This window comes from Haliotis rufescens, unplaced genomic scaffold, assembly GCF_023055435.1.
Source record: "Haliotis rufescens isolate VD_foot unplaced genomic scaffold, xgHalRufe1.0.p SCAF_122, whole genome shotgun sequence".
Taxonomy (NCBI): Eukaryota; Metazoa; Mollusca; class Gastropoda; order Lepetellida; family Haliotidae; genus Haliotis; species Haliotis rufescens.
In genome coordinates, this window is record NW_025963805.1 from 190,005 (window position 1) to 478,362 (window position 288,358).

Genomic DNA, 288,358 nt, shown 5'->3' on the forward strand with positions numbered 1-288,358 from the left:
CGTAGTGCTGAAATGATCGTAACTCCTATACTTAAACATAGACTTACGTCAGTCGTAGGGAGAAAACGATCATAACTGCCATACTTAAACATGGACTTACAACAGTCGTAGTGCTAAAGCGATCGTAACTCCCATACTTAAACATGGACTTACAACAGTCGTAGTGCTAAAGCGATCGTAACTCCCATACTTAAACATGGACTTACAACAGTCGTAGTGCTAAAGCGATCGTAACTCCCATACTTAAACATGGACTTACAACAGTCGTAGTGCTAAAGCGATCGTAACTCCCATACTTAAACATGGACATACAACAGTCGTAGTGCTAAAGCGATCGTAACTCCCATACTTAAACATGGACATACAACAGTCGTAGTGCTAAAGCGATCGTAACTCCCATACTTAAACATGGACTTACAACAGTCGTAGTGCTAAAGCGATCGTAACTCCCATACTTAAACAGAGACTAACTACGATGGCTTAATGGAACAGGGCTCAGAGGGCCCAGACTGAAGAGTGCATTGAAGAGCAAGCTCGCAAATATTATACGCACTGTCAAATGTTTATCTTTACACATCTTACGAGTATCAGAAAGTCAATTATGGGTCAACCTGGTTGTAGTGGCCAGAGGTAACATTGACCGAGTTACTGCATTGTTCTAGAGACACACGCAAGCCAGTAAGAGCAACTGTCGATCAAACATACTACAGGTTGTCAAAACACAATCACTGAACCACATCAGTCGGACTAACGAATGTGTAATATTCATATTACTGACGCTCATGCCGACACCAGTCATCATCCCCCATCTTCAAGCTCCTGGATCTTCCTCTCCACACAGCAGTGATGTGATGTACTACAGAATATCAGTGCTGAGCCGCACCCTGGCTGACTCAGTGTAGAATAATACCCTGAGGCTTCAAGTGGATGCTCACACTATCAATCATTTCCAAATTCATTCAGCCACTCATTTCTTTCATGAAAACCAGACAAAATGGCTATATCTTACATAAGTTATGAACCTGTCAACCCAAATGAAATGGAATAATTAGCTTTTTAATTCAAAAGTCAACAGGGAAGGAAACTTTGACCCATTTGAATTATTTTTCTTTAGTTTCATTTAATTTTATTTCACCTCACCAAAAAAAAGTGTACGATACCATAATAAAAAATATATTTTCTTACTTACCATCTACCATCCCAATATTATTATTTTTTAAAGTCTGTGAACCAAATAATAAGGATAAAAAGAAAAGTCTGTACAATATGTCCAAAGGAGAAAGATGAACAGTTTGTGTAAATCTTCAAGCACACATCGCAATGAGACAACATAGCAATTTTTAGCATGATTCTCTATGATAAACTACTGTCGCAATAAATAGGATTGACTATAATCAACAGTGTTGTAGTCAAAGAATGGTGTAAAAGTCTCCTCGAAAGCTTAACAATACAAGCAAAACAAAACAACAGATGAATCCTGGCATGATTCATGAATCATAGAAGAGTCTTGACAGCTGATATCGGATGAGAAATGCAACAGCGCTGCAAACTACCTGGAAAACAAAATGGCAATGTGAAAGTGAGGAGGTGAACATTCATCCAACAAATATGACAAAATAAATGTCCACAAGACCCCACCAATTTGTTCTTGTACAATAGATCTGCTGAACTGATTTGTTCTTGTATAACAGATCTGCTGAACTGATTTGTTCTTGTACAATAGATCTGCTGAGCTGATTTGTTCTTGTACAATAGATCTGCTGAACTGATTTGTTCTTGTACAATAAATCTGCTGGACTGATTTGTTCTTGTACAATAGATCTGCTGAACTGACTTGTTCTTGTACAATAGATCTGCTGAACTGATTTGTTCTTGTACAATAGATCTGCTGGACTGATTTGTTCTTGTACAAAAGATCAGCTGGACTGATTTGTTCTTGTACAATAGATCTGCTGAACTGAATTGTTCTTGTATAATAGATCTGCTGGACTGATTTGTTCTTGTACAATAGATCTGCTGAACTGATTTGTTCTTGTACAATAGATCTGCTGGACTGATTTGTTCTTGTACAATAGATCTGCTGAACTGATTTGTTCTTGTACAATAGATCTGCTGAACTGATTTGTTCTTGTACAATAGATCTGCTGAACTGATTTGTTCTTGTACAAAAGATCAGCTGGACTGATTTGTTCTTGTACAATAGATCTGCTGAACTGATTTGTTCTTGTATAATAGATCTGCTGGACTGATTTGTTCTTGTATAATAGATCTGCTGAACTGATTTGTTCTTGTACAATAGATCTGCTGGACTGATTTGTTCTTGTACAATAGATCTGCTGAACTGATTTGTTCTTGTACAATAGATCTGCTGAACTGATTTGTTCTTGTACAATAGATCTGCTGAACTGATTTGTTCTTGTACAATAGATCTGCTGGACTGATTTGTTCTTGTACAGTAGATCTGCTGGACTGATTTGTTCTTGTACAATAGATCTGCTGAAATGATTTGTTCTTGTACAATAGATCTGCTGGACTGATTTGTTCTGTACAATAGATCTGCTGAACTGATTTGTTCTTGTACAATAGATCTGCTGAACTGATTTGTTCTTGTACAATAGATCTGCTGGACTGATTTGTTCTTGTACAATAGATCTGCTGAACTGATTTGTTCTTGTACAATAGATCTGCTGAACTGAATTGTTCTTGTATAATAGATCTGCTGAACCGATTTGTTCTTGTACAATAGATCTGCTGAACTGATTTTTACTTGTACAATAGATCTGCTGAACTGAATTGTTCTTGTATAATAGATCTGCTGAACCGATTTGTTCTTGTACAATAGATCTGCTGAACTGATTTGTACTTGTACAATAGATCTGCTGAATTGATTTGTTCTTGTATAATAGATCTGCTGGACTGATTTGTTCTTGTACATGTTGTACAATAGATCTGCTGGACTGATTTGTTCTTGTATAATAGATCTGCTGAACTGATTTGTACTTGTACAATAGATCTGCTGAACCGATTTGTTCTTGTACAACAGATCTGCTGAACTGATTTGTTCTTGTATAATAGATCTGCTGGGCTGATTTGTTTTTGTCAAGTAAAGATAGGGAATTGCATCAGACATCATTTTTGTCCCTGATGCTTTAAATTTGGAAATGTCCTCCACATGTCTACCATACAACTTTTTGAAACTTTTTGAAATCCACTCCAATGAAAAGCACAGTTTACTGAGAAAATTGAAAAAAACAAACAGGGCTGTGGCGTGCAAGCCTGGGAAAATGTCCCAGCAGCATAGTGTTGGAATATTGCTAAAAGCTGCAAAACACCATACTCACTCACTGATCACAAAACAATAATGCTTGTTGTTTGTTGCTGTGCCACTTGACATTTGTTAGTCTGTGTTACAGACTTTGCAGACTAAATCCCGTGGGCGGGACACGTTTATAATCATGTCACATCATCATTAAGGGGGCACGGGTGGCCCAGTCGGCTAAGGCGCCGCGATTCGCTGTGCAGAGTTGCGTCCCCTGGACACGCCAGAAACCTATGATTGTGGGTTCGAATCCCGGTTCACACCGATTATGTTTCTAGGTTTGTCAGCACCATACCCGTGCTCGTGGGGTTCACCGAAGTGGTAAACGTGTGAGACCTGCATCAATTCGGGCTTTCCTCCCACATTAAGCTGACACACCGTGATATAACTGGAATAATGTTAAAAGCGGCGTTAAACCCAACTCGCTCACTCACTCACTCTCTCATCATCACTAAATTTTCTGTATCTAACTGATCAGTCATGGTTTGAGCATCTTCCCGAGGCAAGGGAGTTAACTGACCATAAAAGTCCAGTTTCCACCTTTCCCGAACTAAGCTGGAATTGTTTGGCTGGACTAACAAGTCTACGCACAGTCCCATAAAAATCGCGTAACAAACTAGATATCAAGTTCATAAACAGCATGGAGCTTAAAGTGCAGGATTTGCAAAGTATGGTTACCATTAACTGGGCATCGACAGATATTTTCCAAATCTTTTCATGTTTTCAATCAAGGTGCTCAAGTGAACTGATGCACTTCGCGAGGTAAGACCTGTTATATTACAGTATAGATCTTGATTATCGTTCAGATCATCTTGCCTGGGCGCTGTCATGTTGTTTGAAGCAAATGCAAGTGATATGAGAGATGGAATCTGTTTGGTCAACAGGAGGAACAAATATTTGACATAACTTGTGATAGCCACTGGTGGCGCTACAATGGAACCCAGAAATTCTAGCCTAGTTCGACAAGGGTGGAAACTGGACTTTTATAGTCAGTTTACGCCCTTGCCTCAGGAGGATGTGGTGAGAGATGTCTTAGAGCAGGCTCAAGGGTGGAAACTGGACTTTTATAGTCAGTTAACGCCCTTGCCTCAGGAGGATGTGGTGAGAGATGTCTTAGAGCAGGCTCAAGGGTGGAAACTGGACTTTTATAGTCAGTTAACATCCTTGCCTCAGGAAGATGTGGTGAGAGATGTCTTAGAGCAGGCTCAAGGGTGGAAACTGGACTTTAATAGTCAGTTAACGCCCTTGCCTCAGGAGGATGTGGTGAGAGATGTCTTAGGGCAGGCTCAAGGTTGGAAACTGGACTTTTATAGTCAGTTAACGCCCTTGCCTCAGGAGGATGTGGTGAGAGATGTCATAGAGCAGGCTCAAGGGTGGAGACTGGACCTTTAAAGGTCAGTTAATGCCCTTGCCTCAGGAAGATGTGGTGAGAGATGTCTTAGGGCAGGCTCAAGGGTGGAAACTAGACTTTTATAGTCAGTTAACGCCCTTGCCTCAGGAAGATGTGGTGAGAGATGTCTTAGAGCAGGCTCAAGGGTGGAAACTGGACTTTTATAGTCAGTTAACGCCCTTGCCTCAGGAGGATGTTGTGAGAGATGTCTTAGAGCAGGCTCAAGGGTGGAAACTGGACTTTTATAGTCAGTTAACGCCCTTGCCTCAGGAGGATGTGGTGAGAGATGTCTTAGAGCAGGCTCAAGGGTGGAAACTGGACTTTTATAGTCAGTTAACGCCCTTGCCTCAGGAGGATGTGGTGAGAGATGTCTTAGAGCAGGCTCAAGGGTGGAAACTGGACTTTTATAGTCAGTTAACGCCCTTGCCTCAGGAAGATGTGGTGAGAGATGTCTTAGAGCAGGCTCAAGGGTGGAAACTGGACTTTTATAGTCAGTTAACGCCCTTGCCTCAGGAAGATGTGGTGAGAGATGTCTTAGAGCAGGCTCAAGGGTGGAAACTGGACTTTTATAGTCAGTTAACGCCCTTGCCTCAGGAGGATGTGGTGAGAGATGTCTTAGAGCAGGCTCAAGGGTGGAAACTGGACTTTTATAGTCAGTTAACGCCCTTGCCTCAGGAAGATGTGGTGAGAGATGTCTTAGAGCAGGCTCAAGGGTTGAAACTGGACTTGTATAGTCAGTTAACGCCCTTGCCTCAGGAAGATGTGGTGAGAGATGTCTTAGAGCAAGCTCAAGGGTGGAAACTGGACTTTAATAGTCAGTTAACGCCCTTGCCTCAGGAAGATGTGGTGAGAGATGGCTTAGACCAGGCTCAAGTTGCACTCACCTGAAAACACAGAATTATAACAACCAGCGTTTTTTCATGCAGGGGCCCCACAAACTTGAGAATGAGGTTATTGAGAGTCAGGTTGTTGCACTCAATCAACTCCCCGTCCTCCCCCTGTCTGTCCTTCACCTCCACCAGGAACAGTGACCTCATGACCTTTAGACACAGGTCACCAACAGGGTGAAGGTCACGCTTCTTGAAAGTTGTGTAACTCATACCAACTTTGTCAGACTTGGGGTCATATCTGAAGGGCAAATGGATGCAGACATGATGGCATATAACTTAAATTTGTTTCTACCTATCTGTTGGTCCTCACTGATTGATTAGTAAACAGTATGGCTCAGTGTGGATCACAAGTTTTTATTTCTACTTTGGTTGAAAACATATTTTGAAATGATTTAGCTATGGTGTTGTGATACGTTTACACTTAGAATAAACAAAAATCTATAGATTTTATAAACATATACATGGTAAGTATTCTAAATAGAAGTGCACCACGCCCACACGCTTCCCTACTCCCCCTCTGTCCCCTATGAATCTGAGTATGTGTTTCAATGGGTGTGCTAATGTCACATAATACCGACTTAGGTAAGCTATGTTGGTAAAGCACTTGTTAATAAAGGAAAGAGATCTGTCTCAGTCATGTAATACCTACTTAGGTAGGCGATGTCAAGAGTAGGGCACCACCTTAAGACTGCAAGAGATCTGTCTCAGTCATGTAATACCTACTTAGGTAAGCGATGTCTTAGGTAGGCAATGTCGCGAGTAGGGCACCAGCTGACAACTGTAAGAAATCGGTCTCAAGTCATGTAATACTTACTTAGGTAATCGATGTCGAGGACAGGGCACCAGTTTAAACAACTGTGGCACGGAGTATATGAAGTTGAAGATTTGGGGGGCAAAGAAGAGCAGCATGGTCTTGCTGAAGTGTCCGAGGATGGCGACAACTGCAAATGTCATCCCCGCGAAGTAGCAGAACGTGTCCCCAACAAACACTCTCGACGGGTACCTTGGGAAGAGTAAGTTAATAGCAGTCATGGGGCGTGGAGGTGTACTGATGGAAATTCTAGTGAAATGCTTTTCTGGCGTCATTTATAAAATACAGAACTTCAGATAAGCAGCGTATTTGCGTAAAATACCCCATCAAAATATTCAAAACCCAATTACTTTCAATCAACTTGCGTACAGACACGCATGCATTAAATGAAAAACTCAAATGTATAAAAGCAGCACGAGTAAATACCCAATGAAGCTTATTCAGCATGCGTACAAAGGAGCTCATTTACGAAACATAATTACGAGCTAATTTACTTTCCGAGTCAAGCCTATATATTTAGAACAGTTACATACATTAAACATTATTTCATTTTTTAAAATCTTATATTGTTTACTAATTTTGGGAAAAACCCAATAGAGTGATGAATAGATGAGTGAAAAATTATTGGTTACCCAATTAAAAATGTAATAACCAAATTAAAATCCACATCATAGAGTAAAAACTCAATTGCTCAAAACGTTATCTGGAGCTATGTAAATAAGAATCATAGGGCTATGAAAATAGCATACATCAACATAACACCAATCTACCTAATCAAGCCTATCCTAACTGACTCTGTGATTAGCCTAAAACAGGTAAAATGATGATAAAAAGATATATTCGTGTGTTGTCATGCATGTATGAAACGGCCTAAAACCTGAGGTAATTACCTAACACCCGTCCTGAGGCGATGACCTCACACCAGCCAGTGCATTCGCATAGACTACAAAAATCATTTTTCTGGCATTTCTGACAGAAATGTTGGCTGGTTGGTTGGTTTGTTGTTTAACGCCGCACTCAGCAATATTCCAGCTATATGACCGCGGTCGGTAAATAACCAGACAGACAATCCAGTGATTGACATCATGAGCATCGATCCACGCAATTGGGATCGATGACATGCATCAACCAAGTCAGCGAGCCTGACCACCCGATCCCGTTAGTCGCCTTTTACGACAAGCATAGTCGCCTTTTACGGCAAGCATGGGTTGCTGAAGACCTATTCCACCCCGGATCTTCACGGGTCCTTTAGAAATGTATTCCCCCTTATCTATGATACCCCCAGGCACCTCAGTTGGAATCAAACACTATTTTTAACAACAATAAAATCAACCGAACATCTAACTTGCAATGAAGTAAACGTTAATGTTGCAGATACAACAGGAAGCTCATCAATATCACAAAAAAATCTAAGAATGTGAAGGACAGACAGAATTATCGCAATATTTTCTTCCACTTTTTGTGTCTGTTTCATTTATTTGTTGTTAAAGGCAGCACAGAAATATTCCATCAAAATAACATTAGGCTGTAAATAACCATGTGTGCACCAATCCAGTGATTGATATTATGAGCAATGATCACGATCCATCCAGTTGCCTCTTCAACCAGCATGGGTTGCTTGGGAGCTATTCTAGTATCAAGATATAACATTTATACTAAGTTTTCCTATAATAATATGATCCACATGAAGTGCTTTTATGAGTTATCATGGTGTAATATTTATACATCATTTCATATAATTATAGTTTAGCAAGTAATACTTATCATCAGGTAAAATGCATATATAAAATATCAGTAGTTTCACTTATAGCTTTTTAGATGGATGCTAGCCTAAGGTAATGGGAGCGCATCTCCTAGACATACTATTCAATAAGACAAGAGTTATGTCTACATAGTTTAATAGATTTGAAGCTTTTAGATAAATGCTAGCCTAAGGTATCAAGATCCCATCTCCCAAACAAAAGATATGTCTACATAGTCTTATAGATTGCCGTGAACAATTTTATTTAAGTAAATCTGTCATCACCTATATTAGAATAACATTCAGCAATTACTTCAATTTAGACTCATTAAAGATTAGCCCCCCTACAAGCTCGTCTATAGTGACACCATAATCTCTTTCCAAGCACCCAGTAAATATGTCAACAAGATTAGTAACAGTCCAACAGGATTAACAGGATTAAGTATTCACCTCTGTCTAGCCATTCATTTAGCATAGGGCACAACCAATCGTGTATCAACCAATCATATTCCTTTTTATTGTTCTAATTTTTGTTAAATACATACAGAAGCAAAATGTTAGGCAGAAGGGGTTTGACGCTCATACCAAGCAGATCTCTCTCCCACTGCCCAGAGGGTTGTACCGACTCTCTGCGGCACCCTCAGCTATATTCTAAGATTTGTAAATTGTTCATTGTTAATTGTTCTTGTAAATTAAATTGTAACCAGTCTCTTGTGACTCTGGCTCTTTGCTGACTAATTCCCCCAAGAAAACCAGCACGCAATTTGGAAGGTTTTGTTCATCCGAACAGAACCATAATAATTCCATAATAACTAGCCTGGAATGCAAACAGGGTGGACCAGCATAGGTTGCTGGGGATCTATTCTAACCCGGAATCCCCACAGCCTGGAATCCCCACGGGGTGGACCAGCATAGGTTGCTGGGGATCTATTCTAACCCGAAATCCCCACAGCCTGGAATCCCCACAGGGTGGACCAGCATAGGTTGCTGGGGATCTATTCTAACCTGAAATCCCCACAGCCTGGAATCCCCACAGGGTGGACCAGCACAGGTTGCTGGGGATCTATTCTAACCCGAAATCCCCACAGCCTGGAATCCCCGCAGGGTGGACCAGCACAGGTTGCTGGGGATCTATTCTAACCCGGAATCCCCACAGCCTGGAATCCCCACAGGGTGGACCAGCACAGGTTGCTGAGGATCTATTCTAACCCGAAATCCCCACAGCCTGGAATCCCCACAGGGTGGACCAGCATAGGTTGCTCAGGATCTATTCTAACCCGAAATCCCCACAGCCTGGAATCCCCACAGGGTGGACCAGCACAGGTTGCTGGGGATCTATTCTAACCCAAAATCCCCACAGCCTGGAATGCCAACAGGGTGGACCAGCATAGGTTGCTGGGGATCTATTCTAACCCGAAATCCCCACAGCCTGGAATCCCCACAGGGTGGACCAGCACAGGTTGCTGGGGATCTATTCTAACCCGAAATCCCCACAGCCTGGAATCCCCACAGGGTGGACCAGCACAGGTTGCTTGGGATCTATTATAACCCGGAATCCCCACAGCCTGGAATCCCCACAGGGTGGACCAGCTTAGGTTGCTCAGGATCTATTCTAACCCGAAATCCCCACAGCCTGGAATCCCCACAGGGTGGACCAGCTTAGGTTGCTCAGGATCTATTCTAACCCGAAATCCCCACAGCCTGGAATCCCCACAGGGTGGACCAGCACAGGTTGCTGGGGATCTATTCTAACCTGGAATCCCCACAGCCTGGAATCCCCACAGGGTGGACCAGCTTAGGTTGCTCAGGATCTATTCTAACCCGAAATCCCCACAGCCTGGAATCCCCACGGGGTGGACCAGCACAGGTTGCTGGGGATCTATTCTAACCTGGAATCCCCAAGGGGTGGACCAGCATCAAGGGGTCAAGAGTTCTACCCACTCGTGTCAAACTAGGCATCATTGACCACTCCAATCAGTGAACTGCTGTTGGTTCTATGATTTTATTGCCTTTGAACTTCCTTGATGCCAGTGAACAGAATAAACATATAAACTGTGTGTTGTTTTTTTAAAAACACTGTTTTTTGTTTTTACAGAAGTTCTTTTCTCACTGCTAATAAGCAGGGCTATTTGCTGTTTGATTGGATTAAGCATAGGTTGGAATAAGGTTTGTTTGTTTGTTTGTTGTTTAACGCCGCACTCAGCAATATTCCAGCTATATGACGGCGGTCTGTAAATAATCGAGTCTGGACCAGTCAATCGTGATTGACATCATGAGCATCAATCCACGCATTTGTGATCGATGAAATGCATCAACCAAGTCAGCGAGCCTGACCACCCGATCCCCAGTCGCCTTTTACGACAAGCATAGTCGCCTTTTACGGCAAGTATGGGTTGCTGAAGACCTATTCCACCCCGGATCTTCACGGGTCTGGAAGAAGGTAAGGATATCAATCCACTGGGGATGAGGACGGGGAAGTCAGATTTTTGGCTTGGGGTCAGCAGTCGTATTAATTTGGAGACACATTAATGTCAAGATTTACAGTAACCCATTGCTCTATTAATTACAGGCCGCCTTCATATGGATGGAGTTCTGGACCAACAACAAACAGATACTAAGTCTTGTCAAGGCAACTGTGACACTTGGCACGGAGCTCACTGAGTGTACAAGGATAAATCCTCTACAATAATTACACCGATAACATGTTCTAATGTTTGCAAACTCACCAGTTGTAATAAAGTAGCGCTGAACACACTCCGAAGAAAGGCATTATGAAATACATGGAGAAGACATGATTGGACCGATAGTCTCCTGCAATGACAAATTGAGGTGAGTTGAAATGGGGTTTAACGTCGCGTCCAAGATTATTGTACTTATATAACGACGTGCATGCACGTGTATGTGGCTGCTTGTACTAGTCCGGACTGATGCCGATTTATAGTGCTAGCACACTGAGATACCATGCCGCAGTTTAACATGAATACCCCACTCAGACACAGTACACTGACTCCGAGCCAACCAGTCCTTGTTTTAGCCCCTTAATGCCGAGCGCCAGACAGGGTAACAACAAGTACCATCTTTTAACGTCTTTTGGTATGACGCGGCCAGGGATCGAACCCCGGACCTTCCGCTCTCCGAAGAAAGGCTTTATGAAATACATGGAGAAGACATGATTGGACCGATATTCTCCTGCAATGATAAATTGGAGAATATAACCATTTATATCCCATTTCAACATCGTCTGAATGGTCAAGCAAACCTATTGTAGCTCACCTGATGCAAGACATAATGAAATATTATGATAATAGTCATATAGAGAACAAAAAATACAATTTAAACGGTAAATCAACATGTCTTGTGATTTTTTATCTCAAATTTCAAATTTGTACTGACAAAGTTTCTAATCACCCATTCGTTTACCAGAATTCGCTGAAGGGGTACGGTGTAATATTTTTCTTCCCATAATATCCCAATTTATTTTTCTCCAAAATACTGAATCCGCTAGAGGGTTCGCATTATACTTGGGTGCGCACTATACTCAAGAAAATATGGTATCCCTTGTTTGTTATGGAACCCTGTCACTATTTCAAGGTGTTATACACTACGTTCCTCCATCCCTGTGAATACACAGTGCTGCTCTGCGGTGAACTTGCTAGTTTTAACCAATGAACCAGTCATAGGTCTGGTTCCAGGAAAACCGAAGCAAGCATATGGTCAGACCATTGAGATTTCAGCTTCTATTAGGGCTTCAAAGAGTACTCGAGTACTCGGGCACGAGTCCAGTTTGAATGACTCGATTACTCGACCAAGGGAGATAACTCTAATTTGGTGGACTTTCAATAAGTTAATAGAAACGTGTCTTTATGTAACTTTCTTTTTCAGGAGTAATCAATTAAATCAAATGAAAGTGTCAATAGCTTTTCTTTTTCGTTATTTTTCGAAACAATACACTTATTTACAACCATTTCATAAGGAAATTTCCTGGTTTAAAAAAGCACTTTATTGCTTGTTTAAAAGGGATGTTTTACGAAACTATTAAACTGTCGACCCATTCATTCTAAATTAGCGTCGTAACGTCAATCATTATTAATTCAGCCATTGACCAATCGCAACATACATCACGTGACGATCACGTGTGTAATATTATTTTCATTTTTCACCCTGAACGTGGCGTGTGATACACTGAAACGTTTCTTTTCCCAAGTTGACAATTCTTATTTCAGTGAAGCTTCAGCGAATCAGCATACAAATTTCAAAAGTATTTTATTTGATACGCGATCATATTTTTTTTCTTAGTGATCTACGATGTCTCTTTCATTCTGTATTCACTCTTTCATTTTGTATTCGATAGGATAATTGCCAATTTTATTGAACAGATGTATAATTGCGGGTACTCGAGCACGAGCCGAGTCTTACCCCTCGGGTACTCGAGTCCATAGTTTTGGACCCGTTGTAGCCCTAGCTTCTATCATGCTAGACTAACATCTAGTCTCTGAAATGAACATATCGTACAGAAAAAAACAGTTGTTCAGTTATCTTAATAAAAATATAATAAAAGGAGCCCAGTGACTCTCTTCATTTTCAGATACTGCAGTGATCTAGACTTGCCAAACATTATAGACTTGCATGGGCTGTATTTGATATATATTTGTATCAGGGTCTGTAAGACAGACTATGATACTGCAGTGATCTAGACTTGCCAAACATTATAGACTTGCATGGGCTGTATTTGATATATTTGTATCAGAGTCTGTAAGACAGACTATGATACTGCAGTGATCTAGACTTGCTAAACATTATAGACTTGCATCTGCTGTATTTGATATATTTGTATCAGGGTCTGTAAGACAGACTAAGATACTGCAGTGATCTAGACTTGCCAAACATTATAGACTTGCATGGGCTGTATTTAATATATATTTGTATCAGGGTCTGTAAGACAGACTATGATACTGCAGTGATCTAGGCTTGCTAAACATTATAGACTTGCATCTGCTGTATTTGATATATTTGTATCAGGGTCTGTAAGACAGACTAAGATACTGCAGTGATCTAGACTTGCCAAACATTATAGACTTGCATGGGCTGTATTTGATATATATTTGTATCAGGGTCTGTAAGACAGACTATGATACTGCAGTGATCTAGACTTGCTAAACATTATAGACTTGCATCTGCTGTATTTGATATATTTGTATCAGGGTCTGTAAGACAGACTAAGATACTGCAGTGATCTAGACTTGCCAAACATTATAGACTTGCATGGGCTGTATTTGATATATATTTGTATCAGGGTCTGTAAGACAGACTATGATACTGCAGTGATCTAGACTTGCCAAACATTATAGACTTGCATCGGCTGTATTTGATATATTTGTATCAGGGTCTGTAAGACAGACTAAGATACTGCAGTGATCTAGACTTGCTAAACATTATAGACTTGCATGGGCTCATTTTTTATATATATTTGTATCAGGGTCTGTTTCCCCTTGACAGTGTATGCAGCCTGTACCATGGCCATGTAGACGGGACATCTACTCTACATGTTGATTCACTGCAGTGTTCCTGCTTGCCTTCGAAAGTGCCGCCTCTAATTTTTGTCAGTCCAAACTTTCAACCAATAAAAGTTTGGTTGAAAACATCTTCCCGAGACAAGGGCGTTAACTGACTTTAAAAGTCCAGTTTCCACCCTTGCCGAACTAGGCTGGAATTACTGGGCTCAATCGTTGCGCCACCAGTTGCTATTACGTTATGTCCCTTCTAAGCCTCTCCTATTGACCAATCAGACCAATCCACCTCACGTATCACTTGCGTTGCTTCACACAAAATGGTGGTGCCCAACCAGGACGATCTGATCGATAATCAAGATCTATATTGTGATAAAACGGTTCTTACATCGCGAAATGCATCAAATCATGTGAGCAGCGGATTTCGATTTCAGTGCGCGATTTTGATTGGACTATGCATAGACTCGTTAGTCCAGCCAAAATGTTACTCCATAATACCAGCCTAGTTCGGCAAGGGTGGAAACTGGACTTTGTAGTCAGTTAACTCCCTTGCCACAGGAAGATGGGTTGAAAATGACCTGGTTTTAATTGTTTCAACATCATGTAAAATGCAATGGCGTCATCTCTGAAGTAACCTAGTTAGATCTATATGTCATTCTCACAAAGTTAAGTCACAGGTTTTTTGTTTTTTTGTGGCTTAGTCTAAAATATATATTTAAACCTTAAAGAAAAGCTAATGTTATTTCCTTGCACGAAAACTCGACAAGGGGAAACCCTGATGGTAACAGACAAGCTGACTACATACTTATATGAATATCGCCAATGTTTATTTATAAGGTACTTTATTTGCCGGTCCACAGGGACTGGCAGTCACATGAATTACCGGTCCAAGCCTTATTTTACCGGTAAAAATCTGGTAATTACCTGTAAAAGGGAACACTGACGTGTCAGGCAGGGTAGGGTTCACACAAGACTCAAGCGCAGAGTAGGGCCTATTTGACAGCCATCACAGCGGTAGATACTAACATTTTTGGTCCACTAGTCCTTATGATGATAATATAAACGAAACCCCTAAAAATTGCAATTTTTTACTTGTCCTTATGATACCTTAAAGGGGAAGTGTACATGCAAAAATCACTTTCTTTCTTTTTCTAAACAAAACGCAATTTTAGAATTAAGTAGTATCTGTGTTTGAAAATATACACTCATTTTTTTCACAGTGAAAGTAGGAAGCTCACAATAGTGTGAAAATGATATGCCGTTATGAGGCCTTCGTTTTTCGAGCTAAACAGGCCTGAGTTATCCCCCTTAGATTATGACGTAATTGGTGCCAATTCAACTGGGTCCCTGTCTATTCTCAACGCAAAAGATATCAAGGACCAGTTTGCGGTAAAACAACATGGTCTACGACACACTCCGGCGCAGTAGTGACTCAGCATAACACTATGCTGGCTGGCATCTGAGACGCTAGAATCACACACCTAGACCTACACCACGTGAAGCGGCTCTAACAAAGCATGATGACGTCATAATGTTTATCAATTGGCACCAATGACGTCATATTGCAAGGGGCATAAGCCATGGTGTTTTTGTTGTGGAAATAGAACACTTGGTAAATGTGAAAAATATAAATCGTTTTAATGCGAAAAATATGTTAATTAATTGTGATATTTTTTTATTTTTGTCTATGACACGTCTAGGTTAACACTTTTAATGTGGAAAAAGTACAAGAAAAATAGGTTCATTTCCGTGTGAACTTGCCCTTTAACTATTGGGCAGTTTGGCAAGGACTATAGGACTAGTGCTAATTTCTAACCCTGCATCAGTTATACATGGCTGCCTTTCATTAGCTTGATCAAAAACAACAGGACTGTGTTAGTCTATATAGGCACATGAAAGGGACGACAGTGTGATAGAGTATACAAGTCCTACAGTATCAACAATGGTTATGAAGGTTGGTTTGTTGTTTTACGCCGCACTCAGCAATATTCCAGCTATATGACGGCGGTCTGTAAATAATCGAGTCTGGACCAGACAATCCAGTGATTGACATCATGAGCATCGATCCACGCAATTGGGATCGATGACATGCATCAACCAAGTCAGCAAGCCTGACCACCCGATCCCGTTAGTCGCCTTTTACGACAAGCATAGTCACCTTTTACGGCAAGCATAGTCACCTTTTACGGCAAGCATGGGTTGCTGTTATGAAGGGGAAATACATGATCTACACATACACTGTTTGGGTAACAACCTATTCATAGAGAGATATGTAACAAAAAGAGTGAAGATCTATGGTTTACCTGAGAGTTCTATAAAGTTATGGATGAGTACAGAGACTGCTATGACCCAGGACTGTCCAACCTCCAAGCCGTTGACCCCAGACAAAATGTTGATCGCATTGGTACAGAACACAGCCAGCATCCCCATGTATACATAGTACAGCAACCCTGTGGAATATAAACAAAGTACAGTAAACCTGTGCAATATATACATAGTACAGTAAACCTGTGGAATATACACATAGTACAGTAAACCTGTGGAATATAAACAAAGTACAGCATCCCTGTTGAATATAAACAAAGTACAGTAAACCTGTGCAATATATACATAGTACAGTAAACCTGTGGAATATACACATAGTACAGTAAACCTGTGGAATATAAACAAAGTACAGCATCCCTGTGGAATATATACATAGTACAGCAATCCCTTGGAATATATACATAGTACAGCATCCCTGTGCAAAATATACATAGGACAGTAAACCTGTGGAATATACACATAGTACAGTAAACCTGTGGAATATAAACAAAGTACAGTAAACCTGTGCAATATATACATAGTACAGTAAACCGGTGGAATATACACATAGTACAGTAAACCTGTGGAATATAAACAAAGTACAGCATCCCTGTGGAATATATACATAGTACAGTAAACCTGTGGAATATATACATAGTACAGCATCCCTGTGGAATATATACATAGTACAGTAAACCTGTGGAATATATACATAGTACAGCATCCCTGTGGAATATAAACAAAGTACAGCATCCCTGTGGAATATATACATAGTACAGTAAACCTGTGGAATATACACATAGTACAGTAAACCTGTGGAATATAAACAAAGTACAGCATCCCTGTGGAATATATACATAGTACAGCAATCCCTTGGAATATATACATAGTACAGCATCCCTGTGGAATATATACATAGGACAGTAAAACTGTGGAATATATACATAGGACAGCATCCCTGTGGAATATATACATAGTACAGCATCCCTGTGGAATATATACATAGTACAGTACAACTGTGGAATATATACATAGTACAGCATCCCTGTGGAATATATACATAGTACAGTAAACCTGTGGAATATATACATAGTACAGTAAAACTGTGGAATATATACATAGTACAGTAAACCTGTGGAATATATACATAGTACTGCACCCCTGTGGAATATATAGATAATACAGTAAACCTGTGGAATATATAGATAGTACAGCACCCCTGTTGAATATATAGATAGTACAGTAAACCTGTGGAATATATAGATAATACAGTAAACCTGTGGAATATATACATAGTACAGCACCCCTGTGGAATATATACATAGTACAGTAAACCTGTGCAATATATACATAGTACAGTAAACCTGTGGAATATACACATAGTACAGTAAACCTGTGGAATATAAACAAAGTACAGCATCCCTGTTGAATATAAACAAAGTACAGTAAACCTGTGCAATATATACATAGTACAGTAAACCTGTGGAATATACACATAGTACAGTAAACCTGTGGAATATAAACAAAGTACAGCATCCCTGTGGAATATATACATAGTACAGCAATCCCTTGGAATATATACATAGTACAGCATCCCTGTGCAAAATATACATAGGACAGTAAACCTGTGGAATATACACATAGTACAGTAAACCTGTGGAATATAAACAAAGTACAGTAAACCTGTGCAATATATACATAGTACAGTAAACCGGTGGAATATACACATAGTACAGTAAACCTGTGGAATATAAACAAAGTACAGCATCCCTGTGGAATATATACATAGTACAGTAAACCTGTGGAATATATACATAGTACAGCATCCCTGTGGAATATATACATAGTACAGTAAACCTGTGGAATATATACATAGTACAGCATCCCTGTGGAATATAAACAAAGTACAGCATCCCTGTGGAATATATACATAGTACAGTAAACCTGTGGAATATACACATAGTACAGTAAACCTGTGGAATATAAACAAAGTACAGCATCCCTGTGGAATATATACATAGTACAGCAATCCCTTGGAATATATACATAGTACAGCATCCCTGTGGAATATATACATAGGACAGTAAAACTGTGGAATATATACATAGGACAGCATCCCTGTGGAATATATACATAGTACAGCATCCCTGTGGAATATATACATAGTACAGTACAACTGTGGAATATATACATAGTACAGCATCCCTGTGGAATATATACATAGTACAGTAAACCTGTGGAATATATACATAGTACAGTAAAACTGTGGAATATATACATAGTACAGTAAACCTGTGGAATATATACATAGTACTGCACCCCTGTGGAATATATAGATAATACAGTAAACCTGTGGAATATATAGATAGTACAGCACCCCTGTTGAATATATAGATAGTACAGTAAACCTGTGGAATATATAGATAATACAGTAAACCTGTGGAATATATACATAGTACAGCACCCCTGTGGAATATATACATAGTACAGTAAACCTGTGGAATATATACATAGTACAGTAAACCTGTGGAAAATATACATAGTACAGTAAACCTGTGGAATATATACATAGTACAGCATCCCTGTGGAATATATACATAGTACAGTAAACCTGTGGAATATATACATAGTACAGTAAACCTGTGGAATATATACATAGTACAGCATCCCTGTGGAATATATACATAGTACAGTAAACCTGTGGAAAATATACATAGTACAGTAAACCTGTTGAATATATACATAGTACAGTAAACCTGTGGAATATATACATAGTACAGTAAATGTGTGGAATATATACATAGTACAGTAAACCTGTGGAATTTATACATAGTACAGCATCCCTGTGGAATATATACATAGTACACCATCCCTGTGGAATATATACATAGTACAGTAAATGTGTGGAATTTATACATAGTACAGTAAACCTGTGGAATTTATACATAGTACAGCATCCCTGTGGAATATAGACATAGTACACCGTCCCTGTGGAATATACACAAGTACCATCTTTTAAAATCTTTTGGTATGACGCGGCTGGGGATTGAACCCCAGACCTTCCGCTCTTCGGGCGAACGCTCTACCACTAGACCTTGGAGGCGGTCCACTTCACACAGGGCAATATGCCAAGCTGATATCTTTGACAGTGATGGTGAATCAGAGCAAAGTGAGTGAGCGAGTGAGTTTGGTCTTACGCCGCTTTTAGCAATATTCCAGCAATATCACGGCGGGGGACACCACGAATGGGCTTCACACATTGTACCCATGTCAGGAGTCAAACCCAGGTCTTCGGGGTGACGAGCGAACACTTTAACCACTATGCTACCCGCCCGCCCCAGATCTGAGCAAAGCAGCCACTATGTCTTACCTAGGTTGACATCATACCCGACCAGCATCCGCAGGGGTTTGGGTACAATGATGGTGGTAGAGTTGAAGTTGACGAAGTACACCATCAGTAGCGGGAGGGATGCCATCGTCGGCAGCATCAGCTTGTGTCGCCACTTAAGGTCAAGGACATCGTCAGCAAATCCCAGAAATATCATACAGCAGATTGACAGGAGGGCTGCTATAAACTCCACATACTGAAACAGGGATGAGAATTGCTTAAATTTCAGTATTCTCATTCATTTAAAGATGTTAAAAATCAACTTATAATCTTAGATCAAAACTGTAAATCTTGATCATTCTTTCTTCCTGTAGATAATAACAAAAAAATCTCTTTTAACAATTTAGCATTGCCATGGCAACACACCTTTCCATCATAATCAACCCTGGTCAACGGATCATTGTGCACTCGAGATTCAGGTCCTTATGTAGTAGGGCTGGGAGGGTAACCTGGGTACCCGGGTCAGGTGGGTACTGAGTAGGACCCGGGTACCCACAGGACTACGCGGACCCGTGGTTAGTCACGTGAGCTATTGTTTCATGACAAAAATTATCTAGAACTCTATGGTTACACTACAAGTCACAAATGTTAACATTTCTTTCTGACAATGCACCCATTCCTTCTGATTTTTCATATGGTTGAATAAAGATATAACTTATTCAACTTCAGTGGATGAATGACCAGATTGTTTAATATGTGTATCTAAATACGTTTTGCCAGGGTTATGCTAAAAATGTTCCGAATCGGACATTTTGAGACATCTCCTGAGACCTACAGTGGGTACCCGGGTAGGGTCGGGTAATAGAGGGGTGGGTACCCGGGTAGTAAATTTCGACTCGTCCCAGCCCTATTATGTAGTCTACAACCCGTGAGGTGCTAGAAGGTTAACGGATACGTTACAATCTCACAGTGAGTTTGACTTGTCCCAGCCCTATTATGTAGTCTACAATCCGTGAGGTGCTAGAAGGTTAACGGATACGTTACCATCTCACAGTGAGTTTGACTCGTCCCAGCCCTATTATGTAGTCTACAACCCGTAAGGTGCTAGAAGGTTAACGGATACGTTACCATCTCACAGTGAGTTTGACTCGTCCCAGCCCTATTATGTAGTCTACAACCCGTGAGGTGCTAGAAGGTTAACGGATATGTTACCATCTCACAGTGAGTTTGACTCGTCCCAGCCCTATTATGTAGTCTACAACCTGTGAGGTGCTAGAAGGTTTACAGGTACGTTACCATCTCACAGTGAGTTTGACTCGTCCCAGCCCTATTATGTAGTCTACAACCCGTGAGGTGCTAGAAGGTTAACGGATATGTTACCATCTCACAGTGAGTTTGACTCGTCCCAGCCCTTTTATGTAGTCTACAACCCGTGAGGTGCTAGAAGGTTAACGGATACGTTACCATCTCACAGTGAGTTTGACTCGTCCCAGCCCTATTATGTAGTCTACAACCCGTGAGGTGCTAGAAGGTTAACGGATATGTTACCATCTCACAGTGAGTTTGACTCGTCCCAGCCCTATTATGTAGTCTACAACCCGTGAGGTGCTAGAAGGTTAACGGATATGTTACCATCTCACAGTGAGTTTGACTCGTCCCAGCCCTATTATGTAGTCTACAACCCGTGAGGTGCTAGAAGGTTTACAGGTACGTTACCATCTCACAGTGAGTTTGACTCGTCCCAGCCCTATTATGTAGTCTACAACCCGTGAGGTGCTAGAAGGTTAACAGATACGTTACCATCTCACAGTGAGTTTGACTCGTCCCAGCCCTATTATGTAGTCTACAACCCGTGAGGTGCTAGAAGGTTAACGGATACGTTACCATCTCACAGTGAGTTTGACTCGTCCCAGCCCTATTATGTAGTCTACAACCTGTGAGGTGCTAGAAGGTTTACAGGTACGTTACCATCTCACAGTGAGTTTGACTCGTCCCAGCCCTATTATGTAGTCTACAACCCGTGAGGTGCTAGAAGGTTAACGGATACGTTACCATCTCACAGTGAGTTTGACTCGTCCCAGCCCTATTATGTAGTCTACAATCCGTGAGGTGCTAGAAGGTTAACGGATACGTTACCATCTCACAGTGAGTTTGACTCGTCCCAGCCCTATTATGTAGTCTACAACCCGTGAGGTGCTAGAAGGTTAACGGATATGTTACCATCTCACAGTGAGTTTGACTCGTCCCAGCCCTATTATGTAGTCTACAACCCGTGAGGTGCTAGAAGGTTAACGGATATGTTACCATCTCACAGTGAGTTTGACTCGTCCCAGCCCTATTATGTAGTCTACAACCTGTGAGGTGCTAGAAGGTTTACAGGTACGTTACCATCTCACAGTGAGTTTGACTCGTCCCAGCCCTATTATGTAGTCTACAACCCGTGAGGTGCTAGAAGGTTAACGGATATGTTACCATCTCACAGTGAGTTTGACTCGTCCCAGCCCTATTATGTAGTCTACAACCCGTGAGGTGCTAGAAGGTTAACGGATACGTTACCATCTCACAGTGAGTTTGACTCGTCCCAGCCCTATTATGTAGTCTACAACCCGTGAGGTGCTAGAAGGTTAACGGATACGTTACCATCTCACAGTGAGTTTGACTCGTCCCAGCCCTATTATGTAGTCTACAACCCGTGAGGTGCTAGAAGGTTAACGGATATGTTACCATCTCACAGTGAGTTTGACTCGTCCCAGCCCTATTATGTAGTCTACAACCCGTGAGGTGCTAGAAGGTTAACGGATATGTTACCATCTCACAGTGAGTTTGACTCGTCCCAGCCCTATTATGTAGTCTACAACCCGTGAGGTGCTAGAAGGTTTACAGGTACGTTACCATCTCACAGTGAGTTTGACTCGTCCCAGCCCTATTATGTAGTCTACAACCCGTGAGGTGCTAGAAGGTTAACGGATACGTTACCATCTCACAGTGAGTTTGACTCGTCCCAGCCCTATTATGTAGTCTACAACCCGTGAGGTGCTAGAAGGTTAACGGATATGTTACCATCTCACAGTGAGTTTGACTCGTCCCAGCCCTTTTATGTAGTCTACAACCCGTGAGGTGCTAGAAGGTTAACGGATACGTTACCATCTCACAGTGAGTTTGACTCGTCCCAGCCCTATTATGTAGTCTACAACCCGTGAGGTGCTAGAAGGTTAACGGATATGTTACCATCTCACAGTGAGTTTGACTCGTCCCAGCCCTATTATGTAGTCTACAACCCGTGAGGTGCTAGAAGGTTAACGGATATGTTACCATCTCACAGTGAGTTTGACTCGTCCCAGCCCTATTATGTAGTCTACAACCCGTGAGGTGCTAGAAGGTTTACAGGTACGTTACCATCTCACAGTGAGTTTGACTCGTCCCAGCCCTATTATGTAGTCTACAACCCGTGAGGTGCTAGAAGGTTAACAGATACGTTACCATCTCACAGTGAGTTTGACTCGTCCCAGCCCTATTATGTAGTCTACAACCCGTGAGGTGCTAGAAGGTTAACGGATACGTTACCATCTCACAGTGAGTTTGACTCGTCCCAGCCCTATTATGTAGTCTACAACCTGTGAGGTGCTAGAAGGTTTACAGGTACGTTACCATCTCACAGTGAGTTTGACTCGTCCCAGCCCTATTATGTAGTCTACAACCCGTGAGGTGCTAGAAGGTTAACGGATACGTTACCATCTCACAGTGAGTTTGACTCGTCCCAGCCCTATTATGTAGTCTACAATCCGTGAGGTGCTAGAAGGTTAACGGATACGTTACCATCTCACAGTGAGTTTGACTCGTCCCAGCCCTATTATGTAGTCTACAACCCGTGAGGTGCTAGAAGGTTAACGGATATGTTACCATCTCACAGTGAGTTTGACTCGTCCCAGCCCTATTATGTAGTCTACAACCCGTGAGGTGCTAGAAGGTTAACGGATATGTTACCATCTCACAGTGAGTTTGACTCGTCCCAGCCCTATTATGTAGTCTACAACCTGTGAGGTGCTAGAAGGTTTACAGGTACGTTACCATCTCACAGTGAGTTTGACTCGTCCCAGCCCTATTATGTAGTCTACAACCCGTGAGGTGCTAGAAGGTTAACGGATATGTTACCATCTCACAGTGAGTTTGACTCGTCCCAGCCCTATTATGTAGTCTACAACCCGTGAGGTGCTAGAAGGTTAACGGATACGTTACCATCTCACAGTGAGTTTGACTCGTCCCAGCCCTATTATGTAGTCTACAACCCGTGAGGTGCTAGAAGGTTAACGGATACGTTACCATCTCACAGTGAGTTTGACTCGTCCCAGCCCTATTATGTAGTCTACAACCCGTGAGGTGCTAGAAGGTTAACGGATATGTTACCATCTCACAGTGAGTTTGACTCGTCCCAGCCCTATTATGTAGTCTACAACCCGTGAGGTGCTAGAAGGTTAACGGATATGTTACCATCTCACAGTGAGTTTGACTCGTCCCAGCCCTATTATGTAGTCTACAACCCGTGAGGTGCTAGAAGGTTTACAGGTACGTTACCATCTCACAGTGAGTTTGACTCGTCCCAGCCCTATTATGTAGTCTACAACCCGTGAGGTGCTAGAAGGTTAACGGATACGTTACCATCTCACAGTGAGTTTGACTCGTCCCAGCCCTATTATGTAGTCTACAACCCGTGAGGTGCTAGAAGGTTAACGGATACGTTACCATCTCACAGTGAGTTTGACTCGTCCCAGCCCTATTATGTAGTCTACAACCCGTGAGGTGCTAGAAGGTTAACGGATACGTTACCATCTCACAGTGAGTTTGACTCGTCCCAGCCCTATTATGTAGTCTACAACCCGTGAGGTGCTAGAAGGTTAACGGATACGTTACCATCTCACAGTGAGTTTGACTCGTCCCAGCCCTATTATGTAGTCTACAACCTGTGAGGTGCTAGAAGGTTAACGGATACGTTACCATCTCACAGTGAGTTTGACTCGTCCCAGCCCTATTATGTAGTCTACAACCCGTGAGGTGCTAGAAGGTTAACGGATATGTTACCATCTCACAGTGAGTTTGACTCGTCCCAGCCCTATTATGTAGTCTACAACCCGTGAGGTGCTAGAAGGTTAACGGATATGTTACCATCTCACAGTGAGTTTGACTCGTCCCAGCCCTATTATGTAGTCTACAACCCGTGAGGTGCTAGAAGGTTTACAGGTACGTTACCATCTCACAGTGAGTTTGACTCGTCCCAGCCCTATTATGTAGTCTACAACCCGTGAGGTGCTAGAAGGTTAACGGATACGTTACCATCTCACAGTGAGTTTGACTCGTCCCAGCCCTATTATGTAGTCTACAACCCGTGAGGTGCTAGAAGGTTAACGGATACGTTACCATCTCACAGTGAGTTTGACTCGTCCCAGCCCTATTATGTAGTCTACAACCCGTGAGGTGCTAGAAGGTTAACGGATATGTTACCATCTCACAGTGAGTTTGACTCGTCCCAGCCCTATTATGTAGTCTACAACCCGTGAGGTGCTAGAAGGTTTACAGGTACGTTACCATCTCACAGTGAGTTTGACTCGTCCCAGCCCTATTATGTAGTCTACAACCCGTGAGGTGCTAGAAGGTTAACGGATACGTTACCATCTCACAGTGAGTTTGACTCGTCCCAGCCCTATTATGTAGTCTACAACCCGTGAGGTGCTAGAAGGTTAACGGATACGTTACCATCTCACAGTGAGTTTGACTCGTCCCAGCCCTATTATGTAGTCTACAACCTGTGAGGTGCTAGAAGGTTTACAGGTACGTTACCATCTCACAGTGAGTTTGACTCGTCCCAGCCCTATTATGTAGTCTACAACCCGTGAGGTGCTAGAAGGTTAACGGATACGTTACCATCTCACAGTGAGTTTGACTCGTCCCAGCCCTATTATGTAGTCTACAACCCGTGAGGTGCTAGAAGGTTAACGGATACGTTACCATCTCACAGTGAGTTTGACTCGTCCCAGCCCTATTATGTAGTCTACAACCCGTGAGGTGCTAGAAAGTTAACGGATATGTTACCATCTCACAGTGAGTTTGACTCGTCCCAGCCCTATTATGTAGTCTACAACCCGTGAGGTGCTAGAAGGTTAACAGATACGTTACCATCTCACAGTGAGTTTGACTCGTCCCAGCCCTATTATGTAGTCTACAACCCGTGAGGTGCTAGAAGGTTAACGGATATGTTACCATCTCACAGTGAGTTTGACTCATCCCAGCCCTATTATGTAGTCTACAACCCATGAGGTGCTAGAAGGTTAACAGATACGTTACCATCTCACAGTGAGTTTGACTCGTCCCAGCCCTATTATGTAGTCTACAACCCGTGAGGTGCTAGAAGGTTAACAGATACGTTACCATCTCACAGTGAGTTTGACTCGTCCCAGCCCTATTATGTAGTCTACAACCCGTGAGGTGCTAGAAGGTTAACAGATACGTTACCATCTCACAGTGAGTTTGACTCGTCCCAGCCCTATTATGTAGTCTACAACCTGTGAGGTGCTAGAAGGTTAACAGATACGTTACCATCTCACAGTGAGTTTGACTCGTCCCAGCCCTATTATGTAGTCTACAACCCGTGAGGTGCTAGAAGGTTAACAGATACGTTACCATCTCACAGTGAGTTTGACTCGTCCCAGCCCTATTATGTAGTCTACAACCCGTGAGGTGCTAGAAGGTTAACAGATACGTTACCATCTCACAGTGAGTTTGACTCGTCCCAGCCCTATTATGTAGTCTACAACCCGTGAGGTGCTAGAAGGTTAACGGATACGTTACCATCTCACAGTGAGTTTGACTCGTCCCAGCCCTATTATGTAGTCTACAACCCATGAGGTGCTAGAAGGTTAACGGATATGTTACCATCTCACAGTGAGTTTGACTCGTCCCAGCCATATTATGTAGTCTACAACCCGTGAGGTGCTAGAAGGTTTACAGGTACGTTACCATCTCACAGTGAGTTTGACACACAAAGCTATATATGTCAATGACTTGGACCAAGACCCGTAATAAGTCCATGGGAAATAAATAAACAAAAACGGCGGATGAACCATAACAAGAAATCAATCCAATACCGTTCGTGACATCTTCCTGAGGCAAGGGAGTTAACTGACTATAAAAGTCCAGTTTCCACCCTTGCCGAAATAGGCTGCAATTATGGAGTTACATTTTGGCTGGACTAACGAGTTTATGCATAGTCCAATCAAAATCACATAACGAATCAGACATCCGGTTTGTCAGTTTGTAAACAACATGGATTTCAACGTGCAGATTGCGGTCGACTGCAGGATTTGCATAGCATGTGTATCCCCAACTGGGCGTCAACAGACATTTTGCAAATTCTTTTATGCTTTTAACCAAGCTGCTCTCTTGATTTGATGCATTTCATGATGAAAGACCCTATTTATTACGAAATAGATCTTGATCAGCGAGCAGATCATCTTGACTGGGCGCCGCCATTTTGTTTGAAGCAAGCGATATATGAGAGATGGAATCTGATTGGTCAATAGGAGGAACATAGAAGGGACATAACTCGTAATAGCCACTGGTGGCTCTACAATCGTGCCTGGAAATTACAGCCTAGTTCGGCAAGGATGGAAACTGGACTTTTATAGACAGTTAACGCCCTTGCCTCGGGAAAATGCGTTTGTGACTGGATGAATATAACCGATCTGGCTAATGAACATCGCGATAAGAGAAGTGCTTTGTGACGTCATTGTAGCTCCTGACAACTTTTCCCTATGATACAGAAAGTATGATGCATTGTTCAGAGTGTCAATTACGATTTTTGATGGCTGTGCCTTTTCTTATTAAATCGATACTGTAAGTAGAACTAATCCTTACTATTTACTTATTAATCATGCAGTTCTATCGGTCAAAAGTCTGATAACTTAAACAAACCATCAGTCAAATTGAATTTTTATCGGCCTATGACGAAAGAACAGCGGCCATCTGAAACACTGCCTCATCCTACCACTACCGGGTATCCATTCACTGCTGGGTGAACAGAGGCATATTTCGAACAAATTTATTTTCCTAAGGAGACACCATATGTGCTTCCTGTGTTTCAGTGAGGGGCAGAACCGAAGCCCTAGAAACTCTCAGGAGTCAAGCTGCGGAACATGGTCACCCATCCACCTACTCTCGACAACATCCCTCATCTTCACCTGACTTGTGATGTGCACTGTTCACCCATGACCATGTACCACCAGGTTCATGACACAATGAGTGAGTGAGTGAGTTGAGTTTAACGCCGCTTTTAACAGTATTCTAGTTATATCACGGCGTGTCGGCTTAATGTGGGAGGAAAGCCTGAAATGATGCAGGTCTCAGACGTTTACCACTTCGGTGAAACACACGAACGCGGGTATGGTGCTGACAAACCTAGAAACATATTCGGGGTGAACAGGGATTCGAACCCACGATCGTAGATTTCTGGCATGCCCAAGGGATGCAACTCTGCACAGCGAATCGCGGCACCTTAGACGACTGGGCCACCCGTGCCCCCTTATGACACAGTAATTCACCTACACCTACACCCACATCCACTTTGTCCCCAGGCAGGCCTCAAAGTTTAAATTTTTACCAAGTAGCCATATGGCTACAGGCATTTTTTTCCAGGTAGCCAGTGGTAAAATCAAGAAGTCAAGCCAATATTGTAGGTAGCCAAAAGCATTTGAAATTATCTTTTATCAAATAACTATTATAAAATGTAAAAGTCATAGCATTAGTCTTGGAATGGTATATTAGTGGAAAATGTACTTAATTTTTCTTTATTTGTGACTCAAACAATGATGCAATTTATGTTACTAGATTATTTAGGTATATCCTGGCTTATCCAATGAGCATTGTCAGCTGAAATAAGACACTAATTACATTAATATTTATGTATTTCTGTTCATTGTCGACTTTAGCAGGACTTATACGCAAGTACAATTATTAGGAGACATGTGTGTGAAGCAATAGAATTAAGTCGCCTCTATTTTTCAAAGAAGTCATTTGGCTACAAATTGAAATGTAGGTTGAATTGGCGACCGTTTTAGTCGCAACTTTGAGGCTTGCCAGTAGGCCCACACAGACATGCCCTGTTCTCCGTAATGTATATTTTGGATGACAAGCATTACCTCATGATAGGGGAACTTGGCTGTGTCTGTGTCTGACAAGTGTTTGTAGAAGGGAACAGGGATGAAGAGAAACATGACAATCAGGAAGACAGCTCCACATATCACACCCAGTGCCTCTGGTCTGAAAAAGAAGTATACTTTCTTATACCGTAATAAGCGCCCACGGCGATATTTGCTAATATATTGGCTAGTGAACAATCCCAATTAGCACCCCTTCCGATTGATCAATGTACACAAGACTTATTGATGCACCCTTAATTATGGGCAATTAAATTCTGGAAAATACATTGGTCCTATATAAACATTTCAGGCTGTCAGCATAAACCACGAAATTTATCTTTAATAAGGGCCCCCTATTTCTAATTTTGAGAGAGCCCTGGGCGCTTTTCATGTCGAATACGATATGTTACGTATAACTGATTACAAGCACAATGTGAACAAAATATAATAGCCATGTGAATATCATTGTGCTACAATGACATTTTGGGCATGTAAATATGAGTTTCCACCACATTTCTTGCTGGGGACTTATCTTGCAAACCCTTAATCATCCCTACAAATTTTGAGTTATTTGCAGCTTTACTTAACATGCGTCCCGTGAAGATCCGGGGCAGAATAGCTCTTCAGCAACCCATGCTTGCCGTAAAAGGCCACTATGCTTGTCATAAGAGGCGACTAACAGGATCGGGTGGTCAGGCTCGCTGACTTGGTTGTTGCATGTCATGGATCCCATCGATGCTCATGATAACTATCACTGGATTGTCTGATCCAGATTCGTTTATTTACAGACCGCCATCATATCGCTGAGTGCGGTGTAAAACAACAAACAAACAAACTACTTAGCATGCTTAAAGGGACACTACGTCGATGGATCTGTGTTTTCAAATCATGCATGAAATAGTTTCTGAGTACGACGTCACATGCCCGATTCAATTCTCAAACCAAAACAATAGAGGTCCACACAGCATAGCCGACAACGCAAGTGCTGTGCAGAGTCAAATGGCATCAATCCTGTTTGTGTGTTTTTCTTACAAATGAGGGAACTGCTATAGAATATGTTTGCCTCTATTTTTATTCAAGGATCCGGGGGCTAAGAATAGAGTTGTGGGTAACCTATCCTAACCCTACCACAACTAACCTTTAGGATTGTAAATATGTATTGTATGTACATAATACATAAATATATATTATGTATTATTTATATGTAATTAACTTGAGATATATCTAGTTTTTATGATGCTATTGGGTGTCTAACAGATACTGTAACCACACTCCTTGAGTCCAGCCTAGTACGTCTATGACATCATTACATCATACACAGTCCATATCTTGTTTTTCATCTGTTTCATTTTGGACGAGTCTACACATTTAGACAAACATGACTTTAAAAAGTGAAAAACTATTCCCATTTGCATATTTATCCTCCAAATAGTGTAATCAAAGCCCTATCGAGAGCTAGCAATACTGTCACTCTGCTGTGTAAAGCTATATAATATATTGTCATGCACTGTCGCAGTTGTAGTACTATTTCGATAATTATGCAAAACTATGTCGAGCACACCTTAAGGTTTGCATTAAACCCACCCGTTGTTATTTCAGAATATGTGCTTTTGTTTACAAACAAGAGAAATGTCTAGTGATGTGAAAAGCCTACACCCACTGTGTAGTCACTGGAGCAGAAATTTCTCACGTGGAATAAGGCGAGCGGAGACGAGTAAGCTCAGGGATTATCAGCTATGGTTAACAAACAATGCTTTAGAACAGCCGACATCTTGTCCCTTTTATCTTCCTGTCATCATCATCATCATCATAACCATCATGGTGGGCTGTTCTTGAATAGGTGTCTTGGTAAAAACAAGCTGAACAAATGCTAAAAGGTGTTCAACAATTCAATCAAATTCTAAATATTTGTTCATAATAGTCATTATGCTAGCGCACAACATCTGTTAGATATACACATTTCCGGTTTTAGCATTTTCAGAATATAAAACGTCCTTGAAGCTAGTGCTATTTTCCCTATTTTCAATTCATTTTTCTAACATATCTTAATTCTTATACTAAATGTTAATCATGAAACTAAACTTGCCGACGAGGGCATACATAAAAATCAATTACAACGTTTACGCAGACATGTCCGAGAATTGATTGTATGAAAGCATTTACATTGAACGCCAGGTGATGCAACAGAAACCATGGTATCGTCAGCTGTGGGGCTACTCACACTTTCGCCTTGGAACTTTTGCTCATGTCCACACCGAAGAGATTCGCTTTGACAAACATGCTTCCAAATTTGGGAATTATGTTCAAACACAGCAGAAAGCCACACGCAGACATAGCCGCGTTGATGGCAAGTGTCATCCCTGTGTCGCTGAGAGCTAGATGCATGGTTGTAGTATATTGTTTCTGCCACGAACCAAATGCAGTCTGCTACGACGCCATGACAGATCACGCGAGACTCGAGACCTACGCGAGATTTCGATACGGACTTGTTTCGTGCTCTGCCACGGCGCGTGTATGCCCAATACTCGTTATTGTTCATATGTTGAACGGGTGTCAAAATATCTCTGGCAGGAGTTTTTATCAGCCAGAACCAATCAATCGCTCGAGTCCGATTTCAAAAGCCAGGACGAACATGGACACGCGCGTTGACCAAAGAATGCCCACTTCCGACACTTGCAGTTTCAGCGCATATGGAGATCATATGACTGACGATATGACCAGAGTTGCCCATGTTGTATTGAACCTCGCGTGACTTTATCATAAAGCTAATTAGTTTGATTGATCCAACCATGAACTCGGTATTTATGTTCTAATATGCGTTGAACTTTAGATTGTTGACACAGATCGAATTACTATAGATCTATAAATTGTAAAACAAAAAATTAAAACCGCGTCATTCAGCTGGGATAGTCAGAAGGGCCACACATAATAAATGGACAAAATGGCAACACAAGGCTAAGCTGTCTGTCTCACATCTGTGAGTGAGTGAGTTTGGTTTTACGCCGCTTTTAGCAATAGTCCAGCAATATCACGGCGGGGGACACCAGAAATGGGCTTCACACATTGTACCCATGTCGGGAATCGAACCCGGGTCTTCGGCGTGACGAGCGAACGCGTTAACCACTGGGCTACCCGACCGCCCGCCTCACATCTGTGAGAGCGGACGTGGAGAGAAGGTGCTTCACAATAACTAGTATTTTGAATTACAATGTTGATAAATATTATGAATTTCTAGATTTCCATACATGTACGTATTATTGAATACTCGTACCCGTATACTATTTACGATTTGAAACCATCAGAATACCTACTCAATAAATTTTAAACACGAAAATCTGAAAAATAACAGAACAATGACTGTGAACACATCTTTTGAGATGACTTAACGTCATCAGACTCTCCTGTCTATTTGTCTAACACGTCTGAGATACAATATACACACAAAAACGTATTTTAAAGTGTACATCCGTTTGCTAATATTACATTTTTGATCAACAAAATAGAAATAGTTATTGCGACTATTATTTCGAAATTATTAAAAACAAACAGAATTAACATTATTAATCTAATCTATTTAAATCTATCTTTCATCTGAAAGCTGAATACATTTTCACGGACCTCTTACGAATGGTATATATATATATATATCTAACATAAATAGTATACATCGGCAGATTCACTTCTGTGCCTCGTGTCGCATGCATCTATCCAACAACACATCCACGCATTCATCAATTAATAACTGTTGTGTACATAAGATATATATGTTGTTTGTTTGTTGTTAACGCCGCACTCAGCAATATTCCAGCTATATGACGGCGGTCTGTAAATAATCGGGTCTGGACCAGACAATCCAGTGATTGACATCATGAGCATCGATCACGCAATTGGGATCGCTGACATGCATCAACCAAATCAGCAAGCCTGATCACCCGATCCCGTTAGTCGCCTCTTACGACAAGCATAGTCGTCTTTTACGGCAAACATGGGTTGCTGAAGACCTATTCCATCCCGGATCTTCATGGGACGCATGTTAAGTAAAGCTGCAAATAACTCAAAATTTGTAGGGATGATTAAGGGTTTGCAAGATAAGTCCCCAGCAAAATTGTGGTGGAAACTCATATATACGTCTAGGACCCCCGTCGTTTACATTAGGGTTTTGTGGACCTGCCTTCCTTGGTTTACTGATGAATCCGAGGACCTTAAAATATTCTAATATCCCCCCCCCCCCCCCCCGAAAGCCTGTAAAAAGGATTTTCCAAAAGTTTTAACTCCATTAGTGTATATTGTTAGAGGGATGTCCTATATAACCTTTGTGGTGTATAGTGTTTAGTTATCCTTTTCAAAGTAGGAATTTTTATGTTTTGAAGCATTCTGAGAAAAAATATCCCGTCTCTAACAAACTCAAAGAGAATTCAAGTCGGATGTAAACATGGTCGTAATGACAGCCATGTTGAATTTGTTATCTACATCAACAATCAGTCACCAAACATACCCTGTTATTTATACACCTTTACGTAAAAATAATCACCGTGCACAGATGTTGCGTGTGTGTGAACTCTGCAAAAACCTCTTGTGAAGACTTTCACTCCGGCAACAAACATATGAATGACGTCAACAGTATTCATACATACACATATCTGTACACCAAAACACACAATCATTTTTTTCATGTGGCATTGCTACCCCATAACCGTCATACACCTGAAGCTGTTTCGCCCCCTTTCGCCCTACCACTCTCAACGCCCCGTGGGTTTCCGGGTTAGAATAGGTCCCCAGTTACCTATATGGTGGTTGTACAGTCGACATAGTGGATCGGGTGGTCAGACTCGAATACTTGGTTCATTGCGTGTCATCGTACTCCGACGGCGTGATCACAATATCGATCACTGGATTGTCTGGCATGGATCGATGCTCATGTCAATCACTGGATTGTCTGGTCCAGACTCGATTATGTACAGGCCACCGTCATATAGATGGAATATTGCTGAGTGCGGTGTTAAATAACAAACAAACAAACACTTCATCAATTGTGTTGGTCTCAAATGTTACAGCTCAAATGTTAAAGCCACTTCATATAATGAGCTGTTCTATTTTGTTTCATCTCCAGTTGCGATGCACCACTTCATATAATGAGTTGGTCTCTAATGTTTCAGCTCTGATTGTGATGTGACACTGCTAAATGTGGCGTTAAACGACAAACAATCAGTCAGAAATCAATAAAGTCTCAACGGAAGGCCAACATCACCTAACAATCTATCTGTAAACGTCTTTTAGCCTTTACGTATCTATAATAGATAAAAGTGACAAAACCCTTTCCATATTCATAAGAATTCTCTTCTAAAAGCAGATGTACGATTCCGACTATATCATGATCACGTGTGACTTAAGACCATTGTAGGTTTAAGGGCACAACACACGTGTTCATGAATCACTATCAAATAGTAATTATACCAGGTGTTCGCGAAAAGGTGATAGTATGAGTGAGTTGGGTTTAACGCCGCTTTTAACAATATTCCAGTTATATCGCGGCGTGTCAGCTTAATGTGGGTGGAAAGCCCGAAGTGATGCAGGTCTCAGACGTTTACCACTTCGGTGAAACCCACGAGCACGGGTATGGTGCTGACAAACCTAGAAAAATAATTGGGGCGAACCGGGATTCGAACCCACAATCATAGGTTTCTGGCGTGCCCAAGGGACGCAACTCTGCACAGCGAATCGCGGCGTCTCAGACGACTGGGTCCTGCCCCACCGGTAGCACCCGTAACAAACACACGCAAAGGCAAGTTAATTGTTTCACCTGGAAAAACACGGGAACGGACATCCATATGAAGCAATACTCTCACGTGATGAACGTTTACTGCATGAAGACAGTGACTTTGATCGATTATCCCAGCAATGGTGTCGTAGGTATTTACCGAAGCCTGTGTAATTGCGAGTCATGGGGACTCGGTAATGGATTTAGGGGGTCCCGGGAATATATTCGGGTACCAGCTTAGTGACCATGTACCAACAGCAAAAAAATATACAAATTATGTGTGAGGCCTTTTGCTTCTCTCGGAAAGGGATTTTCTTGTTTGAAACGGAATTTAATGACTGAGTAAAGAAATCTGACATGGAATGTCCGAACATTGATTCAGAAATATCATACAAATCAAACTTATAGCTTCAATTTAATTATTCCAGCATCCATATCCCTGTGTGTCCAATGGATATTATTTGCGTCCATTCATAATTGTTATGCGAACAGGGCGCAATATTTTGGCCCCGGTAAAACCCTTGTCTCTACAAATTTGGATACCAGAATTCTGGTCCGATTGTAAACAACGTTGCCATGTAAACCATACAGAACATGACACTATTTACTATTACTTGATTAACATTTTTTTAACTTTTTTTAATGCATCATCATGACCTCAGAGTTTTTGATTATAATACCAGGATGTTTTTTTTCTGGAATATGCATGTTGTTTTGTTTTATTGAAATTTCTGTTAACAGCTTTGGCAGTTTCGTGGTAATATTGTTTATAAATAGTTTTATTATTTTGAAAATATTACAGAAAAAACAAGTGAGATACACAACTTTTAGCATGTCGCAGTATGTTTGCATATATCATAAAAAAACTGATTATTAATCCTATAGCTCCTTTCCGTAACTCCAGCTTGTTTCCCCTTTTCGCCATATCTTCTAAGTGAGGTCGGTTTTACGCCGCTTTTATTAATATTCCAGCAGTATCACGGCGCCCGACAGCAGAAATGGGCTTCACACATTATACCCATGAGTGTTTGTTTGTTTGTTGTTTAACGCTGTACTCAGCAATATTCAGGTCGACTGACTGACAACATTGTATATGTCGGTTAAGTGAGGGAGTTGGTTTTAACGCCGCTTGAACAGTATTACGCTTATATCACGGCGTGTCAGCTTAGTGGGGGATGAAAACTCAAAGTGATGCAGGTCTCGTACACTTACCACATTGGTCAAACCCACGAGCAGGGCGCTGAGAAACATCGAAACATAATCGGTGCTAACCGGGATTCGAACCAACGATCATAGGTTTCTGGCATGCATGCCTAATGGGTGAGTGAGTATGGTTTTACGCCGCTTTTAGCAATATTCCAGCTATATGACGGCGGTCTGTAAATTATCGAGTCTGGACCAGACAATCCAGTGATTGACATCATGAACATCGATCTACTCAACTGGGTTCGATGACATGCACCGACCAAGTCAGCGAGCCTGACCACCCGATCCCGTTAGTCGCCTCTTACGACAAGCACAGGCGCCTTTTACGACAAGCATGGGTTGCTTAAGATCTATTCTTCCCCGGATCTTCACGGGTCCACCCAACTGGGATACGATGACATGCATCAACCAAGTCAGCGAGCCTGACCACCCGATCCCGTTAGTCGCCTCTTACGACAAGCATAGTCGCCTCTTACGACAAGCACAGTCCCCTTTACGGCAATTCACGGGTTGTACCCATGTGGGGAATCGAACCACGATGGCGTGACGATCAAACACTTAACACCCCACCCCCACCCCATCCCCACCCCTCGGAAGCATTGGATACTATGAACTGAACTGAACTGAAATGTAGTGATGAACCCATCGATTTGGTCTTTTTTACAAATTGGCTCACAATAAATACATTCTAAGGGACAGACTACATGAATTTCGTTGATGGGTATCTTAGATATCTTATCTTGAAAATCAGTATATTTGCTCTTTTCGGCATAAATTAATAACATTTCAAACATGTTAGGGGTCATGTGGTTGCAAGTTCATTCATCGAACCAATATATTTACACACAAGATTATTCAGCAACTTTTCACAAACTGTTGCAGGAATGAGTGATGGTTAAATAGACATAATCAAATTTAATAACAATTCTTTCAATAATTTTCCATTACATATAAAAACAACCTCGGTGTACTCTCCTTTGACCCTCAGCTAATACGTTTTTGCTCGTGTGGTACTTTATACATATTGTTCATAATTATTTCATAATTTTTGTTTCATTATCATCATTATTGATTAAAATGCATTCTATTGTGATGAATACCGCTAAAATTCATTTGCGAAATTTGGAGCAAAATATTACGGAGAGGGGCGTCAAAATCGGTTCTACATGGTGTACCCATGTGGTTAATTGGTGAGACGAGACAACGCTTTAACCTCGCTAGACAAACCCCTTCGCCAATGGCTTTGTCGGTTAAGATTATTTATATAAACAAATGTCAAATCAGGTTAGAAGTGTTGTATATTTCAAGCAGGTGTTCATCAGAATGGTCACGTGATGTCATGGTTACGAGTTTAGCCAATCGGGAAACACTTCATGCGCGTAATCCAGATTATTGATCGAAGCAGACGACACTTACTTTATCAAATGCACCGGTGCATGTTAAATTAATTTCACCAAGCTGTTTAGAATTCATTTAAAATCGAGATTACAATGGGCTTAGACCCCTATTTCTCATGTTTATATTATACACGCGCTACTTTGAACGCTGCGTTTAAAACTTTGGTATGTCATGTGCATTTTGAAGACTTTTTACGAAGAAACATTTTCCAGCTTGATTCCCTGCCCTGCCGCATGTTTTCACTCTGGAGAGGACGTTGAACAAAACGACATGGTAAGTGCAGCCATATGTAATTAAACAATCTATTGGTGAACATATAATTATGTAAACGAATACTCGCTGTGGCTGTATCAATTGGCAGATGATTTGCTGTCATTTTCTTTTACAGGAGAGTGTGTGGGGGGTGGGGGTGGGGGGGGGGCAAATATTTGTACAAGTATCACCTGTCCCCAACTTGATTCAAATAAAACTGTTTTCTATTTTTAAAAAATCCACGGAGGGGGGCCCCCGAACCCCCCGGCTGGCTACGGCACTGATATTCGCTACAAAATATTCGCTACAAAACAGCACCAGGGCACCAGGCCGGTAAGAGCGTTTCTCTGTCACTGTGTGAGTGCGTGTGCGTGTGTGCGTGTGTGCGTGCATCTGTGCGGAGGGGGTGGGGGAGTTGAATGTCGTCAATGAATGAAGCATATTATTTTATGTAAGAATACAGCATGTACATAAAACATATTGATTCTAAATCCTGTTTATGTTCTTACACCTATGTCGTTGGTGTTTTCAACTTAACCAGTTACACAATTATAATTATATTTCAACCGCCTAACGACGGGAAGACCAAGGATGGGTTTCACACATTTGACCCAATTTGGGTACAAGACCCGGGTTTTCGTCACAAGAGCGAACGTTTTAACATGGTTTCTCCATACAATACCAGTGATGTAAACAACAGAAAACAGTTTCGTTGCCGTCGTAACGGCTTCCTCAACACAATTATGCAGTTTTAATATACTATTTCTAAACTCCATCTGTACGAACAAGTGGTATAACATTTATCAGTATTTTTTAGATAATGAATGAATGAATGAATGAATGAATGAATGAATTAGTATGGTTTTTACGCCGCTTTTAGCAATATTCCAGCAATATCACGGCGGGGGACACCAGAAATGGGCTTCACACATTGTATCCATGCCGGGATTCGAACCCGCGCGTCCACACTATACACATACCGAAGTATTTTTTTCAATACATTTTCACAAGGAGAATTTTGTCCAACGCCTCCACACATTGGCCAACAACATTTCCATACATACAGAGTATTTGCTGCGAAATGACCGTTTTAATCATTCATTGCAGCCCTATCTTGTCCAGCTCTGCTATGAAAGGTGTAGTAATATCAATACATGCTGTTTTCTTTGTGAAACCTGCAAACTGTTGGTTTAATATCAATAACACTTAATTGCAATAAAAACGAGTTTAGCTCCGTCGATTCAGCAGTCTTACTCCGACGAGGGTAGTTGTTTGGTCGCAGTAAGCAACCGCAAGCTTAGTACCAGTGTCTAAATAGGGAGGGGTGAGGTTAGGTGTCACTTTTTACTTCGGAATTTTTATTAACAAATCTTCACAAGGTGAGACTTTGCGTTTTTATTAGACATATTATATCCGCTAATATAAGTTTGTTGTTTAACTCGCGGTCGAGTTACATCTTAAAACGGGGAATATTGTAATGTGGGTAAAAATCTCAAAACCGATAAATTTTCTGATTATCAACTTGCCAAAATATAAGTGTCCCTAATATAATTTTTCTCTTGATATTAGAGAATATGATACTTGAGAAGTACTTTCTAGATCAATGCAGTGCATTGATGTGTTTAATTAATTAGAAAATAATTATTGAATTAGCCTAATCCGCTAGGACATTCAACTCTGTTACGGATCGCAAAATGGAAAGTAATTTTAATAGCGCTAGGTCGCTTTGAAATATAAAATCATATTCAACAATTAACATTAAGTGTGAATACAATTCAGTGTTAATACAAATGGAAACTGGCTAAATAAAATGTGTGATTGGACATTTGTCAGTGCTCCCTCAATATTTCAAAAGTTTGCTTAGACAACAAAGATACAAAGACGGTACCCAAAATATAGTATTTTTCATCTTTTGTCCCAACATATATTATCATTAATCCTAATCTGATGTTAAAACTCATTAAAACAACAAAGTATTTTGTCAATTGTCAAAAGAAGTCATCTACATGTATAAAAAGAGATCCTGACGTAACAGAGTTGAGTTTGTTGTAACGGAGTTGTAACTCATACACTTTGTTATTGCTCTGTAGCATAAAATAACAACCTGTTCATCCCTTTTGAGATGAAATGTGAAAATACATGTACTGTCTTGTGTTACTTGTTAGGACTTTGGTACTCATGGTGTATTAGCCAGCTACTGCAGTAATGGCATACAAAAGTGGGTCTACCAAATTACTAATGTTCAACCCTTTGTATAGACGATGAAATAATTCAATAAATAAGCACAAAGCTGCTTATAATGCCATGTTAGATCACTTTAATATAGTTACAAAACTCACAACTGTAATGATCAAATTCCAGATCAATCATAACATCAACACTGTCCGAAAATATATTGTTTATACATGAATAATGAAATTGCTTTCTGCCGCCCTAAGCACCATAGCCAGTCACTCCCATCAATGTGAAAAAACTACAGATCTGTCTTCAATAATTAGTACCTGTCTGAAAGAGCACTATCAATAGAAGCAAATCCACATTTAGGCAGGTCATAACATCTTGTTCATCAGAAACATCAGAGTAGTCTGAATGACTATTTAAAAAAAAATTCTTATAGCTGACTGTGGGAATTTTGTTGTTGTCAGGTACAGGGTTACAAAAAAAGAATTCTTGCAGAAAAACAAAGCTATGTACTGGCAATAACTATCGAAATTGTGCAGATGTACAAAAGATTTCCACTCCCTAACACTGTACACCATTACAGAGTTGAGTGTAACGGAGTTGAGAAATCTTACTACGTATGGAGAACCATGCTTTGCTTTTTATGGAAATTAAAATACTCATTGCTAACATGATATTACAAACTGATTCATCTTGGAAAAGTGAAGTAAATTATAATGAGATATAGATCTATAGACAGTGTTACAGAGTTGAGGCTTAGAAAACATACTGTACTTCACAGAGACATCTTGATGTCATTGGCTTGAACATTGTACATAAATGTGGCATCTATCTATCACCAGCTGATGATCTTCATACTAATGTTGCCAAATGAGGAAGCGTATGAGAGTTATCTCCCATAGCGCATTATTTTTTTAGTATTGGTACGTTATAACGGAGTTGAGTGCCTTTTGAGTGACATCTTTTTTTTCCTAATTTATTTTTTTTCAATTAGGTTTTAGATAACAATGATAATAATGTAATTAATGTTCATTTGAGTGTCTGAAAAACAAAATTTGTTACATTTTTATAATATTAGATATAGTTTAGGTATTATGTTTTGTTCTGGTCCAGCTGAGGCACAGCCATGTTTTAAGTTAATCAAGGAAAATATTTGCTTATAAACAAACAAATATTAACTTGAAAGTACATTTTTTAGCATTTTACATTTGAAGAAAGGTAATCTACCTATGAATAGTCTTGAAAAGGAAATTTAATATCTTAAAATACATTTCTGCAAACAAACTACTGATGGACAGGTCAAGTGGGAAATTGCTAAGGTGTTGAGATTTTCACCGATGTACAGCCCTTTGTACATTTTGGTCAGTACAGACAGTGAGATTAATCAGATTGTACATGTTGTAGGCAATACAGCATACAACCGTAAACATATATGTTATTGTTTCATAAATTAACGTATATCACCACTGACTTACTAACTCTTTGTTTAATGTGCAAAAACAAAATATGAATACGTTCTATATCACCTGTTTCGATTTGGTAACGTGATACTTCGTGTGACGTCACCTATATTCGTGAGTCTGTTCCACGAAACTACTTCTTGCAGCATAATGGCTTACTCCCTGGATGCCAGAGGGACATATATGTCCTGCCTCTACAACTTTGAAGTCGAATAAAATTCAAAATACATCATGCACACTAATACACTTCACAGTTTTGAATAAGGTGTGGAATTCCCTGTTCTGTAATATCATCCACTGGCATTTCAGGCCAAGTAAAAGTACTAAACATGACCACTGAAAATTAGGTACTTCGTAAATGTCGCCATTTTTTACACATTACTAAATCACCTCTCACCGCGTTATTTACAGCATGTTGTGAAATCTACATTTCGGATATTTACTCGGAGAAATGAATCTAAAAAATAGCATATTAGTGATCACGGGTATCTGTCCTTTATGAAATCACCAATGATCATTCCAAAACGTCTCCGACAACCCTAGAATCGTTTAGAATGTTTTGGAAAATACGCAAACACGAACGCCGAAGTGAACTTTCCGCCATATTGGCTAGTGTTTACAAAATCTCGTTCCAGGTACACCGGTTATGAGGCGCCTGTAACATCCCGTATATTTCAAACTTTGCTGCGATACACACATCCTTGAATTCCTCATACATTTTAGAATCGAATGAACAATGGTCTTTGTCACCAATACGAAGTGGCTGGATGAAATCAAGCAAAATATGCTAGGTGTGAAAACGAACGCTGTGCTCGAAAAACTGCACTTGTTTGAAATGTAAACAAAGCAAAATACAGATTTTACACAGTGTAGCATTTTCTCTTATTTTGAGCTATCCATTCGTCTATTCGTTCAATATATTGGCTCAACATTTTCATAATATGCATGGGAAGAACATCGTAGGAAGAATTAGGGAATTTAAAATAGATACATTGACAATTTCTGTTGAAAATATCAAATCATTGCAAAGTTACCGTCCTGTGTGACGCCATGACTGACGCAAAATCACGCACAAAGACAACGGTTTTTATCGGAATTTCTGACTAGTTCGGTTTGTTTCAATGAAAATTATAACAACAAATAACAGTACATAGATTGTCAGAATGTTTCTGATTACTTACATGTCACATTTATGTATATAAGATCCCTGAATCAACGAAAGTCCTCTCGTAAAATCCCGCGTACTGTTGACAGTGAACACGCCATTTTGTAAAAATCGGTCACAGGTAGTGATGTCATACGTCAACATTGTTGTACATATTTGGTAATTTCTTTGAGGTGAAGGTCCTTGAATGAGAGCGCACACGATCACTGTACCATGTTGTTTACAGTTTCAGTTATGGTGTAGATTTTGCATATCTTATTTCACTTTGGACATTTGTCAATGTTCAAAATGATACCATACGTAAATATCGGCCACAACATGTATGAACGAACCTTTGATAATCTCCTAGCTGCTTGTTTGAACATTGTTTACATAACAATTGATAGGCTTTTATTGTCGTATACGATATTTCTTTCCTTTGGACAAGTGTTACAAGATGAAGTGTAAATGTAACTGCAGCATGTACGTATTTTTTGGAATGTGCAATAGTCAATATTATAAGTTCATATTAGCAATGTCCATGAATAGCCGTTTTATTTTATAACTAAAACTGAATATATTACTTTCACAAAATGGATAATATTTTTACGGTAAAATATATGCACACATTTCAGAAAGAATAGTTTTGGTCTTGGAATTGTTTTGTATGTCGTTTGATACACAGAACAGTGATATCTAATGATTCGCCACGTGCGCGTGAGTCACAAACAATAATTCCTCTCGTTTTGCATTATATAATCCAATGGGTTCATTCTTTTTTCAATATTGTGATCACAGGATATTAAACTGCTTACTTAATTTCTCCAGGAATTGTAAAATGTATAAAATAAAATACATGCCAGGTACCACGTTGGTTCAACCTTATACGATTATCCTGATAATTGTATACGAATAGAGCTTTCTTAGCATCTTTTATTGTGTAATTCTGAGACGAGATGAAGAGAAATAATAACATTATAATGAACAAATATATGTCCAATATTGAATATAATTTTGGCTGTTTTCAAATATTCTTTTGGGTTACGTAAATTGATGCCAAACAGGTGCGTGTCTTGTCCAATTAAGATACACAATAAACTATCTAATTGTTTACATATTCAAGACATTATGAACTTGGTGAAAGCAGTAATGTTATGTTGTGTCGAAAAAGCGTCAAATTCCGTTTTACACATCGAGATTTTCCATACCATGAACGAAAATTAGGGGAGATTTATATTAATCAAAATACCAGTGTCGTTTTTCTCCGACGTTATCAAATACATAATACCAGCCATGACGTCAAAAGGAATGGTGTTATTTTGGGGGTATTTCATTTCATTTGATGATAAGGCTAGTGCTCCATTAATAATGGTGCAACATTAATCAAATTACACTTACACAATCAGGAGAATGCTGGAATCTAAGGACTAAGTTATAGGTTAGATCGGGCCATCCATTTCTCTATTACCTCTTTTTTATGAAGTACGATTTCATCGTTTCTTATGGGTTTTTTTAAATAACTAAACGAATACAGTTTCAGTATGGATATTTGTGTTGGAATAGTTTGGTTCCTCGTGAACGAAACACCACAAAAATAAATTGTCCTTACCCACAGCTAATTCTCACCAATTGACCTGAGTTACAATAAACTAGTGCTAAGTATAGCGTAGTTATGTCCCCTTTTCTTTGTACGTGTGTATAACCTCTCTGTCGTCTTTTGACGTCATAGAGAAAAATCAGTTTTCGTCATTTACGGCATCCTATTTTTGACATTGAATGTATGTCGTCATACTCCATTTTATATATAGTTATGTCGTTCAGATATTAGGCAGTATTTTGTTCGCCGACAGTTTCCGTAAAGCTTCGAAATAAAAAAAATCGTCGCACAATACTTTTATCGGTGTACGATAAAAAGGGGAGAAATTTACTGTTTTTCAACGCAGAATATATTCTCGGTCAAAACTTAGAAGTGTATTGTTTTAAAACCGGTTTAATATTTGCAGTTTACTTTACACCATCAAATAGGGAATTTAATATTCTCCACCTCTGCGTAATTTTATAGCGAGAGGTATATCCAGTGGCGCGTGAGCGCAATTCTCGCACAACCTTCACTTTTCCGATCTTTGGAAAATGTGCGTCAGAAAAAAAAACTCGGCATCCAGAGGGTTAAATCCGCCTTGTATGGCTACAAAATTGCACCTAGTATATCTTAAGCATTGTATATTCCTACATGGCCGTGACACGACGTAAAATCACTTCGGTCACTGATATTGGTGTTCCGACGTTTCACCGACCGTATCCTCCAGCCGAGAGACGACTTCCGGTATGGCGTCACTTTGTTGACAGTTTTATCAGTTGTAAAAATCTCAGGCTGGAGAGAGCTTAAAATTTGCCGGTTCCAAACCGAGAAATGTGATTTGATGTACACGTACATTATATTCTTGTATATTTTATTAATCGAAATGTAATACTCTGAAAAGAATAATTATGTCATTTATAATGTAATACATGTTTATTGTGTATTTTTAATTGTGAAATTGTTCTTGATAATTTAAAAAAAACTGTGTGGTTGGAGGTATTGGGAGTGATCCACGATTCGCTACCCAAAGCTCTACCCCAATACCCACCCCCAGAACCGTTACACCCCTGGACCCATTGACTGACATCTACATGCAGAGAAAGATTTTTAAAAAAACGAATTAAGATTCAATATATATGGCAACTGGTGGATTTGTTTGTACTTTTGTTTTGTCAAAGATTAATATTTGCTGTATATTATAATGAAATTTGAAATTGCCGAGAATACTGTCCGATGCATTAAATGGCCTCAAGGGTAAAGGCAGATAGTTTTTATATTTTGATGTATAGAGCTCGAACAGAAGTTATTTACTGATCGTGATATAAAGATCAGTTGTCAAGGCGGTGCCACCGGTGGTGCAGGATACGCTCATATTTTCGCGAACACCTGGTATCATCACTATTCTCGAGTGATTCATAAAGGCATGCTCATGACACAGTCGGAATCGTACACTCGACTCTGCTTTTAGCAGAGATTCGCATTGAATGTGGTTAGTATATTGTCGCTTTTATTTATTTGAAGAAGAATGGGGGCAAGACTTTGTTGCATTGCGGTAGGGTCGGAGGCTTTAGATGGAGACTTTAGTGGTGGAGGTTGAATTGAAAGCTGTTGGCGAGTCGGACGTTGTGCTGATGATGATGCCGGGATGTTGCTGTCGCTGTTGCTAGTACTTGCTACGGCCGATTATACCATGAAATAATGTGAATGAATGAATCATAATGAGTGCGTCTCTTAATGTTTTGGCTCCAGCTCAGATGCGTGAAAACCTGTCATGATCAGTTCGTCTCGTACGTTTTAGCTTCAGTTGTGACATCTCACTTCCTACAATAACGAGGGGCGGTCGGGTAGCCTCGTGGTTAAAGCGTTCGCTCGTCACGCCGAAGACCCGGGTTCGATTCCCGACATGGGTACAATGTGTGAAGCCCATTTCTGGTGTCCCCCGCCGTGATATTGCTGGAATATTGCTAAAAGCGGCGTAAACCCATACTCACTCACTCGTACAATAACGAGTTAGTCTTTTAATGTATTACTACCATTTAAGACGCGCAACTTCCTATTAAAATTAGTTGTACTTAAAGCGTTTGAGCTCCAGTTGAGATCCATCTAGATCTCTTAGACGATGCAGATACAGACAGCATTGTTTATGGTTTTTATGGTTATTGAAATGAATTGGTCTTTTAATGTGTCAGTATCAGTTGAGGCACCCCGTTTTTTATTAAGGTGGGTGTATCTTTCTTAGCTCCAGCTAAAACGCATTACTTCTATAACAATTAGCTAGATTTTTTGCGAAACGATCCTAGCCCTAAAATTATCGTAAGGAAATCGTAGGCTATCGTAGCCTATTTTTTAAACTATCGTAGCCCTAAGATATGGTGGGGCGGTCGGGTAGCCTAGTGGTTAAAGCGTTCGCTCGTCACGCCGAACACCCGGGTTCGATTCCCGTCATGGGTACAATGTGTGAAGCCCATTTCTGGTGTCCCCCGCCGTGATATTGCTGGAATATTGCTAAAAGCGGCGTAAACCCATACTCACTCTCTCACTCACCTAAGATATGGTAGATTGTCATAAATCTAAGATCAACTATACCTGTCGTAAGTCTATGTTATCTTCATCCAAGATGGCGGTATACTTTGCCATAGATATTTTTCAAACAAATAATCTGCTTTACGTACAAAGATTGACATTGTCACATTTAATTTTGTTAAACTGTGTGATTCGCAAAAACACGAAGACCGCATCGAAGATATCACGTTAGAAATGTCCTTAATCGCGACAGCGATCCACATTACAATGGAGTCCATAGCTTACAATATATTTCTATCCGAGTCCATTCTGAAGAAGTGTGAAACAACATTATCTTTTCGATAATTTGGGAAGGTGTCGGCAGGCTCTGTAGTAATGACCGTGACCTTATTGCTAACTCAGGGGCAGCTAATCTTATTGATTTAACAAGGAAATACATGTGATCAAATATGCGTATAGTATATTTGTATAAAGAGTATATTTAATGTTTTTCTAGCAAAAATAATTGTATTTGGTTTCGTTTTTAAAACAACACCTAGGCTCTCTATATAACTGAAAGACAAATATTTGATATGTGATTAAATATTGTCTATTGAATAATTGCATTCTTTAAAACCAGGTGATTAACGACATAGATGTATTCCATTAAATATAGCAATTTATTGATATTTTGAGAGAAAAAGTTAAGCGCATATTTTCGAATCGTATTTTCGAGAATGGCGATTTGAATTTCAAATAAAAAATGGGTTCCCATGCTCATTTGGGTTTAAAATGTCGTAAAGAAGTAACATATTTTGAACATTGTCCCAAACTCACTTTACAATATATTTTCGCAGAAAATGTTCATTGAATGAAATTTACTGAACAATATGAAATAGCCATTTTCATCACAATAATCTTTGAATTTTGCATTCAATGGACCGATTTTAAAATAATAATTGATGTTGGTCTTTTTAAACTTTAAGTGTACACTTATCCGTTTTATATTCACAAAATATAGATGCTTGAGACCATTCAAACAATAACATCATTGTAAAGTATAGGGTCACAGGACAAATACTATTAAGTGACCCTCAGCAATGCTGCCAGACAAGCCAAGCGTCATCGAACTACGTTCTGGAATGTAGATATTTCGCTCCTCAGCCAGATTAAAATCAAATCAGACTGATCAGTTTATTAGCTCTACTTAATTTAAAAGGATAGATAAGGACTACATTGTATGTATGTTTACGTTAATTTGTGGCGTGTTCCATGAGTCAAAATAACTTGACTATTCCTAAAATCTCTCCCTTTGTGAACGAAAGTGTCACTTTCAAATTTTGATAAGAGTTATGGATCTAGATACTAGTAGATAGGTTTAAAAAAAAGTTACGTCATCTGAATACAAATTGGTGGATATTGAATTTGAGTCCTTTGTTTATTGGTGAAATATATCGGATATGTAATAATATCGGATAAAAGAAACTAACATTGTCATTGTAACTCGCTCGTGGGTGCGCTGCTTCCCGAACAATCGTTGTTTTGAGTGTTTCCAGGTATATCATTAGCGATTTCTCTATAACCTTGACTTTTCACATAAACACAAAACCAAGCAGTAATGTGAAACTGACCCAGCATACATAAAGTAACATCAGACCTGAACACCTGCTATTCGATCATAGGTCTCGTCATTGTTATTTAGATTAATGTCCCTTAATTACTTTCGTCCTTGACTTTGTATGCGATATGTTTACACAAAGCTGTAAAGCTGCTAATAACTATGATGTGGTAACACTACACTTATTGATTATAACATTTATTGGGTTTGGAAAAGCACAGCACAGCATAGCGTTCGCTCGTCACGCCAAAGGCCCGGGTTCGACTCCCGACATGGGTACAGTGTGTGAAGCCAATTTCTGATATTGCCGTGATATTGCTGGAATATTGCTAAAGGTGACGTAAAACCATACTCACTCACTCACTTTGCATGGCACACGAATGCCATTTGTGTTCGGGTAGTCATGGTATCATTTATCATAAGAACAAAACGTCTACATGTTGGACATATGTTGCATTGCACGGACCGTCACTCAAAAAGTTGCGTGTTAAACAGTGTGACCTGACAATGTGACACTGGTATTTTGATTAGGGTCAAATGCAGTATTTGGGTCCCAACTTCGGGGCTTTCTGTAAGGAAACCGCTGCCGAAGGCAGCTTTGCTTATATATAATCGCGAAATCCGTAAGGGGACATTTTTTAGCAAAAACGACCCCATAAATAAGCTGGACGTGAGCACCCCTCGATAAACAATTAGACAATTAGATATATGTACATCATGTGATCACTTCCATCACACCCGCATTCAACTTTTCATAGTCACACAAAGTTTCAATCATAATATTAATCAAACACTCTGTGACTCTGTCATAATATAACACCCTTCACTTTATGATACGCAACACAACCACAACGATAACACGTGGCCTTGTTGTCAAACAAAGTCTTTGTTTTGTTTCTCAAGTGACGTCATATATGCCACGTCATTTACAACACTCACTTCGCCATCTTGTAACTGCTACGGTTCTCGATTATACTTTCATAACAATTAGGCCCAGTAGTTAGTAGTAGCTCAGTACAAGATCCAGCAATGCCACCAAAAAGAAAAGCATCGTCAGTTCACAAGTTAGTTAGACATCATTATGAATTCCGTGTCACTTCTCCATGGTGTTGTTATTGTCAGCAGCTGGGACATACCCGTGACATCACTGGACAGCAGCCTGCAGCTAAGAAAACTGCAACGGCAGCGACAGCGACAACGGCAGCGGGGGTAAATGCAGCATTAGCTTCAACAAGTAACAACTCGGAGCTACTCAGTACGGATATGTTGTCTCAAGGAGCAGGTGTAGATGCAACAGTAAATATTAACCCAGACTTACTTGTTTCAAGCTTACCACCGGTTCAATCAACCGGTGTGCACCCTACTTCAAATAATGAGGTATATTACAGATATTAACAACTGATATAAAGATTTATCATCCAAAACTGGCTCCCACAGGCTTGGGTGAGATCTAAACTGTAGATATCGCTGCAATGAAATTGCATCACAGTGCTTTGCAGACCATTGTGATGCCATTGGTTACCATGACGTCACAATCAAATGACATCACTAAAGGCTCTGCTACTGAAGCTGTTAGCAGTATTTTTTACACTTAAGACACTGCTTATTACTGTCTACAAACTGAAAAAGTTGGAAGGATGATTTTGGATGATAAATAAAATCTCACCCTCGTATCTTTTGATATCAAATATATCAACACTCGTTGATAAAAGCGGAAAAACTATCCCGATAAATAAAATGGCTAAAAATATATTTGCCAGAGGATGATTTTGTTTGGGTTTGATATGGTGTGACAGAATATGTACAAGATTCATTTTAACATAAAATTTGTCTGTTATTAAAAAATGTCTAGGTGTTTCAATATTTCTACTGGCCTATATGCACTGCCTAGCCACCGATAAGAGAGTCGGTATTGTGAGGTTCCTACTTTTCCACATTAATCGTATTATGGAAGCACTCGAATGTGGCAAGTAAAGTCAAGTAAGCCTCTTGTTAGAAATCTAATTGTCCAATAATTCATATCATTGGAAAGTACATATCCTGACGGTGATAGACATATGACATTTATGTCGCATTACACATTCATTGAGAATTTTCAGCGGTTAATGTTTACTGGTCACCGACCAGTTATTTGTTTTCATGTTGTTTCTGACATATCCGTGTACAAAGTTGACTGTACAAATAACTTTTAGTTTTGTGAAACTATGAGCAAATGCGCTCATTTCTATCCGTGGAATAAGATTCAGTTGATTTCTGGTATAACGCTAAGATAGGGAATCAACACAGTGGAAATGGAACCTTCCCGTCTACTTACTGTACCAGTTATCGCCATCGTCTTAACAGCACGTGCCACGTGATCACGCGCACCGTTTTAGTTTTACAAATTGCATTTTTTAGTATCTCGGGTATCGCACTGATTTCTTTTTATCAAAATGAATAATAAATGCTATTATAAATTTGTCGACAAACAAAATATTCCCCAAATTCGATCTACTTTATTAGTAGCATCTAACAAACAATGTATTATATGTCGTTTGATTTATATATTCTAAAATTGTATTTCAGCAAGGTGATTATGGTGTTTTTCCGAATTATTTCCTCACAGGAGTCCATTTTATTAAGAGCAACAGTAAAATGAGGTGAGATGACGTGTGCGCGCTATAACGGGGAGCTGGCGTAATTGGTCCTCAGCGATAACTGGTCAGTACCCATATAAAATCCCGATAAAATTTTATGGGTTTTTTTTACATCAAAACAAAATTGACGGAAGTGGACGTGATTAGTTCGTACGCAAAATGTCAAAGAGAATGTTACGATACGAGTGACAGTTTGGAATGTATATCTTGAAGAAATCCCGATTACGTCCATGTAGGTTTCAGTGTCCGTGCTCATTCATTAGTGATAAAAGCAACTTCGGGGTAATTAACATCGGATACACAGCGATACACAACGATACTCAAATTGACATCGTTCAGTATCGGATATCATTATTATTTCTTAATAATTATCAAGATTATAACATACTACCACCCAAGAGTAAGTACATGTAGATTCAATCAAAATCGTTGAAACGTTTTCATTGGTTGAAATCTATTCAACAAACCTATTTTCGATCACTACAAGCATATTGCTTCGTTGTGAAATCACACAGACCGCTTAATTATACTTCGGGTTTTATGATGTGTTGTTATTGGTTTAAATCTGCCTTACAAAAAGCTTGAAACGAGATGTAATTGGACGATTGAAATACTTGCATTTGAAAGCTCAAGAAGCATAGAGTAGGCTATGATTAATACAAGGAAACGATAACTTGCAAAGGTGAAAGAAGGAAATATTATTGTTTTTGCGGTACTAGTAATATCTAGATGAAGTGAAAGAGGAAATTACGAAAATATGAATTACTTTGATTGAAGCAGTGTTCAATGTATATACAGTTCATGTGCTCAAAACACAATGACCACTAGAAAACATACATCCTCGTCTCAGCATGTATTTCGAACTTGGCTGCCTCGCTTTGCTCAAAATATACTTGTATGGTCAGTCCTTAAAATACAACTTTTTCTTTCATATTGTTTTATAAATACGACTTTAGAAGACTGTTTTACACCTAGGTATGTACATGCACATTCAAAGACATTCGTGATAGTTTAATTCCAGTACAGTTTTCCATTTCATCCCATTCTACGAAAGGAATAGTTTGCAATAGATAATGATCGTTGGTGAATGAAAGTAATGAAATTATTTGTCATATATTCTTGATACTGAACTTCGAAAATAACTAAAACAATCTGTAATGGTATTCAGTTATTATGTCTTTCCTTTTTTCTTTTGGCCTAGCTTAACTACAGCTTGGAGGGAACATACACAATTTATAATTGTGAAAAAAGAACCACAAGAACGCATTCATGTTACCCTTAGACAAGAATTTTCTTTACAAACTCTATTTCTTACTAAGGATGCCAAAAAAAGTAATTATTCCTAAGTACGTATGTCACTGATCGAGGTATTTAATAATTAATATAATGCACAGTTAAAAAAATAATTAAAAACTATTTGAATCATCAAAACGGAACCACAGTTAGTCTACACTGAAATTATTTTGTCATAAAGAAATCGATTGTGAATTTACCTATATATTGCGTGTAGATTTAATTATATTTACTATGCTTGTCGTAAAAGGCGACTAGCGTGATCGGGTGGTCAGGCTCGCTGACTTGGTTGATGCATGTCATCGATCCCAATTGCGTGGATCGATGCTCTTGATATTAATCACTGGATTGTCTGGTCCAGACTCGATTATTTACAGACCGCCATCATATAGCTGGAATATTGCTGAGTGCGGCGTTAAACAACAAACAAACAAACATAATTATATTTACTGTTTATGTTATAAATTGAACCATGCTATATTCTAATATATGAGGCTATAAAAAAAGAAGGTTGTTTAATAATCACGTGTATCCATTATACGACCACAGCATTAGATCAACTGTTAAACATGACGTCATCCACGCCACAACACGCGAGGTCAAATCACAGCGGCGGGAAATCCCCGACCGTCTGTTTAGCCTACACAAATTAAATTGAAGATTGTAACGTCATTGAACGAAAAACACAAAGCGTTTACTCACTGCTGATTTTTCAGATAACATATCAAATAATTGGTTCAATTGAATATCTATGGCAGAAGGTTGGAAATACGAGCAGTCGTCCCATGATAATATATTCCATTTTCTGAAGGATCTATAATGTGTATTTGATTATGTATTTACATACATAATTGATTATCAATAATCTTGTACATGACTCACGGAAAATACTATTTCAGCAAACCAATCATTACCACAATCGAACTTTACAGCAAATAGTATGCCAAATGACCAAAATGTATTGCTGTCATCATTTTAGAACCCGTGAAGATCCGGGGTAGAATAGGTTTTCAGCAACCCATTCTTGCCGTAAAAGGTGACTATGCTTGACGTAAGAGGCGATCGCGACTAACGGGATCGAGTGGTCAGGCTCGCTGACTTGGTTGATTCATGTCATCGTATCCCAATTGTGTGGATCGATGCTCATGATATCAATCACTGGATTGTCTGGTCCAGGCTCGATCATTCACAGACTGCCGTCATGTAGCTGGAATATTGCTGAGTGCGGTGTTAAATAACGAACAAACAAACAAACATTTCAACAATTGTGTTGGTCTCAAATGTTACAGCTCTGATTGTGAAAAGCCACTTCATATAATTAGCTGTTCTCTTTTGTTTCACCTCCAGTTGCGATGCACCACTTCATATAATGAGTTGGTCTCTAATGTTTCAGCTCTTCGTGAGTTAGTTTCGATTGTTTCATCTCCAATTGTGACACGCCACTTCATATTAGTCGGTCGCCAATGTTTCAGCTCCAGTTGTGTGCACCACTTCATATAATGAGTTGGTCTCAAATGTTACAGCTCTGATTGTGAAAAGCCACTTCATATAATGAGCTGTTCTCTTTTGTTTCACCTCCAGTTGTGTGCACCACTTCATAACATAAGTTGGTCTCTAATGTTTCAGGTCTTAGTGATGTGACACTTCATGAGTTAGTCTCGATTGTTTTAACTCCAGTTGCGATGCACCACTTCATATAATGAGTTGGTCTCTAATGTTTCAGCTCTTCGTGAGTTAGTTTCGATTGTTTCATCTCCAATTGTGACACGCCACTTCATATTAGTCGGTCGCCAATGTTTCAGCTCCAGTTGTGTGCACCACTTCATATGATGAGTTGGTCTCAAATGTTACAGCTCTGATTGTGAAAAGCCACTTCATATAATGAGCTGTTCTCTTTTGTTTCACCTCCAGTTGTGTGCACCACTTCATAACATGAGTTGGTCTCTAATGTTTCAGGTCTTAGTGATGTGACACTTCATGAGTTAGTCTCGATTGTTTTAACTCCAGTTGTGACACGCCACTTCATATTAGTTGGTCTCAGACGACCAAGGTGCTTGGACATGGGTTACACATTGCAACTGTCCGTGGTCACGTGGGCTCCATTCTGAGAAAGCCATGTTATGTTGGACTTTCCCTGTGAAGAATGTGGTCAGTAGATATAGGGGTGTATTTTGCTGGTCCGAATGTTCCGAGTAGTAGGGAAAGTATAACCTTCCGCATTCATGGTGAAGTGTAAGAATGAGTTGCGGGTGCTGTCCACACCCAACGATACCCCAGTTACCGTAGAAAGGCAGTTGTAGTGTCAGCTGAGGTCGTCTGGAAGTCTGATCTCTAGAGCACATATACTGATAGATATTAAAAAGCTCTAAGCTTCAGGTTAAAAGACCAACCGTTTGACCATTAATTTAACCCAATAGTCAGTGCAAACATTTGGAGTTATGTGGTGTGTAACCGTTCCGGGAGGTAACTTTTTAAGAGGTTCATAACGATTTGCGTATCACTACCAAAAGATCATTGTAAAAACAAAATCAATACTCTATAGTCTTCATTGAAAAATGTACAAACCTCCAATAGCGATGAGTTAGTCTTTTCCTGTTTTGGCTCCAGTTCAGATGTGCAAAATCAGATTTTAATGAGTTGGTCTTTCACTGTTTCAGATCAGTTTGAGAAGCGCCACTTCCTGGTGAAATGAGTTGATCTCTTATGTTACAGCTCCACTTGTGACTCGCCCCTTCATACCACCCGTGAACATCCGGGGTAGAATAGGTCTTCAGCAACCCATACTTGCCCTAAATCACCACTTCATATTAGTTGGTCTCCAATGTTTCAGGTCCAGTTGTGAGCACAACTTTATATCAGTTGTTCTCAATGTTTCAGGTCCAGTTGTGATGCACCACTTCATATAATGAGTTGGTCTCTAATGTTTCAGGTCCAGATGTGACGCACCACTTCATATAATGAGTTGGTCTCTAATGTTTCAGGTCCAGTTGTGAGCACCACTTCATATAATGAGTTGGTCTCTAATGTTTCAGGTCCAGTTGTGACGCACAACTTCATATAATGAGTTGGTCTCTAATGTTTCAGGTCCAGTTGTGAGCACAACTTCATATAATGAGTTGGTCTCTAATGTTTCAGGTCCAGTTGTGATGCACCACTTCATATAATGAGTTGGTCTCTAATGTTTCAGGTCCAGTTGTGAGCACAACTTCATGTAAGGAGTTGCACTCTAAAGGTTCAGGTCCAGTTGTGACGCACCACTCCATATAATGAGTTGGTCTCTAATGTTTCAGGTCCAGTTCTGACGCACCATTTCAGATAATGAGTTGGTCTCTAATGTTTCAGGTCCAGTTGTGAGCACCACTTCAGATAATGGGTTGATCTCTAATGTTTCAGGTCCAGTTCTGACGCGCCACTTCATATAATGAGTTGGTCTCTAATGTTTCAGGTCCAGTTCTGACGCACCACTTCAGATAATGAGTTGGTCTCTAATGTTTCAGGTCCAGTTGTGAGCACCACTTTATATAATGAGTTGGTCTCAATTTTTTCAGCTCCAGTTGTGAAAAACCTTTACATGTGAAAAAATGAGTTGGTTTCTAGTGATGTAGCTCCAGCTGTGACGAACGACTTCATATTATGAGTTGGTCTCTACTTTTTCAGGTCTAGTTGTGACGCATCACTTCCTTCTATTATATGAGCTGGTTTTTATGATTCAAATCCTGTTGAGACGCATCACATAGACGAAGCAGATTATTTTTTCATATTATGGTTTAGACTCGGCGCTATTTCAACTCCAAATAGTTTCTATAGTCACAGTGACTTTTACTGAATGTAAATATGTCCTACTACAATTGTACGTTATACCCAGACGACCAAGGTGCCTGGACATGGGTTACACATTGCAACTGTCCGTGGTCACGTGGGCTCCATTCTGAGAAAGCCATGTAATGCTGGACTTTCCCTGTGAAGAATGTGGTCAGTAGATATAGGGGTGTATTTTGCTGGTCCGAATGTTCCGAGTAGTAGGGAAAGTATAACCTTCCGCATTCATGGTGAAGTGTAAGAATGAGTTGCGGGTGCTGTCCACACCCAATGATACCCCAGTTACCGTAGAAAGGCAGTTGTAGTGTCAGCTGAGGTCGTCTGGAAGTCTGATCTCTAGAGCACATATACTGATAGATATTAAAAAGCTCTAAGCTTCAGGTTAAAAGACCAACCGTTTGACCATTAATTTAACCCAATAGTCAGTGCAAACATTTGGAGTTATGTGGTGTGTAACCGTTCCGGGAGGTAACTTTTTAAGAGGTTCATAACGATTTGCGTATCACTACCAAAGGATCATTGTGAAAACAAAATCAATACTCTATAGTCTTCATTGAAAAATGTACAAACCTCCAATAGCGATGAGTTAGTCTTTTCCTGTTTTGGCTCCAGTTCAGATGTGCAAAATCATATTTTAATGAGTTGGTCTTTCACTGTTTCAGATCAGTTTGAGAAGCGCCACTTCCTGGTGAAATGAGTTGGTCTCTTATGTTACAGCTCCACTTGTGACTCGCCCCTTCATAACACCCGTGAACATCCGGGGTAGAATAGGTCTTCAGCAACCCATACTTGCCCTAAATCACCACTTCATATTAGTTGGTCTCTCATGTTTCAGGTCCAGTTGTGAGCACAACTTTATATCAGTTGTTCTCAATGTTTCAGGTCCAGTTGTGAGGCACCACTTCATATAATGAGTTGGTCTCTAATGTTTCAGGTCCAGTTGTGAGCACAACTTCATATAATGAGTTCGTCTCTAATGTTTCAGGTCCAGTTGTGACGCACAACTTCATATAATGAGTCGGTCTCTAATGTTTCAGGTCCAGTTGTGAGCACAACTTCATATAATGAGTCGGTCTCTAATGTTTCAGGTCCACTTGTGATGCACCACTTCATATAATGAGTTGGTCCCTAATGTTTCAGGTCCAGTTGTGATGCACCACTTCATATAATGAGTTGGTCTCTAATGTTTCAGGTCCAGTTGTGAGCACAACTTCATGTAAGGAGTTGCACTCTAAAGGTTCAGGTCCAGTTGTGACTCACCACTTCATATAATGAGTTAGACGAAGCAGATCATTTTTACAGACAGAATCATTTTTTTCATATTATGGTTTAGACTCGGCGCTATTTCAACTCCAAATAGTTTCTATAGTCACAGTGACTTTTACTGAATGTAAATATGTCCTACTACAATTGTACGTTATACCCAGACGACCAAGGTGCTTGGACATGGGTTACACATTGCAACTGTCCGTGGTCACGTGGGCTCCATTCTGAGAAAGCCATGTTATGCTGGACTTTCCCTGTGAAGAATGTGGTCAGTAGATATAGGGGTGTATTTTGCTGGTCCGAATGTTCCGAGTAGTAGGGAAAGAATAACCTTCCGCATTCATGGTGAAGTGTAAGAATGAGTTACGGGTGCTGTCCACACCCAATGATACCCCAGTTACCGTAGAAAGGCAGTTGTAGTGTCAGCTGAGGTCGTCTGGAAGTCTGATCTCTAGAGCACATATACTGATAGATATCAAAAAGCTCTAAGCTTCAGGTTAAAAGACCAACCGTTTGACCATTTATTTAACCCAATAGTCAGTGCAAACATTTGGAGTTATGTGGTGTGTAACCGTTCTGGGAGGTACCTTTTTAAGAGGTTCATAACGATTTGCGTATCACTACCAAAGGATCATTGTGAAAACAAAATCAATACTCTATAGTCTATATTGAAATGGACAAACCTCCAATAGCGATGAGTTAGTCTTTTCCTGTTTTGGCTCCAGTTCAGATGTGCAAAATCATATTTTAATGAGTTGGTCTTTCACTGTTTAAGATCAGTTTGAGAAGCGCCACTTCCTGGTATAATGAGTTGGTCTCTTATGTTACAGCTCCACTTGTGACTCGCCCCTTCATAACACCCGTGAAGATCCGGGGTAGAATAGGTCTTCAGCAACCCATACTTGCCCTAAATCACCACTTCATATTAGTTGGTCTCCAATGTTTCAGGTCCAGTTGTGAGCACAACTTTATATCAGTTGTTCTCAATGTTTCAGGTCCAGTTGTGATGCTCCTCTTTATATAAAGAGTTGGTCTCTAATGTTTCAGGTCCAGTTGTGACGCACAACTTTATATCAGTTGTTCTCAATGTTTCAGGTCCAGTTGTGACGCACCACTTCATATGATAAGTTGGTCCCTAATGTTTCAGGTCCACTTGTGATGCTCCACTTCATATAATGAGTTGGTCTCTAATGTTTCAGGTCCAGTTGTGAGCACCACTTCATATAATGAGTTGGTCTCTAATGTTTCAGGTCCAGTTCTGATGCGCCACTTCATATAATGAGTTGGTCTCTAATGTTTCAGGTCCAGTTGTGAGCACAACTTTATATAATGAGTTGGTCTCAATTTTTTCAGCTCCAGTTGTGAAAAACCTTTACATGTGAAAAAATGAGTTGGTTTCTAGTGATGTAGCTCCAGCTGTGACGAACGACTTCATATTATGAGTTGGTCTCTACCTTTTCAGGTCTAGTTGTGACGCACCACTTCCTACTATTATATGAGCTGGTTTTTATGATTCAAATCCTGTTGAGACGCATCACATAGACGAAGCAGATTATTTTTCCAGACAGAATCATTTTTTTCATATCATTGTTTAAACTCGGCGCTATTTCAACTACAAATAGTTTCTATAGTCACAGTGACTTTTACTGAATGTAAATATGTCCTTCTACAATTGTACGTTCTACCCAGACGACCAAGGTGCTTGGACATGGGTTACACATTGCAACTGTCCGTGGTCACGTGGGCTCCATTCTGAGAAAGCCATGTTATGCTGGACTTTCCCTGTGAAGAATGTGGTCAGTAGATATAGGGGTGTATTTTGCTGGTCCGAATGTTCCGAGTAGTAGGGAAAGTATAACCTTCCGCATTCATGGTGAAGTGTAAGAATGAGTTGCGGGTGCTGTCCACACCCAATGATACCCCAGTTACCGTAGAAAGGCAGTTGTAGTGTCAGCTGAGGTCGTCTGGAAGTCTGATCTCTAGAGCACACATACTGATAGATATTAAAAAGCTCTAAGCTTCAGGTTAAAAGACCAACCGTTTGACCATTAATTTAGCCCAATAGTCAGTGCAAACATTTGGAGTTATGGACCTCTGTGGTGTGTAACCGTTCCGGGAGGTAACTTTTTAAGAGGTTCATAACGATTTGCGTATCACTACGAAAAGGATCATTGTGAAAACAAAATCAATACTCTATACTCTATATTGAAATGTACAAACCTCCAATAACGATGAGTTAGTCTTTTCCTGTTTTGGCTCCAGTTCAGATGTGCAAAATGCTATTTTTATGAGTTGGTCTTTCACTGTTTCAGATCAGTTTGAGAAGCGCCACTTCCTGGTATAATGAGTTGGTCTCTTATGTTACAGCTCCACTTGTGACTCGCCCCTTCATAACACCCGTGAAGGTTCCGGGGTAGAATAGGTCTTCAGCAACCCATACTTGCCCTAAATTACCACTTCATATTAGTTGGTCTCCAATGTTTCAGGTCCAGTTGTTACCACCACTTTATATCAGTGGTTCTCAATGTTTCGGGTCCAGTTGTGACGCGCCACTTCATATAATGAGTTGGTCTCTAATGTTTCAGGTCCTGTTGTGACTCACCACTTCATATTAGTTTGTCTCTTATGTTTCAGATCTAGCTGCTATGCACCACTTCATAAAATGACTTGATCTGTTATGTTTCAGGTCCAGTTGTGACGCGCCACTTCATATAATGAGTTGGTCTCTAATGTTTCAGGTCCAGTTGTGACGCACCACTTCATATAATGAGTTGGTCTCTAATGTTTCAGGCCCAGTTGTGACGCACCACTTCATATAATGAGTTGGTCTCTAATGTTTCAGGTCCAGTTGTGACGCGCCACTTCATATAATGAGTTGGACTCTAATGTTTCAGGTCCTGTTTAGACACACCACTTCATATTAGTTTGTCTCTTATGCTTCAGTTCCAGTTGTGAGTATCACTTTATATCAGTTGGTTTCTAATGTTTCAGGTCCAGCTGCTATGCACCACTTCATATAAAGAGTTGGTCTGTAATGTTTCAGGTCCAGTTGTGACACAACACTTCATATAATGAGTTGGTCTCTAATGTTTCGGGTCCAGTTGAGAGCACACCATTTCATATAATGAGTTGGTCTCTAATGTTTCAGGTCCAGTTGTGACTCACCACTTCATATTAGTTTGTCTCTTATGTTTTAGTACCAGTTGTGAGCACCACTTTATATCAGTTTGTCTGTAATATTTCAGGTCCATTTGTGACACACCACTTCATAAAATCAGATGGTCTCTAATGTTTCAGGTCCAGTTGAGAGCACACCACTTCATAAAATGAGTTGGTCTCTAATCTTTCAGGTCCTGTTGTGACACACCACTTCATAAAATGAGTTGGTCTCTAATGTTTCAGGCCCAGTTGTGACGCACCACTTTCCGATAATGAGTTGGTCTCTAATGTTTCAGGTCCAGTTCTGACGCACCACTTCATATAATGAGTTGGTCTCTAATGTTTCAGGTCCAGTTGTGACGCACCACTTTCCGATAATGAGTTGGTCTCTAATGTTTCAGGTCCAGTTGTGACGCACCACTTCATATAATGAGTTGGTCACTAATGTTTCAGGCCCAGTTGTGACGTACCACTTCATATAATGAGTTGGTCTCTAATGTTTCAGGTCCAGTTGTGACGCACCACTTCATATAATGAGTTGGTCTCTAATGTTTCAGGTCCAGTTCTGACGCACCACTTCAGATAATGAGTTGATCTCTAATGTTTCAGGTCCAGTTGTGAGTACCACTTCGTATAATGAGTTGGTCTCAAATGTTTCAGCTCCAGTTGTGAAAAACCTTTACATGTGAAAAAAAGAGTTGGTTTCTAGTGATGTAGCTCCAGCTTTGACGAACGACTTCATATTATGAGTTGGTCTCTACCTTTTCAGGTCTAGTTGTGACGCACCACTTCCTACTATTATATGAGCTGGTTTTTATGATTCAAATCCTGTTGAGACGCATCACATAGACGAAGCAGATTATTTTTCCAGACAGAATCATTTTTTTCATATCATTGTTTAAACTCGGCGCTATTTCAACTCCAAATAGTTTCTATAGTCACAGTGACTTTTACTGAATGTAAATATGTCCTTCTACAATTGTACGTTATACCCAGACGACCAAGGTGCTTGGACATGGGTTACACATTGCAACTGTCCGTGGTCACGTGGGCTCCATTCTGAGAAAGCCATGTTATGCTGGACTTTCCCTGTGAAGAATGTGGTCAGTAGATATAGGGGTGTATTTTGCTGGTCCGAATGTTCCGAGTAGTAGGGAAAGTATAACCTTCCGCATTCATGGTGAAGTGTAAGAATGAGTTGCGGGTGCTGTCCACACCCAATGATACCCCAGTTACCGTAGAAAGGCAGTTGTAGTGTCAGCTGAGGTCGTCTGGAAGTCTGATCTCTAGAGCACATATACTGATAGATATTAAAAAGCTCTAAGCTTCAGGTTAAAAGACCAACCGTTTGACCATTAATTTAACCCAATAGTCAGTGCAAACATTTGGAGTTATGTGGTGTGTAACCGTTCCGGGAGGTAACTTTTTAAGAGGTTCATAACGATTTGCGTATCACTACCAAAGGATCATTGTGAAACAAAATCAATACTCTATAGTCTTCATTGAAAAATGTACAAACCTCCAATAGCGATGAGTTAGTCTTTTCCTGTTTTGGCTCCAGTTCAGATGTGCAAAATCATATTTTAATGAGTTGGTCTTTCACTGTTTCAGATCAGTTTGAGAAGCGCCACTTCCTGGTATAATGAGTTGGTCTCTTATGTTACAGCTCCACTTGTGACTCACCCCTTCATAACACCCGTGAACATCCGGGGTAGAATAGGTCTTCAGCAACCCATACTTGCCCTAAATCACCACTTCATATTAGTTGGTCTCCAATGTTTCAGGTCCAGTTGTGAGGCACCACTTCATATAATGAGTTGGTCTCTAATGTTTCAGGTCCAGTTGTGAGCACAACTTCATATAATGAGTTCGTCTCTAATGTTTCAGGTCCAGTTGTGATGCACCACTTCATATAATGAGTTGGTCCCTAATGTTTCAGGTCCAGTTGTGATGCACCACTTCATATAATGAGTTGGTCTCTAATGTTTCAGGTCCAGTTGTGAGCACAACTTCATGTAAAGAGTTGCTCTCTAAAGGTTCAGGTCCACTTGTGAGCACCACTCCATAAAATGAGTTGGTCTGTTATGTTTCATGTCCAGTTGTGACGGGCCACTTCATATAATGAGTTGGTTTCTAATGTTTCAGGTCCAGCTGCTATGCACCACTTCATATAAAGAGTTTGTCCGTAATGTTTCAGGTCCAGTTGTGACACACCACTTCATATAATGAGTTGGTCTCTAATGTTTCAGGTCCAGTTGAGAGCACAACTCCATATAATGAGTTGGTCTCTTATGTTTCAGGTCCAGTTGAGAGCACAACTCCATATAATGAGTTGGTCTCTAATGTTTCAGGTCCAGTTGTGGCTCATCACGTCATATTAGTTTCTCTCTTATGTTTCAGTTCCAGTTGTGAGCACCACTTTATATCAGTTGGTCTCTAATGTTCCAGGTCCAGCTGCTATGCACCACTTCATATAAAGAGTTGGTCTGTAATGTTTCAGGTCCAGTTGTGACGCACCACTTCATATAATGAGTTGGTCTCTAATGTTTCAGGTCCAGTTCTGACGCACCACTTCATATAATGAGTTGATCTCTAATGTTTCAGGTCCATTTGTGACGCACCACTTCATATGATAAGTTGGTCTCTAATGTTTCAGGTCCAGTTGTGAGCACCACTTCATATAATGAGTTGGTCTCTAATGTTTCAGGTCCAGTTCTGACGCACCACTTCAGATAATGAGTTGGTCTCTAATGTTTCAGGTCCAGTTGTGAGCACCACTTTATATAATGAGTTGGTCTCAATTTTTTCAGCTCCAGTTGTGAAAAACCTTTACATGTGAAAAAATGAGTTGGTTTCTAGTGATGTAGCTCCAGCTGTGACGAACGACTTCATATTATGAGTTGGTCTCTACTTTTTCAGGTCTAGTTGTGACGCATCACTTCCTTCTATTATATGAGCTGGTTTTTATGATTCAAATCCTGTTGAGACGCATCACATAGACGAAGCAGATTATTTTTTCATATTATGGTTTAGACTCGGCGCTATTTCAACTCCAAATAGTTTCTATAGTCACAGTGACTTTTACTGAATGTAAATATGTCCTACTACAATTGTACGTTATACCCAGACGACCAAGGTGCCTGGACATGGGTTACACATTGCAACTGTCCGTGGTCACGTGGGCTCCATTCTGAGAAAGCCATGTTATGCTGGACTTTCCCTGTGAAGAATGTGGTCAGCAGATATAGGGGTGTATTTTGCTGGTCCGAATGTTCCGAGTAGTAGGGAAAGTATAACCTTCCGCATTCATGGTGAAGTGTAAGAATGAGTTGCGGGTGCTGTCCACACCCAATGATACCCCAGTTACCGTAGAAAGGCAGTTGTAGTGTCAGCTGAGGTCGTCTGGAAGTCTGATCTCTAGAGCATATATACTGATAGATATTAAAAAGCTCTAAGCTTCAGGTTAAAAGACCAACCGTTTGACCATTAATTTAACCCAATAGTCAGTGCAAACATTTGGAGTTATGTGGTGTGTAACCGTTCCGGGAGGTAACTTTTTAAGAGGTTCATAACGATTTGCGTATCACTACCAAAGGATCATTGTGAAACAAAATCAATACTCTATAGTCTTCATTGAAAAATGTACAAACCTCCAATAGCGATGAGTTAGTCTTTTCCTGTTTTGGCTCCAGTTCAGATGTGCAAAATCATATTTTAATGAGTTGGTCTTTCACTGTTTCAGATCAGTTTGAGAAGCGCCACTTCCTGATATAATGAGTTGGTCTCTTATGTTACAGCTCCACTTGTGACTCACCCCTTCATAACACCCGTGAACATCCGGGGTAGAATAGGTCTTCAGCAACCCATACTTGCCCTAAATCACCACTTCATATTAGTTGGTCTCCAATGTTTCAGGTCCAGTTGTGAGCACCACTTTATATCAGTTGTTCTCAATGTTTCAGGTCCAGTTGTGAGGCACCACTTCATATAATGAGTTGGTCTCTAATGTTTCAGGTCCAGTTGTGAGGCACCACTTCATATAATGAGTTGGTCTCTAATGTTTCAGGTCCAGTTGTGATGCACCACTTCATATAATGAGTTGGTCTCTAATGTTTCAGGTCCAGTTGTGACGCACCACTTAATATAATGAGTTGGTCTCTAATGTTTCAGGTCCAGTTGTGACGCACCACTTCATATAATGAGTTGGTCGCTAATGTTTCAGGTCCATTTGTGATGCACTACTTCATATAATGAGTTGGTCTCTAATGTTTAAGGTCCAGTTGTGAGCACAACTTCATGTAAAGAGTTGCTCTCTAAAGGTTCAGGTCCACTTGTGAGCACCACTCCATAAAATGAGTTGGTCTGTTATGTTTCATGTCCAGTTGTGACGCGCCACTTCATATAATGAGTTGGTTTCTAATGTTTCAGGTCCAGCTGCTATGCACCACTTCATATAAAGAGTTGGTCTGTAATGTTTCAGGTCCAGTTGTGATACACCACTTCATATAATGAGTTGGTCTCTAATGTTTCAGGTCCAGTTGAGAGCACAACTCCATATAATGAGTTGGTCCCTAATGTTTCAGGTCTACTTGTGACTCACCACTTCATATAAGTTTGTCTCTTATGCTTCAGTTCCAGTTGTGAGCATCACTTCATAAAATGAGTTGGTCTCTAATGTTTCAGGCCCAGTTGTGACGCACAACTTCCGATAATGAGTTGGTCACTAATGTTTCAGGCCCAGTTGTGACGTACCACTTCATATAATGAGTTGGTCTCTAATGTTTCAGGTCCAGTTGTGACGCACAACTTCATATAATGAGTTTGTCTCTAATGTTTAAGGTCCAGTTGTGACGCACCACTTCATATAATGAGTTACACAAGGTGCTTGGGTTACACATTGCAACTGTCCGTGGTCACGTGGGCTCCATTCTGAGAAAGCCATGTTATGCTGGACTTTCCCTGTGAAGAATGTGGTCAGTAGATATAGGGGTGTATTTTGCTGGTCCGAATGTTCCGAGTAGTAGGGAAAGTATAACCTTCCGCATTCATGGTGAAGTGTAAGAATGAGTTGCGGGTGCTGTCCACACCCAATAATACCCCAGTTACCGTAGAAAGGCAGTTGTAGTGTCAGCTGAGGTCGTCTGGAAGTCTGATCTCTAGAGCACATATACTGAAAGATATTAAAAAGCTCTAAGCTTCAGGTTAAAAGACCAACCGTTTGACCATTAATTTAGCCCAATAGTCAGTGCAAATAGTTGGAGTTATGGACCTCTGTGAGAGGTTTGTAACGATTTGCGTATTACTACCAAAGGATCATTGTGAAAACATAATCAATACTCTATAGTCCCTATTTTGAAATGTTCCGCCTCCAGTAACGATGTGTTAGTCTTTTAAGGTGTTAGATCCAGTTCAGACGAGCAAAATCCTATTTTAATGAGTTGGTCTTTCACTATTTCAGATCAATTTGAGAAGCCCCAGTTCCTGGTATAATGAGTTCATGTCAAATAATCATTTGGTCTCTTGTGTTTCAGCTGCAGTTGAATGCACCACTTCATTTTAATAGTTGCTCTCTAATGTTTCATCTCCAGTTGGAACACACCATTTCATAACACCCGTGAAGATCCGGGGTAGAATAGGTCTTCAGCAAACTATACTTGCCATAAAAGGCGACTATGCTTGTTGTAAGAGGCGACTAACGGGATCAAGTGGTCAGGTTCGCAGACTTGGTTGAGTCATGTCATCGATCCCAATTGCGTGGATCGATGAGCACGATATGTCAGTGACTGGATTGTCTGGTCCAGGTTCGATTATTTACAGACCGCTAATATTGCAGATAAATAGAAAATAAATAAATAAACAAACAAATGAATATTTACTTTTCGAACCAAGCTTGCTCATGATCACACTTACCACTCGCAATCTGTAAGGGCACAAATGTTAAAATGTTGTGAAGGTGTTTCAAAACCAACCTTCCTACTTATTCGTGACTCATTCCGGGACAAGCCGAATCAGGTTACGGAAAGGGGCGAATCATGACGAACCCTTCATTTATGGGTTAGAGAATTTGCATGGGCGTCATGGACGATGTAAAAGAAACTTTATCTTTGTCTCCCATGTGTATGAAGATATTCGTACATATGAAATACATAAATAATTATGAAATAATTATGAAAAAAAACATTTATAACTGTAAATGATTCATCTTCCCGAGGCAAGCATGTTCACTAGCCTATGTCAAAGACTAAACCAATGTCCAAAAGAAACTTTACACTATGTTTGAAGAGTTACTAAATAACAACAAACGAATGTAGAAAATCAATATATATAATTCATTAGAGTAGTCATTGCCCATCAGGTACAGACAATTTCATTTAATTTAATGATAAACCTCCTGTCTGACTGAGACACAAAGACACATAAGGTAAAAAAAATACAGAATTCACATAATTACAGCTGTGAAAAAGCTTTAAAAATCAGTAAAAGCGTGTCTAATTAATAACGTATGTGGGCATTAATACACGCCATAACACGTCGACGCATTAAGGCGTTAGACGTCGGATGAAGTTAGGCGGGATTCTCTAACATTCGCCAATGACACATTGTTCTAACTCCTGAACGATGGTTGGTGCCACGATTCGTTTTCTTAACTGTCGGTCGAGATGGCCCCATATGTGTTCAATCGGATTCATGTCAGGGGAACATGCCATTCGTCACCACTCGCCCCTTTCCGTAACCTGCATTCGGCTTGTCCCGGAATAACACGAGTTGGTCACGAATGGGGAACATGCTGGACAGGGTAAGACGTGAATGGTGACGTTATTCAGAAAGTTGCATGGTTGTTAGCCTTGCAGTATGCGGCGTAGCATTATCATGCTGTACCTTTCGTGTCACCAAACCTCATTTCTGGCAAATTCACGTTTATTTCACAAATTAAGAATATAAATCGCTCTTATCCACCGAATACGTTTGTTTTGGCACTAGGGATATGTTTAATGTAAATTATTAGACTATACATGTTTTCTTTATTTGGCAACAATCGTAAGTGGGAGACACGTTTTGTCTCAGACTGGTTTACCAGCCCTAGAACCCTTGCGCTGCTCTCCTGCAGCCGCTATCAGGCAACGGGCAGGGTACCAGTCAAGCTCTAACCGACTTATTTCCCCATACAAGATTTCGCTGCGGTGAAACGCTGACCAATTTCCGTGTAGCGAGATCTTCCTGTCGAGAGGGTCGGGAACAGACCTGTAGCATGTCGCTATGCGGGAAACGTTGACTCAGTTTCCGTATGGCGAGATATTAACACTTTTGGACAGAGTGTATAATTGACATATCAGGTTACAGACTAAATAAATGCATTCGGTTCCTGTATAGAAGCTTTGATACCATTACGCCTTCGTTTTAAACCAATTCAGCGCTTTGTATTCAAATAGATGATGGCCTATCGTACCTTATCGTAGTAAATTCATACCTAACAACATAAAATTATATTTACATGGTTTCAAATACGTTCATTTTCTTGGAAATTGACTTATTATTATGGAGTGAGAGAGGGAGTATGGTTTTACGCCGCTTTTAGCAATATTCCAGCAATATCACGGCGGGGGACACCAGAAATGGGCTTCACACATTGTACCCATGTCGGAATCGAACCCGGGTCTTCGGCGTGACGAGCGAACGCTTTAACCACTAAGCTACCCGACCGCCCCTATTATTATGGAAAATGTCCTAAATATATTGTTCACGTTTGGTAATTGTACATGGTAAAACCGTAAAACCATACTCACTCACTCCATGCACGTACCATGGCAGCGTTGTCCGACAATAAAACACTTGTTAACACCTCATGATGTTGTTTTACCACATTACTTCATCAGGCCATAGTGTGTCCAGTGCATAACTTTTAATACAAACTGATGAAGAAACGTTACCAAACTGAAATTTGGACACTTTGGGTCCAAACCCCGAATAGTGTTACAAAATGGTTGAGAATCAATCGCCCAAACACAACCAGAACAATGTCCTGCGTGAAGAACGTGCTACAGTGCCAAGTAGTCTGTCATACAGACCATGAAACAATTATATCCAATACAGCCCATGCAAGTCTATAATATTTGGCAAGTCTAGATTACTGAAGTAATTGAAAATGAAGAAAATCTCTGATCAAATATGTTCATTTCAGAGACAAGATGTTAGTCTAAGTACCCAGGTCAGTGGAACTTGAGTTTGAAATGAATTCTTGGCTGCACTTACAGCATGCCAACCAACACAGATATGGGTATAAAAGGAACGATTTACTGTTGATTCACACCCAAACCGCAGGACAGTAGCATTGTGACCAGGCGCATGGTCTGATTAAGAGAGACATGTTGTAAGAGAGACATGCCTAGGAGTGGCATGGGTACAACGTGTGAGGCACATTTCTAGTGTCCCCCGTCGTGATATTGCTGGAATATTGCTAATATTGCTGGTTTAGCCCCTTAATGCCGAGCGCCAGACATGGTAACAACAAGTACCATTTTTAACGTCTTTTGGTATGACGCGGCCGGGTATTCCAAGCAGATAAAGGTTGAGCTTGTTATTTTGACACAAATCATGAGCTGTTTATATTATTTCAACCACTCCTCCAATAAATCAAATGGTCCAACCCTTATCGTCTCTTCCTGGCGTATCACTGCAATGAAATTACATCACAAGGTTTTGCAGACCATTGTGATGTCATCAGTTACCATGACGTCACAATCATATGACATCACTAAGCTATTCACTGCTAAAAGGGTAACGCTATTGTTGGGCATTATCATTTGCAGAAGCCCGAGGTCTTCCATTAACTGCCCGACGAAGGAGGGCAGTTGGAAAGACCGAGGGCTTCTGCAAATGATAATGCCCTGAAAAATATTGTTACCGTTATTATAGCTAAAATGGATGGAATTCGTTATCAAATAAAAAGAAACAACAATATCGGTTTTGAAACATTTACTGCAATCAACACGAATGTCACTGACCCACTTTTACAAATATGGAAACGTCATAGAACAAACCAGATGACGTCACTATTTAACGTGACGTCACCTATCCCTATCCTATGACGTCACCTAACAACAGGCGTGATAATGGCCCGTCGTCAAGCAATATGAGGGCATTATCAAGTTACAGTGGCCCGCTCATTTCTGATAACATGCGGGCGGTTTAATGATAATTCCATCCATTTTAACTATAATAGTTTTTTACACTCTAGGCCCTGCTTATTAGGGGAGTTTATATCAAACGCGTGACTCCGACCGTGTTTATGAATGCAGTACCGGAGGTGACCACATATGAGGCATAACAAATAGTGGCACATATAATGTGTAATTACTCAACAAGTAATGCATTCGAACGAGTATTTTTTTCTAAATGTGTTTGTGTTGAAACAGCATTCTGAATAACATTCTGTTCTTTATTTGCAACATTTTTGTGAAAAGTCTATGAGACTTATGGGTAATTGAAATATGGCCTTATTGGTAATTGAATAGCAAAACATCCAACATAAAATATGTTCATTTTACGGTCTCTGGTAACAGTTATTTCTTCAATTTCTCGATCTTTTGTTAGTTTTTCAGTTTTAATTATTTAGACATTGAAATGCTTGACATTTGTTAAAAAGTTTACCGCAATAATGAGAGGGAGACAGTGATGCTACCAGCCCCCTTTTTCGACGGGGGATTCCGGGGTCTATTTAGAGGGTATTCGGGACTCAGTGCTCTTACAGTAAACTACGTTTATAACGAACTGACGGATATAACGAACTTACTTTTTTGTCCCGACTATTTGCTGTAGTTATGTTGTATATATGCTTATAACGAACTACGGTTATAACGAACTAAAATTAGTGGTCCCTTTGAGTTCGTTATAACCGAAGTTTACTGTATTTGGTACGCAGATTCAACATTCTCAAAACAATGGTGTATGTAACACATTCCTTTATTATGACATCTATATTTATTCAGTAATGTAACTTCATATCGCAGTCTTGTAATGCCTGGGAAAGTTTCCGGCACAACGACACTTATAAAATAGTGACCAACTCGTGTCACTCCCGGCCACGACTCGTGTTGATATATTCAAATAAAACTCAGTTAAAACTCGATTTCCGTCATTCACAACAAGTAACTATGTGTATTGTATAGGTAACGTTACACATGCTTGTATCAGTGTATGATTAACGCCGGCGAAATATGCTGTGTCGACAAAGTTTCGGACAACACTTAGCACTATCTGTTTTCAAACCAATGTAATACTTGCAATTTATGTTACACCCTCTGAAAGAAAAGTAATAGTTTACATCGGTACGCAGTTTTATATTTAGCAGTAAACCTAGTGCCGCGCGACCATAATTCTCTTGACGGCCATGTTTGTTTGTTGTATAGCGTCACACTCGCCAATATTTTATGTATTCAAGGCCATATTGGCCTACCTACCACTAGTTTTCACACAAAAGCTAAATAGGTAAAGGAAGTACAGCTATAAATGAGCAATTTGTCTTTATTTATTTTTATTTACGTAATAATCATATTTCTACAACAATTGTTCGCTTATCACACATCAGATTACAAATGATTCTAAGGTATCGTTATCCAAATATTACTTAGGACCATTTCTCTTTATACAAAGGACACTTTATGACATGAACCTCTTCTTCGACACTATTTAAGTTGCAAAATGTGCATATTCTGTCTTTTTCCTTAGTGTATGTCGGCGACCAATATCTATGTCCTGTCCTATCCGTGCTTAGTTGTGCTAAATATCTCCTGAAATGAAATGATAATTTATTCAGTATATATCTTACATATATTCCAGCTATATCTTTTAAAAAAAGAACTACATTCTCTCGAAACAAGCGTCGATAAAAACACTTCCCCGTTTCTCTTCTCCGCTACTGTCAGCCATGTTTTGCGAGCTGTGGGGAAAGTAGGCCTGAGGGTTGTAGTTTGGCGAAATGCGGAAGTTAACGGATATGACCGAATGTGTTCGGCTGGCAATGTTGTCGGTTGTGTGGTGATTCTAATATTTGTTTGTTGTTAAAGAAGCACTCAGCAATATTCCAGCCATATAACGGCGGTCTGTAAATAATCGAGTTTGGACCACACAACCCAGTGCTTAATAACCTGAACATCGATCTACGCAGTTGGGATACGATGACATACATTGATTAACCGAGTCAGTGAGCCTAACCAGTCGATCCCGTTAGCCGTCTCTTACGACAAGCATGGGTTGCTGAAGACGGGTTATAGCTAAAACGGCACCTCAGCAAAACGTCACCTGGCGAAAACGGCACCGATTGGCGAAAACTTACATCGTCTCTTACAAACACCAATAATTGTGAAAAGTTCAAACAAGTTTACATTCGAAATTAGCCCCCTGAGTCAGCTACTATCAGAATGCTCGGTGGTACATGGGCCGATATTGTAAACTGTGATGAAGATGAAAACTGTGAAGAACTGTATATATGTGAATGTATGTAGTTATCTGTGAACAACTGGAAAACAGGAAATACCATGTAAATACATCAAATTATATGTAACAAATAACATAAATCAGATATACTATAACATAAATCGTTCTTATCGTTATTAAAAACAGAGGTGCCGTTTTCGTCCGTCACATAGTAGCCGTTTTCGCCAAATGCGGTGCCGTTTTCGCCAGAGAAATCGGTGACGTTTTGCTGAGGTGACGTTTTAGCCTGCACCCCTGAAGACCACTTCCCAAACGGATGTTCACAGGTCCGTGACGGTCATATGCCTGCGAGGTCGACGGGTCAAATACGGTATTGTCACGGTTAACAATAGTACACGATCGGATAGCTCCGGTGAAAAGAGACCTTTGAGGTGACTTGCACCCATTTGAACAATATAAATATATAAAATGCATGTGTAAGCTTCTTTATATAATCTTTGGGGCTTACGGAAAGGTTGTCCGAAAGTTCTGATAGATCTAACTCCATTCGTGACCAACTCGTGTTATTCCGTCACGAATCTTTCGGCCAACCTCGCCCCATTTCGTTACCAAATGGAGTGCCTATTTTCGTCGGAAATAACCGATCGTGTTCAGACAAGAAGGGCGCTGTTTACGGAAAGGGGCGAATGCTGACGAATGTTCCGGAGCACTTGGCGGGTTTTACGGTTATCGGCGAGAGAAGGACGCGACACTTTTGCGTTGTCGGCGGCCAAGGTAGTACATAACACGACTAAGCTAACATCGTTTTCCTTCCGGACAATATGTGGACATGGAGAATCAGTAGAGAAAAAAACTGACAGTGAGATCGTCTACCTGTGATCAGAATAATTCGAGGGGAAAAGAGGACCTTCCGTCGAAGTGAATCAGGCTTCTTTTCCAGCACAAAACCTTCAAAACTACCGAGGTAAATATTTTTAACATACAGGCCTATCCGTTGATATGATTATAATTAATTAGCATGAATTTCCAATGTCGTACTGGCAGTCAGATCATTATCGTGTTCAGGCCTAGCTCTAAGGCAATTTAACAAAGAAATAAAAAAAACACAAAGGACGCTAAGGTCGGTAAGGAAAGAATACAAAGCAAACAATGCAGTTTACCGGACGCAGCTTCTCGCTTCACAGATCTCGCGTGCCTTTTTCGGTCCTTTTTAGGGTTAAACGTGTCAAGGTAGATTACTCACTTTCCCAAGCCATTGGATACCTTTCACGAAAAAGAAAAAATGTAAAAAAATCACACCCCTCTATATAGTGAGTGAGTATGGTTTTACACCGCTTTTAGCAATATTCCAGCAATCTCACGGCGGCCCTCAATATACATAGACTATGTATATAGAGGGGTGTGATTTTTTTGTTCTCTGTACGAATATATTATGTTATACACGCTATCATCGAGTTCCTGTGTTAAAGTCATCTAGGATCAGTATCACTTTCCTATCAGGCTTTACTGCACTTGAAATTTTCTCCTTGAAACTTGAGAAACATTGTAATATTTTACTCAAGTTACATTTGATTGATTAATTAAAAGAGATAGCCAGCTATAACCCATACCCTACCTCACAGCTAATCCTGGACTAAGGATCGTGAAGGGGTGTTTGATTGGCAAGTGGTGCACATGGATCGTGTTTGATTACATGTAAACAACTGGGTGCTGACCACTTGGTAAATAATCACTAATTAATTGTGAATCTCCCCAGGGTGTTCTCACTTTGCCAGCAGCTATTGTTCTAGTTTAAAAATCAGTAGCCCGTGATAATCCCTACAACAAATGGGGATTAACACTATACACTGTTTCACTTTCACTGACTGACTATAACCAGACTACAGCCTATCTAGGTAGATATAACACAAAACATGTATGAAGTAGTATAGCAGAGCTCCAGATAAGCTTTTGGTCTTATGGGTATTTTACCCCTGCATTTTAAAATCATTGGGTATCAGTAATTCTATCCGGGTATTTAAATTTCTGTTACCCACTAGTTTTTACACATGTGGGTATTTAAGTTAAATATTTAAAAACACTTAGTCTCGTCCCTGCAAACTGTTGTCGTGTGGGTTCGAGAGCTTTATAGGACTAAAAAATACCGCGATACTTCCACAAGAAAGTGTGATGGCAAATGATCATGATGTAACTGTCATCGTGGAGTTTGGCAAGAATGTCCGCATATAATTTCAAAATAAGTTTGATTTGCTAATCGAATACGCAGGGTTACTTCACAATATTTTGATGATACGCACTAGTTTTATTTTTGTAGCGAATCTGTAAGGTTCGTTGCGTATTTGATACACTTGAATTTTATTTCACTGCGTATTTCTGCATTTCTGATGCGTATTTTACGCAGATATGCAGCTTATCTGGAGCTCTGTATAGGTTTTTTATTAATTATTAAATAAAAATTACATTTATGTACAGATGTACAAGTCACTGGACCGTACAAGTTAATCTCCCCAGCCTGCTGGCAAAGTGAGAGTAAACCATCTCCCCTGGTAAAGTGTTGGCTATTTAGATTAACTTATTAATTAGTCTTGCTTAGCTTCAAGTTGACGAGAGTGTGATCCTCCAAACTGCCATGAGGAGCTGATTTACTATTTATCCCTCTTTCCATAATATCAATACCTCATTTATTGATATCACTTAATCTAATTACTGATATAAAAAATCAATTATTGATGTCACAAATTCAATTATTAGATTTCCAAAAATGAATTGTTGATATCACAACAAACTTGAATTGATATCATAAAATACTTAAAACTTTTAGATATAACAAATTTGATTCAGCAATGTTCAGTGATATCATAAAATGTATGTTAAGATATCACAAAATAGATTTTTAGATATCACAAATTCATTTAACATGTATATATAAAATTCAAATTTGTGATGTCAATAATTCATTTTGTGATAAATGAATTACTGTCGTAAAATATCAGGAATGAATGGTAAAACGGCACCTCATACACTGCTAATTGAAATCCAAAAAAGTGTACTACTTAGCATACAAATAGTCAGAGCCAATACTTATGTAGTCAGTGTAGAGACTGGACTATGTAGAACGTCTGTGACGCCCGGAACAAAATGTAATAAAATTAATAAGCCCTCAAATTTTACAAACCTGATTAATATTTTATTAACATGGTAACAAGCTGGTAACAGCTCTTTTTTGTAAAATTAACCCAAAGTATATTTTGTTAAAAATGAATGTAGCTACCCCGTCTACTTCATCAATGCAATCAATATTAACAATATCACCAATTAATTTAAATAATCGTAAGATTATTCATGTAAAATATACTGATTGTTATTTACAATTAAGACTTGACGGGCGGTCCGGTAGCCTAGTGGTTAAAGCGTTCGCTCGTCACGCCGATGACCCAGGTTCGATTCCCGACATGGGTACAATGTGTGAAGCCCATTTCTGCTGTCCCCCACTGTGATATTGCTGGAATATTGCTAACAGCGGCGTTAAACCATACTCACTCACTTAGACTTGAGTACCCTACCCACAGTCCCATCTATGATATATTTGTGATCCAAGTCATACTCATTTTGGCAGTTTCTTTTATGATGTTAAAAATAAAAGCAGAAAATATATTCTCAATCTAAACAATTGTGATCAGTGTTGTCATGGAAATAAGACAAAGCGCCATTGTCCTGATTGTTGTCTTCTGTTTCAGGACCTGGATCTTGTCCCAACTGATGCTCTCTTTGAGAACAGGAGACTTCAGCAACAGCTCATCTCACTGTTTGGGAAATTGAAAGCGACTCTGCCAATAATTTGAAGCTGAATTGATATGTCACTGACAGAGTAAATGTTGTTAAATTATGAACAGTAGCATATAAACTGGCAAGTTGTGCACCAAACCTTTTGTCTGATTGCAAATGTATATAGAGCTGCTTGGCCGCAATCAGACTATACGCTTAAACGTGCCATGATTGTTCACACGGGGGTTTGGTGTGGCTAGCTCGTACCCCAAAGTATAGTGCAATTTGTGATATCGCTTGTGATTACAATTATCTCTATAGTGCATACTGCTTACAATTACGCATATTTTTGACTTTATCGCATATCACGCACTTGCTTGGCTAGTCACCGGTCGTTGACCACAGGGGTACACCTCCAATAGTTAGACGTCTGTGTAAGGCATTGTTGTGTCTTACTATAAATCTCAATATTGTGAATAATTATATTGTATTTAGTTGACATCAATTACCTATAGACTGAAAATGAACAGGAATAGGGTTACTGGTGCTTTCAGAAATTCCATCAATCATGGTGAAACTGTCACCATTACGCAGGAACAGGTGAGAACATGGGCTGAATGGTCCTTGTTCTGTTGACATTATACTGTGGAGTTTATTTACTTAGAGGTACCAGAACTAATAACTCCATATATTCATAAGGAGATTTTGGCAATCTTCAGTTATGATAAAAAGGAAACTATTTTCGACAACCGTTTGCCAATCGCCACCACTATGAAAAATAGAAGGTACCGAGGATTTCAAATTCGACCCATAACCATGGTCATATATGGGATGTATTTCGGCTTCTTTGATATAGTTAAGTTGGGATTAGTCGGCATGTTGACACCGTCTAATGTAGGAGACTCTCTAATCATATGTTATGCTTCACCCTATCGAGAAAATTTGATGCCCTTCTCCTATGCTTACTTGCAAGGAGCTGGGTATACTACCGATCAAGTAAATAAATTTTGTGTATTTGGGGGTGAAGGTAATTTAAACATTCAGCTTAGGTTGCGGTGGACACCACTTGCCCACAATGATCATTTCCTTTTCCACAATACCTGGAAGAGGTGTGGATATTGCCTATTAGACCGTTATGCAAGTAAGGGCTACGAAGTGCAGCATTGTGAGTGGTGCATAAACACAGCTACAAATCAAGAATATTAATTAGAAGACTGACCATGTAATTCTAAAATGATATTATTTTTTTATTGTAGATGTGTCAGAAGCACGGTCTGAAAGGACATTTTGTGAAGGGATTACAAAACTTCAGAAAGACAGCCTTAACATTAACAATTACAGACAGTTGACATATGGACAGATGTTAGTTACTGCCTATGCTTCTAAATTGACGGAACAGTTCCCCAATGTAGTGAAACTAATGGAAATCGCACGCATTTTGCCCATATCCAGCCTCATTCTACAAGATGGTGGAGAGCCTCTTTCCTTCCAAATTTTTCTCATTTAATGGTACATTACTGGCCTTATTCAGACCAGTTTATTCGAGGTGGATTTTTTCCAATAAGAGCAAGTCCGCCTGTTGTGGTCCCTAATGTAGTTGATAGTGACAGTGACAGCAAAAGTGACGCTTCCTCAGACTCAGGTCTACATTTTAGAATTGACCCTGACGACTTGGACTGGTTAATCTTGGGAGTAATAAGTATACATGATTAGGACATTGATGATAAGTTGTTAGTTGGTGTTGTAAAATTATTGTGATTTTTGCCTGAAGAAAAATGCTCATATGTCTATATGTATGTATGTATGTATGTATGTATGTATGTATGTATGTATGTATGTATATGAAATTAAAGCGTTGAGAAGATGTTCTATTTTTACCAATCTGCATCTACCGAAAAAAAAACAACTGAAAACTTTACAAAGAATAATAATTTGATTATGTCTTAATAAGCCTTCACATGTTATTATTCTCAGATAGGTACAACCCAAGACAGATCCTATCTGAGACATTACCTTGTAAAATTTCATTGTATTGTTTTTCCTGGTCCTCAGATGCATACACACACAAGTTGTTACATATTGATATTGTACTATTGTATTTACATTTCATATTCTATTATCATTGGTCAATCGCATGGGACATGCTCTACAACAGGAAGTATAACATGTATAACCAGGGTATATTGGTACTTATTTAGTATTTACTTAAAATATAGATGGATATGAGAGAAGAGACTGTAGAGGGTGAGGGCATCACCCACAGGGTAAATGATAATTGATTTTGCTTCTCTTAGTGATAGAGATAACATTTTCATTAGTACAATGAAATTAGCAGAATCTGGTCTTGCAATATAAGTATCAGAGGGGAAATGAATGGATGAAACAAATTGTCAGTCTTGAGATGATGGAATATTTCTGAGTACTACTGCTTGATTGGAATGTCTGATTAACATCATTAAGTTCCTTTAGGCGCCTTCCAGTCTGACAGAGTGTTGGGTTTTTGTCATAAATTGGTTGAATTATGAGTATGTTATTATGAGTTACGGTTGACCAATGAGTTAGGAAATTAGCTGAAGGTTTGGTTAAGAAGGGCTTGATAGAAAAACTTATTGGAACGGACATTGGGGTTCATATGGAGGTGAGCGTTAGGACTCATTTCACATGACGTCAAATACTATTTCGGTGGAAGGAGCAAAAATTATCATGAATAGTATTTAGTGAGTTGTCCGAGAGTGGTGCGGGGAGTCGGGAGCATACAGCTGAACAGAGGTTCTCTGTATGTTGGGATCCCGGGTCAGAAAAGAAGTAGAGTTAAACGTTCATCAGAAAAACTATCAGGCTCTTCAACGCATCATCTAGGTATGTGTTGTACTTAAGTAAGACAGGCAACAAGAAGATAACTGAGGACCTTGTGTGTATATTGACAATAACTACCATCACCAATAAATGGACTTGAGCAAACCATCCGACTTGTGATTTTGAGAGAGAGCTACATAATCCCCACGACCAAAGAGTGGTTAGCTAGAGAAAGTGACCAAGGGTAGAGTGAGTTAGTGAGTATGGTTTTACGCCGCTTTTAGCAATATTCCAGCAATATCACGGCGGGGGACACCAGAAATGGGCTTCACACATTGTACCCATGTCGGGAATCGAACCCAGGTCTTCGGCGTGACGAGCGAACGCTTTAACCACCAGGCTACCCAACCACCCCGACCAAGGGTAGAAGGGTACAGTACCTGAACCTAAGGTTAAACATTAGTAACATTACCTTGTAAAATTTCATTGTTTTTTCTGGTCCTCAGATGCATACACACACAAGTTGTTACATATTGATATTGTAATATTGTATTACTAGAAGTAATGTATATATATATATATATATATATATTTATTTGCCATAATAATTCATATATTTAATGGTATATTCTATTATCAAGTCTTTGGTCAATTGCATGGGACATGCTCTACAAAAGGAAGGGCATGTATAACCATGGTATTTTGGAAAAAAGGGTTTTAATATAAACTTAAAATGTGGTTTATGAAATTTTATAAGGTTCTAGGTTAAAATATGAAATGGACATGAGAGGGGTGATTGTACTGGGTGAGGTCAAAAGATTATTGATTTTACTTCTCTGGGAGATCGAAATAGCATTTAATGAATATTGAGGAAATACCAAGATTTGGTCTGGAAGTATAAGTGCCAGAGAGTAAAGGAAAAGATTGAAGATTTGAATACATGATCAGTCGTGACTCCAATATATATTTTTGTGAGAACTACTGCTTGAATTGGAATGATCTGATTGGGAATTCTTCAGTCTGACAGGGTATTTGGTTTTCATCTTAGGGTTGCTTGAATTATGAGAACCGTATTCGACGTAATAACCGCCCACTCTAATAAGCGCCCATGGCGATATTTGCTAATATATTGGCTAGTGAACAATCCCAATTAGCACCCTTCTGATTGACTTATTTATTCACGTGAAATACGCAATGTGTGTTATATACATTCTTAATTATGGGCAATTAAATTCTGGAAAAAATATATCTGTCGCATATAAACATTTCAGTCCGTCAGCATAAACCACGAAATTTATCTTTCAACTCTATTTGTTTTCCAACAAAATAATATTCTAATAAGAGCCCCCTATTTCTAATTTTGAGAGTGCCCTGGGCGCTTATTACATCGAATACGGTATGTTCAATTGACCAACGAACTGAGGTAGTTAACGGAGATGGTTTAGTCAGGAGAGTTTGATGGTACAACTGATTGGAATGGAAATTGTGGTTATTATGGAGATGAGCGTTAGGACTCATTTCGCATGACTCCAAACATTATTTCAACTAAAAAAAGTATGAGAATCTGTACTTCACTGAGAAAGTGTTGGCCCAAATATAACATTTGTTACATTTGACCACTTTCTAAATGGCATTGTGTATTCATAACAATTGTCATGCAACAAGCCCCAGGTGTTCGTGAGCCTGTGTACAAACAACATTCACGACTGTTCCAATAAATATTTTTATTCACATATTTCCATCTGTACAAGTAAAACAGTTGTCATTAAACATGGGTAGGGAGCCACACACAACAATGAGCAGCTGTGTTATCTCTGATCTGATCTTCACAAGACTGTCCACACACAGATCTCTTGTCTTCACTAATAACCATCAACAACAGCTCTGAACAACATGGACGGAATGGACTTCTGTGGAGGTTCTCCACACATTTGTAACATACATGAACAGGGTTAGAAACTAACAGTTTTTGTCCACTAGTCCTTATAATGATAACATATAGCAAAACCCTTAAAACGGGCCAATTTCTACTAGTCCGTAGGATACCTTAACCATTGGGCAGTTTGGGAAGGACTACAGGACTAGTGCCAATTTCTAACGCTGATGAATATACTACTCAAAAGAAATTAAGGGCCAACTGCTTCTTTCAGATAACTATAGTGAATCTGTCATGCCATTATAGTCTATGCTTTCATAAAAGAACTGGACATTCCTTAACTTCTTTTGAGTAGAATACTATTCCTTCATCTTCATCAATGTATAAATAGTATGCAACATCTGGCGCATGTTTCAAGATCAAATTCCATATCAATCTGGATTTGAAATTAAGGATGGATTCCTTGCAATTATCTTAATATTAAACACTTAGTGGTTTGCTAGCTTAAAATATTTGAGCCAAACCTCAAGCACGAAACTCCTCTTAATTTGTAACGATGACTCCTCAACCTCTAGTACTGATGAACAGCCGTGTGATGAAGGATACATGATCAGGGCTGATATAGAATAACACTTGTCTGTTACAATGGCTATGTAGAAACAATGACGGCGTGTGAGTTGAGGAATGTAGAGTCCCACCGATTGGTGATGACTGAATGCGTGGTCATCTTGTAGGTGTTCGACAGTAGTGGAGTTACTGTCAGCAGTGTCAAACATCGAGTACCACTCACTACAAGCGGTACATCACAACAGCGATTTCTTGCTGCTGGGTGTCTGTTAACATCACAGTCAATGATATTCTGGCCCAAGTAAAACAGTACACTGACGGTAACGCACTGTACATAACAAGTCACAATACTAGGATTTCATACCGTTAACAAATATATACAAGAAAAACCTAATCAGATCCTATTGTCCGGATTGTTAGGTTAATGACGATTCTAAAAAAACAGTAGTTTTGCATGGCATTGGCTCCTTTGTTTTCTTATGTTTCGTAACACATACTACTCAAAAGAAGTCAAGGACAACCCGATTCTTCGATATTACTACAGTAGAACACGGATATAACAAACACAGATAGAGTGAAAAAACGGATACAACGAACTGCAAAAAATCCCCGATTTATGTCCTATATATCATCATATAAAACTTACGTACATGACGCACTCTCTACAGCGAACTATGGATATAGTGAACTGATATCTGATCACCGGCAAGGCCCATTTACCACTAATTAGTGACGTGTAGAGCGAACTGAGAAATCTCACTCAGTGATCTGCGGTTAATCGGCACCACAAATCAACACAATCAGCGGTGACGGATCAACCTTGCATTGTGTTAATCTTACCTGTACATGTAATCTTGTCTGTAAAACAAACATTAAACATATAAATTTTACGAAATTGTGTCCAAGTGTCATATACTATCGTGGCGGGCAATAGTAAGAGGAATTTGATAACAATGTTCGAAAAATGTTATGAACTTAATGTTATCAAAGGAATGTTATAAAATGTTATCAATTGAATGCTATGAAGTGATCACTGCTAATACAAGTCAATGCTGCAGTAACGTGTATTGTGTTATGTTTTATCTAAGATGGCGGACGTTTCCGAGCGAAAACATATATAACGAACAACAGATATAAAGAACTGATTTCTCTGGTCCCTTGTAGTTCGTTATATCCATGTTCTACTGTAATACTCTACTCAAATAAGTTAAGAACAACCCAATTATTTCATACTATTGATATACTACTGAAATATGTTAAGGACAATCCGATTCTTTCATATTACTATAGTTACTGTAATGGTAGACTTCTCAAAAGAAGTTAAGAATGACATATTACTATACATAATGTGTGATGTCAGATGACTTCTTTTGAGGTGGATAATTCAACCATGAATAAAGAATTTTTTATTATGTCTGTGTATTAGTCCAGCAGACTTCATCAACATCAGGGTGGCACTGAAAGCTGTGCCCATCAACGGAGACAAGGTCCTACAGTCAATCCTGTCTTCACTCGTACACATACAAGGCACAACAGTATCGTGTGATTACACAAGAAGTCAGCAAATGTTTCTCATCAAGGGATGACAGCCACGCTACCAGGCCATGTTAAACATCAGGCAGGAACACAGTTCGATCTTATCAGCAACGATGTCTGCATGTTTTAGGCCAGGAAAGGGAAGATAACTCTTTCACTGAAAAAACATGGCAACCTTGACTTTCATCATTCTGATATTAAAACCAGATATCATGGCGGAAAAAGTCAACCAATAAACACTGCACTGAACAAATATACATGTGATGTTTGAAACTACTGGACCCATAATGAGAAACATTTGGTTAACACTTCACGGCCTAATCTTCGCTATGAATGTGTTTCAGCATCCCCTGGTACATCCGTGGCTCACCATGGCAACAAGCCATTTTTAAAAAAAAAATCGAAAGTACCAATTTAACTGAATTTGATGACATTCAGCACGTTACAAAATTGCCTCCCAACCAAAATCTTGGTACATGAGGCATGTAATTCAAAGTTAAACATTGTTTCAGCAGGTCCAAAACCCTCCTCTGTACCCCGTTGTGTTGTGTGTTGGTAGATGCTATAGAATCAGTCTCTCCTGGTCGTCTGTGTGGTCCTCAGGCTTGAAGGAATTATCCAGGCGATTCTCCTCAGCCAGGGTGCGGAAATGCTGAAAATAAAACAAGCTCTCATTATTTCCCCAAAAACATTAATTTACCTTAAAGACAAGCCTTTGCCCCACACAAACCCAACACGATCACATAACTGAGTTTATAAGCAAGGTTTTGGGATGCAGTTAATTTGAAACTAAACAAATACCATTTTTACAGTTTTAACAAAACTGGACACAAGACATATTTCAAAATGGCTGCCATGGCAGATCGCTGTGGGTGTCATCATTGGTGGGGTCATCTTTCTGAGGCAAGGGAGTTAGCTTACTAAAAGTCCAGTTTCAACCCTGCCGAACTAGGCTGCAATTTCGTGGTTTGATCGTAACGTCGTGGCGATTACAGGTTATGTCCCTTCTATTGACAATCAGATTCAACCTCTTGTATCACTTGCACATGGCAGCACCCAGTCAATAATCAAGATCTTTCTTGTAATTACATTGGCAAAGTTACAGCAAATAACATTGGCAAATTCTCAGGCACTGCCCGCATCATCATAAAGTACACCACACATTTCGTTTTCAAAAACTAAAAAAATCGTAACACTTAAAAACAATAAAACACATTTACTTTCATTTACATCTTGTGGCATGGTCATGGTGACAATAGGAGTTTCCAGGTTGTTTATTTGGTTTCATACAGGTTTGGACAAACAAACAAACAGAAAAAGAAGGCCAAACCACCTGCTCGCCTGCCGGCCCAACAGACCGCACTATATTTTCAAAAGTCATTGTCTGAGAACCAATTCTTTTATTTCTTTAAGCCTAATGGTAACCATTTGCCCAACTGACGCATGTGGGTAATAATTAATGCGACATAATTGAAAAAGATGCAGCGTTGCCGCGCTCTAGGATGATTGGTTTGGTTGTTTTTTTTGTTTAACGCCACACTCAGCAATATTCCAGCTATATGAAGGTTGTCTGTAAATAATCGAGTCTGGACCAGACAATCCAGTGATTGATATCATGAGCATCGATCCACGCAATTGGGATCGATGACATGCATCAACCAAGTCAGCAAGCCTGAACACCCGATCCCGTTGGTCGCCTTTTACGACAAGCATAGTCGCCTTTTACGGCAAGCATGGGTTGCTGAAGACCTAGGATGAGCAGTGATGATAGATGCGTTTAGTGCAGGTGTCCCCGGTAGGATGGCATGACGGTGTGGGTCTGTACCTGTGAGTTCTTGAACTCCGAGTACAGGGTGAAGAGAACATGCAGGGCCTGTATCTTCTCGTTCTGGTGGGTGCTGTTACGGTAGATAGGGATGTCCAGCATGGCTGTAAGAGTACATCACAGTCAGTCAAAACTAGGGCTGGGACAACACACAACTATGCCATCCAATACATATCCCGATTCCTTGCTCACGATCCGATACGTACCACGATACGTGTATGTGCTCGTATCTGTAGTGCTTAACCCATATTTTGACCTGGCACAGTGATGATTTACAGTTGGCAGTTTCAAGTATGGCACAATGGATGAAAATATTTACTTTTTTACTTCTGATTTTCACGACTAATTAGTGTTTGGTGTAACAGTCATTAAAGTAAACATTTAAGGTATGAATCGATAATTTTTACTTAGTGTGCAACTGTGATCAATACTTGCATGGGGGAAGTAAAATATCGCGATCCAATGATGCATCATTGTATCGTCCCACCACTAGTCAAAATGTTATGTTTCATGGTTTCCAATCAATTGAAATAATTGAAGATCGATCAGATGGTCCAAACAACCAAGCAATTGAATGCAATTTTAAATAATAGAACAAAAACAAATTTGCCCCCTCTTCCAAGATCTCATCTTTTCAGATATTTTATAAAGGTGTATTCACTAGTTTACACCTTGGTACATGGACAAAAGACAAGGAAAGAGTGAGGCCAAAGTCATTTTTGAAAAATATATGGCTGTGTAAGTATTTGTGTTTGTTTTTGTTAAGTGTGATCTGGATTTACAGAACTGAACATTGAAAAACTGAAGAATAATGTCTTCCAATTAACGTTGAGGATCAGTCTGTTTTGAAAAGCAATTCTCAACACAACAACTTACAGCACACGATCTCCACGTACTGGCCCAGGTCACAGTCGAGTTCCGCCGTCGGGAGACCAACCTGGAAACACACGGCACAACTGTCTTTACAACATGTACAACAATACTACAGGATATGTCTAAGCCTTCTCAGAGGCCCTTACTTAGAGTAGGTTGGTTTGTTGTTTTACGCCGCACTCAGCAATATTGCAGCTATATGACGGCGGTCTGTAAATAATCGAGTCTGGACCAGACAATCCAATGATTGATATCATGAGCATCAATCCACGCAATTGGGATCGATGACCTGCATCAACCAAGTCAGCGAGCCTGACCATCCAATCCCATTAGTCGCCTTTTACGACAAGCATAGTCGCCTTTTATGGCAAGCATGGGTTGCTGAAGACCTATTCTACCCCGGATCTTCACGGGTCCCTTACTTAGAGAAAATGTCACTCAAAATTCCCAAATTTGACTACAGAATTCCCAATTTAGGTTATCACAATAACATCTACTGCAGTACTTTTAACGGCTGACTGACCACAATAACGAGTCTAGGAGTGAGTTTGGTTTAACGCCACTTTTAACAGTATTCCAGTTATAACACGGTGTGTCAGCTTAATGTGGGAGGAAAGCCCGAAGTGATGCAGGTCTCAGACATTTACCACTTTGGTGAAACCCACGAGCACGGGTATGGTGCTGACAAACCTAGAAACATAATCGGTGCGAACTGGAATTCGAACCCACAATCATAAGTTTCTGGCATACCCAAGGGACGCAACTCTGCACAGCGAATCGCGGCGCCTTAGATGACCCATTTCCCAAAAACAAAATCTCAATTCCGGACACAATACTGTATTCCATCCGCACTTGCCTGTCACAGGCACATCTTCTGCCACCCAAGATACATCCCGCAACAAGTATGTTTGTACAGTGAACGCCTGTTCTTATGGCCATTCCAGCCAGTTATCGGTGAGAATGTCAATAAATGGGTCATCACCATGATTTGTTACTCTTAAGATGGATGAGAGATGAGAACATCCTGGAAGCTGAGTTGTGTGCCCTGGACCAAAGTAGCTGACCATGGCAACAAGTCATAAAATCTATCCCAACAACTGACAAATGCATTATGTCTTTGTTTGTTTGTTGTTTAATGCCACACTCAACATTATTCTAGCTGTATGATGCGGTGTGTAAATAATCGAGTCTAGGCCAGACAATTAGGTGATTGACATTATGAGCATCGATCTACGCAGTTGGGATAAGATGACATGCATCAACCTATTCAGCGAGTCTGACCATCCGTTCCTGTTAGTCTCCTTTTACAACAAGCAAAGGATTGCTGAAGATCAATTCTAACCCAGATCTTCACAGTGGGAGACAAGCATGGGTTGCTGAAAACCAATTCTAACCCGGATCTCCACAGGGGGAGACAAGCATGGATTGCTGAAGACCAATTCTAACCCGGATCTCCACAGGGGGAGACAAGCATGGGTTCCTGAAGACCTACTACAACCCTGATCTCCACAGAGGGAGACAAGCATGGGTTCCTGAAGACCTACTATAACCTGGATCTCCACAGGGGGAGACAAGCATGGGTTCCTGAAGACCTACTACAACCCGGATCTCCACAGGGGGAGACAAGCATGGGTTCCTGAAGACCTACTACAACCCGGATCTCCACAGGGGGAGACAACATGGGTTCCTGAAGACCAACTCTAACCCGGATCTCCACAGGGGGAGACAACATGGGTTGCTGAAGACCAATTCTAACCTGGATCTCCACAGGGGGAGACAACATGGGTTGCTGAAGACCAACTCTAACCCGGATCTCCACAGGGGGAGACAAGCATGGGTTGCTGAAGACCAATTCTAACCTGGATCTTCACAGGGGGAGACAAGCATGGGTTGCTGAAGACCAATTCTAACCTGGATCTTCACAGGGGGAGACAAGCATGGGTTGCTGAAGACCAATTCTAACCCGGATCTCCACAGGGGGAGACAAGCATGGGTTGCTGAAGACCAATTCTAACCCGGATTTCCACAGGGGGAGACAAGCATGGATTGCTGAAGACCAATTCTAACCCGGATTTCCACAGGGGGACTGATGTAATGAGATCCCCTGGCAGTGTCACCTGTACTCTGTGAGTCTCACCTCCTTCAGCAGCTCCTCAAACTCAGGCGGCCACTCCTGCATCAGTGTGTCGATGTCGGGCATGTTCCTGAAACATACTGCTACATGTACACACAGTCATGTAATATACTGCTGCATGTAGACACAGTCCTGTAATATACTGCTACATGTAGACACAGTCCTGTAATATACTGCTACATGTAGACACAGTCATGTAATATACTGCTACATGTACACACAGTCCTGTAATATACTGCTACATGTACCCACAGTCCTTTAATATACTGCTACATGTAGACACAGTCCTGTAATATACTGCTACATGTAGACACAGTCATGTAATATACTGCTACATGTACACACAGTCATGAAATATACTGCTGCATGTACACACAGTCCTGTAATATACTGCTACGTGTAGACACAGTCATGTAATATACTGCTGCGTGTAGACACAGTCCTGTAATATACTGCTACATGTACACATAGTCCTGAAACATACTGCTACATGTACACACAGTCCTGAAACATACTGCTACATGTACACACAGTCCTGAAACATACTGCTACATGTACACACAGTCATGTAATATACTGCTACATGTACACACAGTCCTGTAATATACTGCTACATGTACACACAGTCCTGAAACATACTGCTACATGTACACACAGTCCTGTAATATACTGCTACATGTACACACAGTCATGTTATATACTGCTACATGTACACACAGTCCTGTAATATACTGCTACATGTACACACAGTCATGTTATATAGTGCTACATGTACACTCGAGTCCTGTAATATACTACTTCATTCAAATCATGTTTGATTATGTGTGTGGAAGGTTGAATCTCGTACATACTTGGAGTAGTGGACGTTGGGCGGTGGCTTGGACCGATGTAGTTCTCTGATACTCTCCACCCAGTTCTCGATGTGTTTGGGGTTGCGGTCAGCATTCTCCAGACTCTTCACAACCTGCAGGACACAAACATCGTCACAGCTGTTTTCACTAATCGTAACATGTACATACAATCCAAACATGGTCACAGCTGTTCTCACTCCTCGTAACACGTTCATACAACCACAAACATCGTCACAACTGCTCTCACTCATCGTAACATGTTCATACAACCACAAACATCGTCACAGCTGTTCTCAATCATCGTACAAAGGTTCATACAACCACAAACATCGTCACAGCTGTTCTCACTCCTCGTAACACGTTCATACAATCACAAACATCGTCACAGATGTTCTCACTCATCGTAACATGTACATACAATCACAAACATCGTCACAGCTGTTCTCACTCATCGTAACACGAACATACAATCACAAACATCGTCACAGCTGTTCTCACTCATCGTAACATGTACATACAATCACAAACATCGTCACAGCTGTTCTCACTCATCGTAACACGTACATACAATCACAAACATCGTCACAGCTGTTCTCACTCATCGTAACATGTACATACAATCAAAACATCGTCACAGCTGTTCTCACTCATCGTAACACGTACATACAACCACAAACATCATCACAGCTGTTCTCACTCATCGTAACATGTACATACAATCCAAACATCGTCACAGCTGTTCTCACTCATCGTAACATGTACATACAACCACAAACATCGTCACAGCTGTTCTCACTCATCGTAACATGTACATACAACCACACACATCATCACAGCTGTTCTCACTCATCGTAACATGTACATACAACCAAAAACATCGTCACAGCTGTTCTCACTCATCATAACATGTACATACAACCACAAACATCATCACAGCTGTTCTCACTCATCGTAACATGTACATACAACCACACAGATCATCACAGCTGTTTTCACTCATCATAACACGTACATACAACCACAAACATCATCACAGCTGTTCTCACTCATCGTAACATGTACATACAATCCAAACATCGTCACAGCTGTTCTCACTCATCATAACACGTACATACAACCACAAACATCGTCACAGCTGTTCTCACTCATCGTAACATGTACATACAACCAAAAACATCGTCACAGCTGTTCTCACTCATCGTACCATGTACATACAACCAAAAACATCATCACAGCTGTTCTCACTCATCGTAACATGTACATACAACCACAAACATCGTCACAGCTGTTCTCAATCATAATAACACGTTCATACAACCACAAACATCATCACAGCTGTTCTCACTCATCGTAACATGTACATACAACCACAAACATCGTCACAGCTGTTCTCAATCATAATAACACGTTCATACAACCACAAACATCATCACAGCTGTTCTCACTCATCGTAACATGTACATACAACCACAAACATCGTCACAGCTGTTCTCACTCATCGTAACATGTACATACAACCACAAACATCGTCACAGCTGTTCTCACTCATCTTAACAGGTAAATACAACCACAAACATCGTCACAGCTGTTCTCACTCATCTTAACAGGTAAATACAACCACAAACATCGTCACAGCTGTTCTCACTCATCGTAACACGTACATACAATCACAAACATCGTCACAGCTGTTCTCACTCATCGTAACACGTACATACAATCACAAACATCGTCACAGCTGTTCTCACTCATTGTAACATGTACATACAATCAAAACATCGTCACAGCTGTTCTCACTCATCGTAACACGTACATACAACCACAAACATCATCACAGCTGTTCTCACTCATCGTAACATGTACATACAATCCAAACATCGTCACAGCTGTTCTCACTCATCGTAACATGTACATACAACCACAAACATCGTCACAGCTGTTCTCACTCATCGTAACATGTACATACAACCACACACATCATCACAGCTGTTCTCACTCATCGTAACATGTACATACAACCAAAAACATCGTCACAGCTGTTCTCACTCATCATAACATGTACATACAACCACAAACATCGTCACAGCTGTTCTCACTCATCGTAACATGTACATACAACCACACACATCATCACAGCTGTTTTCACTCATCATAACACGTACATACAACCACAAACATCATCACAGCTGTTCTCACTCATCGTAACATGTACATACAATCCAAACATCGTCACAGCTGTTCTCACTCATCATAACACGTACATACAACCACAAACATCGTCACAGCTGTTCTCACTCATCGTAACATGTACATACAACCACAAACATTGTCACAGCTGTTCTCACTCATCGTAACATGTACATACAACCAAAAACATCGTCACAGCTGTTCTCACTCATCGTAACATGTACATACAACCAAAAACATCGTCACAGCTGTTCTCACTCATCGTAACATGTACATACAACCAAAAACATCATCACAGCTGTTCTCACTCATCGTAACATGTACATACAACCACAAACATCGTCACAGCTGTTCTCAATCATAATAACACGTTCATACAACCACAAACATCATCACAGCTGTTCTCACTCATCGTAACATGTACATACAACCACAAACATCGTCACAGCTGTTCTCAATCATAATAACACGTTCATACAACCACAAACATCATCACAGCTGTTCTCACTCATCGTAACATGTACATACAACCACAAACATCGTCACAGCTGTTCTCACTCATCGTAACATGTACATACAACCACAAACATCGTCACAGCTGTTCTCACTCATCTTAACAGGTAAATACAATCACAAACATCGTCACAGCTGTTCTCACTCATCTTAACAGGTAAATACAACCACAAACATCGTCACAGCTGTTCTCACTCATCGTAACACGTACATACAATCCAAACATCGTCACAGCTGTTCTCACTCATCGTAACATGTACATACAATCCAAACATCGTCACAGCTGTTCTCACTCATCGTAACACGTTCATACAACCACAAACATCGTCACAGCTGTTCTCACTCATCGTAACATGTACATACAACCACAAACATCGTCACAGCTGTTCTCACTCATCGTAACATGTACATACAACCACAAACATCGTCACAGCTGTTCTCACTCATCGTAACATGTACATACAATCCAAACATCGTCACAGCTGTTCTCACTCATCGTAACATGTACATACAACCACAAACATCGTCACAGCTGTTCTCACTCATCGTAACATGTACATACAACCACAAACATCGTCACAGCTGTTCTCACTCATCGTAACATGTACATACAACCACAAACATCGTCACAGCTGTTCTCACTCATCGTAACATGTACATACAACCACAAACATCGTCACAGCTGTTCTCACTCATCGTAACATGTACATACAACCACAAACATCGTCACAGCTGTTCTCACTCATCGTAACATGTACATACAACCACACACATCATCACAGCTGTTCTCACTCATCGTAACATGTACATACAACCACAAACATCACTCAGCTGTTCTCACTCATTGTAACATGTACATACAACCACATATATACTCACCAGCTGTTTGGCTGTCGTCTGTTTCGAGATGGCTCTGAGCTGCAGATCCAGCACGGTGGGGTCGGACTGTTTGGCACAGGGCTCATCAAGCACCGTCAGACCCAGTGTGTCAGGCTTGCCATCAGGCCGGGCGATCTGAGCCAACATAACACATGCAGTGCACTACGTATGCTCTCAGTTGGTCTTCTCAAGGCTGACGCTGTGGCTATGTTTTATTTGCTTGTTTGTAGTTTAATGCTGCTCTAAGCAATATTCCAGCTCTATGACAGATGCTTGTACAATATCTGGACCAGCAAACGACATCTCGTACATTATAAAGTGTTCTAGAGGCCATATTGTTAGAGGTATGCCTTGGTGGCTAGTAAATGAGAGTTACCTCCCTTAGCTGTAAACAAGCATAACAGTCTTGATCATTTGAGAAGTTTTGTCCGGTGACAGTTTTAAGAAGGTGGCTGTTACAAGGGCAATATGAGGCCTTTTACAATATCTACTTGCTCAGTGCGGACTGAACACCTATCTGCCACCACTGTTACAAATACAAGAAAGGAAAACATGTCTCTTTGGAGACATTCCACAGTGACTTATTTCTGGAAATTTGTGAGTGCAAAGAGAGCGTATAACAAGTATTTGTCACAGAGTGACGAAATATCCCCCGCCATATACACCATAGTACCAAATATGAAGACAATCCAGCGATTAGTTCTTGAGATATTGTGGCAACACCGTTTTCCAACTCAAAAACAGATTTGCCTGCTGTGACCTTGAAAATGGGGTCAAGGTCACCAAATCTGACAGGTGTATGCGGTGTCTGTATATACACTATAGTTCCAAATATGAAGACAATCTTGCGATTAGTTCTTGAGATATCGCGGCAACACCGTTTTCTAACTCCAAAAGCAGATTTGCCTGCTGTGACCTTGAAAATGGGGTCAAGGTCACCAAAACCGACTGGTGTCTGTGGTGTCTGTATATACACTATAGTTCCAAATATGAAGACAATCGAGAGGTTTAGTTCTTGAGATATCGCGGCAACACCGTTTTCCAACTCTAAAAGCAGATTTGCCTGCTGTGACCTTGAAAATGGGATCAAGGTCACCAAAACCGACTGGTGTCTGCGGAGTCTGTATATACACTATAGTTCCAAATATGAAGACAATCCAGTGTTTAGTTCTTGAGATATCGCGGCAACACCGTTTTCCAACTCTAAAAGCAGATTTGCCTGCTGTGACCTTGAAAATGGGGTCAAGGTCACCAAAACCGACTGGTGTCTGCGGTGTCTGTATATACACTATAGTTCCAAATATGAAGACAATCCAGTGTTTAGTTCTTGAGATATCGCGGCAACACCGTTTTCCAACTCTAAAAGCAGATTTGTCTGCTGTGACCTTGAAAATGGGATCAAGGTCACCAAAACCGACTGGTGTCTGCGGAGTCTGTATATACACCATAGTTCCAAATATGAAGACAATCCAGTGTTTAGTTCTTGAGATATCGCGGCAACACCGTTTTCCAACTCTAAAAGCAGATTTGTCTGCTGTGACCTTGAAAATGGGATCAAGGTCACCAAAACCGACTGGTGTCTGCGGAGTCTGTATATACACCATAGTTCCAAATATGAAGACAATCCAGTGTTTAGTTCTTGAGATATCGCGGCAACAAACAGGTGGGACGTACGGACGGACGTACGGACGGTCGTGAATACTATATCCCCCGCTTCGCGCTTTCGCGCGGCGGGGGATAATAGGGCCTGTTATATATTGCTGCCGAGAAGTTTGGGGATGGGTATCAGGCATGTTTCAAGACAAAATTCTAAACATTTATGAGTGCACTTACATTGTGACTTGTCACTTACTGCTACTGCTATGTATTGGACAAATTATATTGCCCTTTAAGATTGTACCCAAAACTTAACGCTTTAACCACTAGGCTACCCGACCACCCTTCAGTGACATAACAACGCTTTAACCACTAGGCTACCCGACCACCCTTCAGTGACATAACAACGCTTTAACCACTAGGCTACCCGACCACCCTTCAGTGACATAACAACGCTTTAACCACTTGGCTACCCGACCACCCTTCAGTGACATAACAACACTTTAACCACTAGACTACCCGACCACCCTTCAGTGACATAACAACGCTTTAACCACTAGGCTACCCGACCATCCTTCAGTGACATAACAACGCTTTAACCACTAGGCTACCCGACCACCCTTCAGTGACATAACAACGCTTTAACCACTAGGCTACCCGACCACCCTTCAGTGACATAACAACGCTTTAACCACTAGGCTACCCGACCACCCTTCAGTGACATAACAACGCTTTAACCACTAGACTACCCGACCACCCCTCAGTGACATAACAACGCTTTAACCCAAAGGCTACCCGACCACCCTTCAGTGACATAACAACGCTTTAACCACTAGGCTACCCGACCACCCTTCAGTGACATAACAACGCTTTAACCACTAGGCTACCTGACCACCCTTCAGTGACATAACAACGCTTTAACCACTAGGCTACCCGACCACCCTTCAGTGACATAACAACGCTTTAACCACTAGGCTACCCGACCACCCTTCAGTGACATAACAACGCTTTAACCACTAGGCTACCCGACCACCCTTCAGTGACATAACAACGCTTTAACCACTTGGCTACCCGACCACCCTTCAGTGACATAACAACGCTTTAACCACTAGGCTACCCGACCATCCTTCAGTGACATAACAACGCTTTAACCACTAGACTACCCGACCACCCTTCAGTGACATAACAACGCTTTAACCACTAGGCTACCCGACCACCCTTCAGTGACATAACAACGCTTTAACCACTAGGCTACCCGACCACCCTTCAGTGACATAACAACGCTTTAACCACTAGACTACCCGACCACCCCTCAGTGACATAACAACGCTTTAACCCAAAGGCTACCCGACCACCCTTCAGTGACATAACAACGCTTTAACCACTAGGCTACCCGACCACCCTTCAGTGACATAACAACGCTTTAACCACTAGGCTACCTGACCACCCTTCAGTGACATAACAACGCTTTAACCACTAGGCTACCCGACCACCCTTCAGTGACATAACAACGCTTTAACCACTAGGCTACCCGACCACCCTTCAGTGACATAACAACGCTTTAACCACTAGGCTACCCGACCACCCTTCAGTGACATAACAACGCTTTAACCACTAGACTACCCGACCACCCTTCAGTGACATAACAACGCTTTAACCACTAGGCTACCCGACCACCCTTCAGTGACATAACAACGCTTTAACCACTAGGCTACCCGACCACCCTTCAGTGACATAACAACGCTTTAACCACTAGGCTACCCGACCACCCTTCAGTGACATAACAACGCTTTAACCACTAGGCTACCCGACCACCCTTCAGTGACATAACAACGCTTTAACCACTAGGCTACCCGACCATCCTTCAGTGACATAACAACGCTTTAACCACTAGGCTACCCGACCACCCTTCAGTGACATAACAACGCTTTAACCACTAGGCTACCCAACCACCCTTCAGTGACATAACCCTAGAGGGGAGATTATGTGTTCACACTAGAGTACAAGAGGTACAGAAGCTCACCTATATAACCCTAGAAGGATGATAACTTGTTAAACTAACCATTCTGTCTAACCAGACACTAGACAAGCCAAGTTAACACCAGTATTCCATAACTATCTAAAACGCTCATCTTGTCTACGGTGAGTGAGGGAATCAGGAATCCCCATGGCGTTCTCTCTTCTTAGCAAAGATATACCGGTATATATACTCACCAGCTGTTTGGCTGTCGTCTGTTTCGAGATGCTTCTGCCATGTATGGGACAAATTATATTGCCCTTTATGATTGTACCAACAGCCTAAAACTGTGTGCTTCAGTATAATTTGTCGATTATTCATTGATCATACTGATTTCATAAGTAAGTTCTGTGTTTCTATTTGGAAATCACGTAACAATAGCATCTTGATATATATACACACTACATGGGCGGATACAACTTTTTTTAAAAGGGGGGGTGCACAATTAAGATCTATTTATTGTCTTTGGTGGTAATTTATACAGAAATAAAGATTTTTTTCGAAATAAAAAGGGGGGTGCGCACCCCCGCACCCCCCCTCTGTATCCGCCCATGCACTATTTCATAGCAAATAAAGCAAAGAATGGCCATTAAAAAAGTTGTTATCCATAATATTCCTTGTCATGTGTGTATCCAAATTGTATGGCTATAAAGACTCATAGCTGACCTTGATAAATGCATCAATGTCTCCCACAGCAGGGATGAAGTCGGGGATGAAGGGCCTCAGTTTGTGGTCCAACTCGATCGACTGCGGAGTGTAGCTAGCAAACACAACATTCATAGACTCATTTCACTGCCACTCATAGCAGTACATCAATTAATATAAGGGTAATGCTATTTTTCAGGGCATTATCATTTGCAGAAGCTCTTGGTCTTCCATTAACTGGAGGTTCTCGCTACCGCTAAACAAAGATCTGAGGACATCCCATTACGGGTCACATCAGAACGACCTTTCGCGAACATTGACCGACCAATGAAATGACTGACAAGAAATCAACATTAGCCAATCAGTTGGCAGCTTTCTCGAGCTTTACGGCACTAGTTTCAAACTGACGACTACGCTTCGAATCATATTTTGAGGCATTCTCGATTACAAAAGATAAAACTGACCAAAACAACATTCTGGAATGGCTTATAGATGGCCTAGATTGTATGGATATTATCATAAAACCCGTAACTGTCGTTCGGAATACCCTCTGTTAAATATTTCGAGGTTGCATGATTAGAAAACACATTCTAACTGTCACTTTCATGATCTGGTAAGCGATGGTCTGATTGGTTGGATGAAAAGTCGTTCTGACGTGACCCGTAATGGGATGTCCTCAGATCTTTGTTTAGCGGTAGCGAGAACTAAGATCTGATTTTAATGAGATTGTTGACCAATGCTACATTGCTGACCAGGGGTCCGGAAACCGTCATATGCGCCGGACATGTCCGATTGGGAATCTCAAATGTCCGTTTTAAAATATTGCTTACCAGACATTTTAAAAAGTATTGTCCGGACATTCTTAAATTTTGACCGGACATGATCAACAGTTAGGACTGAGCAGTTTCTGTCTGCAGTTGCAACACAATGAAGATTAACTACACTGACAAGCTTTGTTTGTTTTGATTGCTGTAAATACATCGTACCTACATGATAGTCCAATCGGTCAATCACTGTAATAGGCAATAAACTGAGTTGACACTGATTAATCGAGGATTAATTACTGAGAACATCTTGTTAATTTGAGTGAAAGGTGTTTACAACTGTACATTAATACCTTGCATCATCTATGTACCTCATTATCCTCACAATGCTACGATACTTAACCTCAGACAAGAAGCGAAAGCGTGACGACAGCCAGTCGACCGATGCAGATCAGTCAAGCGGATCTGCCAAACCCTCAAAGTCTGGACGATCATTTTGTAAGTCGTGGCTAACGACTTTCACTTGGTTGACATACAATGAGGATTTGCAGATTTTATTTTTTTCAGTAGCTAGTCCTATATGATATCTTGATTGACCGCCATTTTGCTTTCTCGGACGATCGATATCCAATTTTTTTATGGTCAATATTAAGTACAGATGAAATAAGTATTCAAATAACTATTGCTATCAACGATATTTTAGTATTTGTGATTAAATTATCTGTCTTGTTTTTAAAAAAATCTTTAGTTTAAAAAAACACTTTTCCCGTGAGGTCACGTGATAACCAAATATGGGATAATAGTCTCGATCCAAATGTTACAACGCGTACACTTGAGCAGACTCATGAATATAACTCATGAATATTAATTAGACTGTTCACTACGTTAACAGATCGTTACTATAACAGAAACAAACGTATGTTTTCCATGTAAATCTGATATTATCATTAAAATGATATTATTTGTTATTAATTGTCCGGTGAATTAAACAATTTAAATTGAAACAATTCATAATTCATCATATTATGAATACGTAAACTTGTAATGTGTGTGAAAAGTCGTACTAAAATACGCTATTTTAAGGGGGCGTGGCCTAAATGCAAATGTCCGATTGGGATTTTAAATTTTCCGGACCCCTGTTGCTGACAATGGCTGACATCAGTTTAATCCTGTGACCTGCTGTAGCCTCACCGGGTGATGTACTGGAACAGCTCCTTGATCTCAGGGTTCACCACCAGACTCTCGTAGTCGTTGGGGTCATATGCTCTGCAACATAACATAAATAAGGCTAATCGTACTGTGCTATATTTCAGAGTATTTCCACACAACATGCTGAAGCACAGCTTATTATAACCCCAGTCAATGGATCAGTGTGTAACTGATGTTCATTCTCAGCTCCCTGAGGAACATACCAACCAAAGCTGCCTTTGAGGTGGTAGAAGGTCAACAGGCATATTACCATCTCGCCCGGGTACCCATTCATTGCTGGGTAAACAGAATCATTTTTCAAACAAGTGTATCAGTGTTGGTTGGTTGGTTGGTTGGTTGTTTAACGCCGCACTCAGCAATATTCCAGCTAAATGACGGTGGTCTGTAAATAATCGAGTCTGGACCAGAAAATCCAGTGATTAATATCATGAGCCTCGATCCACGCAATTGGGATCGATGACATGCATCAACCAAGTCAGCGAGCCTGACTACCCGTTCCTGTTAGTCGCCTTTTACGACAAGCAGAGTCGCCTTTTACGGCAAGCATGGGTTGCTGAAGACCTATTCTCTACCCCAGCGTCTTCACGGGCCAGTGTATCAGTGTGAAGCCCTAGAAACTCTCAGGAGTCAAGCTGCCGGTCACCCATCCAACTCCTCTCCGCAACCAATGTTGCGTTACTTCACCTTGTTTGTGACATGTGCGCTATACACAGGACCACACATCGACATGTGCCATCCAGTATGACAAACAAGCACTATTATATGTTTCAGCATAACACTGAGGGCTTCAATTGTTCAACTGATTTGTTGCCTGTAAACCTGAAAGGCCAGGTTTGTTTGTTTGTTTGTTTTAACGTGCACTCAGCAATATTCCAGCTATATGACAGCGGTCTGTAAATAATCGAGTCTGGACCAGACAATCCAGTGATTGACATCATAAGCATCGATCCACGCAATTGGGATCGATGACATGCATCAACCACCCGATCCCGTTAGTCGCCTCTTACAACAAGCACAGTCACCTTTTACGGCAAGCATGGGTTGTTGAAGACCTATTCTCTACCCTGGTCTTCACGGGTCTGAAGGGCCAGGTGTCGGTACTAAGGAACCTATTCTCTACCCTGGTCTTCACGGGTCTGAAGGGCCAGGTGTCGGTACTAAGGAACCTATTCTCTACCCTGGTCTTCACGGGTCTGAAGGGCCAGGTGTCGGTACTAAGGAACCTATTCTCTCCCCGGATTTTCACGGGTCTGAAGGGCCAGGTGTCGGTACTAAGGAACCTATTCTCTCCCCGGATCTTCACGGGTCTGAAGGGCCAAGTGTCGGTACTAAGGAACCTATTCTCTCCCCGGATCTTCACGGGTCTGAAGGGCCAGGTGTCGGTACTAAGGAACCTATTCTCTCCCCGGATCTTCACGGGTCTGAAGGGCCAGGTGTCGGTACTAAGGAACCTATTCTCTCCCCGGATCTTCACGGGTCTGAAGGGCCAAGTGTCGGTACTAAGGAACCTATTCTCTCCCCGGATCTTCACGGGTCTGAAGGGCCAGGTGTCGGTACTTAGAAACCTATTCTCTCCCCGGATCTTCACGGGTCTGAAGGGCCAGGTGTCGGTACTAAGGAACCTATTCTCTCCCCGGATCTTCACGGGTCTGAAGGGACAGGTGTCGGTACTAAGGAACCTATTCTCTCCCCGGATCTTCACGGGTCTGAAGGGCCAGGTGTCGGTACTAAGGAACCTATTCTCTCCCGGGATCTTCACGGGTCTGAAGGGACAGGTGTCGGTACTAAGGAACCTATTCTGCTCTGTACCAAAGGAGAGTTGGGGATGTTTTCCTTCTGACCAGATCACCTTGCAATCTGATTCTGACGTGACATGGTGACATGGGGTTTAATGTCATGTCAAAGGTTATTGCACTTATACAGAGATGTGAATGCATGTGGATGCGTGTGTCTGCTTGTACTTGTCCGGACTAATGCCTGTTTTATAGTGCTAGCCCACTGAAATGCCATAGTTTAACATGGATACCCCACTCAGACACAGTATACCGACACCGAGCCGACCAGTCCTTGTTTAAGCCCCTTTAAGCTGAGCACCAGGCAGGGTAACAACAAGTACCATCTTTTAACGTCTTTTGGTATGACATGTCGAGGGACAAACCTCCAACTTTCCTCTCTCTCGTGGCAGACGATTAATCCACTGGATCACGGAGGCAGTCAACCGATGCTGCGAGAATATGAATTAACAGATTTGACGTAACAAGCCCCCCGCTCTAATAAGCGCCCACGGCGATATTTGTTAATATATTGGCTAGTGAACAATCCCAATTAGCACCCCTTCCGATTAATCAATGTACACAAGACTTATTTATTCGTGTATAATATGCACTCGTGTGTTATATGCACCCTTAATTATGGGCAATTAAATTCTGGAAAAATATATCTTGTCCTATACAAACATTTTTGTATTACGTCGAATAAGGTATCGTTTATCATGGATAATTTTCTTCAAAATGTCTCGCATATTGAATGTTGACAGGAACATTCATTCTAAATAAAACCCTGTTTATTCAGATGGTAGTGTTCCCAGAGAAAATGTCTGGATTAACAAATTTCTAGAATATGGTGAGTGAGTGAGTATCGTTTTATACCACTTTTAGCAATATTCCAGCAATATCACGGCGGTGGACACCAGAAATGGGCTTCACTCATTGTACCCATGTCGGGAAACCTGGGTCTTTGGCATGACAAGCAACGCTTTAACCACTAGGCTACCTGACCGCCCCTCTAGAATATGGAATCATGGATAGAGAATCATGTTATCTTTGTAGGCCGTACCAACAGAGACCGCCTCTGTGGTCTAGTGGTAGAGCGTCCGCCGAGAGAGCGGAAGGTCCGGGGTTCAATCCCCGGCCGCATCATACCAAAAGACGTTAAAAGATGGTACTTGTTGTTACCCTGTCTGGCGCTCGGCATTACGGGGCTAAAACAAGGACTGGTCGGCTCGGAGTCAGTATACTGTGTCTGAGTGGGGTATTCATGTTAAACTGCGGCATGGTATCTCAGTGAGCTAGCACTATAAATCGGCATCAGTCCGGACTAGTACAAGCAGCCACACACACACATGTACATGCACGTCGCTATATAAGTGCAATAATCTTGGACGCTACGTTAAACCCCATTTCACCTCACCGTACCAACAGAATATGTCTAGCAGGTGTTGCTTCTGGACTAACAGCAGTGTTTGAAGTTGAATGGGGTCCTGTGTCCTTGGTCCTTGGGATCTGCGGCTGTAGTATTTGAATCCAGGGTCGACACTAACTCTGAACGTTATGGTCATGACAAGGACCCCTAGACTTTCCTGCATAACATCGAACACTGAACTGGGTTTATCTGTACTTGAGAATCTAACATCTACTCGCTTACTATAATTTAGAAAGGAACAAAATGACTATATTTCTCAAACTTTTTCCGAGGCTCACGGATTAATGACCAGCTGTAATCCCCGACTGTCCATGTGATACACAATAACATGCTGCAGAACTCACCCCTCAACTGGAGGATGGCCCTCTTCTTCATCGTCCTCCCCAGATGATCCTTCTTCATCCTCGTCATCATCATCATCGTCCTCCTCAGAGTTGAACTGTTTCTGTTGTCCACCTCCTGGCCCCCCGAACTGTTGAGGAGGAGGAGGTCGACCATTCAGCGGCTTGGGCTGTGTTTGATAAAGTAGACTCAATGTAAGTCTCTCTCAAATAAAGTAGACTCAAAGTAAGTCTCTCTCTAATAAAGGAGACTAAACTTACGTCTCTCTCTTAACAAAGGCAACAAGATGTGTCAAGTAGATTCAATGAAAGTCTCTCTCTCAACAAAGGCAACAGTTGAATCAAGTACACTCAACGTAAGTCTCTCTCTTAACAAAGGCAACAGATGAATCAAGTACACTCAACGTAAGTCTCTCTCTTAACAAAGGCAACAGTTGAATCAGGTAGACTCAATGTAAGTCTCTCTCTCAACAAAGGCAACAGATGAATCAGGTAGACTCAACGTAAGTCTCTCTCTCAACAAAGGCAACAGATGAATCAAGTACACTCAACGTAAGTCTCTCTCTTAACAAAGGCATCAGATGAATCAAGTACACTCAACGTAAGTCTCTCTCTCAACAAAGGCAACAGTTGAATCAAGTACACTCAACGTAAGTCTCTCTCTTAACAAAGGCATCAGATGAATCAAGTACACTCAACGTAAGTCTCTCTCTCAACAAAGGCATCAGATCAATCAAGTACACTCAACGTAAGTCTCTCTCTTAACAAAGGCATCAGATGAATCAAGTACACTCAACGTAAGTCTCTCTCTTAACAAAGGCATCAGATGAATCAGGTAGACTCAACCTAAGTCTTTGTTTTAACAAAGCAACAGATGAATCAAGTAGACTCAACGCAAGTCTCTGTTTCAACAAAAGCATCAGGTGAGTCAAGTAGACGCAATGTAGGTCTCTGTCTTAACAAAAACAAGACAGAAAAGAAATGTCAAACATAAAATTTATCCTGACTAAATACAACGGAAGATGATGACTCACGTGAAACTCACTCTAAATCTCTTGGTCTCAACTGAAGACAACAGAAATAGGCTTACCATGTTATGTCAAACACAACATAAATCTTGCCCATGTTTACAAACAACAACCAAAGGGTCACGTCAAACCCTCCCTACTCTGCTCCCCTCCTGTCCGTGTTTTGACAAGTACTTACTTTGGGAGGTCCACCGGTCAGAAGACCACCTGGATGGTTGCCAGGCTCGTTAAAATCATCCTCATCATCATCATCATCATCATCGTCCTCAGACAAGTTAGAGGTGGGAGGGGAATCTCCTCGGCTGTGTCCCCTGTCTAGAAGTAGAAACATAGTTGTTGCATGTCAATTCCTGCAGTGTTGTGACCAAGCAGAGGGTCATCATGTTACAACACTGTGAGGTCAGATCTACAACTACTGTGTAGCACAAATAACTTACAAAGCAATTATTCATCTTCTATTTGTCAAAGACTACAGAAATATTTGCAATCTGTATTGCATTTCAGAAGAAAACGAAATTGTATTTTCAGCTGTGCACAATTTAATGATAGTGGTTGGTTGCTTGCTTGGTTGTTTAATGCCGCACTCAGCAATATTCCAGCTATATGACGGCGGTCTGTAAATAATCAAGTCAGGACCAGACAATCCAGTGATTGACATCATGAGCACCGATCCACGCAATTGGGATCGATGACTTTAATGATAGTGGTGTTGAGAATGTATTATGATGATATTCATCATCAGGTTTAACATATCTTCATGTGGCATGTTCTCCTGATTACCACACCAGTTGATGAAATAGCTAAAAAGAAAAGTCAAACTTTCTCAAGCAAAATTAAAAATAGTGACTTCCTACTGCTCTTATCATGCTTTTCTCTCTCAGAGCTCCAGATAAAATATCTCCATTTCCCAATTAATTTTGAGTTGCTTGCGTACAAATATGCATTAAAACATTTTTTAAAAACTATAGAGTAGTGGGTTTAACGCCGCTTCTAACAGTATTCCAGTTATATCACGGCGTGTCAGCTTAATGTGGGAGGAAAGCCCAAAGTGACGCAGGTATCAGACGTTTACCACTTTGGCGAAACCCACAAGCACAGGTATGGTGCTAAAAACCTAGAAACATAATCGGGGCGAACCCACAATCATAGGTTTCTGGCGTGCCCAAGGGATGCAACTCTGCACAGCAAATCTAGGCGCCTTAGACGACTAGGCCAACTGACATAATGACACGAAAAGCTGGTTGCACAAGACAAAACCAGGTTGCGATATAGTACTATAAATTTATCAAAATTGAAACACAGATGCATAAACAAGTTCCAAAAAGTAAAATCTCAGATCTCTGATGACTGTGTCGAGTGTCATGAAGTTGCCTCCTTGTTGTTAAACGCCGAACTTAGCAATATTCCAGCTGTATGACGGCGGTCTGTAAATAATCGAGTCCAGACCAGACAATCCAGTGATTGACATCATGAGCATCAATCCACGCCATTGGGATACATGGACACGCATCAACCAAGTCAGCGAGCCTGAGCACCCGATCCCATTAGTTGCCTCTTACGACAAGCATAGTCGCCTTTTATGACAAGCATGGGGTGCTGATGACCTATTCTACCCCGGAATCTTCATGGGTCCTAATATACATCTAAAATATTTAACTGAAAAACATCCTCCACCAAACATAAAAACATTTTTAAAGTACAGTTTGAATTCTTCCAAAAACTTCTAGAAAGGCAAAATTGTGCAAAAAAAGGAATAAAAGAGATGAAAGTCCTATCTCGTGTGACCACAGCCTGTACCTGTCTATAGTGAAACGTCACTAGACTCCCCATCTCCCCACACCCCACACATGTACCCCCTCTCAGACACTTCAAGTACCTGTCTACAGTGAAACGTCACTAGACTCCCCATCTCCCCACACCCCACGCATGTACCCCCTCTCAGACACTTCAAGTACCTGTCTACAGTGAAACGTCACTAGACTTCCCATCTCCCCACATCCCATGCATGTACCCCCTCTCAGACACTTCAAGTACCTGTCTACAGTGAAACGTCACTAGACTCCCCATCTCCCCACACCCAACGCATGTACCCCCTCTCAGACACTTCATGTACCTGTCTACAGTGAAACGTCACTAGACTCCCCATCTCCCCACACCCAACGCATGTACCCCCTCTCAGACACTTCAAGTACCTGTCTACAGTGAAACAACACTAGACTCCCCATCTCCCCACACATGTACCCCCTCTCAGACACTTCATGTACCTGTCTACAGTGAAACGCCACTAGACTCCCCATCTCCCCACACCCCACACATGTACCCCCTCTCAGACACTTCATGTACCTGTCTACAGTGAAACAACACTAGACTCCCCATCTCCCCACGCATGTACCCCCTCTCAGACACTTCATGTACCTGTCTACAGTGAAACAACACTAGACTCCCCACACCCCACACATGTACCCCCTCTCAGACACTTCATGTACCTGTCTACAGTGAAACGTCACTAGACTCCCCATCTCCCCACACCCAACGCATGTACCCCCTCTCAGACACTTCATGTACCTGTCTACAGTGAAACGTCACTAGACTCCCCATCTCCCCACACCCCACGCATGTACCCCCTCTCAGACACTTCATGTACCTGTCTACAGTGAAACGTCACTAGACTCCCCATTTCCCCACACCCCACGCATGTACCCCCTCTCAGACACTTCATGTACCTGTCTACAGTGAAACGTCACTAGACTCCCCATATCCCCACACATGTACCCCCTCTCAGACACTTCATGTACCTGTCTACAGTGAAACGTCACTAGACTCCCCATATCCCCACACCCCACACATGTACCCCCTCTCAGACACTTCAAGTACCTGTCTACAGTGAAACGTCACTAGACTCCCCATATCCCCACACCCCACACATGTACCCCCTCTCAGACACTTCATGTACCTGTCTACAGTGAAACGTCACTAGACTCCCAATCTCCCCACACCCCACACATGTACCCCCTCTCAGACAAAAGAAAGCCCTCAAAACCCAGAAAGGATGTCTTCATGTCCTTTACAACTGGTGGTGGCTTTGGTTTCTGGGTAATCATGGTAATAGGAGTTACCTCCCTTACCTTTCCCCTCTGTCAACGTTCAATCTCATTAAAATCAGATCTTAGTTCTCGCTATCGCTAAACAAAGATCTGAGGACATCCCATTACGGGTCACGGCAGAACGACCTTTCGCGAATTTTGACCGACCAATGAAATGACTGACAAGAAATTGACATTAGCTAATCAGAAGGCAGCTTTCTCGAGCTTTACGACACTAGTTTCAAACTGGCGAATACGATTCGAAACATTTAACGTATTCTCGATTAAAAAAATTAAAACTGATAGGAAGAACATTCTGGAATGGCTTATAGATGGCCTAGATTGTATGGATATAATCATAAAAACCTGTAACTGTCGTTTGGAATACCCCGTGTTAAATATTTCGTGGTTGCATGATTAGAAAACACATTCCGACTGTCACTTTCATGATCTGGTAAGCGCCGCTCTGATTGGTTGGATGAAAGGTCGTTCTGACGTGACCTGTAATGGGATGCCCTTAGATCTTTGTTTAGCGATAGCGGGAAAGTAAGATCTGGTTTTAATGAGATTGGTCAACGCTTGATTGGTCGGTAAAGTGTTGATGAAATACAAGGGCGGATAATTTGCAATTGCAAGAGCCACCAGATTAGTGTAAGTTAACCTAGATGCCAGCCCTGGAGATATTGATGATGGTGACACGAGTAAAACTACATCATTCACTAGATACTGATGGAAATCAATAATGAAAATGCGATAAGAGGACCGAGGGAAAAGCACCAATACTTAAAGTAATCCACAGATTATTCAGCATGTAGTGGACACACAGAATACCTTCATTACTGTCAGTGACATAGTGTGGGGACATGAAGAATTTGAACTGAATACAACAATTCAGTGTTGGGCGCCAGGAACTCTGACATGGCTTCATGTCCTTGTGGTCACCATGTTTGTGTAACTTTAAAATTAGAGAGTGAGTGACTATGGTTTTACGCCGCTTTTAGCAATATTCTAGCAATATCACGGCGGGGGACACCAGAAATGGTCTTCACACATTGTACCCATCTGGGAAATTGAACTTTACCCTCGAGGCTACCCCACCACCCCAAAAACCATATGAGTGAGTGAGTGAATATGGTTTTACGCCGCTTTTAGCAATATTCCAGCAATATCACGGCGGGGGACACCAGAAATGGGCTTCACACATTGTACCCATGTCGGGAATCGAACCCGGGTCTTCGGCGTGACGAGCGAACGCTTTAACCACTAGGCTACCCGACTGCCCCCCAAAAACCATATGAATTTTGCCTTTCAAGGTATGTTTTCTGTAATGTTGTAACATGTTTAGAGGAATCTGCTTCTCCCTGTTATTGTCGTCAAGGGAACTCACTGGTGTTGAACTTTTGACGTTAGCTGCAATCTGAAACATTCCTATCATGTCTGTTGCCTCTTATTCCTTATTTGTTTCCATCAGTACATTGAGACTAAAGTTTATGAAACATGAAGCTAAAGACACTTGCACAAATAGAAGTAGAAGTATTTGGCACAGAGCTGTAGGGACAACTTCTTGCCCTGATTGCTTAGTGTCTAAAATGCCATGTCCAAGTAATATACTACTGGTCAGTTAACACTAAACGCAAAGGCTACACCAGTACTTTAAACATTATGTTAGAAGGGACTAGTTTGTGTTACAGTGTTATGTACTGGGGTGCCTACGTGTGTCTACGTGATAGTGTTGCCTACAGGAGTGTCTATGTGATAGTGTTGCCTGTAGATGTGTCTATGTGATAGTATTGTCTACAGGTCTGTGTGATAGTGTTGCCTACAGATGTGTCTATGTGATAGTGTTGCCTACAGATATGTCTGTGTGATAGTGTTGCCTACAGATGTGTCTATGTGATAGTGTTGCCTACAGGTGTGTTTATGTGATAGTGTTGCCTACAGATGTGTTTATGTGATAGTGTTGCCTACAGGTCTATGTGATAGTCTTGTCTACTGGAGTGTCTATGTGATAGTATTGTCTACAGGTCTGTGTGATAGTGTTGCCCGCAGGTGTGTCTATATGATAGTGTTGCCTACAGGTAAGTCTATGTGATAGTGTTGCCTACAGATGTGTCAGTGTGATAGTGTTGCCTACAGATGTGTCTGTGTGATAGTGTTGCCTACAGGTGAGTCTGTGTGACAGTGTTGCCTACAGGTGTGTCTATGTGAAAGTGTTGCCTACAGGTGAGTCTGTGTGATAGTGTTGCCTACAGATGTGTGTGTGATAGTGTTGCCTACAGGTGTGTCTATGTGATAGTGTTGCCTACAGATGTGTCTATGTGATAGTGTTGCCTACAGATGTGTGTGTGATAGTATTGCCTACAGATGTGTGTGTGATAGTGTTGCCTACAGGTCTATGTGATAGTGTTGCCTACAGATGTGTCTGTGTGATAGTGTTGCCTACAGATGTGTGTGTGATAGTGTTGCCTACAGGTGTGTCTGTGTGACAGTGTTGCCTACAGGTGAGTCTGTGTGACAGTGTTGCCTACAGGTGAGTCTATGTGATAGTGGTGCCTACAGATGTGTCTGTGTGATAGTGTTGCCTACAGATGTGTCTATGTGATAGTGTTGCCTACAGGTGAGTCTATGTGATAGTGTTGCCTACAGGTGTGTCTGTGTGATAGTGTTGCCTACAGATGTGTCTATGTGATAGTGTTGCCTACAGGTGAGTCTATGTGATAGTGTTGCCTACAGGTGTGTCTATGTGATAGTGTTGCCTACAGATGTGTCTATGTGATAGTGTTGCCTACAGGTGAGTCTATGTGATAGTGTTGCCTACAGGTGTGTCTATGTGATAGTGTTGCCTACAGATGTGTCTATGTGATAGTGTTGCCTACAGATGTGTGTGTGATAGTGTTGCCTACAGATGTGTGTGTGATAGTGTTGCCTACAGGTCTATGTGATAGTGTTGCCTACAGATGTGTGTGTGATAGTGTTGCCTACAGGTGAGTCTATGTGATAGTGTTGCCTACAGATGTGTCTGTGTGATAGTGTTGCCTACAGGTGTGTCTATGTGATAGTGTTGCCTACAGGTCTATGTGATAGTGTTGCCTACAGGTGAGTCTGTGTGATAGTGTTGCCTACAGATGTGTTTATGTGATAGTGTTGCCTACAGATGTGTCTATGTGATAGTGTTGCCTATAGATGTGTCTATGTGATAGTGTTGCCTACAGGTCTACGTGATAACAACATCAAGGTGAACAGTTGGACAACTAGAGCAGACAGATCACATGAGCAGTGAACTCAGACAGAGATGTGAGTACCATGCACTGACAGATAGATGCAAAATATACAATGTTACCATGGTTACCTGGCTTCTGTAAATTAGATTTGGGAGCAGAGAGACCCAGAGCTTGTTTAGATCGAGCTGAACAGGGAAACAAAATTACATAAAACTATTATAACTAACTATTCGAAGTATAAGTTATCATTTCATCTACACAGCTTGATAACTATTTCCTATTCCAAACTGATTGGGTTTGATATATATTATATAAACAAGACTAGTGCTGGCTTTGAATAGGCAATCAAAGTGATGTTTCAGTGAATGGTTTTAGTTAAAAAACCCAAGTCAGCAATATTACAGTGATCTACAAAGAATTATAAAGCAGGTCTGGACCAGGCAAACAAATGGTTGATAGCATGAGCACCAACCCAACTGCACTATTTTCCAGGTCACACACAGTGACACTGAATATGATTCTTACTTTAGAAACTGGCCATTTCTCATCTCTATTGATTTTTACACAAACCTTAAGTTTTTGGCATGCATATCGGATGCCCAGTAGGAACTGTCTTGGTTTGGACCAGACATACCAGTGATTGAATGTGTCTTCACTGAGCTGCTCATGTTGGTATGAGTGAGTGAGTCAGTATGGTTTTATGCTGCTTTTAGCAATATTCCAGCAATATCACAGCGGGGGAAACCAGAAATGGGCTTCACACATTGTACCCATGTCGGGAATCGAACCGGGGTCTTCGGCGTGAACGCTTTAACCACTAGGCTACCCGACCGCCCCTCATGTTGGTATGAACAAGGTCATACAGCTAGCATGGGCCCACATGCACAAAACAACTATTGCTGGCTCTATTGTCACACAAGTACTAAAGTCACTCAGTACTTTGAGTGAGTGAGTGAGTTGGGTTTAATGCCGCTTTTAACAGTATTCCAGTTATATCACTGTGTGTCAGCTTAATGTGGGAGGAAAGCCCGAAGTGATGCAGGTCTCAGACGTTTTCCACTTCGGTGAAACCCACAAGCACGGGTATGGTGCTGACAAACCTAGAAACATAATTGGGGCGAACCGGTATTCGAACGCACAATCATAGGTTTCTGGCGTGCCCAAGGGACGCAACTCTGCACAGCGAATCGCGGCGCCTTAGACGACTGGGCCACCTGTGTCCCCCCACAGTACTTTGGGGACACAAGGAAACAGGTGACATAAATTCTCCAAAGACGTCGCTCATCCACGTAGTATACATCCTCTGCCTCATCTGGACCACCCAATCCACCTTGTTTAACTGATGAATCCAGGATAACAAAGGTGTAGGACAAACACAGGACGAGGTTGCTGTTAACATCTTTCTGACTTGGACATGTTGGAATAAGAAAAGATACTGGTTCTTCAAGTCCAAATCCCCCAGAGGTGAGGAGAAATGGGGTTTAACGTTGAATTCAAGATTATTGCACTTATATAGCGACGTGCCTGCACATGTATGAGTGTGTGGCTGCTTGTACTAGTCCGGACTGATGCCGATTTATAGTGCTAGCTCACTGAGATACCATGCTGCAGTTAAACATGAATACCCCTCTCAGACACAGTACACCGACTCCGAGCCGACCAGTCCTTGTTTTAGCCCCTTAATGCCGAGCGCTAGACAGGTTAACAACAAGTACCATCTTTTAACGTCTTTTGGTATGACATGGCCAGGTTCGAACCCCAGACCAGATGCTCTACAACTAGACAACAGAGGCGGTCAAATCCCACAGAGAGATGACAGTGAAATGTACAAACTGAAACATATTATGCTCATAAAAGTTTGAATAATCAGCTCTGGATAAGTAGATTTTGACAGTTTGTGAAACTATTGTATTATTTCTTAATCCCTGGTAAAGGTTATTGTGACCATGGTTGGTGTAAGCTGATAGTGACAATGACATGATGTCCCCAGAGAGCTGTGTTCCCACTGTACCTGCAGGGTTGGGAATCCTTGGGGTCGGGGAGTATGTGCTGGCGATCTCCTCAGCATCCGGAACATCCAGGGACTCGTCATATGGCTGGTTTTGATGAATCTTAGCCTCACGGTCCTGGAATATGATAATATGGATTAAAGGTTGGTTGGTTTGTTGTTTAACGCCGCACTCAGCTATATTCTAGATACCATGTCACAGTTTAACATGAATACCCCTCTCAGACACAGTATACTGACTCCGAGCCGACCAGTCCTTGTTTTAGCCACTTAAGGCCGAGCGCCAGACAGGGTAACAACAAGTGCCATCTTTTAACGTCTTTTTGTATGACGCGGTTTGGGATCGAATCCCGGACCTTCCTCTCTCCGGGCAGACGCTCTACCAGTCGACAACGGAGGCGTCCAATGCATCTAAGATTTCTATAATATCATGCATGTAATGTAAATGTTTCAGGTCAAGTTGCAAGTTGTGTTCTTTATGAAAAAGCAATCCCAGAAAAAGGCTGTTACAATAAGCATGATAAGCATAACTCGACTTGAGACAATTATCTCCATGGTAGTGTAGATCTACATTAACATAAGGACCCGCAGGGCACTTTTGTGCCAGATGAACTTTCAAATCAAACAGGTTCTTGAGGCCGTACAGCGATAACACAAGTTCAAAAATGATATATGCAAGATGTATCTATAATTATAACTTCAAAATTGTCTAATTTATCACTCAGAAATATTTATTTTCCAGGATATTGACTATCATCCAAAATGGGATAAAGATTTTCGTAAAATTGTGTAGTGATGTCAAAGAATGTCCTACCAAAAGTTGATAAAGTCATGAAAATGTCCCCATACCCGTCCTATGCTATTTGTCCCCATACCCATCCTATGCTATTTGTCTCCAACAAACTCACTAAATGTGCAGACACCGCTGACGTATGAAAACAGACAGACATAAGGTTTACACAAGTTGCATTTCACTTTTTGTTTACATTAGTAACATCACAAACTTCATAACGTTTCCTGATGTCAAATAAAGAAATATACTCAAACAGACAAAATTTGTATGGTAACACTTCCTGCAATTCAACTAACTATATTCCCAAGAAAACAAAGCTTCACAAGCTGCATATGTTCACAAATACCATTTCCTCATCCGAAATATCCCCCTGGAACGCCATCTTGTGTTGAAGAATTTCTCACGGAATCATGGGTAAAATACATACAGAGCTATCTCCAATCGATAATATTTGTTTTCAATTTAGATTTACCTGTAATTCCGTCACAACTTTAACAATATAGGCCACAATGTAACAGAAATAAAACAACACTTTGAAATTATACTTAATATTTTAATGCGCAACTAAATACAGTTTCGATTGGCTTCGAATTATACTAGTTTCCCACAAACAGATTATTAGTCGTTAGCGTTCAGTTGTCTTCACCAGTAACGCCATTTGATAAAGTTTTTGCACACATTGGAATATATCGTTAATATTTCTAAGGGGACCTTTCTTTATCTAATTTGTATATATAAATCCCTTTGACATAGTTTTTATTTCTGAATGCGAAAAAAATAATATATTTTTAAAAATAATACACGAACCATCGTAAAATCTGTACGAGATAAGCATGAGCATCGCTGTCAAACGAAAATGTTCGTCTTCTTCCTTTTTCTAATTAGCGCACCCTAGATACATGCTGATTAGTTAACAGTTAAAGAAAGTGAAGTTCTGTGTTATAGTCATTGTCTTTGTTACAAAATGTGAAAAATGCCGAAAATCCGTTAATTTCTGCGGTCCCATGCAGCTTATATGAATATTGGCGTATTGACTGATGGTGATGGTGATGGTGATGGTGATGGTGATTGGAAATATAAGGCGTGAGACTGGCATGCGTTTGTTAGTTGTTAAACGACCCACTCAGCAATATTCCAGCTACACATTTGTTGATATGTCTTCATAAAAAATAATAACGACTAACAAAGGCAAATTGTTTCGCGAACTATTAACATAATTCAAACATGTTGTACGTCATGGACGCCGGTGCTACTCCTTCCCAACTGCAGCCACTACTTTCACAGCATACCACTCCAGGAATCAGTTATAGTTTTAAAAAATAAACTATAAACATTGTATACCTTTGTACATGTATTACGTGTGTACACATAAAAAAACAGTTACACCCAAATATGAAGGCGAAACGTCTTTCAAATGCATGAGATTGTGATATTTAATGCCATCCCACAGTTACTTACAATGATAGAAACAAACAACAAAAAATGGGCTTCTAATCCTATCATGATTAGTCTAGTGTCATGTTTTTTAGCCCTTTTGAACTTCGTAAGAATGTTGAGTCAATCTGACAACTCTATCTGTGAGTTTGTAAAATAACTGAACTATTTTGGCATAAATTACTTATATTGCCTAAGTGAATTATATTTTACACGTTGACTAACGTATAGAGTTACTAAATGCATGTTATACGTGATAGAAGTTTAGAAATGCGTATTGGGCGTGACTGTGGTTAAGAAATACGTATTGGGCGTGGCTGTCGTTAAGAAATACGTATTGGGCGTAACTGTCGTTAAAAAATGCGTATTGGGCGTGACTGTCGTTAAGAAATACGTATTGGGCGTGACTGTCGTTAAGAAATACGTATTGGGCGTGGCTGTGGTTAAGAAATGCGTATTAGTAGGTAATTTTTTTTAATATATAACCAGTCAACACATCTTTACACTTGAGGCCCCGCAGTGAAATATTTTGGGAAGAATATTACATTTATTTATCTGTATATTTTATCAAATGTCATACCGCAGTGAGGACATCGTAAAGACGCGATAACTGATTTATTTATTCACTGATAAAGAACTGATTACTCTACTAACGATGCTGATTATGAATGTAATTAGCTGTGTATAACATTGTGCGTATAAGCAATAATAGACTGACATTTTTTCCCAGAAAAAAAAATAGAACGGAATAAATTGTCCCCGAAATTGCCTTCCATAAAAATTACATTGTTGCAAGGTGTTTTTCTTTTAAAAAAACATTCAGGCTCATAGTTTTGGACAAAAAAACACATATTGTTGTGTAGCTGAAAAAATATTTAATTTCGATATCAAATCAAATCCCCCCAGCCCCATTTATTCTCCAGGGTCTGGAAGAACGCCACAGAAGCATTCCTCAACATCGCAAACTGAAGCTTTCTTTGAAATAAGAAGTCTTGAAACAGTAACTGGTAGAGGGATATTATTATGATGTTGAGCAGTGCGCCAGCTACATGTTGTAGCCTGAGCATGTTTACTCGCATGTTAATATTCATTGAAAGTTTTCTTTGGGCATTCAATAGAATTTAACTCCATTATGTCTTGTCTTTTAGGTATATTTACACAAGTGAAGTAGACATATTTCTTTAATAATTCGATAGGTGACTTCTATAATATATATTTGTTTGTGTGCTGCCCCAATTGTTTAACCGCACGTCGCATTAACTCACAACGACATATGTACATGGCATATCAACAATAAGCGAGTTGTAGCGCCTGTTTTATGTTGTATTAACTGCAGTTGAGTTCATGCGACCAGTAAATAACGATATGTCAAGAAAGACATGCGCACACGTTGACATTGATACATTGGGTAATAACACAGAGCCTTGATTATACCGTTTGAATTTGAACATTTTCATGCGTTTCTTACGCAGGCAGGGTTGTTGTGCTTAAATTTGCGTATTTTACGCACATACGCAGCTTTGTGGATGATGTGGGGATGAACAAACTATATAACGCAGTGTTATGTTTTTGTTTTTTTTACGCCGAACTCAGCAATATTCCAGCTATGTGACAGCGATCTGTAAATAATCGAGACTGGACCAGACAACCCAGTGATTAACATTATGAGCATCAGTTTGGTTACGAGGACATGCATCAGCCAAGCCAGCGAGACTGACTCCCGATCCCGTTAGTCGCCTCTTTTGACAAGCATAGGTTGCGAAATACCAATTCTAACCCAGATCGTGAAGGGTTAAAAATGAAGGTGTCCTCAGGTGTTTTTCTGTCAAGTTGGTGAGTCCGGAAAAATATATATTTTTCAGTATAGATTTATGACAAGGGTCCCCTGACTTCCAATTCTTAATGTTCAACAGTCCTCTGTACATATGTACATCATGAATATGTGGATGTGTATACGAACATCATGAATATGTGGATGTGTATACGAACATCATGAATATGTTGGTATCTATACGAAAATCATAATGATGCCGATGTGTATACGAAAATCATGAATATGCTGATGTGTATACGAAAATCATGAATATGTCGATGTGTATACAAAAATCATAAATATGTCGATGTGTATACACAAATCATAAATATGTCGATGTGTATACGAAAATCATGAATATGTCGATGTGTATACGAAAATCATGAATATGTCGATGTGCATACGAACATCATGAATATGCTGTGTGTACGAAAATAATGAATATGTTGATGTGTATACGAAAATCATGAATATGTCGATGTGTATACAAAAATCATGAATATGTGTACGAAAATAAACACACACACACACACACACAAAAATAAATTTTTTTTAACTTAGTGCTGTTTAGATTACTGTTTGGGCATACGCAGATCCAGGATTGGGTGCATATAATTTGCACATGATTATAGGTCAACACGAAAACAAATAACAGTTACTTCTCTCTATGTTCTCGTGTGTATATTTCTATAAATACACCTTGATAACACTGAAATTGAGACAATTCCCTCAATACATATTTTGGATATGAGAAAGGAATGTGATTATTTGCTGATCCAACCGACACCCAAAACAACAAACTGAAACTGTAATTCGTCGTACAACAAGTAGTATAATGTGCCGACCAGCTGAGTTGTTAGGTTTTGGAGAATATTATTATATGGTGCACTACCGCACTATGATGTATTTTGTGCTAAGCGGATAATTTCCGCATGTCAGATATTGCCCAATGAGCAGATATAATCGGAAAACACTCTTGGAGATATCTAAATCAAATTCCAGCCCCGAAGGATTTGACAAGTACCGCGAGGGCAGTGAGCCGAGAGAGTTTGTCGGGGGTAAGCAGACAACATCGGTTGAATCCGTTTACAACTGCAAGTATCAACGTTTGTCGCCCCAACCACACAAGCGCCAGTGAGTTAGTTTTCAGATGTTATTATAAATCACTGTTGCATTATGCAGTTGTTCTCAAAGGTTGTGACAGATTAATTCTGCTTTGGCAGGAATAACGCGATGACATGTCAAGGTGTCCATTTGTTTTTGTTTTGAAGTCAACAGACAGCGGCTATTCTTTGGCTGGTTACCGTTAAATATTGATGTTTTAGAATCTATACATTTCAGTTATCGTGGCAATGTTATGTTTGCAATGGCAACGACTTGTAATTTACTTATGATCCTTTAGAACAATTGGTAATCTAAGCGAGTAAGGCAATATTTATTCCTCATTAGGTATCCAAATACTTTCAAATTGGGCTTGTTAGCAAGGTGAGGACAGGAAGTAGGCCTTCAATGTAGTTGGCATGTTTGCAAGAAACATTTACAGTACAGAATGTTTTATGTCTATGCAGTTATTCAATTATGTGTGTTATGACACCGATGTTTAAGAACTGTGGAAATATTAACCACGGTTTCCAACTTATTATAATATAATATCAAGTATCATCTGTGTCGGTTACATTTTGTACATTGTTCTGACGAGATGCTTACTTGTGTAGTAATGTTATTGTTTCATGAGGAGAGTGTGTTGACACAACAGAGGGACATATTTTTCTACAAAAACAGTTGCAATGAACCGTGATTGGTATTCTATAACTTTAACAAACTGATGACATCTGATCATGCTGATCATGATGAAATAATATTAAATAAAGTGACGCCCATATCCCTAAGAGAAGAAATAAGCACCACCAATTCCAACACATTTTTCCTGCTTTTGATATTTTTCGCCACCGCGTTACGCATGGAAGTTGGCGAAAATAATCGAAAAAAATCTCGTTATAGTGTCCCTCAAACATTTGCGATTCTAATGATATAAGTTTTATTACAAAATTCATCACATTAAGTTTGCAGTTACCAATTGAAATTACCCTACTGTTTTGCATCATTTTTTTTTAACATTTTCCCTAGTCAAGATTACTAGATAGACACAATATTTTATGGATAATACTCGGAAAAGCGACGTTTCGGTACAGAGCCTCATACCGTTGTCAAGCAAGACTGAATGGGGGACATAGTTGTCAGTCTTGCTTGACAACGGTATAAGGATCTATACCGAAACGTCGCTTTTCCCAGTTTAAAGAATTTATTATCCATAAAAAAATTGTGTCTATCTTGTCATCCGTCATCTCCTAAGTAATGCCTATCAAACAATTTAGTCAAGATTACTGTAAAAAAATTTCAAAAGTACATTAATACAAACATAATGAATGTATATTACTATTTGCAGGGTTAGAAACTAACAGTTTTTGTCCACTAGTCCTTATAATGATAACATATAGCAAAACCTTAAAATGGGCCAATTTCTACTAGTCCTTAGGATACCTTAACTATTGGGCAGTTTGGTAAGGGCTATGGGACTAGTGCCAATTTCTAACGCTGATTTGTGTCTTTCTTCATGCAAGATAATACTTTTTTGATAACAAAAAGGGGGAAAAATGTAAAAACAGGCCAAACTGAATTTCTACACTGAGTTATGGGAATTGGCAAGAGGCCACCCTGACTGATAAGATGGCAGTTATGAATTGAGTTGATTAAACATGGAATATATAAAACAGTGGCAATAGATTACCATATTGGTAATGGTACTTTCATTTTATGAACTTGTCATCTGGGTTCACTTAAGATTTTGAATTTGGACACCGATTAGCTAACTGCTTTGGAATATATAGTTTATGTATGAATTGACTTGACTTGTGATAAAAAGAATCAATGTAAGCATGTGTAAATATATATGCTTGAAAAAGAATTGTCAAGTTGTTTGAAAGAGTAAGCTCAATTGGAAGCATTAATAATTGTTCAAAGACAATGTGAGTCGTGTCAAAAGAAGTTGACGAGGCCTGATGAAGTTTGAAAGCCGGGGGGTGATAATACTTTCAGTATCCCTCAGAAGCTAAGATGATTGTAACTCCAATACCTTAACATTGGGCATACGGTGGTCGTATATATTCAGGTGTATCTTCATACACATGTTTGACAATGATAAAATGCCAAGTAAACATGGTATTTGGTAAAGATACGTTCTCAACTGAGACTTCACCAAAATTATCCGACTGCTAAAATTTCTAACTGGCTAATATTGGTAACAGTATCCAATGGAAACAGCTGTTTATTTCAGTGCTAGTTTATTGATGTGTAAACTTCAGGCTCTTACTTCAGTGCGATTCATATAGAAAGACCAAATCCAGACATTGTTGTAACGAACAGTGAACTAAACAGGCTGCTCAGTCAGGCTTGGACAATAACAATTTTGTTGCTTGGTCCCCTGTTATGAATGTGCAGATCTGTGACCCTTGACCTTAATGTTTCCAAAGCAAGAAGAACAGGTGTTCTCATCTAAAGTAGGCGAGGAAAGCCCTTATGCTGCAGTAGACACTGGTGGCCCAGTTGTCTGTGCAGAGTTGCATCCCTTGGGCATGCCAGAAACCTATAATAAAGGGAAAGATCCAGGTTCGTCCCATCTTCCCGAGGCAAGAGAGTTAACTGACTTTAAAAGTCCAGTTTCTACACTTGCCGAACTAGGCTGTAATTACTTGGCTCGATCGTAGTGCCACCAGTGGCTATTACCAGTTATGTCTCTTCTAAGCCTCTCCTATAGACAAATCAAATTCCACCTCTCGTATCACTTGCGTTTGCTTCACACAAAATGGTGGTGCCCAGCCAGGACGATCTGATCGATAATCAAGATCTGTAAACGGGTCTTACGTCGCGAAATGCATCAAATCACGTGAGCACCTTGATAAAAAAACATGAAAAGATTTGGAAAATATCTGCTGACAACGAGTTGGCGGTGCACATGCTTAGCAAGTCCTGCAATCGACCAAAATCTGCGCGATTCTGATTGGACTATGCATAGACTCGTTAGTCCAGCCAACATGTAACTCCATAATACCAGCCTAGTTCGGCAAAGATGGAAACTGGACCTTTATAGACAGTAAACTCTCTTGCCTCGGGAAGATGGGTTCGTCCAGATTATGTTTCTGTTTGTCAGTACCAAGCCTGAGGTTGTGGGTTCACCAAAGTGGTGGACATCTGACCTGTATCACTTCATGCTTACCTTCGACGCCAAACTAGCATGGCATGATATGACCAAATGGTAACTGTTTAACATGTTTAAAGCAACTTTAAACAAGACCCATTCACTCACTTATACTGCAAGATGGTCACAGCTGTATTTTACATGGTACACAGCAAGGCAAATCAAGTTTTTTGGTTGGTTTGTTGTTTAACACTGAATCCAGCTATATGACGGAGGTCTGTAAAGAATCGAGTCTGGACCAGACAATCCAGTTATTGATATCATGAGCATCGATCCACGTAATTGAGATGCAATAACATGCATCAACCCAGTCAGCAAATCTGACCACCCGATCCCGTTAGTCGCCTCTTACGACAAGCGTTGCCGCCTTTCAAGGCAAGCATGGGTTGCTGAAGACCTGTTCAACCCCGGATCTTCAGGAAAATAAAGTACTGGTGATATAGCCATGATGGCCACGTGCTCCCATCTTGAAGAACAGTGCTGTTTGATTGACGTAGCTACGGGATGAATGGGTCCAGGGTATTTGTCGTGATGGAAGGGAGGTATGGATAATGGAGGAATCGGCATCCGTCAAACCGTTGCTGTTTGTCCATGGATGTTTGCACCACCATCTGCTACAGGCTGGCCTTGAGTGTTCTTACTGTCACATGATCTCCATCACATGCAAGAATGGGTTATCAATATTCCAGAAAAACTTTGTCAGACATTGATCCATGGCAGAACATTAGCTGCATGGAAGCTCCTGCGCTAACGCTTATCATGCTTATTCTCTGACTGACCATATTTTCTTGAGCATGTTGAGTAAAGTGCGCACCCAAGTATGATGCCCCCTCTAGTGGATTCAGTATTTAAAAAAAAAGAATATTTTGAATATTATGTGCAGAAAAATATTACACCCTACCCCTTCAGCGAAGTCCGGTAAATGAAGGGGTGATAAGAAACGTGGTCAGTACAAATTTGAAATTTAAGATAAAAAAAAAATCACCAGTCATGTTGATTTACCATTTAATTTTAAATTGTATTTTTTGTTCTGCTAGGCATTGTTTTAGATGTTTCTATGGAATTTCCCTGTGACAAGTTGATATTCTAAAGAACGTCCCTACTACATGTACTAAAAACAATGGGATGATGTTACTAGATTTTGAAGATTTATAAGCTTCAAGTGACAATGGGATGACGTCACTGTAGGGTAATATTGTCGGGTCAAAATAGGTTGGCAGTGTCTCATGCTTGTCCTATAAACTGACCTGTGCATCACTTTCCCAGCATTGACCCCTACAGGTTTAGGCAAGGCTTTCCTGTCGGCCCTAGGACATGTGAAAAGATATGGAGCGGAACACACAAGTAAACGTCACATTTTTCGGTGGAATGTTAATTTGGTTAACTACCATTTTCAACATACCAATAATATAACAATTGCAGGGATGCAAACTGCAGCAGTAGAAACTAACAGGTTTGATCCAACAGACCTTATGATCAGAGCTGCAGATAAGCTTTTGGTGTTGTGGGTATTTTACGCATGCATCTTAAAATCATTGGGTATCAGTAATTCTATCTGGGTATTCAAATTTCTGTTACCCACTAGTTTTTACACATGTGGGTATTTAAGTTAAATATTTAAAAACACTATTCATCTTGTCCCTGCAAACTGGTGTCGTGTGGGTTCGAGAGCTTTATAGGGCTAAAAAATGCCACGATACTTCCACAAGAAAGTGTGATGGCAAATGATCATGATGTAACTGTCATCGTGGAGTTTGGCAAGGTTGACAGAATGCCCGTTTATAATTTCAAAATAAGTTGCTGATTTGCTAATCGAATACACAGGGTTAATTCACAATATTTTGATGATACGCACAAGTTTTATTTTTGTAGCGTATAGATCTGTAATGTTCGTTGTGTATTTGATACGCTTGGATGTTATTTTACTGCATATTTCTGCATTTCTGATGCGTATGTAGCAGGGTACCTTTATCATATTCTTCCTAGTTATATCATTATTCATACATCATCATCATAATCATCTATATGTTCAATGTTTGTCTTGTCTACAGTTGAATATCAGTCAATAACTCTTTAGACAACTCAACACCCTTATTTTCAGTCTCTGGGAATCTCTCACCAGATTGCCCCCTTCAACCGTCTGTCTATCTTTAGACATTTTTCACACCTGTAGGGTTTCCCTCAGTCTATTTATATCTTGCATTAAGCACTTCCTTTGATGCTTAATGCAATCTGTCTTCTAATTGGCCACCCTGGTCCTCTACAGGTAGCTTCCTTCCATACCTGACTTCCTCCTCACTTATGTGCTGCTGCTGAGGAGGAAGGATATTTTCTTTTCTTCAGGTATGGAATGGCCACATTTCAATCTGTTTTCATCTGCTTCTGTCAGAAATTAATATCTATATTAGGGTGCCGAATTAAACTGAATAATATATATAATATCATTTAAAGTAATATTAAATTAGTAAATGGAATATTGATATTATAAAACTGGTTTGTAAAATAATTAACCGCATGGTCGATTACAGGATTTGCAAAGAATGTGCATCACCAATTCGTTGTCAGCAGATATTTTCCAAATCCGTTCATGTTTTTAATCACGGTGCTCACGTGATTTGATGCAAGACGCGATGTAAGACCCGTATTATCACAATATAGATCTTGATTATCGATCAGATCGTCCTGACTGGGCGCCACCTTTTTGTGTGAAGCAAACGCAAGTGATATGAGAGAGGGAATCTGATTGGTCCATAGGAGAGGCTTAGAAGGGACATAATTGGTAATAGCCACTGGGGGCGCAACGGTCGAGCCCAGTAATTCAAGTCTAGTTCGGCAAGGGTGGAAACTGGACATTTAAAGTCAGTTAACTCTCTTGCCTCGGGAAGATGGGCAAGGACGGCCTATAGGACTTGTGCCAATGTCTCATACCAAGCATGACAGGGAATCATAATAGGTGTTCAATGGCTAACTCTGCACACATGGCAACATATTCATAAGCAGCCAAGAGTTGCTGAAGAGCCAAAAAAATATATCTGGGATGACAGTTAATTAATTAAATTTCTTTATCTTTTCCTGCTTGCAAACCAGGATTTAAAAAAAGAAAGAAACAAGGCACAGAAATAAAAAACCTGTCTGCACATCAGTCTGAAGCTCTGACAGTCGTCAGGTTCATGAGATTAGACAATCAAAAGTTAACCCATGTCACCCAAGTCAGTATGGCCGTGACCTCGTGTGGTTGTGTCAATACTAGAGAGGTTTCTGTAGAATTAAATACTGGTAGTTTCAATTCTACTTGAGATGGTTGTGAAATATACACTCAGCAAACAAGCCTTGTTCAACCAGGCCTCCATTGAAGTAGAGTGGTTGTGTGTGCTGCATGACACAGAGCTACAGATAGGCTGCGTATCTGCGTAAATTACGCATCAGAAATGCAGAAATACGCAGTAAAATAAAATCAAAGCGTATCAAATACGCAACGAACATTACAGATACGCTACAAAAATAAAACTTGTGCGTATCATCAAAATATGGTGGAGCAACCCTGCGTATTCGATTAGCGAAACAGCAACTTATTTTGAAATTATAAAAGGGTATTCCTTCAACCTTGCCAAACTCCACGATGACAGTTACATCATGATCATTTGCCATCACACTCTCTTGTGGAAGTATCGTGGTATTATTGAGTCCTATAAAGCTCTCTAACCCACATGAAACCAGTTTGCAGGGACTAGATGAATAGTGTTGTTTAATATTTAACTTAAATACCCACATGTGTAAAAACTAGTGGGTAACAGAAATTTGAATACCCAGATAGAATTACTGATCAATACCCAATGATTTTAAAATGCATGCGTAAAATACCCACAACACCAAAAGCTTATCTGGAGCTCTGATGACGTTCCCTGGCAAGATGACCTTGTGTCAGGGTGTCACGTCAACCATGTCCTTTGTCTAGCTTATCAGTTTTGAGCCATTGGTTGAGTGAACGGATTATCAATTTGGACCATTTCCAGCACAAGGTGGGCAGTATCTCTGGTTACACGTGGGAATATGGCTGAAATGCATGGGGATGGAACATGGTCACTGTGGGGGTGTTTACCTCAGCCAGACGTTTTATTTTGCTTGTTTGTTTGTTGTTTAACGCTGCACTCAGCAATATTTCAACTGTGATGACAGTGGTCTGTAAATAATTGAATATGTGTCACACAATCCAGTGATTGATATTATGAGCTTTGATCGACGCATTTTGGGATATGATGACATTCATGATGCATGTCATTGTATCCCAATTACGTGGATCGATGCTCATGATGTCAATCGCTGGATTGTCTGGTCCAGACTTGATTATTTACAGATCGCCGTCATATAGCTGGAATATTTCTGAGTGCGACGTTAAACAACAAACATCATGACACTCACTGGCAAAAAAAAATGTATAACAATATGTTGCCGTAGAGGTATCTATATCGTGTGTATTGTGATACATATTTATGATGTATTGAGAGGTAGAGTGTTTGACATTGATTAACACTGATTGTACTGTTTTCGGCACACTAAAGTAAATATTACAGTGTCAGAGACAGCAGGGTCAGGTGCCACCGCCGTGAGAGAATAATCCGACATTTCCGACGTTTTGTTAATCGCTTTCGGGGGGACACATCATTTGTGAAGGACTTTCTGCGTAGATTTTAGGTTGAACGATACAGATTATAATGGAACTTATATACCTGAACACAGAAATAGACTATTTCAATATCTATAGTTTGAAAAGCGTATTGCAGTATGCCAGTAATACTGTGCAGCCCTACTCCTTGTGATAGACTTGAAAATAAGAGTGTTGTTTTTCATTGATGTATGTTGTGTACGTCAACCCACCCACCCACTCACTCACTCACTCACTCACTCACTCACTCACCCACCCACCCACCCACTCACCCACTCACTCACTCACTCACTCACCCTCACTCACCCTCACCCACCCACCCACTCACTCACCCACCCACCCACCCACCCACTCACTCACTAACTCACTCACCCACCCACCCACCCACTCACTCACTCACTCACTCACCCACTCACTCACTCACTCACTCACTCACTCACTCACTCACTCACTCACTCACTCTCTCACGTTTACGACTGTAGACTGTCTGAATGAACAGACAATGATGTCTATGAATAGTGATATGTCCAGACTGGAGAGCAAACATTGTGTCATCAGCAACAATGTGGCATTATATCACCACTCACTTCAGTAGAGTAGTGTGTGACGCCAGCAGTGCATGTAAATGGTTCAGCTTATGTAATACCGTCTGTGGAAATTGGCTGTTTGTCCTGGTGAACACAGCTATGCAGCGTCCTCACCATAGATTGTCAACATGTCAGTCATATCATGGGGAGCATCCAGGACTGGTATCTGTTGCGCATAGCCCAAAACATACTCCACCTCCCTCTTCCCTTGTCCAATCTGGTGTCTGTGGAAGTGAGTTAACATACACACCAGGTGTGCTCGAGACACAATGGTGTGTGTCTGTGGAAGTGAGTTAACATGCACAGCAGGTGTGCTCGAGACACAAGGACAGGTGTCTGTGGAAGTGAGTTAACATGCACAGCAGGTGCTTGCTCCAGGCACAATGGGGTGTGTCTGTGGAAGTGAGTTAACATGCACAGCAGGTGCTTGCTCCAGACACAATGGTGTGTGTCTGTGAAAGTGAGTTAACATGCACATCAGGTGCTTGCTCCAGACACAATGGTGTGTGTGTAGGTGAGTTTACATACACAGCAGGTGCTTGCTCCAGGCACAATGGGGTGTGTCTGTGAAAGTGAGTTAACATGCACATCAGGTGCTTGCTCCAGACACAATGGTGTGTGTGTAGGTGAGTTTACATACACAGCAGGTGCTTGCTCCAGGCACAATGGGGTGTGTCTGTGGAAGTGAGTTAACATGCACAGCAGGTGCTTGCTCCAGACACAATGGTGTGTGTCTGTGAAAGTGAGTTAACATGCACATCAGGTGCTTGCTCCAGACACAATGGCATGTGTGTCTGTGGAAGTGATTTAACATACACCGCAGGTGTTTGCTCCTGACACAATGGCATGTGTGTCTGTGGAAGTGATTTAACATACACCGCAGGTGTTTGCTTGAGACACAATGGCATGTGTGTCTGTGGAAGTGATTTAACATACACCGCAGGTGTTTGCTTGAGACACAATGGCATGTGTGTCTGTGGAAGTGATTTAACATACACCGCAGGTGTTTGCTTGAGACACAATGGCATGTGTGTCTGTGGAAGTGATTTAACATACACCGCAGGTGTTTGCTCCTGACACAATGGCATGTGTGTCTGTGGAAGTGATTTAACATACACCGCAGGTGTTTGCTTGAGACACAATGGCATGTGTGTCTGTGGAAGTGATTTAACATACACCGCAGGTGTTTGCTTGAGACACAATGGCATGTGTGTCTGTGGAAGTGATTTAACATACACCGCAGGTGTTTGCTTGAGACACAATGGCATGTGTGTCTGTGGAAGTGATTTAACATACACCGCAGGTGTTTGCTCCTGACACAATGGCATGTGTGTCTGTGGAAGTGATTTAACATACACCGCAGGTGTTTGCTCCTGACACAATGGCATGTGTGTCTGTGGAAGTGATTTAACATACACCGCAGGTGTTAGCTTGAGACACAATGGCATGTGTGTCTGTGGAAGTGATTTAACATACACCGCAGGTGTTTGCTCCTGACACAATGGCATGTGTGTCTGTGGAAGTGATTTAACATACACCGCAGGTGTTTGCTTGAGACACAATGGCATGTGTGTCTGTGGAAGTGATTTAACATACACCGCAGGTGTTAGCTTGAGACACAATGGCATGTGTGTCTGTGGAAGTGATTTAACATACACCGCAGGTGTTTGCTCCTGACACAATGGCATGTGTGTCTGTGGAAGTGATTTAACATACACCGCAGGTGTTAGCTTGAGACACAATGGCATGTGTGTCTGTGGAAGTGATTTAACATACACCGCAGGTGTTAGCTTGAGACACAATGGCATGTGTGTCTGTGGAAGTGATTTAACATACACCGCAGGTGTTTGCTCCTGACACAATGGCATGTGTGTCTGTGGAAGTGAGTTAACATACACCGCAGGTGTTTGCTTGAGACACAATGGCATGTGTGTCTGTGGAAGTGATTTAACATACACCGCAGGTGTTAGCTTGAGACACAATGGCATGTGTGTCTGTGGAAGTGATTTAACATACACCGCAGGTGTTTGCTCCTGACACAATGGCATGTGTGTCTGTGGAAGTGATTTAACATACACCGCAGGTGTTTGCTCCTGACACAATGGCATGTGTGTCTGTGGAAGTGATTTAACATACACCGCAGGTGTTAGCTTGAGACACAATGGCATGTGTGTCTGTGGAAGTGATTTAACATTCACCGCAGGTGTTTGCTTGAGACACAATGGCATGTGTGTCTGTGGAAGTGATTTAACATACACCGCAGGTGTTTGCTCCTGACACAATGGCATGTGTGTCTGTGGAAGTGAGTTAACATACACCGCAGGTGTTTGCTTGAGACACAATGGCATGTGTGTCTGTGGAAGTGATTTAACATACACCGCAGGTGTTAGCTTGAGACACAATGGCATCAGTGTCTGTGGAAGTGATTTAACATACACCGCAGGTGTTTGCTCCTGACACAATGGCATGTGTGTCTGTGGAAGTGATTTAACATACACCGCAGGTGTTTGCTCCAGATACATAGAGATTACGACACGAATGTCTGTCAGATACCATTGATCTTACGAGTTGTTTTGTAACAACGAGTTGTAAGATCAATATGATATTTTTCTACTTAAATTATTTGAGTAATGTCCGATATTTAGATTTCTAAACACACAGTAAATATTTATATAACACCTTGAATTGTGATTTGGCGAGATTTACAATGTACCTAATTTTCAGAAGTCACTTTCAGTAATTTTGAATTGCCTAAAATGACAGTAAATGATAAACAGAAGGGGGAATCCAAAAATGTGAAGTGTATTAGTCTGCGTGATGTATTTTGAATTTTATTCGATTTCGAAGTGTGGTTTGAAGAGGAGGGACATATGTGTCGCTGTGGCATCGGTGTTTACACTCTGAAAAAATGATTATGTTGACATAACAACAGATAATGTAACTGATAATAATAACAAACAAACTCGCAGACGAGGACGAGTTTGTTTATTCAATATCGGTTTTGAAACATTTACTGCAATCAACACGAATGTCACTTACCCACTTTTACAAGTATGGAAACGTCATAGAACAAACCAGATGACGTCACTATTGAACGCGGCGTCACCTATCCCTATCCTATGACGTCAACTAACAACGGGCGTGATAATGGCCGGTCGTCAAGCAAATATGAGGGCATTATCAAGTTACAGTGGCCCGCTCAATTCTGATAACATGCGGGTGGTTTAATGATAATTCTATCCATTTTAGCTATACCGTATTCGACGTAATAAGTGCCCCGCTCTAATAAGCGCCCACGGCGATATTTGCTAAACAATTGGCTAGTGAACAATCCCAATTATCACCCCTTTCGATTGATCATTGTATCACATTGATCAATGTAATACGTGTGTTATGTGCACCCTTAATTATGGGGCATTAAATTCTGGAAAAAAATATATCTTTTGTATATTAACATTTCAGGCTGTCAACATAAACCACGAAATTTACGATCCTTCAACTCTGTTGCTTTTCACCAAAATAATATTCTAATAAGAGCCCCCTATTTCTTATTTTGAGAGCGCCCTGGGCGCTTATAATGTCGAATACGGTAATACCAGTTATCTCAAATGGGTTTCTCAGCCACAGGTGTGTAAGAAAATGGTGTCTGAGTCTATGGACTCATTGAAGTGAGTTGACATGCACAGCAGGTGCTTGCCTTTGCTAGACATTCACGTAGTTGTCAGTGCTGCATATGTTTATCACCTGCGTCATGACTGGCTTAACATGTCGGTGTATAATTATGATAATTTGCATGGTACAAAATGTGTTCCAGCTAATGACGCCTGATCCCGACAACGTCCCTGCATTCCAATGATGGAGACTAGTGCTTGGTAGTAATTGTCACCATGGTTACATATATGTACAAGAGGGTCGTTGTACATGCTCCTGTATAAGCTGGGGCGGTCGGGTAGCCTAGTGGTTACAGTGTTCGCTCATCACGCCGAAGACCCGGTTTCGATTCCCGACATGGGTACACAGTGTGAAGCCCATTTCTGGTGCCCCCCGCCGTAATATTGCTGGAATATTGCTAAAAGCGGCGTAAACCATACTCACTCACTCACTCACTCCTGTATAAGCTTCAACCAGTGATAATGAATAAGCATGAAAGCAGGGTATGAAACTCCCAAAATTTTCAGCCAGACCACAGGACTGGCTAGCTGAAATACTTGCCAGCCCTGACCAAAACCTGCTAGTCAACTATAATCATATGTTTCTCAGGATAATTTAATTAAAACTTTAAATCGAATTCATTGAACATGAAGTAATGCAAGAAAAGAAATAGCTACCACTTTTTAGGTCAGATTTGTATTTAATATCCTAGAATACATCATGTAAATAATGCTTATCATCGTGAAATATTTAGAATATTTTTACATATAAAATATAACCCAACCGTCGGGCAGGGGGATTTGAAAATCTGGCAGCCCGAGTTGAAATCAACCCGTCTCGGATGGTCGGGCAGGCAGGTATTTCGAACACTGATAAAAGTCAAGGGTTCTTTGTAATGAAGCCAATGTTAAAAGTTAACCATTTAGAGCTCTCTATAAGCAGAAGAAAAAGAAGAAGAATCTAGCTCCTTGTAGCCACTTATAATTGTGACTAGGGTTGTACAGTTTTCTGTTTTCCTCATAAAATGGACACACTAAAAGGAAATGGCTCTTGAGGAAATCAGTGTTAAATTCGTCATTTAAATGGTGGAGTATTCATGTTATGGCTCAATGGCTCAGACATTGGACTTTATATGATCAACACTCACCTGGGAACTTGTAGAATCTAGATTTTGAGAGCAACAATATACAAGCTTATTGCATAGGAGCAGTAATACCTCAACATGGAGTCAAAAGAGTCTATTAACATTGTGGGGGCACGGCTGGCCTAGTCGTCTAAGGCGCCGCGATTCTCTGTGCAGAGCTGCGTCCCTTGGGCACGCCAGAAACCTATGATTGTGGGTTCGAATCCCGGTTCGCCCCGATTATGTTTCTAGGTTTGTCAGCACCATACCCGTGGGTTTCAGTGGTAAACGTCTGAGACCTGCATCACTTCGGGCTTTCCCTCTACATTAAGCTGACATGCCATGATATAACTGGAATACTGTTTAAAGCAGCGTTAAACCAAACTGACTGTTAAAATTGTGTTTGGGCTTGTGTGCTTAGCTACTTATATTGACAAGTAGGGGTCTACTGGAAGTCGTGCCGAGAGACAGTTTAGTCTAGTAGACTATTAACATGATATCGGAGGCTGGTATTGTGATGGCCTTCCTACTCAGCATGCTCACAGGAAACCTGTGGTGATCCGGGGTAGAACAGGTCTTAAGCACCCATGCTTGTCGTAAGAGGTGACTAACAGGATCGCGTGGTCACACTCGCTGACTTAGTTAGTGCATTGCGCAGATCGCTGCTTATGATGATGTCAATGACTGGATTGTCTGGTCCAGATTTGATTATTCACTGACCACTGTCATATAGATGTAATACTGCTGAGTGAGCTGTTTAAACAGCAAGCAAGCAAACAAACAAACTCACAGAACAATTACCAGCAGTCAGATACATCTGACTCCTGGCTCCACTAGATCATATATTGTTCAGAAATAGTTTTGGGGAGAAACTGCTTGTAGTGGCTGTGTCTTACCCTGACATGGTATTGTGATGTCGGAAAAACATTCTGGGAACAACCAATGAACTCTCAGGCTTAAAAAAATAAAAGAATTGGTTCTCAGACAATGGTTTTTGAAAATATAGAGTGGGCGGGCGGTGTCTTTTTTGTCTTTTTGTGTGTGTGTGTGTGTGTGTGTGTGTGTGTGTGTGTGTGTGTGTGTGTGTCTGTGTGTGTGTGTGTGTGTGTGTCTGTCTGTCTGTGTCTGTCTGTGTCTGTCTGTGTGTGTCTGTCTGTGTCTGTCTGTTTGTGTCTGTCTGTCTGTGTCTGTGTCTGTCTGTCTGTGTCTGTGTCTGTGTGTGTCTTTGTGTGTGTGTCTGTGTCTGTGTGTCTGTCTGTCTGTGTGTGTGTGTGTCTGTCTGTCTGCATGTGGTGTGTGTGTTGTGTGTTGTGTATTGTGTGTGTGTACAAACTAGTATCAAACCAGTAAACAGTTGTGTGATCGATATAACTATTGTTGTATTCAACCAACCAAGACTATAATTTTTTTTTAGCCTTACATCATGTACATATTGATATTGTTTAGGTATATATACAAAATTTAATTAATTTTGTAATGACATCACTTGATGAGAGACAGATGCCCCGCAGTCCCAGCTGCAAGTAGGTTATTCTATGTGTTACCTATTGTGGCTTTTCTGAGTAACATGTTGTATAATGTGGCCGTCCTGTCACACAGGGTTAGTCATCAGCTCAGTCAAATAAAACTGTGATGTCCTCAACAGGGAGACCGCCTCCGTGGTCTAGTGGTAGAGCGTCCGCCCGGAAAGCGGAAGGTCTGGGGTTCGATCCCCAGCAGCGTCATACCAAAAGACGTTAAAAGATGGTAGTTGTTGTTACCCTGTCTGGCGCTCGGCATTAAGGGGCTAAAACAAGGACTGGTCGGCTCGGAGTCAGTATACTGTGTCTGAGTGGGATATTCATGTTAAACTGCGGCATGGTATCTCAGTGTGCTAGCACTATAAATCGGCATCAGTCCGGACTAGTACAAACAGCCACACACACATACACGTGCATGCACATCTCTATATAAGTGCAATAATCTTGGACGCGATGTAAAACCCCTTTTCACCTCACCTCACCGGAACAGGGACTGATCTCGTCCCAGTGTTTCTGTTAGCTTTGAAACGGCCAGTCCCAGTGAGACTGCCAACTCCAAAAAATTCCAGTCATACCAAGTTTTTGTCAGTCTCAACTTTGAAAAAATGAAAATCGTATGAAAATTACCTGGTTTTAATTCTTTCAACGTCAATTTCAGTGCAGGGTACTTTCATGGCTGACAAATTCAGTGACTTCATTTTGATACGTGTCATTCACACAAGTTCAGGGGCAGTCGGGTAGCCTAGTGGTTAAAGCGTTCGCTAGTCACGCCAAAGACCCGTGTTCGATTCCTGACATGGGTACAATGTGTGAAGCCCATTTCTGGTGTCCCCCGCCGTGATATTGCTGGAATATTGCTAAAAGCGGCCTAAAACCAAACTCACTCACTCACTCACAAAAAGTTCAATCATAATTTTCCCTTTTTTTCTGAATATTTCACTTTGGTTCAAGACTAAGCCACTACAAATGGATGTTTAACATAATATTATTTCCTTGAACTGAAAACATACAACACAAAACAAGCTGACTCCTTCAAAAAATATACTTTATTGACTATTGCTGATGTTTTGTTGAACAACAAAGATTTACAAGATACCTTATTTGCCGGTCCACAGGGACTGGCAGTCACAAGAGTTACAGGTCCAAGCCTAATATTACCGGTAAAAGAACCTGGTAATTACCGGTAAACGGGAACACTGCATCCAATTTCACGCTTTGTAACCCGTGTGTCACTTTACTCTAATGACAGACTCCCAGACCCCAGAGAATAAATTCTAAAATGAATCCAAGTCTTGGCTGAAAGTAAGCATTCTTCTGGGCTATTTTTGGATTTTGTGTTTTATTTTGTGATTGTGTATTTTCAAATAAGATAACTTTATTTCTGGGACTTGATGTTTGTCTTATCTTGCCCAAATTGCGTGTTTAGAATCACAATGGTCTGGTCAGTAGGGGTGAGAATAATCATCTGGGGCCTTAAGGACACTCTCAGAATTCAGTTTTAGCTGATATGTTTATTATGTGTGATAATTGTCATTTTCACAAGAGTAAACTGAACAAACGCATGAAAAATGACCAAGTAGACACAATTTATGGATAACAACTTCTTGTTGTAAAGGCGACGTTGCTTGACAACGGTATAAGGATCTATACCAAAACGTCGCCTTTACAGTATTAAAGAAGTTGTTATCCATAAATTGTGTCTACTTTGTCATCCGTCGACTTCTAAGTGATGCCTATCAAACAATGCATAGAAAATGAACACACAAGCATGCTGTCTGATGGACATTTTGATTCACAAAATAAGCATGGTGATTCAGAGAGTGAAACTGGTGTGATCGATGTAAGTGATGAGGAAGGAGCTGGCTATTACTAGTGGTTACTCACTCATCTCTGGGGCGGTCGGGTAGCCTAGTGTTTAAAGCGTTCGCTCGTCACGCCGAAGACCCGGGTTCAATTCCCGACATGGGTACAATGTGTGAAGCCCATTTCTGGTGTCCCCCGCCGTGATGTTGCTGGAATATTGCTAAAAGCGGCGTAAAACCATACTCACTCACTCACTCACTCACTCACTCACTCACTCACTCACTCACTCACTCACTCACTCACTCACTCACTCACTCACTCACTCACTCACTCACTCACTCATCTCTGTTTTGACAACAACAGATAGTGTGTTGTGATACAGTAGGGTGTTGCCATGGAGATGAACCACTGTGTGTTGTGTTGCCTTGGAGAAGAACTGGTGTATGTGGTGTTGCCATGGGGATGAACCACTGTTTTGTTACCATAGAGATGAACCACTGTATGTGGTGTTGCTCAGGGGATGAAACACTGTGTGTTGTGTTACCATGGAGATGAACCACTGTACGTTGTGTTGCCTTAAAGAAAAACTAATGTATGTGGTGTTGCCATGGGGATGAACCACTGTTTTGTTACCATAGAGATGAACCACTGTATGTGGTGTTGCTCAGGGGATGAAACACTGTGTGTTGTTGCCATAGAGATGAACCACTGTATGTGGTGTTGCTCAGGGGATGAAACACTGTGTGTTGTTACCATGGAGATGAACCACTGTATGTTGTATGGCAATGGAGACGAACGACCATATGTGGTGTTGCCATGGGGATGAACCAGTGTATTGTGTGTTGCCATAGGGATGAACAACTGTATGTGGTGTTGCCATAGAGATGAACAACTGTATGTGGTGTTGCTATAGAGATAAACATCTATATGTGTTGTTGCCATAGAGATGAACAACCACGTGTGGTGGGAATGTGGTAATATAACCACTGTGTGTGGTGTTGCCATAAAGGATGGGATTAATCACCACATGTGTTGCCATGGAGATGAACCATGGCCAATGTAGTATGACCTTCATTAAGAGAACATAAAAAAAATGATATGAGCACCACGCAATGTTGTCAATGATAGTGTTGAAACTGATATGATTGCAAATTGTTCCTTTGCCTGCCCATTGATTACCTCTACTGGGACAATGGCATGGTGAAACGCTGAAGAGAATGATCTTCTATTAACATGGTTAAAGTTAATTGGGACATTTAGTCATTAGCATTGTACCATACGTATGTTCAGTGTTCCTACTGGCTTTTGAAACTGCGAGTCCTTGTGGACTGGCAACTCTAAAAATTACCTGTCTCTCCTAATTTTTGCCAGTCCCAACTTTCAACAAATAAAGAAACGTATGCAAATTATTTGGTTTTAATTCTTTTAACTTCATGTTCAGTGCAAAGATGTCATCTCTGAAGTAACTTAGTTAGATCTATATGTCATTCACACAAACTTCAGTCACAATTTTCTCTTTGTTTTTTAATATTTCGAGACGAAGTCGCTACAAATGGATATTTAACCTAGAAATAGACAAGGGGGAACCCTTATCATAACAGACAAGCTGACTTTGTTAAAAAAATGTACTTATATGAATATCACTGATGTTTTGTTCAACAACAAAGATTTGTAAGGTACTTTATTTTCCGGTCCATAGGGACTGGCAGTTCAATGAATTACCGGTCCAAGCCTAATTTTACCGGTAAAAAACTGGTAATTATCGGTAAACGGGAACACTGATGTTGCACCACAGCAACAACAGATGAAGCTAGTCCTTTAAGCATGTTAAGATGTACAAACAGGATTTCATATTCTTGTTTATGTAAGTCCATGAGAAAGAGGAACAAATGCAGTGAATGACAGTTAGGAAGTACCGTGGAGTGACTGTTCTATTTGGACAGTTGTATGTTACATTGAAGAAGTTTGGAATATTTTGATATGATGATAACAGTTAATCGGGGACTAAAGGGAATAAGAGACACAAGTAACGGGTTCAAGAATTTTCGAACCATCATTCATAGTTTAAGTTCACCTGATACTGAAAGTTTGGATGATCCCAGCAAAAATCTGTTGAGTTGCTATATATTTCAATATGGCTGCCATGTCGGCCATATTGATACTGTTACCGTATTTTTTTGAGTATAGTGCACACCCATGTATAATGCGCACCCCCCTCTAGCGGATTCAATATTTTGGAAAAAAATAATTCGAATACCAAGCGCAGAATTTTTTTTACACCGTACCCCTTTAGTGAAGTCCGGCAAACAAACGGGTGAGGAGAAACTTGGTCAGTACAAATTTGAAATTTGAGATAAAAAATCACCAGACATGTTGATTTACCGTTTAAATTGTATATTTTTGTTCTGCTAGGCATTGTTTTATATCCAGGGATTAAGATTACCTTGTGTATTTTCTCATAAACTAAGCTAAGGTATTATTTATGCAATTCATACATTTGTGCATGCATTTATGAAATTAGGTATGCAGTATACAGAATAACAATTAACTTATTAAACAATTGTTTACACTTATGTGTCCTAATGTTATGAAATATTCATGCTGTTCTCTTTGTTTGCGATTTCTTGTTTCCCCATTTGATATTATAACCCTGTGATCTAATGTTTAACAATCTGTTGAGCTACAGATAACTCTGTTTCTATTTTTTCACAGACAGGGCTTGATTTAAGGAACTTGATTTAACTGATGCACAAAACAAAGCTAGATTGCTGCACCTTGGTCCTCTAAATGTATCAGAGCTGAAACATTGGTCAGTCTGCTGCCAGTGTCACATAAATTAATGACACACATTACTGTTAAACATAATAGGAACATGTGCACATAATCTATAACATGTTTTAGTACTCACAGTTCGATGATGTCAAGAAAGCATGACAAATGACACATGATACCGGGACTAGTGATTTAGCATAGTAAATAAACATTACAGGTATTGAGTGTGTTCAAAGATCGATTTTGTGAGGGGACAACGTAAGGTTTATTCAGACACAAATTTGAATATTTTTTGGTACATGCACTTGGTGAATGCAGACATTAATATTAGCATTGTGTGATTAGGTTGCATTTTTTAATGATAGGTTGCACTGGCAGTGTTAGAAATTGGCACTAGTCCTGTAGTCCAGGGTGCCGTTGTACAAAGCGATCTTAGCGCTAAGGTGATCGTAACCCATACCTTAACATAGACCTACGACAGTCGTAGCGCTAAGGTTGTTTTGTACAACGGTACCCTGGCCAATAGATAAGACTTGTAGAATTTTTCCATTTTAAGGCTTTTGCTTTATGTTATCCTTATAAGGACTAGTGGCCTAAAAATGTTAGTTCCTACCAATGGACTGGTGCATGTTTTATATACCTAAATCGAGCCCTGACAGAAAATGGCCATATTTTGCAATTCTCTATTATGTCAATATGATTATGCAGTAGGGTGGAGTATCAGATGATGATGCATGAGAAGGTGGGTGTGTCATTTGATGATGTGGTGTCACATGACATATAAGCAGGTGTATGATCGTATTGGGTGGCACAAGCTGAAATATTTTGTTGATCTGATTTGACAGCGTATGGCTTTCAGTGTTATGTCAATACCCCGCAGACTCACAAGATGAATATGTCATGAAAATAAATGAATGTAATAGATTTTGTGTAATTATATTTATCGATCATCTGGCATCATCACATGGCCACTTACATTGATCCAGATGGTTATTCAAGATCCTCGCCACCGGGGGTTTACTGTCAATGCTGAATGATTAGCCAAAAATGAAGGCAAATAGTAAAGAGAAAGTAAATACAAGGCTTTGTGAGTGAGTGAGTTTGGTTTTACGCCGCTTTTAGCAATATTCCAGCAATATCACGGCAGGGGACACCAGAAAGGGGCTTCACACATTGTACCCATGTTGGGAATCGAACCCGGGTCTTCGGCGTGACGAGCGAACGCTTTAACCACTAGACCGCCCCCAAATACCAGTCTTAAGTTAGGGTAGATTCCTTTGAGGCCAGACGTAATAAACAATAAATTGACCCCAAAATGTCTTGAAAACAATATTTATTCAACAGACTGTTGAATAAAAAAGAAATTGCCAGACACAAAAGAATTTTTTCTAAAAGTATAATTCAGACTCATAGTTTTAAATAAAAATATATCTGGTTTGGTAGCCGTGGCTAAAAAAATATCTGATCTTGATACAAAATCCCAGCAACCCCCTCCCCCCGAAACATCAAGTGGTCAGTCTTTTAGGGTTCGATATTAGTTTCCATGATTCTTGAATTGTAGGTAAAAAATAGCCACAGAAACAATAATATGAGGAAGGTGATGGGAAGTGAAGTGAAACGATGGGTTGGTCTGGTTACCTGAAACACAAGTATTATATTGTGCCTGACTTTGGGTGAGGCTGTGAAGCCCATTTCTGGTGTCCCCTGCCCTGATATTGCTGGAATGCCACTCACTCACTCACTCACTCACTCACTCACTCACTCACTCACTCACTCACTCACTCACTCACTCACTCACTCACTCACTCACTCACTCACTCACTCACTCAGGTGAGGCAGTAATAGTGTGTACCGTTTCACATTTTGAGAGTTTAATGCAGGTTTATTGATTATGTGGTATCAGATAAATCACCCACCCACCCACCCACCCACTCACTCACTCTTAGTAAGTGTGTACCGTTTCACATTATGAGAGTTCAATGCAGGCTTATTGATTATGTGGTATCAGATAAAGTAGCAGATAAATCACCCACCCACCCACTCACTCACTCACTCACTCACTCACTCACTCACTCACTCACTCTTAGTAAGTGTGTACCGTTTCACATTATGAGAGTTCAATGCAGGCTTATTGATTATGTGGTATCAGATAAAGTAGCAGATAAATCACCCACCCACCCACTCACTCACTCACTCACTCACTCACTCACTCACTCACTCACTCTTAGTAAGTGTGTACCGTTTCACATTATGAGAGTTCAATGCAGGCTTATTGATTATGTGGTATCAGATAAAGTAGCAGATAAATCACCCACCCACCCACTCACTCACTCACTCACTCACTCACTCACTCACTCACTCACTCTTAGTAAGTGTGTACCGTTTCACATTATGAGAGTTCAATGCAGGCTTATTGATTATGTGGTATCAGATAAAGTAGCAGATAAATCACCCACCCACCCACCCACCCACCCACCCACCCACTCACTCACTCACTCACTCACTCACTCACTCACTCACTCACTCACTCAGGTGAGGCAGTAATAGTGTGTACCGTTTCACATTTTGAGAGTTTAATGCAGGTTTATTGATTATGTGGTATCAGATAAATCACCCACCCACCCACCCACCCACTCACTCACTCTTAGTAAGTGTGTACCGTTTCACATTATGAGAGTTCAATGCAGGCTTATTGATTATGTGGTATCAGATAAAGTAGCAGATAAATCACCCACCCACCCACTCACTCACTCACTCACTCACTCACTCACTCACTCACTCACTCTTAGTAAGTGTGTACCGTTTCACATTATGAGAGTTCAATGCAGGCTTATTGATTATGTGGTATCAGATAAAGTAGCAGATAAATCACCCACCCACCCACTCACTCACTCACTCACTCACTCACTCACTCACTCACTCACTCTTAGTAAGTGTGTACCGTTTCACATTATGAGAGTTCAATGCAGGCTTATTGATTATGTGGTATCAAATAACGTAGCAGATAAATCACCCACCCACCCACCCACCCACTCACTCACTCACTCACTCACTCACTCACTCACTTAGGCAGTAATAGTGTGTACCGTTTCACATTTTGAGAGTTTAATGCAGGGTTTTTGATTGTGTGGTATCAAATAACGTAGCAGATAAATCACCCACTCATTCACTCACCCACTCACTCACTCACTCACTCACTCACTCACTCACTCACTCACTCACTCAGGTGAGGCAGTAATAGTGTGTACCGTTTCACATTTTGAGAGTTCAATACAGGCTTATTGATTATGTGGTATCAAATAACGTAGCAGATAAATCACCCACCCACCCACCCACCCACCCACCCACCCACTCACTCACTCACTCACTCACTCACTCACTCACTCACTCACTCAATTACTCACTCACTCACTCACTCACTCACTCACTCACTCACTCACTCACTCACTCACTCACTCACTCTTAGTAAGTGTGTACCGTTTCACATTTTGAGAGTTCAATGCAGGCTTATTGATTATTTGGTATCAAATAACGTAGCAGATAAATCACCCACCCACCCACCCACCCACCTACTCACTCGCTCGCTCGCTCACTCACTCACTCACTCACTCACTCACTCACTCACTCACTCACTCACTCAATTACTCACTCACTCACTCACTCACTCACTCTTAGTAAGTGTGTACCGTTTCACATTATGAGAGTTCAATACAGGCTTATTGATTATGTGGTATCAAATAACGTAGCAGATAAATCACTCACTCACTCACTCACTCACTCACTCACTCACTCTTAGTAAGTGTGTACCGTTTCACATTTTGAGAGTTCAATGCAGGCTTATTGATTATGTGGTATCAAATAACGTAGCAGATAAATCATGTTGATAACAGATAAGGCCACCAAAATATAATTATTACATTATCATTCAAATTTATCAATAAATCATTTTATTTTATACAACATATGTAGGTTTAATTAATTTGTATGCACCTGTAAACCTGCGACGTACGCATAGAATGAGATATTTGAATGGCTTGTTGTGAAGACTTTTTGTTGATAAAACATTTTCACCCAGAGTGCGGAGGTAATTCATCTTGAAAAGTGAACATATCTAAAATATTATCATGAACTAAAGCTTGTCAAGCTTCACTGTCAACAAGGTGGCATGGATGGCCCAGTCGGCTAAGGCGCAGCGATTCACTGGGCAGAGTTGTGTCCCTTGGGCACACCAGAAACCTATGATTGGGGTTCGAATCCCGGTTCGCCCCGATTATGTTTCTAAGTTTGTCAGTCTATGTAGAATGACTAATACTGGCAGTCATGTCCTCCAGTCTATGTAGAGTGACTAATACTGGCAGTCCTGTTCTCCAGTCTATGTAGAGTGACTAATACTGGCAGTCATGTCATCCTGTCTATGTAGAGTGACTAATACTGGCAGTCATGTCCTCCAGTCGATGTAGAGTGACTAATACTGGCAGTCATGTCCTCCTGTCTATGTAGAGTGACTAATACTGGCAGTCATGTCCTCCAGTCTATGTAGAGTGACTAATACTGGCAGTCATGTCATCCTGTCTATGTAGAGTGACTAATACTGGCAGTCATGTCCTCCAGTCGATGTAGAGTGACTAATACTGGCAGTCATGTCCTCCTGTCTATGTAGAGTGACTAATACTGGCAGTCATGTCCTCCTGTCTATGTAGAGTGACTAATACTGGCAGTCATGTCCTCCTATCTATGTAGAGTGACTAATACTGGCAGTCATGTCCTCCTGTCTATGTAGAGTGACTAATACTGGCAGTCATGTCCTCCAGTCGATGTAGAGTGACTAATACTGGCAGTCATGTCCTCCTGTCCATGTAGATTGACTAATACTGGCAGTCGTGTCCTCCAGTCTATGTAGAGTGACTAATACTGGCAGTCATGTCCTCCTGTCTATGTAGAGTGACTAATACTGGCAGTCATGTCATCCTGTCTATGTAGAGTGACTAATACTGGCAGTCATGTCCTCCAGTCGATGTAGAGTGACTAATACAGGCAGTCATGTCCTCCTGTCCATGTAGATTGACTAATACTGGCAGTCATGTCCTCCAGTCTATGTAGAGTGACTAATACAGGCAGTCATGTCCTCCTGTCCATGTAGAGTGACTAATACTGGCAGTCATGTCCTCCAGTCTATGTAGAGTGACTAATACTGGCAGCCATGTCCTCCAGTCTACCACCAGCTGACCACAGGGGTATGATTACATGCTATGACCAAGTCACTGAGCCTGACCATGCTAGCATGACCACCAGATCCACTAAGTTAACTTGTTAAGATGCTCGGGATCATTTCTAACCCAGGTGATTCTGTAATGGAGAAATCAGGGGAATATGGTTGATATGTTATTTCTATATAAATTTGGGGCGGTCGGGTAGCCTAGTGGTTAAAGTGTTTGCTCGTCACGCCGAAGACCCGGGTTCGATTCCCGTCATGGGTACAATGTGTGAAGCCCATTTCTGGTGTCAACTCGCCGTGATATTCCTGGAATATTGCTAAAAGCAGCGTAAAACGTCACTCACTTACTCACCTATAGTTGTGTCAAATGCACTTTAGGAGACCCGTGAAGATTCCGGGGTAGAATAGGTCTTCAGCAACCCATGCTTGCCGTAAGAGGTGACTATGCTTGTCGTAAAAGGCGACTAACGGGATCGGGTGGTCAGGCTCGCTGACTTGGTAGGAGCATGTCATCGATCCCAATTGCGTGGATCGATGCTCATGATATTAATGACTGGATTGTCTGGTCCAGACTCAATTATTTACTGACCGCAGTCATATAGCTGGAATAGTGCGTCGTAAAACAACAAACCAAAAAAGGCACTTTAGGAATGGTCCGTGAATTCCTGGCTCAGAACCAACGGTAACAATGGTGTGACGTCATCACAATCTTCTGACTGGAAGATATGTGAATGTGTGGGAGTGTAGGCATGTTAGAGTTGCCCTGGTCATGCAACACCGTATCTACAGCATATGTCTTTCGTCCAGAGATACAGCAGTGCCCTCTGTTGGATGTGAGCCAGGTCATGACGAATGATGTATTCCAGAAACCAGCATATAGATATAAAATTAGCCCGAGTTCCACTCGCTGGTGAACACAGTGATGTAGTCATGCCACCATAACATGCCTTGCATTAATGCCTTAGCATCAGGAACTCTGCTGTACTTACACAAACAAGCCAAACTTTGTTTTATATCTCAGATAGTGCAGGGTCTACACAAATGAAAATTGAGAGTGAGTGAGTTTCACGCCGCTTTTAACAATATTCCAGCAGTATCAGGGCAGGGAAGGGCTGTGTATTGACCTGGATTTTGTATTGCAATATGCTGCCATACTTTAACCTGTATTGCGATACGTATTGCAATATATTGCCAATTTACATTTTCATGAGTTAATCAGACTTATACCCTGTATTAATGTCACTAGTTTTCCCTTTCCGCAAATAAATGTATGATAAAGAGATTAAAGAACAAATAACAAAACAAGAAATAGATCTGTCTTCATCCCATCTATTTTTTGTAACATAGATTCAGAAAGATGCTATTTTCCATCTCCATATCAATTAGGAACACATAGATATACTTATTTATATTTGTCTCGATATATTGCTACATTTACAAACGTATCGCAATACGTATTGCTGAAGATTTGCACCACAATATACCGGTGTACCGGTAATACCCACACCCTTAGGGAGGGGGACACCAGAAATGGGCTTCACACATGGTACTGTGTCGGTGAAACCCTTGAGCACAGGTACAGTCATAGGGATGGTGATGACAAACTTAGAAGCACATGAGGGAGAACGGGAATGGGAGTGAGTGAGTATTGTTTTACGTCGCATTGAGCATTATTCCAGCGATATCACTAGAAATGGGCTTCACACATTACATCCATGTGGGGAATCGAACCCGGGTCTTCGGCGTGACGAGCGAACACTTTAACCACTAGGCTACCCCGCTGACCCTTAAAATAGAGAAAAGAGTTATCCAAATACTTGATGTGGAGATAAGGTGGTTTCACAGAACTAATCATCTTGGTTTGATCTGTTTTTTTCAATTTCTGAATAAGACGTGTGTACTGTCTCCATCAACTTCAACCAGTGCACTGGATCAGTTTTCAGCCATGTGAGTACAGTACGGGTCAATATCAGAACTCCGTCATGAAGACCTTGGTTGGAATTGGTCTTCAGCAACCCATGCTTGTCATATGAACAGTTTTCCCGTTTACCGGTAATTACCAGTTTTTAACCGGTAAAATTAAGCTTGGATCGGTAATTCATGTTACTGCCAGTCCCTGTGGACCGGCAAATATGGCATCTTATAAATCTTTGTTGTTGAACAAAACATTGACGATATTCAAATAAGTATATATTTCGAACAAAGTCAAGTTGTCAGTTGACTTTTGGTTCCCCTTGTCTGTTTTTAGTGCTATTAAATAGCATTTCTCTTTGCTTCAAGGTTAAATATATATTTGCAGTGATTTAGTCTTGAAATATTATACAAAAAGAGAGTGGAAAGAATTAAAACCAGTTGATTTTCATGAGTTTTTTCATTTGTTGAAAGTTGGGACTAACAAAAATTAGGGGGGACTGGTAATTTTTAGAGTTGCCAGTCGTGGTGGACTGGCAGTTTCAAAAGCAAGCGGGAACACTGGTGAAGTGAATAACGGGATCAGGTGGTCAGGTTCACTGACTTGGTTGATGCCTGTCAGACAGACAGACAGACAGACAGACAGACAGACAATATCAGAACTGATGAGGACCAGACATATTTTTTCTGGTTGTTTGTTACTTGTTTAAGTGGAAGGTAATGCCTGATAATGTAAATAGAAGTTTAACGATGTTTTGAAGAATGTTTTTGAGGATAGATAGACAAGGTACGGTAAAAATGAATCATGAAAGCCTATGGTATTGTTTTTGAGGATAGATAGACAAGGTACGGTAAAAATGAATCATGAAAGCGTATGGTATTGTTTTTGAGGATAGATAGACAAGGTACGGTAAAAATGAATCATGAAAGCGTATGGTATTGTTTTTGAGGATAGATAGACAAGGTACGGTAAAAATTAATCATGAAAGCGTATGGTATTGTTTTTGAGGATAGATAGACAAGGTACGGTAAAAATTAATCATGAAAGCGTATGGTATTGTTTTTGAGGATAGATAGACAAGGTAAGGTAAAAATGAATCATGAAAGCGTATGGTATTGTTTTTGAGGATAGATAGACAAGGTACGGTAAAAATGAATCATGAAAGCGTATGGTATTGTTTTTGAGGATAGATAGACAAGGTAAGGTAAAAATGAATCATGAAAGCGTATGGTATTGTTTTTGAGGATAGATAGACAAGGTACGGTAAAAATGAATCATGAAAGCGTATGGTATTGTTTTTGAGGATAGATAGACAAGGTACGGTAAAAATGAATCATGAAAGCGTATGGTATTGTTTTTGAGGATAGATAGACAAGGTACGGTAAAAATGAATCATGAAAGCGTATGGTATTGTTTTTGAGGATAGATAGACAAGGTACGGTAAAAATGAATCATGAAAGCGTATGGTATTGTTTTTGAGGATAGATAGACAAGGTACGGTAAAAATGAATCATGAAAGCGTATGGTATTGTTTTTGAGGATAGATAGACAAGGTACGGTAAAAATTAATCATGAAAGCGTATGGTATTGTTTTTGAGGATAGATAGACAAGGTACGTTAAAAATGAATCATGAAAGCGTATGGTATTGTTTTTGAGGATAGATAGACAAGGTACGGTAAAAATGAATCATGAAAGCGTATGGTATTGTTTGCCAGCATATTAGATACTGTTGTATTGTCTGGCTTTCATCCCTGCAATATGCCCATACGGCATCTGTCTAGCACTGGTCAACATAGGGTTTGGATGTGTGGCTACCATCATCAGTGATGCTGTTATACAACAGTATAATAATCTTGTCCTATCAATGATGGAGCAGTAGGTAACCTATCAGTATGAGACTACTAGCCAGAGCAAGGCACCTAGCATCATTTTCAGTAGAACTTAGTGTTATGATATGCATTATAATTATCTATGCTTACCAGACCGAACAAAAGTTTACTGGACTCGGACTTTAGACTCGTGACTGAACAGAGCTCCAGATAAGCTTTTGGTGTTGTGGGTATTTTACGCATGCATTTTAAAATCATTGGGTATCAGTAATTCTATCTGGGTATTCAAATTTCTGTTACCCACTAGTTTTTACACATGTGGGTATTTAAGTTAAATATCTAAAAACACTATTCATCTAGTCCCTGCAAACTCTGATGTCGTGTGGGTTCGAGGGCTTTATGGGACTCAAAAAAACCATGATACTTCCACAAGAAAGTGTGATGGCAAATGATCATGATGTAACTGTCATCGTGGAGTTTGGCAAGGTTGACGGAATGTCCGTTTATAATTTCAAAATAAGTTGCTGATTTGCTAATCGAATACGCAAGGTTACTTCACAATATTTTGATGGTACGCACAAGTTTTTTTTTTGTAGCTCATCTGTAATGTTCGTTGTATATTTGATACGCTTGGATTTTATTTTAGTGCGCATTTCTGCATTTCTGATGCGTATTTTACGCAGATACGCAGCTTATCTGGAGCTCTGGACTGAAGTTGCAGACTGGCTTTGTGGTTAAATTGTTGCTTGTCACGCTGAAGGCCTGGGTTTGATTCCCCACCACCCCATTGCTAGTCATAAGAAGCGACCAAATTGAGAACCCCATGGTGTCCCTGTTTATCATTGGTCCCTTGCAACCTTCGCTTGTCATAGGAGGCAACTAGATAAATCAAGTGATACGGCTCGGTGGCTATTAATCATGTGTTATGTCTTCTCAACACCACCAAATGCATCTATCGTACACTGGATTGTCTGGTCGTGCTCCGTGGGCATGGGTGGCCCAGTCGTCTAAGGCGCCGCGATTCGCTGTGAAGAGTTGCGTCCCTTGGGCATGCCAGAAACCTATGATTGTGGGTTCGAATCCCAGTTCGCCCCGGTTATGTTTCTAAGTTGGTCAGCACCATACCCATGCCAGTGGGTTTCACTGAAGTGGTAAACATCTGAGACCTGCATCACTTCGGGCTTTCCTCCCACATGAAGCTGACACTCCGTGATATAACTGGAATACTGTTAAAAGCGGGTTAAATCCAACTCACTCACTGGCGTGCTCCATGTGTTCATAGACCAGCATCATACAGCTGGAATATGGGTGAGTGCAGCATTAAGCAAGACACTCCCCCACCTGATTCGCCTCCCGCTGAGTCCCTTGCTGTGATAATGATGTGAAGTGTGGGGCTTAACCAAACTTACCCACTCACTCACATCAGTGAAACTGATTTACAGCTGTGGCTCTATGTACTTATATATGCACTTGCTATGAAGGAGTATTGGCTTTCTTTCAGGGGACTTGATATTCACCATGGCCAGATGCCTGTTTACAACATACTTACAGGTGGGATCAGTTCATTCCTCACTGGTACTTGACAAATAAATAAATTAAGAAACGGCTTTCATTTTGGAGAGATCGAATGACGTTTAAACGCCTGTCACACATGCTCCGGTTGAGGCATGACAGAACCAAGGCCAGTGGTTTCAGTTTGCTGTCACAAGGCTGGTTGTTGGACCAAAAGTAGTTCTCAATCAAGGCCATTATTATCTTCTTGTTGTGTTATTGTACTGCCAAAACTGTTTGTTTTGAAAAATGTCATTCCTGCTAATTGTTTTCAATCTGCAATTTTGATTTTGTTTGTTTATTTATGCCCTTTTACGACAAGCAAAGTCGCCTGTAATTATGAAGAACACTTACTAAATTATTATGGCATTCATATTTTCCCTAATTGATTTGTTGATACGCAGATTTAAACGAAATGAACTTCGTGAATCTTCTGAGCAAACCTGACTTTGAAAAAAAAATACCTGTAGTGATTCCTGGTTATAATTAGTCCCCAGGAGCGCATGCTGGTTGCAGTAGCGACTTCATGGATGGGGTGGTCAGGCCCGGTGACTTGGTTGAAGCATGTCATCGATCAGGTCAGGCTCTGTATCTTGGTTGATGGCGTGTCAGTGTACCCTGACAGCGTGGATCATTGCTCACAATATCAATCACTTGATTGTCTGGTCGTCATATAGCTGGAATATTGCTGAGTGCGCCATTAAACAACAAACAAACAAACTTGTCTTTGGGTGCTACTTTCTGAAGTTGAACCACTCTTGTTTGGAATTTTATAAGCACGATATATTCGAGCTCCGTTATTTCAAATTGTAGCCATCAGTGTTCATCTGGTTTTGGACAAGAGGCACAGTCAGTAAAATCAGGGATAGAAAATAGAAATTTATGTTTGACAATTCTTCAAGCCTGGACAGTTACACCTTGTCAGCGGCTGCACAGATGCCGCAGTTCGTTGTGCACAGATGCCGCAGTTCATTGTGCACAGATGCCGCAGTTCGTTGTGCACAGTTGCCGCAGTTCGTTGTGCACAGTTGCATACAAGAAACCTATGATCCTGGGTTCGAATCCTGGGTCACCCTCGAAATGTTGCCACGTTTGTCATTACCATTCCGGTGCTCATGTGAACTTATTTTAACTAACTGTGTCATTATCGTTTAACCATGCCATTGGCTGTCCAATACATGGAGGGGCGGTCGGGTAGCCTTGTGGTTAAAGCGTTCGTTCGTCACGCCGAAGACCCGGGTTCGATTCCTGACATGGGTACAATGTGTGAAGCCCATTTCTGGTGTCCCCCGCTGTAATATTGCTGGAATATTGCTAAAAGCGGCGTAAAACCATACTCGCTCACTCACTCGAATACATGGAATTTTGAAGCATAAGGCCATTAGTAATTCAGCACAGGGCACACTTGTCAACGTGTCCATGGTCAACCAAAAGGCACAAGTGCAGCAAGCGGTGAAACAAGTGAGGTATCTCTGCACAAATGGGTAGCATTTTTATTGAAAACATGTTCACACAAGTTTCTGTTTGCTGAGCTTACCTGACCAGGAGAAGTATTTCTGACAACCAGCTTTGTGTTTGTGGCCGAGCATACTCAACATACGTAACATGCGTGAACTGTAAGATGTTGTATGGTCCTTGTGAACACTGTGTCAGGACAGGAGAAATAGGCTATGTTGGATTTTTATGGCAATTTTGCACAAGGGTTTCTTAATGGGAAGCCTGGCTCAGTGAGATTACAACTTGTGCCTCACAGCACATGCTGAGGGAGCGTTCATTGTTTTGGAAGTCCTGGAATTCCGTCTAAAGCAGAAGAGCAATGAGGTTTATGTGTTGGGTAAACAAGCCAGTGACAGCTCCCTCTGTGGCCCTGCCATGCTGTGTTGGAGGGGAGCAAACAGCAGTGTTAAGTGTGAAAGTTGTGGAAGCTATACACGCCGCCGCCGCACAGTCCCTTGCCCAACAACTACACCTCAACCCCACCTCAACCCCAACTTAACCCCACCCCCAACATCTCAGCCCCACCTCAACCCCAACCTCAACCCCACCTCAACCCCAACCTCAACCCCACCTCAACCCCAACATAACCCCACCTGCAACACCTCAGCCCCACCCCAATCCCAACCTCAACCCCACCTCAACCCGAACTCCACCTCAACCCCAACCCTGCCCCTCATCCCAACACAACTCCCACCTCAACCCCAACCCCAACATAACCCCACCTCAAACACCTCAGCCCCACCTCAACCCCAATCCCAACCTCAACCCCAACCCCGTCCCTCATCCCAACACAGCCCCCACCTCAACCCCCACCCCAACCTAACCACCACCCCTCTATTTTGACATTATATTCTGTATCATTTCGTGCTGATTATAACGTGAGATTACGACATGTTCAACTCAGAAAAGAAAGGGCTCGGTGGGACTGGGAGGAACCCTATTGAGACCACTGGAAGCTCCAAATGACGAAATATCGATTTGGAGACTTGTTCAAATGTCCAACATTGTAGCCTTTTTTTTCTCTTTTTCACCTTGTCCTTTACTTGCAAGAGGACAAGTCACATTCTGCTAAGCCCTTGGGAAACACAACAGGATGCCAATAAGTTTTTGAAGTCAGAAACAAAAATAGTTTTGGGTGTGAATTCAATATTCAGGGATTTGTCTTGGGTTCCAGGAACCGTCAGGGAATATATATCAGTGATATATGTATAAAGGATATTTTTCAGAATTGGATTTTTTTACTGTTCTTATATTTGTACATTCTGCAGTATTGGGAAATTTTAATTCCAATTGGGAATTTTTCCTGTCAGTTGCTACAGACTTAGGCCTCTGATGTCTAGATAAATCCCTGATATATTTCTGCTAACTGGTCTTTTAATGTGTAAATTTGACAAACAATGTACACATTTATCTCTGTTAATTAGATTATTCCGTTGTTGCCTGGTGTATAAATCCAATATCAGGCATCCCAGCCTCACAACAAGGTAATGGTGGAATGTGTGCACAGTGTTGCATGTTGTGTGGGAACAAACGCTGGGGCACTCAGGGACACTGTGTGGTGATGCTCTACCTCCCAGCACAACTGTATGGTTTCCAACATCCTAGCTCACAGCCTGAAGGCCTCACATGCAAACCTTGTGTTTCCTTAGAGCTTTGTGTCCCTTGTTAATGTGTTAGTTTCCCTGATGGGCTTTAGGAGGTTCAAAGTGAAGTCTGCCAGTGGTGCAGAAAGGTGGTCATGAGATGGGTAGACCTGGGGGTAATTTGGTTGGTTTGTTGTTTAACGTCGCACTCAGCAATATTCCAGCTATATGATGGCAGTCTGTAAATAATCGAGTTTGGATCAGACAATCGAGTGATTGATATCATGAGCATCGATCCACGCAATTGAGATCAATGACATGCATCAACCAAGTCAGCGAGCCTGTCCACCCGATCCCGTTAGTCGCCTTTTACGACAAGCATAGGTTGCTGAAGACCTAGTCTAGCCCGGATCCTCACCGGTCGACCTGGGGGTGAAACAATACAGGAAACTGATGCAACACCATAACGTGGCCGTTAATATGTTAGAGCAGAGGTAAATACTTTCGTCCAATGGTTGGTCACTATTTTGGTCAGGTGGAGTACATTTATATACTGGACCCATGAAGATCAGGGGTAGAATAGGTCTTCAGCAACCCATGCTTGCAGTAAAAGGCGACCATGCTTGTCGTAAAAGGCGACTAAAGGGATCGGGTGGTCAGGCTGGCTGACTGGGTTGATGCATGTCACTGATCCCAATTGCGTGGATCGATGTTCATGATGTCAATCACTGGATCCAGACTCGATTCTTTACAGACTGTTGTCATATAGCTGGACTATTGCTGGGTGCAGCGTTAAACAAAAAACCATCCAACCAACATTTATATGCTGATGGAGTACTGTAAAGTATACAGTTTATAGAGGCGGGACACTTGTACATTTCAGCATGACAGGCCTCAAACCACTTGTACATTTCATCATGACAGGCCTCAAACCACTTGTACTCATTTCAGCATGACAGGCCTCAAACCACTTGTACTCATTTCGGCATGACAGGCCTCAAACCACTTGTACTCATTTAACCATGACAGGCCTGAAACCACTTGTACTCATTTCACCATCACAGGCCTGAAACCACTTGTACTCATTTCACCATGACAGGCCTGAAACCACTTGTACTCATTTCACCATGACAGGCCTGAAACCACTTGTACTCATTTCACCATGACAGGCCTGAAACCACTTGTACTCATTTCACCATGACAGGCCTGAAACCACTTGTACTCATTTCACCATGACAGGCCTGAAACCACTTGTACTCATTTCACCATGACAGGCCTGAAACCACTTGTACTCATTTCACCATGACAGGCCTGAAACCACTTGTACTCATTTCACCATGACAGGCCTGAAACCACTTGTACTCATTTCACCATGACAGGTCTCAAACCACTTGTACTCATTTCACCATGACAGGCCTGAAACCACTTGTACTCATTTCACCATCACAGGCCTGAAACCACTTGTACTCATTTCACCATCACAGGCCTCAAACAACAAAAACTTGGCTACACGAATTGTACAGTTTATTTGAAATCGTGGAATCTGTTTCAAATGTAAATGGTGGGGTTTGTGTGATCTGCAGTGTATGGTTCGTGGAACTTGAGTATTTGCCTGTGCTCTGAGAACTTGTGCCAGTACTTTCTTGGAATATAAATATATTCCCGATAATGCACTGACACTCCTCCTCTGACTTGTCTGGATAATCTCACAGAATGTCTTTTGATGTATCTACACATGGTTTGTTTAGCAGGAGCCAATAGGTTGAAATAACTGACATTCATATTTCATGCGATATCGAGCTGTGATTCGAACCGAGTGCGGAATCTTGAATAAGAACCAAGATGGCGGGTGTCTCTATGTATATGGAGGGGTGTGATTTCTTCTATACGAATATATTCTGTTATATCATCGAGTTCCTGTGACTTTATGGTGTGATAAATAAAAGTGACAAACAAGCAAGGTAAAGTTGGATCCCATACAAATGTTAATGCTTTTGTATGTAAACAGCTTAGTTTTATGACAGTGATTGCTCAATCTGATCTTTTGTCAAACTCAATGACTTCCTGGTTGATAAGATTGAGCTAGAAGATTAGGGTGGCAGGTACCCTGAATGGCTGTGTGTTTGGGGCCTGGAGTTGAGTCAGGTAGGGGTGGCAGGTACCCTGAATGGCTGTGTGTTGTGGGCCTGGAGTCAGAGAGGGGTGGCAGGTACTCTGAATGGCTGTGTGTTTGGGGCCTGGAGTCGAGTCAGGTAGGGGTGGCAGGTACCCTGAATGGCTGTGTGTTGTGGGCCTGGAGTCAGATAGGGGTGGCAGGTACCCTGAATGGCTGTGTGTTGTGGGCCTGGAGTTGAGTCAGGTAGGGGTGGCAGGTACCCTGAATGGCTGTGTGTTGTGGGCCTGGAGTCAGATAGGGGTGGCAGGTACTCTGAATGGCTGTGTGTTTGGGGCCTGGAGTCGAGTCAGGTAGGGGTGGCAGGTACCCTGAATGGCTGTGTGTTGTGGGCCTGGAGTCAGATAGGGGTGGCAGGTACCCTGAATGGCTGTGTGTTGTGGGCCTGGAGTTGAGTCAGGCAGGGGTGGCAGGTACCCTGAATGGCTGTGTGTTGTGGGTCTGGAGTTGAGTCAGATAGGGGTGGCAGGTACCCTAAATGGCTGTGTGTTTGGGGCCTGGAGTCGAGTCAGATAGGGGTCTCAGGTACCCTGAATGGCTGTGTGTTTGGGGTCTGGAGTTGAGTCAGGTAGGGGTGGCAGGTACCCTGAATGGCTATGTGTTTGGGGTTTGGAGTTGAGTCAGATAGGGGTGGCAGGTACCCTGAATGGCTGTGTGTTTGGTGTCTGGAGTTGAGTCAGATAGGGGTGGCAGGTACCCTGAATGGCTGTTTGTTGTGGGCCTGGAGTCGAGTCAGGTAGGGGTGGCAGGTACCCTGAATGGCAAAACCTCTTATATTTACATTAACATTTTCTGGGGACATCAGGGAGGCAAATTTCTGTCTTGATGGACAATGACAAAAATAACGAGGAATTAAGCTAATAGGTATTTTTAGATGGCCTAAAACACATGGTGACATAGACTTTTGCTCACTCCGTAGCAGAAGTGATCAAACTCCAAAATTTCCCACTTGCCCAGCTCTTTATTTTCGGGCAGGTCAGGTATACTGATTGAACACCTCTGCTCTGTAGCCTCCGTGGTATCAGGGGTCTCTAGTTCTAACATTAGAGACTTCATACATGGTCGCACAACAGGACAGGGGAAAATTACATCAAATATCTAACGGATTGCATGTCAAGGAGCTGGTTTGTTTGTTCTTATCTCAGCATAGTCTTGGCATGGGAGGCCAATCTCGTGTCGAGTGCGATAATCAGCATAATAGGCACTTGGATAAATGAATTATAAGTTTCATGCCTCAATAGAGCACTTGTCTTGTTGTGTTGTTTGCTTGATCAAGTTGATGTTGAAGGTTGAGGTGTTGGTTGAAGATATTACTTACTAAATTCTCTCAAAACTAGAAGATCTTGAAGTCAGAATTTCAAATTTAATTACAGAGCTACAGATAAGCAGAGTATTTGTGTAAATACACCCCAAAATATTGAAAACCCAATTACTTTCAATTAACTTGCGTACAGAAACGCATGCACTAAATGAAAAACTCAAATGTATAAAAACAGCAGGTGTAAATACCCAATGAAGCTTTTTCAGCATGCATACACATGTCACAAAGGAGCTAATTTCCAAAACACAATTACGAGCTAATTTACTTTCTGCGTCAAGCCTATATATTTAGAACAGTTATATACATCTAAACATTATTTTATTTTTTTAAAATCTCTAAACGTTCATTAATTTTGGGAAAAAACTCAATAGAGTGATGAATGGGTGAGTGAAGCAATATTTGGTACCTAATGAAAATGTAATAACCTAATTAAAATAGAAACACTAGAGTCAGAACTCAATTGCTGAAAAAGTTGTCTGGAACTCTGTAACTATTTGTCAGGTTCCTATTCAACATGCAGGACAGGTGCTATGTCAAGCGGCCATTAAGGGACTGACCAGTTGATAATGTGGCATTCTGAAAATCTGGACATGATCCCTGGACGTTAGTCTGTCTTACAGACCCTGATACAAATATATAGCAAATACAGCCCATGCAAGTCTATAATGTTTGGCAAGTCTAGATCACTGCAGTATCAGGAAATGAAAAGTCACTGGGCTCCTTTTTATCATATTTTTATTAAGATAACTGAACAACTGTTTTTTTATGTACGATGTGTTCATTTCAGAGACTAGATGTTAATCTACCTGCACGTGTTTGATGTCTAAAACATAATGTGGTGTAAGTGGGTCGAAAATATTACAGTGAATATTGAATGGTTTTGAAGTTTGGGTTACCAGGGCAACGTTGTGTGTTAACATGTCCATTGTGCAGCGGGGGTATTGCTCAACACCTACTTGTTTTGGTTGTGTTGTGAGATTCAGCAGTTGTGATGATCGTTGTGCAGGTGTTTCGCAATCCTCCGACACAAGGACCGAGCCCAGCCCACTACTGACTTATATACATATACAGCTCTGGTTGACTTCATAGCAACTTGTGATGGTAGGTTAAAGTTTGTGAGTGATTGAGGATATGTTTGATGGGAGTTTAAGTTTGTGATTGTACCTGGCATGAGACTGACTCTTGTTGACGGATCATAAATCAATCAGTGATCAAAGGACATGCATCCTCACTATGCAATTTGAAAACATGGACAAGCAGAGATTGTTATGTGTGTGACACTGCAGAGGGTATGAAATTGGAAGTCCCGGTCCTGGAGCTTGGGAGAATAGTCACTCTCTTTACGTTCATGGTATTCCAGTTTGTCAGCACCATACCCGTGATTGTGGATTTCACTCATAAAATGGTAAACGTCTGAGACCTTCATCATTTCATGCTTTCCTACCACGCCAAGCTGACACGCCGTGGTATAACTGGAATACTCGTGTACTGTTCAAAGTGGCGTAAAACCCAACTCACTCACTCACTCATGTTATTCCACTGCTAAGTGATATTGAACTGATGTGCGATAGTGAACTGATGTGTGATAATGAACTGAATGGTATCACATTCTGAGTGTCAGGGAACAGGCAATGTGACTGTTAAGTGTTTAATAGTTTGGAGGAGAACAGAGCTAATGTGTTATTCAAACAGTGTGAGGAGTTGTTGGTTGGGAAAATGAGATGGCCTACTCACATGGCATGTGCACATAAGTTGTCACTCGGATAAGACAGAATGAGGAGTTCATAGTATTTCTGACACTGTACCCATAAACTGGTGTCACAACCTTGGAGTTTATGGTTTGAAAAGGAATTGTGAAATTAAATTCCTCAAAAGATTCATTAATCCTACGATGTTTCATTGATGTGAAAGTCCCCTTAGTGGACAATAAGAACACATTTGGATCACTCTTACACTCTCACAGCTTACCAAGCTTGTAAACAAAAAACTTCGAACAAAACTCGCAGAAAAAGGAAGGAAGTTTGAAACTACCTGTGCACAAGCACCCAATCTAGCAAGATAAAGTCCAAAGTTGTGAGTGGGGGATACTGATTGATTTGTTGTCAACTACACACTGAGCCTTCCTGGCGTGATGGGTCAGCAGGTGGAGTCGGGTGTGTCAGACAGGGGACACAGCTAGTACCTCCAGGTGGAGGGTGGAGGGTGGAGGGAGGTAGGCAGGCAGACAGGAAGTTCTAGAGCAGTGAGTGTAGCAGAGACTCGCTTGTGTCGGAGGGAAGCATTCATGCCACGTTGGCTTGCTCTGCCTTTGGGGTAAGTTTGAGAGCAGGTGCCCTGTACCCTAGTATGGGGACTGTGTGAGAGAGCAGGTGCCCTGTACCCTAGTATGGGGACTGAGTGTGAGAGCAGGTGCCCTGTACTCTAGTATGGGGACTGTGTGAGAGAGCAGGTGCCCTGTACCCTAGTATGTGGACTGAGTGTGAGAGAGCAGGTGTTCTGTACCCTAGTATGGGGACTGAGTGTGAGAGCAGGTGCCCTGTACCCTAGTATGGGGACTGAGTGTGAGAGAGCAGGTACCCTGTACCCTAGTATGGGGACTGAGTGTGAGAGAGCAGGTGCCCTGTACCCTAGTATGGGGACTGAGTGTGAGAGAGCAGGTACCCTGTACCCTAGTATGGGGACTGAGTGTGAGAGAGCAGGTACCCTGTACCCTAGTATGGGGACTGAGTGTGAGAGAGCAGGTGCCCTGTACCCTAGTATGTGGACTGAGTGTGAGAGAGCAGGTGTTCTGTACCCTAGTATGGGGACTGAGTGTGAGAGCAGGTGCCCTGTACCCTAGTATGGGGACTGAGTGTGAGAGAGCAGGTACCCTGTACCCTAGTATTGGGACTGTGAGAGCAGGTGCCCTGTACCCTAGTACTGGGACTGTGTGTGAGAGAGCAGGTGCCCTGTACCCTTGTATAGGGACTGAGTGTGAGAGAGCAGGTGCCCTGTACCCTAGTATGGGGACTATGTGAGAGAGCAGGTGCCCTGTACCCTAGTATGGGGACTGTGTGAGAGAGGAGGTACCCTGTACTCTAGTATGGGGACTGAGTGTGAGAGCAGGTGCCCTGTACCCTAGTATGGGGACTGAGTGTGAGAGCAGGTGCCCTGTACCCTAGAATGGGGACTGAGTGAGAGCAGGTGTCCTGTACCCTAGTATGGGGACTGAGTGTAAGAGCAGGTGCCCTGTACCCTAGTATGGGGACTGTGTGAGAGAGCAGGTGCCCTGTACCCTAGTATGGGGACTGTGTGGGAGAGCAGGTGCCCTGTACCCTAGTATGGGGACTGTGTGAAAGAGCAGGTACCCTGTACCCTAGTATGGGGACTGTGTGAGAGAGCAGGTACCCTGTACCCTAGTATGGGGACTGTGTGAAAGAGCAGGTGCCCTGTGCCCTAGTATGGGGGCCGAGTGTGAGAGAGCAGGTGCCCTGTACCCTAGTATGGGGACTGAGTGTGAGAGAGCAGGTGCCCTGTACCCTAGTATGGGGACTGTGAGAGCAGGTGCCCTGTACCCTAGTATGGGGACTGAGTGTGAGAGCAGGTGCCCTGTACCCTTGTATAGGCACTGAGTGTGAGAGAGCAGGTGCCCTGTACCCTAGTACTGGGACTGTGAGAGCAGGTGCCCTGTACCCTAGTACTGGGACTGTGAGAGCAGGTGCCCTGTACCCTAGTACTGGGACTGTGAGAGCAGGTGCCCTGTACCCTGGTATGTAGCCTGGTAGGGGGTGATAAACAGAAGGATATAGGGCCAGTGTAGATAGTGAGTAGGCTGTGATAAACACCTTGATACAGAAGAAGATAGGGGTGTGCCAGTATAGATAGTGAGTAGGCTGTGATAAACACCTTGATACAGAAGGAGATAGGGGTGTGCCAGTATAGATAGTGAGTAGGCTGTGATAAACACCTTGATACAGAAGGATATAGGGGTGTGCCAGTGTAGATAGTGAGTAGGCTGTGCCAGTGTAGATAGTGAGTAGGCTGTGATAAACACCTTGACACAGAAGGAGATAGGGGTGTGCCAGTATAGATAGTGAGTAGGCTGTGATAAACACCTTGATACAGAAGGATATAGGGTTTGGCCAGTTTATATAAGATATCTGTGCAGCATTCGGCATGTTCAGTTAACACATTTTAATGAAATAAACAGCTGTGTGGGTAATTGATGTGGAGTTACGTGGCCGTCCCGCTCTACTGATTAAGAATGTAAATATCCTGTTGTTGAAATGATGAAAATTCTGTTTTGCATCTGAACTTGGTTTGAGTTCACTGACGAATGTTCAGGCTCGCTAACCAGTTGCATGTTGCATGAGACACTCTCACGTGATGACACGATACATGATGCACTGAGAGCCTAACCTGTATGATTTGTGTGGAGTTCTTAAAGGAATGCACATCTTGAATGTCAGTGACCCAGGACTCACGGTGCCGGGCCAGCAAGTTTCTGGAAATCCACACTGTAACTGCAATACAATGAAATGAACGAGTCAGTGACTGGCATGTAACAACTTTTGTGCAGATATTTGATTTTCGTTTCAGCATTGTTCTGGAGAAATTGTAACCATGGTAACATGTCTCTTGCCCAGTGGAGGTGAAACAATACAATGCACGAGTCTTTTTTGTCTGTATCGGTACAACACAATACTCTTGCTCAAATATTTTCTGTTCATTTAACATGTTTAATGACCTCCACGGTGTTTGTCATTCAAATATCTAAAATGTGTTGCGATATTATCGTATCGTGATACGTATTGTTTCTTGATCTTACTGTATCGTTCACCCCTACCGACAAGCTGTAGTGCCACATCAATTTGTCCATCAGTATGACATGAATATACATATATCGTGTTGGGCCTCCCCTGTCGAGGCAAATGTGAAACATGCAATAATAAACATACTATATTCGACGTAATAAGTGCCCAGGGCGTTCTCAAAATTAGGAATGGGGGATCGGATTAGAATATAATTTTGGTGAGAAAAAAAAACAGAGTGGAAAGATTGTAAATTTCTTGGTTTATGCTGACAGCCTGAAATGATACCAAACAAAAGTCTGTGTGTATTATGCACAACAGATATATTTTCCAGAACTTAATTGCCCATAATTAAGGGTGCATATAACACACAAGTACGTATTATACACAAATTGTACATTGATCAATTGGAAGGGGTGCTTATTGGGATTGTTCGGTAGCAAATATATACCCAATATCCCCATGGGCGCTTATTAGAGCAGGGCGTTTATCACGGTATTTGAAAAATATGCCTGTTGACTATGATCACAGTCAGTCTGTTTGGGTTGACTAGGTCAGATAAAGCTTGTGTTGACAAGGATTCATAAGGGGTCGTTTTGGTTTCAGCCGGCGTTCACGTGATTTGACCCCTGCCTCGAGTCAGGAGTCTCTCCACATGGCTGGTGGCGCCCCCTCACCTTCAGGACGTGACAGCCTCATCATTAACAGCACCTCAGAGATCCGAGATGACGAGTGAGTTACCTCCCTTCTAGTTGTTACCATGGTTACAAGAGTGATGATGAGTGAGTGATGGCACAGGAGTTGTTTCAATGGTTACAAGATGCTTTTTGAGTCAGATCACTATAGCTGTTTCCATGGTTACAAAAGTGATGCTTAGTAACTTGTAGCTGTTCTGGTTACTTTGTATGAGAAATTTCAAAACAGTGAGGAAAAATAACAAAATTCAGATTATTAGCTCACCTGATCTATGATTTTGATTCCACAAGTGACAGGGGAGTTAGGGTAGCCATGTGGTTAAAGCATTCGCTTGTCACGCCAAAGACCTGGGTTTGATTCACGACATGGGTACATTGTGTGAAGCCCATTTCTGGTGTCCCCCGCCGTGATATTGCTGGAATATTGCTAAAAGCGGCGTAAAACCATACTCACTCACTCACTCAAATGTAACAGAGAGGACCGCAGACCCTCGCCCAGTTATGGAGTCTCCCACATGTATTCAGTATTAGTCAGAATACAACAAACTCTCACTCAATACATTTCAGACGCAGAAAATCCTCAACAGATATCTCGTGTCGACCCCAAAACACAACCATTGAAGAGGACCCAAGAGAGACAACTCTGGATGAGCCCGAGAGCCCATCCAACAGTGACAAGGTGAACGGCAACGTGGACAACGCCAGTGAAGACAGCGGAGCCGACAACAAGGAACACTCACCACAGGTGTCCTTCGACAATGGCTCACCCATGGACGACAGGACGGCTGACCGGCGCATGTACGCCATGGACGGAGAATCGCTGTCGGAGAAGGAGAGGCTGCCAAACAGACACGCCCGGGAGAAGTCCTTCGAGAGGTCCCTCGACAACATCATGGACAAATGTTCCGAGAAGTCGCTGGACCTCAACTTGAGTGTGGAGTCATGGAATGGGTCGATGAGTGACGCCAGTTGTCGGTCTCCAGACAACAGCCTTGCGACAGGGTCCACCTCGCTCAAGTACTCAAAGAACGAGAAGAAGAAGAAGTCGGCTTGGTACACAGTAAGTTTCGTGGTTGATGTTAGCTTTTCCTTTCCTTCCCGATCAAGGTCAGAATGTGGGGTCACACTACTGAAGCTCCAGTATTGGTCCACGGTATTTGGTTTTTGGTTTGGTTTGGTTTGGTTTGGTTTGGTTTCTAGTTTAACGCCGCACTCAGCAATATTCCAGCTATATGACGGCGGTCTGTTAATAATCGAGTCTGGACCAGACAATCCAGTGATTAATATCATGAGCATCGATCCACGCAATTGGGATCGATGACCTGCATCAACCAAGTCAGCGAGCCTGACTACCCGATCCCGTTAGTCACCTTTTACGGCAAGCATGGGTTGCTGAAGACCTATTCTACCCCGGATCTTCACGGGTCTGGTCCACGATAAGAAGCAGTCGTAAAACAGGGTTCACATGAGTCATGGGACCTGGGAAAAGTCATGAAATTTTAGTTTGAGTTTCCCAGTCCTGCAAAAGTTTTGGGAAAGGCTTAAAAAAATAAAAAAATAGGTTTTCCGGCAATGACTTTTGAATAAATAGTGCGGGTGGGTGGGTGTTTTTTTTTGCTTGTTCAAACTAGTATGTAACCAAAAAGACAGTGTACCATCAACCTTGGAAAGGGCCTTCCTACATAAACAAGCATACAAACTCCTATGGCTGCAATTACCAAAGCATCAGATGCTCAGTTAAGCAGTGCGCATGTAAAGGGAAGGAACTGCGTGCTACATTGGATCACATGGTATGAGGATTTTTTTTAAAATGGAAATAAAAACGAAACGTGCTTCAGACTTTTTGATCATGCGGGCGGTGCCAGTGAACCAAGACTATTATATTTTAAGCCAAATAGAAAATTGCTATAAAGACGTAGAAAAAAATATAATTTTATTATCTTTTTATGGTGATATGTAGCCATGACAGGCAGGTAAAGGCTTTGGCCAAAGTGATGTTCAGTTTGGATTAATTGAATTAAGATTGTGGTTTTGTTGTGATTTCTGTTGTTGTTATCATGGAAAGAACTGGCGTGATACTCTGGAAAAGTCATTGAAATGAGTCTGTGTATTAAGTTAGGTTTGTCAGCACCATACCTGTGCTCGTGGGTTTCACGGAAGTGGTAAACGTCTCAGACCTGCATCACTTCGGGCTTTCCTCCAACATTAAGCTGACACGCCGTGATATAACTGGAATACTGTTAAAAGCGGCGTTAAACCCAACTCACTCACTCACTCACACTGTGTATTAAGTTATGAAGCCTGGTTAAGGAGCCGATGTGAAAAGTTGGGGAGGGGTGGCCGGGGCATTGCCATCAAATGTGCAGCAGTTCACTGTGCAGAGTTGCGTCCCTTGGATGTGTAATCAGAATAGTCATTGTTTGGCAAATGGAGCTGTGCTGTCGGACTTGGTTGTATGCCTGGTACCCAACAATTGCTGAGGAAATAGAGCCTTATCAGTCAATTGCCTATCTAATAGCCACCAATTGCTGGGGAAATAGGGCTGTTTTATGACTGTTACTTGCCTACCTGGTACCCACCAACTGCTGAGGAAATAGGGCTGTTTTATGACTGTTACTTGCCTACCTGGTACCCACCAACTGCTGAGGAAATAGGGCTGTTTTATGACTGTTACTTGCCTACATGGTATCAACCAATTGCTGAGGAAATAGGTCTGTTTTATGACTGTTACTTGCCTACCTGGTACCCACCAATTGCTGGGGAAATAGGGTTGTTTTATGACTGTTACTTGCCTACCTGGTACCCACCAACTGCTGAGGAAATAGGGCTGTTTTATGACTGTTACTTGCCTACATGGTACCCACCAATTGCTGAGGAAATAGGGCTGTTTTATGACTGTTACTTGCCTACATGGTACCCACCAATTGCTGAGGAAATAGGTCTGTTTTATGACTGTTACTTGCCTACATGGTACCCACCAATTGCTGGGGAAATAGGGCTGTTTTATGACTGTTACTTGCCTACCTGGTACCCACCAACTGCTGAGGAAATAGGGCTGTTTTATTACTGTTACTTGCCAACCTGGTACCCACCAATTGCTGAGGAAATAGGGCTGTTTTATGACTGTTACTTGCCTACATGGTACCCACCACCTGCTGAGGAAATAGGTCTGTTTTATGACTGTTACTTGCCTACCTGGTACCCACCACCTGCTGAGGAAATAGGGCTGTTTTATGACTGCTACTTGCCTACCTGGTAACCCATCATTGCACTGGAAATAGAGACAAGTTTATCCGAGTCTATAGCCCACCTGGTACACATTTAGTTCTGGGTAAAGTGAGGCAACTCTTGATGCCAATTCCCGGCTTTGGAAAGAGTGAAGTGTATCAGTATCACTGTTACTTAAATCCAAACTTAGTGATGGTATCAAGCATTTACAGAGACACTTGACTGAAACAAAGTATGGGAAAAGATGGTGAATCTTGCGCTGGGAAGTTGAAGACTGACTTGCCCCTTCATGAATCCTTCGTGAGTCAACAAACCATATCTTATGTGAAAGAAAGATCCTAAATGTCACTCCGAACCGGCCTTTCCAAGAGAAGCAATTGGTTGCTTTTGGATCGAAATAGGAAGTTAATGACTTTGGGATGTGGATTTTAGGACCAAAAGAAAATCAAGTTGAGTCATGGGGAATATTTTATCTGTCTACTCTAGGGTTTATGTGTCTACTCTAGGGTTTATATTTCTACTCTAGGGTTTATGTGTCTACTCTAGGGTTTATATTTCTACTCTAGGGTTTATGTGTCTACTCTAGGGTTTATATTTCTACTCTAGGGTTTATGTGTCTACTCTAGGGTTTATATTTTTACTCTAGGGTTTATGTGTCTACTCTAGGGTTTATATTTTTACTCTAGGGTTTATGTGTCTACTCTAGGGTTTATGTGTCTACTCTAGGGTTTATGTGTCTACTCTAGGATTTGTCTGTCTACTCTAGGGTTTATGTGTATACTCTAGGGTTTATGTGTCTACTCTAGGGTTTATGTGTCTACTCTAGGGTTTATGTGTATACTCTAGGGTTTATGTGTCTACTCTAGGGTTTATGTGTCTACTCTAGGATTTATGTGTCTACTCTAGGGTTTATGTGTCTACTCTAGGGTTTATGTGTCTACTCTAGGGTTTATGTGTATACCCTAGGGTTTATGTGTCTACTCTAGGGTTTATGTGTCTACTCTAGGGTTTATATTTCTACTCTAGGGTTGATGTGTCTACTCTAGGGTTTATGTGTCTACTCTAGGGTTTATGTGTCTACTCTAGGGTTTATGTGTATACTCTAGGGTTTATGTGTCTACTCTAGGGTTTATGTGTCTACTCTAGGGTTTATATTTCTACTCTAGGGTTTATGTGTCTACTCTAGGGTTTATATTTCTACTCTAGGGTTTATGTGTCTACTCTAGGGTTTATATTTTTACTCTAGGGTTTATGTGTCTATTCTAGGGTTTATATTTTTACTCTAGGGTTTATGTGTCTACTCTAGGGTTTATGTGTCTACTCTAGGATTTGTCTGTCTACTCTAGGGTTTATGTGTATACTCTAGGGTTTATGTGTCTACTCTAGGGTTTATGTGTCTACTCTAGGGTTTATGTGTATACTCTAGGGTTTATGTGTCTACTCTAGGGTTTATGTGTCTACTCTAGGATTTATGTGTCTACTCTAGGGTTTATGTGTCTACTCTAGGGTTTATGTGTCTACTCTAGGGTTTATGTGTATACCCTAGGGTTTATGTGTCTACTCTAGGGTTTATGTGTCTACTCTAGGGTTTATATTTCTACTCTAGGGTTGATGTGTCTACTCTAGGGTTTATGTGTCTACTCTAGGGTTTATGTGTCTACTCTAGGGTTTATGTGTATACTCTAGGGTTTATGTGTCTACTCTAGGGTTTATATTTCTACTCTAGGGTTTATGTGTCTACTCTAGGGTTTATATGTCTACTCTAGGGTTTATATGTCTACTCGAGGGTTTATGTGTCTATTGTTTATATGTCTACTCTAGGATTTGTCTGTCTACTCTATGCTTTATGTGTCTACTTTAGGGTTTATGTGAATGATTACATAAATCAATGTTCAGTGGTGTTCATGACCATTGATAGAGTTTAAAAGCTATGTTCTTAATGTCAGTGTGTGTGTTTTAACTGACAAAAGGAACACAAATCATGATATAGAGCAGTCTGTTCAATATGACAACATATGGGACATAAAGAACATGCAAGTCAATATTCTTGTCTTAACACCCAACCAGGGCAGTGTCAAGGATATGCCCAGATATACAGACAGGTAACACATGGTGGCCATGCCACATGGTGTACTTACCTATAGATTTCCCAGCCTGCAGTGTCACCCTGCCATGGTGGCGTCAGTACAGATAGCTAGTTGTGCTTTGACAGATTATGTAGTGATTGCCCAGGTTGACAGATTGCAGGGTGCTGATAGATTTCAGATCTGCTTTGTTGGAGGATGTGGGTAGGTAGTGGTTGAGGACATTCCTTACATACATTGGGCGTAGTACAGGATTGGTCCCTGCTAGCCCCTGCTTGTCTCCCTGTGGGGATTCTGTAGGAGAGTACGTCTCCAGGGCCCATGCTTATCTCCCTGTGGGGATTCTGGAAGAGAGTATGTCCCCAGTGCCCTGCTTGTCTCCCTGTGGGGATTCTGGAAGAGAGTATGTCCCCAGTGCCCTGCTTGTCTCCCTGTTGGGATTCTGGAAGAGAGTATGTCCCCAGTGCCCCGCTTGTCTCCCTGTGGGGATTCTGGAAGAGAGTATGTCCCCAGTGCCCCGCTTGTCTCCCTGTGGGGATTCTGAGAGAGAGTGTTCCCAGTGCCCCGCTTGTCTCCCTGTGGGGATTCTGAGAGAGAGTAGGTCCCCAGTGCCCCGCTTGTCTCCCTGTGGGGATTCTGAGAGAGAGTATGTCCCCAGGGCCCCGCTTGTCTCCCTGTGGGGATTCTGAGAGAGAGTAGGTCCCCAGTGCCCTGCTTGTCTCCCTGTGGGGATTCTGAGAGAGAGTGTTCCCAGTGCCCCGCTTGTCTCCCTGTGGGGATTCTGAGAGAGAGTGTTCCCAGTGCCCCGCTTGTCTCCCTGTGGGGATTCTGAGAGAGAGTAGGTCCCCAGTGCCCTGCTTGTCTCCCTGTGGGGATTCTGAGAGAGAGTAGGTCCCCAGTGCCCCGCTTATCTCCCTGTAGGGATTCTGAGAGAGAGTGTTCCCAGTGCCCCGCTTGTCTCCCTGTGGGGATTCTGAGAGAGAGTAGGTCCCCAGTGTCGCGCTTGTCTCCCTGGTGGGATTCTGAGAGAGAGTGTTCCCAGTGCCCCGCTTGTCTCCCTGTGGGGATTCTGAGAGAGAGTAGGTCCCCAGTACCCCGCTTGTCTCCCTGTGGGGATTCTGAGAGAGAGTGTTCCCAGTGCCCCGCTTGTCTCCCTGGTGGGATTCTGAGAGAGAGTGTTCCCAGTGCCCCGCTTGTCTCCCTGTGGGGATTCTGAGAGAGAGTAGGTCCCCAGTGCCCCGCTTGTCTCCCTGTGGGGATTCTGAGAGAGAGTATGTCCCCAGTGCCCGCTTGTCTCCCTGTGGGGATTCTGAGAGAGTATGTCCCCAGTGCCCCGCTTGTCTCCCTGTGGGGATTCTGAAAGAGAGTATGTCCCCAGTGCCCCGCTTGTCTCCCTGTGGGGATTCTGAGAGAGAGTAGGTCCCCAGTGCCCTGCTTGTCTCCCTGTGGGGATTCTGAGAGAGAGTAGGTGCCCAGTGCCCTGCTTGTCTCCCTGTGGGGATTCTGAGAGAGAGTAGGTCCCCAGTGCCCCGCTTGTCTCCCTGTTGGGATTTTGGAAGAGAGTAGGTCCCCAGTATCGCAGCTTGTCTCCCTGTGGGGATTCTGAGAGAGAGTAGGTCCCCAGTGCCCCGCTTGTCTCCCTGTGGGGATTCTGTGAGAGAGTAGGTCCCCAGTGCCCCGCTTGTCTCCCTGTGGGGATTCTGAGAGAGAGTAGGTCCCCAGTGCCCTGCTTGTCTCCCTGTGGGGATTCTGAGAGAGTATGTCCCCAGTGCCCCACTTGTCTCCCTGTGGGGATTCTGAGAGAGAGTGTTCCCAGTGCCCCGCTTGTCTCCCTGTGGGGATTCTGAGAGAGAGTAGGTCCTCAGTGCCCCGCTTGTCTCCCTGTGGGGATTTTGGAAGAGAGTAGGTCCCGAGTGCCCCGCTTGTCTCCCTGTGGGGATTCTGGAAGAGAGTAGGTCCCCAGTGCCCTGCTTGTCTCCCTGTGGGGATTCTGAGAGAGAGTAGGTCCCCAGTGCCCCGCTTGTCTCCCTGTGGGGATTCTGAGAGAGAGTGTTCCCAGTGCCCCGCTTGTCTCCCTGTGGGGATTCTGAGAGAGAGTATGTCCCCAGTGCCCCGCTTGTTTCCCTGTGGGGATTCTGAGAGAGAGTGTTCCCAGTGCCCCGCTTGTCTCCCTGTGGGGATTCTGAGAGAGAGTGTTCCCAGTGCCCTGCTTGTCTCCCTGTGGGGATTCTGAGAGAGAGTAGGTGCCCAGTGCCCCGCTTGTCTCCCTGTGGGGATTCTGAGAGAGAGTATGTCCCCAGTGCCCCGCTTGTCTCCCTGTTGGGATTTTGGAAGAGAGTAGGGCCCCAGTATCGCAGCTTGTCTCCCTGTGGGGATTCTGAGAGAGAGTAGGTCCCCAGTGCCCCGCTTGTCTCCCTGTGGGGATTCTGAGAGAGAGTAGGTTCCCAGTGCCCCGCTTGTCTCCCTGTGGGGATTCTGAGAGAGAGTATGTCCCCAGTGCCCCGCTTGTCTCCCTGTGGGGATTCTGAGAGAGAGTAGGTCCCCAGTATCGCAGTTTGTCTCCCTGTGTGGATTTTGAGAGAGAGTAGGTTCCCAGTATTGCAGCTTGCCTCCCTGTGGGGATTCTGAGAGAGAGTAGGTGCCCAGTGCCCCACTTGTCTCCCTGTGGGGATTCTGAGAGAGAGTAGGTGCCCAGTGCTCCACTTGTCTCCCTGTGGGGATTCTGAGAGAGAGTAGGTCCCCAGTGCCCCGCTTGTCTCCCTGAGAGAGAGTAGGTCCCCAGTGCTCCACTTGTATCCCTGTGGGGATTCTGGAAGAGAGTATGTCCCCAGTGCTCCACTTGTATCCCTGTGGGGATTCTGGAAGAGAGTATGTCCCCAGTGCTCCACTTGTATCCCTGTGGGGATTCTGAGAGAGAGTAGGTCCCCAGTGCCCCGTTTGTCTCCCTGTGGGGATTCTGAGAGAGAGTATGTCCCCAGTGCCCCGCTTGTCTCCCTGTGGGGATTCTGGAAGAGTAGGTACTCAATATACCATGCTTGTCTTCCCAGGGGGAACCAAGTTCCATTCAAAACTGTCCCTTCTAATACAAAGACTGAGTGTCTTCATCAGCTTTGGTAGTTGAAGGGAAGTAACTCTTGTCTGCTTCATTATACAGAAAATCTGTTTCAATTCAGTGTCAGTGAAACATTGAGTCTGTCATGCAGACCCGGTAACAGATTTATCCAGTAGAGCCCGTGCAAGTCTATAATAGTCTAGATTACTGCAGTCTCTGGGATCCTTTGTATTATATTTTATTATGATAATTTAATAACTGTAAACTTTTATCTGTAAACTATTTACATTTCAGAAAAAAAGATGTTAGTCTAGTGAAACATGATGTGTTATTAGTAGTAGTTGGAGTCCAATCGTTAAAGTGTGAGTGGTGGCGTCAGCTTCGTGATATACGTTGAGAAAGACGTAAAACACCTGATGGTCATAATGATAGAAGCGCTCGTAAAATATTTTAGTTTCACATTTTGTCTTGGCTTGCCGACACCAATAGTAAATCCAGCTGGTCAACAGTATATTTTCGAATGGTGTTAAGATTGTAACACAAGTAAATTAGAGCTTTTGAATGTGTCAAGTTGGTTTTTACTCAAAGAGCAAATGATTGTATGATTGCAGGTTCGAATCCCGGTTTGCCCTGATTGTTTCTAGGTTTGTCAGCACCATACCCGTGTCAGTGGGTTTCACCGAAGTGGTAAACGTCTGAGACCTGCATCACTTCGGGCTTTCCTCCCACATCAAGCTGTCGTGTCGTCATATAACTGGAATACTGTTCTTAGCGACGTTATATCTGCTCACTCTAGCGACATTGTACCCGCCCTCTTAGGCGCAGAAATTCACTGTGCAGAGTTTTGCCCCTTAGACATGCAAGGATCCTATGATTGCAGGTTCCAATCCTAGATTCGCCTGATTATGCTTCTAGGTTTGTCAGCACCATACCCGTGCTTGTGGGTTTCAGCAAGACATGAAATAATTGGGTCTTTCCTTACCATTTAAAGTTGACATCAAAATACTGTTCAAAGCAGCATTAAAACCGCCTCTGTCACGACCCTGTGTTGAGTTGTGCGGAGTTGTGTGAGCTGTGTGAGCTGAGTGAGTTGTGTGAGCTGTGTGAGCTGTGTGAGTTGTGTGAGCTGTGTGAGCTGAGTGAACTGTTTGAGCTGTGTGAGCTGTGTGAGCTGTGTGAGTTGTGCGGAGCTGTGTTAGCTGTGTGAGCTGAGTGAGCTGTGTGAGCTGTGTGAGTTGTGCGGAGTTGTGTGAGCTGTGTGAGCTGTGTGTGCTGAGTGAACTGTGTGAGCTGTGCGGAGTTGTGTGAGCTGTGTGAGCTGAGTAAGTTGTGTGAGCTGTGTGAGCTGTGTGAGTTGTGCGGAGTTGTGTGAGCTGTGTGAGTTGTGCGGAGTTGTGTGAGCTGTGTGAGCTGAGTGAGCTGAGTGAGCTGAGTGAGCTGTGTGAGCTGAGTGAGCTGTGTGAGCTGTGTATGTGACATCAAGGACACAAGCTGTACAGGCGAGGGAGACTGTTGTCACTATTGTCATGTACTCAACTCACGACTTCCTGGACCAGACACCAAAATAACATCCTTCCATTGATGTAGTCTCTTGTGACTGGGCTTGTGATGTCTGGAGATACAACCTGCCATTGATGTTTTGTCTTGTGATGTGTGACAGTACAAGCTGGGCCACTTGTGATTAGCAGGTTGGTGATGATTAGGTTAAGTGTCAATCTTTCTTTCTTGGGCAAGAATCGAGGCAAATGTTTGGTAAGTGATGCATTTTTTAACATGTGGTGAGCTGTTGGGCTGTGGTGATTCACAACTACCTACAATGTTGTCGATACTTGAACTGTCGGTTTGCGAGATTGTGATATGCTATAAATAGAACAAGAACTGATGGAGTAAGCAGCTGTAACGGCAAAAGTAGCATGGTAAGCATGGCGGAACACGAGAACGTGGTGGTAATAGTGGAAGCGTCTTCCTGAATATAAGTCTTTAGTTTGGCCAGATTTTGGGTCTGAAAAGTCCTCAAACAGAGAATGGTGTGGAGCAATTGTGTCTTACAGCGGGAAAATAGTTTTATGAACAAGTCTGAGATTCAGTGCTTATCCAGGAAAGTTGTTCGAATTTTGATGGAGGTACTTTTCCAAGATGAGTTAAGAATATTATGTTTTTCAAATATTTCTTTATGCAATGTGCATTTGGATTCAAAATGAAAAAAAGTTGATGCCCCAAAAAATTGGACACAAACTTATTGGTGACAATTCACTGTGCGTATTATATATGATATATATAGAAATGATAGGAGTAAAATAGGCAAAATATATATGTAAGCACTGTGCCTATGCATAGAGTGCTTTTATAATGAGATAATAGGCTGATGTCACACTTATGGCGCGAAGTCAGTGATCCATAAAATTGTTTTTTTGGTATAATATGTTATTAAAATATGAAACATATATACACGTACATATAGTGTTATTCCTTTCACACACTGTCTTACGTGCTATGCTAGTGCAGTGATTAAGTTAGTAATAGGGATTAGCGCGATGTTTACAATATACGCGATCGATTCTTTACTAACTTGAAGTTACATTACTTGATTGGTTATTAAGTACTATATTCGATATAATTGATACACAAGCAATAAAATGTACATATAGGAGGCGTATATAAGGGAGGTGCTTATCTGTAACATGAAATGTCAACATTAGAAAAGTGTTGAGTGCTGTCGGCCAATCCTACCAGGCTGACAGGTGACAATTGACTGTGCGTTCAAATTGCCGTGACGTCACAGGTAGAAGCCCGTGAATTAGGCGTTAAGCCAGGTACGGGTAGCATGTACAACTCATTACATGCAGACAGTGGAGGAGCGGCCTTACGATGGATAAAAGTAGAAATAAGGCTGCCAGCGACATAAATATTGAGGGCTCCCCTGGACCCCACTTTTGTAAGTCAAGGTGAAGGTTCTCTTCCCGAGGAGGGGTGGTCGGGTAGCCTAGTGGTTAAAGCGTTCGCTCATCAAGCTGAAGACCTGGGTTCGATTCCCGACATGGGTACAATGTGTGAAGCCCATTTCTGGTGTCCCCCGCCGTGATGTTGCTGGAATATTGCTAAAAGCAACGTAAAACCACACTCACTCACTCACTCACTCACTCTCTTCCCGAGGAAGTTAACTGACTGCAGAAGTTTGGTTTCCTTCCTTGCCGAACTAGGCTGGAATTTAGTGGCTCGATCGTAGCACAACCAGTGGTTATAATGAGTGATATCCCTTCGAAAAGTGTTGAGTGTGAAGTGACGTCACAGGTAGAAGCCTGTGAATTAGGCGTCAAGCCAGGTACGGAGTAATATCCAGTGTATATATGTATGCAAGCAATCAATAAACTGTTGTCCTCCACTGAACAATATAAACATGTCCCACCTCACAGGCTTTGTATACAGGTATGTTCTAGCTGTGCATGTCCTGCCGTGAGTAGAGAAACCTCTGGTGGCAACACCAGGATACAAACCAGGCTTCCCCCTGTCTCTCTACAGGCCCTCTACTTTCACCTGACCCTTCCTCCCTGACTGAGCATACCGACATCACACGTACATGCAGCCTATGTGACAGTCAGGTGTATACGGTCGTAACGGAGCACCAGGATGTATTAATATGCTCAGTATTAACTCAGTTGGATACATTACCTGCCTACTTCAAATTGAAATATATTAAACAGCAGTGAATTGATGCGTGTGATGTGTGTCTATGTGATATCTGTTGTGTTGATTGGAAATAACTGTGGCAGTGAATTGTGATGTGGCAATATTTCGGGACGTTTTGAAGGGAGTTCAAATGTTCCAGGTGGATCTTTTGTGTGCCATGTTATAACTGGAGCACTCACTCACAACAAGGACGGGTGTTGCTGTAGGCCTGTCTGGTAGTGAATGCAGAACAACATGAGTTTCACTGGCTCAAAGAATACCTTTTGTTATCAAGCAGATTGTGAGCGTTGTTGTTTGATTCTCTCTTCTGGTCAAGGGTGTGTTAACTGTGTTGTCACAAGGATACAAGATAGGTTTTTCTAAAAATAAGCTTTGAACAGAAGCCTTTGGGACACCTGTAAGTCAACTTACTGTTGAATCGTTTATTTCTTTCGCTCCTGGAGAAGTCAGTGTCGACCGAACCAGTCAGTACCTGGGATTATGTCATAGAGGCATTGTGTCTCTTACTGAAACAGATACAGTTATTCCAAGAAAAGGTTTGACTTTCCCGTCTGTTGACGACTGTGTCAACTTGGTCTGTCAGTGTCTGGGCACATGGTGTCTTTTACTAAAAGGATACCACTACGTCAAGAAAACATTTGATTCTTTCCCGTCTGGTGAAGACTGTCAACTTGGTCTGTCAGTGTCTGGACACATGGTGTCTTTTACAAAAAGGATTCCAATACGTCAAGAAAACATTTGATTCTTTCCCGTCTGGTGAAGACTGTCAACTTGGTCTGTCAGTGTCTGGGCACATGGTGTCTTTTACAAAAAGGATTCCAATACGTCAAGAAAACATTTGATTCTTTCCGTCTGGTGAAGTCTGTCAATTTGGTCTGTCAGTGTCTGGGGTTGTAATAGAGCCACAGTGTCTGGGGTTGTAATAGAGCCACAGTGTCTGGGGTTGTAATAGAGCCACAGTGTCTGGGGTTGTAATAGAGCCACAGTGTCTGGGGTTGTAATAGAGCCACAGTGTCTGGGGTTGTAATAGAGCCACAGTGTCTGGGGTTATAATAGAGCCACAGTTTCTCAAAGGATACCTGTCATCAAGAAAGCATTTGAGTCTCTCCCTCGTGGTGAAGACAGTGTCACCTATGACTCTATGTCAGGTGTTGTATCATCAAGGTATATTTGAAACATTGTTGCCTGTTGCCTAAGACAGACTTGCCAGGGGAATGTTTGTGGCAGTAGAGTCAAAGGTGGAATAACACCTTGGACATGTGAAATACAAGAAGTCATACCGTGAACTCTACTGCGTAGTGACCAGTGGTCAGTGCATAGCCGGGTGATATAGAGTTATCAACCAGCAGTGAGATATGGACGTACACTTCTCCAGTCAGGAGGACTCATGTCGGATACATCAACACTCCACTTCAGACGGGACTGTAGACATGGACAACAAAAAACTGAACAAAGTGTTGTCAACGTCTTCGCTGAGTGTGTCCGATGTGGTGGGCAATGTTACCGGTGCAGTGGCTGATGTTGTAGGTGGTGCTGTTGGGGATGCAGTGGACAGTATATATATGGTATGGTGATAACACAGTCTTTTGTTTAACACAGTGCTCATGTGTGACGTTTCAGTGTAGGTTCTAACCCCGAAACGTCACTCCTAATTGTAATAAAGAAGTTGTCCATCCGTATATCCTATCCCTACTTAGTACTCCAACTCTAAATACCTCTCAAAGAAGTTAAGCTCATAAATGTTTGACTGATTGTAACTAGTGATTGATTAGTTGGATGAAATTATTATACCCAGTGATTGATAAGTTGTTGAAACTAGTTATGACTAATGTTTGATGTTGAAGTGTTGACATTTTCCCTTCACAGTTCAGTATGTTTGTGAAGACAACGTTGAGAACAGTGATCTCCTTCATGCATGGTAGGGCTGGCAGAAAACATCGATAATCTAAATTGTCGTTGATGGGAAGAAAGATTAACGATTATCAATATGAAAATTGAGTCATCTATAATATCTGAACTATTGAGATAAAATAAAATTTAGATTTACCCAAACAGTCTTTTATTGACAATAATATCAATTGCTGAAGATCGAAAGCAACTGTTTTTGTAATATCTCAAATGTCCATGAAGTAATCCCTGCAGAAATGTACCACCACTCCTAAGCGGAGTGAAATATGCTGATTTCTTTCGGAACGTATTTTGAATATTTGCTCAAAGTATCTTCTTCGATATTTATCAATAATTGATCGCTGTTTAGTTAAAGATTATCAATTTCTATGATCTGTCTGGATAGCCAGCCCTAATGCATGGAGTTATCTACCCAGTGCTAGAGTCTCCTGTATGTGATCTGTATGGATAGCCAGCCCTAATGCATGGAGTTATATACCCAGTGCTAGAGTCTCCTGTATGTGATCTGTATGGATAGCCAGCCCTAATGCATGGAGTTATATACCCAGTGCTAGAGTCTCCTGTATGTGATCTGTCTGGATAGCCAGCCCTAATGCATGGAGTTATATACCCAGTGCTAGAGTCTCCTGTATGTGATCTGTATGGATAGCCAGCCCTAATGCATGGAGTTATCTACCCAGTGCTAGAGTCTCCTGTATGTGATCTGTATGGATAGCCAGCCCTAATGCATGGAGTTATATACCCAGTGCTAGAGTCTCCTGTATGTGATCTGTATGGATAGCCAGCCCTAATGCATGGAGTTATCTACCCAGTGCTAGAGTCTCCTGTATGTGATCTGTATGGATAGCCAGCCCTAATGCATGGAGTTATATACCCAGTGCTAGAGTCTCCTGTATGTGATCTGTATGGATAGCCAGCCCTAATGCATGGAGTTATATACCCAGTGCTAGAGTCTCCTGTATGTGATCTGTATGGATAGCCAGCCCTAATGCATGGAGTTATATACCCAGTGCTAGAGTCTCCTGTATGTGATCTGTATGGATAGCCAGCCCTAATGCATGGAGTTATATACCCAGTGCTAGAGTCTCCTGTATGTGATCTGTATGGATAGCCAGCCCTAATGCATGGAGTTATATACCCAGTGCTAGAGTCTCCTGTATGTGATCTGTATGGATAGCCAGCCCTAATGCATGGAGTTATATACCCAGTGCTAGAGTCTCCTGTATGTGATCTGTATGGATAGCCAGCCCTAATGCATGGAGTTATATACCCAGTGCTAGAGTCTCCTGTATGTGATCTGTATGGATAGCCAGCCCTAATGCATGGAGTTATATACCCAGTGCTAGAGTCTCCTGTATGTGATCTGTATGGATAGCCAGCCCTAATGCATGGAGTTATATACCCAGTGCTAGAGTCTCCTGTATGTGATCTGTATGGATAGCCAGCCCTAATGCATGGAGTTATATACCCAGTGCTAGAGTCTCCTGTATGTGATCTGTATGGATAGCCAGCCCTAATGCATGGAGTTATATACCCAGTGCTAGAGTCTCCTGTATGTGATCTGTATGGATAGCCAGCCCTAATGCATGGAGTTATATACCCAGTGCTAGAGTCTCCTGTATGTGATCTGTATGGATAGCCAGCCCTAATGCATGGAGTTATATACCCAGTGCTAGAGTCTCCTGTATGTGATCTGTATGGATAGCCAGCCCTAATGCATGGAGTTATATACCCAGTGCTAGAGTCTCCTGTATGTGATCTGTATGGATAGCCAGCCCTAATGCATGGAGTTATATACCCAGTGCTAGAGTCTCCTGTATGTGATCTGTATGGATAGCCAGCCCTAATGCATGGAGTTATATACCCAGTGCTAGAGTCTCCTGTATGCACAGTGACACACAGGACTGAATAGGCCGGGTTGCCCCCATGTCATGTGTGTTTGAAAACAGCATGTCTTTCATGTATGTATGTGGGTGGGCTAAATATAGTGAGATTCTCTATATGTGAGGGAAGTGTGGGCAGGCTTGTGTTTCATAACCTGTGGATGGTTTCTCTATACTCTAGCTACTTACATGGGTAGACTTAACAACCAATTTGTATGTAGCCTGCAGGGCTTGCTCCTTTCGAAAGTTTATGTTCCTTCTCCAAGCTGACTGGACCCACAACTGAATGTTGGAGGCAGAGACAGAGTTACCCAGGGGCTCCGAAATTCTGGAACTCCTCATCCCTTTTCCTGCACTCTGAGATTAATATTTTATTAGCCAGACGTGCCATCTACTTTACGTTTCAGAAAGCCTTTCGTAATTTTACCTGGCCACGGCCAACGGGCCAGCAGTTAAATCGACCCCTGTACTTACTGTATTTTAATCTGTTTTAGTACCAAGGAGAATGTTTTCTGCATGGGTATGTTCGAGTGAGTGAGTGAGTGAGTGAGCGAGTATGGTTTTACGCCGTTTTTAGCAATATTCCAGCAATATCACGGCAGGGGACACAAGAAATGGGCTTCCCACATTGTACCCATGTCGGGAATCGAACCCGGGTCTTCGGCGTCACAAGCGAATGCCTTAACCACTAGGCTACCCGACCGCCCCTGGTATGTTTGAACCGAAAGTGAATCTTAAATAAACATTCACTCTCTCTCTCTCTCTCTCTCTCTCTCTCTCTCTCTCTCTCTCTCTCTCTCTCTCTCTGTGTAAACCATGAAGGGAGACAACTCTAACAAAACTCAAAACTGTTGGGCTGTGTGACAGGACCATATCTCATGTATGAGTACTCAGGCTTGTCATTTAGCTTGTTATTCACCACAATGGAAGGTAACACCATGACATTCAGAGAAAAGGCTTGAAGGCATGTGTTATGTGTTAGACGTTAGGGTGAAGTTGTATTGTGATTGCAATCCGCCTTGTAAATGTATGAGATCTCTCAAGCTCCTTCCCAGCGTGTGACACCCTTGTTACACTCTCGCTAACATCGCTGCCACCAGTGTGGCGCGGCCATTACAAGAATCTTTAAATTTGGCCTCTAACCACAAATGTAGTAACGTTCATACTTTTCTTTATGTCTTGGGGAATGCAATCATAGTTAACTTTGTAAAGGTTTACGACTGACCATGTTTTCCAGATGAATTTACTTTGTTGTCTGAATAATCTGATTGGTTCAAGATTGCACACTAACTGAAAATAAACCAACGTCTCCATTACATTCAGCGTTAGAAATTGGCACTAGTCCTATAGTCCTTGTCAAACTGCCCAATGGTTAAGGTATCATAAGGGCTAGTAGAAATTTGCCATTTTTAAGGGTTTTGCTATATATTATCATTATAAGGACTAGTGGCTGAAAACTGTTAGTTTCTAACCCTGTCATTCGTACTATATCAATAACATGATAGTTTTAATGAAATCAGAAATTCAAATTGACAAACAAAGAAAGTAATTTACCAGGGGTAAGTTTATTCGGCGTCACGACAGTCGTCACTTGTTTGTAAACATAATGGTCATTCGGCTGCGAAGCATGGTTGTGGCCACCTATCACAGTGGGGAGTTTTGACTGGTGGCAGCGATAGTATAGAGAGCTCCACGAATGGGCCATCGCTGTGAAGAGCTTGGAGATCCCTGCACAAAGGGAGGTAACACAGTTCTACATTCCCTGTCTCTGCCTTTGAGAACATTTGAAGATAGGAACGGAATTGTTTATTACAGGTCAGTTATTGTGGAAGTGACATCTAAAGCCTTAATCTAAAGGGGGGTAGGCTGTACCAGTTGGCGGTCATAGCAAGACCTTTAGATACCATTCTCTATGCCAGCACCTGTTGTGTGTTGACTCTCACTCCTAGATGGAAACACATCCTATGAAAACCTCCTCACATCCCCTCCACTTTCCAATAATGAAATTCACATGACTTTCTTTTAAATTACCCTTTCTTGATCCCAGTCAATGTTGCAGACTGACTTGGTTTATCATTGGCATCTGCACAAAGCGATCTTAGCGCTAAGATGATCGTAACTCCCATACCTTAACAGAGGCTTACAGTAGTCGTTGGGCTAAGATCGCTTTGTGCAAGTGGGCCCAGGCCCCTGTTCCACAAAGCGATCTTAGCGCTTAGATGATCGTAACTCCCGTACCTTAACAGAGGCTTACAATAGTCATTGTGCTAAGATCGCTTTGTGCAAGTGGGCCCAGGGCCCTGTTCCACTAAGATGATCGTAACTCCCATACCTTAACAGAGGCTTACAATAGTCGTTGGGCTAAGATTGCTTTGTGCAAGTGGGCCCAGGGCCCTGTTCCACAAAGCAATCTTAGCGCTAAGATGATCGTAACTCCCATACCATAACAGAGGCTTACAATAGTCGTTGGGCTAAGATCGCTTTGTGCAAGTGGGCCCAGGGCCCTGTTCCACAAAGCTATCTTAGCGCTAAGATGATCGTAACTCCCATACCTTAACAGAGGCTTACAATAGTCGTTGGGCTAAGTTCGCTTTGTGCAAGTGGGCCCTGAACTCGCAGCCAGAGTTATATCCGGTCAGAGCAGCAGTGTAACACATGCAATAGAAAGGTTTGGACCAAAAGAAAAGCTGAGTGTGGGAGTGGGGCTTAAGCTTATGTGGTTACCCTGTGACCACAGCATTCCATAATTAGCTAACTCTGACATTTGACAGCCGGAATTCTGATCAGCGAGTGTGTATCCTGTCCACTTCACATAGGGTGTGTTGGCATAGGCCTTGAGCTGTGAGCACTTCACACATGAGTAGTTTCTGTAGTGGTGATGGTCCATGGTATGTAATGTGCAGGAATGTAGAGGAATACCCCAGTGGTGCAAGTGTTCCTTCACAGTTGGATGTGTTTGGTCAGAAGATGTGGAGGTTTGTATAGCAGTGCTAGATGTCATCGTTGACTGGAGTTTTGTCAGTGTTTCAATGTTGTTGTAACAATGCAGTGGAATTATGAACATCGGTTGCAGCTTAATCATTCCGTAATTCAGTGTTGTTGCAAAATGAAAGGGAGACAAAAATACTAGGTGCATGACAGATATATGATCATTTCTGCACAGTGAACATTTCAAACTAGTGAGTGAAGACAGAACAATATTGGTGGTGGATAAAAGACCAATGTTATTGCAGTTAAACAGATAGACCAACGTTGTTGCTGAATAACAGATAGACCAACGTTGTTGTATACTGATAGACCAACGTTGTTGCTGAATAACAGATAGACCAATGTTGTTGTGTAACAGATAGACCAACAATGTTGCAAGATAACAGGTAGACCAACATTGTTGTATAACAGATAGACAAACACTGTTGCTGTATAACAGATAGACCAACAGTGTTGCAGGATAACAGATACACCAACATTGATGCTGTATAACAGATACACCAACAATTTTGCTGGATAACATATAGACCAACATTGTTGCTGGATAACAGATAGACCAATGTTGTGTAACATATAGACCAACATTGTTGCTGGATAACAGATAGACCAATGTTGTGTAACAGAAAGACCAACATTGTTGCTGGATAGGAGATAGACCAACATTGTTGCTGGATAACAGATAGACCATTGTTGTATAACAGATAGACCAACATTGTTGCTGTATAACAGATAGACCAACATTGTTAGTGTATAACAGGTAGACCAACATTGTTGTATAACAGATACACCAACATTGTTGCTGTATAACAGATATACCAACGTTGTTGCAGGATAACAGATAGACCAATATTGTTGCTGGATAGCAGATAGACCAACATTGTTGCTTGATAACAGATAGATCAATGTTGTTGTGTAACAGATAGACCAACATTGTTGCTGGATAACAGATAGACCAACATTGTTGCTGGATAACAGATAGACCAACATTGTTGCAGGATAACAGATAGACCAACAATGTTGCAAGATAACAGATAGACCAATATTGTTGCTATATAACAGATCGACCAACAATGTTGCAGGATAACAGAGAGACCAACATTGTTACTGTATAACAGATAGACCAACATTGTTGCTGGATAACAGATAGACCAACATTGTTATGGTATAACAGGTAGACCAACATTGTTGTATAACAGATAGACCAACAATGTTGTAGGATAACAGATACACCAACATTGTTGCTTGATAACAGATATACCAACATTGTTGCAGGATAACAGATAGACCAATACTGTTGCTGGGCAGCAGATAGACCAACATTGTTGCTTGATAACAGATAGACCGACATTGTTGCTGGATAACAGATAGACCAACATTGTTGCTGGATAACCAGTCAACATTGTCAGGATCACAGATTGGTGTTGTTTTAGTATAACAGTAAGGCCAACATTGTTGCATGATAACAGATGACCAGTCTTTTTGCTGTGTATTTATATATCTATATGGCCATCCATGTTATGTTGCAAGAGCAGAACACATTGAACATCCAGTGCGAAGTGTGTACACACCAATTTTCTCTAGGTAGCATGAACACTGACAAACAATTCCAGCGAGACTCAGTCATATATATGCTATGAGAACCCAATCAGATGTTTGGTATGTGATACAGATAATATAGAATGGGTCTGACCTGTTCCCAGTGAGTCCCGTAGTCCACATTCACTGCCATCTGTCATATGAATATGTATGGCACAACAATTACTTGATATGAATAAATTTGTTTGGCATATAGAATTAGCAGGGGTTATACAACCAGAAGCACCTGATTGGTCGTGCGAAGTTACCTGCTGATAAGATCCACACAACTGTTAGAGGACATGTGTTCTGTAGTGATTTGCTTTGATGTGGAACATCTGTTGTATCTGTGACAAGGTACTGTCAGAGGGATACAATGTAGTCCTGTCTGTCACCAAGTGTATGCAACAGCACTGCTTGATACTGGACTGTGTGGAACACCCAGGGACTACAGGAATAAGACTTGGAGCTTTATCTGTACACTCAAAAGGGTATATACAGGAGTGAGACTTTGATAATGTTGAGGCATCTGTGGTCCCAGTAGGACTTTGATACTGGCCTGTGACACATCAACTGTGTGGTCCCAGTAAGACTTTGATACTGGCCTGTGACACATCAACTGTGTGGTCCCAGTAAGACTTTGATACTGGCCTGTGTCACATCAACTGTGTGGTCCCAGTAAGACTTTGATACTGGCCTGTGTCACATCAACTGTGTGGTCCCAGTAAGACTTTGATACTGGCCTGTGTCACATCAACTGTGTGGTCCCAGTAAGACTTTGATACTGGCCTGTGTCACATCAACTGTGTGGTCCCAGTAAGACTTTGATACTGGCCTGTGACACATCAACTGTGTGGTCCCAGTAAGACTTTGATACTGGCCTGTGTCACATCAACTGTGTGGTCCCAGTAAGACTTTGATACTGGCCTGTGTCACATCAACTGTGTGGTCCCAGTAAGACTTTGATACTGGCCTGTGTCACATCAACTGTGTGGTCCCAGTAAGACTTTGATACTGGCCTGTGTCACATCAACTTTGTGGTCCCAGTAAGACTTTGATACTGGCCTGTGTCACATCAACTGTGTGGTCCCAGTAAGACTTTGATACTGGCCTGTGTCACATCAACTGTGTGGTCCCAGTAAGACTTTGATACCGGCCTGTGTCACATCAACTGTGTGGTCCCAGTAAGACTTTGATACTGGCCTGTGTCACATCAACTGTGTGGTCCCAGTAAGACTTTGATACCGGCCTGTGTCACATCAACTGTGTGGTCCCAGTAAGACTTTGATACCGGCCTGTGTCACATCAACTGTGTGGTCCCAGTAAGACTTTGATACTGGCCTGTGTCACATCAACTGTGTGGTCCCAGTAAGACTTTGATACTGGCCTGTGTCACATCAACTGTGTTGTCCCAGTAGGACTTTGATACTGGCCTGTGTCACATCAACTGTGTGGTCCCGGCACCTGCAGCACGATGGACGCGATTGACTACAGCAAGATGGAGGAGTTCGATATGTTGTATACATCCATCGCATATCGACCTCCAGGGATGAACCCCTTGCCTCACAAATCTCGACCAAGAAAGGTAGGACAAGCTTGTTCAAAATAAGCATGAAAGTCAAGGGTCCTGTGTCAACACCGTGTTGCAGCAAACCTTAAATAACGATCACAAATCAATTATCAATCACTTGTTTTTCGTTGTGATAGGAAAGTTTACGTACTTTGAGGAGTTTGGGTAAGAACAAATACAGGATAATTTATATTTATCATGCTAAAATGATAAATATAAGTTTTGTCAATGAGTTTAAATGAAATTAAATATATTTAGCCACCAATGTTCGCAGATATTCCTAATTGCCACTGTTTGAAGGGGTGATCTTTGTGTTGCTTCTCTTGTCAGTATTGCAGAGACGAGGATGATGGCAGACAGCTTGCCACCAAACTAGGTCACATTCACCTTTGACCCAGTCAGGTTGACAGGTCACCTTTGAACATGTTTATTCCTTAATCTGTTGCTATGGCAATGTGACACTAGGCACCTGACTCTGTCAACTGTGAGCTGGTCAGTGTGGTTGTGTGTGTGATGTACTCTGATAGGTCAGAAGGTCTGGGGATGTGACACTAGGGACCTGACACTGTGAGCTGGTCAGTGTGATGTGGGATGTACACTGATGGGGGGACACTGGTGGCCCAGTCGTCTGAGGTGCCGCGATTCGCTGTGCAGATTTGCGTCCTTTGGGCACGCCAGAAACCTATGATCATGGGTTCAATCCTGGTTCTCCCCGATTATGTTTCTAGGTTTGTCAGCACCATACCCGTGCTCGTGGGTTTCATCGAAGTGGTAAACGTCTCAGGCCTGCATCACTTCAGGCTTTCCTCCCACTTTAAGCTGACACTTTGTGATATAACTGGAATACTGTTAAAAAGGGGCGTTAAACCCAACTCACTCACTCACACAGTGATAGGGCAGAAGGTCTGGGGATGTCACACTAGGCACCTGACAGTGTCAACTTTGGCAAGTCTAGATTTCTTCAGTTTCAGGCTGATCATATGGGCTCCTTTCTATTTCATACTACAAGTCATATTAAACAAGAAATCTGTTGAGACGAATTTCATTACAGAGACTTAATGTGTGTCTAATTAGTAGTGAGTGAGTACTGTTTTACACCACTGTCAACAATATCCCAGCAATATCACGACAGGGGACACCAGAAGGGGGCTTCACAAATTGTACCCATGTGGGGCCTGACAAGCAAACACTTTAACCACTAGGATTCCCCACTACCCCGTCTAGGGTGTGCTGTCACACAGGTCGTCAGTCAGGGCATTAAGTGTACAATGTTCTTGATAATTATGCTCTAATTGATCAAAAACCTATGTAAATATTATTATAAAACACAAACAACCCACTGTATTGGGCTGGTACTTATCCCTTGATGAACAAGTCAGCAAAGAGTAGTGAGAAAATATCTGATAATCTCTTAAATCCAAATAAGGGATCATTTCAAAAATTTGATGTCACATTAACTTCTGACATTTAGGGGTTGAACAGGTCTGCAAGAATCCTAGCTGACAGAATCCAATTTTCAGGATATATGCTGTTCAAGCTCGAATCCCAAGATTTAAATCTGAAATACGGGGGCACGGGTGGCCCAGTCGTCTATGGCGCTGCGATTCGCTGTGCAGAGTTGCATCCCTTGGGCACACCAGAAACTTATGATTGTGGGTTCGAATCCCGGTTCGCCCAGATTATGTTTCTAGGTTTGTCAGCACCATACCCGTGCTCGTGGGTTTCACCAAAGAGGTAAACGTCTGAGACCTGCATCACCTCGGGCTTTCCTCCCACATTAAGCTGACACGCCGTGATATAACTGGAATACTGTTAAAAGCGGCGTTAAACCCAACTCACTCACACTCACTAAATCTGAAATAAACAGCATCAGGGGTGTAAGAAGAGTTGAGAGACAAGACAGTCATCTTGTATTCACACATTTATTACCCAATATCATGGCGGGGGACACCAGAAATGGGCTTCACACATTGTACCCATGTGGGGAAATGAACCCGGGTCTTAGGCGTGACGAGACCGCCTCCGTGGTCTAGTGGTAGAGCGTCCGCCCGGAGAGCGGAAGGTCCAGGGTTCGATCCCGGGCCGCGTCATACAAAAAGACGTTAAAAGATTGCACTTGTTGTTAACCTGTCTGGCGCTCGGCATTAAGGGGCTAAAACAAGGACTGGTCGGCTCGGAGTCAGTATACTGTGTCTGAGTGGGGTATTCATGTTAAACTGCGGCATGGTATCTCAGTGAGCTAGCACTATAAATCGGCATCAGTCCGGACTAGTACAAGCAGCCACACACACACATACACGTGCATGCACGTCGCTATATAAGTGCAATAATCTTGGACGCGACGTTAAACCCAATTTCACCTCACCTCACCTTAGGCGTGACGAGTGAACGCTTTAACCACTAGGCTACCTGACCGCCCCGAGTGTCTGAATGGCGTCATAGCTGAAGATTGTTAACGTCATTGGTTTTCTAGGACAGTGGTGGTGATAAGTGCATTTTTCTAAAGGGGAGCTCAAAAGGATTACAAAATAATGGGCAATAAATAAATTATTACACTAATGTGGGTCATGCTGATTTTACGAAACTTATGAACTCTCTCGGTTGGGAAATACAAGAATTCTGACACTCGTTTCAGAAAACCAGTATGACACACATGCTCTTATATAATAATCTCTTTTTATGCTGAATAAGCTGTTTGGTGTTGTCAGAACATCACCTGTTTTCAGGGATTTACCTGGGTTATTTAGTTTGGGAGTCGAGGGAATTCGGATCCTTTAATTGAAGGGGTCCAGGTTAAAAATGGGGGTCCTGTGCTATAAAATGGGGATCCCAGAGAAATGGGACGTGAGACTACACATGCTCGGAGGCCGTTCACCATCTGAAATTTTTCAGGGATAGTCTCAAAGCTGAAGGAATTAAATTTTTTGTTCTACTTTTTCACTGCTACTTATTAGGCAGCAACCTGTCAGCTGTTGTTGTGATGGAATGTGAAATGTAATGCAATGCATATTTCATGGGAATGTATGGAGATGGAACTAGCAGTCGTATAGCAACTGTATAAAGTTACACGTTTGTTTACTAGTCGTTTCAAGTGCAGATAGGTCCTACGAGGCCTTGACTACCAGTAGTTCCAAATGCAGATAGGTGCTACGAGGCCTTGACTACCAGTAGTTCCAAGTGCAGACAGGTCCTACAAGGTATTGACTACCAGTAGTTCCAAGTGCAGACAGGTGCTACGAGGCCTTGCATACAAGGTGCAGGCCTTGACTGCCAGTAGTTCCAAGTGCAGACAGGACCTACAAGGTCTTGACTACCAGTAGTTCCAAGTGCAGACAGGTGCTATGAGGCCTTGCGTACAAGGTGTAGGCCTTGACTGCCAGTAGTTCCAAGTGCAGACAGGTCCTACAAGGTCTTGACTACCAGTAGTTCCAAGTGCAGACAGGTCCTACAAGGTCTTGACTACCAGTAGTTCCAAGTGCAGATAGGTGCTATGAGGCCTTGACTACCAGTAGTTCTAAGTGCAGACAGGTCCTACGAGGCCTTGAGTACAAAGTGAAGCCCTTGACTGCCTGTAGTTCCAAGTGTTGACAGGTCCAACGAGGCCTTGACTACCAGCAGTTCCAAGTGCAGATAGGTCCTCAAGGCCTTGACTACCAGTAGTTCCAAGTGCAGACAGGTCCTACAAGGTCTTGACTACCAGTAGTTCCAAGTGCAGACAGGTCCTACAAGGTCTTGACTACCAGTAGTTCCAAGTGCAGACAGGTGCTATGAGGCCTTGCATACAAGGTGCAGGCCTTGACTGCCAGTAGTTCCAAGTGCAGACAGGTCCTACAAGGTCTTGACTACCAGTAGTTCCAAGTGCAGACAGGTCCTACAAGGTCTTGACTACCAGTAGTTCCAAGTGCAGACAGGTCCTACAAGGTCTTAACTACCAGTAGTTCCAAGTGCAGACAGGTCCTACAAGGTCTTGACTACCAGTAGTTCCAAGTGCAGACAGGTCCTACAAGGTCTTAACTACCAGTAGTTCCAAGTGCAGACAGGTCCTACAAGGTCTTGACTACCAGTAGTTCCAAGTGCAGATAGGTCCTACAAGGTCTTGACTACCAGTAGTTCCAAGTGCAGACAGGTGCTACGAGGCCTTGCGTACAAGGTGCAGGCCTTGACTGCCAGTAGTTCCAAGTGCAGACAGGTGCTGCGAGGCCTTGACTACCACTATTTCCAAGTGCAGACAGGTGCTATGAGGCCTTGACTACCAATTTTTTCCAAGTGCAGACAGGTGCTATGAGGCCTTGACTACCAAATTTTTCCAAGTGCAGACAGGTGCTGCGGGGCCTTGACTACCAGTAGTTCCAAGTGCAGACAGGACCTACAAGGTCTTGACTACCAGTAGTTCCAAGTGCAGACAGGTGCTATGAGGCCTTGCGTACAAGGTGTAGGCCTTGACTGCCAGTAGTTCCAAGTGCAGACAGGTCCTACAAGGTCTTGACTACCAGTAGTTCCAAGTGCAGACAGGTCCTACAAGGTCTTGACTACCAGTAGTTCCAAGTGCAGATAGGTGCTATGAGGCCTTGACTACCAGTAGTTCTAAGTGCAGACAGGTCCTACGAGGCCTTGAGTACAAAGTGAAGCCCTTGACTGCCTGTAGTTCCAAGTGTTGACAGGTCCAACGAGGCCTTGACTACCAGCAGTTCCAAGTGCAGATAGGTCCTCAAGGCCTTGACTACCAGTAGTTCCAAGTGCAGACAGGTCCTACAAGGTCTTGACTACCAGTAGTTCCAAGTGCAGACAGGTCCTACAAGGTCTTGACTACCAGTAGTTCCAAGTGCAGACAGGTGCTATGAGGCCTTGCATACAAGGTGCAGGCCTTGACTGCCAGTAGTTCCAAGTGCAGACAGGTCCTACAAGGTCTTGACTACCAGTAGTTCCAAGTGCAGACAGGTCCTACAAGGTCTTGACTACCAGTAGTTCCAAGTGCAGACAGGTCCTACAAGGTCTTAACTACCAGTAGTTCCAAGTGCAGACAGGTCCTACAAGGTCTTGACTACCAGTAGTTCCAAGTGCAGACAGGTCCTACAAGGTCTTAACTACCAGTAGTTCCAAGTGCAGACAGGTCCTACAAGGTCTTGACTACCAGTAGTTCCAAGTGCAGATAGGTCCTACAAGGTCTTGACTACCAGTAGTTCCAAGTGCAGACAGGTGCTACGAGGCCTTGCGTACAAGGTGCAGGCCTTGACTGCCAGTAGTTCCAAGTGCAGACAGGTGCTGCGAGGCCTTGACTACCACTATTTCCAAGTGCAGACAGGTGCTATGAGGCCTTGACTACCAATTTTTTCCAAGTGCAGACAGGTGCTATGAGGCCTTGACTACCAAATTTTTCCAAGTGCAGACAGGTGCTGCGGGGCCTTGACTACCAGTAGTTCCAAGTGCAGACAGGTGCTATGAGGCCTTGACTACCAAATTTGACTAAAACTTTCTGAGCCCTGCTAGGTTATAAGTTACACGACCTCAGGTTCAGCCACTTTGCAGCCTCCACCATTTAGTTGTAGGCCAGTTAGTTTGGACAAGGGCCAGTAACATTTGAAAAAAGCAAACTCTGCTGGCTACATACATTTTTTTTTGTAAAATCTACCCCTGCATAAAAATGATTGCTGCTGAAAAAGAACCACTTTATTCTTTATATGTAACAAGTTAAAATCACATGTAAGTGGAATATTTCCGATAGAACTAAAAAACCCGAACGATTTTGTATGGATGAATACACTGTTCTGTAAAACACGGATGGTGGCAAATGGGCGATTCCTTGGCCTTGATGACGACATCAAATTGTGATTTGTTAGTCAGCGTAAACTCGGTAAGAAAATGTAAAAAAAAAGTAAATGTATTTGTTAATGAGCATGCATGAACCTTGCATGGCGCATGACTTTCCAATTCACTGCACAACAGGGTATGACTGGGTTGTCAGTCTCAGTAATTGTCTTTGTGTGCCAACAGCAGGGAGCAATGTTCTTAGTATTCTTCACTGGATGACTCTTGTGACAGATTGGGGGACAAGATGATCATCATTCAAGTCATGATGACAATTGTGACATTTTTCGTGTGCACTCTGACCTCATGATGACCCTCTGACTAAAGTGTTCCTGGATCAGTCAGCTTGAGTTTGGTGAGGCACTCTGACCTCATGATGACCCTCTGACTAAAGTGCTACTGGATCAGTCAGCTTGAGTTTGGTGAGGCACTCTGACCTCATGATGACCCTCTGACTTAAGGGTTCCTGGATCAGTCAGCTTGAGTTTGGTGAGGCACTCTGACCTCATTATGACCCTTTGACTGAAGGGTTCCTGGATCAGTCAGCTTCAGTTTGGTGAGGCACTCTGACCTCATGATGACCCTTTGACTGAAGGGTTCCTGGATCAGTCAGCTTGAGTTTGGTGAGGCACTCTGGCCTCATGATGACCCTTTGACTAAAGTGTTCCTGGATCAGTCAGCTTGAATTTGGTGAGGCACTCTGACCTCATTATGGCCCTCTGACTAAACTGTTCCTGGATCAGTCAGCTTGAGTTTGGTGAGGCACTCTGACCTCATTATGACCCTTTGACTGAAGGGTTCCTGGATCAGTCAGCTTGAGTTTGGTGAGGCACTCTGGCCTCATGATGACCCTCTGACTAAAGTGTTCCTGTGGATCAGTCACCTTGAATTTGGTGAGGCACTCTGACCTCATTATGACCCTCTGACTAAAGTGTTCCTGTGGATCAGTCAGCTTGAATTTGGTGAGGCACTCTGACCTCATTATGACCCTCTGACTAAAGTGTTCCTGGATCAGTCAGCTTAAATTTGGTGAGGCACTCTGACCTCATTATGACCCTCTGACTAAAGTGTTCCTGGATCAGTCAGCTTGAGTTTGGTGAGGCACTCTGACCTCATGATGACCCTCTGACTTAAGTGTTCCTGGATCAGTCAGCTTGAGTTTGGTGAGGCACTCTGACCTCATTATGACCCTCTGACTAAAGTGTTCCTGGATCAGTCAGCTTAAATTTGGTGAGGCACTCTGACCTCATTATGACCCTCTGACTAAAGTGTTCCTGGATCAGTCAGCTTGAGTTTGGTGAGGCACTCTGACCTCATGATGACCCTCTGACTTAAGTGTTCCTGGATCAGTCAGCTTGAGTTTGGTGAGGCACTCTGACCTCATGATGACCCTCTGACTAAAGTGCTCCTTGATCAGTCAGCTTGAGTTTGGTGAGGCACTCTGACCTCATGATGACCCTCTGACCAAAGTGCTACTGGATCAGTCAGCTTCAGTTTGGTGTAACTGTCATGTTTGTTCAGTTCCTAACTTCAGTTCGGTAATGAATATATTTCTACTGTATTGTGATCATAAGGTAAAACATTTTCTCTTTTAATAAAAATTAAATTGTGATGAGAGTTTTATTTAGCCCTTATAGTCATGTGCAAGTTATTCTATTGATTAGTTTCATGTTTGTGTGGCTTGGAAATGTTGCAATTATTCCCTGTTTAACAGAACATGTTTCATTATTATGCATGCAGACAAATAATGGGAGCACTGCATTCAAGATTACGCTCTACAATAGGGCTAATCAGACCAGGAAGAGTATTGGCTAATGAGCTGCTCGATGTTTATCACTAACCAACCAGCCTTCCAGTGATTTTACTTTTCACAAGTAGATTTAGACTAACAATCACAGTCAGTCATAGGTCAACATCACCTTGCCAGATACTACATGCACTTTGTAGTGCCTGCTTGGGGCCCAGGATTGTGAGTGTAGGGCCCTGAATGAATGTGTTATCCTGACCGGGAGATAAGTTGTGTTGTCACCACCAGTGTGTGATATACGGCTCATATCTGCCAACATGGTGTTACGAAATGTGGTCTCTGCAGGGATTCATGTTGTCTCAGTGTGCTTCTCAAACATTGCTTCTTCTCGAACATTTCCCTTTACTTCCACCCCCGTGACGGTCCGTGTTAGAACTGGCTTGTCATAAGAGGCGACTAATGTGATCGGGTGGTCAGGCTCGCTGGATTGGTTGATGCATGTCATTGCATCCCAATTCCGAAATCGATGCTCAAGATGTCAATCACTGGACTGTCTTGTCTAGACTCAATTAATTATAGCTTCAGCTCCTGCTTCACCATGTATCCTATGGGCCACATCCGGCTTTGCATAAGTCCTGTGTCAGTTTTAGACATTAATGAAGTTGTTCTGTTTCAGATGCTGGCTCCAAGCTACAAAACCAAGACAGATGACTTCCGCAAAACATTCAAGGATATCCCTCATGAAGAACGCCTCATTGTCGGTGAGTTGTCTGCTGTTGTGGTTTGATCAGGCTGGCCGTCTCCATGGCATGTGGATTGAGTGTCTGCCTGAGTGTCTGCCTGAGTGTCTGCCTGAGTGCTAAAGGTCAGTGGTTCGAACCCCTGCCCATCTCTGGTCCAGTGGAATGAGTGTCTGCCCAGAGAGCAGTAGGCTGCTTCGATCCCTGTAAAAAGTGGTACACATTCTAAGCCTGCCTATCAAGGGGATATAAGGACTGGTTAGCTTGGTGTCGATAAATTGTGTCTGAGTATGGTATCTGTGTTAAACTGTGACATGTCTTAGTGGCCTAGTGCTATAAAACCGACGTTAGTAAGGACTAGTACAAGCGAATATAAGTCCAATAATCTTGAAAACAATGTTAAGCCCCTTTTCACCTCACCAGTTTGTAAGGGTCATTGACTTTGTGCACTGTGGAAGGGAACAGGTGCTCCAATTCCTGTCTGTTACGAAAACATGCAAGTCTTACTGCCCAACTGTCTCATGGCATCAGGAAGACCAGATTGCTGAGGACAAGGAACTATCCAATGATGGTGGTCTTAAGTGAATAGCAGAATTTGAGGGCTATAATTCTGAACCGGTTCTCAATGTTTCAATTTTGCTTCAAATGGGAACTGTATAAAACTGTCTGAAAGTGTAAACAAACAGGACTAACTATGAACTCTGAGCACTAGTGAAATAAGGTTTCTCTAGTCCTCTGGACTTGTCTTAAAGACCCGTGAAGATTCCAGGGTAGAAAAGGTCTTCAGCAACCCATACTTGCCGTAAAAAGCGACTATGCTTGTCGTAAAAGGCGACTAACAGGATCGGGTAGTCAGGCTCGCTGACTTGGTTGATACAAGTCATCGATCCCAATTGCGTGGATCGATGCTCATGATCTCAATCACTGGATTGTCTGGTCCAGATTCGATTATTTTACAGACCACCGTCATATAGCTGGAATATTGCTGAGTGCGGCGTTTAACAACAATTAATCAATCAATCAATTGTCTTAAAAGATGAATTTCTGAGCCAGTAAAGTCATATGTTATAAAGATAAATTTCTGAGGCTCTAAAGTCATAACTTCAAGAGATGAAGTGTGAGTCTGTAAAAAGATGAATTTCTGAGGCTGTAAAGTCCTGTCTTAAAAAGATGAATTTCTGAGACTGTAAAGTCCTGTCTTAAAAAGCTGTGAGGCCCATTTGACGTGACCGGCTTGTGTTGTCAGACTACTCGTGTGCGCTGCAGAAGGACATCTTGGTGCAGGGGCGGATGTACATCACGCAAAACTGGATCTGCTTCTACGCCAACATCTTCAGATGGGAAACTGTGGTCAGTGAAATGTTCATACATCTGTCCCAAAATCTTAAGATTTCTTGCAAATACCCCACCTCTATCACATCATAGCCATAAATCCATCACACTATAAAATCTTCAGATTTTCAACAAAGGTCCTCTTCACTGCCAACTATCCTTGATCAGTTGTGCAGGAAATGAGTGTCTTGCTACCCATCTACTTTCATAGCTGTCAACCATCCCAAATTTATCATTTTTGTTATAAATTTGCAACTGAAATATGAAAATATGATTTCTTCCATACATATGAGTTCTATGCCTTTTCTATGATAAAACTCACAAAATGAAACTTTCATACATACCGGTAAAGGGTGGATAATTATCTTGTATCACATTATGAACTAACGTGGGGAGTGAAATATGCTGGTGTTGTACATCACGAAACCATCAACCAATGTCAGTTCATCTCAAGGAGCATACGAACGCCTCCGTGGTCTAGTGGTAGAGCGTCCGCCCGGAGAGCGGAAGGTCCGGGGTTCAATCCCCGGCCGCGTCATACCAAAAGACGTTAAAAGATGGTACTAGTTGTTACCCTGTCTGGCACTTGGCTTTAAGGAGCCGAAACAAGGACTTGTCGGCTCGGAGTCAGTATACTGTGTCTGAGTTGGGTATTCATGTTAAACTGTGGCATGGTATCTCAGTGAGCTAGCACTATAAATCGGCATCAGTCCGGACTAGTACAAGCAGCCACACAAACACACATGCACGTCGCTATATAAGTGCGATAATCTTGGACGCGACGTTAAACCCCATTTCACCTCACCTCACTCAAGGAGCATACTGACAATAATGTATACCTTTATGTTAGCCCTGTTCTGCTGTCCACTTGCATGTCTGCTGTACGCCTAACATCACCTTTACAGCTAACCATACAGTGCAAGGAGATTACAGCTGTCACAAAGGAGAAAACAGCGCGAGTCATCCCAAATGCAATCGCCATAACAACGGAACGGGAAAAGTACTTCTTTACCTCCTTTGGTGCCAGGGATAAAACGTTCATGATGCTGTTTCGTATATGGCAGAATGCTCTCCTCGACCAGGTAGGATTTGTCTCCCCTTGTTTCCACTTCAGGTCTGATATTAACTTTTCATTTTCCCTGTTTGAACAAAAATATATATAAATGGGTATGTCTGTGGAAAAAGCGTTTTTTTCATTTTGAAACTGGGGCAAAGGAATCTTTTTGAATTACAGAAGTTGTTTCCATAGATAGATTTGTGATAGGGTTAGGCAAGGCAGGGTTTCACATCTATACCTTTGATAAAATAGTTTTAAGATATAATAAAACTTTTTGGAATGTGCTGATAACAATTAATATCATCACTAAATTGTCCTGAACCCTCTGTGGATGCTGGCTATATGGAGCCCATCACTGAATTGTCCTAAACCCTCTGGATGCTGGGGATATGGAGCCCATCACTGAATTGTCCTAAACCCTCTGTGGATGCTGGGGATACGGAGCCCATCACTGAATTCTCCTAAACCCTCTGTGGATGCTGGCTATATGGAGCCCATCACTGAATTGTCCTAAACCCTCTGGATGCTGGGAATATGGAGCCCATCACTGAATTGTCCTAAACCCTCTGTGGATGCTGGCTATATGGAGCCCATCACTGAATTGTCCTAAACCCTCTGGATGCTGGGGATATGGAGCCCATCACTGAATTGTCCTAAACCCTCTGTGGATGCTGGGGATACGGAGCCCATCACTGAATTGTCCTAAACCCTCCGGATGCTGGGGATATGGAGCCCATCACTGAATTGTCCTAAACCCTCTGTGGATGCTGGGTATATGGAGCCCATCACTGAATTGTCCTAAACCCTCTGTGGATGCTGGGGATATGGAGCCCATCACTGAATTGTCCTAAACCCTCTGTGGATGCTGGGGATATGGAGCCCATCACTGAATTGTCCTAAACCCTCTGTCGATGCTGGCTATATGGAGCCCATCACTGAATTGTCCTAAACCCTCTGTGGATGCTGGGAATAGCGAGCCCATCACTGAATTGTCCTAAACCCTCTGTGGATGCTGGGGCTATGGAGCCCATCACTAAATTGTCCTAAACCCTCTGTGGATGCTGGGTATACGGAGCCCATCACTGAATTGTCCTAAACCCTCTGGATGCTGGGTATACGGAGCCCATCACTGAATTCTCCTAAACCCTCTGTGGATGCTGGGGATATGGAGCCCATCACTGAATTGTCCTAAACCCTCTGTGGATGCTGGGTATATGGAGCCCATCACTGAATTGTCCTAAACCCTCTGTGGATGCTGGGGATATGGAGCCCATCACTGAATTGTCCTAAACCCTCTGTGGATGCTGGGGATATGGAGCCCATCACTGAATTGTCCTAAACCCTCTGTCGATGCTGGCTATATGGAGCCCATCACTGAATTGTCCTAAACCCTCTGTGGATGCTGGGAATAGCGAGCCCATCACTGAATTGTCCTAAACCCTCTGTGGATGCTGGGGCTATGGAGCCCATCACTAAATTGTCCTAAACCCTCTGTGGATGCTGGGTATACGGAGCCCATCACTGAATTGTCCTAAACCCTCTGTGAATGCTGGGTATACGGAGCCCATCACTGAATTCTCCTAAACCCTCTGTGGATGCTGGCTATACGGAGCGCATCACTGAATTGTCCTAAACCCTCTGTGGATGCTGGCTATACGGAGCCCATCACTGAATTGTCCTAAACCCTCTGTGGATGCTGGTTATATAGAGCCCTTCACTGAATTGTCCTAAACCCTCTGTGGATGCTGGGGATATGGAGCCCATCACTGAATTGTCCTAAACCCTCTGTGGATGCTGGCTATATGGAGCCCATCACTGAATTGTCCTAAACCCTGTGTGGATGCTGGGGATATGGAACCCATCACTGAATTGTCCTAAACCCTCTGTGGATGCTGGGAATATGGAGCCCATCACTGAATTGTCCTAAACCCTCTGTGGATGCTGGGAATATGGAGCCCATCACTGAATTGTCCTAAACCCTCTGTGGATGCTGGGGATATGGAGCCCATCACTGAATTGTCCTAAACCCTCTGGATGCTGGGGATACGGAGCCCATCACTGAATTGTCCTAAACCCTCTGTGGATGCTGGGGATATGGAGCCCATCACTGAATTGTCCTAAACCCTCTGTGGATGCTGGGGATATGGAGCCCATCACTGAATTGTCCTAAACCCTCTGTGGATGCTGGGAATATGGAGCCCATCACTGAATTGTCCTAAACCCTCTGGATGCTGGGGATACGGAGCCCATCACTGAATTGTCCTAAACCCTCTGTGGATGCTGGGGATATGGAGCCCATCACTGAATTGTCCTAAACCCTCTGTGGATGCTGGGGATATGGAGTCCATCACTGAATTGTCCTAAACCCTCTGTCGATGCTGGCTATATGGAGCCCATCACTGAATTGTCCTAAACCCTCTGTGGATGTTGGGGATATGGAGTCCATCACTGAATTGTCCTAAACCCTCTGTCGATGCTGGGAATATGGAGTCCATCACTGAATTGTCCTAAACCCTCTGTGGATGCTGGGAATATGGAGCCCATCACTGAATTGTCCTAAACCCTCTGTCGATGCTGGCTATATGGAGCCCATCACTGAATTGTCCTAAACCCTCTGTGGATGTTGGGGATATGGAGTCCATCACTGAATTGTCCTAAACCCTCTGTGGATGCTGGGAATATGGAGCCCATCACTGAATTGTCCTAAACCCTCTGTGGATGCTGGGGCTATGGAGCCCATCACTGAATTGTCCTAAACCCTCTGTGGATGTTGGGGATACGGAGCCCATCACTGAATTGTCCTAAACCCTGTGTGGATGCTCGGGCTATGGAGCCCATCACTGAATTGTCCTAAACCCTGTGTGGATGCTGGGAATATGGAGCCCAAATTTTATAGTGTTGTTCATTAGCCTGATTATAGTATTGTTTTCACCCTAGTTTTAAGGTCATATGTGTTGCTATTTATTGTTCTGTCCTTCAAGGACAGGTTCCTATGTCATACAAATGTATAACTTGTGTGTATTGTTGAGAGTGGCATATAAACATGCTCACTGACCACAATAAAGTTGTGTTTGGTTTCGGCAGCCGATGAGTCCGAAGGAGCTGTGGCAGTGGATACACTACAGCTATGGCGAGGAGCTGGGGCTCACCTCCAGTGACGACGACTACGTGCCGCCCCCCGGCATGGACGACCTCCGGGAGAGGCTCAGCAAGGAAGAGATCATGCCACCCAAGGTACGGCACACAGAACAGATGCTTCTTCCCCTTCTTCCCCTGAATTGAGTTTGTATATACTGAACAAAAAAAGTTAGGGATCATGAATATTTTGGGGGATATTTTTATGAATTTTTTTGCTCGTTTTTCAGTGCAAAAATTATCCCCAAAATATTCGTGATCCCTAACTTTTTTTGTTCAGTATATATGAATGTGGTGTGTTCACATTATTTCACTATTTTATGGTATTTCATTGGCTTCTCTTCCATTTATTCCATCACCTTCCTCGATGTGTTGTTATCTTTGTACATAAATCCTACCTTGAGTAAACATATTAGCAGGTATATATATTGACTCAATATACTAACTCAGTTTTCGAATAGGTCTTCAGCAACCCATGCTTGTCGTAAAAGGCGACTAACAGGATCGGGTGGTCATGCTCGCTGACTTGGTTGATTGCGTGGATCAGTGCTCATGATGTCAATCACTGGATTGTCTTGTCCAGACTCGATTATTTACAGACCGCCATCATATAGCTGGAGTATTGCTGGGTGTCGTGTTAAACAAACAAACAAACAAACAAACTCAGTATTCACCTGATGAAGGGGCAAGAGGTAGCCAGAGCTCCAGATAACTTTTTGAGCAATTGAGTTTTTACTCTAGGGTTTCTATTTTAATTGGGTTACAACATTTTTCATTGGGTAACCAATATTATTTCACTCATCCATTCGTCACTCTATTGGGTTTTTCCCCAAATTAGTGATCATTTTAAGATTTAAAAAAAATAAAATAATGTTTTAGATGTATAGAATTGTTCTAAATATTTGGGCTTTACTCAGAAAATAAATTAGCTCATAATTGTGTTTCGGAAATTAGCTCCGTTGTACGCATGCTAAAAAAAGCTTCATTTGGTATTTACGTGTCCTGTTTTTATACATTTGAGTTTTTCCTTTTATGCATGAGTTTTTGTAGGCAAGATGATTGAAAGTAATTGGGTTTTGAATATTTTTGGAGAGTATTTTACGCAAATACGCAGCTTATCTGTAGGTCTGAGTAGCCCTGCAACGTTGTTACAGTATAAAGATGTTATTGTACATAAAGCTTCATGTCCTGATTGATATGAGAACAGGGGTGGTCGGGTAGCCCTGCAACGTTGTTACTCAGTATGAAGATGTTATTGTACATAAAGCTTCATGTCCTGATTGATATGAGAACAGGGGCGGTCGGGTAGCCCTGCAACGTTGTTACTCAGTATAAAGATGTTATTGTACATAAAGCTTCATGTCCTGATTGATATGAGAACAGGGGCGGTCGGGTAGCCCTGCAACGTTGTTACAGTATAAAGATGTTATTGTACATAAAGCTTCATGTCCTGATTGATATGAGAACAGGGGCGGTCGGGTAGCCCTGCAACGTTGTTACTCAGTATAAAGATGTTATTGTACATAAAGCTTCATGTCCTGATTGATATGAGAACGGGGGCGGTCGGGTAGCCCTGCAACGTTGTTACAGTATAAAGATGTTATTGTACATAAAGCTTCATGTCCTGATTGATATGAGAACAGGGGCGGTCAGGTAGCCCTGCAACGTTGTTACTCAGTATAAAGATGTTATTGTACATAAAGCTTCATGTCCTGATTGATATGAGAACAGGGGCGGTCGGGTAGCCCTGCAACGTTGTTACAGTATAAAGATGTTATTGTACATAAAGCTTCATGTCCTGATTGATATGAGAACAGGGGCGGTCGGGTAGCCCTGCAACGTTGTTACAGTATAAAGATGTTATTGTACATAAAGCTTCATGTCCTGATTGATATGAGAACAGGGGCGGTCGGGTAGCCCTGCAACGTTGTTACAGTATAAAGATGTTATTGTACATAAAGCTTCATGTCCTGATTGATATGAGAACAGGGGCGGTCGGGTAGCCCTGCAACGTTGTTACTCAGTATAAAGATGTTATTGTACATAAAGCTTCATGTCCTGATTGATATGAGAACAGGGGCGGTCGGGTAGCCCTGCAACGTTGTTACTCAGTATAAAGATGTTATTGTACATAAAGCTTCATGTCCTGATTGATATGAGAACAGGGGCGGTCGGGTAGCCCTGCAACGTTGTAACTCAGTATGAAGATGTTATTGTACATAAAGCTTCATGTCCTGATTGATATGAGAACAGGGGCGGTCGGGTAGCCCTGCAACGTTGTAACTCAGTATAAAGATGTTATTGTACATAAAGCTTCATGTCCTGATTGATATGAGAACAAATGACTGAAGCTGAAGGGAGAGTACTAGGCCACTTACTCACCAAAATACATTTCCTCCTTGTTCTAACCACGAAACTACGCGCTAAATAAATATCGTGCATATTATACGCATCATTCTGATTCAGACACATTTAGTGTAACAAGATGGATGTTCCGATTGAACATTTTAGTCAGGCATCGGTTACCTCCCTTTATCGGCTTGTCGACCAGTCACTTGTACGCGAGATGGTTCGCGCAGTTTCGAAGAAAGTAAACATGTTTCAACGCGATGGAAAATGGGTGTGCGTTGGTGTGCGTGAAATAATTTATATATTTTGTAACTCTACGATGAATAAGCTTTTAGAAAATACTACGTGTTAGTTTCTGAAAAATATGTACATAGGAGAAAATCGCCGTCAAAAACAGAACATTTTGCTCGATTTTTGCACATTTTTCTCCCAATTTGACCATTTATTATTTTTCTTATGACATTTTTTTTATCAATGATCAATAACTGTACTTAATTTTGTTTTATTATTTTAACAAATAACGCTTGTAGAGACATTTTTTTGTGCAACATGCAGAAATCCATGGTCCACTGACAGGCCGTCACGCATACGAGTGACCCCCTCTCAGGTGGTCACTTGTACGCGAGACGGGAGAGCCATCTCGCGTACACGTTACGTCCTCTACTGCTCACTACAAGATCCCTATGTAACGAGTGTCTTCCTGTTTGCTGGGTAGAATATCAGTATGTGGTCGTGGGGGTTGGCCTGAATTTCGTTTTACAATTTATTACAATAATGATTGACATGTTGCGATACGTCCCACAATATAATGCATGTGTCCTGAATTAAAAAAAATACACCCCCAGCACATTTTTTGACAAATTCGTATTTTGTTGAAAGTTGCTATGGTCACAACGCATGCGTAATAGACACATTATATACAGTAAAACTGGTCACAAATAGTTCCTCTCTTTTCATAACTGGAAGCAGTTGCTAATTTCTGAATTCATAATTTCAATTTGACTTGCAACTTATATAGGACTTTGCGACAAGCTTCTGAAAAGCATGATTTTGAAAAACGCAATATACCATTTTTTGCCCAAACATATTGTGATACGTATTCGTTAGTATTTGCTGTCGTGGTATACGGGTAATACCCTGCACCTCTAGTATGTTATTATTGTTCCAAGCGCTGATGAACAAGCACTTCCTGCATGCTGGTGCTGACAAGATAACCATTGTTTGTTGTTTCTTTAAAGGTACGAACTCTAACATTTCAGGGGCTGTCTGATTCCTCCGATATCCATTTGCAGGGCGAACTGGGTCAGCTTATCAGCAACGATGACACAGATGTCCTCGTGTCCGACGAAGTCTTCTGCCAGTTGCCAGTCTCGTTAGATTCCCCCCTTGGTATTCGTGGTACCGAGGTGCCCACTGACTTCGGGGACACAACGGAGGACAGTGAAGGTCTGTATGTTGTTTGGATGTCATGGTGTGTCATGGTGTTCATCTGTATTACATGTGTCACTAGCAGATATTAAGTTATTAACTATGTGCCTGGATAATTTCTTTTGTCACTGAGTAAGGTGTGACTTAGGTGGTGGTGTTTGACATATGTGGTGGTGTTTGACTTACATGAGGGTGTTTGACTTCCGTGATGGTGTTTGACTTCCGTGATGGTGTTTGACTTCTGTGGTGGTGTTTGACTTCCGTGATGGTGTTTGACTTACATGGGGGTGTTTGACTTCCGTGATGGTGTTTGACTTCCGTGATGGTGTTTGACTTACATGGGGGTGTTTGACTTATGTGATGGTGTTTGACTTATATGGGGGTGTTTGACTTCCGTGATGGTGTTTGACTTTCATGGGGGTGTTTGACTTCCGTGATGGTGTTTGACTTACATGGGGGTGTTTGACTTATGTGATGGTGTTTGACTTATATGGTGGTGTTTGACTTCCAACATAGTGTTAGACCTTTGTCGTGGTGTTTGACTTAGGTTTGGATGTTTGATTTATGTGATGGTGTTTGACTTATGTGGTGGTGTTTGACTTCCAAGATAGTGTTTGACTTATATGGTGGTGTTTGACTTATGTGGTGATGTTTGATTTATGTGATTATGTGATGGTGTTTGACTTATGTGGTGGTGTTTCCAGGTGAGGTAACGTGTTCGGGTCATGAGCACCTGGAGAAGTGTTACCTTGATGAAGTGTTCAACCTCTCGGTGGACCAAGCTTTCGAGTACCTCTTCACAGACTCTGCATTCTTCAGACAGTTTGTTGCATCAAGGAAGACTTTTGGTAAGCCATTCAAGAGAACTATGCTCAGTTGCCTGGTGTCTATTTTCAGCCAAGATATCGACATTGTATTAAGTGTCCTGTGTGAGAAACTGTCACTGTCTCTGACAGTAACCAGCAACTGATGGATCTACATCTTAAAGTTACCCATGAATCCAGGTTAGAATAGGTCAAAAGAGTTGTGAGAGGCAACTGACTGGATGAGGTGGTCAGACTCACTGGCTTAGTTGATGCATGTCATCCTATCCAAATTGTGTTGGTCAATGCTCATTATATCAATCACTGGATTATCTGGTCCAGAGTTGATTATTTATAGGTCACTGTCATGTAGCTGAAATATTGCTGAGTGTGGCATTGAACAACAAACGAACAAACAAACATCCTAAAGTTAAGTTAGCAGACAACCAAACTGGTGTTTGAATGACAGGAATTTGCTGCCAATCTGTTCACCCTGATTATGTTTCTAGATTTGTCAGCACCATACCCGTGCTCGTGGGTTCCGCCGATGTGGTACGTCTGAGACCTGCATCACTACGGGCTTTCCTCCCACATTAAGCTGACACGCCGCGATATAACTTGAATACTGTTTAAAGCGGCGTTAAACCCAACTCACTCACCCTTAGCCTGAAACTTACATTGGTTCACATTCTCAGAACTCCCTTCACTGTTTCAATGTTGTCTTGCACAAGTAATGTCAGTATTTAACTTGTCAGTCAAATCCATAATCTAACCTGTCCATGCTGTATTATTTGGCGAAGTTAAAATAAATTTACTTATGTTGCTTTGGTTATATGAGATCAGTGTTAATCTTTTTTCTTCAGAACGTAGCATTGTATAGGATGTTTTTGACTGATTTGATGAATATGACAGTCACAGAGTTAGACATATTGTGTGCTCACAATCAGTGGTGGCCTTGACCTTATTCCAACATTAACCCAGACCTGTTGTGTGTCTCTGTGTCATAACTGTAACCAGCAACTGATAGATCTACATCCTGAAGTTACCCGTGAAGATCTGGGTTAGAATAGGTCATAAGAGTCGGTTGATCTGTCGTCTGCCAAAACTTTACTCAACTCTTAATCATTGGTGGCCTTGACCTTTTTCCATCAATAACCCTGACCTGATGTGTGTCATGCTAACACGCCTGTGTGACCTTTGATCTTCATGTGTTGTATTACCTTGACCTTTTTTGTAATATAAGTTTGGCCAGTTGTGTACTAATTATGACCATGGCCCATTATTTTCTGTGACCTTGACCTAAGCTGACCTTGACCTTGGCTTGTGTTTGTAGAGTTGGAGCTGCCAGAGTGGAGCGAGGTTGACGAGAACGGAAGCCGGGCACGCATCATCCACTACACCCTCACACTCAACCATTCCATAGGGCCAAAGACTTCCCCCTCAGAAGAAAAACAGGTGCAGTGAGCTTCAGACAGTCACTATGTCCATCTGGGGTGTCGAATTTTATCTTTCATTTTCTCACTTTTATTTTTTGCGAAGATGTATCGGAAAGTTTTGGCATGCCATTTCCAAAATTTGTATTTCATAGAATAATATATATAGGATTTTGAATGAAAAATATGACTTTGAATCCAGGTAAAACAGCACCATGAAATTAATTTTTTAACTGATGAATTAATATTACCTCTAATTTGGAGCAAAATACAGTAGATACCTCTGCAGAAAAGCATACAAGACTATTTCTGACTACATTTTCAAGCTGGCATTCAGGGATAATTCTAGGGTGGGGCCTCGTGCTTGATGTCCCTAAATTTGAAAAAAAGCCCCACATTTTCAAATACAAAGGGGCATTTTAACACTGTGCTGTATGGGAATATTTGAAGTTTTCTCACAAAGGGCCCATGTCAGACAATTCCTAGAGTGAACCCTGGGCATTGATTGTTGTCTGTTGTACCATGGGTGCTGCATACATGCCATCTGTTAACCAAGTGTATGATAGAAGTGAACCATTGGGGGTATTAAATATCAAGCAGGTGCTCGGAATGGCCAAACAAAAGGCTGATGACCATGCTAAGTGAGTGAGTGAGTGAGTTGGGTTTAACACCGCTTTTAAGAGTATTCCAGTTATATATCCAGCTTCATGTGGAAGGAAAGCCCGAAGTGATGCAGATCTTGGACGTTTACCACTTTGGTGAAGCCCACGAGCATGGGTATGGTGCTGACAAACCTAGAAACATAATCAGGGCGAACCGGGATTCGAACCCACAATCATAGGTTTCTGGCGTGCTCAAGGGACGCACCTCTACACAGCGAATCGCGTCACCTTAGATGACTAGGCCACCCGTGCCCCCCCCCCCCATGCTAAGTCGATGTCAACTAACACTAAGCTCTTAAAACTGGATGTTCATAAAAGACAGGGGTACAGTGACTCATAACAATATATCTGGCCATGTCTTGCTGCCTCAAATGGAGGACGCTCCTTCATTCATTGTAACATGTCAACTTCCCCTGCTGGGAAAACCGACTGCCGACAAATAGGTGATACTACAGGCTACAGAGTGTTAGTGTACTGCAGGAAGGGCAAGTTAAGGCTCCTGATGTTGTGACATCCTTATGACCTTGTGTTTACAGACGTGTATGAAGGACAGCGAACCAGGGCTGATGTACCTCATCGACACTGACTGCATGAACGGCGGCATCCCCTACGCTGATGCCTTCTTCGTGGCCAACCGCTACTGCCTGACACGGGTTTCCAAGAACAAGTGTCGGATCCATGTCTCCAGTGAAGTGAGGTACAAGAAATCTGTCATCGGCATTGTCAAGGGTAAGTGGCACGTTTTGGTTATATATGTCAAGTATTTGAGTTACATGATCACTAGTGAGGTGTACTTAAGAAACAAACGACGCATGGGCGTGGTTTATCATTCAATAAAACACTGCAGGGAGAATAAACCATGAGGGGCTATATTTCTTGTATGAGATATCAACATTAGGTACAGCCTCTTTAAGGATGAGTAAGTAATGTACAAGCTTTGAAAGAATATACCCGTATTTTAATAATGATGACCCCCTCAATAGAATCCAACCTCAGCAATGTCGGACAAGTCCATTTTATGCACAGGTGGGTATTTCCCGCATATTCTCACAATCCTCACGTTAATAACCTGTACCGTTTCTCCCAATACTGATACTCTAAAAAATAACAACATCCAATATATGACGTCATCAAGTTGCGAGCGCATGTTCGAATCTCTAGAAATTATGTCATGATGGAACAATGTTTAACGTGAAATAAACCATGTTCTTTGCAATTTGTCTTAAGGCTGATTTATATAAGATGTTAAGACCTGAACAGGCATGTATACCACAAGACTGACTTGATATGGAACTTTTTGTCATTGTCATGTACACCACAAGACTGACTTGATATGGAACTTTTTGTCATTGTCATGTATACCACAAGACTGACTTGATATGGAACTTTTTGTCATTGTCATGTACACCACAAGGCTGACTTGATATGGAACTTTTTGTCATTGTCATGTACACCACAAGAGAGACTTGATATGGAGCTTTTTGTCATTGTCATGTATACCACAAGACTGACTTGATATGGAACTTTTTGTCATTGTCATGTACACCACAAGACTGACATATGGAACACTGTGTCATTGTCATGTACACCACAAGACTGACTTGATATGGAACTTTTTGTCATTGTCATGTACACCACAAGACTGACTTGATATGGAACTTTTTGTCATTGTCATGTACACCACAAGACTGACATATGGAACACTGTGTCATTGTCATGTACACCACAAGACTGACATATGGAACACTGTGTCATTGTCATGTACACCACAAGACTGACTTGATATGGAACTTTTTGTCATTGTCATATTCACCACAAGACTGACTTGATATGGAACTTTTTGTCATTGTCATGTACACCACAAGACTGACATATGGAACACTGTGTCATTGTCATGTACACCACAAGACTGACATATGGAACACTGTGTCATTGTCATGTACACCACAAGACTGACATATGGAACACTGTGTCATTGTCATGTACACCACAAGACTGACATATGGAACACTGTGTCATTGTCATGTACACCACAAGACTGACTTGATATGGAACTTTTTGTCATTGTCATATTCACCACAAGACTGACATATGGAACACTGTGTCATTGTCATGTACACCACAAGACTGACATATGGAACACAGTATCATTGTCATATCCATACAGGCCGACTGACTTGTATGGGCTTTTTACAAGACTGCGACTGGCCAGTCATCTGGATTCTATAATGAGTAATTGTAATGTTTCCTCCATGGGATACAGGACAATTTGCTTGTCAGTGTTTTTTTGAATAAAGGATGAAAGTACATGTCTTTGAGAATAATTACAAATTAAAGTATGATCAGTTTTAGGAGGTCCCTCGATTCAAATACGATACCAGTAGAACTACCCCAGACCCGTGAAGATTCCGGGGTAGAATAGGCCTTCAGCAACCCATGCTTGCCGTAAAAGGTGACTATGCTTGTCGTAAAAGGCGACTAATGGGATCGGGTGGTCAGGCTCGCTGACTTGGTTGATGCATGTCATCGATCCCAATTGCGTGCATCGATGCTCATGATATCAATCACTGGATTGTCTGGTCCAGACTTGATTATTTACAGACCGCCATCATATAGCTGGAATATTGCTGAGTGCGGCGTTAAACAACCAACAAACCAACCAATAAGAAATCTGAGTTGGGACTTGCAGCAGTTGACATGTGACTTGTGTGTTGCAGGTATGATCGAGCGGAGCGCTGTCGGGGGACTGACGGACTACTTCCGTGCACTATGTGAGTACACAGACCACACTCCGGCGCAGTGGTGACTTAGCATTACTCCATTGCCACAGGCTAATTTGCATATCACGTGACCGGACTTTTCTCTTGTTTGTTAACAAACACGCTTTTTCAGAAAGCTGTATAGAACGGACTAATATAGTAGATGGGGGCGCTTTACATATTGTTTTGCATAATTATATAGATATGCTACTACAACTGCGACAGTGAGTTGCATGACAATATATATTTATACATCAAAGTGACCGTATCGCTAGCTCTCCGTTGGGCTTCGATGTGGGCGGTCGGGTAACCTAGTGGTTAAAGCGTTCGCACGTCAAGCCAAAAACCCGGGTTCAATTCTCACTCACTCACTCACTCACTCACTCACTCACTCACTCACTCACTCACTCACTCACTCAATATATTATTCTGATAAAATGATAATGTCAGATATAATTTCTTCTGACCTTTGCATTAATATTTTATGAAGTTAAGTCATTTGGTACTTTTTGACTGAATCCCTGGTAGATGTGGGAGGAAACGTGTATAAACGTGTATGTGTATTGTGGTTTGTTTTAGCCAAGATAGCAGAAGTTTCCGAGTGAAAACGTATATAACGAACAACGTATATAACGAACTGATTTCTCTGGTCCCTTGTAGTTTGTTATAACCAGGGTATGAAACTCCCAAAAATTTCAGCCAGACCACAGGACTGGCTAGCTGAAATACTTGCCAGCCCTGACTAAAACCTGCCTGCCCACTATAATCATATGTTTCTCAGGATAAGCTAACGGGATTTCTTTTTGGTTACATTTTATCATTCATCTTTACATGTGAATTAATGATTATCATCGGGAAAAATTTAGAATATTGTCACATATGAAATATAACCCAACCGTCGGGCAGGGGGATTTGAAAATATGGCAGCCCGAGTTGAAATCAACCCGTCTCGGACGGTCGGGCAGGCAGGTATTTCGAACACTGTTATAACCATGTTCTACTGTAGCTAGAATATGGATTATGGAATATTGCTAACTAGCGTAAAACAACAAACACTCCGAGGTAAGCTATTGCCAGGCGTGCTGACACTGGAGGCTGTGTTTCAGCGGCTCACCTGCGGCGGGAGGCCGAGAGACAGGAGACCATCAGCAGCAGTCAGAAACCAGCCAAGAAGAAACTGCGTAGACGCAGGAAAATCGTTGGGAGCATTTCAGAAGTTGTAACGCCATCACGGCAGCCCGAGAGACAGATGTCAGCCCCTCCCTCCCCAGTGAAACGTAAGTGGTGCCGTGATTGGAGTCATACAGTCTGAGAGTGTTAAGAAGGGACCATGGAATCATACAGCATGAGAGTGTTAAGAAGGGACCATGGAATCATACAGTATGAGAGTGTTAAGAAGAGACCATGGAGTCATACAGTATGAGAGTGTTAAGAAGGGACCATGGAGTCATACAGCATGAGAGTGTTAAGAAGAGACCATGGAGTCATACAGTATGAGAGTGTTAAGAAGGGACCATGGAGTCATACAGCATGAGAGTGTTAAGAAGAGACCATGGAGTCATACAGTATGAGAGTGTTAAGAAGGGACCATGGAGTCCTACAGTATGAGAGTGTTAAGAAGAGACCATGGAGTCCTACAGTATGAGAGTGTTAAGAAGAGACCATGGAGTCATACAGTATGAGAGTGTTAAGAAGAGACCATGGAGTCATACAGTATGAGAGTGTTAAGAAGGGACCATGGAGTCATACAGCATGAGAGTGTTAAGAAGAGACCATGGAGTCATACAGTATGAGAGTGTTAAGAAGGGACCATGGAGTCCTACAGTATGAGAGTGTTAAGAAGAGACCATGGAGTCCTACAGTATGAGAGTGTTAAGAAGAGACCATGGAGTCATACAGCATGAGAGTGTTAAGAAGAGACCATGGAGTCATACAGTATGAGAGTGTTAAGAAGGGACCATGGAGTCCTACAGTATGAGAGTGTTAAGAAGAGACCATGGAGTCCTACAGTATGAGAGTGTTAAGAAGAGACCATGGAGTCATACAGTATGAGAGTGTTAAGAAGGGACCATGGAGTCCTACAGTATGAGAGTGTTAAGAAGAGACCATGGAGTCATACAGTATGAGAGTGTTAAGAAGAGACCATGGAGTCCTACAGTATGAGAGTGTTAAGAAGGGACCATGGAGTCCTACAGTATGAGAGTGTTAAGAAGAGACCATGGAGTCATACAGTATGAGAGTGTTAAGAAGAGACCATGGAGTCATACAGTATGAGAGTGTTAAGAAGAGACCATGGAGTCATACAGTATGAGAGTGTTAAGAAGAGACCATGGAGTCATACAGTATGAGAGTGTTAAGAAGAGACCATGGAGTCCTACAGTATGGGAGTGTTAAGAAGTGACCATGGAATCATACAGCATGAGAGTGTTAAGAAGTGACCATGGAATCATACAGTATGAGAGTGTTAAGAAGGGACCATGGAGTCATACAGTATGAGGTTGTTAAGAAGGGTTCATGGAGTCCTACAGTATGAGAGTGTTAAGAAGGGACCATGGAGTCCTACAGTATGAGAGTGTTAAGAAGAGACCATGGAGTCCTACAGTATGAGAGTGTTAAGAAGAGACCATGGAGTCCTACAGTATGAGAGTGTTAAGAAGAGACCATGGAGTCATACAGTATGAGAGTGTTAAGAAGGGACCATGGAGTCCTACAGTATGAGAGTGTTAAGAAGAGACCATGGAGTCCTACAGTATGAGAGTGTTAAGAAGAGACCATGGAGTCCTACAGTATGAGAGTGTTAAGAAGAGACCATGGAGTCATACAGTATGAGAGTGTTAAGAAGGGACCATGGAGTCCTACAGTATGGGAGTGTTAAGAAGTGACCATGGAATCATACAGCATGAGAGTGTTAAGAAGGGACCATGGAATCATACAGTATGAGAGTGTTAAGAAGTGACCATTTTCTTTTTCTTTTATTTTAGGGAAATAGTGATCTTCAGTTTCAGAACCAAACATGATTCTGATATTGGAATACAGATCATCAGTGAGCCAAGTCACACAGCTTACTATAGGTCTTCAGCAACCCATGCTTGCCGTAAAAGGCGGCTATGCATATCGTAAGAGGCGACCATCAGGATCGGGTGGTCAGGCTCGCTGATGCATGTCATCGTATCCCAACTGCGTAGATCGATGCTCATGATGTCAATAACTGGATTGTCTGGTCCAGACTCGATTATTTACAGACCGCTGTCATATAGCTGGAATATTGCTGAGTGCAGCGTTGGTATCCCTCGATTATTGCAGAAGTTGTCTCACTATGGATAATGGGTGTGGTGATATTTCATCTGTGTCTCCTTATTTCAGACATGGGCAACCGGGACATGAAGCTGAGTGTGAATGCAGAATCCTTTGTGCGATTAATATTTTTTATGTAAGTATGAGCACTGCTTTTACTGCTTTGAGTGTTCATGTTTGTGTGTCTACATCAGATAATATTCCATTTAGAAGAGTCTATGTCGGACAATGTTTTGTTTCGAAGTGTCTATGTCAGACAATATTTTGTTTCGAAGTGTCTATTTTGGACAATATTCTGTTTAGAAGTGTCTATGTTGGACAATACTCTGGTAAGAAGAGTCTATGTTGGACAATATTTAATTTAGAAATGTCTATGTTGGGCAATATTTCGTTTAGAATACAAACTAAGATCATCTTTCTTGATCAGAGGTATGATAGATGATCAGCAGTAATATCTACATATACGAGGGCGGCCACGATGTGCCTGCCTCACGCAACGATAGAAGTCACAAAACTCTAATCACAACAGCTTGTGCCGAAAACCTTCTAGCCTGAATATGGCTCTTTTCCCTCCTTTTGAGCAGATGTTAATGTTTTTATATGGACTACTATCAGTGGACGGACAGACATTTACTAGACTTGTGGCTAAATCTATTCTGTTTTTTGTGTTGGTTTGTTGGTTTGTTTGTTGTTTAATGCCACACTCAGCAATATTCCAGCTATATGACGGCGGTCTGTAAATAATTGAGTCTGGACCAGACAATCCAATGATTGACATCATGAGCACTGATCCAAGCAATTGGGATCGATGACATGCATCAACCAAGTCAGAGAGCCTGACCATCCGATCCCGTAAGTTGCCTTTTACGACAAGCATAGTTGCCTTTTACAGCAAGCATGGGTTGCTGAAGACCTATTCTACCCCGGATCTTCACTGTTTTTCATGACTTGCTCCATGTTCAGTGTGGCCATGCTAACAATGTGATGTTGTTATCAGCCAGTTTTGTTAAACTTGCCTGGTACTTAAACTAGCAAGTTAGCAACTGGTTACTAGACCAGAATATTGAGAAACTTGAGATTTATTTTTGAAAATCAGATATTAGAATCAGAGTATTAACCAATACATGGGCATGCATATCATGTACTGCGCGGTCAGGCAGGGGTGCAACTTAGCGCAAGACATTTACTAGGCTGAGGAGTGACAACATGTAGAGACACCCCTAAAAAGCCTGAAATTTGATTCACCCCCAGAGAATACCTTCTAATCTCACCCGGAGGTGGTCGGGTAGCCTAGTTGTTAAAGTGTTTGCTTGTCACGCCGAAGACCGGGTTCGATTCCCGACATGGGTACAATTTGTGAAGCCCATTGTAAGTGTCCCCCTGGAATATTGCAAAAAGCGGCGTAAAATCATACTCACTCACTCATTCCCTCTGACCTCACCTTCAAGATACCTTCTAACCTCAACCTGAGGATACCGTCTAACCTCACCTTCAAGATACTTTCTAACCTCACCTTCAAGATACCTTCTAACCTCACCTTCAGGATACCTTTTAACCTCAACCTGAGGATACCGTCTATCCTCACCCTCAGGATACATTTTAAACTCACCCTCAGAAAACCTAAACTCACCCTCAGGACACCTTCTAAACTCACCCTCAGAATACCTTCTAACCTCTCCCTTGAAATACCTTCTAAACTCCCCTTGAGAATACCTTCTAAAGTCACCCTCAGGATACCTTCTAACTCTCCTTTAGGATACATTCTTACCTCACCCTCAGAATACCTTCTAACCTCACCCTCAGAATACCTTCTAACCTCACCCTCAGGATACCTTCTAAACTCACCCTCAGATTACCATCTAACCTCACCCTCAGATTACCATCTAACCTCACCCTCAGATTACCATCTAAACTCACCCTCAGATTACCTTCTAACCTCGCCCTCAGGATAGCTTCTAACCTCACCCTCAGGAAACCTTCTAAACTCACCCACAGATTACCTTCTAACCTCACCCTCAGGATACCTTCTAAACTCACCCTCAGATTACCATCTAAACTCACCCTCAGGATACCATCTTAACTCACCCTGGCTTACCTGTGTTGGTGTTCCAGACTGGCAGTACTGGTGGTCCTCAACGCCATCCTGTTCTTCAAGGTGTGGTGCTTGGAGGACATCGTCAGGCAGAGGTACCTCCACCACACTGCCAAAGACTTCAACAATGTCGCGTAAGTCATGCAGGGCAGAGGATATATTGAAAAGATCACTAAAAATTGGCATATTTACTAGATCACATGACATGTTGGATAGATTACGTGACATGTTGATAGATTACATGACATGTTGATAGATCACATGACATGCTGGATAGTTCACATGACATGTTGTATGGATCACATGACATGTTGTATAGATCACATGACATTGTTTAGATCACATAATTTGTGGGATATATCACATGACATGCTAGATAGATCACATGACACATTGAACAGAACAGATGACATGTTGGATAGATCACATGATATGTTTGACTTTTACATGAATTGTTAGTTGTTAGTTGTTTAAGGCCGCACTCAGCATTATTCCAGCTTTATGACGTCAGTCTGTAAATAATCGAGTCTGGACCAGACAATCCAGTGATTGACATCATGAGCATTGATCTACGCAGTTGGGATACGATGACATGCATCAGCCAGCCTGACCACCCGATCCTGTTTGTCACCTATTACAACAAGCATAGTTGCCTTTTACGGCAAGCATGGGTTACTGAAGACCTATTCTACCCCGGATCTTCACGGGTAGACATTTTACATTTTCCAATATTAAAGTTTAATGTCGTTTTTCAGGGAATATCCCCGGTCTCAGGAACAGTGGGCAAACTTGTTGAACCAGCAGAAAAGTCTGTACAACCGGGAGATTGACAAGTGGAGCGATGTGTTGGCTACCTCCATACAGTTGATAGAACAGGTGGGGAGATTGACAAGTGGAGCCATGTGTTGGCTACCTCCATACAGTTGATAGAACAGGTGGGGAGATTGACAAGTGGAGCCATGTGTTGGCTACCTCCATACAGTTGATAGAACAGGTGGGGAGATTGACAAGTGGAGCCATGTGTTGGCTACCTCCATACAGTTGATAGAACAGGTGGGGAGATTGACAAGTGGAGCGATGTGTTGGCTTCCTCCATACAGTTGATAGAACAGGTAGGGGGATTGACAAGTGGAGCGATGTGTTGGCTACCTCCATACAGTTGATAGAACAGGTAGGGGGATTGACAAGTGGCGCAATGTGTTGGCTACCTCCATACAGTTGATAGAACAGGTGGGGAGATTGACAAGTGGAGTGATGTGTTGGCTACCTCCATACAGTTGATAGAACAGGTAGGGAGATTGACAAGTGGAGCGATGTGTTGGCTACCTCCATACAGTTGATAGAACAGGTAGGGAGATTGACAAGTGGAGCGATGTGTTGGCTACCTCCATACAGTTGATGAGCAGGTGGGGAGATTGACAAGTGGAGCGATGTGTTATTTACATACGAACTGAAGTTAGAATGGAACTTGTTCTGTTATTTATATTTCGTGCCTTTTTTTATATTTGCAGATGAAAGGGACCTTAGAAACACTCAGGGACGGACTGGATACGAGGAATGCTGACAGGAAGTCCAAATCCTGACCCACAATACATCTGTGTGAGCGCTAACCTCAAACCTACCTGTCCAGTAGTCAATGGTAGAGGTCACAACTCCGCAAAACCAGCAACCATCTTGGGATCAGCAGCAAATGCTTCTGTGACATTTGATTGGTCAGTTGTTGTTTTGTCTCTGACCAATCAGGGACCAGGATTTTGAAGCTTGTGAAACTGTTACTGAATGTGATATAATGTCTCTGGTATACAAGAGAAAGTTGTTAATATTTATTTGACAATGAGAGAAGTCTCTCAGTTAAGTTATGACTATAGTAGATGCCCATGCAGAGTTTACACTGCTCAGTGGCGTCCAAATATCTGTTCTTTGTCATTTGCAAATTAATGGATTGAGATTTTCTCCACAAACAGGAGGTATGCCAAAATCATCCGCTTCTTAGAGAAGCATTTGACAAACATTTGGGACGCAGGTAGAAATGATCACCAAGTTATATCATGGCTGAACATTAAGCTTTGAGTCAGCACTCTGCTAGAATTGTTTCATTCCAACTTAATTCACATGGCGAAGGGGCTCGGGGATATTACAAGGGGATCAGATTTTGAAATATTTAACTTCAGTTGGGGTGGAGGAGTCATTATCTAATGTTAAACTTCAAGGGGATCCACCTGGCAAGGTATATATCAATGATATGAAGGTACCGTATTCGACGTAATAAGCGCCCACGGCGATAATTGCTAGCATATTGTCTAGTGAACAATCCCAATTAGCACCCCTTCCGATTGATCAATGTACACAAGACTTATTTATTCGTGTATAATACGCACCGTGTTATATGCACCCTTAATTATGGGCAATTAAATTGTGGAATAATATATCTGTCGTATATAAAGATTGTCAGCATAAACCACGAAATTTTTTTTTTTTTAAACTCTGTTTCTTCCACCAAAATAATATTCTAATAAGAGGCCTCTATTTCTAATTTTGAGAGCGCCCTGGGCGCTTATTACGTCGAATACGGTATATGTCACACCATGGCCATGTGGTGGTATTGTCGGAGGGTCTACCTTGATCGGCACTGAAGTCGGCTTTTATACGAAAAGTGTTTACATCTGTGTCCAAATTACTTCATTGTTGTCCTTGTTATGGTCCAAGTTCCAGGAACATCCGACACTTTTCATTCCAAGTAATGACATAAATTGTCACATTGTCAAACAAATAAAGGTCACTATCAAGCATTACATAACGGCTTCCTCACCAAACATATCATGTGACATTATGTCATGGTGGATTTGCCTCTTTGTCAGGTTATTGACCACGATGATGTTCTTGTTGCACATAACAAACATAGACGTTTATAAATGTAATCAAATGTTGGTTATGAATTTGGAGACTGATAAATCCAAAATACTTCACTGTTACAAATTCAGCTGTAGGACCCAGATTGTTACAATGATGTGTTTTGTGTTGGATTCCAGCAGGCAACAACTAGATTTTTTCTGAATCTGTGCATGTGTTAAACATATCACTAACAAGACTGCATATGGGTTGACGTCACCTGCCACTAAGAGTAATGACAATGATTAGGGTCTTGTCCTAGCTAGGGCATCTATGGCAAGAGCGTCCACTAGCCTTTCTATCAAGGTCTTGTATCCACCTGCCACCAAGAGTGGCGATTTTGTTACGTGAGTTTGATTGGACTATGCGTAGATTTGTCAGTCCAGCCAAAATATGACTCCATAATACCAGCCTAGTTCGGCATGGGTGGACACAGGACTTTTATTGTCAGGAACTCACTTGCCTCGGGAAGAGGTTATCTGACCAATGACTGCTCAGATTTTTAATTGCCATTGAGCAAGAAACATCCTCCGAACTGCAGTGATTCATGCATCATGTGCCCTAGTCATGGTGCCACATGCTCTGCAGATTCCTTCAATGTCAGTCTGGGGGTTTCATAAAATGTTCATGCATGAGTTGGGCCTATTTCGATTTCATTAGTTGTTAACAGCCTCATTTTAACGACAGCGATTCGCTGTGCAGAGTTGCGTCCCTTGGGAACGCCAGAAACCTATGATTGTGGGTTTGAATCCCGGTTCTCCCCGATTATGTTTCTAGGTTTGTCAGCACCATACCCGTGCTCGTGGGTTTCACCGAAGTGGTTAACGTCGGAGACCTGCATCGCTTTGGGCTTTCCTCCCACATTAAGCTGACTCGCCGTAATATGACTGGAATACTGTTAAAAGCGGCGTTAAACCCAACCCAACTCACTCACTCACTCATTTTAATGACTGACTAAAAATCGACCCATGTCACAACTACACTGCATTCCGGCTGTTTGTATTTACGTGTGGTGGAGGGACGTTGTGTATCAAACCTGTGAAATACTTACGTTGTAACAATCTGGGACATGGTCCACAAATCGATCTTAGCGCTACGACTGTTGCAAAGTGTAGGAGTTACGATCACCTTAGCACCAAGATAGCTTTGTTCAGTGGGGCCCAGAAGTCATACCAACACATACTGGTGAAAAAAGTAGGGAGTATCGCAACACCCATCATCAAATAATTGCTTCAGACAATCAGGAGATCGGGAGAAAGTAAGGTGAAACATAGCACAAAGATAGAATGAGTTTTAGTGTCTGTTTATCAATCAAGATGACCTATCAATGATGTTCACAGCCTGATCAGGGCCTGACTAGCATGCATCATGTTGGTTGTGGCTTCGGGATGTGGATGGGGTGGGGTTATGGCTTCAGGATTGGGGGGTAGGGGGATGGTGGTTCAGGGGATTTTGTATCGAGATAAGATATGTTTTCAGCTACAAAACCATATATTTCTTTATAGAACAATGAGTCTGAATTCTTTTTGAAGGAAAACACATTGCAACAATGTAATTTTTGTGGTAGGCTATATTGGGTTTTTGGCCACTGAGGTGTAATTATTTTTTTCAAGAAAGTTTGGGGACAATATATTGTTTTAGATTAAATCTCTCCGCCCAATATGAAATAGTCGGTCCCATCCCATCAAGAAGGAACGAAATGTGTATAATCTTTATTATAAGACATACCCAAGAAATGCTTAGCCATTTAATACAAGACGTTGTGCATCCATGTCTTACCACCTTGTAGATGTGATGGGGTGGTGTGGTTAAAGTACTGGCTAGTCGTCTGCACTGCCAGATGTTATCCCAACATGGGTTCCTTTGTGTGAAACCCATTCTGGTTTCCCCTAGTCACTGGTGATGTGCCCCATGGGGATCCAGGGTTAGAACAGTGCCCCATGGGGATCCAGGGTTAGAACAGTGCCCCATGGGGATCCAGGGTTAGAACAGGTCCCCATGGGGATTCAGGGTTAGAACAGGTCCCCATGGGGATCCAGGGTTAGAACAGGTCCCCATGGGGATGCAGGGTTAGAACAGTGCCCCATGGGGATCCAGGGTTAGAACAGTGCCCCATGGGGATCCAGGGTTAGAACAGGTCCCCATGGGGATCCAGGGTTAGAACAGGTCCCCATGGGGATCCAGGGTTAGAACAGGTCCCCATGGGGATCCAGGGTTAGAACAGTGCCCCATGGGGATCCAGGGTTAGAACAGGTCCCCATGGGGATCCAGGGTTAGAACAGGTCCCCATGGGGATCCAGGGTTAGAACAGTGCCCCATGGGGATCCATGGTTAGAACAGTGCCCCATGGGGATCCAGGGTTAGAACAGGTCCCCATGGGGATCCAGGGTTAGAACAGTGCCCCATGGGGATCCAGGGTTAGAACAGTGCCCCATGGGGATCCAGGGTTAGAACAGGGCCCCATGGGGATCCAGGGTTAGAACAGTGCCCCATGGGGATCCAGGGTTAGAACAGGTCCCCATGGGGATCCAGGGTTAGAACAGTGCCCCATGGGGATCCAGGGTTAGAACAGTGCCCCATGGGGATCCAGGGTTAGAACAGTGCCCCATGGGGATCCAGGGTTAGAACAGTGCCCCATGGGGATCCAGGGTTAGAACAGTGCCCCATGGGGATCCAGGGTTAGAACAGTGCCCCATGGGGATCCAGGGTTAGAACAGGTCCCCATGGGGATCCAGGGTTAGAACAGGTCCCCATGGGGATCCAGGGTTAGAACAGTGCCCCATGGGGATCCAGGGTTAGAACAGTGCCCCATGGGGATCCAGGGTTAGAACAGGTCCCCATGGGGATCCAGGGTTAGAACAGTGCCCCATGGGGATCCAGGGTTAGAACAGTGCCCCATGGGGATCCAGGGTTAGAACAGGTCCCCATGGGGATCCAGGGTTAGAACAGGTCCCCATGGGGATCCAGGGTTAGAACAGGTCCCCATGGGGATCCAGGGTTAGAACAGTGCCCCATGGGGATCCAGGGTTAGAACAGGTCCCCATGGGGATCCAGGGTTACAACAGGTCCCCATGGGGATCCAGGGTTAGAACAGGTCCCCATGGGGATCCAGGGTTAGAACAGTGCCCCATGGGGATCCAGGGTTAGAACAGTGCCCCATGGGGATCCAGGGTTAGAACAGGTCCCCATGGGGATCCAGGGTTACAACAGGTCACCGGCAACCTACAAACACTGTGGAGACTTTCATTTCAACATATCAGCATATTCCATGTCAGTTTGGTTGCCCTTTGATGTACTGAAGCCAGATAGTGCCGGGCCTGGATAGAGACTGGGGTGCACGGTGCTGTGTGGGAGGTCGTGTTTTTTTGTTGAATATGTTATTCAGAGTTAATATATAAACACACATTTGTATATAGAGATCATAGTTTTGTATTCGGGATTACCCCGTGTGCACCTTGTTAGAATCTTGTTTAAACATTCCACACCCAGTTGACGTGTAGATTGCTTGCAATGTTTGTCTCATGGACGCAGCACTGTGTTATATGTTGGGAAAGCCTAGTTCGTGGGCCGCAGGACATGTGACATGCTGCTGGGTTATGGTCATGTGACATTGCACAGTGAGTGTCACGTGACATTATGAAGGTCGTATGGCACTGTACAGTGTGAAGGTCATACGACATTGTATATTATGAAGGTCATGTGACATTTTGCAATGGTCATGTGACATTGTACACTTTGAAGGTCATGTGACCCACATTGTAAGGTTCATGTGACATGTTACAGTCTAATAGTCATGTGACATTATGCAGTGTGAAGGTCATGGTCAGAAATGATACTTAATAATTCCTGGAACACGACACGGTCCCGCCATTTGTAATATTGCCCTATGTAGACAGTCATACACTAATCCTCATGTCATGACATGCGACATCTGCAGCCTCGTGACATCTGCAGCCTCGTGACATCTGCAGCCTCGTGACATCCTGGGACACACGTAAAGATCTGGGGTGAAATACGTCTGAGGCAACCCATGCTTGCCGAAAAGGCGACTAACAGGATCGGATGGTCAGGCTGACTGACTTGGTTGATCAATGTCATCGTCTATCCCAATCGCGTGGATCGATGCTCATGATGTCAATCACTGGATTGTCTGGTCCAGACTCAATCATTTACAGACTCCGGTCAATTAGCTGGAATATTGCGGAGTGTGGCGATAAACAACAAACATACAAACATCTTATGAGACATCTTTAGTGATGTGACCTCATCGTCAGGTTAAAACTGGTCCAGCTTTGTCCATTATAAACAATCAGGTCTGTTGTCAATATCACAAGCAATCAAATTGTAACACGTTTCTCGTACAGTTTGGTCGCGATCATCGAATCGCAGCCTTACTGTCATGCCGTATCAGTCATCCATTTGTCCAATGTTTCATTCTGTGTGGTGTTTTTTCACTGGGTTGGCTTGTCTTGATTGACAGTGTGTGTTAAACATATTCATTTACGAAGGCAAAGGACACCATGTTGTATAGGCGGGGCTGACGTGGGGATTTTGACCCATAATCCTGGGTTTCAGTGTTTCAGCATTTTAGGCAATTTTGAGACTACATTCATCATTCAAACATTTGTTTCTGTTGGCCCCATAATATGTGAAGAAATGCAAACGTCTGTTCTAGAGTGTCCTTGACAGCTTATATGTGTTATAATCCCTCACCGTAGGATGTGTGTCTCTTTGTTCCTGTACAATATGACTAAATGTCATGTATACTGCTCAAAAGAAGTGAAGGAACACTCAATTCTGTTCATATCACTATAGTTTATCTGTAATAAGTTATCGTCATATGAAAAAATGTGTTCTTTACCTTCTTCCGACTAGTATATATGCCAGATATTGCTGCAGACAGTGTGCTTCTATACTGCTCAAAAGTTGATAGGGATGCTGTTCTTTGATACACCAACTGATAAATATAGTCTGAAATATCTCAATATTCCTATCAATAGTTGAGTAGTATAGTTGCTCTAACAAATGTCTTGTTATAAATACCTGAGGAGCCTTGTTGTTAATGTGATGGCTTCGATTCACATGAACTAGCTGCCATCTGTCCCAAACTAAAATATAATTCCTTCCTTAATTAAAACAGGGGGCACGGACGGCCCAGACGGCCCAGTCGTCTAAGGCACTGCAATTCACTGTGCAGAGTTGCGTCCCTTGGGCACGCCAGAAACCTATGATTGTTGGTTCGAATCCCGGTTCGCCCCAATTATGTTTCTAGGTTTGTCAGCACCATACCTGTGCTCGTGGGTTTCACCGAAGTGGTAAACGTCTGTGACCTGCATCACTTCGGGCTTTCCTCCAACATTAAGCTGACACGCCGTGATATAACTGGAATACTGTTAAAAGCGGCGTTAAACCAAACTCACTCACTCACTCACACTCATATCACAATAGTTTATCTGTCATAAGTTATTGTCAAATGAAACAATGTGTTCTTTACCTTCTTCCGAGTAGTATATATGCCAGATATTGCTGCGCACAGTGTGCTTCTATCCTGCTCAAAAATTGATAGGGATGCTGTTCTTTGATACACCAACTGATAAATATAGTCTGAAATATCTCAATATTCCTATCAATAGTTGAGTAGTATAGTTGCTCTAACAAATGTCTTGTTTCCATCTATAAATACCTGAGGAGCCTTGTTGTTAATGTGATGGCTTCGATTCACATGAACTAGCTGCCATCTGTCCCAAACTAAAATATAATTCCTTCCTTAATTAAAACAGGGGGCACGGACGGCCCAGTCATCTAAGGCACCGCGATTCGCTGTGCAGAGTTGCGCCCCTTGGGCACGCCAGAAACCTATGATTGTTGGTTCGAATCCCGGTTCGCCCCGATTATGTTTCTAGGTTTGTCAGCACCATACCTGTGCTCGTGGGTTTCACCGAAGTGCTAAACGTCTGTGACCTGCATCACTTCGGGCTTTCCTCCCACATTAAGCTGACACGCCGTGATATAACTGGAATACGGTTAAAAGTGGCGTTAAACCCAACTCACTTACTCACTCCTTAATTAAAACCAATATAATGCCAGTCTAGGAAAAAAAAAATCATCTCAATTTTGCACCTTGCTCAGAAAAACAAATTTAATTTCGAGATTGAAGATTTTGTTTTGACAGTTCCCACTGTCTGCAGCCATGCATAGACTGTGATAATCATTTTGTGCAATATCTTGTCCTCATTGTGTATGTGTTTGTCACTGCAGTTATCTCCCTTCTTCTCATGACCACCAGATGTCATGGTAGTTGTGTTGATAGATATACAGGTTATTCACTGGCGTTCCCTGGCACAGTGTAAGCAGACAGTATGTCATAGTATTTACACTGTAACCTCAGCCTGGCTGTTTTAGCTTGCGTTCTCACATAGGTGAGGCTTATTTCCATACACAAGATTGTACATATTTGTAAGCTCGTATTTGTGTGTGATGTGTGTGTATATGTAGGATGTTTGTCGGGGATACAGCCTTACTGACCTCCACACCTCTCCACTGCCATGGCAACACATTACAGGTGCGACGACATGAGGCCATTCTGATAGAGAGTGGGGTGTGTGTGTGTGGGGGAGAAGGACAAGGGTTCATTGAGTAGCCCAATGTCCAGTCTAGGTCTAGATGTTGTAATTAGAAACGGTCAATTCAGAAGTTGTGTTTGTGTAATGAAAGCCATCAGTTCAATATATTTGTAGGAGGGGTGGGGTGGGGTGGGTTCGGGGTGTATTTAAAAAAAACCACCTGTTCCTAGAAAAAGAGGGAAGAGTAATTTTTCCTCAGGTTTTACACACAAAAATCAATTGTTCACTGAAAATGTTGCATCGTCTGAAATGTAATGCACTGTGGGTAAAACCTTTTCATTACCGCCTTTCAGAAAATATATTTATGTCTTTTAGCACTAACTGACAAAAAACAAACTGTCTCAAACAATAATCCCATTCCCCCCACCTTCCCAGAGTATTGTCAGATTGATATATTTTGTAATTTTTGTGTGACATAGGTATTGATGGACTTAAATCCAACTTACTTGGATTGCTACTAAACCCCAATCTTGTACCCGTTTAGTCTCTTCAACTCAACACCCCCTGACATGCAATCCCCCGTCTATCCCAACAATTGACTTCTTCTCTCACAATGGTGCTGTCAATGTTGCTATGATTTAGTAAGGAGAATTTGATATTGCGTAAATCAAAAGATAGCTGTAATTTCAGATTGGTATCTATTTTTCAGTACTCAGAATGATGTCGTATATACATAAATACGGATGCAAGAGGTGTATGTGTATGATATGTTAATCTCTGAAATATCGAATGTGAGCTTGGAAATCCCCCTGTGTAGAATGGCCTCGTATCGTCCGACCTGAGTGTGTATATGCAGACTGTTATCACTGATAGCTACGCCATCCCTATGATGACTGCATCAGTTGGCCAACATGTTTCTTGATATTTTCCATTGCAGTTTTAGCAACTTTTGCTTCGTCTATTTTTCAGTTCCAATTTATGGGTATGAGGAAACAGGTCCTGGCTATAGACAATGGTGATGCTTTCACTTTCAGATGGACTCTGTCCAAAAACATTTGCAGAGAAGATGATTTGTGTTGTATTGGTGGTGTTGCTCGTTTTATGTGTCTTTTCTGGATTATTTTTAATAACATTTGAATATTGTACCATGTAAGATGGAACTCTAACTGTAACCCATGAGAGTCAAGGACGCTAAGGAGAGAACAGCTTGTCCAGTTTGGGCGAGTTTGTTCTTAGACCCTGCACTACAAGAAGATGAAGTTAACATTTGTTTGAGTAGGTATCTCAGGGTATACTGAACAAAGAATTTGATCATGAACATTTGGGGGGCATTTCTATAAAAAAATTGGGTGCTCAGTCTTCACCCAAATGTTCATGATCCTTGTTTTGTTCAGTATGTGTACTCATAAATAGATCAGGGTCATTGACATCACTTTAATGACCTTGTCGTTTTGGAATATTTACATCTAATATTGGGAGATGCATGGGACCCAGAAAGAGTTCCCCCTCAGTCCACACCAGGACCCTGTTGCTTCTCAATGTGTGGGTGTTGCTCCAGACTGTCACACTTAAACATGACTGGTTCACTGAGGTCATTTGTACTTCTGATGTGGAACAGGGCTGTGGTCCACAGAGGTCATTTATTTCTACCTCCTGATTTGGTTCAGAGCTCTGGTCCCCACATGAGGTCATTTGTACTTCTGATGTGGAACAGGGCTGTGGTCCACAGAGGTCATTTATTTGTACCTCCTGATTTGGTTCAGAGCTCTGGTCCCCACATGAGGTCATTTGTTCTTCTGATGTGGAACAGGGCTGTGGTCCACAGAGGTCACTTATTTCTACCTCCTGATTTGGCTCAGAGCTCTGGTCCCCACATGAGGTCATTTGTACTTCTGATGTGGAGCAGGGCTGTGGTCCACAGAGGTCATTTATTTCTACCTCCTGATTTGGTTCAGAGCTCTGGTCCCCACATGAGGTCATTTGTACTTCTGATGTGGAGCAGGGCTGTGGTCCACAGAGGTCACTTATTTGTACCTCCTGATTTGGTTCAGAGCTCTGGTCCCCACATGAGGTCATTTGTACTTCTGATGTGGAACAGGGCTGTGGTCCACAGAGGTCACTTATTTCTACCTCCTGATTTGGCCCAGAGCTCTGGTCCCCACATGAGGTCATTTGTATCTTGTGATAAACTCTGATGTAGATAGATAGACCTTTGAGGTGTTCAAGTCCAAACCAGAGGGCCAGACATCTTATCTGCCTGTGATAATTCCTACTGTTGTCAAGATCAAAGATAGATATATATCAAAGCCAGATGCTACATAGTTGAAACATAATATAATATGTCACCATGGTAACCTCTGCTTCAGGCGACAAACGTATCCCACTCTTGTTTAGTCTTACAGTAATTTCCGAATGTGTATTCATTTGGTACGTAGTTATGTAGACATATGGGGAAACTTAGGGATATAATTTGTTTCAATTCTTTTGTGTTTGGGATAATCCAAAACAACTCTCCCACCTGACAGGTATGTCGTTCTTTTGTTGAAGAATGACTAAAATTCTGAATGAAAGTCTGCGAAGGTTGCCATGGTGACATGACTTAGCTGAGGCTGTTTTGTCCTGTGATGTGTCTCCTACCAGTCTTGTATATAGTTGTAAGGGGAGTAGTACCTGGAGTTTACGATGTACATAGCTGTAAGGGGAGTAGTACCCTTAGTCTACATTGTACATAGTACAGAGAACATTTGCACTGTCATATTTTCATCATTTTTCTCAGATTGAAAAAGTATATAAACTATTTCAAAATATGAGCTGTTTCCTGTTATGCTTTCTTTCTTTGTTTGTTTGTTTGTTGTTTAACACCGCACTCAGCAATATTCAAGCTATATCACAGCGGTCTGTAAGTAATCGTGTCTGGACCAGGTAGTCCAGTGATTGACAACATGAGCATTGATCCATGCAATTGTTATCGATGACATCCATCAACCAAGTCAGCAAGCCTGACCACCTGACCACCTGATCCCGTTAGTCGCCTCTTACGACAAGTATGCCTTTTACGGTATGCATGGGTTGCTGAACACCTATTCTACCCCGGATCTTCACGGGCCTCCTGTTTCGCAATGAGAGAGCTTTCTTAAAACGAATTGGAGAACATGAACAAGAGCATTACAGAACAAGGTGATTCGAGGTTAAATGGGGTTTAACGTCACACCCAAGATTATTGCACTTATATAGCAACATGCATGCACATGTGAGTGTGTGTGGCTGCTTGTACTAGTCCTGACTGATGGCGATTTATAGTGCTTGCCTACTGAGATAACATGCCGCAGTTAAACATAAATATCCTACTCAGACACAGTATGCCGACTCCAAGCCGACCAGTCCTTGTTTTCGCCCCTTAATGCCAAGCGCCAGACAGGGTAACAACAAGTACGCTCTTTTAACATCTCTTGGCATGAAGTGTCCGGGGATTGAACCCCAGACCTTCGGCTCTCTGGGCAGACGCCCTTACCACTAGACTATTGTTTGGTTTGGTTTGTTGTTTAACGCCGCACTCAGCAATATTCCAGCGGCGTTCTGTAAATATTCGAGTCTGGACCAGACAATCCAGAGATTGATATCATGATCATTGATCCACACAATTGGGATACGTTGACATGCATCAACCAAGTCAGCGAGCCTGACCACCCGATACCGTTAGTCGCCTCTTACGACAAGCATAGTTGCCTTTTACGGCAAGCATGGGTTGCTGAAAACCTATTTTTCTCCGGATATTCATGGGTCACTAGACCATGGAGGCGGGCGCATTACAAAACAAGCATATTAAGCCTAATGTGCGACTGTTACTATAATGAAGTTACATTTTGCCAATAAGGCTTTTTATTTAGTTGGGTTTACGAATCTGCCAACCCAAAATACTGAAAAGAGGGAAAAACAAAATTGAATTTAAATTATCATTTATTGATGTTTTTTATCCCCACTGACCAGAATAAAAAATAAAAGAATAACAAATATTTTTTCTAAAATCTTGTAACCTGAACACTTTACCAGAGAACACTTTACATCAGAACTCGCTCCTTTGCAGAAGGGATTGCTTCAGAAAATTATTTACTCTGCAGGGTTGACAGTATTATAAAGGGGCATAACTCAAGCCACATTAGAATATCATCCGAGATTACTTTTTTGCACTGCCTATTTCATATATTTTGACCAACTAAATAAATACAGATCTAAACAAATTTGGACCAAGCAACTGAGTGAATGAAAGAATTAGCAGCCATCCACACCATACATAAATATTTAAGTCAAGGCCAGGCAAATCAGTGACCAACATAGAGAACAACATCCCACCCTTTTGGGCTTGATGACAGATCAACCAAGCCACAGTACCTGGCCAGCAAATCTCGCTTTATGACAATCCTGGGGAAACACAACACAATGTGTAAAACAAAAATATATACAACATAATGTGAACAACAACATGATGTACACAAGGAAGACAATTTGACAACACTATGTACACATGTCTTGTGTCCAAGAAGACAATGTGTACAACACGATGAATACAAGAAGACAATGTGTACAACACGATGTATGCAAGACGACAATGTGTACAACGCGATGTGTACAAGAAGACAATGTGTACAAGAAGACAATGTGTACAAGAAGACGATGTGTACAACATGATGTATGCAAGAAGACAATGTGTACAACACGATGTATACAAGAAGACAATGTGTACAAAATGATGTATACAAGAAGGCAATGTGTACAACATGATGTATACAAGAAGACAATGTGTACAACACGATGTGTACAAGAAGACAAGGTGTACAACATGATGTATACAAGAAGACAAGGTGTACAACACGATGTATACAAGAAGACAAGGTGTACAACATGATGTATACAAGAAGACAATGTGTACAACATGATGTATACAAGAAGACAATGTGTACAACACGATGTATACAAGAAAACAACGTGTACAACACGATGTATACAAGAAGACAAGGTGTACAACACGATGTATGCAAGAAGACAATGTGTACAACACGATGTATACAAGAAGACAATGTGTACAACACGATGTATACAAGAAGACAATGTGTACAACACGATGTATACAAGACGACAACGTGTACAACACGATGTATACAAGAAGGAAGACAATGTGTACAACACGATGTATGCAAGACGACAACGTGTACAACACGATGTATACAAGACGGAAGACAATGTGTACAACACGATGTATGCAAGAGGACAACGTGTACAACACGATGTATACAAGAAGGAAGACAATGTGTACAACACGATGTATGCAAGACAACAATGTGTACAACACGATGTATACAAGAAGACAATGTGTACAACACGGTGTATACAAAAAGACAATGTGTACAACACGATGTATGCAAGACGACAACGTGTACAACACGATGTATACAAGAAGAAAGACAATGTGTACAACACGATGTATGCAAGAAGACAACGTGTACAACACGATGTATACAAGAAGACAACGTGTACAACACGATGTATACAAGAAGGAAGACAATGTGTACAACACGATGTATGCAAGACGACAACGTGTACAACACGATGTATACAAGAAGGAAGACAATGTGTACAACACGATGTATACAAGAAGACAATGTGTACAACACGATGTATACAAGAAGACAATGTGTACAGGAAGACAATGTGTACAATACGATGTATACAAGAAGACAATGTGTACAACGCGATGTGTACAAGAAGACAATGTGTACAAGTAGACAATGTGTACAACACGATGTGTACAAGAAGGAAGACAATGTGTACAACACGATGTATACAAGAAGACAATGTGTACAACACGATGTATACAAGAAGACAATGTGTACAGGAAGACAATGTGTACAACACGATGTATACAAGAAGACAATGTGTACAACACGATGTATACAAGAAGACAATGTGTACAACACGATGTATACAAGACGACAACGTGTACAACACGATGTATACAAGAAGGAAGACCATGTGTACAACACGATGTATGCAAGACGACAACGTGTACAACACGATGTATACAAGAAGGAAGACAATGTGTACAACACGATGTATGCAAGACGACAACGTGTACAACACGATGTATACAAGAAGGACGACAACGTGAACAACACGATGTATACAAGAAGACAATGTGTACAACACGATGTATACAAGAAGGAAGACAATGTGTACAACACGATGTATGCAAGACGACAATGTGTACAACACGATGTATGCAAGACGACAACGTGTACAACAAGATGTATACAAGAAGACATGTGTACAACACGATGTATACAAGAAGACAATGTGTACAACATGATGTATGCAAGAAGACAATGTGTACAACATGATGTATACAAGACAAGGTGTACAACACAATGTCTACAAGACAATGTGTACAACACGATGTATACAAGAAGACAATGTGTACAAGACGATGTATGCAAGACGACAATGTGTACAACGCGATGTGTACAAGAGGACAATGTGTACAAGAAGACAATGTGTACAACGAGATGTGTACAAGAAGACAATGTGTACAACACGATGTATGCAAGAAGACAATGTGTACAACACGATGTATACAAGTAGACAATGTGTACAACATGATGTATACAAGAGGACAATGTGTACAACACGATGTATACAAGAAGACAATGAGTACAACACGATGTATACAAGAAGACATGTGTACAACACGATGTATACAAGACGGAAGACAATGTGTACAACACGATGTATGCAAGAGGACAACGTGTACAACACGATGTATACAAGAAGGAAGACAATGTGTACAACACGATGTATGCAAGACAACAATGTGTACAACACGATGTATACAAGAAGACAATGTGTACAACACGGTGTATACAAAAAGACAATGTGTACAACACGATGTATGCAAGACGACAACGTGTACAACACGATGTATACAAGAAGAAAGACAACGAGTACAACACGATGTATGCAAGAAGACAACGTGTACAACACGATGTATACAAGAAGACAACGTGTACAACACGATGTATACAAGAAGGAAGACAATGTGTACAACACGATGTATGCAAGACGACAACGTGTACAACACGATGTATACAAGAAGGAAGACAATGTGTACAACACGATGTATACAAGAAGACAATGTGTACAACACGATGTATACAAGAAGACAATGTGTACAGGAAGACAATGTGTACAATACGATGTATACAAGAAGACAATGTGTACAACGCGATGTGTACAAGAAGACAATGTGTACAAGTAGACAATGTGTACAACACGATGTGTACAAGAAGGAAGACAATGTGTACAACACGATGTATACAAGAAGACAATGTGTACAACACGATGTATACAAGAAGACAATGTGTACAGGAAGACAATGTGTACAACACGATGTATACAAGAAGACAATGTGTACAACACGATGTATACAAGAAGACAATGTGTACAACACGATGTATACAAGACGACAACGTGTACAACACGATGTATACAAGAAGGAAGACAATGTGTACAACACGATGTATGCAAGACGACAACGTGTACAACACGATGTATACAAGACGGAAGACAATGTGTACAACACGATGTATGCAAGACGACAACGTGTACAACACGATGTATACAAGAAGGACGACAACGTGAACAACACGATGTATACAAGAAGACAATGTGTACAACACGATGTATACAAGAAGGAAGACAATGTGTACAACACGATGTATGCAAGACGACAATGTGTACAACACGATGTATGCAAGACGACAACGTGTACAACAAGATGTATACAAGAAGACATGTGTACAACACGATGTATACAAGAAGACAATGTGTACAACATGATGTATGCAAGAAGACAATGTGTACAACATGATGTATACAAGACAAGGTGTACAACACGATGTCTACAAGACAATGTGTACAACACGATGTATACAAGAAGACAATGTGTACAAGACGATGTATGCAAGACGACAATGTGTACAACGCGATGTGTACAAGAGGACAATGTGTACAAGAAGACAATGTGTACAACGAGATGTGTACAAGAAGACAATGTGTACAACACGATGTATGCAAGAAGACAATGTGTACAACACGATGTATACAAGTAGACAATGTGTACAACATGATGTATACAAGAGGACAATGTGTACAACACGATGTATACAAGAAGACAATGAGTACAACACGATGTATACAAGAAGACATGTGTACAACACGATGTATACAAGAAGACAATGTGTACAACATGATGTATGCAAGAAGACAATGTGTACAACATGATGTATACAAGACAAGGTGTACAACACGATGTCTACAAGACAATGTGTACAACACGATGTATACAAGAAGACAATGTGTACAACACGATGTATGCAAGACGACAATGTGTACAACGCGATGTGTACAAGAGGACAATGTGTACAAGAAGACAATGTGTACAACGTGATGTGTACAAGAAGACAATGTGTACAACACGATGTATGCAAGAAGACAATGTGTACAACGCGATGTATACAAGTAGACAATGTGTACAACATGATGTATACAAGAGGACAATGTGTACAACACGATGTATACAAGAAGACAATGAGTACAACACGATGTATACAAGAAGACAAGGTGTACAACACGATGTATACAAGACGACAACGTGTACAACACGATGTATACAAGAAGGAAGACAATGTGTACAACAGGATGTATGCAAGACGACAACGTGTACAACACGATGTATACAAGACGGAAGACAATGTGTACAACACGATGTATGCAAGACGACAACGTGTACAACACGATGTATACAAGAAGGAAGACAATGTGTACAACACGATGTATGCAAGACGACAATGTGTACAACACGATGTATACAAGAAGACAATGTGTACAACACGGTGTATACAAGAAGACAATGTGTACAACACGATGTATGCAAGACGACAACGTGTACAACACGATGTATACAAGAAGGAAGACAATGTGTACAACACGATGTATGCAAGAAGACAACGTGTACAACACGATGTATACAAGAAGACAACGTGTAGAACACGATGTATACAAGAAGGAAGACAATGTGTACAACACGATGTATGTAAGACGACAACGTGTACAACACGATGTATACAAGAAGGAAGACAATGTGTACAACACGATGTATACAAGAGGACAATGTGTACAACACGATGTATACAAGAAGACAATGTGTACAGGAAGACAATGTGTACAATACGATGTATACAAGAAGACAATGTGTACAACGCGATGTGTACAAGAAGACAATGTGTACAAGTAGACAATGTGTACAACACGATGTGTACAAGAAGGAAGACAATGTGTACAACACGATGTACACAAGAAGACAATGTGTACAACACGATGTATACAAGAAGACAATGTGTACAACACGATGTATACAAGAAGACAATGTGTACAGGAAGACAATGTGTACAACACGATGTATACAAGAAGACAATGTGTACAACACGATGTATACAAGAAGACAATGTGTACAACACGATGTATACAAGAACGAGACTCTCAGCAAGACTCCTTGCGGGCCAAACGCTCGCCAGCCGACGCCGTGCCTTCCCACGCTTGACACCCCCCCCCCCCCCCCCCCCCCCAAACCCATGCCCAAATTTTCCAGATTATTGATTATTCTTTTACCACCCACTATTAGATATGGATATAATTCTATGTCATTTGTAGATTTTGAGTTTTTTTCAAAATGTAGATTTGACGTTTAAAACCAATGATCGAATCAGAGAAAAGGACAACATCGTCAGCAAAAAGTAAAAGGAATATTTCTATTAGATATGGATATAATTCTATGTCCTTTGTAGATTTTGAGTTAATTTCAAGAACAAGTTCATTTATGAAAAAAGAGAACAGGAACGGGCTTAATACACAACCCTGACGTACTCCCAAAGAACAATCAAACATACTTGTATGGTAATTACCATTTGTACGTACACAAGCTTTAACTGACTCGTAAATCGCTTTCAATGATTTTTCCATCTTTGATGCCCACCCATGTTTACTAAATATGAGCCACAGTTGTTTTCTTGAACGGGATCAAAGGCCTTAGTGAAATCGACAGAACATGTATTTAATTTACCACCCATCTTAGAGAAATGTCTTGTACATGAAGCTTGTAAAATGAAAACATTGACCATTGTGGAATATTCAGCTCTAAATCCTGCCTGCTCTTCTTCATAAATGTGTCTAATTGCATATGCCCAAAACGTTAATCTGCCATTAAGAATCATGGTATATAATGTTCCAAAAGAACTGACTACAGATATTCCCCGATAGTTATCAACGATAATTACTTTGGACCATTCAGGAGGTGAGGTGAAATGGGGTTTAACGTCGCGTCCGAGATTATTGCACTTATATAGCGACGTGCATGCACGTGTGTGTGTGTTTGTGTGTGAGTGTGTGTGTGTGTGGCTGCTTGTACTAGTCCGGACTGATGCCGATTTATAGTGCTAGCTCACTGAGATATCATGCCGCAGTTTAACATGAATACCCCACTCAGACACAGTATACTGACTCCGAGCCGACCAGTCCTTGTTTTAGCCCCTTAATGTCGAGCGCCAGACAGGGTAACAACAAGTGCCATCTATTAACGTCTTTTGGTATGACGCGGTCGCGGATCGCGACTGGACTTTCCGCTCTCCGGGCGGACGCTCTACCACTAGACCACAGAGGCGGTCTAATTACTTTGGACCATTCAGGAGGAAAACCCCTATTGCCATACAGAGTTGAACAGTACCAGTTAATGCCGTACAAGGATACCTGACATTGACACATTTCACTAATTACATAATCTGTTTCAGCTGCTTTATTACATTTCAACTTACGAATAACCTCTTGTGTTTCCTCACTGCTGACAGGGGCATTAAATATATCGTCAGTATTAGTACCAGTATATTCATCCCTCTGTACACTTTCAGTGAGTGAGTGAGTGAGTTGGGTTTAACGCCGCTTTTAACAATATTCCAATTATATCACGGCGTGTCAGCTTAATATGGGATGAAAGCCCGAAGTGATGCAGGTCTCAGACGTTTACCGCGGGTATTGTGCTGACAAACCCTTAACATTATCGGGCCAAACCGGAATTCGAACCCACAATCATAGGTTTCAGGCGTGCCCAAAGAATGCAACTCTGCACGGCGCCTTAGACGACTGGGCCCCCCGTGCCCCCGAGTGAGTGGGTATGGTTTTACGCCGCTTTTAGCAATATTCCAGCAATATCACGGCGGGAGTACACTTTCAGTATTCACGGCGTGTGTATGCTTTTCACTTAAAGAATGTCTAGCTCTGCAATACTGAACAGGTCTTTCACATCATCGTAATCTCTGAATTTATGTTATTTCTATCCTAAGTTGTACCTAATAAAGCTTGAACTTTGTGCCAAAATGTTTTGGAATCCTTCATTGAATCTTTCTATTCAGATTGACGTGTTTTTTCTCGAAAGTACTTCAGCATTCCTACATAGAGCTTTATACTTATTTTTTGCAGCAAGATAGTGCTGAAGAGACACTTTGTCTTTATATTTACGAAATACATTGAGAGAATGACATCTAGCATCGTTACAATCTTAGACAAGGTTTCATACAATCAGCTGATCACAATAAGATATCTGTGAGTAGTTTTATCCCGTAATCAATGTGTGTTAGGGCTAAATGTACCGCATCCTCACATTCTTCATTGAGCGTTTTTAATGGAGCAGGGCGTGGAGTCATCCCACAGATGACTTCCTTACCTTGTCAGCTTGCTGACGGGGTTAACCTCTTTGGTTATGTGGACAAGGCGTCCGACCTGTGATCAGAAGGTTCGTGGTTCGAATCCCATCACGGTACTCTGAAATGTTATGGCCGCTACATTTGCGCCCAACGTGGGGCTGAGCACGTTCATATTAAATTTGCGCAAAATAAGCCTCAGTACCCTACTATGCGGCCCGGGACGTGCCTTCTGTTGACGAGGGAGTATGTAGCAGGGCGTGGAGTCATCCCACAGATGACATCCTTACCTTGTCAGCTTGCTGACGGGGTTAACCTCTTTGGTCATGTGGACAAGGCGTCAGACCTCGGATAAGAAGGTTCGTGGTTCGAATCCCATCACGGGACTCGGAAATTTTATGGCCGCTACACTAACATTTCTCTCATCCTCATCCGATGAATACTTACTAACTATAGGCTCATCTGAACGGACCTCTGTTGTAGTCTCTGATAAATCAATGTTAGTACACAGATAAAAACCTATAGGTAAATGTTCTGATTAACCTCTTGAAATCATTTGAAAGCATTTTAATAACTGACAATTAATGGGCATCTAAGATGAGGTCATCTCCATTTTTCGAACGCTTATCGTCATACCATCTTGATCCTTCTGGTTGAACATATGTAAATATACACCATGAATCTGTTTTCTTTTCACATAAGAACAAATTATTGTCAAACAGTGAGTGGGTGAGTGAGTATGGTTTTACGCCGCTTTTAGCAATATAAGTGAGTGGGTATGGTTTTATGCCGCTTTTAGCAATATTCCAGCAATATGACGGCGGGGACACCAGAAATGGGCTTCACACGTTGTACCCACATTGTATTACCAAAATCCTGTTGGTGTAGCTGCTCATTTTTTAGTTCAGCAATATTGTCTGATATTTTCTTTATATCTTCTTGACCGTGTTGAAGTTCATCTTTTTTAACTGAATGATATCCTGTTTTCATGTTTCAAATTTCTTCGATGATGTCAGTCTTAGTTTTATCAAGATGTTAACTGATTGCTCTAGGGTTCAGTTCAACATCCCCCAAACACAGCAATAGTCAGTTGACTGACACAGATAGTTGCCATTGTTTAATAAACACGAGACAATCACTGGGCACTTTGCTACTGCAGTCCGTGTCTGACCTAGATTGGAACACGGAACCTGATGTGATTAACTTACCCGCCAAATCTGACAGGCGACAAGCGACAGATCAAAACTGGACACTGACTAGAACGGACGTTAAATTACCGAGAATCACATCCTTTCAATCCACCATTCATCCAGCTAACGCTGTAAGGTATTAACGCAACAGTTCTCTAGCACTTGGCGTTCACAACAATGCACAAACAGCTACAGGCACAAATAATCATTTTTTATAATAACTATGCGTCTGAATTTCTTAAATATGGAAATCAAAGCAACAATATGATTTTTGGACATGCGATTTCCTTTTATTACTATTCAACATTTTCACGGATTTTCGGGGACAGTCCCCCCCCTCCCAGGCGCCCGAAACTTATAACCTATTTCCCCCGAAATCCGTTCAAATGGACTCAGTCAATTATTGTTTTTCACATACCTGCGGGATTTCTGTCCCAATCTCGAATTTTTAAAGTTAAATGGGGTTGCACAGTTTTTAGATAAAAGTTAGGGATGATGTTGTACTAACCCTCATTATATGTCGTGTTTGTTTTTTCCCAATAATAATGAACAGATTGATATATTTTTTGTTCTTCTAACCAAATAAAAACCATCTGTTGTGCCCTCAAGGTTTGTCAGTCCACGTAGCCCCTGGCCCGGTACAACAATGCACCGGGTTGCCAATGCCCCGCGGTTTTGTTGTAATTTCGGATCGGCACGAACCTGTGGGATTTTTGGGACCTCAGTTCTTCTCAAGAACGCGTTACAAATATCCGGCAAATGAGCGTCGTTGTGCTCCGGGGAGGCTGAAAATTTTCGGATCCGTGCGTATTTTCGGATCCGTATGTATTGCTGACTGCGATTGTCTGTAACTTCGGATTTCTTAATCAATGAGGATGATGTATGTTTGCCCGGAAAATACACGCTCCGCATGGTTAAGGAGCACACACAAGGCAGGAGGAAAATAGTCCTCATTGACTTTGGAGGTTGCTTTACGGAAATTCGGATCTGGCGGAATTGCTAGCTGCGCGAAGCTACTTGAATAGGCGGTACATGGACCGCGGCCCTGTTACGTAGAGACGAGCGAGAGAGTCCATGGCCGAACGCCGGGCAGCTGATTTCGACACACGATTCGGAGAACTCGGCACGAGATACGCGAAAGCAAGCCTCCCTCCATAACTTCGGATCACGTTTGCAGAAACGAATGTGAATGAATTTATTTCCTTCTTACTTCGCGGGTCGGTGTACACCAATCAGCACACACAAACACATCATCTTCACGTGATGGCAAAGGGCTAATTAATTATTTTAGTGACAGCAATAATATACAAACCAGATCATGAAGTTTATTATCATAGACACTCTGACTGCTTTGACTTGATATTTCACATACTTGTGTGGGACGAGTAAAAACATAACAATTCCATAACAGGTATATATATAGAAGACGTTGCTCGACAAAATATGATTACATTTGTCAATTTGGATATTAAACAAGGTCCTTTGGGTTTCTGGTTCTAAAAAATAACACAATATGATGGAAAATTTGCAGTTGCCAATAATTATATATGCGTATACATATATTCCTTATTTTCATAAATATACTCCAAAAACATGAAACGCACAACCATTAGTTTGGTATGGGCACAAATACTGCTCTTGATGATTGATAAAATGCATGGCAAGCAGGACAACAATTATATTCCCATTGCAATACCTGCAATGCGTGTCAGTTGCAACCTTTGAGTATATTTTCCCATATCAATCAGTAGAATATACATGTATTATACTTGCATATCCCACAAAAATTACCAGGTGCTTGGCGCCTGTATGTATGTAGCACATTGAATAGGGTTTATTTCTAAAGAGGAGCTCAAAAGTGTTAAGAAATGGTAATCAAGAAATTATTACACTCGCATGCGTGCACGCTATTTTTGAAGTATATATATTTTCTATCTACTCGTACAATTAATTCCTGTACTAATGCTGGTAGGGTTTGGTCAGTGTTTATGTAACATACAAAAATTACAGACAGCTCCCGCGCGTCGTTCCCGCGGGGCACATGAACGGCTCAGGTTACACTCATAACTTCGGATCGCCCGGCACTTGGCGTTGATTATTTGATAACGTCGGATCTGTGCAGAAGTGCGAATTGCAGTCGATCTTTTCAGGAATCCCTCCGCTCAACGCCGTGACTATGGCGATTTGTTCGGCATGTTTTAGGACATTGGCGAATGGGAACGAGTACCGCGCTTAACATCGGATCTTTCGCGGCAAAACTTTGTTCACGCTCTAATTTCGGATCAGGGACAAAATATGCAGTAGAGGTGGGTTAAACCGACCATCGTGACCACATGGCACGGAGGATTGTCGAGAATGCTCGGGAGCGGGCACGGCAGCTTCAGCGAAACCACCAGGAAGTACTAGCGACAAACAAATTTCGGATATGCCGACGCTCTACGCCGCTTCATTGGTAATATCGGACAGGTGGGGAAAACTGCATGACTCATAGAAACTTTGCTGATTTTTGAACGACGGGATCGGCGACTACATGCCAGCTGGTAGCAGTGGAAGTTGACTTCCATTCCGGTAAGATTAATCTCACTCGCTAGAATGTGCATGGGCCTAGTATGTCTGGTTAGTTTCGGATCCCGCGGCTAGTTCATGCCGTTGAGTGGTGTGTGCGCGCGTGTGTGGTGTGTGGTAGGTAGGTAGGAACTTAGGTAGTTAGTTAGTTAGTTGTTATTAGTAGTAGTAGTAGTAGTACTAGTAGTAATAGTACTGGGGTGGTTGGTAAATAAAAATATCCAACAACCGCACAAGTAACGTCAGAGACATGCAATTACGGCACAACACATGATTTAGTTAAATTCTATCTCAGTTACGAAATAGAGGAATTATGACAATACTTATATAGTTCAGGTTAATTAGTTTAATAGGATTGGGATATAATTTAGTTGCTAAATTATGAAGAACCCCCCCCTCCCCGACGTAACTGATTAGGAAAAACGATAAGACGTCTGACATCTCTGGAAATTCGCTCTCAATGCACCGGTCACACAGATCCTCTTGCCCTGGCATTAGGGGTCAGACGGGGGGAAAAAAACCATTGGTTTTTTTTTTTTTCAATCAGGGAGCAGATTTTTTTCGGATCCCGTGCCACGGAAAGAGGCGAGTGAAGGAGCGCGGTAGTTCGCAAATCGTGTTCACGTTGATGATTCTCAGGTACTTATGACGAAACAGAAGCAAGCATCTCGGATTTTACCGTCGGTTTTCGGATTCGCTTAACCATAGTTGTTTTCTGCGTTTTCTCGGATTCCCAACGCTGCTTAATCTACGGAGACGAGTACCGTGACCACGTTGTGATGGGTCGCGAGCCAGTTGCCTGGTTGTAACGTATTTTCTTCGGATCATTAGTGTAACTTCGGATCCTCCAAGCGGTAAGGTTTGTTGAGTAGTAATATCGGATCCATGGCGAAAACTGCATGATGGAGAGAATCATCGGAACATTTGGACACTTGTTACACGTTATGCTCGCGTATGGTCGACAACCGGGTCTTACGCCCTGCGCTCTCAGCTTAATCTGAGCCCAACAGTCATGCCAGCTACTTCTCATAACTTTTCATTGTTATTTCGGATCGCATATAAAATTTGACGATCAAGTATGTCGGCGCAAAATCTTGAGCCGCCGCGTCAAAGCTACCTCACAAGAGGTACACTCACGCCCCTCTTCCCATGCTTTCCGCGGATCCGCGGATTAGGCTGCGAAGTTCAGTCCAAGTCGCGTACATTAACAGCGCAGCGTGAGAAAGCCCGCGCACAAGCGTGAGACAGCTCGCTCGCGAGAGCGGGCAGCCCTGCCTCGGCAACTATAAGCAGTTCGCCAGTGTTGGTGATCGGGTTGTGCGATGTTGTGAGCTCAATAGCAACGCCAGTCGGGCCTCTGCTGGTACAGCGCGAAGTAATTAATTTGGTGGTAAAACAGATCAATCGGCTCAATCCCAAAAGTAAGACACCACACCCTATCTTCGCCACACTGAAAAATATTTAAGTGACAACATTTCAAACGGTTGGTTCTTCAGATCTAGTCAGATTTTAAGTGCTCACTTAAATCTCTAAACGAAATATAACCACTATTATTATCTCAGCCAGACCGCTTGTTATTTTGTACGTGCAATAACATATATGTTACCACCAATGTCTAAGTTCAGTATTTGTGTAACTGATTCACTCAATTTCTTCCACGTAGACTGAAAATGTCATTTTTTTCTGTAAAGTCATGGGACAAAAATTTACATAACTCATATATATATTTATATTACATAACATAACCGTGTCTGGTTGGCGGGCTTTTGACTTGACTGGTAGGGTGTTTCGTTGATTATGCTTGTAGTCACTGGTTTGTCTGTTCTCAATCTCATTAAAATCAGATCTTAGTTCTCGCTATCGCTAAACAAAGATCTGAGGATATCCTATTACGGGTCACGTCAGATAGACCTTGCGCGAATTTTGACCGACCAATGTAAGGACTGACAAGCAGCGACATTAGCCAATCAGAAGGCAGCTTTCTCGTGCTTTACGGCACTAATTTCAAATTGGCGACTACGCTTCGAAACATATTTTGACGATTGAATGAATCCAGTCGTTAAACCCTTAACTATCGTTCGGATGCCCCGTGTTAAAGTTTTCGAGGTTGCATGATTAGAAATCACATTCCAACTGTCACTTTCATGATCTGGTAAGCGACGCTCTGATTGGTCGGATGAAAGGTCGTTCTGACGTGACCCCTAAGTCCTCATATCTTTATTCAGCGGTACCGAGAACTAAGATCTGATTATAATGAGATTGGTCTGGTCTGGACTCGACTTTTTCCATGCCATCCTGATATACTCAGCTGCAATATTGCCGGCACAGCATTCACTCACTTCAACATGTGTTCAATTACGTTCACTTTGTGTAGTCCTCGCAGTAGTCATGGGGATGGGTGTTAATACATCCTGAAAACGAAATTTATTATATCTGACAACAATGTCCGTGTCACCCTCTCGCGATGACAATTTTGCCCATAACAAAGCTTTAATTACTTAATTATGGTTTTGCATTTGCATATGATTACCATTTTACGAAACAACGAAAGCACCCAGCTTCAAACTGTTAGTTTTGACAATGATTTATTTCAGATAAGTGCAGCTGATTATCGAAAAAGTAATGGCAAGTAATGGACGTTTCTTGATTATTTGTTGTTTAAGGTCACATTCAGCAATAATTCAGCTATATGACGGCAGTCTGTGAATAATCGAATCTGGACCGGACAGTTCAGTGATTGCATCATGAATATCGGTCCATGCAATTGGGATACGATGACATACATCAACCAAGGCAGCCAGTCTGACCACCCGATCCCGTTAGTCGCCTCTTACGACAAGCATGGGTTACTGAAGACCAGTCTAACCCGGATCTCCACGGGTCAAATCATGGACGCAACATCCACCCTAAAAAAAGAGTAAAAGAAAAGTTGCAATGCTTTAAAGGGGATTGAAACATAAACATCCAGCTTAACGTTAAATATTGATAATACACGTTTGATTTCGGATAATAATTGATTTCACAGTTTGCTTCATTGTTGCTTTCGTTGTTTCATCAATAATCAATTAGAAGGATCGTGATATTGACACACTTAGAAAAGGCATGTCTTAACATCAGTACAGTGTTACGTGATATAGAGAATCTCACCCGAGTGTCTTTTGATATCAAATATATCAACACGAGTTGATAAAAGTGGGAAAACTCCGAGTGTTGATATATTTGATATCAAAAGACACGAGGGTGAGATTTTATTTATCATCCAACATCATTCTTCCAACTTTTTTCAGTTTGTAGACAGTAATAAGCAGTGTCTTAAGTGTAAAAAGTACTGCTAACAGCTTCTGTTGCAGAGCAATTAGTGATGTCATTTAATTGTGATGTCATGGTAACCGGTGACATCACAATGGTCTGCAAAGCATTGTGATGCAATTTCATTGCAGCGATATCTACAGTGTAGATATTGCTTGATCCCACCCAAGCGATATCTCTCGTGGGAGCCAGTTTTGGATGATAAAATACATACGCAACTTTGATGTAAACGATTGTAACTAGTTCTCTAGTAGAACGACCGCCTCCGTGGTCTAGTGGTAGAGCGTCCGCCCGGAGAGCGGAAGGTCCGGGGTTCGATCCCCGGCCGCGTCATACTAAAAGACGTTAAAAGATGGTACTTGTTCTTACCCTGTCTGGCGCTTGGCATTAAGGGGCTAAAACAAGGACTGGTCGGCTCGGAGACAGTATACTGTGTCTGAGTGGGGCATTCATGTTAAACTGCGGCATGGTATCTCAGTGAGCTAGCACTATAAATCGGGATCAGTCCCGACTAGTACAAGCAACCACACAAACACACACACACGTGCATGCACGTGCAATAATCTTGGACGCGACGTTAAACCCCATTTCATCACCTCTTTGGTAGAACTATCGGAACTGGCAGCGGGAATTACCATTGTAAACAGGAGATAACAGCGCAAAACCACAAGTTAAGAAAATCACTGACACAACTTTTACACACCGTTTATTAAATAATACGATCAATATACAGAGAGAACACTACCGAAAGGCAATGCGAGATGTCACTTCAAGTCCAAAACGGATCATATCCTTCACAACAAATGGCAGATTCTAAAACACGTTCAGCAAAGTATAACACATCTCTACGCCAAACATATTTTCACACAAAAGAAACCCCAGATATTTGTGTTGAGTGTAATAATTTACTGTCAGGAATGTTTAAAAAAAATATTTTCATAATTACTTTGTTTTTCGTATGTACGCATATCATTATATATATGAGACAACGATAAAGTTTCTTTAAAAAGTATGTTTTACATCTTTTCCAAGTACTCATCCTGATGCAACTTTCTCAACCAATTGCTTGGATCGATGCTCATGATATCAGTCACTGGATTGTCTGGTCCAGACTCGATTATTTACAGACCGCGGTCATATAGCTCGAATATTGCTGAGTGCGGCGTTAAACAAAAAACAAACCCAACAAAAACTTTCTCAAACCAAAACCCCTGTAATAATGTCATTAGAACTTAGATCTGCTCCCAGACAGCTACATGGAATAAGTCAGTTTGTAGATATCAAGTTCGCGGTTGTTTCTCTTGTATCTCGCCTCGGGGTTTGTAAAAGGCCATTGCTTATGTTGTACACCAAGGAAAAACATTTCAATGAAAAAGAAAGAACGCACAGTAATTTCGGATCGGATAGTGCAAACTCTGCACATTACTTATAAGCGTTGCATCCTTGTTTCTGTATGGAGTTTCTACACAAGGGAGATAACTCCAGCTACTTCCTTTTACGAAATCAACATGGTTGACGAAGTCACCAAGAAAACTTTAGCACAAATTCCCCTGTTGAAAACGAAAGCCAGCCCACGGGATGGAGAATTGTGGGTGCAGCGCTTAAAGGAGGAATATCAAGGACTGATAAAGGTGTTGTTTTGCTCTCACTCTTTATGTCAGATCGTTTTCAATCCAGTGAGTTGTAGTTCCATATGGTGAAGTCAACCACAGACTCCTGGCGCAGTATATTACTGAAACACCGGACCCATATATAGATCGTACCGTCTCGTTTCTGCTTGGATATTTATGGGCACGGTATTTCGCTACCGTCCTCTATTATTCGTCTCCACGCCAACATTGATACAATGTGTGGCACACATTTCTGTTGTTCCCTGCGGTGATATTGCTGGAATACTGCTGGAAACAGGGTATTAAACACAGGAACTCGTTATTGGTCAGTAAATAAAAATATATACCCCCTTTATGTAAGTAGAGAACTTAAAATTTAGGGGTATATATTTTTATTTACTCTCCAACATGTCCGGTCCGCCTCCGTGGTCTAGTGGTAGAGCTTCCGCCTGGAGAGCGGAAGATCCAGGGTTCGATCCCCGGCCGCGTCATACCAAAAGACGTTAAAAGATGGTACTTATTGTTACCCTGTCTGGTGCTCAGCATTGCCATGGCATTAAGGGGCTAAAACAAGGACTGGTCGGCTCGGAGTCTGTATACTGTGTCTGAGTGGGGTATTCATGTTAAACTGCGGCATGGTATCTCAGTGTGCTAGCACTATACATCGGGATCAGTCCGGACTGGTACAAGCAGCCACACAAACACACACACGTACATGCACGTCGCTATATAAGTGCAATAATCTTGGACACGATCTTAAACCCAATTTCACCTCACCTCAACATGTCCAATAACGAGTTCCTGTGGTCATGGTGGTATAAAACCATACTTAGCCACTCCTATCCATTTTACGATGATAATGATGATGATTATCCCAGAATAAGTGGATCATAAGGCTGTTTGATTGGTTGGTGATAGCTAGTCATGAACAATGTTGGTAAACATCTCGTGTGGACATGACAGGTGCGGGATTTGTTCACATGCGCATGATCATAATGTAGGGTATGTTTGATGCAATAATTTTTTTGTTTGTTGTTTAACATCGGACTCCTCAATATTCCAGCTGTATGGGAGCGGTCTGAAAATAATTAGAGTCTGGTTCAGACATTCCAGGATTGATATCATGAGCATCGATCCAAGCAAATCAATGGGATATGATGACATGCATCAACCACGTCTGTCAGCCTGACAACCCGATCCAGTTAGTTGCCTCTTATGGCAAGCATGGGTTTCTGAGAACCAATTTTAACCCTGATCTTCACGGGTTGATGGAATAATACTATGCTGGAATGTGGGGATACAGATTGGTTCTTTTTCCAGGACATCGACTGATTGTCATCCGAACTGTCCTGAAGATTGTTTTTAAATTTGGTAAAAATATGGAAGAATACCCTACTCATATGATCAAATCAAGAAAATGTTGTGCAGAGTGTTGTTTACTATAGTTTTATTTGTACACTAGTAACTCAAAATTAATTGGGAAATGGTATTTTACACAAATGCGCAGTGTTAAGGGAGCTGGGGTTACCAAAATCTTTGAATAGCTGTCCGATGGAATCCCACTGATCATGCTGATCAGAGCGATGTTTTTGTGCTGATTGAGTGATCATAGTGACAGGAGGGGTGAAGATGAAAACTTCCAAAACAAAGCTGTGGTGAAGAATGCATCCAGGGTACTTGCTATGATCATGTTAATAAATACACTGGGTGAACATCAAGGGAGGACTGAGTGTTACTGAGTGACTTATTCAGACATGCACAGATCCAGCATACAGTATACACGACCGTGTTTATCATGTTTACAGGTACCCATAATACAAAGAGCTTGTTTTGACACCACTCCCAAGTTTTCAAGAAGTTTTTAGATTCATGTAGTTCTTCGGGGTTAGAACTGAACTGAAAAGCTTTACTAGCCCAAGTAAAGATATAATGCCCTTTGGAAACGCCCACTGGAAATTTTGGAAATTTTTACTGGCCTGCAGGAATTTTTACTAGCCCCTGGCTTGCAGGCTTGTGTTAATTTCTAAACCTGTCCTTGTATATGAATATGTGACTACCATATGCACCCCTCTTTTCTCTTAAAGTTGTATATGCGATGCAATGGTTACAACAAGAACAACTGTGTCTGTTTTCAGTATGTACAGAATAACAAGGAGGCAGACAATGACTGGTTTCGACTTGAGTCCAACAAGGAAGGGACGCGCTGGTTCGGGAAATGTTGGTATATCCACGAACTACTCAAGTACGAGTTTGACGTAGAATTTGATGTAAGTATAATGTTTCATACTTTGTGATGGACCTGGCAGCATTTGCTCTTACTGGGTTATAAATAAATGTATTTAAAGTTGTCGGGAGTAGATGGGGTGGGATCTAGAATGTCCGCATCGTGTCATCATGTGAAAACTATTCCCAAGAATATAAATGTGAAATATAACTAAATCAAAAGCAGTGTTTTTTAATTTCGCTGACCAGAAATAAGTAAAATGTTTAACTACCTCATTTATTTTTGCTTTAAAGATAAATAAATTATTTTTTATTATTGAACTTCAAAACATGAATTGTGAAGAATAGCAACAGATCTGTGTCTATCATGGGAAGGAGATGATTCTAAACTTGATGCTTCCCTAGTTCTCCTGCTCCCATGTTTTCGCTACCTGTTGACCCGCTGACGTGGTTGATGCATGTCATCGTATCCCATTTCCATGCATCAACGTTCATGATGTCAATCTCAGCTCGTCACGCCGAAGACCCAGGTTCGATTCCTGACATGGGTACAATGTGTGAAGCCCATTTCTGGTGTCCCACGCCGTGATATTGCTGGAATATTGCTAAAAGCGGCGTAAAACCTCACTCACTCACTCACTCACTCATGATGTCAATCACTTGATTGTCTGGTCCAGACTTGATTATTTACAGACCGCTGTCATATAGCTGGAATATTGCTGATTGCAGCGTTAAACAACAAACAAACAAACCTGCTTAACGTTTTAGTAATTCTTTGACCTACCAACCTGAATGTTTGGTCCAAAAATCCATATACCATTAAAAAAAAAAGAGAAGAAATCTGGCCTAACATATATTTGTATATAAAATTAGTATCAATAGCCAAAAGTCGTTTGCAGTGGCTGCCTCCTTGGACACACCCATCTCACATGTATGATGGAAGACTTACCCATGGTTCCCTGTTCCTTGCATATACACCATCATTGGTTTCATATACACCATCATTGGTTTCATATACACCATCATTGGTTTCATATACACCATCATTAGTTGCAGGGGGCACGGGTGGCCCAGTCGTCTAAGGCGCCGCGATTCGCTGTGCGGGGTTGCGTCCCTTGGGCACGCCAGAAACCTATGATTGTGGGTTCGAATCCCAGTTCGCCCCGATTATGTTTCTAGGTTTGTCAGCACCATACCCGTGCTTGTGGGTTTCACCGAAGTGGTAAACGTCTTAGACCTGCATCACTTCGGGCTATCCTCCCACATTAAGCTGACACGTCGTGATATAACTGGAATACTGTTAAAAGCAGCGTTAAACCCAACTCACTCACTCACTCATTAGTTGCATATACACCATCATTGGTTGCATATACACCATCATTAGTTTCATATACACCATCATTGGTTTCATATACACCATCATTGGTTGCATATACACCATCATTAGTTGCATATACACCATCATTGGTTTCATATACACCATCATTGGTTGCATATACACCATCATTAGTTTCATATACACCATCATTGGTTTCATATACACCATCATTGGTTGCATATACACCATCATTGGTTGCATATACACCATCATTAGTTGCATATACACCATCATTGGTTGCATATACACCATCATTGGTTGCATATACACCATCATTGGTTTCATATACACCATCATTAGTTGCATATACACCATCATTAGTTGCATATACACCATCATTAGTTGCATATACACCATGATTGGTTGCATATACACCATCATTGGTTTCATATACAAGATCATTGGTTTCATATACAAGATCATTGGTTGCATATACACCATCATTGGTTTCATATACACCATCATTGGTTTCATATACACCATCATTGGTTTCATATACACCATCATTAGTTGCATATACACCATCATTAGTTTCATATACACCATCATTAGTTTCATATACACCATCATTGGTTTCATATACAAGATCATTGGTTGCATATACACCATCATTGGTTTCATATACACCATCATTGGTTTCATATGCAAGATCATTGGTTGCATAAACACCATCATTGGTTTCATATACAAGATCATTGGTTTCATATACACCATCATTGGTTTCATATACACCATCATTGGTTTCATATACACCATCATTGGTTTCATATACACCATCATTGGTTTCATTTGCAAGATCATTGGTTGCATATACACCATCATTGGTTTCATATACACCATCATTGGTTTCATATACACCATCATTAGTTGCATATACACCATCATTAGTTTCATATACACCATCATTGGTTTCATATACACCATCATTGGTTTCATAAACACCATCATTGGTTTCATATACACCATCATTGGTTGCATATACACCATCATTGGTTTCATATACACCATCATTGGTTTCATATACACCATCATTGGTTTCATATACACCATCATTGGTTTCATATACACCATTAGTTGCATGCTTGTCGTAAAAGGCGACTAATGGGATCGGGTTGTCAGACTCGCTGACTTGGTTGATGCATGTCATCATATCCCAATTGCAGGGATTGATGCTCATGATGTCAATCTCTGGATTGTCTGGTCAAGACTTGATTATTTACAGAACGCTGTCATATAGCTGGAATATCGCTGAGTGCGGCATTAAACAACAAACAAACTGTAAACCTGTACCCACAGATCACGGTTAACCAACAGTGTTCAGAAATGCGTATAGACATAGTCTCTTGTCACGCTCAGTTGCATTAGCGAGCAAATCGACTTACAGAAGTTAGTGAGCCCTAGCGAGCAGAGTTTGACAGCCAGAAAGAAGCCAGAGATTAATGCCCCTTTTAAATATCTTTTGCAGACCGGATTTACACAGTGCCTACTGTTTTTTGTTTGTTTATACCCCCATAAATGAAAAAGAAAATGTGAAGTCAATTCTTTATTATTATTTTTGAACAACTTCCAGATTCCTGTGACTTACCCAACAACGGCGCCAGAAATAGCACTGCCAGAACTTGATGGCAAGACAGCCAAGATGTACAGGTAACCCTAGCAACATGTCACTTGTCAGTAAAACATGTACTCGAAACCATGATAATTTATCTCCTTTGTCAGTGTTCTGGTGTCCCCCGCCGTGATATTGCTGGAATATTGCTAAAAGCGGCGTAAAATCAAACTCACTCACTCACTCACTCACTCACTCCTTTGTCAGTGAAAGATTACTATAGCAACATGATATTTGTTGTTTTCATGGTCATGGCAAAATATTGCGCCTTAATCTCATAAACAATTACATGTAGTCATAGCAACATCTTATCCATTGCTAATAATGTGTGTGTATGCTACCATGGCAAGAGAATGAAGACATGAAAACTGACTTCCTCAAATGTTTCGAATAAAGATTTTGTATAATTCACAGGGGAGGTAAAATCTGCTTGACGGATCACTTTAAACCACTGTGGGCCAGAAATGTACCGAAGTTTGGGATAGCCCACGCCATGGCACTAGGGGTAAGTGTGACAGCCATGTGATAGGTGTGAGGGATAGCCCACGCCATGGCACTAGGGGTAAGCGTGACAGCCATGTGATAGGTGTCAGGGATAGTCCACGCATGGCACTAGGGGTAAGTGTGACAGCCATGTGACAGCCCACGCCATGGCACTAGGGGTAAGTGTGACAGCCATGTGACAGGTGTCATGGATAGCTCACGGGGATAGCCCACGCCATGGCACTAGGGGTAAGTGTGACTGCCATGTGACAGGTGTCAGGGATAGCCCACGCCATGGCACTAGGGGTAAGTGTGACAGCCATGTGACAGCCATGTGACAGGTGTCAGGCATAGCCAACGCCATGGCACTAGGGGTAAGTGTGACAGCCATGTGACAGGTGTCAGGGATAGCCCACGCCATGGCACTAGGGGTAAGTGTGACAGCCATGTGACAGGTGTCAGGGATAGCTCACGGGGATAGCTCATGCCATGGCACTAGGGGTCAGTGTGACAAACATGTGACAGCTATGTGACAGGTGTTAGGGATAGCTCACGCCATGGCACTAGAGGTAAGTGTGACAGCCATGTGACAGGTGTTAGGGATAGCTCACGCCATGGCACTAGGGGTCAGTGTGACAGCCATGTGATAGGTGTCAGGGATAGCCCACACCATGGCACTAGGGGTAAGTGTGACAGCCATGTGGCAGGTGTCAGGGATAGTCCATGCCGTGGCACTAGGGGTCAGTGTGACAGCCATGTGACAGGTGTTAGGGAAAGCCCACGCTGTGGCACTAGGGGTAAGTGTGACAGCCATGTGACAGGTGTTAGGGATAGTCCACGCCATGGCACTAGGGGTCAGTGTGACAGCCATGTGACAGGTGTTAGGGATAGCCCACGCCATGGCGCTAGGGGTAAGGATGACAGCCATGTGACAGGTGTTAGGGATAGCCCACGCTGTGGCACTAGGGGTCAGTGTGACAGGTGTTAGGGATAGCCCACATCATGGCACAAGGGGTAAGTGTGACAGCCATGTGACAGGTGTTAGGGATAGCCCACACCATGGCACTAGGGGTAAGTGTGACAGCCATGTGACAGCCATGTGACAGGTGTTAGGGATAGCCCACGCCATGGCACTAGGGGTAAGTGTGACAGCCATGTGACAGCCATGTGACAGGTGTTAGGGATAGCCCACACCATGTCACTAGGGGTAAGTGTGACAGCCATGTGACAGGTGTTAGGGATAGCCCACGCCATGGCACTAGGGGTAAGTGTGACAGCCATGTGACAGGTGTCAGGGATAGCCCACGCCATGGCACTAGGGGTAAGTGTGACAGCCATGTGACAGGTGTTAGGGATAGCCCACACCATGGCACTAGGGGTAAGTGTGACAGCAATGTGACAGGTGTTAGGGATAGCCCACGCCGTGGCACTAGGGGTCAGTGTGACAGGTGTTAGGGATAGCCCACGCCATGGCACTAGGGGTCAGTGTGACAGCCATGTGACAGGTGTTAGGGATAGCCCACGCCGTGGCACTAGGGGTCAGTGTGACAGGTGTTAGGGATAGCCCACATCATGGCACAAGGGGTCAGTGTGACAGGTGTCAGGGATAGCCCACATCATGGCACTAGAGGTAAGTGCGACAGCCATGTGACAGGTGTCAGGGATAGCCCACACCATGGCACTAGGGGTAAGTGTGACAGCCATGTGACAGGTGTTAGGGATAGCCCACGCCTTCGCATTAGGGGTAAGTGTGACAGCCATGTGACAGGTGTCAGGGATAGCCCACGCCGTGGCATTAGGGGTAAGTGTGACAGCCATGTGACAGGTGTTAGGGATAGCCCACGCCGTGGCACTAGGGGTCAGTGTGACAGGTGTTAGGGATAGCCCACGCCATGGCACTAGGGGTCAGTGTGACAGCCATGTGACAGGTGTCAGGGATAGCCCACGCCATGGCACTAGGGGTAAGTGTGACAGGTGTTAGGGATAGCCCACGCCATGGCACTAGGGGTAAGTGTGACAGCCATGTGACAGGTGTCAGGGATAGCCCATGCCATAGAACAGGTGTCAGTCAGGTGTAGAAAGTGATGAATGCTGTTAGATGTGACTTGTACATAGTGTTGGTTAAGCATAGCTAGTCATAAATGTTTGTGTGTTGCATTTTGTGCTAGTGAAGCCTGATTGATTTGTTTCAGCTTGGACCGTGGCTAGCAGTTGAAGTCCCGGACTTGGTACAGAAGGGAGCTGTGACACATAAAGACACCTCCGCCCAATGACCTCACCGATGCCTAGGCCATTTTCATTACTTTATCCTGCATCAAACTTTTTATTGTTGGATTTGAGGTTGAAGCAAGAAAAACAATATGACATCTTAAAAAAACCCTGCAAAGTTTGTTATTGCGCTATATTATCTGTTTTCGAAGCAGTTTCAGAAAAGGTTGACATGAATATCTCTAAAAATCCTATTAGAAGATCATCTTGACATTTAGGTCAATAAGGAATTATGATGTATATTTTGTTATTGTTTTCAAGGTCTATGAATGAAAAGACATTTCAATAATGACACCTGTAAGCATAAGCATGACACCTATAAGCAAGACAAGGATTTGATTAATGAACAATGTATGACCTATAAATCCTAGACCCGCAAGCTGGATAATTTCCTGATATTCAGGTGTTCATTTGTCCTTGAGAACTTGCCGATATGCCCTTCTTCAATCCTGAATATTCACTGACTCAGCACATTACTTCCAGGGTGATGGGGTAGATGGTTACAGAGACACTGAAGTTTATATTTTCATCTAGGTAATACGTCATTTCACTGCAGTTATGTCATAAGTTGCTTTTCCTCAGGGGCGGTCGGGTAGCCAAGTGATTAAAGTGTTTGCTTGTCACGCTGAAGACCTGGGTTCGATTCCTAACATGGGTCCAATGTGTGAAGCCCATTTCTGGTGTCCCCCGCTGTGATATTGCTAAAAGCGGCGTAAAACCATACTCACTCGCTTTTAGTCAAGAATAGTAAAAAAATTGTTTCAAGATGGACATGGTGTCATATCGTCAGGTCAGCACTTGTTTCCATGTGTTATTTTGAATGTTTATGAATCATGAGGAATATGTGATGGGCGAGGACCATGATATGAACAGTGAGGTTGTTCCGTCATACGCCTTGTCATTGTTGACAAACCCCTCCTACTTGGTTCAGAGGGGAATGTGTTGCAATGTGACACTCATGACTGAGTTTTATTCTAACAGATGTGGCATCCTGTTATCACAGGGAATGATTTGCAATATCTGGCTTAAAAAACTGTTTCTAATCAATGTAACTTTGCCTCAACCTATTTTGTTGATATGTTTATTAAACTGCAACCGCAAATATATATTTTTTTGTTCTCTTTGTGACAACCATCAGACCATGCACCTGAAGGATAAACTCACTTCATACCACCCTTTGTTCAGGCAATGCTTGATGTAAGAGGCGACTAACGGGATCGGGTGGTCAGGCTTGCTGACTTGGTTGATGCATGTCAATTGTGTGGATCGATGCTCATGATGTCAATCGCTGGATTGTCTGGTCTAGACTTGATTATTTACAGACTGTTGTCATATAGCTGGAATATTGCTGAGTGCAACGTTTAACAACAAACAAACTTCAGATGTTAGTTATGTCTTGGCCATTTTGAAGATTCGCGACATTGGGTACATGCATGCACTGTGGGGGTTTCCCAGAGATGGTAACACATGGCGTGTTTAATGTGCCAGATTCTTATCGCTACGGTGCAAACTTTATGGGGATTGTGTCTTGTTTGTAATTTGTGTGGATATTTCTGTTTAAAGTGTGACCAAATTCCAAAGTTTGGTTGCTCTCTGCTGGTATGCTTTGATACGCCTGCTCTACAAGCTCTACAGAGACGATATCGGTATATAAGACCAAGAGAGAATAATCTGCAGATCCGTTTTAACACATTGAAATAGAAAGAATAAATGCGTCTTTAAGCATGCTTTAAAATACAAAATCCCACAGGAACTGGTTTGCTGGACACACTCAAAATGATATTTCACTGTTTAAACTTAGACTGCGAGGTGTATTGCAACAATCTATCCGACTTAGCCACACAATCAACATATTTCATTTTTCAACTTATTTGCAAAGTTACTACAAAAGCAACTACAGACAAGTTTATACAGAACGTGTGAAGCGTTGTCTGTGCCTGTTGTCATTTTAAATGACAGAAAGATATTGGGTTTAATACACGTTCTTGGCAAGTCGCAAGACTTTATGAATGTGTATTATTTTGAGTCCCATTCTTAGGTAAAATATCAATGTTTCGAAAAAGAAAAATATAATATCTTTTTGGCATATTAATGCACGAAATTACTTTTTGCCTGAGGATTTGTTCAGAGAGATATCAAAAGATTTATTTAGAATAGATCACATTCTGGAAAATATGCATAATTCCCATCTGGATCAGTAAAACTATCTAGCTTTTAGTCCAAAAGAGGAGTCTAAAGAGGAATGAGTGAGTGAGTTAATATTTAACGTCACATCGGCAATATTTCAGCCATATCGTAAAGAAAAAATGGTATGCATTAATAATGCATTTATTTAGACTTAATATCTTAGATTAATACTTAAAACTAGCATACAACCATTCATATATATCACTATAGCTAGCAATACAGTATAAAAAAGGGCTGTACATCGCCAGCAACTGAAGGTCGATCACCATACTAGGGACAATGGTGACTTACAGTACCTTTGCTACCTGCATGGACCCCAGCAGGATTTACACCATCCCTTCAGCGGCTGGCGATTGTACGTAATGTAAGCCATGACCTCTTCAAATCTTAACTGACAACCGAAGCTGGTGTTTCCGACATTTGGTTTCATTGCATGTTATTTATTTATATCCATTAGTTGTCCCACTTCTTGTACATTAGATCTCTGATGTAACACCTATTACAGGTTTATAGTCACTGTTGGGTATAAGAATTGATGTCGCAGATGTGTTGAGTGCTGCCATAGCAGCAACAGCTAAAGTGTAACTAACGATCCCATGGCTGGGCAACCAACAAAAGATGATATCGTATCGGCCAGTCCCAAGATTATTGTGTAATTCAATTATGGCACGTAAAACTGGATGCTCAAACGAAGTATTTTTATTGCCTGAATAATTCTGAAATTGATGTAAAAGTTGATGAGGATATATGTTTCTCCTAATGCATTTGCTATATCTGATTTATTGGTTGATAAGGTGTCACCCTCCTTAAGATCGTGAACTTCAGATTTGGAAACTTTACCTGTTATCCATTGCACCATATTCCAAACCTTAGAAATTGGTCTTCGGGATTTTATTTAAGAAACATAGATTTGCCAAGTTTTGCATGTAAAATTTTGAATTTATTAAAATTGTGGACAGTTGGGTGGCGGGTGAAATATTTTTATTTTGCAGACACACAACCAAACTCCAAGAGCCTAAAGGTGTAGTTTATAAAACTGACTGCATCTGTGGACAATCTTACGTAGGTGAAACATCCCGCCCCATCAACACCAGAATCAAAGAGCACAAAACCCCAACCATTATATCAGACAGTAAATCAGCCATCTTGGACCATATCAGCAACTGTCCTAATCACAACATCAACTGGAACAATGTCCAAATCCTCTCCAACAACCTCCATGATTTCACTAAAATAAAACTTACAGAAGCAGCCCACATTCGCCGCCACAAGCCAACAATCAACAGAGGTGAAGGCTATTTCATCCCATACGCCAATGAGACTCATTAAGCAATAATCGCCACACCTATGCAAACTTATCCTGTTTAATTGGCTTCATGTCCCATTGGCTTTAACCTATGTGTTATCTGTCCATCGTGTTGTGACAGTATTATCCTTCTGTTGTACTTACTTACTCATGTTATCCTTCTCATGTATGCAATTGTTACTGTTACCTCCAACCATGATATATTCTGTACAATGTTCTTCATTCAGTCTTGCTTGACAACGGTATAAGGATCTATACCGAAATGTCGCTTTTAACAGTATTAAAGAAGTTGTTATCCATACATTGTGTCCACTTTGTCATCCGTCAACTTCTAAATAATGCCTATCAAACAATTGAAACTGTTGACATATTAATAATTTGACAAATTTGTGCAATTCAATTGTAAGGCACAGTGCTTGGCGTGACCCGCCCATTGATAGAACCAGGCCCATTCTACCACAAATTAAGGTGAAGTTAGGGTCAAATTGGCATATTGGAACCAGTGCCCACAACCACGAGACTACCTTCCTCCACTGACATAGGGGCGCAACCAACGGCAAATAGGTTGCCCAATTTAGTCGCTTCTAATCGGGTGCTGAGGACACATTCTAAACTTGGTCCATACGGGGGAAGAGCGATGTGCGCTACCAGCACTCACCACTCCCCACGTGGAGGTTGAAGAGAACATAACTGAAAACCCTGGTGATTTTAAATAGTGAAAGAGCTCCAGATTATGATAATTTTACCACATTTATCGAAACGTTTCCATAATGTGACACAAGATCAGTGTTTCTTCCGAAAACATACCGTTTTATAAATTCATCATTCAAATTCAAATTTTACGATTAAATGTGAAATGTTTTGAACAGTTGTTGAGCAAATGCATAATCTTTCCCAAAATTCTGTTCTTCACTGAGATATGAATAGTTCTGGTGTTGGTTAGGAAGTTCAATGTCATTTAATGTTTCAAAGCTGACGGGGGGCACGGGTGGCCCAGTCGTCTAAGGCGCCGCAATTCGCTGTGCAGAGTTGCGTCCCTTGGGCACGCCAGAAACCTATGATTGTGGGTACGAATCCCGGTTCGCCCCGATTATGTTTCTAGGTTTGTCAGCACCATACACGTGCTCGTGGGTTTCACCGAAGTGGGAAACGTCTGAGACCTGCATCACTTCGGGCTTTCCTCCCACATTAAGCTGACACGCCGTGATATAACTGGAATACTGTTAAAAGCGGCGATAAGCCCAACTCACTCACTCATTCAAAGCTGACAAGGTATTCATAGCAGAAATCTAGTTGATCGGAAAATATATCTATTAAGTTCATTTATCCTTTAGTTTTTCAGACATATTCTGTAAAGAGGTACACATAGATTTAATTCAATGAATATGAGGTTATCAATACTAAAATTCAAGTCATGTTTCTACCAAAACCAAAATTGTATATGCAGATCCTTCGAAATCCAGTAATTATTACAGAACCAACAGGTCCTTGTGTTTTCGATTTCCATCTATGGTGCTGAATTCGGAAGACTATCCCAATGTCGTCATAATCTGACAATTCGCAACTGCGCCCACTCCCAAATAAACGTTCAATGGTTTTGACTGTTCAGGGACTCCATGGACTAATATATAAACATCTCCCTAAGGCACGTCTTCGCAGATTCAGTATGTTTTGCAGACCTGACTGATTGTTTAAAAGTTCAAGCGGTGAAAGATTGTGTCCGAGATTAAATTCTTGAATGTTTTTGTCTTCTGTAGGCATGATAACAATTATCCGCACTCTGCACTTTATAATGATAATGTTTATGTATTCAGGTTAGAATGCTACTACTTCCAAACTTTTATTGACTTATCTCAACCTTATATTGACATCATTTATTAATGCCAATAATAACATACCAGCTTAATGTGAGAGAAGAGCTATGAAACCTGAGCTGAACAGATTTGATAGAAAATGTGAATCACACTGAGACACTTTGTAGTGAAACAATGCAATGTCTCGCAGTATACAAGGAATTCGATCAAAACGTGCGAGAGGAACACCACGTGCAGGATGGACCAACAGGAGTCATAACATATAAAACTTTTCATCACTTGCCTAACACGATATGTGAATTTTTAGGTTCGATTCATGGCATGGCATTTTCATGAAAAACAATTGTGACTTTTAACAAATCATCTATATATTCATATCATTTCAAAATTTCAACTAAAAAGGGATTGGTCAGTTTTACGGTCGTTGATGTCCTATCAGACAGGATAAACTATCAGACAAAATGATAAAGCTGTTCCTTTTGAACATTCAATAAGTTGCCAGGCTAACAGTATAGCCTTAGCCTCTGCTGTAAAAATAAGTTCGTTAACTCAAAATTGACATTAGGCTGTATTGACTGCCATGGTGGCAATTCAGGTAGTATATAAGTTGCAATTGGGGAAGTGTTTAGATCCGCATCTGTAATCTGCTGTTGAATACGGATACCAAGTTGAGGAATTGAGCTTGGTTTCTTATCATACAAAGTCTGATAAGGGGGATTAAAAACAATGTTAAACACCAGATTGGAGGGATTCAAATGGAGTTTTGTAACGTATTGCAGATCCAGTTTTATCCTTCTGATATCAAGACAAGTTTCATTAGCTTCAACATATAAACTTTCAACAGGGGAAGTTCTAAATGCCCCCAGACACAACTTTAGACCTTGATGGTGAATGGTTAATGTACGATTTACGGGCTGAACCATGTCTGAAACAGCCGTAATCAAGTTTAGATCGAATCAATGTTCTATAGAGATGTAACCGAGTTTGTTGGTCTCCACCCTATTTAGCATTTGATGCCGCCTTAAGGATATCAAGTGCTTTCAAACATTTAGCCTTCAAAACCAAATACCCTTATCCAATATCGGGTAATATGGAGATAAGTTCATAATCGAAGTTCAACATTTCCCTTCTTATCTGTGTCAGATGGTCGTCCAGTCTCCCGCTGTACCTTATCAGACTGGGTCTGGATTTTCAGTTGTGTATCTCGTATACATCCTTAGCAAGATTATTTAGAAGTGCTTGGTCAACATCCATAACCTTTTATTCACAGTTTCAATATACCAACTGCATCTTGTAGTTTCTATAATCATCACATTAAGTCACTACATGTATGAGTGTCATGGTATTCGATCAAAAAATGATAATCTGACGTGTCATCCATCAGAAATGGACTCAGAAGTGATTATAGATGAGACTGAACACTTCCTTGATACTACACATTTCAAATGTATTATCTTTACACAATGTAATGCTGAATTGATTAGCTGATTCAGCATTCTACATGCTGTCATTTTCTGCATGATACTTTCTGACAAATATTCAAGGTGGTTTCAAGGTCAATATTTTAAGTATGATGCAGATCATATAGATCTTCAATCATGTTTTGTGGTCATTGAGCTACTTGGTTTGTCAGCTCCATACTGAAGATCCTGAGTTTCACATAGATGCAAAACGTATAAAACCCGCATCTTTTCATCAGGAGTGGTTGTTGTAGACCCACGAACAGGTCCAACGTCCTACTGGCGTCATGAGACGTAGGGTGGAACGGGTCATCCAGGCACGAGGCGGTTATAGACGCTACTGATCTGTTTCACGTGTCATGTCAAGTTGAGACTTTAAGGAACATTTTCACATGAATCATCAAACGTAACTCGTTTACTTATCCTGCAGCTCCATATTTTTTTGAGGTATTGTCTAAGGTCAGACTCAGTACCTGTGTTACCAAGATGTTTCTGTCAGTAAATTTCAACACAACTCACCAATATCTCCTTTATTTGTTGTGAAATGTTTGTTCTATCCGATGACATTGGTATCGCCCAGCTCCTGTGGTCAGTCATCCCATGCAATGATTTTTGCCATTTGCCATGGTTATGAAATAGGGGTGTGCTGAACATTTTTGTGTATATTATATTTTGTACCATAATCCCTACATTCTCATTGATCAGGTTTCAAGCAGCTTTATCGTTAATCAGTCATGAACCTTTCCGTCGTACTGGACAATGGGTGACACTTTGAGTAATGAGTAATTTGGTGTATCAACAGATGAATTAAGTCTCTCCAGGAAGTGCTTTCATCTCTACAAACAAAGTAACTGTATGGGTAATAGGATTGAACATCCATTGACTCAGTATAGAGCCAACATGTCGTTGTGATTTCGATTTCTATCACTAGTATTGGAATTTCAAAAATATCCACAATCTCGTCATACTCTTCAATGGTATTGAATATTCAGGGATTCTACTGAGTAAATTATATGCACAACCACAAGGCATTTGTTTTTTGCCCAGGCAATGTGTTTTTTAACCTGACTGATTGTTTTCAATTTCTTTATCCATTAAACATTCGAAATAAGCACAGAAATTCAGGATGAATAACTGGTTGTGTGAAGGACTTTTGTATGAGACCAAATTCCAGAATGTTTTCGTATTCTGTAGGCATGATGACAATTCTCTGCACTTTGTGATAAGGATACTGTTCATGTATTATTTAAACTCTCAGGAGTGTAGAAAGGCCACCAACGTCGACTGCAAACACTTCTTTTCCCATCACCTCTACAGGTTTTCTCTAAATCTGACTAATTTGTGACTAAACAAAAAGAGCCCTAGACATACATCTGGTGTCACATCGGATTCTACTTCGCTGAGCTGATAGAAACAGGGTATATAAATCTGATATAGCTAATACATGATAACAAACGCTTTTGGACCATAAGATAATAAACATTTCAGAAATACATATCGTAGAACATTTTCGATACTCAAAATCACTTCAAACCAGAGTTCATGAGGACTTCGGTACTTAATCATACACTTCCTCCTCCTCCCTAACCTCCACCTCTTCTACCTCCTCCTCTACCTCCTCCCTCCTCCACACCTCTTCCACCTCCAGGGGCGGTCGGGTAGCCTAGTGGTTAAAGTGTTCACTCGCAACGCAGAACACCCGGGTTCGATTCCCCACATGGGTTCAATGTGTGAAGCACATTTCTGGTGCCCCCAGCCCTGATATTGCTGGAAAATTGCTAAAAGAAAAGTTAAACACTACTCTCTCACTCACTCACTCACTCTTTCAAAACAAAGGTGGCCGTGTAGACATCTGACAGACCAAAAGTGACATATTGGACTCACCTTAAATATATTTCACCTTAAATATATCACATACACAACGGGTCTTCAATGTGGAGAAATTGGCATGAACCCTGGACCTCAGCCAGCGTCCTCTAGTATCTAGGAAGGTGCAACTCGGACTCCATTGGACCTGATTCTATACAGTGCTGTAGAGCTGTAGGTATCAGTGTAACCAATATCAAACCAATACCCAACCAAAATTCAGAGTTTCAGCTTTGATATCTGATGTTGATTCAACGTCGACATTTCCACATCATTTCAGGGGGCACGGGTGGCCCAGTCGTCTAAGGCGCTGCGATTCGCTGTGCAGAATTGCGTCCCTTAGGCACGCCAGAAACCTATGATTGTGGGTTCGAATCCCGGTTCGCCCCAATTATGTTTCTAGGTTTGTCAGCACCATACCCGTGCTCGTGGGTTTCACCGAAGTGGTAAACGTCTGAGACCTGCATCACTTCGGGCTTTCTTCCCACATTAAGCTGACACGCCGTGATATAACTGGAATACTGTTAAAAGCGGCGTTAAAACCCAACTCACTCACTCACTCACTCACTCACATCATTTCAACTTTCAAATCCAGCGAAAAAGCAATGTCATTTTAACGCTGAATTTGACATTGATTCAACAATGGTGTGCTTGCTTGGAGTTGCTGAATCAAGCACTTGTGTGTCTGACCCAGTCTCTAGTTTACCATGCGTCATTATATAGCTGGATAGTGCATAGTGCATAGTGCATAGTGCATAGTGCATAAAATAACAAAGACAATCCAGGTCTCCATCGGTGTATTCCCAGATATGTAGTAAGAATCAGGTCATACGTTTAGACAGCCTTATCATGCATGATCTGGGCAGATAGAATGTAATCTCCAGATAAGACTCTTGTCTGACTACCACACCAATGTCAGGTGGGTCCCACTGCGCAGTACGGGAGAATACGACTGGTCAAATTTTCAGCTGCTTTGGAAAGAAGGTAATGTACACAGGATAACTACGGAATATTTAAGGGACATTCTCGCAATCTCGCAGTCTCGCACTTTGGGCATATTTGACTTGTTTCCAAAGGTTGAGATCGCAATGATGTCCTTTACAGTATGCCATAGGTGACCCAATACACCATTTCTACAAAAATTATCTTGATCTAAATATGTGCAAAACTAACTGTGCGTTAAAGCAAAGGGTCATTTGTTTTGTTTCTTTGATATTTCCTCTGTTATTTTAGCCTTTACCTAAATTGGAATCGTTAGGCAGTTACTTTTGTTATTATCGTCAAACAAATTCAATCCATTGTATAATTTTGTTATCCAGGACGCACTTGCACAAAGCGATCTCAGTTGTAAGACTATGGTAAGCCTATGTTAGAGTATGGGAGTTATGGTCATCTTAGCGCTAAGATCGCTTTGTGCAAGTGGGCCCAGGACAGAGTAGTTGTTTATATTATTTCGGAGAGTGTGATATATATTTTAAACAATATCTGTTTCCATAGGAATGCATATTATCGGCTCTTGATGTCACTTCCGGTGACATCTTGGTGTCTGTGACATCACTTCCAGTATTGATGACTAAGTCCATGTAAGTTATTCAGAATTATTTCTCTCCAGTGACGGTGTAGTCATGATGATATCACTGCTGACGTCACTGTTGGTGGTGGGCGTGTCGGCAAGTTCGCCAGGAGTGGAATTTGTGGGCGTGGGGTACAACCTGCTGACAGCCAACCCAGACGGAGGGGACAGCACCCTGGGGGGAGTCGACCCGGGGCTTCTCTACACACGGAAGGTATCTGACAGACAGACAAAAACTTATCAGCGTCTCAGAAATATATGTAAGATAAAACGTATAGAATCATACATGGGAGAATTACGAGAGGACGTATATACATGGATTAACAAATAAAATAGAATTAGAAAATGTGTTTTCTCCGATATAGCTTAAAAACGTTTTTCGCAAAAGTGAAAAAAAACACTGGAATTGTTGAAATATCAAACGAAACTTTTCGATATCGGATTTATCTGAACAATCTGGACATTTAACAAAACATTAATTAAGAAGGTGTTCACTCAAATCGGTATATAAAAGCTGTGGCTCCTGTACACACGCAAGGTATTCAACATCGCCCCTGGCAACAACCCTCCGGAAGTGGTGGTAGAGAAGCGACACAGTTGCGTGCACATCCAGGAGAATCACGTGTTCTACGGCAGCAAATCGTACCAGGATAAACTAGGTCTAGACGTTAAGTCTTCTGGTAGGTGAACGTCTTGCTCCAGTTAATCATCCCTTACTTACATACATATGCATTAATACGTTTATTAGGGCAATCATTGGACTTCATGTAAGTCTAAACTATGTGTAATAGTATCTCTTAAGCAGCACGTAAGGCAATGAACTGGTCACGGCTAAGATCGTGAAATCTGGTCTGGGCTCCGACCTCTCACCAGGAAGTCTTTGACATCCAGGACAGGACAAGACTCCAACCTCTGATCAGGAGGCCTGGGAGATCTGAGACTGGACAAGACTGCGATCTCTGATCAGGAAATATGTGAGATCTAAGACTAAGACTCCGACCCCTGATCAGGAAGTTTGGGAGGTCTAAGGCTGGACAAGACTCCGATCCCTGGCCAGGACGTCTGGAAGATCTAATACTGGACAAGACTCAGACCCCTGATCAGTAAGCCTGACAAATATTGTCTCCAATAAGAATCACAGCCCGTGTCGTCAGTTCAACATACATATATGATCAGGTAACAGAAGTGCTCATGAGTAGAATGTGATGCCAACGATTATGTTTCAGGTGGAGTGAACGCCGCTGTGGCTAAGTTTGCCTTCAGTCTCAGTGGACGTAAGTTTCCCTTCAGGGATGTCATGATGTCAGTAGATTAAACGAGTGAGTTGGGTTTGACGCCGCTTTTAACAGTGTTCCAGTTATATCGCTGCGTGTCAGCTGAATGTGGGAGGAAAGCCCGAAGTGATGCAGGTCTCAGACGTTTACCTCTTCGGTGAAACCCACGAGCACGGGTATGGTGCTGACAAACCTAGAAACATAACCGTGCGAACCGGGATTCGAACCCACAATCATAGGTTTCTGACGTGCCCAAGGGAGCCTTAAACTTCATCCGTGCCCCCGTCCTTAAATGAAATGTGCAATCCATTTTTGCGCTTTGCATACAAAACATTGCCTTTTATGGCTCCGTTGACCCGAATGGGTGAGTAGGATTTTACGCCACGTATTAATATAACCACATTATGGCTGAAGACACCGCAAATAAGCCTCTAACAAAATGACCTTGTATGGAATCTCACGTGAAGAAAACGACCACATGCTGTTTCTGTAGTGTGGACCACAATCTGTCAACAGAATGAATTAATCGTAACATGTTGTCCCTTAAGTTAACCAATCATAGATGTTGTCAGTTAACATTAACCAATCATATATGTTGTCAGGTTACCAGCATGCACGAGAGCAGACCAATCAGAAGCACGAGGTGTTCCTGGACAACCAGAACGTCTGTAACCTCGGCCGGGCGAGATACGCGGATGAGCTGGTGCAGTCCTTGGGCTTTTCCGTCAGTACTAACTTTGCTGCTGCCGGTTGTGGACTGCCGTCTGTGTACAATGAGACTAAATACATGGCCTTCATAGACCAGTGGGGCACGGTAAGTCTGTCGTCTGTGTACAATGAGACTAAATACACGTCCTTCATAGACTAGTGGGTTACGGTAAGTCTGTCGTCTGTGTACAATGAGAGTAAATACATGTCCTTCATAGACGAGTGGGTTACGGTAAGTCTGTCGTCTGTGTACAATGAGACTAAATACACGTCCTTCATAGACTAGTGGGTTACGGTAAGTCTGTCGTCTGTGTACAATGAGAGTAAATACATGTCCTTCATAGACGAGTGGGGTACGGTAAGTCTGTCCTCTGTGAAGAATGAGACTAAATACATGGCCTTCATAGACTAGTGGGTCACGGTTAGTCTGTCGTCTGTGTACAATGAGACTAAATACATGGCCTTCATAGACTAGTGGGTTACGGTAAGTCTGTCCTCTGTGAAGAATGAAACTAAATACACGGCCTTCATAGACCAGTGGGGAACGGTAAATCTGTCGTCTGTGAACAATGAGACTAAATACACGGCCTTCATAGACAAGTGGGGAACGGTAAGTCTGTCGTCTGTGAACAATGAGACTAAATACATGGCCTTCATAGACTAGTTGGTCACGGTAAGTCTGTCGTCTGTGTACAATGAGACTAAATACACGGCCTTCATAGACGAGTGGGGTACGGTAAATCTGTCGTCTGTGTACAATGAGACTAAATACACGGCCTTCATAGACCAGTGGGGTACGGTAAGTCTGTCGTCTGTGTACAATGAGACTAAATACCTGGCCTTCATAGACAAGTGGGGTACGGTAAGTCTGTCGTCTGTGAACAATGAGACTAAATACATGGCTTTCATAGACCAGTGGGGTACGGTAAGTCTGTCGTCTGTGTACAATGAGACTAAATACATGGCCTTCATAGACAAGTGGGGTACGGTAAGTCTGTCGTCTGTGTACAATGAGACTAAATACATGGCTTTCATAGACCAGTGGGGTACGGTAAGTCTGTCGTCTGTGTACAGTGAGACTAAATACATGGCCTTCATAGACTAGTGGGGTACGGTAAGTCTGTCGTCTGTGTACAATGAGACTAAATACATGGCCTTCATAGACTAGTGGGTTACGGTAAGTCTGTCCTCTGTGAAGAATGAAACTAAATACACGGCCTTCATAGACCAGTGGGGAACGGTAAATCTGTCGTCTGTGAACAATGAGACTAAATACACGGCCTTCATAGACAAGTGGGGAACGGTAAGTCTGTCGTCTGTGAACAATGAGACTAAATACATGGCCTTCATAGACTAGTTGGTCACGGTAAGTCTGTCGTCTGTGTACAATGAGACTAAATACACGGCCTTCATAGACGAGTGGGGTACGGTAAATCTGTCGTCTGTGTACAATGAGACTAAATACACGGCCTTCATAGACCAGTGGGGTACGGTAAGTCTGTCGTCTGTGTACAATGAGACTAAATACCTGGCCTTCATAGACAAGTGGGGTACGGTAAGTCTGTCGTCTGTGAACAATGAGACTAAATACATGGCTTTCATAGACCAGTGGGGTACGGTAAGTCTGTCGTCTGTGTACAATGAGACTAAATACATGGCCTTCATAGACAAGTGGGGTACGGTAAGTCTGTCGTCTGTGTACAATGAGACTAAATACATGGCTTTCATAGACCAGTGGGGTACGGTAAGTCTGTCGTCTGTGTACAGTGAGACTAAATACCTGGCCTTCATAGACAAGTGGGGTACGGTAAGTCTGTCGTCTGTGTACAATGAGACTAAATACATGGCCTTCATAGACAAGTGGGGTACGGTAAGTCTGTCGTCTGTGTACAATGAGACTAAATACATGGCTTTCATAGACCAGTGGGGTACGGTAAGCCTGTCGTCTGTGTACAGTGAGACTAAATACATGGCCTTCATAGACTAGTGGGGTACGGTAAGTCTGTCGTCTGTGTACAATGAGACTAAATACATGGCTTTCATAGACCAGTGGGGTACGGTAAGTCTGTCGTCTGTGTACAGTGAGACTAAATACATGGCCTTTATAGACGAGTGGGGCAGGTTTAAGCATAGCATGCATTGAATTTTTACTCGTCCTAAGCTATATTTATTTTCAACACAGTAGCACTGCAGATCAGTACACTTGCTCCAGTGCTCCTCCACGTCAGTTACCCCTGATGTGTTAGATCCTGGTCTGTCAACCAGCCCTCCACAACAGTAGCCAATTCTTGGTCCCGGTTAAACCTCTGACCATGAAACAAGTGGGTTGTTTTTCTCAAATTTAAAACAGGTGGTAGTCTCAGGGTCCCGATATGGTGAATACGGTGTATGGGGTAGAAGATCGTATCCCCATACCTGTGCCTTTGCCTCATTTATATTAATTTATGTGACACCTAAGCACAACAAACACCTGGATGTGTCAGGTTCATCACTTTCTGACTCTTTCCCCCTGTGGGGGCACGGGTGGCCCAGTCGTCTAAGGCGCCGCGATTCGCTGTGCAGAGTTGCGTCCCTTGGGCACGCCAGAAACCTATGATTGTGGGTTCGAATCCCGGTTCGCCCCGATTATGTTTCTAGGTTTGTCAGCACCATACCCGTGCTCGAGGGTTTCACCGAAGTGGTAAACGTCTGAGACCTGCATCACTTCGGGCTTTCCTCCCACATTAAGCTGACACGCCGTGATATAACTGGAATACTGTTAAAAGCGGCGTTAAAAACCCAACTCACTCACTCACTCACTCACTCACTCTTCAATTTTGTATTGCCAGCACGTGACGATGGAGGTGGAGCTCGGAAGTAAGCAGATCAAGAGGTACAAGAGCACTCTCAGTCAGTTTGTCGAGCATGTCAGGAAGCAGGTGAGGCAGTAGGTGACACGGTACGATGTAACGTTAAATTACAGAATTGAAGCCAAATCGGTGTACTGAACTGTAATGAACATCGTTGAGTCAGTTGAGTTTAACGCTGCTTTGAGCAGTATATCAGTTATAGCTTGTCAGCTTGGAGTGGGAGAAAAAAACAAAATAAATCTGCTCGATCGTTCACCACAAACATGGCCATAGTGGTCACAGATTAAACAATATATTCAAGGCGAATCTGGTGCTCGAAACCACGATCATTGGTTCCTGATCCATCTAAGGGACGCAACTTGACCTGTTGTCCCCACTTAGCAAACGTGAAGGACTATGGACTGAGGGTTATGAATTATCAGGGTTTTGACAAGCTGCAGGCGTATTCACGATTTGAGTCGCTTTCGGGACAATCTTATCATTGCGAGGATACAGATTCCTGTGATCACAAGGTTTTAGCAATATGAGTGCAATAATTTGCAAAGCAATTTCAAATTGTAATATTGTCCTTTTTTTAGTATAAACATAAACTTTAAAAACCCGCATATGTGATATGGAAAGAGGCAATTACATATATTTTTCAGAAATAGTATTAAATTGTAACAGTTTTACGTTTAAATGCTCTTTAAGTTCATAGGAAGGATTCAGCGTGGCAAAATGGACCATTGTAAACTGTAAAATATTTCTGGGTGAAATTAGTGATACAATGCCGTGGAGAAAGAACTCTTTGCAGTGCCCACGTGCTATTTGATAATCGTGAGCAATTATACTGCCTATATAACAACCCATCTTGCACATTTTACATTTAATAAGTTCTGTTTGATCCATGGATCAAAAACGTCATGCCACGACTCAATGTTATCAATCAAAACATTGTCATCGGACGCCGGGGGGCTGGGGAGTCTCTGCAGTCACATGTCATCTCAACGCTCACCAGAGCACCATGTCTCGTCTTACTGGATAGATATGGGAAAACCAATTCCACGCGCGATCGGCCCTGAATTGGCAGATCTCGAATCACCACTGCCGCCCAGGAACATCCGGGTTCTTCATTTGCGTAACGTGACTGTCGCAGCAACTGAAACCTCATGTGGAGGAGTATCTGGTTTCAGTTGGCTCATCCGTAATCATTTGTGTGAGGGTGGTTTTCGAGCCAGAAGACGCTCTTTTTGCCCAGTGCTGAGATGGCTATATTGACGAATTCGATTGTGCAAATACGTTCGTAAGATATTGCCAGGAAGCACTCTGCAAGGTACACGGTTGACAATCAACAGAATGAGAACGTTACAATTCTCCCATGGCCTTGCTCCCAAAGCGTAAGAATTTAACCCCATTGAACATTTGTGGGATGACCTTGATAGAAAGGTACGTCAGCATCAACCGCAACCCCAGACGCTTCAGCAACGCTACACGTATTGCAGGGCTGATGGGCAAGGAATCCACGAGCTCGGACCCAAAGACTTCTCCAATTCATGCCGACAAGACGCCAAAGAGTTTGAGGGCACATGGTGGACGCAGTAGGTACTGAGAACAACGCCAAATGTGAACTGACGTCTTCACCGATTGAACTTATATTGATTTATTTATGATTTGACATTCCTATTTTCTTATTGTGCAATTTGGCTGCAAATGATATTGTATTTAATGGTTCATGCTACTCTGAACACATCAGGTAAAATGAATGAAAATTCACAAACGCGGGATTTTTTGGGAATGTTTTTTTTATTTATTAAACGGTTTGGATGCACAACCTAGATAGCCGTCTCCCATTATTCACATTTAATACAATATATGACAGAAAGGAATGAAGAGAAATAGAGAAAAGTATGTACATTAGCCAACTCGAACCTTTTTGTACTCGTTATATATGTATGTATTGCTGTCAGTGTCTGTAACACGTGTATATGTGGTATACCGACCCCCTATAACGTTCCTGTATGGCTCCGTCATCCCACATCGATACTCATCCCAACACCAGACCCGTAAAGATACAGGGTAAAATAGGTATTCAGCAACCCATGCTTGCCATAAAAGACTTGTCGCAAGAGGCGACTATTGGGATCGGGTGGTCAGGCTCGCTCGCTCGGTAGATCGATATATTCCATATAGCTGGAATATTGCTGAGTTCGGCGTTAGACAGAAAAGAAACTAAAACCCCAAAGGTTCCTACAGGTTCTTCATCTTTTCAGGGAGGGGCTGACATCTCCCTGGGAGGATCCTACATGGGGTACGGGGCCTCCCTTGCTGTCAACTTTGAGAAGTTCAAAGGCAGCGACAGCTACAAGCTGCAATTTGGGGATTTCCAGTACACGCTCGAGGCAGGAACTCCGGAACTTCCCGAACCCATCGGGGTCAAAATCGTTACCATAGACACGGCCTTCAACTCTAAATACTGGCAGAAGATGGATGACTTCATGAGTGGCCAGCAGTGTGGGGAAGGCGTGGACACGGTGGCACTCAGTAGACGTCAAGCTAACGTTGCAAAGGCGCTGCAAGGTTATGCTGCCTACAAAATGGCACAGGGACCAACGGGCAAGTCTTTAAGAATCAAATCAAATCGCCTGACGTTTATCATTCTGTTTTTTACATGATGTCATTACGTCCTGGGTGAAGTTTTTTTGTGTGTTTTAACACATGACAAAGACCGTTTTGTAACATACGTCACGTCACGTCGCGTCACGTCGCGTCGCGTCGCGTCACGTCACGTCACGTCGCGTCCCGTCCCGTCACGTCACGTCATACCATGTCATGTCTTGTCATGGCAAGTCACGTTACGTTATGTTTAGCCATATGTTATATTATGGGGGAAAATTATTTGTCCCCAAAAATGCTTGAAAACAATAATAATGCTTCAGACCCTATCACAAGGAATTGTCACCATCCTTTAAAGCCTCCATAAATATATGAAATGTTTAAGTCAAGTCTTAATAACATCGTCGAGAATAACAATCGAGTTTGGGGGGGGGACTCAACTCTGTGTACCCATGAGAGGAATGGAACCCGGTCTTTTAACCACTCGGCTTCCCCAACGCCCCACATATTTTATAGAGCAGCAGCCATTTGGCCACGAACACACATGGACGACCGATCATTTGTTTCTTTAGGGGCTCAGAATTTGGCAAACTTGTTTGATAGAAGTTTTCTCTTACACCTCTCAATGTTAAATCCAATGTCAATTCCAAGTTTGTCTGTATTTGAGTAGTATTTTGAATTTTTCAAAACGTGGATTATTTTATCAGCTGAGGTACTGACATGCAGTCTATATGTTCTGAAACTAATAGGAGATCTTCAGTGGTAAAGTGAACCTCAAGGTACCTACATTCCAAAGGACATAAGATTTGATTATATTTTATTAGCTGATGTAATATATTATTGATTATCTGACTTTCATCAGACCCCCAGCTGATAATCCCTGTGACGTGGCCCCAGGGTACATACGGGCTGATGAAGGCGAAGACTGGATGCCCGGGGGGACGGGTCACGTGGCACGAGGGGTGGAGGTACGAGGACTTCGAGGACGTAATGACTCACAACTATGCGTCTGGACAGCTTCACCTGGCGGGTAGGGGAGATAACTCATTACACTCGTGATAGGGGCAGTAAATGGCTGTAAGGCTTGTAAAATGATGAGTGCTGTGGTGGACAGGTTTTAACAGGAAGTGATTAGAGTTACCGCCCCTGGTTGTTTACAAACATGACTTGATCGATAAGACTTGATCGTTAGAGGTTTCGGGATGTCTGTACTTATTTACGAGCATCAAGAGGGCGATTCGAGGCCTTTTTTCGACTTGTGAATATAACCTTTCTGTGCACAATTACAGGGTGTAATTCCACATTACTAAAAAAGTAGTAGTACACTCCCTGATGAAGTTGGAATACATCTAGAAGCGTGTTTCAGCTTGATTGTTTTCCTAAAGGGTCATTTGGAGACAACATACGCTTCGACTTTTGCATGAAGGGGGATGTGAAAGCCACCGAGTTTGACATGATGTGGCCGGCAGGGGACTACTGCGTCATGAAGTATGGAACCTGTCCTTCTGGTGAGTCTACTCATCAGGTGAGTCTGTCCTTCTAGTAGTCTACTCATCAGTGGAGTCTGCCCGTCAGGTACATCGGCCTTCATGTAAATGCCTGTTCATGTGAGTCTGTCCAAGTTGTGAGTCTGTCCTCCAAATGAGCCTATCAAGAAGGCGCATCTGCCCACCATGTAAGTCTGTCCACCAGGATATTCTGTCCATCAGGTGAGTAAGTCCAACAGGATTTCTGTCCATCAGGTGAGTCTGTCCACCAGGAGCGTCTGTCCATCAGGTGAGCCTACCCGTCAGGTGAGTCTGTCCACCAGGATATTCTGTCCATCAGGTGAGTAAGTCCAACAGGATTTCTGTCCATCAGGTGAGTCTGTCCACCAGGAGCGTCTGTCCATCAGGTGAGCCTACCCGTCAGGTGAGTCTGTCCACCAGGATATTCTGTTCATAAGGTGAGTCTGTCCACCTGGAGAGTCTACCGGTCAGGTGATGTTCCATTTGGTCATGAGCTCACAACTCAAGACATCGTTATAATGTTGACAGATATAGTGATACATTTAAAGGCGAAAACATGGAGAGCTTACTAGGAGAATAACCAGGGCAGTAGGCAGCGTTACCTACTCTCTATAGGCGTCCTATCATCATGTTGCACGGCTAGTCGGATGATTATACTCCCCATGATTGTATTTGTTCAGATTTCCAGGAAGGGTGGATCTACTGGAACGACGAACGCCATAATAACAAAAACATGGCAGGTGGTGCCCTCCCTGACGGCGTCTACAACGACAACACGAGGATCGACTACTGCTGCCGGTATTACTTTGTCTTCGGTTTCTAATCCTTGTCTCCCTCATGTTATTCGCCAAGTCTTGTATTTTAACACAGGTCGGAATCTGAGATTTGTCCCGACCATGACTATGAGTTGGTCAGTAGTGTAACAATGTTGTCCGTCGTGTCAGACTCCTAACCATCGAGTGTCGTAAGATGGGACTAAATGGATCGGATGTTCAGGCTCGCTGACTTGATAGCCTAAGGCTTTGTTCTGAATATCAATCACTGGTTTGCCCGGTTCTGACATGAATATTGCTGACATCAGAAGTAATTGAAACATTTTAGTTCTGTGGGTCACTCTCTGTCAGGCATATTCTTCTTGTTTGGGCATGTCCATCACTTTCTGTTGTCGATTGGTTCAATGCGCCATCATGCGTAAGCCACGTGATTTATCTTCTTTGGGATTCCTTGCTACAATAGGTTCCCATTAACTTTTGTTTGTCGTAAGGGGTAACGTAATGGTTCGGATGGTCAAAGATGAGGAACTGAACAGGGTACTTGTTGGCACTTTAACCACCTAGCTACCGACCCGCAATTTTCATGTCATGTTCACGCCTTCCTTGGGGAGACCAGTGTGGGCAGGTCTAAAATAGCACTAAAAACAGCTGATCGTAGGCTTGGTGACTTGGTCATCGTACCCCGACAGTTTCTGACTTTGCTCTTTATATCAATCGTTTTACGCGATTCTCACATTCTTAATTCTTAAAGACGAAAATAATCAACGGTCAAGAGCCCATGCATTTTATTCTAAAAAAACCCCACCTCACCTCATGAAAGTTATGTACAATTTCCTTTGTATTTCCTCCGTCTCAAGCATAATTATTTTTTTCACGAAATGTGTGAGACAATGTATTTTTTCAATAAAGTCCCACGAACCCCCCTCGAGTATGCTCCACCACCACCACTACATCAAGTGTTCGGTCCCCCAAAGGACTTGCCCTGTGTTATAATGATGATCATTTGTACACATGATAACATTTGAGTCAACAAATACAATTTCATCATGGATCCGACAATTGGCCCACATCTTGACTGATTTCTCTTCAGAGACGACGGGCTGCCAATCCATGAGATCGCTCTCCCCTCCAGCAAGCCTTTCTTCCTTCTCAAGTACAACCGAGGGTGTCAGCGGGTCACTGATATGAGACTGACGGAGGAATACGTAGAAACCGACACTGAGGACATCTGGGGTGACGACTCACTCGGAGGATCACATCCGTACATCGACGGTGGCAAAAATCCAAGGATGCACTACTGCTACTATGCACCAAAAGCAAAAGTTTCATTGATTGGATAAAATTTATCACATGGACTCGTTTACGTTTTCAAAGTATATAGAGAGGTTATCACGCGAGTGTGTTTGGGGATGGTAAATATCCTGTATTAGGAATAAACATTGTATTAAGCGGGCCTTGGCGAGCATAATACAAAGTGTTTATTCCTAACAGGGAATTTACCATCCCAAAACACACAAGCGTGATAACCACTTCATCATATAATGTCATTCTTCAATTCTGTGCTCGAAAATATCTTCCCATCTCTCAGAAACATTACCTAAACATTGCAAGTTTTCCTGGAATGTGCGCATTAATATATATTACGTCAGAAGGTAAGATATGTGTCAGTCGGACAGTGACAGTTGCCAATATAGTTCCAACTGAAACCTATTTCTTATACAGAGGCGTAACTACATATATACAACACAACAATTGCCTACACAAATTATTTTTACTTTCGCGGCAATCCATCGGTCTGTCCAAAAGAGTAACTGCCCTTTATCAAAGGGAAGCTACTCTAACCTTAGTCTATGAAACGTCACCGACACAGTCAGACGTTGTTGACAGTCGGCCTCTCCTGTTATAACGTTACGAAGTTTATATGATGTACACACAGCCACAAAACGAAACAAGGCTACAACTCGAACATATTTCGGTCAAATCCCACTGTTTTAAATTGTTGAATAGGTTCCAATCTGCAAAGGTATATGGAAAGTGATCCCGCTTGGCTCGCAAAATTGTTTTGCACTTGATATCTCCAAAGTTGCCAAAACGTGCTACGTCACAGATAGACACTGATTTTCAGAATATTAGAATTTTCTTTTGATAATGATAGCAATTATCTAGTTTCTCCAGATTCCTGATGGTTAATTCTTAATCTGGAAGTAGTCCCGACCTTTGATATTTGCATCTCTATCTGCATATGACCCCAACGGATATCCGTTTGCTATATCCTGCGGAGAAAGTCGGAGAAACATACCCATTATATGATAAAGAACATTATCTTTTTATGTGTAATTACCAGTAACGTTATACAAAAGAGATTCCGACATGAAATACCAGGCGATCATTTTTTATCTCGAAAATAGTTCAGTTACAGAATTTCTGCAAAGACGATCACTCTCACGCCACGCGCCACAAGTAAATTTGCATATCACGGGATTGGACTCTCTTCATTGGTTTTATACAAACGCTCTACTTCTAAAAATAAGTCCAGTCTGGTCTAATGGCAGCCTTTAGTGTTAATTACAGACCGTTTTGCATAATTATAAAGATGTGCTACTTCAACTAGGAGAAGCACTGTATACCTTTACACATCAAAGTAGCCGTACCGCTAGCTATGCAAAAGAGTTCGGTGACTGCTGGTGGAAGAAGGCATAAACACGCAAACTTGGATGCGATGACATGCATCAAACCAAGTCAGCGAGCCTGACCACCCGATCCGGTTACAAGAATAGTCGCCTTTTACAGCAAGCATGGGCAGCTGAAGACCTATCATAACCCGAATTTCCATGGGTATCAGTGTAAAAAAGGAGGGGTTATTTTTTCAATGTACAGTAAAGTACGGTTATATCGAACTCAAGGGGACTACTAATTTTAGTTCGTTATAACCATAGTTCGTTATAAGCATATATACAGCATGACTACAGCAAATAGTCGGGACCAAAAAAGTAAGTTCGTTATTTCCGTCAGTTTGTTATAAGCGTGTTCATTATAACCGTAGTTTACTGTATAGACTTTAAAAAAAAGAGAAACAGTCTAATGGACTGTATAAGATGTGACGATTCGTGCAGAGGCACTAGGTTGACTGCAATGGTTAGAGAGTGATCCAGACATGTTTGCTACAGTTTGCCAACCTATCTGATTCTGGGTGAGAGAAGGCCCCTCGTACCTTATGCTTGTCGTTAGAGTTAACTAACATGAGTATTGGATGGTGGAAATACTTCTGCATGCAGCGTTTACACAACATTACAGCACTGAAGACCAGGGCCATTAGGGATTAATTAAATCTATTTTCACTGTGTAATTTTGACAATCATTACTTAACGTCACTCAGTGTGTAAATTGGGCTTAACACAATTTTGAACAGTATTTCGGTCACGTGACACCATGGCACCTTTGCTGGGAAGAAAAGCCAGAGGAATGGGTATGGTTCTGCCAAACTCTGAAGGAAAAACATGATTCGAACGTACATCTTACTTAAAAAATATTCACAATGAAACTACTTTGAATTTAAAAGCATAATATTAGTCAGATAGCAGTATTTTCCAGTACTGAATGACTGGTCACTACACGAAATATGATAGATATGAAAATGGTATGTTTATAGGAAGACCATTATTTGACTTTCATATGTATGGTGCAGTGATACTGCTTTGCAGTCTTCTTTGCTCGTCATCCTACACATCACTGTGCACAATTGGAAGATATAGCAATTAAGAAGAAAATCCACATATTAATCCGTATGATCATGTTAAGAAAATAAGATGGTTGTAGGAATTTTGTACAAATCTTACATTTGATAAATGTATAGGTCCAAAGAAGTGTCCTGTCTCCTCGATAATCACTTCTGAGTCCATTTCTGACAGATGACACGTCATATTCTCAATGTTGTATCGAATACCTCGACAGCCATACTGCATACACTTGTGTTGTCATAACGCGATGCCAATGTTCTTGAAGCTTGCCGATGCTACCAGTTGGCATATCGACACTCTGAATAGCAAGCAAACTCTTTGGAGGTGATCCATGTTGACTACACACTTCTTAATGATCTTGTTAAAAGAAGAATGCGAGATACACCTATAGAAATATTGCAACTTCGTTGTGTGGTATCGTCTCTAGAAAGTGAGAAATATTTTAAAGACAGCATAGTTGCTGCAATGATTGTAGCTGCTTTTGGAGGTTTTATTCGATCATTTGAATTTTGCACATTGCAAGTTCAGATATAATATTTTGTAAACATTATATGTCTACATTTGTTTAACAGTCCAAGAATGATGAGTACCGAAATGGTACATTGATAGTCATAGGTGTATCCGATTCATTGTTATGTCTCAGGAATATGTATTCAGAGCACTTAGTACTGTTAGTGGCAAATATGTTCTGAGTAAAAAAAAGGGGGCATGGGTGGTCCAGTCGTTTAAGGCGCCGCGATTCGCTGTGCAGTCCCTTGCGCACGCCAGAAACCTATATATGTGGGTTCGAATTCCGGTTCGCCCAACGATTATGTTTCTAGGTTTGTCAGCACCATACCCGTGCTCGTGGGTTTCACCGAAGTGGTAAACGTCTGAGACCTGCATCACTTCGGGCTTTCCTCCCACATTAAGCTGACACGCCGCGATATAACTGGAATACTGTTAAAAGCGGCGTTAAACCCAACTAACTCACTCACTCACTCCTCCTTCTCAGATACATTCATACATAATAATTAGAAGAGAAATTAGACACTGATTAAACCGAGTATCATAAAGTACTATTTACAGGTAAGCATAAAACAGGTGAATGTGTTAATTACAAATACAACACTAACATGCCAATAAAAGCATTTTCACTTGAAATACAGGCAATGTTAAGATGATAGTCACTCTGCCACTTTGGGGGCTGGCGAATCCGATTGGAATATCTCTGGCAATTGTCTGTTGAATTTTGTTTCACGACACTTGCTGGGAACACATCATCAAGTCCCAACACAATGTCACTTGCACCTCCTGGAATGTTGATGTTGCCTGTAGAGTTGTTAATGTCAGGTGAATCTGAAGATTGACATTCAGTGTCCACATTCACAACACAGTCTCTAGCATTATCACTACCACTACTACTTGTAGTCAAGTGGTCCGGTCTCTTAAAATGTCTTTCCAGCTTCCGGTGATTGATGACGCGCGAGCGTCCATTTCCTTCACAGGGGTGAATATGGCAAGTATTTTCACGGATTTGGCTTTCAACGTGGTAAGGCCCTTCCCATCTTTCTTAGATGAGTTTCCGAAATGTTCCGCGCACTTGCTGAGGATGATATACCCACACTTTTTCGCCTTCTTTGAATGGTGGAAATTTGGTATGTTGTTTCTTTTCACACCTCTGCTCTTGCTCTTTTAAAATCTTCTCTCTCACAGTCTTCTGCAAATCACTGATACACTCAGTTTAGCTGATGAATCAGTCACCGGTTTCTGATTTCCACTTACATCACTGTCTGTTTTGTCTCTAGGGGATTGGCCAAACACAATCTTGAATGGGGTCTCTTCTGTGACCTTATTTGTTGATGTGCGAATAGCTGACAATGCTGACGGTAACTTCTCATCCCAATCCTTTTGGTCATGAGCTTCTGTTAGAAGAGCTAGTCTTTCAGCTAGAGTTCTATTCATTCTTTCAACCTGTCCATTGCACTGTGGGTTGTATGGAGAGGTTCTTGTTCTTTTAAAGCCCAGCTTGCTGCACAACTCTTGGAGAAGTTTAGCTTCAAAGTTCCGACCTTGGTCAGATTGTAGTCCCTCTGGCAGTCTATAGCGGCACACAATTTCGTTATATATATTTGTAGCAGTTTTTTCCGCCGACTGATCAGGTACTGCAAATGCCTCTACCCATTTGCTGAAAGGATCACACAGCACAAACAAGTATCGATTACCCCGTTGTGTTGTTGGAAGTCCATTTTCCACCACAAGAATGGTTGATCTGGGATAATCGTCTTCCCCTCAGGTGTTCGGTCTGGCAGTGAAGGATTTTTCCTCTTTAGGCAAGTAACATAGGACATGCACCACTCTCTTACATCGCGTCGCCATCCAAAACAGAAGAACTTCTTCTGCACAGCAGCAATAGTCTTATCAATTCCAAAATGGCCATTTCCATCATGAAGAGCCCTTAAAATCCTCTCTGCTGCTGATTGAGGGCAAATCACTCTTTTCACGCTGTCAATGGTTTTCAGCACAAGCACATTGTTGCACAGTTCAAGCTTATCACCATCACTCTTAATAAAGCTCTTCACATCTCGCGGTACTAACACGCGGGAATGTATACAAATGGATAATCTTTGAAAAGGAAATAATTGGCAATAAATATAATCCCGGAAAAGACCAACAAGCAATTGAAAAAAGACTCAAGTCGCCGGTAAACTCAAACGAATTTACTTGTTCAGATAAAAACCATAACTGACAACACAACGGTATTACTATGATGACATCATCACAACACTCACACAACCATTCCAAACTACGTCTACATTGCGTTCTATTTATAGACATACTTCCGGGTTTAGAGTTACCTCCCGTACATCAATAGGTCTAGTTATTGTTCTGTCCTTTGTTGGCGTTTTTTTTATTATAAGGTTTCATAAGTAAACAATCCAGCAATTTATCACATATCAGACTGTCGTTTTGTCTACAGACATTTTAAAAAAACCAACCTCCACTATTAATTGAAATTATTGAATTATTAAACGCTCTTGCAACTGGCCAATGCGACATCGCCTCTTGTTGGTAACCCAGCCACGTTGGTATCTATCACTGGTCCCTGTGGGATACCGGGGTAGAAAAGAATATGTCCTCAGCATACCATTGCTGGTCGTACGAGTAGTCCGGATTGTTGCACCTCTGTGTCGGTGGAGGACGGGAGTCCGGAGGTTGAGGGCAGTGGAGCCGGCAACCGGTGTTCCTTTTGCCCAAAACACCACTTCGACCCTTACTTCATCTAGGCGGGTGGTAGAATAGGCCCGATTCTATCAATCGGCTGGTCACGCCAAGCCCTGTGCATAAAATTGTGTATGCACAAACGTATTTTTTATAAATGTATTATTTAGACTTGGCCATGTATAACATGTTTGAATTCACAAATTATTTATGTAACAATTATCAATCGGCTGGTCACTTTGGTCACTTTGGAAATGTCATATCAAACAATCTTTTATAATGAAATACGATAATCTACTTAAGCAAACATAACTATTGCCTAGGGTCCTATACCAGAAAGGGTGCACGGGTGGCCCAGTCGTCTAAGGTGTCGCGATTCGCTGTTCAGAGTTGCGTCCCTTGGGCACGCCAGAAACCTATGATTGTGGGTTCGAATCCCGGTTCTATCAACCGGCTGGTCACTTTGGTCCATTTTCGAAATGTCATATCAAACAATTTTTTATGATGAAATACGATAATCTACTTAAAAGCGTGATTCGCTGTGCAGAGTTGCGTCCATTGGACACGCCAGAAACCTATGATCGTGGGTTCGAATCCCGGTTCGCCCCGATTATGTTTCTAGGTTTTGTCAGCACCCTACCCGTGCTCGTGGGTTTCACCGAAGTGGTAAACGTCTGAGACCTGCATCTCTTCGGGCTTTCCTCCCACATATAGCTGACACGCCGTGATATAACTGGAATACTGTTAAAAGCGGCGTTAAACCCATCTCACTCACTCACTCTCTCATGCGAGCATCAATTAACCGTATGGGTGCGATACTTCATGTCAAACGAAAACTGATAATCTTTATCAAGACATACTGAGTTGATCCAGATATTGATTTCTATGATGGCTATAGTGTTGTATAGAGCCAATGCATACACACGTAACATGACGGCCGCTTTATTAAACGAGGAAATTGACCATGGTGTTGAATGACAAAATTCTGTCAATTCTTACTGATCAAACGATTGTATGTCGTACATCCTTCGTGAAGATCCAGGGGTAGATCGTGATAGAATAGAATTGGATAGAAACCTATGCTGGGTGCAAGAGGCGACAAAAGTGATCGGATAGTCAGTCGTGGTTCCTTGGTCGATTGCGTGTCATCGTAACCCTGCCTGGCCCTCGGTATTAATAAAACAAGGACTGGCCGCCTCGGAGTAAATTTACTGTTTCTGAGTGGTCCATGAGAAACGCAGTATTGTATCTCAGTGGGCTAGCACTATAAACCCAGGATTACTCCGGACTACTGCAAGCACCCACGAACAAGGGCATACACGTCGCTGCATAAGAACAATAACCGTACTTCACCTCACCTCACCTCACCTCACCTCACCTACCTCACCGCACCTCACCCACCTCACCTCATCCACCTCACCTCAACCCACCTCACCTCACCTTACCGAGCCGAGCCGAACTATCTTCCCTGGTGTGTCTGATCCGGGTCAGAGAATTGCTCACTCTGGCACAATACACCGTTCATTCACGAACTCACTCTAAAATTGTTGATACAAATATACATGCGTCTGATAGCTAAGTTTCTGGCTTGAAAATGTTTTGTTTGTTTGTTGGATGTTTTACGCTGCACTCAGCAATATTCCAGCTATATGACGGCGGTCTGTGAATAATTGAGTCTGGACAAACAATCCAGTGATTGACGTCTTGAGCCTCGATCATATGCGTCAACCAAGTCAGCGACACCCCGACACAACCAGTTAACTCAGTGAGACTACAGACATATATTCCAGGACTTGTATCAAGAGGTTTTGGTAAGATAAATTTGTTGTCACCCCGATGTTCATGGTGACACGTGTCACAACAATGTATGTGGTTTACTATTGTTTTTGAGCCCGCGTTTTAAACTGTGAAAACTGAAACTGATTTCCCCCCAAAATAACTGTTGTCTGGTTTAAAAACAACAACCAAGAACCATCTTGCGCTCCTTCGTTGACAGTATTTCGATAATATCATAAATTAAACCACTGACCTAAGTTCGTTATAATCGTAGTTCGTTAGAAACATTTCGACTGTTTGACATCGAGAATCAAGTCACGTGACCATATCACGTGACTTGATAGAAAACGGAAATGTGCAGTGTTGTCGTCACATTTTATAGAGAGAATATATCCACTTCAAACGCTTTAGCCTAATCACTGTTTAGTATGGTTTATTGTACGTGAAAATGTAGGACAAGGTGTCAGTACTCAATACAGTTAATCAGTTACCTTCAGTTGTGTATTGGCGCATTGACCGCCTCCGTGGTCTAGTGGTAGAGCGTCCGACCGGAGAGCGGAAGGTCCGGGGTTCGATCCCCGACCGCGTCATACCAAAAGACGTTAAAAGATGGTACTTGTTGTTACCCTGTCTGGCGCTCGGCATTAAGGGGCTAAAACAAGGACTGGTCGGCTCGGAGACAGTATACTGTGTCTGAGTGGGGTATTCATGTTAAACTGCGGCATGGTGTCTCAGTGAGCTAGCACTTTAAATCGGCATCAGTCCGGACTAGTACAAGCAGCCACACACACACATACACGTGCATGCACGTCGCTATATAAGTGCAATAATCTTGGCCGCGACGTTAAACCCAATTTCACCTCACCTCAATACGGTTAATCAGTTACCTTCAGTTGTGTATTGGCGCATTGAACAGCCGCGCGCGTGCCCACGTGTGTTTCGATAGGCTGATTTACGACATTGACATTGAGTACAAACGAGACCAGAAAACGAGTTCGATATATCAGTGATTTCGTAATTAGAGTGTTCGTTACATCCATCAATTCTATGTGATAAAATATACAGCAAATTGCCAGGACAAAAACAGGTAGTTATATCCCACACTTCGTTATGAGCGTGTTCATTGTAAACGTAGTTCACTGTATATCATTTACTCGTCGCTATAAGTTTTCAGTCAGTCTCAGGGAGGAGTGAGTGAGTGAGTGAGTGAGTGAGTATGGTTTTACACTGCTTTTAGCAATATTCCAGCAATATCACGGCGAGGGACCACAAGAAATAGGCTTCACACATTGTACCCATGTCGGGAATCGAACCCGGGTCTTCGGCGTGACGAGCGAACGCTTTTACCACTAGACTACCCGGCCGCCCCCTCAGGGAGGAGAAAATAACGATACCATATCTTACATTCTTGTGTGCGCTTTGTTGTTTAACGCCGCACAAACTGGGATGCCAACTATATGATGTGCGTAAATTGTAAGTAATCATGTCTGGACTAGATGATCCAGTGACTGATATTATGACGTCGGAAACAGATCGTTGAATGACGTTGTTCGGTACTTCTATTTTATCACGTCACGACACTTTCCACTTCTGTTAATTCAGGAACAATGATATAGTCATATCCATGACCCATCCAATGCAAGGTCATTTCATCCTATAAAACATGTTGTCCCTGAAATAGAAACAATTTTCTCAAAGGTAAGTCCTAAACACTCGTGAATATTAAAGCGAGTGAACCAGAGAACCTTGTATCGGGTCTCGTCACACATATGTCCAGCATGGTGCGTCTACTCTGACAACCACGTTCTGTTTATGAAGGGTGCCAGCGCTGGGGCAGGACACGCTCACCTTTTCACGAACACCTGGTGTCAACACGAATTGATAGTGATTCAAAAGTATATGTACATGATATAATTGGAATCGCACAACCGCACTGCTTTTGGCAGAGATTTCCTATGGAAAGGATTTTGTCGCGTTTATTGGTGCAAACCAATCCTTGTCATGACCTCTGTTTAAGTGTCGTTGTGTTCTGACCGATCCACCCACAAATACTCAAGGCTACCCTATGTTTAAGTGTCACCATTCACACAAATCCTGAACATCACGCGCTGAATAATATTCTACCCTCGGTTTTATATTTTAATGTAAACTAGTGGGAAAAAGAAACTATAAAACCATGTTTGATGGTCAATAAAATGAAAACAAACAAGAGAATGTTATTCAATAATGGTGTATTCGCTTATAGGGTCGTATGCAATAGTCCATGCATAATGTCAGTGCGCAACTCAAAACAGGTGACGTGTACATGACGTTTACATGAACATGGGTGTAGGCAGATCATAGTTCACGGGAAGGATCTGTTGCTGGTTTGCTGGTGGGTGTGGACGTCTTCGGATCTGACGCTTTCAGGTGATCCCACAAGTGTTCAGTTGGGTTCAAGTCAGGTGATAGTGCTGGCCATGGAAGAACGTTGACGGTGTTTTTATTCAAGAAGTCCTGGACGAGCCTTGCAGTGAATGGTCTAGCGTTGTCATGCTGCGGGAGTGTTCCCTGTTGCTATTGGCGAAGGAATGGAAGCACCACGGGTTGAAGAACATTATCTCAGTATCGCTGGCCGTGGAGGTTGCCACGGATGCAGACAGGTCTCGTCCGTTGCTTGCCCCAAATTCCGTTCCAAACCATCACTACCTACTAACTTCTTGAATGCAGCCTGGCACCAAACGTTACCCCCTGCGACGGTTTACTCGAGCTTGACCATCATTGTGGAAAAGCGCTAACCTGCTTTCGTCAGAGAAAAGCACTCTCTGACAATCACGGGCATGCCAACGTCCTACTGTCAAGGCCCATTGCAGTCTTCAACGTCGATGTTAACGGGTCAATGCCATTCCATGGAAGTGAGGGCGAGATCTAATACCTGCATCACGAAGACGTCGTATCTCCGTGCGTCGACTGATTCAGTGTCCTAACGCCGTTGCTGCCGTTTCCGTCGCCGTGACGAACCTATTGAGAAGATGGATCGCAAGTGCCGATCTTAACTGTTGTGTTGTCACTCGTGGTCTTGTGTCCTGCCACTCTGTCTGAAATGTTGAAACAGTCTGACGACCGTTGCCGGTGTACAGTTTAGCTTTCTTGCAATCTGGGTGTGGTTGGCTCCTATCTGCCCCGTACCTATGGCTCTCTGTCTTTATTCCGAAGTTAACCGTGGCATATCTTAGGTGTTTTTTAATTAGTTTTTGCAGTTCTTGGTCAACTGTTTTAAGCCTTATACCATCTTTCTTACTTTGACAATTTTGGGGAAAAGATAAATTTAAAAGTGTATAAGTGTATTTTGCCCATGAGTTTATAGTCATAGTTGTTACATTTCAATGCTCTAATACTACTATTAAATCAAAAATGTGATAATCTGGTTATTGTACTGTCCATCATTGATAGTTATGATATGTGGCTGAAAAATTGCGGATGTGACTCTACAATTTAAATCACTCACTCACTCACAATACCCCCGCACATATAAATCCTACTTGTTACACTTACTTGTATCATAAGGTCAATGTGTACGTATCGCGTGACGCACAAATTCCGGCCATTGCGCTCTGTTTAAGAGCGGTGTCCATCGCCACAGCCATCTACAAGAGAATGTAGTTCCTCATGCACATTTCACTCCGCTGTAGCAGCGATTAAACTAATACTTAGTTTCAGTGCATTTAAAGTGCATTTAAATTGACATTTTGTAAACTAACATGTTATGTAAGTTGCTGTGAATTAATAAAAAATACTTAATGCCAGAACATTCATCCACAAGAAATACATTTTACAATGCATGAATCTTAACAAATAAACTGATTGTCTATGCCCGATATGAATGAGTGTGGCGGTAAAGTTCACCGTGTTCTTGTGTCCTCGTACCCGTAAGGTGTGGATTGGGGACTGGATCATTTACAGACCACAGTCATAGAGCTCGAACATTGCTGTGTGTGCACATCCTTGGAGAATCCTTCTAGCACAGGCTTGGTGCTATTCACCCAGAAGTTCTAACCAAGAGGAATCTTTAGTTTGAACACATGATCACTGAATCCTGGGCTGAGTGAAGGACAAACCACTGTATGCAAATTCCGGGACATTAGACGACTGTGACATCTACATGTATGCCTCCTCAAGAATCGAAAGGATATTTATTATTATTTGACATATGCCTCAACTGATGTATAATCAAGGTTAAGCGCCTTGCACAAATACGACATATTTGGGTGTACTGTTTCCTTATGGTTCTAAAATAATTTAAATCAGAAGTGGTTGTTGTGATTTGAAACCTCTGATCAATTAAGTGGCTTTTGAAAATAAGTTCATGTTACAAACATGGTTAGTTTATTCGATAGGCTAGAACGTCCTTCTTAAATAATGATATCAAGCAATTTCTCCATCTAAACTATTAACCTGTTCTCGATTCTACATAGTGGGTACCGTTGGCCGGTTCTGTGAAACTAATGGGTTTAAACACGTCGCCAGACAGGTAGCATGTTTCAGGCTCAGAGAAGAAGATAGAAGAGCAGTTTTGATCCAAATAGCATGTACTCGCACACTCGATCCTCGTTGACACCGTAATACCCAAAGGCAGAAATGGGGGCTGAAAGTTAAGTATCATATGCATTAACCATAAAAACACCTATGAATGACATCCTTCGATTTACTGCTTAGTGTGGCAATGGTGTTAGACGTGCAACTGGACAACGTATTTCATCTATGTATTCCTACTATAGTTTGCGTGACTGAATGTAAATGACTCATTTAATGGACATTACAGTACTTGAGATAAAGACCAATTTCTTATCTATTGATCCCAATAATGATCTGTTGATACGAATCATTGGCGTACGGTGTCGAGCGATGAATATAGAGCGCCACCCTTCAACTTACATATTAGTTGTGTTGTGTAGTCAATAATATTCTTTAGAATACGTAAAAATCAATGTTGTATTGAACTAAGATCCAAAACACATTTAACAGAATGTGTTTTTTTTATAAACTATTCTCATTGTATTTTCGGTGATAATATTTTCACTGATACTGCGCTTGACTCCACACACAAGATGAATGTTCAAAGCGTTATCCAGTAAAGCGTGGTCTAGTGGTAGAGCGTCCCCTCGGAGAGCGGAAGGTCCGGAGTTCGATCCCCTGCTGCATCATGACAAAAGACGTTAACAGATCGTACATGTTGTTGCCCAGTTTGGCGATCGGCTTGAAGTCATGTTAAACCTAGGACGTTGTATCTCAGTGGACAAGCACTATAAATCGGCATCAGTCCGGACTATTTCAAGCAGCCACACACACACACACACACACACACACACACACACACACACACACACACACACACACACACACACACACACACACACACACACACACACCTCCGCCTGCACTGCAGTATATAATTGTAATAATCTTGGACGCGGCGTTAAGCCCAATTCATCTCATCTCAAAGCGTTATCCTAGATCATCACTCCATCATCCTCAGCTCCCTGTGTAATAATATTGCATAACTGAACATTATATATTGCATCAGTGATGACACCAGAGGAATAGGGTACGCATGTCCGGCCCAACCAGTATCACCCGCCATTCACCAAATTTTAAAAGATTTAAGTATTTTTTGCCTGAACGCTTGAGACGATTGACCGGTAATAAACAAGACAATCCAGTGACAGGATAGTGCATTTACTGATTTTGTTGAATTACGTCTAGTGCAGACATTCTGCTGCTCATAAGGAAAAAACCCGTTAAACACAGTAAAGGTGACTCAGCACAGATAGATGCTACTAAATCTATGATTAAACTCTGGGACTTTATAACTTTTTAATAATTAGCAATATCACTCAATTGTTAAGACATAGACTACAAATACCATCACATGTTATATTGTGTTCAGGAACTACAAGGCGGCGTACATGATCTTTTTCTACATTTACTTGAACCTATGTTACGCCTTGGGCATATTGACAAGATAATCATCATCCATTTCTAACAAAACCCATCAATATCATATTATTCAATGTAATTTACATTCGATCGAGAACAGTTGAACTTAGGGAACTGATGATACATTCGAGACACATAGCAAGCTGGTGTATGCTATCGATATACTATTAGTTTAGTTTTACCTTGCCTTCGTCGAACAACTGAACAAAGTTTTGAATTAAATGGCTTCCATATTACGCTCAATAGTAAGTATTTGTTCGAGAAATATCAATAAACATTCATTTTTTCATTCTTCCATTATCAATTGTATCTATATCGATTGAGTCTTTAAACCGAAAATCATTTCAAGCAATTTTACCATTTTGTCTATTTCTTATCGTCACTTAAGATCTGCAGAGAACTGAGGACCAATTGTTTGACAGGAATTTCTTAGAAGTTGACATGACAACGTAAACACAAAATGTGTGGAAAAGAACGTCTTCATTATACTGTCCTAGACTGGCTTGCTTGACAACGGTATAAGGATCTATACCGAAACCTCGCTAGTACAGTAACATATAGAAGTTGTAATCCATACTTACTTTATTGGTTTGCGGACATAAAGAGAAAAATGCACATGCGCTCGCAACTTAAGGACGTCGGGAATTGGAAGAATCTTTATTTGTTAAATGAGATATCAACATCTCAATCCACGTCTCAGAGGACTTCCCACCTGTGGATTCAAATACCAACAACTAGCATCCCATAGTTATGCCTATATAACTATATAATAATATATAAGGTAGCTACGCAATAAATCGCAAAGACCAATAAAGAACGAGGCATGGTATATTTTACATTTTTTTCTGTCAAGACGTCATGTCTGGAGATTCGAACATACGCTCGAAATTTGAGGACGTCGGAAATTTGGAGAATATTTTGTTCAGGGAGAATATTATTTTATCCTGCAGTGTTTTATTTTACGATAAATAGGGGCCACGACTCTGTTATTAGTAAAATGAGTTATCAACATCGTGTACAGCCTTGTACAGGACGTTAATAAAATGTACATGCTGCCAAAACATTAACCCGTATATAAATAATGATGACTCCCTGAATACGGCAATGTCAGATAAGTCTCGTTATGAGCAGGTGGGTTACATTTAACAGTATAAAGGGGAAATGTGCCAATCGAATAACTGACGGCTATTATCTCTACCTTTTCTCCCATTACAGATTATATCTCGTCGAGATAATCAACGATATCCTGACCGTCGAATGACTGAGCGTCATATTGTTAGTTAAGGATCATTTTCCAGGAGAGAGTACATTTCATTATCACAGAAACTTTGATAATGAAGAAGGAATCAGCTTGTTTGGTTCCAGAGCTTTTGACTTCTTATAAAAAATACACCATGCGGTGATAAACTAGCTCTGTGTGAAGCTGACCCAGAAAGGTTCTTGAAACTAGGGTCCGCCACTTCCGGTCAAACATCAATTGCAAACAGTGAAAACATTTGATATCACCACCACCACAGAAACCAAAGACGAAAGAAGGAAAGGTGTGCTCTTCCATCAAGACAATGTACCAATTCACAAATCAGCTATCGGTACAATCCAATAGAATTGCTTTGAACTCCTTCAGCACCCAACCTACTCTCCTGTTCTCCGAACGTAGGATAAAATCCCCCAAACATCATTGGCAAAAGTATATCAACGTGGAAGGGTGATATTTTGATAAATAAATCAGTTGAATGTCTTCACTTCAAGTCATTCTAAGTGAGGAATTAATCTACGGCCTTTGAGGTCAGCTCCAGAAAGCAAAACGTGAGGAAGGGACAGCACATATTCCTACATGGATGTCCCCTCCCCCATCTGTGGCAGGGATCATACGTGGCTTCAAGGTGTACAAAATTACATATACCAACCACAGAAGACATTCAAGACAAGATTACACATGGTGGCCTTCTCGTAAGTGTCGATGTGAAGGCAGAGAAGAGAGGTTATTCTCATATACCAACGCTTCTTTCAATTTTGTATGAGGCATCCAGCAAGCGACATTTTCATTTAAATGAATTTTGACCGCCAAACGCCGCTACTTCTGACAAGCACTCAAACAGAAACATGATGCATCATACGATGTTGTTTCATAATGCCAATTTTGAATGTCATCTGTGAAGAAACTTTTAATAACGATAAATTGTAATTGGTAAACTTCGGGCAAACCACATATTTTGTGAAAAATAATATTATTAATGTTGATAACATAGAAGACATTTTGCCCCAACATTTATGGCTTAATCACAACTTCAAACAAGCAGGATACTACATCCAGCAATGGGCTAAGAATGGAATTTACTCTATTAAGGATGTATACAATGACAACTGATTGATGTCATTTGAAGAACTGAAACTAAAATATCCGATATAAGGTACAATATTAGACTAAAGATATTTAAGTTTCAATATTCCAGACTCATGGAAAACGATAATCAAGGAAACTAGAAAAATAGTTTTAAAGAATTTGTATATACGCAGTTGCTAAACGGATATGAAGTAATCCGGTAAAGACGCTAGAATCTTTTATTATAAATTAATTATCAAATGAAAATAATCTTTGTAAGTTTGTAATAAATGGCAATTTATTCTTGACTGTGAGTTAAATAGGAAAAAAAGATATTTACTGTTTATAGATGTAAGCTGAAGGATGTAAAACTTTTAGATTTTCAAACAAATGTCTATATGTATTATCTACACGAAGAAGGAACTATGAATCTTGTGGACAACAGTGTATTAGCCTTTGTAATGCTGTCACAGAGGACATCAGCCATGTCTTCAGGGAAAGTAATGAAAATTAACAATTTCGGAATGATCTCGGACTTTGTGTGAAAAATAAATTGACAAAACTAACTACTCTTATACAATCATATACATTTATTGGGAAAAGGGCATATTCATGACTGCTCAATCAAAGGTATCAAAAGATATAAAGAAATACAGCATGTTTTCAATCGAGAAATGTATTGCTTTAACAATGAATGACAAAAATAGCCTTTTAGGTTGGTTTGAAATGTGACAATGTTTGTTTCCAAACCTTTGATCTTTTAAAAGTGTATACTGTGTAATTGTATGCATTGCAGAATACTGTGTTGTTATATATTATACCCCGGGAACAATAAAAACAAAAATCCCCATCTGTGTGATATCCCGTGTGCAACAATATCTGCATAAACAACGCTCTTTAGGCACACAACTGCCTCCACATACATAACACTCTCTACATAAACAACACTCTCTACATACACAACACTCTCTACATAAACAACACTCTCTACATCAACAACACTCTCTACATCAACAACACTCTCTACATAAACAACACTCTCTACATATACAACACTCTCCACATCAACAACACTCTCTACATCAACAACACTCTCTACAGATACAACACTCTCTACATATACAACACTCTCTACATACACAACGCTCTCTACATATACAACACTCTCTACATATACAACACTCTCTACAAATACAACACTCTCTACATATACACCGCTCTCTACATCAACAACACTCTCTACATAAACAACACTCTCTACATATACAACACTCTCTACATATACAACACTCTCTACATACACAACACTCTCTACATAAATAACACTCTCTACATATACAACACTCTCTAGATATACAACCCTCTCTACATAAACAACACTCTCTACATATACAACTCTAGCTACATACACAACACTTTCTACATAAACAGCACTCTCTACATATACAACACTCTCTACATATACAACACTCTCTACATATACAACACTCTCTACATAAACAACACTCTCTACATACATAACACTCTCTACATACACAACACTCTCTACATACACACCACTCTCTACATCAACACCACTCTCTACATCAACAACACTCTCTACATACACAACTCTCTCTACATACACACCACTCTCTACATCAACACCACTCTCTACATCAACAACACTCTCTACATACACAACACTCATTACATATACAAAACTCTCTACATCAACATCACTCTCTACATATACAACACTCTCTACATCAACAACACTCTCTACATATACAACACTCTCTACATATACAACACTCTCTACATATACAACACTCTCTACATACACAACACTCTCTACATATACAACACTCTCTACATACACAACACTCTCTACATATACAACACTCTCTACATCAACAACACTCTCTACATAAACAACACTCTCTACATATACAACACTCTCTACATCAACAACACTCTCTACATACACAACGCTCTCTACATATACAACACTCTCTACATATACAACACTCTCTACATACACAACGCTCTCTACATATACAACACTCTCTACATAAACAACACTCTCTACATACACAACGCTCTCTACATATACAACACTCTCTACATATACAACACTCTCTACATATACAACACTCTCTACATAAACAACACTCTCTACATATACACCGATCTCTACATATACAACACTCTCTACATACACAACACTCTCTACATATACAACACTCTCTACATATACAACACTCTCTACATATACAACACTCTCTACATATACAATACTCTCTACATATACAACACTCTCTACATATACAACACTCTCTACATATACAACACTCTCTACATACACAACACTCTCTGCATACACACACTCTCTACATACATAACACTCTCTACATACACAACACTCCCTACATACACAACACCCTCCACACATACAACACTCTCTACATCAACAACACTCTCTACATATACAACACTCTCTACATACATAACTCTCTCTACATACACAACACTCTCTACATACACAACACTCTCTACATACACAACGCTCTCTACATACATAACACTCTATTCATACACAACTCTCTCTACATACATAACACTATCTACATAAACAACACTCTCTACATATACAACGCTCCCTACATAAACAACTCTCTCTACATACACAACACTCTCTACATACACAACTCTCTCTACATACACAACACTCTCTACATACACAATGCTCTCTACATACACAACTCTCTCTACATACACAACACTCTCTACATACACAACGCTCTCTACATACACAACGCTCTCTACATACATAACACTCTCTACATACACAACATTCTCTACATATACAACACACTCTACATACATATCACTCTCTACATACACAACGCTCTCTACATACACAGCACTCTCTACATACACAACTCTCTCTACATACACAACACTCCCTACACACACAACACCCTCCACACATACAACACTCTCTACATACACAACACTCTCTACATACACAACGCTCTCTACATACATAACACTTTCTTCATACACAACTCTCTCTACATACACAACACTCTCTACATTTACAACACTCTCTACATATACAACACTCTCTACATATACAACTCTCTCTACATATACAACTCTCTCTACATACATAACACTCTCTACATACACAACTCTCTCTACATACATAACACTCTCTACACATACAACACTCTCTACATACACAACACTCTCTACATACACAACGCTCTCTACATACATAACACTCTCTACACATACAACACTCTCTACATACACAACACTCTCTACATATACAACTCTCTCTACATACATAACACTCTCTACACATACAACACTCTCTACATACACAACACTCTCTACATACACAACGCTCTCTATATACATAACACTCTCTTCATACACAACTCTCTCTACATACATAACACTATCTACATAAACAACACTCTCTACATATACAACACTCCCTACATAAACAACTCTCTCTACATACACAACACTCTCTACATACACAACTCTCTCTACATACACAACACTCTCTACATACACAACGCTCTCTACATACACAACTCTCTCTACATACACAACACTCATTACATACACAACGCTCTCTACATACACAACGCTCTCTACATACATAACACTCTCTACATACACAACATTCTCTACATATACAACACACTCTACATACATATCACTCTCTACATACACAACGCTCTCTACATACACAACACTCTCTACATACACAACTCTCTCTACATACACAACACTCCCTACACACACAACACCCTCCACACATACAACACTCTCTACATACACAACACTCTCTACATACACAACGCTCTCTACATACATAACACTTTCTTCATACACAACTCTCTCTACATACATAACACTATCTACATAAACAACACTCTCTACATATACAACTCTAGCTACATACACAACACTCTCTACATTTACAACACTCTCTACATATACAACACTCTCTACATATACAACTCTCTCTACATACATAACACTCTCTACATACACAACTCTCTCTACATACACACCACTCTCTACATATACAACGCTCTCTACATATACAACTCTAGCTACATACACAACACTTTCTACATAAACAGCACTCTCTACATATACACCACTCTCTACATGTACAACTCTCTTCATACACAACACTCTCTACATAAATAACACTCTCTACATACACAACACTCTCTACATAAATAACACTCTCTACATATACAACACTCTCTACATAAACAACACTCTCTACATATACAACTCTCTCTACATAAACAACACTCTCTACATATACAACACTCTCTACATATACAACTCTCTCTACATAAACAACACTCTCTACATATACAACTCTCTCTACATAAACAACACTCTCTACATAAACAACACTCTCTACATATACAACACTCTCTACATAAACAACACTCTCTACATATACAACTCTCTCTACATAAACAACACTCTCTACATAAACAACACTCTCTACATATACAACTCTCTCTACATAAACAACACTCTCTACATAAACAACACTCTCTACATATACAACTCTAGCTACATGCACAACTCTGGGTTCCCGTGGCGGATACATGTTTCATCACCTCACTAAAAGAGAATTAAATCCAGCTTCATCAGGAGTATAGAGATCCAGGAGGTTTCGACAACTTTTAGTTCTCTGATGACAATCTTGAACTCTGAGGTTTCTGGGTACCCATCTTGCAGATACCCTGGACTTACCAAGATGCTCATTAATAATGGTTCCAACAGTTCCAACTGATATTTGGAATTCCCTAGAAAGTTCAGATACTTTCACTTGTCGGTCAGACAAAATTCTTCTTTCTATAGCAGCAATAGTTGCCGGTTGCGTGGCATCTGAAGGCCTGCCTGACCTTGGTGCGTCGTCTATGGACTCTCACCCCTTTTATACTGTAGAGGCCAACGGCAAACTGTGGAGTAGTCAAGAGCATCCTGACCCAAATACTTTACACATGTGATCATGAATTTCTTTTGCTTTGCATCCCTCCTTGGCAAGAAACTTTATTTCGGCGCGTTGTTCATGTTTGAGAGAATCCATGATTGTGACCGCCCTTAGGTGAATGAAGCCATCACATCTAACTTATTGCTGTGTCTGGAACTTGTTACGACACGTTTGTGGAAATACAAATGCCCAAGTTGCAAAACTTATTGAAAGCCCTTCGTATATACCAGATCCCCTGCATCTGTGGCCACCAGTGACATCTTTAATGCAAACGTTCAGAAATAAATGTTATGATTGTAAGATATACCCAGCTCTTGTAGTTAAAGAACTGACAACATGCCATACTCACTCACTGAGTAGTTCTGGCAATAACTCAAAAGGCGTCCAGGTGAAGCACCCCATTCTAACTTCAGTTGTGTTTCAGTGACAAATCCACTCTAACAACCATACATGTATCAATTGTACCATTTGGCGGAGTACTTGATAACAAAAAGACCAAGGTGTTATGTGGAAGTGTGATCATGTCAAGCAGATGAGGTTGAATATATATTAGCATCGCGAGAGCGGAAGGTCCGGGGTTCGATCCCCGGCCGCGTCATACCAAAAGACGTTTAAAGATGGTACTTGTTGTTACCCTGTCTGGCGCTCGGCATTAAGGGGCTAAAACAAGGACTGGTCTGCTCGGAGTCAGTATACTGTGTCTGAGTGGGATATTCATGTTAAACTGCGGCATGGTATCTCAGTGAGCTAGCACTATAAATCGGCATCAGTCCGGACTAGTACAGGCAGCCACACAAACACACACACGTACATGCACGTCGCTATATAAGTGCAATAATCT

At 41.7% G+C, this 288,358-nt stretch overlaps 5 protein-coding genes and 2 long non-coding RNA genes across 11 annotated transcripts; 5 read left to right on the forward strand and 2 right to left on the reverse strand.

Moving 5' to 3' along the window:
• Nucleotides 1–337: 337 nt before the first annotated feature.
• On the reverse strand, nt 338–30,936 carry LOC124116545 (UDP-N-acetylglucosamine--dolichyl-phosphate N-acetylglucosaminephosphotransferase-like). The gene is made up of 8 exons (XM_046477907.2): nt 30,697–30,936; nt 28,476–28,596; nt 19,333–19,546; nt 15,962–16,108; nt 10,878–10,962; nt 6,414–6,602; nt 5,594–5,837; nt 338–1,553 (listed from the first exon to the last, which is right to left on the reverse strand). The coding sequence occupies exons 1-8, from the start codon at nt 30,858–30,860 to the stop codon at nt 1,488–1,490; spliced, it is 1,230 nt and encodes a 409-aa protein (XP_046333863.2). The 5' UTR covers nt 30,861–30,936; the 3' UTR covers nt 338–1,487.
• A 48,513-nt stretch (nt 30,937–79,449) lies between these two features.
• On the reverse strand, nt 79,450–111,297 carry LOC124116544 (intraflagellar transport protein 46 homolog). Of its 2 annotated transcripts, XM_048393932.1 has the most exons (13): nt 111,231–111,297; nt 110,095–110,209; nt 108,212–108,268; nt 101,958–102,094; nt 100,755–100,921; nt 97,192–97,266; nt 95,258–95,351; nt 90,979–91,113; nt 87,403–87,515; nt 86,555–86,621; nt 84,421–84,481; nt 83,545–83,648; nt 79,450–82,371 (listed from the first exon to the last, which is right to left on the reverse strand). In XM_048393932.1, the coding sequence occupies exons 1-13, from the start codon at nt 111,264–111,266 to the stop codon at nt 82,282–82,284; spliced, it is 1,251 nt and encodes a 416-aa protein (XP_048249889.1). In that variant the 5' UTR covers nt 111,267–111,297; the 3' UTR covers nt 79,450–82,281. The 2 variants fall into 2 exon arrangements, with proteins under 2 accessions (XP_048249889.1, XP_048249890.1); XM_048393933.1 differs by lacking the exon at nt 108,212–108,268.
• A 3,686-nt stretch (nt 111,298–114,983) lies between these two features.
• On the forward strand, nt 114,984–210,398 carry LOC124116551 (protein Aster-B-like). 4 transcript variants are annotated; one of them, XM_048393934.1, is made up of 17 exons: nt 114,984–115,265; nt 156,984–157,109; nt 157,640–158,132; nt 187,276–187,360; nt 188,586–188,689; nt 189,577–189,753; nt 192,813–192,962; nt 196,472–196,658; nt 197,345–197,488; nt 198,777–198,898; nt 200,075–200,267; nt 202,256–202,309; nt 203,404–203,574; nt 205,661–205,727; nt 207,704–207,817; nt 208,439–208,559; nt 209,195–210,398. In XM_048393934.1, the coding sequence occupies exons 1-17, from the start codon at nt 115,081–115,083 to the stop codon at nt 209,264–209,266; spliced, it is 2,565 nt and encodes an 854-aa protein (XP_048249891.1). In that variant the 5' UTR covers nt 114,984–115,080; the 3' UTR covers nt 209,267–210,398. The 4 variants fall into 4 exon arrangements, with proteins under 4 accessions (XP_048249891.1, XP_048249892.1, XP_048249894.1 ...); XM_048393935.1 differs by having other exon boundaries at nt 196,505–196,658; XM_048393937.1 differs by having other exon boundaries at nt 115,060–115,189.
• Nucleotides 210,399–211,394: 996 nt separating this feature from the next.
• Nucleotides 211,395–219,942, forward strand: LOC125378519. The gene is made up of 2 exons (XR_007220251.1): nt 211,395–213,608; nt 213,783–219,942. It is a non-coding gene; the product is annotated as an uncharacterized LOC125378519 (long non-coding RNA).
• A 17,533-nt stretch (nt 219,943–237,475) lies between these two features.
• LOC124116542 (ubiquitin-fold modifier-conjugating enzyme 1) lies at nt 237,476–246,672 on the forward strand. The gene is made up of 5 exons (XM_048393938.1): nt 237,476–237,628; nt 239,743–239,874; nt 242,779–242,855; nt 243,232–243,322; nt 245,493–246,672. Exons 1-5 carry the CDS (start codon nt 237,506–237,508, stop codon nt 245,571–245,573), a joined length of 504 nt encoding a protein of 167 aa, XP_048249895.1. The 5' UTR covers nt 237,476–237,505; the 3' UTR covers nt 245,574–246,672.
• Nucleotides 243,329–245,340, forward strand: LOC125378520. Its single transcript, XR_007220252.1, has 3 exons — nt 243,329–244,805; nt 245,172–245,274; nt 245,321–245,340. It is a non-coding gene; the product is annotated as an uncharacterized LOC125378520 (long non-coding RNA).
• Nucleotides 246,673–255,059: 8,387 nt separating the features above from the next.
• On the forward strand, nt 255,060–266,833 carry LOC124116541. Its single transcript, XM_046477903.2, has 11 exons — nt 255,060–255,185; nt 255,814–255,988; nt 256,313–256,454; nt 257,001–257,048; nt 257,651–257,862; nt 260,585–260,674; nt 262,855–263,197; nt 264,060–264,227; nt 264,583–264,705; nt 265,386–265,503; nt 266,569–266,833. Exons 2-11 carry the CDS (start codon nt 255,827–255,829, stop codon nt 266,816–266,818), a joined length of 1,656 nt encoding a protein of 551 aa, XP_046333859.2. The 5' UTR covers nt 255,060–255,185; nt 255,814–255,826; the 3' UTR covers nt 266,819–266,833.
• The last annotated feature ends 21,525 nt before the right edge of the window (nt 266,834–288,358 follow it).

Coding starts and splice junctions, on each gene's coding strand:
- LOC124116545 (XM_046477907.2), bottom strand. CDS start 30,860: ATGCATCTAGCTCTCAGCGACACAGGGATGACACTTGCCATCAACGCG. Junction 6,603..10,877: donor GCGCTACTTTATTACAACTG/GTGAGTTTGCAA, acceptor ACTCTTCCCAAG/GTACCCGTCGAGAGTGTTTG. Junction 5,838..6,413: donor CCTCGACATCGATTACCTAA/GTAAGTATTACA, acceptor TTTGCCCTTCAG/ATATGACCCCAAGTCTGACA.
- LOC124116544 (XM_048393932.1), bottom strand. CDS start 111,266: ATGGCGTTCCAGGGGGATATTTCGGATGAGGAAATG. Junction 95,352..97,191: donor CTGTTCCAGTACATCACCCG/GTGAGGCTACAG, acceptor TGTGTTTGCTAG/CTACACTCCGCAGTCGATCG. Junction 91,114..95,257: donor ACATTGATGCATTTATCAAG/GTCAGCTATGAG, acceptor ATGTTGGCTCAG/ATCGCCCGGCCTGATGGCAA.
- LOC124116551 (XM_048393934.1), top strand. CDS start 115,081: ATGAGCAGATATAATCGGAAAACACTCTTGGAGATATCTAAATCAAAT. Junction 115,266..156,983: donor CCCCAACCACACAAGCGCCA/GTGAGTTAGTTT, acceptor TTTTGGTTTCAG/CCGGCGTTCACGTGATTTGA. Junction 202,310..203,403: donor GGACTACTTCCGTGCACTAT/GTGAGTACACAG, acceptor GCTGTGTTTCAG/CGGCTCACCTGCGGCGGGAG.
- LOC124116542 (XM_048393938.1), top strand. CDS start 237,506: ATGGTTGACGAAGTCACCAAGAAAACTTTAGCACAAATTCCCCTGTTG. Junction 237,629..239,742: donor AATATCAAGGACTGATAAAG/GTGTTGTTTTGC, acceptor GTCTGTTTTCAG/TATGTACAGAATAACAAGGA. Junction 239,875..242,778: donor AGTTTGACGTAGAATTTGAT/GTAAGTATAATG, acceptor AACAACTTCCAG/ATTCCTGTGACTTACCCAAC.
- LOC124116541 (XM_046477903.2), top strand. CDS start 255,827: ATGATGATATCACTGCTGACGTCACTGTTGGTGGTGGGCGTGTCGGCA. Junction 256,455..257,000: donor TCTAGACGTTAAGTCTTCTG/GTAGGTGAACGT, acceptor ATTATGTTTCAG/GTGGAGTGAACGCCGCTGTG. Junction 257,863..260,584: donor TCATAGACCAGTGGGGCACG/GTAAGTCTGTCG, acceptor TTGTATTGCCAG/CACGTGACGATGGAGGTGGA.